This window comes from Toxotes jaculatrix, chromosome 3 (genome assembly GCF_017976425.1).
Source record: "Toxotes jaculatrix isolate fToxJac2 chromosome 3, fToxJac2.pri, whole genome shotgun sequence".
Lineage (NCBI taxonomy): Eukaryota > Metazoa > Chordata > Actinopteri > Toxotidae > Toxotes > Toxotes jaculatrix.
The window spans coordinates 14002811-14291168 of NC_054396.1; the positions used below are offsets into that span (position 1 = coordinate 14002811).

The 288358-nt window shown below is 40.2% G+C and overlaps 14 protein-coding genes and 1 pseudogene across 27 annotated transcripts; 6 read left to right on the forward strand and 9 right to left on the reverse strand.

Moving 5' to 3' along the window:
- The first annotated feature begins 19868 nt into the window (after nucleotides 1–19868).
- LOC121179626 (class E basic helix-loop-helix protein 40-like) lies at nucleotides 19869–23818 on the forward strand. The gene is made up of 5 exons (XM_041034563.1): nucleotides 19869–20290; nucleotides 20451–20514; nucleotides 20772–20879; nucleotides 21353–21476; nucleotides 21720–23818. The coding sequence occupies exons 1-5, from the start codon at nucleotides 20220–20222 to the stop codon at nucleotides 22631–22633; spliced, it is 1281 nt and encodes a 426-aa protein (XP_040890497.1). The 5' UTR covers nucleotides 19869–20219; the 3' UTR covers nucleotides 22634–23818.
- A 2792-nt stretch (nucleotides 23819–26610) lies between these two features.
- ttll3 (tubulin tyrosine ligase-like family, member 3) lies at nucleotides 26611–31198 on the reverse strand. The gene is made up of 12 exons (XM_041034356.1): nucleotides 31183–31198; nucleotides 30986–31080; nucleotides 30723–30891; nucleotides 30213–30268; nucleotides 29913–30041; nucleotides 29680–29794; nucleotides 29335–29451; nucleotides 29066–29246; nucleotides 28492–28640; nucleotides 28071–28314; nucleotides 27507–27942; nucleotides 26611–27399 (listed from the first exon to the last, which is right to left on the reverse strand). The coding sequence occupies exons 1-12, from the start codon at nucleotides 31196–31198 to the stop codon at nucleotides 26611–26613; spliced, it is 2496 nt and encodes an 831-aa protein (XP_040890290.1).
- Nucleotides 31199–34393: 3195 nt separating this feature from the next.
- LOC121178881 lies at nucleotides 34394–56050 on the forward strand (annotated as a pseudogene).
- Nucleotides 56051–70122: 14072 nt separating this feature from the next.
- si:dkey-195m11.8 (fidgetin) lies at nucleotides 70123–84625 on the forward strand. The gene is made up of 3 exons (XM_041032994.1): nucleotides 70123–70277; nucleotides 71058–71279; nucleotides 80549–84625. The coding sequence occupies exons 2-3, from the start codon at nucleotides 71255–71257 to the stop codon at nucleotides 81706–81708; spliced, it is 1185 nt and encodes a 394-aa protein (XP_040888928.1). The 5' UTR covers nucleotides 70123–70277; nucleotides 71058–71254; the 3' UTR covers nucleotides 81709–84625.
- Nucleotides 84626–93468: 8843 nt separating this feature from the next.
- On the reverse strand, nucleotides 93469–133135 carry scn8ab (sodium channel, voltage gated, type VIII, alpha subunit b). Of its 8 annotated transcripts, none has more exons than XM_041033377.1 (27): nucleotides 132845–133135; nucleotides 122793–122911; nucleotides 122489–122578; nucleotides 122270–122398; nucleotides 121063–121154; nucleotides 117400–117621; nucleotides 117125–117188; nucleotides 116895–117036; nucleotides 115613–115823; nucleotides 115263–115501; nucleotides 111938–112279; nucleotides 110497–110629; nucleotides 110007–110245; nucleotides 108496–108669; nucleotides 107736–108092; nucleotides 107451–107624; nucleotides 106987–107283; nucleotides 104911–105028; nucleotides 104586–104740; nucleotides 103625–103798; nucleotides 99134–99256; nucleotides 96748–97032; nucleotides 96608–96661; nucleotides 96380–96517; nucleotides 95981–96085; nucleotides 95584–95854; nucleotides 93469–95101 (listed from the first exon to the last, which is right to left on the reverse strand). In XM_041033377.1, exons 1-27 carry the CDS (start codon nucleotides 133124–133126, stop codon nucleotides 93936–93938), a joined length of 5895 nt encoding a protein of 1964 aa, XP_040889311.1. In that variant the 5' UTR covers nucleotides 133127–133135; the 3' UTR covers nucleotides 93469–93935. The 8 variants fall into 8 exon arrangements, with proteins under 8 accessions (XP_040889311.1, XP_040889310.1, XP_040889303.1 ...); XM_041033376.1 differs by having other exon boundaries at nucleotides 110497–110634; nucleotides 111907–112279; XM_041033369.1 differs by lacking the exon at nucleotides 121063–121154 and adding an exon at nucleotides 120690–120781 and having other exon boundaries at nucleotides 115263–115532; nucleotides 115617–115823; nucleotides 132845–133126.
- Nucleotides 133136–140751: 7616 nt separating this feature from the next.
- LOC121178656 (methyltransferase-like protein 7A) lies at nucleotides 140752–142446 on the forward strand. The gene is made up of 2 exons (XM_041032916.1): nucleotides 140752–141311; nucleotides 141698–142446. The coding sequence occupies exons 1-2, from the start codon at nucleotides 140817–140819 to the stop codon at nucleotides 141929–141931; spliced, it is 729 nt and encodes a 242-aa protein (XP_040888850.1). The 5' UTR covers nucleotides 140752–140816; the 3' UTR covers nucleotides 141932–142446.
- Nucleotides 142447–142719: 273 nt separating this feature from the next.
- LOC121179595 (methyltransferase-like protein 7A) lies at nucleotides 142720–145287 on the forward strand. The gene is made up of 2 exons (XM_041034518.1): nucleotides 142720–143217; nucleotides 144594–145287. Exons 1-2 carry the CDS (start codon nucleotides 142720–142722, stop codon nucleotides 144828–144830), a joined length of 735 nt encoding a protein of 244 aa, XP_040890452.1. The 3' UTR covers nucleotides 144831–145287.
- Nucleotides 145288–145422: 135 nt separating this feature from the next.
- atf1 (activating transcription factor 1) lies at nucleotides 145423–150240 on the reverse strand. Of its 2 annotated transcripts, XM_041034515.1 has the most exons (8): nucleotides 150081–150240; nucleotides 149141–149244; nucleotides 148178–148300; nucleotides 147927–148024; nucleotides 147709–147839; nucleotides 147153–147335; nucleotides 146579–146732; nucleotides 145423–146108 (listed from the first exon to the last, which is right to left on the reverse strand). In XM_041034515.1, the coding sequence occupies exons 2-8, from the start codon at nucleotides 149237–149239 to the stop codon at nucleotides 145964–145966; spliced, it is 933 nt and encodes a 310-aa protein (XP_040890449.1). In that variant the 5' UTR covers nucleotides 149240–149244; nucleotides 150081–150240; the 3' UTR covers nucleotides 145423–145963. The 2 variants fall into 2 exon arrangements, with proteins under 2 accessions (XP_040890449.1, XP_040890450.1); XM_041034516.1 differs by lacking the exon at nucleotides 149141–149244.
- A 2582-nt stretch (nucleotides 150241–152822) lies between these two features.
- On the reverse strand, nucleotides 152823–188334 carry dip2bb (disco-interacting protein 2 homolog Bb). Its single transcript, XM_041033879.1, has 38 exons — nucleotides 188093–188334; nucleotides 173763–173834; nucleotides 172780–172932; nucleotides 169180–169305; nucleotides 168697–169062; nucleotides 168360–168506; nucleotides 167639–167758; nucleotides 166671–166868; nucleotides 166308–166399; nucleotides 165918–166028; nucleotides 165678–165801; nucleotides 165314–165423; nucleotides 164842–164944; nucleotides 164670–164734; nucleotides 164175–164268; nucleotides 163971–164090; nucleotides 163771–163885; nucleotides 163310–163449; nucleotides 162134–162270; nucleotides 161918–161998; nucleotides 161650–161777; nucleotides 161250–161364; nucleotides 160787–160988; nucleotides 160108–160220; nucleotides 159208–159288; nucleotides 158923–159046; nucleotides 158683–158804; nucleotides 158155–158266; nucleotides 156964–157073; nucleotides 156690–156820; nucleotides 156408–156576; nucleotides 156155–156325; nucleotides 156001–156062; nucleotides 155506–155563; nucleotides 155355–155429; nucleotides 155065–155239; nucleotides 154750–154873; nucleotides 152823–154406 (listed from the first exon to the last, which is right to left on the reverse strand). Exons 1-38 carry the CDS (start codon nucleotides 188175–188177, stop codon nucleotides 154154–154156), a joined length of 4884 nt encoding a protein of 1627 aa, XP_040889813.1. The 5' UTR covers nucleotides 188178–188334; the 3' UTR covers nucleotides 152823–154153.
- A 1399-nt stretch (nucleotides 188335–189733) lies between these two features.
- On the reverse strand, nucleotides 189734–196384 carry atf7b (activating transcription factor 7b). Of its 3 annotated transcripts, none has more exons than XM_041034747.1 (12): nucleotides 196288–196384; nucleotides 195078–195139; nucleotides 194612–194708; nucleotides 194330–194457; nucleotides 194064–194189; nucleotides 193701–193852; nucleotides 193406–193502; nucleotides 193152–193271; nucleotides 192842–192991; nucleotides 192099–192287; nucleotides 191862–191967; nucleotides 189734–191713 (listed from the first exon to the last, which is right to left on the reverse strand). In XM_041034747.1, exons 2-12 carry the CDS (start codon nucleotides 195123–195125, stop codon nucleotides 191478–191480), a joined length of 1449 nt encoding a protein of 482 aa, XP_040890681.1. In that variant the 5' UTR covers nucleotides 195126–195139; nucleotides 196288–196384; the 3' UTR covers nucleotides 189734–191477. The 3 variants fall into 3 exon arrangements, with proteins under 3 accessions (XP_040890681.1, XP_040890680.1, XP_040890682.1); XM_041034746.1 differs by having other exon boundaries at nucleotides 194052–194189; XM_041034748.1 differs by having other exon boundaries at nucleotides 191575–191740; nucleotides 194052–194189.
- Nucleotides 196385–196947: 563 nt separating this feature from the next.
- On the reverse strand, nucleotides 196948–207824 carry larp4ab (La ribonucleoprotein 4Ab). 3 transcript variants are annotated; one of them, XM_041034085.1, is made up of 16 exons: nucleotides 207769–207824; nucleotides 207587–207666; nucleotides 206014–206152; nucleotides 205433–205673; nucleotides 204935–205071; nucleotides 204436–204539; nucleotides 204146–204256; nucleotides 203624–203677; nucleotides 202565–202777; nucleotides 202181–202284; nucleotides 201370–201612; nucleotides 201035–201086; nucleotides 200668–200832; nucleotides 200432–200565; nucleotides 200163–200340; nucleotides 196948–199811 (listed from the first exon to the last, which is right to left on the reverse strand). In XM_041034085.1, exons 2-16 carry the CDS (start codon nucleotides 207587–207589, stop codon nucleotides 199434–199436), a joined length of 2256 nt encoding a protein of 751 aa, XP_040890019.1. In that variant the 5' UTR covers nucleotides 207590–207666; nucleotides 207769–207824; the 3' UTR covers nucleotides 196948–199433. The 3 variants fall into 3 exon arrangements, with proteins under 3 accessions (XP_040890019.1, XP_040890018.1, XP_040890017.1); XM_041034084.1 differs by lacking the exon at nucleotides 207769–207824 and having other exon boundaries at nucleotides 207587–207723; XM_041034083.1 differs by lacking the exons at nucleotides 207587–207666; nucleotides 207769–207824 and having other exon boundaries at nucleotides 206014–206158.
- A 2113-nt stretch (nucleotides 207825–209937) lies between these two features.
- pfdn5 (prefoldin 5) lies at nucleotides 209938–212296 on the reverse strand. Its single transcript, XM_041034131.1, has 6 exons — nucleotides 212204–212296; nucleotides 211739–211841; nucleotides 211347–211378; nucleotides 211149–211223; nucleotides 210919–211024; nucleotides 209938–210283 (listed from the first exon to the last, which is right to left on the reverse strand). Exons 1-6 carry the CDS (start codon nucleotides 212267–212269, stop codon nucleotides 210198–210200), a joined length of 468 nt encoding a protein of 155 aa, XP_040890065.1. The 5' UTR covers nucleotides 212270–212296; the 3' UTR covers nucleotides 209938–210197.
- A 460-nt stretch (nucleotides 212297–212756) lies between these two features.
- Nucleotides 212757–225791, reverse strand: espl1 (extra spindle pole bodies like 1, separase). Of its 2 annotated transcripts, none has more exons than XM_041035083.1 (32): nucleotides 225656–225791; nucleotides 225402–225490; nucleotides 224833–225135; nucleotides 223954–224706; nucleotides 223698–223799; nucleotides 223454–223565; nucleotides 223172–223299; nucleotides 222821–223014; nucleotides 222418–222660; nucleotides 221885–222029; nucleotides 221465–221624; nucleotides 221139–221278; nucleotides 220735–220869; nucleotides 220456–220572; nucleotides 220171–220342; nucleotides 219915–220043; nucleotides 219629–219785; nucleotides 218971–219080; nucleotides 217579–218714; nucleotides 217068–217473; nucleotides 216650–216781; nucleotides 216292–216505; nucleotides 215875–216080; nucleotides 215599–215726; nucleotides 215274–215396; nucleotides 214929–215078; nucleotides 214608–214775; nucleotides 214363–214467; nucleotides 214151–214266; nucleotides 213976–214059; nucleotides 213607–213771; nucleotides 212757–213240 (listed from the first exon to the last, which is right to left on the reverse strand). In XM_041035083.1, the coding sequence occupies exons 2-32, from the start codon at nucleotides 225480–225482 to the stop codon at nucleotides 213039–213041; spliced, it is 6516 nt and encodes a 2171-aa protein (XP_040891017.1). In that variant the 5' UTR covers nucleotides 225483–225490; nucleotides 225656–225791; the 3' UTR covers nucleotides 212757–213038. The 2 variants fall into 2 exon arrangements, with proteins under 2 accessions (XP_040891017.1, XP_040891016.1); XM_041035082.1 differs by having other exon boundaries at nucleotides 217579–218723.
- Nucleotides 225792–226856: 1065 nt separating this feature from the next.
- Nucleotides 226857–234906, reverse strand: pfkmb (phosphofructokinase, muscle b). Its single transcript, XM_041033837.1, has 22 exons — nucleotides 234688–234906; nucleotides 232951–233024; nucleotides 232004–232081; nucleotides 231519–231708; nucleotides 231184–231349; nucleotides 231055–231099; nucleotides 230738–230846; nucleotides 230544–230639; nucleotides 230360–230452; nucleotides 230094–230219; nucleotides 229872–229936; nucleotides 229718–229781; nucleotides 229466–229612; nucleotides 229259–229329; nucleotides 229007–229094; nucleotides 228730–228882; nucleotides 228462–228626; nucleotides 228290–228351; nucleotides 228078–228189; nucleotides 227872–227971; nucleotides 227647–227752; nucleotides 226857–227123 (listed from the first exon to the last, which is right to left on the reverse strand). The coding sequence occupies exons 1-22, from the start codon at nucleotides 234770–234772 to the stop codon at nucleotides 226982–226984; spliced, it is 2337 nt and encodes a 778-aa protein (XP_040889771.1). The 5' UTR covers nucleotides 234773–234906; the 3' UTR covers nucleotides 226857–226981.
- Nucleotides 234907–269682: 34776 nt separating this feature from the next.
- On the forward strand, nucleotides 269683–287402 carry LOC121179389 (complement C1q-like protein 4). Its single transcript, XM_041034211.1, has 2 exons — nucleotides 269683–270252; nucleotides 287223–287402. The coding sequence occupies exons 1-2, from the start codon at nucleotides 269713–269715 to the stop codon at nucleotides 287400–287402; spliced, it is 720 nt and encodes a 239-aa protein (XP_040890145.1). The 5' UTR covers nucleotides 269683–269712.
- The last annotated feature ends 956 nt before the right edge of the window (nucleotides 287403–288358 follow it).

Below are 288358 nucleotides of genomic sequence, written 5' to 3' on the forward strand. Positions count from 1 at the left end.
AGTATAGTAAGGCGTCAAAATCGGCCAAAAAAAGTCAAAAATTTTTTTGACCTCAAAATGTCATAAAAAACGTCATAGTATAGTAAGGCGTCAAAATCGGCCAAAAAAAATCAAAAATGTTTTTGACCTCAAAATGTCATAAAAAACGTCATAGTATAGTAAGGCGTCAAAATCGGCCAAAAAAAGTCAAAAAACTTTTTGACCTCAAAATGTCATAAAAAACGTCATAGTATAGTAAGGCGTTTTTTTCGGCCAAAAAAAGTCAAAAAATTTTTTGACCTCAAAATGTCATAAAAAAAGTCATAGTATAGTAAGGTGTCAAAATCGGACAAAAAAAGTCAAAAAATTTTTTGACCTCAAAATGTCATTAAAAAAGTCATAGTATAGTAAGGCGTTTTTTTCGGCCAAAAAAAGTCAAAAAAATTTTTTTTGACCTCAAAATGTCATAAAAAACGTCATAGTATAGCAAGGCGTCAAAATCGGCCAAAAAAAGTCAAAAATTTTTTGGACCTCAAAATGTCATAAAAAAAGTCATAGTATAGTAAGGCGTTTTTTTTGGCAAAAAAAAGTCAAAAATTTTTTTGACCTCAAAATGTCATAAAAAAAGTCATAGTATAGTAAGACGTTTTTTTCGGCCAAAAAAAGTCAAAAATTTTTTTGACCTCAAAATGTCATAAAAAACGTCATAGTATAGTAAGGCGTCAAAATCGGACAAAAAAAGTCAAAAATGTTTTTGACCTCAAAATGTCATAAAAAACGTCATAGTATAGTAAGGCGTTTTTTTCGGCCAAAAAAAGTCAAAAAATTTTTTGACCTCAAAATGTCTTAAAAAAAGTCATATTATAGTAAGGCGTTTTTTTCTGCCAAAAAAAGTCAAAAATTTTTTGGACCTCAAAATGTCATAAAAAAAGTCATATTATAGTAAGGCGTTTTTTTCTGCCAAAAAAAGTCAAAAAATTTTTTTACCTCAAAATGTCATAAAAAAACGTCATAGTATAGTAAGGCGTCAAAATCGGCCAAAAAAAGTCAAAAATTTTTTTGACCTCAAAATGTCATAAAAAACGTCATAGTATAGTAAGGCGTCAAAATCGGACAAAAAAAGTCAAAAAAATTTTTTTACCTCAAAATGTCATAAAAAAAGTCATAGTATAGTAAGGCGTTTTTTTCGGCCAAAAAAAGTCAAAAACTTTTTTGACCTCAAAATGTCATAAAAAACGTCATAGTATAGTAAGGCGTTTTTTTCGGCCAAAAAAAGTCAAAAAAATTTTTGACCTCAAAATGTCATAAAAAAAGTCATAGTATAGTAAGGCGTTTTTTTCGGCCAAAAAAAGTCAAAAAATTTTTTGACCTCAAAATGTCATAAAAAACGTCATAGTATAGTAAGGCGTCAAAATTGGCCAAAAAAAGTCCAAAAAATTTTTGACCTCAAAATGTCATAAAAAACGTCATAGTATAGTAAGGCGTTTTTTTCGGCCAAAAAAAGTCAAAAAATTTTTTGACCTCAAAATGTCATAAAAAAAGTCATAGTATAGTAAGGTGTCAAAATCGGACAAAAAAAGTCAAAAAATTTTTTGACCTCAAAATGTCATTAAAAAAGTCATAGTATAGTAAGGCGTTTTTTTCGGCCAAAAAAAGTCAAAAAAATTTTTTTTGACCTCAAAATGTCATAAAAAACGTCATAGTATAGCAAGGCGTCAAAATCGGCCAAAAAAAGTCAAAAATTTTTTGGACCTCAAAATGTCATAAAAAAAGTCATAGTATAGTAAGGCGTTTTTTTTGGCAAAAAAAAGTCAAAAATTTTTTTGACCTCAAAATGTCATAAAAAAAGTCATAGTATAGTAAGACGTTTTTTTCGGCCAAAAAAAGTCAAAAATTTTTTTGACCTCAAAATGTCATAAAAAACGTCATAGTATAGTAAGGCGTCAAAATCGGACAAAAAAAGTCAAAAATGTTTTTGACCTCAAAATGTCATAAAAAACGTCATAGTATAGTAAGGCGTTTTTTTCGGCCAAAAAAAGTCAAAAAATTTTTTGACCTCAAAATGTCTTAAAAAAAGTCATATTATAGTAAGGCGTTTTTTTCTGCCAAAAAAAGTCAAAAATTTTTTGGACCTCAAAATGTCATAAAAAAAGTCATATTATAGTAAGGCGTTTTTTTCTGCCAAAAAAAGTCAAAAAATTTTTTTACCTCAAAATGTCATAAAAAAACGTCATAGTATAGTAAGGCGTCAAAATCGGCCAAAAAAAGTCAAAAATTTTTTTGACCTCAAAATGTCATAAAAAACGTCATAGTATAGTAAGGCGTCAAAATCGGACAAAAAAAGTCAAAAAAATTTTTTTACCTCAAAATGTCATAAAAAAAGTCATAGTATAGTAAGGCGTTTTTTTCGGCCAAAAAAAGTCAAAAACTTTTTTGACCTCAAAATGTCATAAAAAACGTCATAGTATAGTAAGGCGTTTTTTTCGGCCAAAAAAAGTCAAAAAAATTTTTGACCTCAAAATGTCATAAAAAAAGTCATAGTATAGTAAGGCGTTTTTTTCGGCCAAAAAAAGTCAAAAAATTTTTTGACCTCAAAATGTCATAAAAAACGTCATAGTATAGTAAGGCGTCAAAATTGGCCAAAAAAAGTCCAAAAAATTTTTGACCTCAAAATGTCATAAAAAACGTCATAGTATAGTAAGGCGTTTTTTTCGGCCAAAAAAAGTCAAAAAATTTTTTGACCTCAAAATGTCTTAAAAAAAGTCATATTATAGTAAGGCGTTTTTTTCTGCCAAAAAAAGTCAAAAATTTTTTGACCTCAAAGTGTCATAAAAAAAGTCATAGTATAGTAAGGCGTTTTTTTCGGCCAAAAAAAGTCAAAAATTTTTTTGACCTCAAAATGTCATAAAAAACGTCATAGTATAGTAAGGCGTCAAAATTGGCCAAAAAAAGTCAAAAATGTTTTTGACCTCAAAATGTCATAAAAAACGTCATAGTAATATAGTAAGGCGTCAAAATCGGACAAAAAACGTCAAAAAACTTTTTGACCTCAAAATGTCATAAAAAACGTCATAGTATAGTAAGGCGTCAAAATCGGCCAAAAAAAGTCAAAAATTTTTTTGACCTCAAAATGTCATAAAAAACGTCATAGTATAGTAAGGCGTCAAAATTGGCCAAAAAAAGTCAAAAATGTTTTTGACCTCAAAATGTCATAAAAAACGTCATAGTATAGTAAGGCCTCAAAATCGGCCAAAAAAAATCAAAAATGTTTTTGACCTCAAAATGTCATAAAAAACGTCATAGTATAGTAAGGCGTCAAAATCGGCCAAAAAAAGTCAAAAAACTTTTTGACCTCAAAATGTCATAAAAAACGTCATAGTATAGTAAGGCGTCAAAATCGGACAAAAAAAGTCAAAAAATTTTTTGACCTCAAAATGTCATAAAAAACGTCATAGTATAGTAAGGCGTCAAAATCGGACAAAAAAAGTCAAAAAATTTTTTGACCTCAAAATGTCATAAAAAAAGTCATAGTATAGTAAGGCGTTTTTTTCGGCCAAAAAAAGTCAAAAAAATTTTTGACCTCAAAATGTCATAAAAAACGTCATAGTATAGCAAGGCGTCAAAATCGGCCAAAAAAAGTCAAAAAATTTTTGGACCTCAAAATGTCATAAAAAAAGTCATAGTATAGTAAGGCGTTTTTTTTGGCAAAAAAAAGTCAAAAATTTTTTTGACCTCAAAATGTCATAAAAAAAGTCATAGTATAGTAAGACGTTTTTTTCGGCCAAAAAAAGTCAAAAAATTTTTTGACCTCAAAATGTCATAAAAAACGTCATAGTATAGTAAGGCGTCAAAATCGGACAAAAAAAGTCAAAAATGTTTTTGACCTCAAAATGTCATAAAAAACGTCATAGTATAGTAAGGCGTTTTTTTCGGCCAAAAAAAGTCAAAAAATTTTTTGACCTCAAAATGTCTTAAAAAAAGTCATATTATAGTAAGGCGTTTTTTTCTGCCAAAAAAAGTCAAAAATTTTTTGGACCTCAAAATGTCATAAAAAAAGTCATATTATAGTAAGGCGTTTTTTTCTGCCAAAAAAAGTCAAAAAATTTTTTTACCTCAAAATGTCATAAAAAAACGTCATAGTATAGTAAGGCGTCAAAATCGGCCAAAAAAAGTCAAAAATTTTTTTGACCTCAAAATGTCATAAAAAACGTCATAGTATAGTAAGGCGTCAAAATCGGACAAAAAAAGTAAAAAAATTTTTTTTACCTCAAAATGTCATAAAAAAAGTCATAGTATAGTAAGGCGTTTTTTTCGGCCAAAAAAAGTCAAAAACTTTTTTGACCTCAAAATGTCATAAAAAACGTCATAGTATAGTAAGGCGTTTTTTTCGGCCAAAAAAAGTCAAAAAAATTTTTGACCTCAAAATGTCATAAAAAAAGTCATAGTATAGTAAGGCGTTTTTTTCGGCCAAAAAAAGTCAAAAAATTTTTTGACCTCAAAATGTCATAAAAAACGTCATAGTATAGTAAGGCGTCAAAATTGGCCAAAAAAAGTCCAAAAAATTTTTGACCTCAAAATGTCATAAAAAACGTCATAGTATAGTAAGGCGTTTTTTTCTGCCAAAAAAAGTCAAAAATTTTTTGACCTCAAAGTGTCATAAAAAAAGTCATAGTATAGTAAGGCGTTTTTTTCGGCCAAAAAAAGTCAAAAATTTTTTTGACCTCAAAATGTCATAAAAAACGTCATAGTATAGTAAGGCGTCAAAATTGGCCAAAAAAAGTCAAAAATGTTTTTGACCTCAAAATGTCATAAAAAACGTCATAGTAATATAGTAAGGCGTCAAAATCGGACAAAAAAAGTCAAAAAACTTTTTGACCTCAAAATGTCATAAAAAACGTCATAGTATAGTAAGGCGTTTTTTTCGGCCAAAAAAAGTCAAAAAATTTTTTGACCTCAAACTGTCATAAAAAACGTCATAGTATAGTAAGGCGTCAAAATCGGACAAAAAAAGTCAAAAATTTTTTTGACCTCAAAATGTCATAAAAAAAGTCATAGTATAGTAAGGTGTTTTTTTCGGCCAAAAAAAGTCAAAAAAATTTTTGACCTCAAAATGTCATAAAAAATGTCATAGTATAGTAAGGCGTCAAAATCGGCCAAAAAAAGTCAAAAATTTTTTGGACCTCAAAATGTCATAAAAAACGTCATAGTATAGTAAGGCGTCAAAATCGGCCAAAAAAAGTCAAAAATTTTTTGGACCTTAAAATGTCATAAAAAACGTCATAGTATAGTAAGGCGTCAAAATCGGCCAAAAAAAGTCAAAAAAATTTTTGACCTCAAAATGTCATAAAAAACGTCATAGTATAGTAAGGCGTCAAAATCGGCCAAAAAAAGTCAAAAAAATTTTTGACCTCAAAATGTCATAAAAAACGTCATAGTATAGTAAGGCGTCAAAATCGGACAAAAAAAGTCAAAAATTTTTTGGACCTCAAAATGTCATAAAAAAAGTCATAGTATAGTAAGGCGTTTTTTTCGGCCAAAAAAAGTCAAAAACTTTTTTGACCTCAAAATGTCATAAAAAACGTCATAGTATAGTAAGGCGTCAAAATCGGCCAAAAAAAGTCAAAAAAAATTTTTTACCTCAAAATGTCATAAAAAAAGTCATAGTATAGTAAGGCGTTTTTTTCGGCCAAAAAAAGTCAAAAAAATTTTTGACCTCAAAATGTCATAAAAAACGTCATAGTATAGCAAGGCGTCAAAATCGGCCAAAAAAAGTCAAAAATTTTTTGGACCTCAAAATGTCATAAAAAAAGTCATAGTATAGTAAGGCGTTTTTTTCGGCCAAAAAAAGTCAAAAAATTTTTTGACCTCAAAATGTCATAAAAAAAGTCATCGTATAGTAAGGCGTCAAAATCGGCCAAAAAAAGTCAAAAATTTTTTTTACCTCAAAATGTCATAAAAAAACGTCATAGTATAGTAAGGCGTCAAAATCGGCCAAAAAAAGTCAAAAAATTTTTTGACCTCAAAATGTCATAAAAAACGTCATAGTATAGTAAGGCGTCAAAATCGGACAAAAAAAGTCAAAAAAATTTTTTGGACCTCAAAATGTCATAAAAAAAGTCATAGTATAGTAAGGCGTTTTTTTCGGCCAAAAAAAGTCAAAAACTTTTTTGACCTCAAAATGTCATAAAAAACGTCATAGTATAGTAAGGCGTTTTTTTCGGCCAAAAAAAGTCAAAAAAATTTTTGACCTCAAAATGTCATAAAAAAAGTCATAGTATAGTAAGGCGTTTTTTTCGGCCAAAAAAAGTCAAAAAATTTTTTGACCTCAAAATGTCATAAAAAACGTCATAGTATAGTAAGGCGTCAAAATTGGCCAAAAAAAGTCCAAAAAATTTTTGACCTCAAAATGTCATAAAAAACGTCATAGTATAGTAAGGCGTTTTTTTCGGCCAAAAAAAGTCAAAAAATTTTTTGACCTCAAAATGTCTTAAAAAAAGTCATATTATAGTAAGGCGTTTTTTTCTGCCAAAAAAAGTCAAAAATTTTTTGACCTCAAAGTGTCATAAAAAAAGTCATAGTATAGTAAGGCGTTTTTTTCGGCCAAAAAAAGTCAAAAATTTTTTTGACCTCAAAATGTCATAAAAAACGTCATAGTATAGTAAGGCGTCAAAATTGGCCAAAAAAAGTCAAAAATGTTTTTGACCTCAAAATGTCATAAAAAACGTCATAGTATAGTAAGGCCTCAAAATCGGCCAAAAAAAATCAAAAATGTTTTTGACCTCAAAATGTCATAAAAAACGTCATAGTATAGTAAGGCGTCAAAATCGGCCAAAAAAAGTCAAAAAACTTTTTGACCTCAAAATGTCATAAAAAACGTCATAGTATAGTAAGGCGTCAAAATCGGCCAAAAAAAGTCAAAAAACTTTTTGACCTCAAAATGTCATAAAAAACGTCATAGTATAGTAAGGCGTCAAAATCGGACAAAAAAAGTCAAAAAATTTTTTGACCTCAAAATGTCATAAAAAAAGTCATAGTATAGTAAGGCGTTTTTTTCGGCCAAAAAAAGTCAAAAAAATTTTTGACCTCAAAATGTCATAAAAAACGTCATAGTATAGCAAGGCGTCAAAATCGGCCAAAAAAAGTCAAAAATTTTTTGGACCTCAAAATGTCATAAAAAAAGTCATAGTATAGTAAGGCGTTTTTTTTGGCAAAAAAAAGTCAAAAATTTTTTTGACCTCAAAATGTCATAAAAAAAGTCATAGTATAGTAAGACGTTTTTTTCGGCCAAAAAAAGTCAAAAAATTTTTTGACCTCAAAATGTCATAAAAAACGTCATAGTATAGTAAGGCGTCAAAATCGGACAAAAAAAGTCAAAAATGTTTTTGACCTCAAAATGTCATAAAAAACGTCATAGTATAGTAAGGCGTTTTTTTCGGCCAAAAAAAGTCAAAAAATTTTTTGACCTCAAAATGTCTTAAAAAAAGTCATATTATAGTAAGGCGTTTTTTTCTGCCAAAAAAAGTCAAAAATTTTTTGGACCTCAAAATGTCATAAAAAAAGTCATATTATAGTAAGGCGTTTTTTTCTGCCAAAAAAAGTCAAAAAATTTTTTTACCTCAAAATGTCATAAAAAAACGTCATAGTATAGTAAGGCGTTTTTTTTCTGCCAAAAAAAGTCAAAAATTTTTTTGACCTCAAAATGTCATAAAAAACGTCATAGTATAGTAAGGCGTCAAAATCGGACAAAAAAAGTCAAAAATTTTTTTTTACCTCAAAATGTCATAAAAAAAGTCATAGTATAGTAAGGCGTTTTTTTCGGCCAAAAAAAGTCAAAAACTTTTTTGACCTCAAAATGTCATAAAAAACGTCATAGTATAGTAAGGCGTTTTTTTCGGCCAAAAAAAGTCAAAAAAATTTTTGACCTCAAAATGTCATAAAAAAAGTCATAGTATAGTAAGGCGTTTTTTTCGGCCAAAAAAAGTCAAAAAATTTTTTGACCTCAAAATGTCATAAAAAACGTCATAGTATAGTAAGGCGTCAAAATTGGCCAAAAAAAGTCCAAAAAATTTTTGACCTCAAAATGTCATAAAAAACGTCATAGTATAGTAAGGCGTTTTTTTCTGCCAAAAAAAGTCAAAAATTTTTTGACCTCAAAGTGTCATAAAAAAAGTCATAGTATAGTAAGGCGTTTTTTTCGGCCAAAAAAAGTCAAAAATTTTTTTGACCTCAAAATGTCATAAAAAACGTCATAGTATAGTAAGGCGTCAAAATTGGCCAAAAAAAGTCAAAAATGTTTTTGACCTCAAAATGTCATAAAAAACGTCATAGTAATATAGTAAGGCGTCAAAATCGGACAAAAAAAGTCAAAAAACTTTTTGACCTCAAAATGTCATAAAAAACGTCATAGTATAGTAAGGCGTTTTTTTCGGCCAAAAAAAGTCAAAAAATTTTTTGACCTCAAACTGTCATAAAAAACGTCATAGTATAGTAAGGCGTCAAAATCGGACAAAAAAAGTCAAAAATTTTTTTGACCTCAAAATGTCATAAAAAAAGTCATAGTATAGTAAGGTGTTTTTTTCGGCCAAAAAAAGTCAAAAAAATTTTTGACCTCAAAATGTCATAAAAAATGTCATAGTATAGTAAGGCGTTTTTTTCGGCCAAAAAAAGTCAAAAAATTTTTTGACCTCAAAATGTCATAAAAAACGTCATAGTATAGCAAGGCGTCAAAATCGGCCAAAAAAAGTCAAAAATTTTTTGGACCTCAAAATGTCATAAAAAACGTCATAGTATAGTAAGGCGTCAAAATAGGCCAAAAAAAGTCAAAATTTTTTTTGACCTCAAAATGTCATAAAAAACGTCATAGTATAGTAAGGCGTCAAAATTGGCCAAAAAAAGTCAAAAATGTTTTTGACCTCAAAAAGTCATAAAAAACGTCATAGTATAGTAAGGCGTCAAAATAGGACAAAAAAAGTCAAAAAATTTTTTGACCTCAAAATGTCATAAAAAAAGTAATAGTATAGTAAGGCGTCAAAATAGGCCAAAAAAAGTCAAAATTTTTTTGACCTCAAAATGTCATAAAAAACGTCATAGTATAGTAAGGCGTCAAAATCGGACAAAAAAAGCCAAAAATTTTTTTGACCTCAAAATGTCATAAAAAACGTAATAGTATAGTAAGGCGTTTTTTTCGGCCAAAAAAAGTCAAAAACTTTTTTGACCTCAAAATGTCATAAAAAAAAGTCATAGTATAGTAAGGCGTTTTTTTCGGCCAAAAAAAGTCAAAAATTTTTTTGACCTCAAAATGTCATAAAAAACGTCATAGTATAGTAAGGCGTCAAAATCGGACAAAAAAAATCAAAACTTTTTTGGACCTCAAAAAGTCATAAAAAACGCCATAGTATAGTAAGGCGTCAAAATCGGACAAAAAAAGTCAAATTTTTTTTGGACCTCAAAATGTCATAAAAAACGTCATAGTATTGTAAGGCGTCAAAATCGGACAAAAAAAGTCAAAAACATTTTTGACCTCAAAATGTCATAAAAAACATCATAGTATAGTAAGGCGTCAAAATCGGACAAAAAAAGTCAATTTTTTTTTTGACCTCAAAATGTCATAAAAAACGTCATAGTATAGTAAAGCGTCAAAATCGGACAAAAATAGTCAAAATTTTTTTTGACCTCAAAATGTCATAAAAAACGTCATAGTATAGTAAGGCGTCAAAATCGGACAAAAAAAGTCTAAAAAATTTTTGACCTCAAAATGTCATAAAAAACATCATAGTATAGTAAGGCGTCAAAATCTGACAAAAAAAGTCAAACATTTTTTTGACATCCAAAAGTCATAAAAAACGTCATAGTATAGTAAGGCGTTTTTTTCGGACAAAAAAAGTCAAATTTTTTTTTTACCTCAAAATGTCATAAAAAACGTCGTAGTATAGTAAGGCGTCAAAATCGGACAAAAAAAGTCAAAATTTTTTTTGACATCCAAAATGTCATAAAAAACGTCATAGTATAGTAAGGCGTCAAAATCGGACAAAAAAAGTCAAAATTTTTTTTGACCTCAAAATGTCATAAAAAACGTCATAGTATAGTAAGGCGTCAAAATCGGACAAAAAAAGTCAAAATTTTTTTTGACCTCAAAATGTCATAAAAAACGTCATAGTATAGTAAGGCGTCAAAATCGGACAAAAAATGTCTAAAAAATTTTTGACCTCAAAATGTCATAAAAAACATCATAGTATAGTAAGGCGTCAAAATCGGACAAAAATAGTCAAATTTTTTTTGGACCTCAAAATGTCATAAAAAACGTCATAGTATAGTAAGGCGTCAAAATCTGACAAAAAAAGTCAAAATTTTTTTTGACATCCGAAAGTCATAAAAAACGTCATAGTATAGTAAGGGGTCAAAATCGGACAAAAAAAGTCAAAATTTTTTTTGGACCTCAAAATGTCATAAAAAACGTCATAGTATAGTAAGGCGTCAAAATCGGACGTCAAAATCGGACAATCAAAATCGGACAAAAAAAGTCAACATTTTTTTGACATCCAAAATGTCATAAAAAACGTCAAAATCGGACAAAAAAAGTCAAATTTTTTTTGGACCTCAAAATGTCATAAAAAACGTCATAGTATTGTAAGGCATCAAAATCGGCCAAAAAAAGTCAAAAAATTTTTTGACCTCAAAATGTCATAAAAAACGTCATAGTATAGTAAGGTGTTTTTTTCGGCCAAAAAAAGTCAAAAAATTTTTTGACCTCAAAATGTCATAAAAAACGTCATAGTATTGTAAGGCGTCAAAATCGGCCAAAAAAGTCAAAATTTTTTTGGACCTCAAAATGTCATAAAAAAAGTCATAGTATAGTAAGGCGTTTTTTTTGGCAAAAAAAAGTCAAAAATTTTTTTGACCTCAAAATGTCATAAAAAAAGTCATAGTATAGTAAGACGTTTTTTTCGGCCAAAAAAAGTCAAAAAATTTTTTGACCTCAAACTGTCATAAAAAAAGTCTTAGTATAGTAAGGCCTTTTTTTCGGCCAAAAAAAGTCAAAAAATTTTTTTGACCTCAAAATGTCATAAAAACCGTCATAGTATAGTAAGGCATCAAAATCGGACAAAAAAAGTCAAAAAAAATTTTTGACCTCAAAATGTCATAAAAAACGTCATAGTATAGTAAGGCGTCAAAATCGGCCAAAAAAAGTCAAAATTTTTTTGGACCTCAAAATGTCATAAAAAATGTCATAGTATAGTAAGGCATCAAAATCGGCCAAAAAAAGTCAAGTTTTTTTTTTACCTCAAAATGTCATAAAAAACATCATTGTATAGTAAGGCGTTAAAATCTGACAAAAAACGTCAAAACATTTTTTGACCTCAAAATGTCATAAAAAACAACATAGTATAGTAAGGCGTTTTTTTTGGCCAAAAAAAGTCAAAATTTTTTTTGACCTCAAAATGTCATAAAAAACGTCATAGTATAGTAAGGCGTCAAAATCGGCCAAAAAAAGTCAAACTTTTTTTGACCTCAAAATGTCATGAAAAACGTCATAGTATAGTAAGGCCTTTTTTTCGGCCAAAAAAAGTCAAAATTTTTTTGGACCTCAAAATGTCATAAAAACCGTCATAGTATAGTAAGTCGTCAAAATCGGACAAAAAAAATCAAAACTTTTTTGGACCTCAAAAAGTCATAAAAAACGTCATAGTATAGTAAGGCGTCAAAATCAGACAAAAAAAGTCAAATTTTTTTTGGACCTCAAAATGTCATAAAAAACGTCATAGTATTGTAAGGCGTCAAAATCGGACAAAAAAAGTCAAAAACATTTTTGACCTCAAAATGTCATAAAAAACATCATAGTATAGTAAGGCGTCAAAATCGGACAAAAAAAGTCAATTTTTTTTTTTGACCTCAAAATGTCATTAAAAACGTCATAGTATAGTAAAGCGTCAAAATCGGACAAAAATAGTCAAAATTTTTTTTGACCTCAAAATGTCATAAAAAACGTCATAGTATAGTAAGGCGTCAAAATCGGACAAAAAAAGTCTAAAAAATTTTTGACCTCAAAATGTCATAAAAAACATCATAGTATAGTAAGGCGTCAAAATCTGACAAAAAAAGTCAAACATTTTTTTGACATCCAAAAGTCATAAAAAACGTCATAGTATAGTAAGGCGTTTTTTTCGGACAAAAAAAGTCAAATTTTTTTTTTACCTCAAAATGTCATAAAAAACGTCGTAGTATAGTAAGGCGTCAAAATCGGACAAAAAAAGTCAAAATTTTTTTTGACATCCAAAATGTCATAAAAAACGTCATAGTATAGTAAGGCGTCAAAATCGGACAAAAAAAGTCAAATTTTTTTTTGACCTCAAAATGTCATAAAAAACGTCATAGTATAGTAAGGCGTCAAAATCGGACAAAAAATGTCAAAAAAATTTTTGACCTCAAAATGTCATAAAAAACGTCATAGTATAGTAAGGCGTCAAAATCGGACAAAAATAGTCAAATTTTTTTTGGACCTCAAAATGTCATAAAAAACGTCATAGTATAGTAAGGCATCAAAATCGGACGTCAAAATCGGACAATCAAAATCGGACAAAAAAAGTCAACATTTTTTTGACATCCAAAATGTCATAAAAAACGTCAAAATCGGACAAAAAAAGTCAAATTTTTTTTGGACCTCAAAATGTCATAAAAAACGTCATAGTATTGTAAGGCATCAAAGTCGGCCAAAAAAAGTCAAAAAATTTTTTGACCTCAAAATGTCATAAAAAACGTCATAGTATAGGAAGGTGTTTTTTTCGGCCAAAAAAAGTCAAAAAATTTTTTGACCTCAAAATGTCATAAAAAACGTCATAGTATTGTAAGGCGTCAAAATCGGCCAAAAAAGTCAAAATTTTTTTGGACCTCAAAATGTCATAAAAAAAGTCATAGTATAGTAAGGCGTTTTTTTTGGCAAAAAAAAGTCAAAAATTTTTTTGACCTCAAAATGTCATAAAAAAAGTCATAGTATAGTAAGACGTTTTTTTCGGCCAAAAAAAGTCAAAAATTTTTTTGACCTCAAACTGTCATAAAAAAAGTCTTAGTATAGTAAGGCGTTTTTTTCGGCCAAAAAAAGTCAAAAAATTTTTTTGACCTCAAAATGTCATAAAAACCGTCATAGTATAGTAAGGCATCAAAATCGGACAAAAAAAGTCAAAATTTTTTTGACCTCAAAATGTCATAAAAAACGTCATAGTATAGTAAGGCGTCAAAATCGGCCAAAAAAAGTCAAAATTTTTTTTGACCTCAAAATGTCATAAAAAATGTCATAGTATAGTAAGGCGTCAAAATCGGACAAAAAAAGTCAAGTTTTTTTTTTACCTCAAAATGTCATAAAAAACATCATAGTATAGTAAGGCGTTAAAATCTGACAAAAAACGTCAAAACATTTTTTGACCTCAAAATGTCATAAAAAACAACATAGTATAGTAAGGCGTTTTTTTTGGCCAAAAAAAGTCAAAATTTTTTTTGACCTCAAAATGTCATAAAAAACGTCATAGTATAGTAAGGCATCAAAATCGGCCAAAAAAAGTCAAAATTTTTTTGACCTCAAAATGTCATGAAAAACGTCATAGTATAGTAAGGCCTTTTTTTCGGCCAAAAAAAGTCAAAATTTTTTTGGACCTCAAAATGTCATAAAAACCGTCATAGTATAGTAAGTCGTCAAAATCGGACAAAAAAAATCAAAACTTTTTTGGACCTCAAAAAGTCATAAAAAACGTCATAGTATAGTAAGGCGTCAAAATCGGACAAAAAAAGTCAAATTTTTTTTGGACCTCAAAATGTCATAAAAAACGTCATAGTATTGTAAGGCGTCAAAATCGGACAAAAAAAGTCAAAAACATTTTTGACCTCAAAATGTCATAAAAAACATCATAGTATAGTAAGGCGTCAAAATCGGACAAAAAAAGTCAATTTTTTTTTTGACCTCAAAATGTCATTAAAAACGTCATAGTATAGTAAAGCGTCAAAATCGGACAAAAATAGTCAAAATTTTTTTTGACCTCAAAATGTCATAAAAAACATCATAGTATAGTAAGGCGTCAAAATCGGACAAAAAAAGTCTAAAAAATTTTTGACCTCAAAATGTCATAAAAAACATCATAGTATAGTAAGGCGTCAAAATCTGACAAAAAAGTCAAACATTTTTTTGACATCCAAAAGTCATAAAAAACGTCATAGTATAGTAAGGCGTTTTTTTCGGACAAAAAAAGTCAAATTTTTTTTTGACCTCAAAATGTCATAAAAAACGTCGTAGTATAGTAAGGCGTCAAAATCGGACAAAAATAGTCAAATTTTTTTTGGACCTCAAAATGTCATAAAAAACGTCATAGTATAGTAAGGCGTCAAAATCTGACAAAAAAAGTCAAAATTTTTTTTGACATCCAAAAGTCATAAAAAACGTCATAGTATAGTAAGGGGTCAAAATCGGACAAAAAAAGTCAAATTTTTTTTGGACCTCAAAATGTCATAAAAAACGTCATAGTATAGTAAGGCGTCAAAATCGGACGTCAAAATCGGACAATCAAAATCGGACAAAAAAAGTCAACATTTTTTTGACATCCAAAATGTCATAAAAAACGTCAAAATCGGACAAAAAAAGTCAAATTTTTTTTGGACCTCAAAATGTCATAAAAAACGTCATAGTATTGTAAGGCGTCAAAATCGGACAAAAATAGTCAAATTTTTTTTGGACCTCAAAATGTCATAAAAAACGTCATAGTATAGTAAGGCGTCAAAATCTGACAAAAAAAGTCAAAATTTTTTTTGACATCCAAAAGTCATAAAAAACGTCATAGTATAGTAAGGGGTCAAAATCGGACAAAAAAAGTCAAATTTTTTTTGGACCTCAAAATGTCATAAAAAACGTCATAGTATAGTAAGGCGTCAAAATCGGACGTCAAAATCGGACAATCAAAATCGGACAAAAAAAGTCAACATTTTTTTGACATCCAAAATGTCATAAAAAACGTCAAAATCGGACAAAAAAAGTCAAATTTTTTTTGGACCTCAAATTGTCATAAAAAACGTCATAGTATTGTAAGGCGTCAAAATCGGACCAAAAAAGTCAAAAACATTTTTGACCTCAAAATGTCATAAAAAACATCATAGTATAGTAAGGCGTCAAAATCGGACAAAAAAAGTCAATTTTTTTTTTGACCTCAAAATGTCATAAAAAACGTCATAGTATAGTAAGGCGTCAAAATTGGACAAAAATAGTCAAAAATTTTTTTGACCTCAAAATGTCATAAAAAACATCATAGTATAGTAAGGCGTCAAAATCGGACAAAAAAAGTCTAAAAAATTTTTGACCTCAAAATGTCATAAAAAACGTCATAGTATAGTAAGTGGTCAAAATCGGACAAAAAAAGTCAAATTTTTTTGGACCTCAAAATGTCATAAAAAACGTCATAGTATAGTAAGGCGTCAAAATCGGACGTCAAAATCGGACAATCAAAATCGGACAAAAAAAGTCAACATTTTTTTGACATCCAAAATGTCATAAAAAACGTCAAAATCGGACAAAAAAAGTTAAATTTTTTTTGGACCTCAAAATGTCATAAAAAACGTCATAGTATAGTAAGGCGTCAAAATCTGACAAAAAAAGTCAAAACATTTTTTGACCTCAAAATGTCATAAAAAACGTCAAAATCGGACAAAAAAAGTTAAATTTTTTTTGGACCTCAAAATGTCATAAAAAACGTCATAGTATAGTAAGGCGTCAAAATCGGCCAAAAAAAGTCAAATTTTTTTTGGACCTCAAAATGTCATAAAAAACGTCATAGTATAGTAAGGCGTCAAAATCGGACAAAAAAAGTCAACATTTTTTTTGACATCCAAAATGTCATAAAAAACGTCATAGTATTGTAAGGCGTCAAAATCTGACAAAAAAAGTCAAAACATTTTTTGACCTCAAAATGTCATAAAAAACATCATAGTATAGTAAGGCGTCAAAATCGGACAAAAAAAGTCAAAATTTTTTTTGACATCCAAAAGTCATAGAAAACATCATAGTATAGTAAGGCGTTTTTTTCGGACAAAAAAAGTCAAATTTTTTTTTACCTCAAAATGTCATAAAAAACGTCATAGTATAGTAAGGCGTCAAAATCGGACAAAAAAAGTCAACATTTTTTTTGACATCCAAAATGTCATAAAAAACGTCATAGTATAGTAAGGCGTCAAAATCGGACAAAAAGAGTCAAATTTTTTTTGGACCTCAAAATGTCATAAAAAACGTCATAGTACAGTAAGGCGTCAAAATCGGACCAAAGAAGTCAAAAACATTTTTGACCTCAAAATGTCATAAAAAACGTCATAGTATAGTAAGGCGTCAAAATCGGACAAAAAAAGTCACGTTTTTTTTTTACCTCAAAATGTCCTAAAAAACGTCATAGTATAGTAAGGCGTCAAAATCGGACAAAAAAGTCACATTTTTTTTTGACCACAAAATGTCATAAAAAACGTCATAGTATAGTAAGGCGTCAAAATCGGACAAAAAAGTCACTTTTTTTTTGACATCCAAAAGTCATAAAAAACGTCATAGTATAGTAAGGCGTCAAAATCGGACAAAAAAAGTCAAAAATTTTTTTGACCTCAAAATGTCATAAAAAACGTCATAGTATAGTAAGGCGTCAAAATCGGGAAAAAAAGGTCAAAATTTTTTTTGACATCCTAAAGTCATAAAAAATGTCATAGTAAAGTAAGGCGTCAAAATCGGACAAAAAAAGTCAAATTTTTTTTGCACCTCAAAATGTCATAAAAAACATCATAGTATAGTAAGGCGTCAAAATCGGACAAAGAAAGTCCATTTTTTTTTTGACCGCAAAATGTCATAAAAAACGTTATAGTATAGTAAGGCGTCAAAATCAGACAAAAAAAGTGAAAAAATTTTTTTACCTCAAAATGTCATAAAAAACATCATAGTATAGTAAGGCGTCAAAATCGGACGAAAAAAGTCAAAAAAAATTTTTGACATCCAAAAGTGATAAAAAACGTCATAGTATAGAAAGGCGTCAAAATCGGACAAAACAAAATTAAAATTTTTTTGGACCTCAAAATGTCATAAAAAACGTCACAGTATAGTAAGGCGTCAAAATCGGACAAAAAAAGTCAAAAAATTTTTTGACATCCAAAAGTCATAAAAAACGTCATAGTATAGTAAGGCGTCAAAATCGGACAAAAAAAGTCAAAATTTTTTTTTACCTCAAAATGTCATAAAAAACGTCATAGTATAGTAAGGCGTCAAAATCGGACAAAAAAAGTCAAATTTTTTTTGCACCTCAAAATGTCATAAAAAATGTCATAGTATAGTAAGGCGTCAAAATCGGACAAAAAAAGTCCATTTTTTTTTGACCGCAGAATGTCATAAAAAACGTCATAGTATAGTAAGGCGTCAAAATCGGACAAAAAAATTTAAAATTTTTTTGGACCTCAAAATGTCATAAAAAACGTCATAGTATAGTAAGGCGTCAAAATCGGACAAAAAAAGTCAAAAATTTTTTTGACATCCAAAAGTCATAAAAAACGTCATAGTATAGTAAGGCATCAAAATCGGACAAAAAAAGTCAAATTTTTTTTTACCTCAAAATGCCATAAAAAACGTCATAGTATAGTAAGGCGTCAAAATCGGACAAAAAAAAGTCACATTTTTTTTGGACCTCAAAATGTCATAAAAAACGTCATAGTATAGTAAGGCGTCAAAATCTGACAAAAAAAAAGTCAAATTTTTTTTTGACATCCTAAAGTCATAAAAAACGTCATAGTATAGTAAGGCGTCAAAATCGGACAAAAAAAGTCAAATTTTTTTGGGCCTCAAAATGTCACAAAAAACGCCATACGGCCATAAGGCGTCAAAAAATGCCAAAAAAAGTAATATTTTTTAAAGACCTCAAAATGCCATTAAATGAGTCATACGGCCGTAAGGCGTCAAAATATGCCGAAAAAGTCATATTTTAGTAAGACCTCAAAATGTCATGAAAAGTGTCATACGGCCATAAGGTGTCAAAATATGCCCAAAAAAGGGTTAGGGCTATTATTATTATTATAATTATTATTTCAAGTCCTGTGGCATTATAGTTTGACTTTCAGGTACGCGCGCTCGCTGTGTTTCGTGTAGCTGCATCTAGCTGCCGCTTAGCTTGTTAGCCTAGCTGATTAGCCACCCAATGGGTGACGTCACAGGTGCTACGTCACAGGTGCTACGTCCGTGTTTTATACAGTCTATGAACGATTGATTGGCTCAGCCACTCAGTCAGTCATCAAACTGTCAAAAGAAAACAAGAAATACCAGCAGGGTAAATTAAGAAAGAAGCCACAGACACACACACACACACTTAATTGCTTTTATTTGAGCAAAACCACAAGCAAGGAACACACAAAGCATCTTCTTTTCCATGTTTTCATACTACCAAATAAAGCAGAAATTGAACAGAATTTTGCCTTTTTGCCTCTGTTCTCCGCACACACACAGTAGTAATTTTTAAATAAACAGTGCTTGAGTATGTATAGTATGTGTGAGCATATGTAGCTTACTTTAGTACACTCTACTGACTGTATATCATGTATATCATTAGATTGTTTTTATATTGCAAATTACGTGCTCATGTTAAAATCACAGTTCCACTTACGTCCGTTGTGCGATCGGGTAAAAGGCCTCTCCAAACCAAGCTCCCGGGCTGAATTTCAACCCCAGCCCGCCCCTGTCCTTGATTATAGGTCATTAAGCTGTAATAGATCTGTGATGGTCTTATTGAGTTTGGAAAGGTCCTTGTGTATTGAATTTGTTAGGTGCTCATCATTTAATCATTTGATCCAGGTCTTTGTGCTCTTAAATTCGCTTTAACATTAGAGATATTTTGCAGTAGACTGTCAGGAATCATGTAACGTATATTTCAGCAAACCTGTCTTCGCACACCATTTCATTAAGAAATGTATTTCATGAAAATCTGCGTTAAAAAAAGGCTGCCATGTTGTGATCTCTGCTCATAGCCTGCAGCAGACAGGTGCAGCTGCCGTGTGCTGGATGAGCTGGATGTGCCCTGTGCGCTCAGCAGGCTCCCGGGGCCATGAGGAGATCAACGTGACAGCCGGCACCGCCTCACGACAACAAGCACGGACTCCACACACTCATCCACGCACAGGTGCACGTGGTTGTCCCGCCGTGACGGCACTGTTTATACTGCAGTCCACTTGCATTCTGCAGACATGTAGATGAAATAGTGTGTAATAGACTGCTCGTTCATAACAACAACAACAACAACAACAACAACAACATAATAATAATAATAAAAACATTATAAGCTCTGTGCTCAGTGGACAACGTTATTCAGTGGTTTTATATTAATAGTTTAATATTCAACGTGCAATTAAACGTGCTTTATTCTGTGAGACAAAATGCATGGGTAATAGAATAATGTTATAATGTATGCTGTTACTGTTAAAACCTCCCCACCTCCACATATCACTCATAAAGCACTCAGCTGAAGGTTACTTCCTTGCACTTCATGAAATTCTGTCATATTTCTGTGCTGTATAATAATCCCGCACAGTATCATTTATGCCTATGGCTTAAATTGTTTCTAAATTGTGTTATTTCACTTTCTTTTTTATTAGCAGAAGGTGCCACATCCACTGGCCTCCCGTGCCCCAGCCCTGTTTAAATGCTGCCAGCACGTTCCCAGTGCCGTGGCTCGCGCAGCCTTGTTTCCATACACTTCAGCATGGTGGTACACGGGATCCGACACGCGCCTCCCTCCGCTCTGACGTCCGCCGCCGTCCGCCCACTGAGGCTCCTTATCGGTAGAAAGTGGGCCGTCCCTCCGCCGAGGATACAGCGCCGTTTAACACGTGAACCTCATGTGACGGAGGTAGGTCAGGCTGAGCGGAGAGTCAGAGGGTTTATTTAACTCGTCGCTCTGTCCTCCCCCACTTTCCCAACGCGCCACCAAGAGGGTTGCCTATCTTCTGCTGCGGGACCACGGCGTGGAAATCGGAAAGGACTAACTTGAAACCATTTTCACACCCAAAAATAACCTTTACATGATTTAGACTAGTGTTAAACAATGACAAATTACTGAGCATTTTGAACTTTTTTTTATAATTTTTGAAGCATTTTGTTGCATTTCACAAAACTGCTGCTTTACAATTTGTTTTATGCGTATTTATTTGTGACGGCACTGGAAAAGTACCTCGGCTTTAACTGCGTAACTGGAGTAAAAACAATGGAGAGAATTCCAAGCGCGCAACCACCTCCTCTGTCCAAACACCAGGCTGATCTGTCAGACGTGCAGGGGTAAGTTATACTTATATGTATAGGTTGAAAAAAAATATCTTTACTATATTCTGTAGCCTTTGTCTCAGTTCACTGGTCTATATTATTTATTCAGTCTCATACACTTCACCCAAACCGTCACCTCATATCTCATTGTTCTTGTTGCTTTATGTTCCTTTAGGATGGATTACCCGATGTATGTTTATAAACCCAGGCGGGGCATGAAGAGAGGAGAGGAGAGCAAGGTCCGTTATTATTTTTGTTTATTACCATGTTAAGTTATAGAGCTTATGTATAGAGCTTTTACCAAAGGCTGTGAACTACAAGGGAAGAATTAGGCTGGTAGTAGTCCTGTAGTCCCATAAATGGCTGACCTAATTTCTGCTATGACATAACTCCTGGAGACCTCCCTATCTGTGACTGCCGCCGATCATAAAGAACTGTCTGTGTGCTCTGCTCTCGGATCAGATCAAGTTACCTAACAATGCTGTTTATCTTGCAGGAAACCTACAAGCTGCCTCACAGACTTATTGAGAAGAAAAGGCGTGACCGGATAAACGAGTGCATCGCGCAGCTGAAAGATTTATTACCAGAGCACCTGAAACTCACGGTAAGTTCACGCTGTAGCTGGGAGGGATAAATCTGGGATTCGCTGTGTTGAGAGGCATGCACCATCGAGTGGCTGTTCAGTGGTATTACATCCTCTGTGCTGAGTGCGTCAGCAGTCTGTGAATGACAGCTCTTACTAAGGGATGTGTCATCTGTCATGTCTGTCATGTAAAGTGGGGATTTTGAAAAGATTAGTTCAATCCAGTCCAAATTAAATGTAGTTATATATATATATATATATATATATATATATATATATAAATAATTAATACACCAGAGTGGATATTATTTATGAAACGGATATTATATTATATCAAAATAATCATGTCCCAGTCATTACATTGCCTGATGGTTGCTGCTGTTGTGTTACTGACCACAATAATATTAGAAATCATGCATACGTGGATAGTAAAGCTTAGTTCTTATGTCTTATGTAAGAGGTGAGGATGTGCTGACTGTGTGCGTCTCCTACAGACTCTGGGCCATCTGGAGAAGGCTGTGGTTTTAGAGCTTACGCTCAAGCATGTGAAAGCCCTCACCTCTCTTCTGGAGCAACAGCAGCAGAAGATCCTCGCTCTACAGAATGGCATGCAAATTGGTGAGTTGCAGATCACTTATGCACGCATACACTCACATTCATGTAGAACAAGGTGTTTTTGTAAGACAGAATGCAAATTATCAAGATGAATAAACAATGACAGAAATATGTAGAGCTGCATGCAAATGAATATCTCCAAAAATAGCTAAAAATGTTGGAAAAGAGACTAAAATTCAGCAAAATTCTATGTATATGTAAAATTAGAGAATCTCTGACTGTATGTATATCTTGCTGTGTTTACAGAACAGGCTCCTGTCAGCCAGGAGAAGTCAGAGGAAATGTTCTGCTCTGGCTTCCACATGTGTGCCAAGGAGATTCTTCAATATCTAGCCAATCATGAGGCTGATGGAGACTTCACGCCGTCCCATGTGATCAACCACCTTCACAAGTTGGCTGCAGAGGTGCTGCAAAGTCCAATCCGACCCCGCACCCCTCTCAGCCCCCGACACGAGGAAATCCCTACCTACCACCAGCGGCAGCCTCACAAGGAGATGCACACCAGCTTACCCCCTAAACCCAGCGAGGGCTATGGAAGGAACTGTGTGCCTGTCATCCAGCGGGCGTACGCTCCTCCGAGCGGTGAGCAGAGTGGCAGTGACACAGATACAGACAGCGGCTATGGGGGGGAACTGGAGAAGAATGAATCTGGGGCACCACAGGGACGTCCAGATTATTACGGCCAGGAGAGTCAGCTGAAACGAGCGCTTGGAGAGCGGCAGAGCTCCAGCATCAAGCAGGAGGATGATGAGCCACGCCACAAACGACCCCGGGTGGAGTCGTCTGAAGATGAGTTGCTCTCAGGTGGGGAGTCGTCAACGTCCTCTAGCGGCTACGGTAGTTACATGAGCGTATCCCCCAACCATCCACCTCCTCCACATCCCCTCTGCATGCCTTTCTACCTCATTCCGCCCTCCGCTGCAGCCTACCTGCCAATGCTGGAGAAATGCTGGTACCCCGGGGCTGTGCCCATGCTCTACCCTGGCATGGGAGGCTCCGCACCTGCCATGTCCAATGAAAGACCGCCTCCACCTCAGCTAGTGTTGTCTCCTAGGGGAGGCTCTCCAGCCCCAGCCATATCTCAGACCCCCATGGACTCCCCTGCCCTGCTTCAGGCACTAAAGCAGGTACCACCCCTCAACCTGGAAACCAAAGACTGAGAGATCAAAAGAGAACAGATGAAGAGATGATCCTGTTCTAGTACCCAGGAGCAGAGACAGTAGTAGGAGGGAGAAGAAAACTGAGCAGGTCCATAATCCATCCTCATTCCTCTCCTCTGTTCTTCAGCCTGGAGGACAGAAAGCAAATGAGAGGGCTTGTAGAAATTATCAAGGAGAGATGTAGGGGTAGGAGGGGTGGCGGCATCTGTCCACACTCGGTGGATGCAAAGCTCTGGTTGAATGTCTAATGCTCAGTGATATTACTCAGTGCAAATGTATCATATAAACTGGACCTGCCCTGCATATACACAAACACACACACACACTTGGTTGAATGTAAAGAAAGAAATGTTTTAGATGCTGCTGTTAACGTATAAACGCCGATGACACTGATGCATCTCACTTGTAGCTGTTGAGATAAAGACATGCCATCTTTGTACTCTAGAGAGAAATCATTGCACCAAATGTTAGTGGTAATATTTCACCCAAAGTTTGTCACCTGTGTCCTGTAGGTCACCGTTATCATCACTGAAAATGCCCTTTGAATCAGACACTATGATAACTGGCATCATAAAATACAAGGGTTTCCCTAAGTGTGTACAGACAAGAATAATACACCCAATGCATGGATGAAGGAATGGGCCACCACATGACCACACTGAATGAGAAGTCTTGTTTTTCGTTAACAAACAGACAGTTGAGATGGAGTTTCATTGTAATTATTGTTCATAGACTTCTTGTACATTTCTATTTTTGATACCTGTTCTTGCACTCTGTCCATTTGGAGAATCAGAGGGAGGGCAGAGTGTGGACAATTGTACGTTGTGTACTCAGAAACTGTGTACATACTGTAGCACTATGCTGGACCTGGTCTGCATACTCGACATCTGTTTCTGCTCAAGTCAAACCTGGTGTTTGTTCTTGCTGTTGCCTTTTACTTGTGAAAAGCCGATTAATCTCAGATGTTCATTCTCTGTACTGCGTATGAATACTGGAGTCAAAGGAGCGAGGAGGAGAGAAGTGAATGTAAAAGTTTTATCAGAGGACTAGTTTTCTATAGAAAGAGGTACTTGAGATTTTATATTTTGGGACCTACATGAAAGATGTTTGATGTACATATTTTGTCTATAAATGTTGATATACATTATATAAGTGTATTAATAAAGTATTTTTTTCCCGTGGAAATTTTCTTTGACTGTATGTGTATGAAAGAGAAGGAGAGTGTGCATGAAAACATCTAGTAATGAAATTCAATCTGTCCGGATTTAGTTCTTTCACAGCACCAAAACATTCATGTCACAGGGAACACTTATGTAATGGCAGCGCTGTAGCCCGTCTCTCCTGCTGGTTAACCGTCTGTGCTCACTAAAACAAGTAAACACACATGAATGTTAACAGTTTCAGTTAATCCCCTGAGGCAATAATCAGGATCCATCTGCATGACGGGGAGACATTCCCCATGTGTCTTACTGGTTGTTTGATTCAATATAAAAGGCAATTATCCCAGAACTGTGATATGTCTCTATATTTACACACCCGGCACTACACTCTGCACACTGCAGAAGTCCGTCAAAAACATAGAAGCATAAATCACAACAATTACAACATATCACTATAACCTGTGTTGTGCAATCACATTTTTCAACAATGTTATAGCACTCACAATCATAAATTTATCTCATGCTGCAGACATCAACACACCACCCCAACATCATAAACTCTTCAGCCACATATTATAATTGTTTCCACTGTCATTTCTGAGCCGTGGGAGTGTTGTTGTATTCCATATTTGGTTTGTTAGTACAAACCACAGTGTGAGGCCATGCCCTGCATCCTAAATGTCATTGATTTCTTCTTAACAGTCTCTTGATGCAGGGGATTGCGTGTTTTATTGCTGTTAGAGACACCACTTGCAAGCTGATTTTTGAGGTGTAGCTTACCCATTTTCTCAGCTGGGTTAATGTTTTTTTTTTTATAGTTAAACAGTACCTTTAAGATTTCTCAGTAGTTGGGTCATGGAGGCCAAGTAGTTGAGATGCATACCATATAACCACAACATCTCGTTTGACCTTTGTTGCACGTCATACCCATCACTCCCTCCCTCATTGTTTCCTGTCTGTGTCTATTTCTGTCAATCTGTCCAATTAAGGGCAAAACTTCAGTAGTTTATTATTTTGGCCATGCGCTTCAGGCAGACACCCAGACTAATTCAGTCATTTAAAACTTTTTAAATAATAAATTATTTGGTCAACTATTTGGCGTCCACATGTAAGGTCTGTTGATCAAGCAAGGGCCTACTTTTTTTTTACTCATCTTTTTACTTAAGTATACAAGATATTTTTACATTTTTACTTTATTTTTATAAAAAGACAGAAATGTCTGATTAAAAAGTCATTGCATAACGTGTACCAGCTTCTAGACAAGGGCAGCCAATTCTGTCCTGCCTTTTTATTCCTTCTCCCAGCAAGGCTTTGACGTAAACGTACCATTAGATCATTAAACCTTTATTGCCACCTGCTGGGGACTTACAATACCTACATCCTATCAGTAATATCTATTTGTCAACAAAAGATGAAACCAGTGAATATAATTTTCTGCCGTCACCTTTGAGAATCTACCACAATGGAGACTCTGTTTTTGTCAGTTTTAATGAAAATTAGCACAACATTGAAACAGAAATCATTCAAATATACCACTTAAAAACTTCTAGATTTGAAAATGATCACACTTGGGAATGTAATCTCAATAAAGGTATAATCACTTAAAAATTTGAGACATAGGTGCCGAAGTGTTTAACCTTTGTTGTTCATTAGGCTGCAGTCCATTAAATAATAGATTAATAACAATGTTGTTGCTGACAAAACCAACAACACTTCCTACTGTTTGCTTTTCATCACCACAACACGGACGGCTGTGTACAACACGGACGGCTGTGTCCTGCTCAAGTTCTCTGACGACTCTGCTATCGTCGGCCTGATCAGCGATGACGATGATGCAGAGTACAGAGGAGTGACGCAGGACTTCGTGGACTGGTGTCGGCCAAACCACCTCCTCATCAACGCAGGGAAAACCAAGGAGATGGTGGTGGATTTCCGCAGACACCGGTCTGCCCCCTCACCGGTGAACATCCAGGGAATGGACATTGTGAGAGTGGACTCTTACAAGTACCTGGGTGTTCACCTAAACCACAAACTGGACTGGACTGACAACACAGATGCACTGTACAGGAAGGGACAGAGCAGGCTCTACCTCCTGAGGAGACTGCGGTCTTTTGGTGTGCAGGGGACACTCCTAAAGACCTTTTATGACTCTGTGGTGGCTTCAGCCATCTTGTACGGTGTAGTCTGCTGGAGCAGCAGCATAACTGAGAAGGAGAGGAAGAAGCTGGACAAAGTCATCAGGAAGTCCAGCTCTGTCCTGGGCTGTCCTCTGGACTCAGTGCGTGAGGTTGGAGACAGAAGGGTCCTAGCAAAACTGTCATCTATGCTGGACCACGAGTCCCACCCCCTGCAGAACGTCCTGTCAGCTCTGCAGAGCAGCTTCAGTGACAGACTGCTCCACCCTCGGTGTGTGAAGGAGAGATTTAGAAGATCTTTCCTTCCTGCTGCTGTCAGACTCTATAACGAACATTGTTAACACACATACTGATTACCATACATCAATGTGCAATAACCCAGTTATTAGTGTGCAATATTTGTGTACTATAGTCACTCAACTCAACAATCTCCATCTCATATTTATTTATTTATGTAGGTATATTTTTTAATTTTTTTTACAGCAGCTATTTTCTTGTCTCATAGTTATTCTACCTTATTTAAATCTTGTTCTGGCCATATTGGCCTCTTACTTATATCTCACTTTCACTTATTGTACTGTATCCCTGCTGTTGCTAAATGCAATTTCCCCACTGAGGGACTAATAAAGGATTCTCTTATCTTATCTTATCTTATCTTATCTTATCTTAACACACAACACCTTTAGTGTTTATGTTCCCCAGTGCAGTCTCCTTTACATTTGGCTATGCTTTGCCTATGAGAATGAAGGAACAAGTAATGCTTGTGGAGGCTCGGATGAGAGGACAAATTTGGATTACGACAGGCAACAGTTCCAGCCACAATGTTTGGTTGCAAGCTAAAGATCTCTAGGGCAGGGAGGGGACCCTGGAGTGAAGGACAGACACGGGTAGAAGTCCTTTGCTGGGGTACAAAAGCTGTCTGGGGAAGAAAGGATCTGGAGATGCGTGATCCATGGCCTGGACTGGGCTGAGTTTTACAATGTGGCATGCTGTGAGGGGGGCTGAGGGATAAAGAAAGACTCCGTGGGACTAGAGTTGCCCCGTTGGCACCAAAACTCAAACCCAAACGTCGTGCTTTCCTCTGAGGTTCAATGCGTACCACCAAAGGCTGTTCAGACACCAAACTTCGACAGGACCTGCGAACACAGGAGGTATTCTGGGTATTCTCAATGTCTGTTCTCCTTTCACACACCCTCTTTGGAGATACTGATATCAGCTGCCTCTTTTTCTCTCCAATAGCTCGGTTCTCTTTGCCTGAATGGCGAAAAACAGCAACTGCTTGGGGCTTCTGACCTGATGGTTTATGTGTTGTTTCCACCTCCTCTGAAGATATCTGGTCTGAGGGGAACTGGATAGTGAGAGGAGCATTAGAAATAACAGTCTGCCTATGAAGGAGAGGTCTGGATCGCCTTATGGGGGCTCCTTCCACCAGCAGGTTCATGCCCACATACTGAGGAACTTCAACTGCAGCCTGGGAGGGTGATAAAACAAATAAATGCTTTTGATGCAGCATCTATTATTCAATGGAATTCCCCTTGAAATAAATATCTATTGCCTGAAGATATACAGTATTCCCACCTGTTTGTAGATTAGCTGGAAGCCTCCTGTGTAAGCACTACAATCAGTCCGCCAGTCCAGCACAACCCTCAGTGTGTCCAGCTGCACAGCGGGACAGAGGCGGGCAGTCACAGCAGTGGAACAGGCCATAGTGGGACTGGCATTGATCTCTAGGAGCCAAGGCCTCAGATCTCTGCCCAACATAAAGTCTGCTCCATAGAGTTCAAAGCTTGCCTTGCGGGGCTCTACCAGGTCTTGGGCTGTCTGCAGGGCACAGACCACCGCTTGCTGCATCCCTGGGACCACCACCGACTCCCACTCTGCACCACAGCCCTGCTGCTGCAGAAAAGCCCGAAACTGAGAGCAGGACCACATATTGTCCTGAGGCACACCTGGATGGCGGTCGCGAGATGGCTGGAAATGCTTCTGGATGGAGTTGTTGCACAGGTGGACCGAGCTGAGGAAAATAATGAAATGAGGTAAGGCCATGAAGATAACTGTAAAGTGTGATTTGAATAAAACAGGTCTATTTAGCCAGAATATAAGTACATAGTTTTATCTTCTTTGTTTGACCCTCTGTCTGACCTGTCCAGAGTCTTTATTGAGTAGGGCTGAGTGGAGAAGCGCAGGTAGCACTCTTTATAAAACCACACAGTCAGAGGGTTCCAGTCGGTGACCAGGAACCACTGACGGAGGTCAAACTTGGTGCCGTGGACCAACAGAGGACGTTCCAGGTATTTCTGAACCACCCACTTACTTTCCTTGCTCATGGCTCTGTCTGTGTCCACGAGTGCCAAAATCTGATCCAGGCGGTTTATACAGATAATGCCTGCATGTTGGTTGTTGGTGTGACATGGAACAGAAAAAAAAGACACCGGAACTGAATAGAAAAGATAGTAGCATCTACACAGGTCACTGGCCACATTAGTTCCATAATATTCAGAATAAAACAGCAGGACAGTGTATAACCAGGTAACTGTTGTGTTGCTGAGAAAAAAAGCCTCACCTCGCCCTCTTGATTTGGCACCAGGTTTGATGATCCAGATGTTATTTAGTCCATCTGTGTCCAGCTGAGGGCAAACCTCCTGCAGTTTGGTTAACATGGCTTGGCAGCGCTCCACGAACACACTGCTCCCCCTGATCAATGCACCTTCACTATATGAAAACATTTTATAAGAATTGCAGATCGACTTTATAAATGTACATATCAATAAAATCGTATGATTATACTTTACTCCAGACAGTAAGTCATCTTTCTATTTGCTGACTTTTTAAATCTAAAATAGGCAGTAGTGTTCTTTGACCCTGTATCAATTCCCAACCTGAGTCCTAACATCAACTCTAGTGTTAAGTGGATCTCTTTAAAATCATATACATACTGTATGTACCTTGTGTGTAATAATTCTGACACTCTTCTGAACCTCTAGTAATGGAAACTAAGTTGATTTTTTTCTCCAGTTTTTAACGACCTCTCTTAATCTGATAAGCTGAATTGGACTGTCAGTGCTGCAGATAAATTAAGTTTGACCTAACTAGGATCGTTCTGGCAAACCCAAGAAGCTCCTGGAAAACATACTCACTGCACAACCATGTAGCAGTCTTGCAGAAACTCTGCCCACTGCTGTTCCTCCACTGCAGGGGCTTTTTCCACACTTACATCAATGTCACTATGCTCTAAAACACTGAGAAATTCTTGACACACTCGTAAAGCTGTGTCAATAATTTCTGGACCAACAAATCCACGCTCCACTTTATCCAACTCTGTGGAAAGAGAGATGAATTTGTTGCATTATCCTTGTCCTGCACTTCTTGTCATGACATTTTCACACATTTTATTTATTTATTTTACTTTCAGAAACGCTGCTTTTGGCTTTTTGCTCCCCGGCCTCTGCTCCCTCACTCTTCCATCTATTTGTCTCAACCACATGCTGCAGCAGGCTGGTGCAAGCTGTCCTTCTGAAGTCCTCTTGGTTTTCACAGTGAACAGAAGGAGAGACAGAAAGGACATACAGGTGTGGTTAAGATGTTAATATAACACAGTGACAAATCACCTTAAAACTTCCATTTACACTTGCTGTTTCATTCATCTTTTATCCAAATTGATTTTTCCATGTTCCATTCACACCTAGAGACATTACTGAAACTATGATAGAAAGGCTTTTTGCCTACGTGTTAATGGAGCCATACAACAGACCTATGAATGCATGCTTTTCATCCTCCGCCCCAAGCCTGTAGCATCTTGGGAAGAAGGTGTCAGGATTTGCTGTATCAAACCACTGAAGGTTTCGCAGGTTCACGCAGAGCCCCACCTGGAAGAAACTGAATTATTTACATAGGAGGAGACAGGGAGGAGTAGTTGACCTATGGCCAAAGAAGAGTAACTTGCATTTTTGCTAGTTAATCATTACAAACTCTTAGAGATGGGACCTTGGTGGTAAAGGTTCCAGCGTTTGCATAGTGATTGGTCATTTGGTCACTCCGTAAGGAGCGACAGTCGATGTAATCCCGTCGTGTTGTCCAGTAGAAATATGTTGTTTCGTTTCGAACCAGGCGAGACTAGAGTAAGTTAAGGCAAAGTTACGTTAGCGAGCCAACTGAGCCTGAAAGTACAGCATCATGGAAAAAAGACACTTGGAAGTAAGTGATGTACTGCACACATTCAATTGCTTTCAGGCTGTGCAAGATGTCAGTGTCAAGTTGTGTGGTTTCATTCAAATGTTTTCTTACCATGAGGTCATACATGTCATCAAGGTTATCCTCTTTCTCACCTTCATCCACTCTCTCTGAAAACAGATAAGTAAAGAGGGATGAGTTGTGTGCGTGTGTGTGTGTGTACAGGGTTGTGTATAAAGGGCAGGGGTCCATGTTATAGGCCTGTAATGTGGTACACAATGTATCATTTATCAGGTGAAGGGGTATCTGTCTAACTAGTTCTCCGATTACATATACGTTAATTCAGGCACGTTTAGATTTGATAGCTACACAAGAATCTTGCTGATCTTTCTTTGAGACAAATTTGAAATCATTGGATGGACAAACAAACAAAATATGGATGATTAAAACAGTCTTTTAATTGTGACATAATTTTATTTTTGAAAATGAGAAGCCTTATATTTTGCTAGTGTTCAAAACCTTGAATCTCACACACACACACACACACACACACACGCTTGTCCCAGTATTTCAGTCACTAATGTATGGTCTAACAACTTTGTCTTTTTAAGCTCCTCGTCTCACCGGTAGCATCAGCACCGACATCACCATCATCACCATCCTCTTCCTCATCGCCATGGCAGTGGGGTGCTCTCTGGACTGGCTGGGGCATACGACGTTCCACCCACCCCCGGGCCCATAAGGCAGAACGGATCACAGGGTAAGGCCCTTGCACTGAAAACACTTTCCTCAACTGAAAATGAAAAAGGGGAATTTAAAAGACTCATAGATTTACCCCAAAGAGGGGTTACAGTGAAATCTGGTTTGTACCAGATCACCATAATCACCTTGACTGCTTTCTCCACCAACACTTTAGCTGTTTTCAACCTGTCTGGCTTGATCGCTGGCAGGCTGGGCAAACTGCGGCGCAACCTCCCCTCCACTGGAGCGACTGTGGATTGTAAGACTGAGAAAAAAATAAATAAATAAAAGTGTGTCCGAAGAATATTTATATAAATGTATGCAGATCTCCATTTGCTCTTACCTGGCATTTGCTGCATTTTACTTTTTAAAGTTCTCCTCTCAGATGATCAGTGTGATGTATTCAGTTCTCTGGCAGCAGAAAGATGTTATGAAGAGCAATAATTTTCATATCATCATACTATAGGATATAAAATTGTACAGATTTATTCATACTGATCAGAGTATAGTAGTGGCAGATAGATAGAAAGCCATAACTATAAATAGGCTGGCACGTGGCACTTACTTTGTCTCTGTACTGAAGAAGGATGTAAATCGGGTCAAGCAGACATCTAAATCTGGACGGAGCTGACTGAGGCTGTCATAGCTTCTCACTAACATACCCATGCGCAAAAGGCGTGAGTGCATAGCCTGTACACTGAGCAAAAATAAACAGCACGTAGACACTTAGATAGATTACCCAAGGTGCAACGACCGTGACTTGACCAACACACTGTTCAGCGATTCTTCATGCACAAAAACTATTTCTAAAATGCACGTCCAACACAAACAGCTGAGATTTTACATATTAAATATTGAATATTAATATACAAACCTAATGTTGTCACTTCCCCTATGGCCCGACCACTCTGCCCATAGACTCCCTCAGTCCTGCTTCCTTCATGCTCCCGCAGACAGTTCCCATAACAACCATGCATGCTCCCACATAATGTTTATAGTTGCCATAACAACCGTACCCAGGAGAAACAGGACGCCATGCAGGTCGAAGTAAAAAATCTACCACCTTTAGCCATGCGTTGAAGAAAGTGGATCACTTATCTGACGCTATCAGTTGCAGTGTAGCTTACACGTGTAGGTGACATGCACAAGAACAATTAAACCAGCCGCGACACAACGTTACACGGTTTGTGTGGACATATCTTATTGCAATCTGAGCTCGGTGCTCGGTGAACTGTGGGGACCAAGAGGCTGGGGAGGGTCAACCTGCTGAAGTAAATCCAATCAGATGTTTGACTGCGTGGCGGGTGGACAGTCTCATATCTGTTTTATTCCACATAGTTCAGGATGAAGCTGATGTTGTGGAGAGCATTAGATGTGATTTGTTGCTCAGTTTTTTTTTTCTTGTTTGTTTGTTTTTTTTGTTTTGTTTTGTTTTGTATTTGTTTGTTTTTGTTTTGTTTTGTTTTGTTTTACTACCATATAAATAGGCGACCGTCTGCAGTGGTTAAAGAGAAACTGCCAGCCCTGAATCTTCAGTAATAAGCCTGCACTCATTGTCACACTGTCAGACATGTGCACAGGAGCTGCATGCCATGTGTATGGATTATAACGAACATGTATCCTACTTTACGCGATTCTTTAACATACCACAAGGTGGCATCCAAGGTTTTTTTTTTTGTAGTCTATGTTGTGGCTTGTTACAAGATCAGTCAGCTTTATTATGTCGCGGTTCTCGTTTCCCCTTTTACTGCTCGCTTTTGCATTCATGTTTCACTGCTGGAGACTATATTAGAACTTCATGTCTTGTTTTAGAATTAATATGAAGAAACTCAGAGGGATCTAATAAGCGCCGCGTCCCTGTTTTTTTCAAACCCAGCGACACACTCAGACAGAAACATGTCCATCCGAAAGCAATCTACTTTGTGCAGTCTAATGCAGTGAGGAATGCACAGACTTATAGCTATGAGAAACTAAACAATAGCATAGCTTAACACGGGAAGGGGCAACTCCTCACGGTCGAGACTCAGCAGTTTACAAACATACATTTACAAATGTTACATTAGTGACCATGATGAAGACCCCACAGAGATTAAATACCTGGGACTCCCAACCAGTCTGTCAGAACTGAGGAACCCTCCTGGGTGAGAGGTAAAAGATTTTTTTTAGATCTACAACCAAGTCCATTTGTCCTAGTTTGGAAAATAAGTGGGTTAAATTATAGCCTATTTATTTTTTTTAGCGTACTTTATATACACATTATTCCACTAAATTTCAAGAATACATTTGTGGTAATTATTTCTCTGGTGCATGTATTTAACACCACTGTGGTGCCCTTGGGCAAGGCCCTTAACCTCAACCGCCCCAGTGGAGCTGCTCACTGGCCAGCAGGTGAGACTGTGGCTGCGTGAATGTGTTTAACTGTTCAGCTTTCCTGTAAAAGTGAAGTTGCCTCTCAGTGAAACTACCCAGAATAAATGAAGGTTAAAATATTATTGCCATAGTGACTAGTTAATTTACAGATTTTTATTTTTGTATTACTAAACATAGCATCATTTTATAAAATATAATACAATATGATAGATGGAAATGCACAACTCTACATAGAGTAGTTAAACATTTCTCTATAGTGTTAGTTACATGTTAATGCATCAATAACAGTAATAATGCAATTATATACTAAAACATAATAATATAAACCTAGAAGGGGGACATTTTGCACAATTAGTACTTTCCCATTTGACACTGTAAACATGTTTTTCTGCTTATACTTCTGTATAAGCAGAAAAGTAAAGTTTTTATGCAGGAGGACTATTAATTGCAACTTATTTTTGAATTGTGGTATTGCTACAGTTGCTATACTCATGTATAGGATCTTAGTACTTTTTCCACTCGTCGCCATTTTAAAGAAAATAAATAAGCAAGTAAAGTAACCACGAGTAAATGTACAGTTTTTTTCTGGATTGTGACATTTGTCAGCATATAGTCGATCGTTTTATTGATTTTAAATAGCTGGGTGCAGAGTGTAACTGTGTTGTGTGCCAGCAAATGTAAAAGAGGGAAAGAACTGAACCATTCGCTGTGCACAATGGACACAGTCCAGCAGCTGAAACGCTCATTAAACCAGACATTATATAGAGTGAAGTACCTCTATAAGCGTATGGTCTTGGCTTTATTGTGTTGGATAGCAGCAGTGCGTCGCAGCCTGTTGTGTACCTCTGCGCTCTGATTGGCTGAGGCTGCAGTGATGCTCTCTGCATCCTGCTCCCACAGCCAGGACGGGAGGGATGGGAGCTGGAAGCGCGTCTGGGAAATCATCATAACACGGGGGGCAAAATTATCCTATTACCGTTTTCCTAATCTGGAAGAGATGTTTACCCTCAACATGTCTGCAGAAACAGCAGTAGCTGCTGTCTCCAACTCGTGACTGCTCTCTTCAAAAATTTTTAAAAATATAATCGTCCTCTAGATAGCGCAGAGAGGCTGATCAGACCCTGTGGAAAGTCTCACCTTTACACTCCGTGAAGACTGAACAGGTTAACCCAAAGGCCACGAGCATGCCCGTCAACGACCCCGAGAGCATACTGAGCTACCAGGTAAAGTGTCCTTTTAAATGTCTAATTCATGGCACGTTGCTTTGACACGGTGGAACAGCACAGCCCAGGCTGGGCACAAGCTCCACCAACTGTTCGAAATTCTCTGCTCAAACAGAAACTCACAATTTGCTGCTGGGATGATGGACTGTGTCACCTTTTAGGAACTATTTAATGACAGAAACGATCACCTGTTTCTTTGATACTGCTGCATTTCTCCATGCAGATCATTTCTTGCTGCAGTGTTTTAAACAGAATAGTTTTTTTTTTTCTGTACATTTTGTGTCTCAGAGGACTCAATAGATGTTATCTCAAGATGCTAAGTTGTGCTATGTCTCCTGCCCTGCAGGATGCTGCTGTATGCGTAGGATGTTGTTGATATTGTTATTGTTATTGTGAGGTGCAAACACGTGCAGTAATTCCGGAGAGCGTATCACATTGCAATGAACTGAGGGGGGGTCTCAGTTATTTTGAACTGTTCCTCAAGCACACATCATAAATCACTGTGAGAGTGCCGCAGATTAGAGATTTAGGTACCGACACATTTTAAACACCGCGCGTATTAACATGTCAACTGCACCCTCACCAAGTCGCATGTGTGCGGGGAATAACAAGAATGGGACGGTGTGGTGGATTTTCAGCGGACTCTCGCTAAGACGGGGTGTTATTTTCTCATTTACCCTCAAATGACCTTGACGCCATCCTCTCACTGTGCAACCATACGGTGCTGAGTGTCCATACGTGTTCTTTATGAGCCAATCCTGGGGTGGGGGGGGCAGCCTGTGGTGAAGCGAGGTTTGAAGGGGGAAACGGCTCGGTCCTTAATGTCCTGTTGATGGGTGGTCCATTGTAAGACACTCAGTGAACTGAGGAGACAGAGGGAAACGAGGAATCAGTAAGGACAAATAGACAATTGAACACACTAGCTGGATGTTTATTCAAGCTGGCATGCACTAATATTACTTTGATCATAACTACCGTGGCGTGCTGTATCATAGCTTGAAGGACTTAATGTATCCTACCCTAACACAGTCACGTTATCATGCTGAGTTATAATAACATCCTGTCTGAGGGCAGGAGACAGATGGAGAAGAACCAGAGGTGAGCTGGGAAGTCTCTGATATGATTAACAGCTCTCAGACAGGGAGGGAAAATTGCCAAGGAGCCCCACTCTTCAAACATTAGGGTTATACCAACTTAGACAACCTGGAAGTTTGTCTCTCCTCCACATCTGTAGCAGTCTGGTCAGTCAGTGTGCACCAGTATCTTTGCTGTTCTCTTCACCTGAAATCTGGCGAAATGTTTGCCGAAGAAGTTCCAGGAATTGGGAGAGGTTTTCACATCCTTTGAGGGAGTAAAAACAACAATATGAAGATGGAAAAAAAATCAATTAGCCTGCCAGTAAATGCTTTGCATTCAGCATTTTACTTGATTAAGAGTTTGGCAAATTTTAGCAATGTAACGTATCAAAAGAAGAAGTACTCATGCAGAAGAGCACCTATCCACAGTGCTAAATTATTTATGGTTTATGGCTATTATTTATTATGATCCTAAGCTTAACGGTACTATTTATTTATTTATATTTATGTCAGAAAATACTGTAAAATTACAAATTCCTAAAGGTGATGTCTTAACACAAATACATTCAGTTTGAGTGGCATTAAACACAGAAAATCAGGAAATCCTCACAACTGAGACACTGGAAACCAGAGTATGTTTGGCATCGTTTCCAGAAGAAATGAGCTAAATTGATCGCCTAGATATTTGATTCGATTACTCTTCTGCTGGTTGTTTCAGCAGATTAATCTATAGCAATGCACGCATTTTGGGGGGGTTATTATGTTTTTTTATTTACGTTTTTACATGCTAAGATACTATAAATGTTGTGTTAAAAGTACAATATTTCCATTTTAAACGTAATTAGCTTCTAATATTAGAGTAATAAAACTTGACAAAAGACTTATTCATGCAGTACCAATACCCCAAGTTGAAGTTCAGTTGTCAGGTAGATATTGTAATTAGTTTTCACCTCTGGGTGCCTCTGAGTTAAGAAGCTGAGCTGCTTAGTGGACAGAAAATCAGGGTTTACATGAGCATTTCCAAGGTGAGGCTGTGTGAACATGGAGCATAGGTGAAAGAAAACTCATTAGCAATGCTTTACAACTAAATTAAAAGATGAGATGATGAGAACAGTGTTGTGTCAGAGAGAAGCAAATCTAATACGAAGCAAAAACCAAGAGAAATAATGTTTATGGTTAAATACATCTAATGCTGAATTGCTCCTCCTTAACTGCCAAGGCAACAGTCAATATAATGCTTTGTATTGATAATTTGACCACAGAGAAGCACTGTATCGATGGAGGACCTACTTCTTCAATTACACCACAGATTCTCTTCATATTTATAACCATACTGAGGTGCTTGGAAATCAATAAGCCCTGGTAGAACAAACAGCAAAACTAAGCACACAGACACAGTCACATATCACACAACAGTGCAATGACATACAATACTGTTCTGTACCTGAGCCTAAAGCAGTGAGAAGCGCTACATATATGTAGTTGGCACAAACGTACCAATGTGAGGGTCATTACATGTTTTCAAGAATGTGATCAGAAAGTTTGGAAAATAATATATTGTTGTACATCTGAGAGTCTACAGCTTTTGATAGTGTTAATATTAGATCTGATACAGTAAGACTGTGTCTCTAGTTCCAGTTTAGTGATCATTTTTGGCACTACACATCATAAAATTGTCTCAGCTTTAAGTCCTCTGAACACCACACTGTTACAGTTCCCTTTTATGGTAGATATTTGGCATCCCTCCCAAGCTTTCATTTTAATCAGTTTTGTGGCTCACAGTCCATTTTGTGAGCACAAGCGACAGCCACCTATCTGAGGAGTGAATGTGTATTTTTAAAGAATAACACTCCAGTTTTGCACAAATCTCCATCTGATTTAATAATTCAGAGTTCTCTGTGAAAAGTGTCTCAAAACTCTCAATTTAAAGTTTTAAAAGTTACAAAACTGTTACAGGAAAGCAGCATGCCCAAAGCCACCACTTAATGGGATTCATTAGTTTGAAAGCACACACAGTTTTAAACTCCCTAAGAGTCAGCAGAATGAGTGTGTTGATTTCATATGGTGAAAAGTGCAACATCATCCTTCCAGGATTAACCCATAACTTGTTTAACATTTACTGAACATTTACTGGGAGTTGGCTCCAAACTAATTGACATGTCAAAGAAGTCCTCAGCGTGTTTGCACTTTGTTGAAACGGATGACCAAAAAGTTGAATGTAAACCTTTACGTTTAATGTTTGAAACTCTGAGAGTGACAACATCAGAAGTGGTATATTTGAGTATGTCATGCTGCAAATACTTACTGTTTATGTGAGTAAATTGCAATTCATCTAGGCTAATAAAGGCTACCAGGTAGAGTGCATTCACTACACGGTGGTTGATTTAGTTAATCTAGAGATAATGTCCAGATTTTTTCCCCCTCAACTAAATACACACATTTAAGAGTTAACCCCCTTAAGTGTCTGTCACAATATTCTTAAGCTGTATATTGTCTCAATTTTCTGCAGTTTTAATGATATTATATGTTACCATCTTTACCCACAAAACCAGCTAAGGCTACAGTAATCTTTCTAGAAGGAAAACAATCAGACAGCGAGGACTGTGGAGAGGCAGAACTGTGTGTGTGTGGTATTGAAAAAGGTGCGTATGACTCATGCTACCCGTGGGCCGAAGCAGTCAAAACAGCCGCCCCTCTCATCCTATCTCTTTCCTGATTCACTTTTTCACCATGACCTCTTCTTTTCAACCATTCATGTCAACCTCTCGTCTGAATGAAGCACTGTCACATGTGTCTCTACGTAAGATTAGTGACAACGCAGTGCTATGAAGGGGTGGCGTTAGCCTGCGGCTGTGGCACTGAGCACCAAGCGTGGCTCTCAGACACAAAGACCAGCCTGGAAGTGACAGGCCTAGTTGTCTGAGTCAGGATCTGTGTCCCTGCTGTCAATTCAGAGTGCTTTTGGGAGGGGAGGAGAGAGGGGTCAGCTTGGACGGAGGAGGGGACGTGGTGGTGATGTGGGCAGATAAAAATAGGAGACTGCAAAGAAACACTATTAAGAGGAGTAGTGGAAGTTGTCTCAAGAGAAATACTCAACAAGTGTTTTGTTAGAGTGAAAGAGGTCATTGTAACAAGTCAGCAGTGACAAACATATAGAGACTCGAAAGCCCACGCCGTGCTGCTGAATCATGGATGCACTTTTATGAATCTACCATTGACTGTTCTGCAGTGCTGTTCTTCTCACTGGTGATGTAGTTTTTATATTCATACAGAGTGAAAAGCTTCCTTGACTAACTTGCTCTTATAACAACAGAATGTGCCCACTCAAGTATAATTTCTGACAGACTAGTCAGTGTCTGCGAGGTGTCTTGCCAGATATCCCTCTGGATTTCAGGCCTCCTCACAGTAACCACCAGGCCTCAGTTCTCGGAGGCTGGCCCCGCTCACAGTCCTGATGGTGTGAGAGGGCATTTGGCTCAGCACATTGATTGCCCCACTCAGTCAGGAGACTGGGATGCAAATCATTGCTGCTCTATTTGTTCAGGATGACGATCAGTTCAATGTTTTTCGCTGTAATGCACTTTGATAATACCTTCTGATTTTGCCTGAAGTTGCTGCCAAGAAAAACATGTTTTATCTCCAGGAAATTTTGAAGTGCAAGTGCTTACTGACAGCAGTGTTGATGGGTTTCCTGGGCTCCAGAGTCATGAACTCAGCACCTGAAGGAAGGGAAAAATGCAGGAAAGAAAAATTAAGTACAAAGCAAAAAAAAAAAAAAAAAAAAAAAAAAAAGTTTTTAGGTCATAAAACAACAGCCTGATGTATGATTATTTCTTTTTGTTAATTTTCTGCATCAAAGGGAGGTTTATCAGCATCATAAGTAGGACACTGTGTGCGACTGTACTATTCAGTTCTGCTCTGGGAATCTAACATCTTTCTGGGACAATCTGCCCTGCCAGCGAATGCATCTTGTATTTGTTTAGTTATCAAATGTAGGCGAGTGATAGCATCTTTCTATTTTTGGCTTTAACATGCTGAGACGCTAGACTAAGGTGTCTAAAGTCTTCATCATGTGAATCTGTGAGAAGGGCCAAAAAATACACAAAGGCACTGAGTAGAGGGATTAGTTTATGTAAGATGACTTTATTGTCAATAACTAAATAAAATGAGAGAGAGAGGGATTATACACAAAACATTCATTAACATCATACTGGAAGAATCTGGAGGGCCAAACTGAATCTGAATCTATTTGTTATGCGCTACTAAAGCAAAACTCAAGCAAAATGTCAAAGTGTTTGTAAGAATTCAGTGCTCCTATAAATCTTAATTTTTCTCTTTTCAAATTCAAATGCCAGTACCCTTGAGCCCTTTGATTTGGCACTGTCGTGTGCTTCTTTCATTTCCAGCCACAGGGCAGCTTCAGTGTGGGTTTCCCCATGGGTGGTTACCACTGAGAAGCCAGTAAAGGACAGAAACTCAAGGACAGGCAGCCATTTTGGGGCTTGCTGTGGACTTCCATGCTGCTGCTGTGGCGGTAATCTTTGTAGAAAATTATTTTTGAGTCATAAACCCTCCCGAGCCCTGTGACTAATTCAAAGCTAGAAAACGAGAGTGAAGAACAGGGGGACAGTTGCCAGGAGATAGAGGCAGGCAGCAAAAACACAAATTATCTGCCCTGTCGGTGGAAAATCACGCACATGTGCATGCTTTGAGGGTCACAGATGTGCTCACCCACAGGGAGAGCAAACAAAACTTTGAGTGCCATGTGAGCTTTTTAACTAGCACTTAATGTGACATGAGAAGTGAGTTGTAAATGACAGGGAACCATTAACCTGTTGAAATAACACATACCTACATGAAGCTGCCATTAAGAAGGCGCTCTTAGTGAACTGTGACCAGGATGACTACGGGCTGTGAGTCATATTGTATTATGAAAAGCAGGGACTCAGGAGGTGGAACACCATAATCATGGCTCTGACATACAGTATTGTAATCTGATCTCACCCATAAAAGATGGCCTAAAAGAAGATTTCGGCCACTCTGTAGTTATAGCTATTGAATGAGCGTGTGTGTGTATGTGTGTGTGTGTGTGCGTGTGCACCAAATGGATGCAAACTAATTGATGATCTGATGGTCTGGCGTCCTCTCTGGGACAAAGAGCTTTTAGAGTCTCTCTCTCTCTCTCTCTCTCTCTGTCTCTGTCTCATCCATTCTCTCTCGTTGTGTGTCTATATGTTCTGTAAAGCTTCAGTTCTAATGGAGCCGACTGCCTCCAGTTTGAACCCACACACTGCGCGGAAGCCCTAATTCACCAGGCACAGCTGCACTGACTGATAACACTGTGTATGTGAGTTTACCGTTTATCGATTAACTGGGAGCCCTCTATACTCGTGGGGTCTTACAGACCAAAATGCTGGACTCCACAAGTTTAAATGACTGTTTGAGGGGTCGGGTTAGAATTAGGTTTAGGTTACAAGTTAGGGTTTGGCATTTAGATGTGATGGTTAAGGTTCGAGTAAGGAGCAAAGGAGTTCATTATGTCAATGATGGGTCCCCACAAATGTACAAAAACAAGCATTTGTGTGTGTGTGTGTGTGTGTGAGAGAGAGAGAGAGAGAGAGAGAGAGAGAGAGAGAGAGAGAGAGAGAGACAGAGAGACAGAGAATTAGGGTTACATGGGATTGTAGGGGGAGATTTGGCCAGTGGATGTGAGTATGGACAATATTCCTTAACAATGGATACGTACTTATATTATGTACTTATGTACAATTGCCACATTTTTTTCAGCAGCTTTTACACAATGTTGTTAATTAAATCTAGTGAGCACCTCCATTTGACTAAATACTCTTTTAGTGCCTTGCTTAGGGGCACTTTGACAAGGATAGGAGGCTGTTACATGTAAATACACATAGTCACAAAACTTTTTTTCTGTCACCACACCTCCATCCCCTGTGTAAACATAATTATAAAACCATGAGTCACATCCAGTGTTTGGCCCTAGCATGACTTCCTAATTAAGTGGCCTTATTCTTTAAAAGAACAGAATTGTCTTGGGATAAAGAACTGCTCAGTCATGGAAACAGAAAGAAATCCCACAGCACTGATATGGTGGAGAGAGTGTGAAAGGAGGCAAGAAGGCAGTGCCAGGCCACCCACCCCTGTGAATTAAGTGGATGTCTTGGGATCCCAAATCTGTTTTCAACTATTGTGTGCATCATAAATGACTGTCTGGGCCAATATCAGAAGGGCTGGCATGAAATGTAACAGAAAGCTTTTCAGAGTTGGGTTTGAATTTTTGCTCGTTATAAGGTAAGAAATGTATCTGGCTGTACTGCATCTTAATTAGTTTTCTTGTCACAGTCTTGTGCTAATATGCTTAGCTGTTCAGTTTTTAGCAACGATGAGAGACTAAAGGAAACGAGAGTGAAGATAAAAAATAGCTTAGGGTCTTTAGTGTGCATGTAAATACAGTCTGAAATAGAGATAACACACACACATACAGAGCACTATCACATTTATCACATTTTATAACTGCAGGCGGAAACCAGCATGTTTCAAGAGTGGGATTTTTTTATGTCAATAAACTGTGTGTGGTGTTTTATCAGCCAAACCCCGAGAGAACTAAGAAAAATCACTGCTCGCTCTTGCTCCATACACACATCTTACAGTAATACACACAGTCATAGTGCAAATGTAAGCTTATGTCCTGAATAGCTTTAATAAAAGGACCAATCATTTTCATTAACAGGATGGATGGTTTCAGGTTTCTCTTAAGCTCCACCATAACGTTTTTCACCAGAATAAATGAGGATTCTGCTCCCACATGCTGCTCTGACAGACATTTCATTTCCACTCCACTAAATACAAACTTCAAGCTATTTCCAATAGCACTTAAGGAAGACAAATTCCAATTATTTGTGCCTCTGTGACCATCATGTAGCAGCCCAAGCCACAGTGAGCACTGCATTCAGTACTCGCTGGATATTGGAATGTCCAATTATACACTGATGCCCATAAAGTTGGAATAAAAATATTTCACCTCTTCTCACGAAATGATTGTGACAATGTGATTTATTCTTGATTGATAAAGTGTATATCTTCTCAAAACTTTATTGATCAGTCTCTTCCAAACACATTACTGATGTGTAGAAATAGGAATAAAAAGAGGAACGTGTCTGACAAACAAAATTATTCCAACGTTGTGGGCAACAGTGTAGTAAAAGACAGAGATTGTAGTGTTTGCCTCTCTATTTTCACCCTTTAAAGAAGACACGCTGAACAGACTGTCGTCATTCCAATGTACATGAAGCACTCAAAAACATATACACACATACTTCACATGCACAACTGTCGAGCTTAAGGCTAACTCATCAGATTATTTAATGGTAGTGTTAAAAGGTCTGCATTGTCACTGCAGGATATGTACACCAGGCACTATAAACGGTTTAGCTAAGTTACTCATTAACTAGCCAAATAATTAAATTACCACAGCTCTGCTCTGTGTTCCATTTTTGAGCAAAACCTCTCTAATATATTCCACTTCTGCGTCTGTCCATCAGAAATTAGTCATCACAGATATTTAATTTCCGGATTGATTTTTTTTTTTCCAAGAAGTTCAACCCTTGTGCAAACTTGTTAGTCATTTTTAAAGAGTGGGTGTCAGATTTACCAAGAATTTAATTTACCAGCCAATTCTGCATCCACCGCACTCGCTCATAGAAACACATCCAGTACATACAGCTCATGTGTTCATATAGAGTGGGTGGAAGCATCTATTATGTGAAGAGCTGCATTTATATACCAGTGTGTGCAGTTAGTCAAAGACCCTTGTATCTTGTTGGCAGACACCTCTTAACCATTTTCATTATTTATATATATATATTTTTGCTATTGATTTTATTTGTAGGAGCCCTAGCTGACTTTTATATACTGTGCTCACATATATAGCATCCAGCATCCACATGTATCTATGATCCTGCATGTGTCAAAGGTTAAATTTCTGCCTGAAATCAAGTGATGAGTTGAACAGATTTATTCTTTGCTGCAGTGGTACACAATGACTGTTTTTAACAGCCTGCCAGAGGCTCTTCGAAATTAGAAATTAAAGATTTACTATTGAATGCACTTGTGCTGAAGCATGAAGTGAGATACTGCAAACACAATGCAGCAGCACGGTAACTCCAGTACCACCATAGTGGTTCCTGCAGTCCTCTGCCCTCATGATCATAGGACTGATACACAACCGTGGATAACACACACCACCGCACACGAGTTCCCACCACTGTTTCTGAGAAAGACTCATCACGGGGATAGTAACACACAGTAACATCCTGCAGCAGTGTGCCAACAGCATCTCCACTGATGGATGTGGCACTCTGCTAATTTGATTTGATTTGATTTCCCCTGGATAGTAGAGCCTGGCACATTCTCCAACTCACTCCTACTCTGTTTACTTACCTCTGGTGTGTGTGTGTGTGTGTGAGTTTGTATGAATGTGTGAGTGTGCATGCCTGCCTGTCCTTTGCCGTGTGTCCGTGCCAGACAGTCTGAGAATAGACTGTCTGGAATTTGAAACTCATTGTTGAAAAGCTTGTGCTAATTTGGCCAATAAGTGGCTCTGTTACAGTGCCAGTGGTTTGTCTTTAAACTTCTGGACACGATGACCTTTCAGGTTTTCTTTCGCAGACTGATCTTGGAGGGCTCAAGGCTTTACGCAGTTGAACATTTCCTCAAGAAAAATATGCCTGCGGTGGACAGAGGGCACTGTAAAGAAACTTGCTCTCTGCACTGAAAATCACTGGCAAGAACAGTAACATTACCCTTACACATGTATTTTGTGTCTGTGTGTGTCCATTAGAGGCCAGATGAGGAGGTGGTGGTAGACCAGGGAGGTACGAGCTCAGTACTGAACATCCACTATGAGAAGGAGGAACTAGAAGGTGAGTACCCTGCACAGCTGGAAAAAGTAGTCAAACCCTTCAGTTAAAACTCCCAAGTGTCGAGTATGAATGTGATTATTTCAGATGCTTTTGATGGCATACGATTTTGTTTCATTCTCACATTTAGTCACTGTCACACAGAGAAAACTGAAGGGTGCAACCAGAGGGATAAATTTGTTTCTTCAAAGCATAGTTGAACACTGAAGCTGCTGCTTGGCTCTCTAAAGGCTCAGACTTTCAGCTACACTGCACATCTGTCCACGCCTGAGTCAGTGATGTCACTGCAGGTGTTCTGCCATTTACAGCGGAAGGAAATGTTCTGCGGGTGTATCAGTGATTACAGAGTGGCCAGAGGAGCAACTATCCATCAAACTATCGTGCAGCTAAAACTGATTTACTGCTGATTTACCCTTTAACTAAATGATCTGTATGGATTTGGCTCATTTACTTAAAGGATCAGCAAGCAGAGATATCTCTGTTTCTGCATTTCTATTGCAGAGCTCCATTATTTGCTGATTATCAGCTTCCAGAAACACATTGTTGTTTTCCAAACAGTGGCTTGGCAACAACAAATGCATAACGAATAGAACTAGATGTAACTACTCAAGAAAAATATCTGTTCTTTAAAAGTAGTACACTGCATCTAACTATCTTACACAACAGGTGACCTGTCCTCACTGAGCCTTCAGCAGATCTCCTACGACCACATATATCCTGAATATTTTATGAGACCAAACAGTGTGGTGGATCTAAGTTTTCTGCATGATTAAGTCATATCCAATTTGTGCGTTTGTGTGTCTGTATGAGTGTGTAGATATTTTACAGTGGGAGTTGTTTTGAGGTGTTGGGGATGTTGTCTCCTTCTCCAGTGGAGATGAATAGAACTGAGCATTAATAATGAATCCTCCATCTAATCAGTGGAGGTTCAGGGGAGGGGGGTGTGGGGGTTATCTGTCATCACAGTAGTGGAACAGGTGTGTGTGTATGCGTCACTTGGCCCATGTTATCACTTTCGTGCGGGGATAATAACACATTCAGTGACTCTCGGCTGCAGCTCAGCAGCTTTGGATCCTCGTTGCACCCCAAAAGATATTAGTTATGCACACACACACACACACACACACACACACACACACACACACACAATCAAACTACCTAAATGTCACTGAAAAAAACTCTCATTCCAGTTTACTCATAATTTGTCAAACCAACTATTTAAATTTTTTGATTGTTCGCTCTTTAATTGTAGAAGTCTCTGCTTTGATATTCAAATAACAGCTCCATTGTTGTCAGTGTCACATACATTCAGCCTCTTGTTATCACAGTATGTTGCATCCAACATTGAATGCACTGATGATAATTACAGATGGCAGCGGCTGAGACTAATGTGGGATAGGAAGCAGAGTGCTGTTCCCCAATTTTCCCTGTGGAGCTTTAGACCAACACCTAACCGTCAGTTTAATGGCTTTCACTTTCAGTCACTTTAACCATCTGAGCCTAGAGACCACAGTGCACCCTGTTCAGCTCTGCTTCACCCCATTAACAGTTCCCACCCCAATTCTATTCTCTTTTATTCTTCTGTTCTGTTAGTTTTTTCATCTAGAATACAGGAAGGTGCCAGATTTAGCCTCAGCTTATTATGATTTTAAATCATCTCATCAGGAAGGCTGAAATGAAACTAACTTGTGTATTTATTTATTGAGAGTGGACAAAACTACACAAACACTAAATTCTAATAACAAGAAAGTCATGTATGCTGGCTGTAAACCAATTTTCAATGAGTTCTAAAAAAAAAAAGTAGCAGTCACATGTTATAAAAACTTCCAAACAACCAGACAGAACCAGGATTTGTTCCTTAGAGTTACCAAAAAACTGACTAAATGCCTGTGTTCAAAACAACCTCTGGTAAAGTTTCAGTCTATAAAAAAGAAAAACAAACCCTTGTGAATCTCTCAAGGCCAAAGAAAACAATGTATTCAAATATGACAGGCATGACATGCTGGCTGGGACCTTCATCAGATAACTGGGCAAAGAAATAAAGGACAAAACAGGCTTACAAATGGCTGCAGAAAACTAAAATAGAAAACTGTCCACAGAGGTTTACGAAGGCCTGAGGCTCATCTGAAGACAACAGACGGGTTTATTCTTTATTAGATTAGTATCCATACAGTGTATAATTTGTATATAATAGTACTATAATGTACTATTTATTATATCCTCACCTGTACCCCCATATGATGCAGTTATTTGACTCTTCAGAACCTTAATGGCCATTGATATGATCATGATCTGGTTTTATGTTTTTCCAAATGGATTTTATTTATCAAATAGTTCATTAGTTGCGCTGAAACGACTCAAGTGCAAACCAGTAGTGAAACACTGACACTGTAAAGAGACTTCTGAGTCACAAAGTAGACAATAATGATTGTATTACAGGAAAATGTTACAATAAAGCAAAACAGACAATAAGGAAGTGTATAAAAGCTTTACTTACTAATAAAGGACTTCTCTTGCCTTTGTCTCCAGGCCACAGGACTCTGTTTGTGGGGGTTCGGATGCCCAGGCAGAGCCATCGTCACCACAAGGCCCATGGCTCCCGCCACCGCAAGAGAGAGAGAAGAGCAGGAAGTATCGCAACACAACAAAGTGAGGAAACTGAGACCACCACCTCCAGTCATGGTAACACACACACACACACAAATATGCCTGCACAAAACCCCTTATTAGGCTACCCCTTTAATTACAGTGCCATTTACTTTTAAAATCTAGTATTTTTTTCAGTGTAGAACATGCATGTGTACTTGCACATCCAACGCCCACAGAGGAGGTAGTGGTTGTTAAACAAAGCCTATCAATACTGTGGGCGCTTCAAACTCGCACACACGCATACAGCACTCCAGGCTAAAATTGACAAGGCCACTAATTAACTACCAAAGAGCAGAAACTACTCAGCGTATTGCATGTGTGTATGTGCATGTGGTAAAAAATATTTGTGTATGTTTGCAAGCATGTGTGTGTTTACTGTGTCTTGCCTGTATGTCTTACCTGCATCAAGAAGTCATTTAAAAGGGTTAGTCTTTTGGGAAGCACAGCTCAACTCTCTTCCCTCCCTCACATCTTCTCACTTCATCAGATACACCGTCCCAGAGGGTCCAGTTCATTCTGGGCACAGAGGAGGATGCTGAACATGTGGCCCACGAGCTGTTCACTGAGCTGGATGAGATCTGTGTGAAGGATGGCAAGGATGCTGAATGGAAGGAAACAGCCAGGTCAGGATCTCCTCTGGGAGCTGCTGGCAACAATTCTTGGCAATAAAGTTTCTCACCGCTCGACAGCTCTGCAGCTGCACAGCTATGAAAAGGGACGTGTAAAAGTGGTAGTTACATTTAAAGCTTAGTGGATCATTTTTGTGGTTGGTTTGCTCAGGGCTCCAAAGAGAGACATTTTTAAAAAATGCTGCTGTGATCTCATTCATGCCAATCAAATGCCAAATCTCAGTTTCACAGGCTGATGTCAGACCTCTCCCTCATATTGTGTGGTTGACATTTACGTCAAAGGATCTTTCCTGGGAAGAAATGGTCTAAACCACAATGTAAAAGAGGTGAAGCTGATTTGTTTGTGTGGAAGGTTTTTAAGGTTTAGTGGTCTCCAACTCTCATCTGCACTGAGCTGATCTGGGCCTTAATCAAATTTCTGGGAGGTAACATTTAAAGAGCAGCTGTGAAGTGATCACATGATTAATGTCACATAGGACCAGCCAGTCAGAGACAAAGATTTATGCCACATCAGCCCCATAAATCCTTTAGAAACTCTGGCCGAAATAGAGACAACAAGAAAACCAAACATGAGCAGGAAATAGATTCTGCTACTGACAGACAACGCACGTCAGAGAAAACATGTAATTAGGAGAATTGCAAACAAAATGTCTGAGATCTTATTAAATGTTCAAATGAAATGCAAGTAAACTACCTTATTCTACGTTAAACATAATTCTTTAAATAATTTATTATTCATCATGGGCAAAGATACATTCAGATCATTCAGAGGACACTGATCTCTTGCTTGTTTTTACCTTTGCAGGTGGCTGAAGTTTGAGGAAGACGTGGAGGACGGCGGGGAGAGGTGGAGCAAGCCTTACGTTGCTACTCTCTCCCTCCACAGCCTGTTTGAGCTCCGCAGTTGCATCATCAATGGCAGCGTGTTGCTTGACATGCATGCCGACTGCATCGAAGAGATTGCCGGTGAGAACTTTTCCAGCTTACGTATAAAACGTCTCAGTACATAAAGCATCTCAGTGCTATGTTAAAGAGCGAGGGCCGGTTTTACAATCATTTTAGTACTCTACAGAAAGCGGTGGAAAAAGTCACAAGCTGTGTCTGAGCCATCCATTCTCCCTGTGGAAGAAGCTGCTTCTTCAAAAGGATATATGACTGCACAATTAATTTTCTTGTCTTCCTCTTTTTTGCTCTCTAAAACCACTTTTTGCCTCTGTCCTTGAGTAAATATTAAATTCACTGATATAAAACAGGCTTTATATCTCAGACAAAATGCCCGTTGGATATATATTACAAATCCGTTCATCCTCCGCAGAGAGGAGACACAAATACCAAACAGACCCGAGGGGAGCACTATCATTGTGCTGGATGCAGAAACACACACACAAAGTCAAGTTGTCAGTCACAGAAAAGCCCTCATTGACTTTCAGATAATTTATTGTTATGCTGTCATCATACAACAAGCATTTAATTGTCCAATGCCATGCAGCACTACAGCACACAAGTGTTAGGCTCTGCTTGAGTGATGAAGGTGAACAAGCCTTATATTTGTGTATCTTCACTTCCACACTCGGTTGGCTGTGCTGTACTAGAATAACGCAGCTGACCTAAGAGATTTGCTGAACTTCTGTTGAACCCAATTTGCATAAAATCTACTATTAGACAAAGCTGCTACCACAATCCAGACTCGTTTGTATAGAAGCCTGCAATTAACTACGCACCTGTATTTGCATTCGCGCACATGACTGGATGAGTGCTGCCCATGCACGTCCACAAGAGTGAAAATGACAACAGTCTTGGACAAAACAGATAGATACTGTACAGCAGGAATGATTCAGACACACGCACACACACAAAGAGTAGCATAGTAAGCAAATAAAAAGTATCATTTGCATATGTATAGAGTTCATATACATACAGTGCAAACAGGGATAAAACCAGAAGGGTCAAGGTTCTCCATCACTCTGTCTTTCTCATGGTCAGAGTGTGACAGGTTTACAATGTGAACAGCCTCGTTGTCTCCAATCATTCCTCTTCTCCGACTCTCCACCGCACCTTCTCTTCTCCATGTGACTCCTGCCAGCAGCACCTGGACTCCAAATGGTAACCAACATGGTTAGAAAAAAGAGAGGAAGAAAAGTTGTTTATTTATTTACATGTTTATTATATAACTATATGACAAAAATCTACATTTCACGGACGGTGTGGTTGAAGGTTGTTCTCCCTGTTCTACACATCAATTTGGTTTCCCAATAATTCAAACCCCACGCCCTTATCACAGCAAAGTAGGATTCAAAGGCTTTTTATTGTCAATTCACCATATGTCAGACATACAGGAGAATCGAAATATTGTTTCTCTCTCTCAGCAATGTGCATTTTACAATATAAATAAACAGTCTAAACAAAACCAGTTAAATAAACTTTCACTACAATATAAATATATGGAAAACATATGGAAAACAAAAAAATATATCTATATTTATATATGAAAATTGCAGATTGCTGAATAGTGCAAATGGTTATGTGCAAGTTGGCCAAAAGTAGGGGTGGTTAATCGGTCCAGTTTCCTGATTCGATTTGATTACGATTATTTAAGTCTCGATTCGATTACCAGTCGATTATTGAGTTTTCATTTGACAACAATCACCCAAAATACACCATAAACGTATTGCACCATTAAAAAATTAGTCAGCTGCTGAATTACTCAACTTTTTTTTATTGAGAAACATCTCAAAGCGCCTTCAGTATTGTATAGTATAGCTGTAACTTCCAATTTAGTATTTATTTATTAACTCGTTTTAGATGTAGTCTTTCACTAGGGCTAATTTTGTCGTCACCTTGTGGAGAGTACGTTGATTCGGTGAAATGAGGCTTCAGGCGGTTGTCTTTAGCCCACGCAGCCTCCTCTGAATGGAAGCGCGACATGTGAGCCCTCATCCATCCGTTTTCTATACCGCTTGATCCGTCAGGGTCTCAGGGAGCTGGAGCCTGTCCCAGCTGACTACGGCCGAGAGGTGGGGTACACCCTGGACTGGTCGCCAGTCAATCGCAGGGCCGACACGCAAAAACAGACCACCACACACGCACACACTCACCTAGGGACAGTGTACAGTAGCCAGTTAACCTAAGGTGCATGTTTTGGGGATTATGGGAGGGAAACCCACGCAGACACTGGGAAAACATGCAAACTCCGCGCAGAAGAGCTCAGACCGGGGTTTGAACCTGGAGCCCTCACGTTGCTAGTGTTGCCACAGTACTTTAGCTTAATGCGGCAAAGTTTGCAGACAACGTACGTCCTGTCGACGTGTTTAAAACAACTGTCATGAAAACCAAAATGCATCCACACACTTTTAGCCCAGATGGAGCTGGATGGATTGGTTGGTTGTCGGTTAATGTTTTTCCTTCGTCCATTTCACGCGCCTCTCCTCTCGCTAGCTTCGTAAACTCGCTCGCTGGCTCCGTAACAGGTTGTTTTCTCATGACTGTTAGTCAACAGCTCCGCCTTGCGGTTAAATCCTGTATGACAGCCAGTAGCTGGAGAGTCACTGCAGTGTACCACAAAACAAAAAAACAAAAAGTCGTCATAATCGTCCCTAATATATTCGCGATTAATCAATAACTGATTTTCTTCACCACCCCTATAGCAAAGGTTTTAAAAAGTCTGACATTTGGCTAATAATACTGAAATTCTGTTAAAATGTAACCTGCTTGATTAAAAACACCATTAACTGTTCATTCACAACAACAGAGTGTGTGAACACAGCAATAAAGAGAGAGAGGCTGCGTGCAACCAGTTCTTTGAGAATGATGAGATAGTACTGAATGTATCTTATTATGAGTAATTGATGGTCGTCTGTCAGATGATAGACTGGAGGAAGCAGAGCTGCTGTTGCAGTCTGAAATTAAAAATAACCTGATCTGTCTCTAGCCAGTGAAGTATAAGTGGAAGCTACATTAGATGTATATTATGAGTTGATTCAATTACAGGCCTGTTTGTGCCACTGGCCCTGTTAACATGGCTGATTATACTTGCACTGAGCTCAACACATTAGTGCTGGCCTTGAGGTGTGCTCAGAATGAATGCAGGCACCGCATTGTGTTTATGTGTGTGTGTGTGTGTTTGCCTGATTGACTGTTGAGGAGCAAAGGAAGGAAGGAAGAAGGAAGGAAGGAAGGATCCCATGCTGACTCAGCAAGTCAGTACAAAAAAAGGAAGGACCGGGTGAAGGAGGAGAGAGCAGATTATTCTCTGCAGTCCCACATGACCATATATGTTGGACACATATTGACCCAGCCCTTCCTACACACACCCTCTGTTCTGCACTGAGCTTTTGCATATCGACAGATGTGTGAGCAGATTATTGCATATTCACTTTAAAAGCAGCAATTAATGGAAATCAAGTATTTTATAGATACATGAAGGTAGGATTCCTAATCAACCATGTGTGTTAAGAATAGAGTTCATTGATTATAAATGAATTAAATCTCTGGTCAGAGTCAATTGCATGAATTTGTTTAAATAAAACCTGTTATGCTGCCACTAATATGAAATAGTCCAATGATACTCTGATGTCAGGATTTATGGGTTTGTTTGTGTGTTGCAGACATGGTGCTGGACCACCAAGAGGCGTCCCATGAGCTGGATGACAGCGTGAGAATAAAGGTACGTGAGGCTCTGCTGAAGAGACACCACCACCAGAACGAGAAGAAGAAAAACCTCATTCCTATCGTACGCTCCATCACAGAGGGAACCCGCAAACAGTCAGAGCCCCATCTGACAGGTGGGTTTCATACTGTATATACCACAAGCAAGCACAAATGGGACAGAATACCATTTTTTTTACTTTGCTCTTGGCAGGCCAATAAATATATGTACTGACTCTGATTCTCTCTCTGTCTTTCTTTCTTTCTCTCAAACATGTATACATATGCCCATGCACACCCACACACAGCTACATCTCCTCAGCCTCCTCCAGCTACAGAACCTGCTAAGAATGGTGCTGGACAGGTAAACAAGCACGTTGTGTTTTTTTTTCTCACAGATGTGTGCATTTCCTCAGTGCACACTGTTCATGTGAATGGATGGATGCTGTGAAGACCACAACAGAATGAGTGTAGATAAAGAGTGTAGATAAAACACATCGGACAAAAGGAGTGTTAGATGTCTTTCGGTTGTACTGTGCCACCAGCTCTATGCATGTAGCTCTATCACTCTGTAATCAATTCATGGTGTGCTTTCAGCAAAATCAACTAGGTCGCACAGTGCCCCCTATGAAAAAATAGGGGAACTACATTTGTTTAACTTAGATCCTAAAGCAGCAGCAGCCCATCACTGAGAGACTGTAAAGCACGGCCACACAGGACACAGATAAAAGCTTCCATATAGCCATTATCTTCCACCTGGGTTTATGAGTGTATGTATGTACAGCTTAATATCCAACTGCTATCTATCTTTAATATCCAAATGCTATCTGGTTTCTCTGGCATTAGGCTGCACCTGTAATGGGAGAGCTTTATGTATGGTTAGATTGCCAAAATTCCTAGAGTAAGAATGCAGTAATCAATGTCTTTTGTAATCATAATCAATACTAACTTCTGCCTCGTCTCCACAGGTGGATCTGCACTTCATGAAGAAGATCCCAGAGGGTGCAGAGGCCTCCAATGTGTTGGTGGGAGAGCTGGACTTCCTTGAGAGGCCCATTGTGGCCTTCGTCCGCCTCTCCCCCGCCGTGCTGCTCACCGGCCTCACTGAGGTGCCCATACCTACCAGGTAGACAGCCACAACACTATAAACAGTGGTTTAGTTATAAAATCCAATTATGTAAATTCAATAATTCAGGAACAATTGACATACTTGAAATTGTCTGCTGACAAATATCAGGTTCCTCTTCATTCTCCTGGGCCCGGATGGAAAGGCTCAGCAATACCATGAAATTGGACGGTCCATGGCAACCATCATGACAGATGAGGTAAGAGCTGTGCCAATTAAAATCTAGCTTCAGAAAATTTATATAAATTAAAATTCAACATCTGTCTTGCAAAGATGAGGAGTCAAGTTTCCTCTGTCCATTCACTTCTCTCTGTTCCAGATCTTCCATGATGTAGCATACAAGGCAAAGGACAGAAGTGACCTGCTGGCAGGAATAGATGAATTCCTGGACCAGGTGACTGTCCTGCCACCAGGAGAGTGGGACCCCTCCATCCGCATCGAACCTCCTAAGAATGTTCCCTCTCAGGTACACAACTACGATGATATAGAGATTTGCTTTTCAGGTTTGACTTTTAGCTACAATGTTGGTTTGGTGCAGTAAACCCTACAGTGGCTGTACAGGCAAAGTGTAAAGCTGTTGTTTGATTTTTGTCTGTGCCTGGACTGTCACTGTGTGTCTGCAGGAGAAAAGAAAGCTTCCTGGAGTCCCTAACGGCACAGCCTGCCAGGTAGAGGAGGAACTACATGCTGAACACCATGGGCCAGAGCTGCAGAGAACTGGAAGGTAATCTGCCATTTGGAGGTTTATTACACAGGCATGTTGCTTCAGTAATGTGTGCTATAATCCATGGTAAATATGGAAGCCAAATTCAGATGTCAAAACACAAGATGTTATACTCCACAACTGATTAATGTAAAGATATGCTAAAACAGCCTATGGAAACGTGGAGGAGGCACCAGTTATGTTTCCTGAGGGATGTGTCACAGTCTGAGGCTGAGTTTAATACTCACCATGCCAGTTGCTGGGGCCACAAATTCTAAATTTGGATTTGTCAAGAGCTGAGTTGGGGAAAGCAAGTGGCAACCATCACAGCCTGAAGGCAATCATGCACCAAAACATTTTTCACTTCATTTTCTTTAAGAGTATGTTACAGTAACACCCCCTGAAAATCTTGTTTATGCTAACCCTCAGTGGTTTAACTACTCACCCTGTTGCTGTGATGTAGTGTGTACTCCAGGACCCTGCGACATCACTGGTGGGTGTTATAGGTCCAACAAAGCTCACTTCTGAAAAACAGGTTTGAAACATTCAGCCAAACACAACAGTGAAACGGTGCCACAATGAAGCAATGGAAATGATCTTAGACTTCCTCAGCATGACTTTCATGCTAGCCAGTTTCAAATGTAATAAACTGACATGACCCTATCTTGTCACTGTGTGTGTTATGGTCAGGTTGTTTGGTGGTCTGATACTGGACATCAAAAGGAAAGCTCCTTTTTATCTGAGTGACTTTAAGGACGGTCTGAGCCTCCAGTGTGTGGCCTCTTTCCTCTTCCTCTACTGTGCCTGCATGTCTCCTGTCATCACCTTTGGAGGGCTGCTAGGGGAGGCGACAGAGGGACGCATTGTAAGAGCACAATCACATACTGTACTCACATACTGCAGTGTGATAAGAACATTATGAATTCAGAATAGCACATTACTGAATATTGTATAGCAAACAAAACCTACTCTCTGTATTGCCACTATTTCTCCTAGAGTGCCATAGAGTCCTTACTTGGTGCATCTATGACGGGAGTGGCCTATTCTCTGTTTGCTGGTCAGCCTCTAACCATTCTGGGCAGCACTGGTCCTGTGCTGGTTTTTGAGAAAATCCTCTTCAAGTTCTGCAAGTATGTTCAGTATTAAAACAACTTGTCCATTTTTCTCATCACTGCCATGGGATATGTTTTGCTAAACAGTCATGTCTTTCTTCTCTTCTCTTCTTTCGTTTTAGGGACTATGACCTGTCCTATCTGTCACTGAGGACTTGCATTGGCCTGTGGACGGCCTTCCTGTGTTTGTTGTTGGTTGCCACAGATGCTAGCTCACTGGTGTGCTACATCACTCGCTTCACAGAGGAAGCCTTTGCTGCCCTCATCTGCCTCATCTTCATCTATGAGGCATTGGAGAAGCTATTCCACCTTGGAGAAATCTACCCCTTCAACACACACAGCGATTTGGACAAACTCACATTGGCGTAGTGAGTAAAACAGTGTTCACAGTACTGGTTTCCTCCTGCTTTCACCTGCATGTTCATTGTTTCATTGTTCATTGTTTCACTGTTTTTTTTTTTCAACCTCTCTGCCCATGCCCTCCTCTAATGGCCTTCAGATCACATCCTTGTATACAGTGCCCTTTATGTGTGGCCTAATTTAAGAGATAAAAGCAAGTGAACTCATCATTTTTTAGTCAGCCAGTGTACACTGATTTTTCCCTGCGTGTGTGTCTCTTTCTCTGTAGCTGTAGGTGTGCAGAACCTGATAATCCCAGTGACAAAACCTTAGGTCTATGGAGTGAGAAAAACATCACAGCGTCTGATGTACCCTGGGCCAACCTTACTGTCAAGGTAACATAACTATGTGGAAACGCACACACACACACACACTCCCACAATCCTCATGATGCCTAATGTCAGTGTAACCTTCGCATGATAGCACACACTGCATGTGCTCCAGAGTGTTTACTTTTGTTAACATTCAACTAACCCCCTCACCTTCCCTTGAGCAGCTAACCTCTTTGCAAACACTAACAAGGACATTCAATCAATTAACCTTTCACTGCTGTGTATATAACTGAATGCACCAAAGACTTGTCTTGTTTCTCCTGTATTATGTGTTATTTTTTCTTTCTGCTTTGTAGACTCTTTCTTTCTGTTCATTTAGATAAAACAGTCTTTTGATCTATTTCGCCTTGAGTCATCTGAGTCACTTTTGTTCCAATATAACATCTGTGGATCTCTACAGGAGTGTTTCAGTCTGCACGGCCAATTTGTTGGGACCACGTGTGGCCACCATGGCCCCTACACCCCAGATGTTCTCTTCTGGTCTACCATCTTGTTCTTCTCCACCTTCTTTATGTCTGCCTTTCTCAAACAATTCAAGACTAGTCGTTACTTCCCCACCAAGGTAATCAGACACTGACTGCTTACTAAGGTAGTGCTTAGCACTGGCAATCCTGACATGTCATATTATTAACCAATGATTTCTGAGTGTTGCTATTTCTCATGCCCAGGTGCGGTCCATGATCAGTGACTTTGCAGTGTTTCTCACCATCGTCGTTATGGTTCTGCTTGACTATGCCATTGGAGTACCCTCCCAGAAGCTGAAGGTTCCCAGTAAATTCCAGGTAAATAGAAAACACAAATAATAATGTAACCTTGATATAGAACTCCAAAGGTCTTTGGTTGAATCATGGCCTGACTCCTCTATAATGTGTTCCTCCAGCCCACCAGAGATGATCGAGGTTGGCTGATCAATCCAATAGGACGCAACCCATGGTGGACAGTCCTGGCAGCCTCTATTCCCGCTCTCCTCTGCACCATTCTTATCTTCATGGACCAGCAGATAACTGCCGTCATCATCAACCGCAAGGAACACAAACTATTGGCAAGGAACATTCAGATCATACAGCTTTTATTTGTCCGTTGCATAGCTTCTCTGTCAACCTGTATCTGTCCTTCTCTGGGTTTTGCAGAAAGGCTGTGGGTACCATCTGGACCTGCTGATGGTGGGGGTGATGCTGGCGGTTTGCTCCATCATGGGCTTGCCCTGGTTTGTAGCAGCCACTGTCCTGTCCATCTCTCACGTCAACAGTCTGAAGCTGGAGTCAGAGAGCTCGGCTCCAGGAGAGCAACCCCGTTTCCTTGGCATCAGAGAGCAGAGACTCACTGGCCTTGTCATCTTCCTGCTCATGGGCTGCTCTGTGTTCATGACCGGAGCCCTGCAGGTAGGTCAGACAAACTATGCATGCTGCCCCCCTCTGGCTGGGACCTTTAATCAGTGGAGTAAAAGCATGAAATGACATGAAAGCTCACTGATCTGTGTTGGTTTCTTTTTTCAGTTCATTCCTATGCCAGTGTTGTATGGTGTTTTCCTTTACATGGGAGCTTCTTCATTAAAAGGCATCCAGGTAACATGCAATCTGACATACACAGACATATACATATAAATCTGACAAAGGAACAACATCCTGTAAGATGTCAATGGGAGTATTTTTTCTACAATCAAATCTTATGCAATCAGTATAATTTGTGTTACATTATAATCACATTGGCATGTGAACAGATATGTTTTCAGCTTTGATTATATTTATGCTTATTTCTTCAGTTGGAAGCAAATCAAATTCAAAATGTTCAAAATGTTCTCTTGCCCTCTCCATCCCAGCCTCTTACTAATTTGGCTGTCCCTGTTATGCCCTTTCTTGATCTCATTAATTCTGTTGCAATTCAGTGAGGTCTGACAGTTAATTGTCCAAACTATCTCACTAAATTTGTCATTCATAATCACTTCCTTTCTCTTGCCATATTCACCATTTGTCTCGCTGCTCCACTCTCATTAATTCATTTCTCTTCTTACCCCCCACCCCCAACTTCCTAACCACCTGCATTCAACTTTATCACTGCTCAGTTCTTTGACCGTCTGAAGCTGTTCGGCATGCCAGCAAAGCACCAGCCGGACTTCATCTACTTGCGCCACGTCCCCTTGAGGAAGGTACACCTGTTCACTCTCACCCAGCTCACTTGTCTGGTGCTGCTCTGGGTCATCAAGACTTCACCTGCTGCTATCATCTTCCCCATGATGGTGAGTTGATCACTGCCAACATCCCGTCTTTATTCACCATTTTCTCAATGTCTTCCCTTTAAGTTACAGCTTTTTTTTCCCTCTCGTGCCTGCAGGTGCTCGCTCTGGTTTTCGTCCGCAAACTGTTGGACTTGTGCTTCTCTAAGCGAGAACTAAGTTATCTGGATGATTTAATGCCTGAATGGAAGAAAAAAAATCTTGATGATGCCTCCAAAAAGATACAAGAGGTACTGTAAATATTTTAATGCCCAGATGAAAACAGACAAATGTGTAAATATTGGCTGCATATGTTTATTGTGTGTGTGTCTTTTAGGAATCACAGGTTATGCTCAGTGCAAAGCAGGAAGATACAACAACTATTCAGATTCCCATGGAGAGCAGCAAGCCTGCTCAGACCCTTAAAGCACATGACCCCAGGTGAGTACAGATACACCTACACACAATGGAAACCGACAAGGTGGACACCAGATAATCACAGTAGTAAGACTAGAGAAATGTTCTTGTCTATCTGTATGCGTGTTTGCCTTGTTTAGTGTGTGGCGGTCTGTTTTCAAGTACACCCTGTGAGTACTAACATCCTGAGAGCGCTCCCAAAACCCCAACACACCCTCCTCTCTCCCCTTTCTGCTCTTTAATCGTACCTTCCTTCTCCTCTCCCTGCTCCTCAGGTGTGACCCCTCTGACATTAATATATCTGATGAAATGTCTAAAACCACCGTGTGGAAATCCCTCAACACCAATCAAAAGGACTCTCGTCCTGTGGCTGCTAAGAAGGCAAGGCCACACCCTCTCTCGCTCTCTCTCCTCGTCCTTCCACTGTGAAAATACTCCTACTATATACTCCTCGTTTCTGTTGTGCTTTCCAGTTGTTGCTCCAATACTTCATGATTGACTTGTACTTGCAAATTACAGCAAACTGTGCTCTGTGTTGTCTTAACTCTGGGTTTGTATATTTTACTCTGCAGGTTTGAAGGGATCGCGTTCATAGATGAGTAAAGGATGACCACAGTCCTGGCAGACTCGACATTGTCATTTGACTGTAGTGCTGGACCACAGGACACTGCGATTTAGCACGACTGACACAACTGTCAGCAACTTCAGTGCTTCGAGAAGCAAGTCTTGATGATTTCTACCAGCTACCTGCAACACATAGTCCACAAACACTCAAAGACAAGGGTGCATTACACTTGCGTACAGATAGACATATGCATACACTTTCTTTTATCTTTGTGAGGACTAGACTAGACTAATATATACTGTATTCCAAATCTTTTTCCCTAAACCAAAGCCCCAAAATTAAATTCAATGCTAACTTCGATTATAACTCTGACTGCATGTCCAGAAACTAACCCTAACTTCAGCCTCCTTTTCCATCATTATCATCTATTCTTGGGGCTTTATTTTCATTTTAACCTCATCATCAGCAGTAAGCCCCAACATCAGTCTTAACCAGCCGACCGGTGCCCTTCCCTGATCTCAATCGTCATCATCTTCTACTTCTGCTGAACCAGACAGGGAAGAAAGAAGCTATTAGTGACAAGCACTGGGCAGTGGGCACTGCCTTTGTCTTTCCATCTTAGTTGTGAGGTTGAAGGATGATATAAAGGATGAAACCTCAAGCCATTGTCTTCTATAACAGCATTCACCTGTGAGAATTCGATTCTATCAAACAGCTCACTTTTAATTAATTTGTGGAAAGCAGCGAGGCAGACTCTGATAGTGTAATCTAAAGACAAATCCTGAAGCTGCTCCACCGACAGTAAATAATGAAACAACAGCAGGGACACTGTGATAGCTGCTTGCAGCCATGGTGATTTCACTGAAATATATGGACATTTACTGATTCACAGCCGGAAGCCAGACATGCTTATATAACTCATTTGGATGTAACATCACAAAACGTCTTACATCCCAGCCAATCTGTAAGTCAGTCAGTCAGCATTTCAGTATCATTGGTCTATCTCCAAAAATGTCAGCCAAAAAGTCTGGATAGTTTGTTTTTAGCTCATATAGAATAAGCTATATGAGCTGATGTGTGTCTATAAATATCAACTTTACTCCCCTACGTCAGTGAAACACCCCATTGTAAATTCTCCTGTCGGTTGGATTTTTCTTTTACTACTAGAGCTAGCCATAGCCATAACTGTAAACTGATCTTCAGCACTGAAATAAATTAAGAACATGCCAAGTACACCCAGCTAAAACAGATTCAGTCTAACACAACAGTCATGCAATAAGTCCTACCTTCATGAATTTTCTAATGTTCAGTTTTTGTTGAAACTGTTTCAGAAAAGAGTTGAGTCGGTGGTAATTTATGGTGGCTGTGGTTTGCAAAGCTGTTCAGCTGCACTGAGACGTCTTTTTAATATTTTCTATTCCCCGTACGATGGGAATAAACTGAAGACTGCATTAGTTTTATCTAGGTATACCTAATGAATTTACAGTAGAGTGTAACGTGAGAACCAACATGAATGTCCCTATTTTGGAGTTTTTCTCCTTTGGTCCTCACAAAGGTAGAAGAGCGTGCATACACATACACACACACCCTCACAAACAACAACAACAACAACTACGACAACAACAACCTCTCTACTCCCATTGTTTGACCTTTTCATCAGAAATAACACCCAGGTTTCACCTCTCAACTGTAAATTTAGTTGGGCTTCAAAATGGAGTGTAAATGCTCCTTTAAAAACAAACCAGGTTCTTTTTATTATTCTAAGTAGGTTGGCTAGTCATCATTCCTTAAATCTACTAGTCTCTTTTTTATTTAATGTGCCATGAATGTGTTCATTTTTTAAAATAGTGATATGGTCAATTATTTGGCAGGTTTTTTAAAAAAAAAAACATTGCAGGTTCAGTAATACATAGACAAATCCTCTTTTGGGGCATAAAACTTTGTGTCAGTTTTGTGTGATGATGTAAACTGAAAACTGTAAATGTTAGAAGACCCACTTCAGTTGAAGCAGTGGCATCAATAATGTGTTTTTTGAGGTGTAGTCTTTTCCCTTTATGGATGTTGATTGTGTAGGATGGAGGTGGTTCAACCAAATGTGTGTCATGTGTTAGTACAGTGTCTTATTTCTTTACCTCAGACAAGGTCATGAATGCTAAAGCAAAGGCACTTTGGAAAACGTTAGTTCAGGCGAAACCAGAGCAGATAACTGGTGTGTGTGTGTGTGTGTGTGTGTGTGTGTGTGTGTGTGTGTGTGTGTGTGTGTGTGTGTGTGTGTGTGTGTGTGTGTAAGAGAGAGATAGTGTATGTGTGCCTTTGAGACCAGGAAATTAATAGTTATTTTGCTTGTTTTGGGGGGGCTATAGGAGTTTCTTTTAAGCAATAATTTCCCCCAAATTCAACCCAAATTGACCTTACCACAACTTTTTATTAATCAGGGCCCTTTTGTACCAGTGCAACCTACTGGCAAGGAATATCTCTGGGTGGAATAATGGCTGTTCAGGAAAATGAAACATTTGAAGTCTAAAATCACTTTCATTACGTGTGCCAAAAAGAAAATTTCAGCAATTACACACTACTGAAAGAACATATTTTGACACTGATTCTTATTCTTTATGCTGATTTCTGAGACATCGGTTTGAACAAACAAGGTTCTGCTGTGATGTGCTCCCCCTCATTCTGCATCATCAGAGTCACATCCTCAATTAATTTAGGATAGGGCCGTCCTTTTTGAGATGCACACACTAGTGTCGCCTCAAAGAGCTCACCTCAGAGAGCTAAGGAAGTAAAGAGATTATGGTGTAAATGAATGATCTTCAATAATTACTAACAACTTTATTTGTAGTTGCACTTTCTGTAGATAAAGACTTTGTGATATATTTTATTTTCAAGAGATCTATTAAGCAATTAAATGATTTTACAATAATTTATTAGTTATTTATTTTTAGATATAAAATCCCAACATGTTTTATTTTCTTTCTGTATATACTGTAATAAGCAAAGTGAGCAAAGAGAAAGGCTGAAGATTGCAGCACATAAATCATTCTTTGATGAATGAACTCAGTAAAATACTACCACAGGTTGTTATTACATGGAGAGCAAAAAGCTGTCACATCCTTTTTCCTTGATGGGGGACGGTGAAAAGCTTGAAACTGCTCATAAAACAATTATGGATTGATGTTTAATTGGAAAATATAAAGGAGAAATGTTTGTTACACAGCGATTTCTACGTAAGGTTTGTAAACACAAGCCACCAAAAGCTACTGGTCATACCAGACCAAGTGAGGTTGTAGTTTCAAAACACCTTAGTGCTGAATAATGGGGCATTTTCACTTTAAAACACCATCCAAAAGTCTCGCCACTTTAGAATCAAGTCCTTGAAATCAAACTTTCAAGTAAGTTTTCAGTGAATGAATAAATCAGTATAATAAAAACTGATCTACTTAAAATGTTCGATCTATTAATTGATAGAGTAATTTACTTGTGTTTAAATTCTACAATCTCTTTGCTTTACTGTGCAATTGAATATCAATTAGTGAATTGTTTTATATATATAACCATTTTCAAGCGCCCCCCCCCCCCCCCCCCCCCCATAGTCCCCATCATTTGTATTGAAGTGACTTTAAAGCAAAGTGCGCGAGTACAGTAATCAGTCATTGTAACGTCACATACAGTAATACCTCCTCCAAGACAAGAATGAAAGTTTCATACAGTGTGTTTGCTGTCATGTACTCCTACTCTGACTCTCTGTCAGATTTTTGAATGTGAATAGTCTTCATGTGTCTGAGGACCCACAACTAAACTGATGAATGACATGACTACATATTATACATTGTGTAAATACATACTGAAAGACACAAGAGTGTGTGAAAAGAGTAGCCTAAATAATGCTGTGTAAATTGAGAAAAAAAATAGAAAAATGCTTCTATAATGGACTAGACCAAATTGTAAAAACACTTTAAAACATCCAGTGTCAATGATCATAGATGTGCTGTAACAAAAGTAATAATTGATTTAGTAAATGTTGAAGTAATTTTAATGAGCATCATGTGTCTTAAAGCTGAGTTTCAACTCATTAATGTATATGTGAATGTGTGATGAACATAAAGTAAAATGCCTTCAGTATACATGTGACCAAGAGAGGTCCTAAATTTCGACGTACGTGAGTATAAATATGTGCTGTACATGTGTGCCTGTCATGGAATACATTACCATTTCCTGTCTTGCTGTCATTTTGACCTTTGACCACCTTACATCTAACCAAAAACAGACCTTTAAATGTCAGTAATGAGGTAGAAAAAACTTTGAATCATTACTGTGGCCCATTTTTGACAATTATGCCATTACTTTGTCACATAAAAATACAATAAGAGACCAATGTTCCCTATCTTCTTAATTTTTATGTGTAGATGAAAGTGAAAAACTGTGCACTGTGTGAAGCTATGTCCTTCTAATGAATACGAGACGAGACGTGTGTCTGTTTCAAGGACAAGGTCAGAGTGACAAAGGAGGAAAGGGACGAAAGAGAGAGAGATGTTAGAAAGCATAAAGCTTTCAGGCAGAGGAGCATCTGTACTGCAGGAACCTTAATCCCATAGTCTTGGAGCCATAGCAAGAGCGATGCCTTGTCTCTTCAACCACTGAATGATTAGTCTTGAGCGAAATAATTCTACATGTTTTATATGTATGTGTAATTTAATTTTTGATTATTGAAAAATGGAAAATAAATAATTACAGATTAAATGAACTGTTGTTACAGTTATTGCATCATGTGGTTTAATTAAAAAAAAAAAGATTGCATAGTATTAAGAGTACCTCTTAGCACTGAAATCTGTGTTTACATGTCTGAGCTTTATGTATGTTGATGTTTGTACTGCATTGTTCCACAAGGAGGCAGCAGAGTCACAATCATTTCAATCCTGTTCTGCCCATGAGGACTTTTCCCTCCTAATTTTTATTTAAATTCCAGACAGTTTCATCACTTTAAGGAAGCTGAACACTTACCCCCACCTGGGAAGTACCCACATGAGATGTCTAAATATAATTTCCTTCCTCACTCTTTTACTGTCCTCCCAACCTCTTGAATCTGCTTCCATTTTCATTAGCCTGTCCCCTCCCTCCCTGTGCCGCACCCCTCCCCCGTTTTTTATCCTGAGGTGAGACCACAGTGTGCACATCTGGAGGTGATCCCGACTGCAAAGTTGTTGCCTGTGGGAAGGGGTATGAGGTTAAAGATGCACCACACTCTCTGTATGTATACATCTATGTGTGCATGTGTGCCTTGAGGGCGTCATGTGATCCTCACTCCCAAATGTTCCTGATTACAAACAGCTGGCGGGCTATGGAGTCAACCAATCAGGCAAGCAGCTGGCTGTGACATCAGGTGGAAGGAGGCAGGAGGACAAGACATTTTAAATGGTTTTTAACACATATATTGAATCGGAGATCAGCAGAATCAGACAGATCCGTTAAGCTGTGTTGGATTCTCCACATAGCATTGAAGGTCTCATTATACATATGTTATATTTACACAATGTCATTTCAGCTTGTCTATTTGTGCGCTGCATTGATTGTTATCATGTGGGTCCACTATGGCTCATGGCCAGCACAGGGCCAATCAGCTGAGGAGGAACCCTGGCCCTAATGTCCCTGTTCCAAGACTTAAGCATTCAAAGAAATCCTTTGTGCTCACGTGAAAGTCCTGTTTTTGTTTTTGTTTTTTTGTTTTTTGTTTTTTTTGTTTGTTTGTTTGTTTTTGAAAGAGAACTGAAGAACCAACTACAGCTGAAATGCACTTTTTTTTCTAAATGATCAGTGGGCATTGAGGACATTAATGATGTGTTCAATTGTTCATTCATTCATTGTCATTCTTTAACCATGTGAGCTGATTCCAGGATCACAGGATCACATGACATGAGTTCGCCTGGGCAATAGGAGATTTTCATAACAGGAAAGGCAAAGTTGTAACTAATTATATTAATGATGTGCTCTGTTTCATGTGAGGTTGCCACTAAGCCATGAGAGAGAGCCTCATGCAAAACACCTGGAAGTGACACACCTGAATGGAATGCAGCCTTTGTTTAATGCTATTAGTTACAGCAGTGGTTGACAATGAAAATAGCTGTATCAAAGGAAGACCTCACCATTTTAGTGAAATATGCTTATGCCCTTTGGTGCTGAGAGTTAGGTGAGAAGATCAATCTCTCTCTCATGTGCAGTAAACATAAAGCCACCACTAGTAGCTTATTAGTTTAGCTTATCACAAAGACTGAAAATGGAGAAACAGCTAGCCTTGCTCTGTCCAAAAGTGGGGGAAAAAATCAGCTTTCCAACACATCTCAGTCTCACAGATTGATTCATTATATCTTGTCTTTTTAAAAATCTGATCAAAGACCAATGAGTGAAAAGTACAATTTAATGATTCACAGAGAATTGTGTGCTCAACTAATTTTTGGCTATGTCGAGCAACTTCTCAGAGTCTCTGCTGATTGCCTGGCAACTCATACTGGCCAAGAAATAGTTTGACACATAAGACGCTATCTGTTTCCCCCACTTTTAAGTCTTTGTACTAAGGTAAGCTAACCGGCTGCGAACTGTAACTACCACAAGAGTGGTATCAGTTTCTAAAATGTTAAATGTTAAAAACTGTATAAACCTTGCTTCTGCTTGCAGTTTCAGCATTAACTCAATTTTAATATTAGTTGAAGCAGCTGACTAAATCATGCTATTTTTTAACAAAAATCTATTTTAACAATCATAGGTGTAAATAATAACATTTCAAATTGGCTTAATTCCATTTAGCTGTTTCAGTTTCAGGGTCCTGGTTCTGTGCCTGCTGGCCCACTGTCACACTGTCATGGCTTACCGAGACACTTAAACAGAACAGAGCCATTGTTAATGTTATTAGTAACACTTGTGCTTTTCCTTCTATAACAGATCAAAATGTCTGCTGCAAAAAGAGCCTGTAATTTGAAGGTAAGATTTTATAATTTATCTCTAAGATTCTTATTATTATTTTAGATGTGTTATTACTCTGATTACCTTAACCCTAAAAGCATAAAATATGAGATCGCATCTCTCCTACAAGCTCAAAGACAAAGTTGTTGGTCATGTGTAAGATCCAGCCAAAACAATTCTGTTTGTCTTTTTTGTTGTTTTGTTTTCTTTCCTCTGTTTCTCTTTGACTCACTGAGCTGTTGTCCTCTTTCCTCACTGAACAGAGACGGCTCCCGGCTCGTCCCTCCCCTCCATCAATCTCTGTCATAAATCTGTCAAGCAGAGAGAAAGGGAACTGCTGAATACAGATTTGTCAGCAATTAATCTAACCTCTATTACCAGACTTGGATATTGTGTCCTCAATACCAGAGAACAATAAGCCACTCTAACATGGATCACTTTGCTGCATGTGTGTATGTGGTGTGCAATGATGTGTGCGTGTTTGTTAGGGGGAGAGCGCATGTGTGTGTGCATGCATGCAGTAAGCTTCCTTGAGGTGCTGTTTCAACTGTTTTAGTACATTACATATAAAACACATTTTTTTTGCTTTTCCTGGTCAGAAGGACTGTGCTTCGTGTTATTTGTTTTACTTTTATATTATTGCACTTTTTGTACTTTCAGCTTCTCATGGACATGCACAGTCTCTGCTTTGGTGCTGTAATTGCAAATCATTGTGACGACAGTTCCTTTTAACCTTGAGAGACATACAGTATTCTGAATGTAGTGCTAATTGGCATTCTGCACTTGATGAGATGAAAGGACACACGAGGAGTTAGTGTGTGCACACGCACACATGTGCAAGCGTGTGTGTGTGCCAGTGTGCTTTTCTGCTCCTTTGTATTGATTGTCTTAAGGAAGTGGATTACGGTCAGTATCATGTTTCCAAGACAAGACAATCATAAAAATGAAAAATAAACAGAATTATCAACATTAGAAATATTAATAGTATAGTGTGTGTATCTTCCTTCGTGTAAGTACCACAGCATGAGCTTGTCTCCAGTTTCTGTGTGATACATAGTACATGAATGCATTTTTATCTACACATGGAAAAAAATCTCTCAGCTTTCTGACTTCCCTACCCTGTCTATGGCATTCACCCACAATCCTACTGGTCCCTACTGAATAGTTAAATCTTTAAAAAATGGCTTACAAATATATGGGAACTATAGCTGTAAGCAAGTGTTTCTCAGTCAGGAAACAATAGAGAGTTTGCTGGGGACTACTTTTCGTGGATTATTACACATTAAGTGTCCTAGTCAGGATGGTGTTTATGGGAATAACTCAGAATAAACTACAGTAGCCATGGTCATTGCAATGAAAGGACACGTTACCCAGTGCAACTGTCTGGCTCATTTTTGCGTGTTTTAATGGTTTTTGGACAATGGTGTTCTGTGACCCAAACTGGGAGAAGAAGCTTTGGATACACAGGCAGTGCTTACTAGTTGGATCAGTTCATTGTTTCTTTGTCATAGGATTCCTTAACAGTAAGAAAAATACAGGACATCACCAGCCCTATCCTTCAAATACAAACACAGTAGTTCGCTGACACTGACATCGCCTGTGTGAGACAATACCCACAATACACTTGTTTCCTGTGCTTTTTCCAAAGATTTCCTGTTCCTGTTTTGGCCCACCTCTCTCTCTCTCTGTGTCTCTCTGTCTCATAATTCATCCCTCACATCATTTGTGAACATATTTGGTGAGTGAAATTTGTATTTCAGGTATTTCTCTCCATAGATGCAACAGCAGTCTGGTTTTTAAAGATTTGGACTTATTTTCATCATTAACCCCATTCCCTGCTCTGACACACACACACACACACACACACACACACACACACACACACACACACACACACACACACACACACACACACACACACACACACACACACGCACACACAAACACACACACACACACACACGCACACACACACACACTGGGATTATTATTTACTGGGACAGTTCAGTGGAGCAGCAGGCCAGTGCTCAGCTGCTTGAGACAGAATTAGAGCGACAAACAGCTGAGCTTCTCTGGGGTGCTATCATGTGACCTATCCCACCCACAGGGCCAAAGGGACCTAGGGTTAGAGTTACCATGTCCAATTTCCAGCATAGCCGTTACATGTGTGTATGTGTGTGTGGAAATCTGCCTTCCTGTGTGTATTTGTGCTATATCTCTTCCAGTAGTTGAGTTGCAAAGGAAATTTCTCCCCTCCTGTCTCTGCCAGTAAATCTGTTCTCCAACCTGCTTATAGCCGCACCTTTGTGTTTGACTGTCATTAGCACAGCCTCTGCCCTTTGTCCCTCTGCTTGTCCCAGTGACCTGCTTAGGGCCACACGGCTACATGCAGAGGTGTTTTTGACATAACGAGAGACCACATCTGGGGGCTTCGACTCGGCAGTGAGAATGTATCAAGCAGCCTACTTTTTCTGGGATGAAAAGAACAGCCCCCGCAGCACGTTTGGGATTGTTTAGATGTATTGTTTCCTAGCCTGCAAAATAACAGCCTAGCTTTTTTTTTCAGTGTCTGTCAGCAAAGCAGGTAAGGGAGAAAGAGCTGAGCGCTGCACTAGCCATTACTCCTCTGAGTCACCTGATGAAAACTCTTGTACCAAGCCTTCACCTCCACCACTATTATTGGCAACAATCTAACTCATAGTACTCTCAGATAATAGTCCACTGGTAGTTCACAAGATCTTTATCCCCTCTCTAATGTTGTACAGTTAGTGTAAGACAGTGGGAGGTGATCATTTTGTTTGTTAAAACTCTGCTTTCTAATCATAGGGGTGTGATTATGGTCTAATAAGATTTAATTACAGGGGAAAGTTACAGTTTGTCCCATGAACAACCCCTTTCTGAAACATGGCTCGCACATGTCAAACATGTGCCTGTGTGTGAGTGTGTGTGTGTGTGTGTGTGTGTGTGTGTGTGTGTGTGTGTGTGTGTATGTGATTGAGACAGATCCTGGTGTTAAGAGCAGCCAAAGCGAAAGGAGGGTATCCTGCAGGGCCTTGACTGTTTACAGCAGGGTAACATGAGGAGTGGACCAGCTTGTCCCGCCTACACCATAACTCTAAATGCAGAACCACAGCTGTGTTTCCATGTATGAGGGACTGGGTTTAGACAAAAAATAGGTACTAGAGGAAAGAGGTTAAATAAGCCCCACATATTGAAATGAAATAAAAGCAGCATGAGCTTATATTTTAATGGTACTGATAAATTACAGGTGAAGAAATTAATCCACTTCTGCATCAAAGGTTTGAGGCCAATGTGGAGGTCATTTGCTGCTGCCCATGCATGTGTGCAGGCTGGTGCATGTGTGTGTGTGTGTGTGTGTGTGTGTAGGGTGGGGGGTGGGGTGGGGTACCAGAGGAATTAGGTAATACTGACATGGTTGTTTCAAGCCCACCCTCCCAAAAATACTAAGATCAATGTACCAGATCAATAGAAGTCATTGACAATAACTGAACTTCTCATGTGATCAGCGAAGGAGAAAATTCGCTATTTTTCACAAGCGTGTGTGACACATGCTCATTCACCAGACTGAAGGTTTACAACCAAAAACATGCATACACGCACATGCAAATAAGATCTTACACAAATGTGCACAAGAGCATGCATGCAGAAATTCATGCACACACACACTCAGCAGGGGGAAACAGGCTCTTCTCTGACACTGCATGATAGGTCACTTTTTCCCTCTCTCTCCCTTCCTGCTGAAATAGTTTTAACAAAAGAGAGGGAGAAGGAGGGGGAGGGGTGGCGTGGTTGGGGGAGGGGATGTATGTGCTGCTCTGTTGTCACTAGGCGAGGGAGAGCGAGAGGGGGAGGGAGAAGGGAGCTGGAGGGCGAGCGAGGGAGTGTAGGAGAGAAGGATAGGGTCCCAGAAGAGAGTACAAGCCTCACACACACACACACACACACTCATAACACACACAAGCTCGCCCAGTCACACACATATTTACATCGGCTCCCTCTGTTTTACTCTCTGGAATAGTGGATTACTTCATTAATTGAGCCACTCATCAAGTAGATCCAGGCATGATCAGGTCAGTAACCATTAACTCACTTGTTGAAAAAAATTGTTTTTGTCTCCTTTCAACAGTAATGACAATTATTCTGCTGCTTCTTGCACATTCCTGTTCTTTTCAGCGCTCCTTGTCCTCTGTTTCTTGTGTGCCATCCATGTATGTTCCTTCTGCTTACCCCATTGTACATGCTACGGTTCCTTCTCTTTACACACGTGCATGCCATACTCATTAGTTTGTCCTCTAAATGTCAACCCAGGGGGCTATTACAAACACTCTCTTATTCTAAGCTCATTCTTCACATTTTTCCTCATGTGTTCTGTGTTAGACAGGAAAGCTTCCTTTATCTGTGAAGAGTACAAAGTTCTCTTTGCTGCTGTGGTTTGTAGTGTTTGTGCTGAAACACGGGTGGCTTCAAAGAATTAGGAACTTCACTCCGCTGGCCGTGCGGTTGTGTGGTCAGAGGGTAAAAGCCCCCTCTCTGTCAGGGCATTTAGCATTCCAACTCTCTTGATTATTCACTCACACACATGCATGTGTATATGCACAAACATAAACACAAGGAGTGCATGAGAAACTCATTATAAATCAATCAGTCAATTTCAGTTGCTTTCTGCAAGTATTTGCCAAAAGTCATAGTCACAATTGTCTTTTTGATATATATATTGAATTTAACCTTTAACCTGCAAGAAAGTGAGAGCATTTTTCAATCATTTGTACATTACAAAATTACAAAATATACAACCTAGTCATGGTCATGGTAACTGTTGGCTCTGACACTGGCATGTGGGCGTTCTGCAGGTGGCAGTGTGTTGGAGCGGTGTCGAAGTGTGAGATGAACTATGGAGGGGCGCAGGAGACCAGTCACTAGCCAAACCAGCAGCCGCACAACCACTAGCAGCAGTAGCTCAGGAAGGCCCTGGAGCATGCAGCTGGGCCCTCACTAGCACCAAGTGGACCCGGTCCTCTCCTCTTCACCTTGGGGCCAGGACTGCAGAATGCTCAGTCCTGTCACCCCTTACAGTAAGTCTGCACTGATTTCATTTTCACACGCTGCCTGCGCTCGGGTGATTACGTTTATATATGGTCATGTCCAATGGCCCGTTTGGCATGCTGTATGTGTAATATCATGACCCAGCTTGGTTTGTGTCTGTTTTCCTGTACACCTTCTTCTTTTGGCTCCTCTTTTGTCCAGGACTCATCTCCTGTGGTTGTGTAGAGGGAAATGAGCGGCTTGGGGGTTGGGGGTGGTGGTGGGGTCTCTGAGAAGTCATGTTGAGAAGGCAGATATGCTAATGGCTTTAACAGCTGAGTCTCCAGGCTTTGCATTGAGGAATTTCACAGAAAGTGTTCAGTGTCTGTTTTTCCAGCCCCTCCATGTGAAAATTTTATTGTAACAGTTTGTTTAAACAGACAACATCTAAAGAGCCACTGTCTGTCCTCTCAGATCCACATGGCCATGTTGAAGCAGTACGGTACGGTGGAACAGCCTGTGTAGCTAAGCTGTATTCAAGAGATTTCAGAGAATGGAAGATCCACTAAATGTTGATTATAACAATGAATGCACCACCATACACTGAGATTCTGGGGGTACTTTCTCTGAGGCAAAAATAACATATGTTTCAATATAAAATCTGTATATACTTTCTAAAAAACATAGACTAGATGAACTGTCTGCTTCAGGTTTCTCCTAAAGTGTGAATCTCACAACTTGGCAATATTTTGTGTGTCATAGTATTACATATCATGGTTGACAGATCTTTTTGCAACTGCAATATGTAAAAGAAGATCAAATCACATCAATCTTACCGACACATCACAGAATAGTCTCAGTTTGTATATATGCTAATCATGAAAGGTTGCTATCCAGGCTGATGAATATGTTTATATTGATTGACTCAGCTATTGATTAGCTTTAACAGGATTACGACACTAACCTGATTGGAATAATGCAAAAGGGATTTACTTCTACATGTATTTTGTATTCCAAAGGGCAACACTAAGGTACAAAGCCAAACAAAGGTCTAAAAAAATTTCTTGAAGTTTCAAGGAACAATGAAGGAGTTTTCTTAGCAGATAGAAGTTTTAGTAGCGTGCGTGTGTCACATTCCTTCCTCAAAAAGACTCACAGCGTCATGTTAGATTTCTTCCCACAGAAGCCTGGACAGCACAGAATCCTACACTGGCATTTGTGTGTGTGTGTGTGTGTGTTTTTATAGCCTCAACTTCTTTCTTTAATCCGATCTCATACACTGACAGATTGTTTGTCATGCACAAACAAAAACAAATAAAGATGTAATCACAGTCACTCACACCTCATTATGGACTCTGTCCATAATGATGATAGTGTGTGAGAGAGGGATGAGCAGTTGCAGCCATTTCTTAGTAGCCAGTTACCAGGGTGAAGCCATTCTGTGAATAAAAGCCAGATCCTTAGCAGCATGGTGTCAACAGCCTCTCATTAGTCCTGTATAGAGGAACACATAAACATTGCCCTCCGCCTTCATACACACACACACACGCACACACACACACACACACACACACTAGTCGTTCATAGCAATTATGAAAGCTTGTTAAGCAAGTTGTAGCACACCTTAATTCCTCATTAGGTGCTATAGTGAAGACCTGCGTTGCTGGTGGTAAAATGACAGAGGAAGAGCAAAGTGAAGGGCAGATGGAGAGGACATGAGGAGGGACTGGTCAGCTGCAGCCTGATATATGAGTGGACACAATAAGCAAAGAGGGGCCAGGCCAGCCTCTGCCACATGTGTTTGTGTGTGAGCTAAAGGAGTGGGGGAGGGGGAAACTGACCACACAGGGTCGGACACACAATCCTGTCTTTACTACAGCACAGAGAGAAGGAGGGTAGCTCAAAAGAAGAAGACTCTGGGGTAAAATCAGAGTGAAGGAAAAGCAAAACATAAGAAATGAGAGGAAAAGTAGGAGCAAAATTATTTAAAGTAAACTCGTTTCTCAGTAGGGCTTTGAAATAAATCTATGTGACTGGATGTGTGTGTTTGAGTGGAAAAACCATGTTCAGACTCTAAAGGTTATGTGATTTGGAGTTGGAGATGACTTGGTGGTTAGGGATATGTAAAAGTTTATTCAGATTATGTTACAGTAGCTGATTGGCTGACAGCAGTGTAGCCCGGTGGACTGTGCAGGCCTGGGGAAAAGGGGGAAGGGGAAAGAGGAGGGACAGGGAGGGTTTTCTCCTCAGAACCTCCTTCATGCTCAGCGTTTTAGACTATGGTCACTGCTTACATAACAATCTAACCCTCATTTGCTCTGTAAGCAAGCAGGATAGCTGGGTGATACGTGTGTGCAGTCCATTGTCCATTGCAACAGGAATCTTGACACACTCCATGTATATTCATATCCAATTTCTTCTCTGTTGTGTTCTGTATTGATCTTCCAAAAGGTGCTGTGAATTAACTCTAACGAATACAAATCACCTAGTAATGTGCAAACAGCTGATTGGGTCATTTATCAGCACTGTAAGTAAGCATGTTTTCTCTCTCTCTCTCTCCTTGTTCCCTACCTTCCTTTAGCCTGGGAGTGGACAGTGTGTGTGTTGAGCGTATGGAGAGGATATGTGCTTTGTAAATAGATCTCAGGTTAGATTCCTGGCATTCCAGCAACCTGACTCATCCGATAGATGACCAAGAGTCCCTCTGCCTGTTGGCCAGCTGAAGCTAAACACTGCACCAAAACCACAAAACATGTTTAGGAGTGCTAGAGCCTGCGTGTGAGTGCATCTTGGTGAGTGTGTGTCTGTCCATCCTCAGGAAATGTAAGTCTTTGTTTATTGTGAGTGGAGTAAAAGCACCAACAGAGGACCTTTCAAAAGGGTGATTTTTGTTTCCACTCCTCATCCAGCCAGCCACCTCTGATGCTTCGCAACCCCCAAATCCCATTCCAGGCAGCCCTTCCCCCACATGTACTTTCATCTAATTAACCCCTAATTACTCATACTGACCATGCAATGGACCACGAGTCAAACTGGCCTCCACTGATGCGCACAAAACATCCATGACTTGCATAATCCTGTTTTCTTGAAAGAAAAATAAAAGCATGTGGTTAGGCAATACAAAGTACCAGAGTTTTCTGAATATATACCATTGATGATAACACTCCTTAAGAAGGAAAAGGTTAGCGCATTGAAACCAGTTTTAGTGGAGGCTGTTGATGGCACGATAGAGAGCTGGGAGGGTCACACTTAGTCCATCTCTTTATTGGATCGATCAGGCTGCTGTTTACAAGCACCCTAATCTCTGCTTTACACACTGATGCACACACAACGTATACTGCATATTTTGCTTTGTGGTGAGTCCTGAGGCCATGTAGCATCCATGTTTAGGTCTTGATGTGGACAGAGGAGGAAAAGGAGGAGTGTTTATCACAGTTCTGCAATTTTACCTCATCTCCTCCTCTGCTTGGATTTCAGGAGAGTTATTTGCTTGTATTGGGATAATTTATGACACTCAGACACAACACACAAGGCTGATTTATACCTTTGTGAGTATCATTGTAGTTACACTATAAGTAACTCTGGTGTTTGTTCTGGTTCCCAGAGGGAAATGTAGCTAACATGCACCTCTTTATATAGATAATATATATGTAACTGTAGTGGCCCTGCAGGCAACATGGACACCTTAAGGATTATGATAGTTGTGATTGGGATGTTCACATTTCCTTCCTTTCTTCTTGCCTCAACACATCTCACAGCTCAATAATGCCACACAAATTGGTCCTTTTACATCTAGGAGAGCCATTTGTAGTGCTAACATTTTCTTCACCACAGCCATTACTGGTCTGTGTGGAGAACTGAATGTGAGAGTAAATGAACGTGACCGCAACGGCTTGGCCACAACTGTAAATGTTACAATACCACAGGTTCTTGAGGCGCACAGTTACTACAGTGACACCTCGACAGTGGCTGCTTAGATGATCAATCAGAGCTGCTGCTGCTGTGGACAACATCATAACTAATCTCAGAACGGCAAACATACTTATTTCTAGCTAGCTATAGACAGTCACCCGTCAAAGATCCCAAGATTATCCACAGTGTGCAATGTCCAGAAAAAGGCCGCTCCCCCTCTGATTGACAAACCCCAGCCTTTGTCAGTGGGATATGGCCACAAAAATGACAGAAATGATTGAAGCAATGGCAGGCAGTCAACCTAGCGTCTAGAAACAGAAGCCTTCCATGGCCTCTAGTGGGCCATGATTGCAAACAGGTAATATCAGATCCTTTATGGGACAGGATGTTTTTCTGAGATGTAAGAAGAAAAAGTGCTTCCACTTCAGTATCATTCCAACTGATGTCTATTTTTAGCTTTAACTGGTCAAACACTGCTTGCCTTGCTTGTCCTGACGACACGTCACTGCTCTTCTATTCTTCTGTTTTCTAAATACACTGCTTTTATCCGAATCACAATCATCATCTGAGTGTAAAAGGGTAATCTGCAAATGGTGTAAACATATTGTAATTAGTTTGCCATTGTTTGGAACATAGTGAGCAGAGAAGTGAATGGTACTAATAATTTTTTAAAAATTCTTTTCCCCCAATATATCACAACTGAAATCATTCATAACTAACAGGGCTTAAGGTTAACCACAACCCACGTTTCCTGGTCAATGAAAATATTGCAACACACACCAACCATCAATTGGGTGTCCAAATACAGAATAAATAATAAGCTGAGGAAAAGCATGGTAGATGTTTCAGTCAGGTACTTGTGTGTGACTGGAAAATGTGAGCGTATGTTGCATTATATTACAGTGGCATTTCACTAAAGAGGCTCTTAAAATACATTTCGCAAGATCAATAAACATTATAAGTGAGACAATTTTAACAGTTCTGTACGCAATGGATGGTTAGAGCCTAAACAGAATGGTAGGTAACATACAACAGGCACATGCAGGAACAGTACAGCACACATATTTTGTGTACAACTGCTGATATAAGCTGACTGATCTAACAGATCTGACCTCCTTTCATGTTCCTGTTTCCATGGTTTTCTCTGAGAGCTTTCCATTCATCTGTGTCCAGTAGCCAAAGTGCTGGAGGACAAACCCAGAGGCAACACTGGTGCTGGTCGACAGTATGATAATCACAATGATTAAGGAAAGCTGTCGGCTTAGTGCTCATCTTTGTCTCTTGGTAAGCCAAGCATGGCCAAGAATGGAGGTGTGTTTCCAAGCCCCAAGCCAACATGAGATGCTAGATTAGGGTTAGGGGCTCCCTCACTCATCCTTCCTAATACCCAAACCCTGCTCCCTAATATCCTCACTTTAACACAGATGTCTGGGACAGTAAGAGGTTTTAATCAGTCCCAGAAATTCACATTTCCTGGAAAACATGACGATCTTATCATATACTAAACGTTATAAAAAATGTCTTGCTAAGAAGTAGTCTTTGTAAAATCAGAACCAAAACTATGTTACATTGTAGAGAGCTTGAAAACATGACAGAACGTCTGCTATAAGAAATATAATGTGAACTGAATGTGGTCAGTTCTTTAAAAAAGCAATGATTTTAAGAACCAAACCATTATTTTTGCTTTGATGCATCAGTCATTTTATTATTTAGTATCATATTTATAGTATCATATATATAGTTTTTTTCTTTCAGAAAGAAAGAAATAGGTGGAAGTTTGATGCTAGGATTTGATGCCAGCCTTAATGTGCATGTTACCATTGCCTGTAAACGGTCTTATTCTGTAGCCATACATTTGTAATGTCTATTTATGTTACAGAAACATAATTTTTTTGTTGTGCAACCAAATTAGGTTTGAATTTTTGTCAAATTGTTCCATAATTTTGGAATAAAGCCTTCATCTAAATTACACGCTTAGTGGAAGGATAAGGACTAAGAAGCACCAGGGATGCTTCTTTAATTCTTGTTCATGACTGTCAGATTGTCACCCAGCGCTGACACTCCCATAAGACTTATGTGCTCTAATCCTTCATTAGTCTGGTTTCCTCAGTCTGGTCCTTAACCCATCCAGACCCTCCAGTTCACTCTTCCACTGCCTGATCTCAGAGTGATCCTGTTCAGTTTTCACATTCCTCTGCTGAATTTGGATGAGGATTCCAGACGCAATAGATTACTGCACTTAAAATATGTCTTGGATAGATTACAGACCATCTGGTGAAGACGGGGTGCGAGGAGTAGATTAGAGGCAAAGCGGCAAACGATTGGCTCATGCCTGCAATCAACATGACCAGTGAGTATTAGTCTGATGACCGTAAATGTGCCTCTGTGTGGCTGTATCCATGTACAATGCTCAGATTTTAATGGCTGTGTAAATACTACCACAAGGCTACAGCATTTTTTAACAAAGTTTTTGATTCTTCACATACTGATGGACTTTGTTCATGTTAATATTCAGTGTTTTTCGGTTTTGTAACCAGTCAGATAGCAGCTGGAAAGTCTCATTTAACACTCTAATTAAGACAAAGTATGTTTGTATGTTTGATAAAATTAATGAAATGCATTTAGTACTGAGCTAAAAGCTTTTTAGGTCTGCAGAATGATCTCAATAGGATCAGCAGAAAAAAAACAACCATTTCAAATTACAGATATTAAAAGATCAACAACTGATTTCAAACAAGCTTTACTACTTAAGTTAAGGATGTCCAAGGCAGAGTTATATTCCACAACACAGTTTTTGCCAATGGCTCATCTACTACTCCATCAAGAAAAAAAAATGCTACGATGCACTGTAATTTAAGAAAATAAACCCTTTTTTCAGATTTTTTAATGGACAAACTTACTTTAAAACTTATAATCTAATTTAGTTTTTGGATTTAGAATGATACTGTCAAACGCACTAATATAGCAGAGAAGATGATCTCCATTCATAAACAGTGGTGCCCAGTTTGTAGCCAGAATACCTGAAGCTGAACGTCGCATTTTTTAAAACATAAAACATGTACTCCTATCTAGCCTACAACTGGAAATGTAATGAGCAGGTTTAAATAATTTATCTATGATTTTTCCAGTTAAATTCAACAAGAAATAGAATTTCAAGTCAGTTTTACCCAAATAGCTTCAAATCACATGTTTATGGGGCTTTTATATTGACATGAATGACCGAGCCATTTGACTGAATAATGAGAAATGTTAATAACAGTTGCTTCACAGCAGACACTGTGGCTTAGGGCCCCCTAACCCTTTTGGCCCCCCAGGTCTATGCCTAGTAGACCTATTTCATAATCCAGCCATGGTCTGTAGACTTACAGTGAAGTACAATCAATCAACACCCTCTTGTTGGGGTTAAGTACAATATAATTTTGATTTTAAACTTAGTGTATAGGAATATGGTATATGAGGTAAGGTATAAGGTATAAGAGTAAGGTGGGGATATAAGCCCTTTCTCTGGTCTGTGCCAGCAATGTTTTTGTAGACAGGATGGGTACCATGATGGGTCAGAATTCCCTAGAGCATAGGGATTTCTCAGACCCAGGGTGGAGCCTGTGCCGGTCGAGAGCGCTGCGATCCCTGGATTGGATGAGTGGGATTATTGGGCTGAAGGATCATTTAATTTAGGGATCAACATGTGGACCATTTAGAGGCCCATCTGGTGGTCCGAGTGGACATGTGGCACAACCTGATATAATCCACATGTACTCAGTTTCAGACCAGACCTGTGTGTGTGTGTATGTGTGTGTTTGTGTGATAATGAATAAACCAAAACACCTACTACTGCTGCTATTAGTTTCTGCTTTTCCTGGCCAAATAAGTAAAACATCTTGATTAAGGGATTAGGGTCTTGAACAGAGCTGCATCATTGGTCGATCCACAGAAAGTAACTGGTAACTATTATGATAATCAAGTACATTTTCTAGCACAAATATCAACCACTCTCTGGTTGGGACTCATTGTAAATTCAGTATGAGCTGAGGTTTTGAACTGTTGGTTGGATAAAACAAGATATTTGCAGAAGTCACCTTGGTCTCCAGGAAGAGTTTGTAGGCATTTTACTGACATGATTAATAATAATAAATAAAAATAATAAACAATTACTGGCAGATTAATTGACAATAAAAATAATAGTTCTAGCCTTTGTTTTGAATCATAGCTTATCTCATGAAGCAATCACAACATTTAGCTCTTGATTGCAAGATATGTGTATATTTTCTAAATGAGGTGGAAAAGATTCCTACAACAGGAAGATTATTTCCAAAAAGAGGGAAAGAATGAATATGCTTTAGTAATTCAAATAATCATGATATACTTTTAATTTTACACAGTTGTAAAAAAGCTGTAAAGAGTCTCATCCATGAAGTCACAAAAACTAGTTTCACAGTTGAATTGTCTGTGGTAACGGAAGGCTCATTTATCCACCAAATACATCGAGAGAACATTTCACGGTGCCATTGCATCAGTCGCACATCCTACAATATACTGCCATAGGAATTATTTGTCAGCTACTATTGGTGAAATCAAGACCATGGCTTCCTCCTCTGTCCAGTACTGTTGTAGGGAAGCCCCTCTGGCCCAGGCCTGGGGTCAAGACAGTTTAATAATACTCTGCAATGCCTGGAATGTCAGCCTAATGCCAGTTCAAAAAGACAAGCCCACAACCACTAAACCAGTGGATTACTCTGTTTGTGTAAAAGTGCATGGATAATCACACATGGCACATTAAAATCTTACTTTTTCCTGACTGCTCAATCAGTACACTTCTAATAGTATTCATAGATGTGTTGGTCCGGTCTCTGTGTAGTATAACGAAAAAACTACTCTGACCCCCCCCCTACACAGTGACCCCACCCTCTATTCCCCCTGTCCTGCAGACCCCTGAGGTTTGGCCGAATTAGATCACACGCTCGGTGGGGGTGGCTTTGTGGACTAAAAGACTCACAGAGAGACAACAATGGCCCCAATGTGAGAGAAGCAAAGGCAGAGGGCAGAGCGCAGGCTGATAGAGGCTTATCGCCGTGGAGACCAGGCTGGGGGCTATGTTGGCAGCTTCACATAAAGATTAGAACAGTTGTCCCCTGCTTGGATGAGACTCAGTAGAAGAACACTGGCTAAGCGCTGACATGATTCTGGAAAGGAGTCAGCTTGCCAAGGTGATTATGAGGACAGATATTCATGAAGATGGGCTTTTAGCTTGCTTGTGAGTTTTGGAAGAAAGAGGGATCAAAATACCTCAAATGGGGCGTACAGCCTTTATCTGGTCAAGACAAAGTGCTCCAAATATGTAATTTAAAACATCTGATACATCATGTCAAGGTTGTGTGCACTAATTCTGCTTTGGACTTGTTTCTTGTAGGTCTGTTGAAGATGCACTGGTCTCCGGAGCACGCCGCCCCTTTATCTCAGTGGCCTGAGCAACACCTAGATGTCACCTCTACTACTTCGCCACCATCTGCCCACAAACACGACCCCTACGCTACAGCTACTCGCCGCAGCTATGCCCCCGCAGGTTACCCATGGGCCAGTGACGACATATCCGCCCTTACTGCTTCTTCTCTGCTTAAACGCTACGCTGAGAAGTACTCCGGTCTAGAGCTGTCCTATGAACGCCCTGCTACAGGAGCCTACTCAGACCCGGGAACTTTCCTGAAAACTGAATCTGAGCCCTGGGCTCTGGGTCAGGGCATGGAGTGTTATCCTGGACTAGAGGCATTAACTGGCGCCAAGGTGGGTTCTGCCTCTGTGGGCATCCCAGCCACAGGAAGTGTAACAGTAGTGAGCAGTAACTTGGCCTCTGAGCCAAGTTACAGTGGTGCTGGCTCCTGCAGTGCCCCGTCATCTCAGGAATACCCTCCTGCCTACAACAGCACCTACCTGTCATCAGGATACTGCCCTCAGCCCAGTGCAGCACTTCCCTCTGCCACTCTACACTCTTTGCAGGCCACACCCACTCTTGTGCCCAGCTACAGTGCCAGCACTCCTGTCTACAACTACCCTCCAGGGTGCTACCCCCAAACCAGCCTGTCCTCTGGATACAGCCACCCCAGTGCCTCCTATCTGCCCTCTGGGATTAGTGCCCCAACTCCTCTGGCCCCAAGGCCCACCATGGTGGGGGGGAGTTACAGCTACACATCTCACAGCCTTGGAGGGAGCTCCGAGGCAGGGGGGCCACTGAAACGCAAGGCCTTTGAGATGGCAGAGGAAGGACAGGAGGACGCAGAGGTGGAGGGATCGCGCTACAGAAAGTACAACAATGGAAACAGTCATAGCAAAGGCCACGGCAACGGGCACAGCAATGGCTATGATATGAGTGGCTCGGCTTCAGATCCACAGGCCTACAAACCCGGAAAGCCCCTGATGTCGCCCCCATATGCCAGGTCAGGGGACTACAGCCCACCATCAGGCCTAGCAGGAGAGAGTGTATCAGGGGAGCACAACTTTCCTCAGCCGCAGAGAATGTCTATGAAGATACCTGCGTCGCACACACGATCTGAGGACCCAGCTGGAGGCCGCTGACAGGCCCCGTTGGCATTTGAGAGGATTCCCTCACTCTTTGAAACCAACCAGGGTTCTTAATGCAGACAGATTCGGGGGAATAACATTGGATTTGTCAATGAAAATTTTATTTTCACTTGCAAACACAAGAGGGCACAAGACTGGCATTTCTTGTGCATATTTAACATTTTCATTATTCATGTTTTTCCAAAGATTCACAGGGGCCTTTTGCCCTGAAAGGTTGAGTTAAGTCTTAGGGGTGAGGTTGAGGCATTCTCGGCATAGATAACATGAAGACAGTCTAAATGTATGAGTGTCTGTATCTCTCAGGATCCTATTTATTTCCTTTCTGCTACTGTGGCAACAGCACTGCAACGTTGCTGATTTAGAAGTGGGTGTAATTATTTGTGGCCATTATGTATGTAAAAGGCCTTTGACTGCAATATGTTCTACCACATCACAAAAATCAGAACTGACCAAAAAGTTAGGAGAGCAATAACTGAAATGGTGAGATTACCATACTACTTCAGCACAATCACTGCTACTTTACACAGCTCACTCCGAGGCTTGGTGCCGTCACTTGGCCTTGAGAAATGAATGTTTCCCTGCTTTTCACTTTCTCTTCTACGTATTCTTGACTTTTTTTTCCAGCTTCCTTAATCGTTTTTTTTTTCTCATTCTTTATCTAATCTCTGTGCTGGAGCCTTGCCTCCTGCTCTCAGCCTTTTTTCATTGCTGAACAACTTTGTTCAACAACAACTGTCTTTGTCTAGTTCCTACATACCAAGCTGCTTATCAAATGATTACATGATAGTAGACATGAAGCCGCCCTTTAAACTGTCTTGATATAAAGAAAGAGTGGGGAAATAATGTCAGATTTTATGTTCATTTTAAAATGTGTTTAGCATTCAAACAATGACAGTATACAGAGTATATGCAGATCATCTTCAAAGCGTGTTGTTTACATGCAGATTTCTGCTAATCCTAAAATGAACAGGTGTATTTTCTAAAGAATCTGTGAGTAATAATACCTGGTCCAGTTTATACCTTGTCTTCAAAATATTACAAGAAAGAATGAATATACAAACCTACAAACGCATCTACAAAACAAGCGAATAACAAACAACCAAGCCTACATCTGCATACTGCTAAAATTCACTCAGAGCAAACTGTTAAAAGTTGCATGAGCTTGTTCAGATGCACACCCCAGACCGAGATGCATGCAGGCTGAAGCTTCTGAGTCAGTGCCTCTAACAATTTTTGTTCAACATTACATTCTTTATGAAGATCTACCTGCTTCTCTTCTAGGATTTACTTTTTTTATATGCATTCTCTTTACCTTTGCCTCTCAAAAGGATGATTTATAGTTGTGTTATTGAATACTCAGGAAGAATATTGTTACCTCAGAATGATGAAAAATAAGAATGTATGTTATTACCTTAGGGTGTTTGTGAGGAGCTTTATGGAGCAAGATGAAAATGGAGCCATGGCTTTGTCAAAGAGCAAAAGATACTCTGAACACTTCAGGGAAACAATGAACTTACAAGGCCTTTGATACTAACAGTAGAAAATACCTACACACACACACACACACACACACACACACACACACACACACACACACACACACACACACAATTTCTTAGCTCTGGGGAAATTAAACTTGAGGTTTTTGTACCAAGGCCTGAAATGTTGAATGTAATTCAGATATTTTTTTTAAAAGGACAATACATGCCATAATGTACATCAATGATGTTTTTAGATATATGAAACATATTTTCTTCATGTATAGATGTAATTCTCTTATAGGTTTTGGTGGAGAAATGAATGACATGTTAAGTGTTAGTGTAGTTAGCAGTGGGGGAAATGGTTTTGTGGACAAAAAGTCAAAACAAAGCACTCCTGATAGACAACGTTTGACATATCAACACGTACACATACTGCAGTAAATGCTCTATAATAGGTCTGTTAAATGTCTTAATAAAGTGTCCAATTCCCATTTCCCATGTCAGTATTTTAAAACCACGTGTTACCTGTCAATCAGCTTGAATTTAGCTTTAACATGAACTGACACCATGAAGAAGGGAGAAGTTAATTGTGACAAACAGAAATAAAGGATGTGCACTGTCAGAAAATATGTACAGTCACAACTCTTTTTTTGTACCAAGTTGTAGCTTTGCTGCTCCACTATTTCATCCCTTCATAAATTGTGCCATACAATTATTTTGTACAAAATTACACCCTTTGGGAGCTGTAAAAAAAACGAACTTCTGCCTAAAAGCATGCCCAGAGAGTGAATCCCCTTTCATAGTAAGATTTTAGGCTGATATGCATCTTCAGATTTAGTCTGAAATTCAGTGTGATTGAAAAAGTATTTTAATGCCTCTTTTGGAAATATAAGCACATTCATAAAATTATACTTACTCAGAATGTGGTTGAGTGTGAAACAAATTTTGCTTCAAATTATGCTGAAGAAAAAAAATGCAGATTAATAAAAAGGTGTTAAGCATATAATGATATATTCCTACCCCCAGATTTTAAAAGTATTTAAGCGCTTAGCTACAACAATTAAATGCTCTTCAATACCACACAAAGAATGTGCTCTACATTAACCTTGAACACGGCAACAGACAACAGTATTTGCTGTTTCTTGGTGTTACTCTGATTCCTTGAAGTAAGTCGAGTTGAATTTGTCCAGCAGATCAGAAATGGGATTTCAGTGTTATCTTTGTAATTCAGTTGTAACTTTGTTGTATCTTGTACATTCTCTGTAACCAGTTCTACCTCATTTTGAAGACATTGTACATGGAAATATTTATTTCATGTCATTTCAAATGCCAGTTTAAGGAGCAATGTTTCTAATTCTTGACCTGTTATAGTCTACCTCACTAAAGACTGTTGTGTCATGGAAATGAAGATATCAAACCAAAAAAAAAAACAGAAATTTGTCTTTTTGTCTGTGAAATTCAAAAATGTTTGAGGTTTGAGCGCTGTATGACGAGACCCTGACGCTGGAATTTTTTACTTACAAATATTCTGACCAGGTCCAATTTCATATTGTTCTAGGGGAAGTGACAATAATTAAATAAATGTCCACCCCAAGAAAACACAGCTCTTCCCTTTACTTCACCTAATATTGCAACAGCAACAAAAAAATGTTTTCCACACCCCAAAATTTCCCGTAAAGAGAGATATTATTTTTGTGTCTGTGTGAACTTGGTTCCATTGTTTGCATTAGTGATCATGCATATGATTTGATTTGTGATGGAGAGCTGCAGATCTTGGCACTGCTTTATGTTATTGAGTCATTTGGTCATGACACTTTCCTAATCACTTCTTAGGAAGTCTCCTGGAAAGATCCCTGTATTCTGGCACTAATGATATTCAGATGGTGCACTTTAAATCATCAAAATTAATTAAAATGAATTACCCTCTATTAGTCTTTTAAATAAAGAGTACAGCTTCCTATAACCAATTAATGATTAGAAATTTCTACTTGGGTTTAAATGAGTTTAAAGGTATTTCAAGGAAATTCCTCTGGACATCAAAAACTGCCTTGAGATTCAGCAAAGTAAATTAAATCACTGTAATATTAGGTAGTTCTCTCCAGTAAATGTTCTAGAAATTATAAAGAAATGAACTTCTAACATTAAGTGTTACACAAATCTCAATTTATCATGTGAATAATATTTGTTAAAATTTTTACTTGTAAAAAAATTGGTAAGAAACCACAGGGTTATTTGTATTAAAAAAAAACCCTTAGGAAGCTCAAGAGAGCATTGAATAAAAGGATCACAAGAATGGAGAAGAGCCTGACCCTCTTCCACTGGACACCCCCTATCCACAGCTTTATTGTCTGGAGGGCGGAGGGCATGCACTGGCGTGTGACAGATGTCTGAAACCTTTGTGTTTTCAGTCACAGTAGCTCTAAACCTGCAGCAACATCTGAACACTTCACAGTAAAACATGGTTTTGACATTACTGCTTTACATTAAACTTATTTAACTTATAAAGCAGTACTGTCATAAACTCCAAGAACTTAATTTGCATTTTAAACACACTTCAAACCACATTCCTGGCATTAAACATGAGACCAGCCATCCTGATTAAAAACCTGCCTTTTCCTGAGCCCCTACTCTCATCTACTGACCTCACGTCAGCAGCCTCTCAGGCCCAAGTTTAGGTCCTAGCATAAAGCTCAGTTAATTCAACCCATGTCGGCTGTTTTAAGGCTGTGATTAAACTCAACTTGGACATTTAATTACCTTTAAATGTCTTTTTTTATGTCTGAAATGCACATGGTCCCTTTGCCAAAATGCCATGTCTCTGCCCCCACAAAAACCTTAAGAACTCCTCTCCAACTCACACAAACAGCAGCAGCTGCAGCAGAGTCAGATACCAAATAAAATAGTGACACCTACAGGGTTACTTTAGGAAGTACATTGTTATATGAAATAACTGTGAGAATGTTAATGGTGAAAAACTAATAAAAAGTCACAGTTATTTACAAAATATAACAAAAATAAGTTATATGAAAACATGAGCATAAAACTTGAACCTTTTGATGGAACATCATTTCTTTAAATGCCAGCCCTGATGGTTAAAACGCATTAACAAAATTCTGTTTTGAATTTTTACATTTATTGCATGATTGGAGTATTACTGATGCACTATACGGCATTATATTGTTGTATTTGGATGCTGGGTATAATGTGATCTACTTTAAATATGATGGGTAGTTTAATGTAAAACAATATGTTTTATTTTTGTATGTAAAATCTGTAGTCTCTATAGCTATTAATATATTAGACCATAATGTACTTGGGGTACATAAGTAAAGTATCTCAAAAATAAAGCATAAATACTGGAGAACATCTACCTTCCTTCCACCTCTGGAGAAAGTAATATTGTCTCAATCAATATCAGGAAAATGGTGAGCTCAAGTTCCTGTATATTTGCTGGCAATGCTTTTTAGACGTACATTTACTGCAGCACATTTTGTGGTTGGTTTTAGTTACACACATAAATATTACTTCCTCTTAAAAATAAATAAATAAATCTATGAATTCCCTCCTGACTTGACTAACATTACAGTTAAATAAAACCTACCTGTATGTGAGCAATACTTCCTCTTGTTACTCTGAGCACATCAGAATTTACTCATTTATAGGCAAAAATGAGTGGCCGTCATCAGAATGACCGCAGGGAGGTAGCTCTGGACGGTCACTGAAGGTAACACCAAACACGGATTGGGGACTTCATGGGGGGACCTGTGGCAACACCCAAATGTTTTGGTCAGAAATTACCAGTGATGTACTAAATAAATCATTGGATAGTCACCAATTTTGTTGATGTCATTTCAAACCATGAGTTCAGTGTTGGGATCTGTTACAGTGGATACCTGAGGACTGGGAGAAATCAGGGGCCTGAGAAAGCAACCAGCTGAAGAGTTGTCGTCATGAAATGATGAAATTCGACTTTGCCATTTAAAGTTAGTTAAGCAAATTAATACTAAATACTAAATTAGTATTAATTAAATCTCACCGAACTTGCAGTATAATGGTATGACTAGTTGGACCTTAAAAAAAGGAAAAGGGGGATTTTGAGCCCTTGAATTTGTCAGGCTAACCAACAAAGGTTAAAGGCCCATGTTTACATTTATTTATTTTTCTGGTTCATTTTTAAATGAAGTAATTCAGATGATAAACTAAGTGCATTTTATATATAATATTTGAGAGCTACTACACCATACCACCACCACACCAATGAGTAGTCCACATGATCTTATGTCCCTTTAATCTGTGAAAGCCACACACCTGTCTTGGGTTATATCCTCCAGGTCCACTAGAGGGTGTTAGATAGCTGTAAGAACTCATTTGAGGCACTTCACTGAAGTCTGTTGGAGAGGTTACAGGGATAAACATACAAGTTAATGGCTTTGATATCTGCTGACACTTTCAGAGGCAAAGGATGAACAAAAACCCCATCCCGACAGGGCAGAGAGGGCTATGCACATGGAAAGCACAGAAGGCAAAACCAGGGACAAAAAAAAGGCACTAAAAGCATGAATATGTCACATCTTTCATTCCATTTCAGCAACATTTAAGTCATTTAAATACTTTCTTCTTCAGCTAGGTCATAAAAGAAAATGGGGGAAAGGGGTTGCCTTCTAAAAACCCAAGACAGACATGTCAGGCCCTTGTCCTCATGCAGTTCCTTTGTGCACAGTGATTGAACTAAATGAAACAGAGACTACGTAGATTTATTTGCTCTATGCCCCCTCTGCTTTTCTACATGTCTTCTGCATGATGGAACAGACTTGACACAGAAATAGAAAAATCATGTGTGAACAAAGAAAACCACTACCTCACCCAGATACTTGATCACAGCACTACAGCAGATTACATATTATTGATTGAAAGACATACAATCTCCCTCTGTATCCCTTACACACACACACACACTTCCTTCCCTCACTCTCCTTCACACAAATGTGCTCCCGCCTCAAACAGCCCAACAGATCACACAAATGTCCTACTTAATCCACGTCCTACCTCTGCATCTAAGTCCTGCAATTCAGATGGATGCAAGGAGGGCAAAAACCTAAAGGGGGAAAAACAAGACAAGGCATGTGTATATGGCAGCACGCAGACATTCTGATGGTGTTTATAGAGGAAAGCAAAACATGTAGAAGTACAGTATGGAAATAAACACATTTCTACACACAGTCTTTAAAATAATGTAATATTAATACTTAAATGTGGACTTAACATGAACTTCCGGCCCAAAATGTGTATAATGTTTGCAGCTGTTAATTTCTTATATCTATATATACATTTAGTAATATCCTGTCAAATGTTGTTGAGTAGCTCAGTGTAAGTTAAAGCCTCAAACTGTACACAATAAGTGATTCACTTTAAACGCATGCAGCACTGCAGGTAGGAGGTAAAGGATAAATCCATAGCAACAGACCAGTCTTTTTACTGTGTGTGCCTCTGTTCATTGTTCTCATTTACTTTTCATCTTCTTGCTGTAGCCTGTTCTCTCTCTCTGCTCGCTTGCTGTGCGTAAGGAGGTGCTATACAGTGCACTGTACAGTCTGAGCCTATTGGGAGCATGCTGCTGACTCAGCCCAGGCCACTGCATTCATCTATCTGCACTGCAGTGCTGTCTCTGCTTACCCCCACCACCACCACCACCACCCTTTCCCTCTTTCAGTGCGCCACCTTACGCACACACACAGAGGAAGGGGGAAAGAAAGACATGCACGTACAGACACACACACCTGCTTTTAAAGTCATCTCAGTGATGTTGCACCATGACACACCCAACCACATTAACTCAATAATCATATTCAAGAACCAATAAACCAATGTAATATGAACATAAAGAATAAAAACTGTGCGATTTTGATATTCCTGAGGTCTTCTGTGTTGTGAAAAAAGACTGTATTTCCGTCTTGCTGCTCTGTCTCTGTCCCTCCCTGTCCTGTGTGGCTTTCCAACATTTCCTCTGCAATGTTTGCAACTTGTACAAGCAATTGTAGTGATTATTAGCTTAAAACAAGAACTAAATCACCAGCATCAAACCGTACTATACCACTTAAAATTGTTAACATTTCAAATTTTACAGTAAATGAGGCAGTTAAACAGCAACCAAAACCATCCACTGTCACACATGGTGGAGCACATTCTCGGCAGTCATTCATGTTATACCCAAAAACGACACCAGCCAGAGGTGTAACTGGAAGGCTGCTTTATTGTTTGGAAATAGATTCGTGCTCAAATGAAGACATTCTTTCACTGATTCTCATTTATTGTCCCATGTGGTTGTGCAACACACGTCCTCTCTCTGACTGTATTAGTGGCAAGAGATAATGACAGTCAAAAGGTTGTTGTTGTTTTTTTTCAGTTAGCCTATTTTCAGCAAAGAAATTTATCTCAGTCATGCTACAAAAGAATGGCCTCATATACCGATTGGTAAACCAACGTTTGTAAATGAACCGAAGTGTAAAACAGAAGGCAAGCTGTTCTCTTACTAGCCCAAGAGCCAGTAAACAGAACACACAGAGAGAGCACTTGTACTACATGACTCTACAAGATGTTAGTCCAGACAGTCTAATCTAGGTGGTGAGTTTTCAGTTTACAAGTTAATTTTGAACTCAATACATCGTTTCTATCGTGCTCCGTTTTGATTCACTCCCATGGGTTTTGAGATCCTCGTTGCTGATTTTATTGACAGACTAAATAGGAAGCTAAAAAGGCACGTGCCGTTAAGAGATATTGCACCATGAACAAACACACAGACAGTTAAGACAACTAACCCTTAAATCATTAGATATATCATATTGAAAGTGACAGCAAAATTAAAGATCAACTCCAAACTGCAGCAGTGTGTGTTAAGTGGAAACATGGAGCAGGGTTAGAGCTGAAACGAGCAAACATTTGTCACACAAAGTGAGCTGTGGCTCCTACTGGGGCAAACTGGTTAACCAGCAGTTGCCTGCAAAATGCTATGACTGTGTGTGGGTATGTGTGTGTGTGTGTGTATGTGTGTCAGTCTGCATCTGTATATCTTTGTGTGTACAATATAGGAAACTAGGGGCAAGACATCATGTACAAAAGGGTATGCTGGTAGTGCAATCCTCTCACCAAAAAGCAGGCTCCACAATTCTCAGAAGCAGCCAGTACAACACCATGCATTGTACGCTGGTACCCGGTATGCAGAAATCCTGGGCAGGCCAGAGTTTTGGTTATTCTCTGAACATACCACACAAAGAAAGAAGCGTGATCAGTTACACTCTGTGGTTCTGGTTTCACCTCAATGCAAGGAGTGGACAGGAGAGTTGAGTTACAGACATTGTTCTAATGTGTATATATATGTATATATATATATATACTATATATATATATGAAAGAATATATATATAATATATATGTAATATAGCTCTGTATATGTACGTATTGATTTATACAGTTTTAAATACAATTTCTGCTTTTTAACATAGATTCTTTTAGCTCCCCTCTTTTTTTTGTGAAAAGTGACTCAAAAAAATCTACTCCATCTAACAAATGTGTCACAGCCTAACAAGTGTGACAGGGGGTGTCAGCTGGAAGCCATTCTATTTATGGTTATTAATATTTAGTGTTAGATTAATAGCTGTAGTTTTTTAAGTAATCCTGTATTTACAAAAAACTACACATGCCGTTAAAATAAAATAATATATTACATTATTTATAGTTTCTTAAAAAGTCCATTCTTAGCTTTTGCAGTTTGTGCCGTATAGAACATAGCCTGAACTGTATTTTATTTTGTTTTCTTTTTTTTTTCCCAAATGGATGTATGTGTGTCTATTTTTTTAGGCTTTTTTCTGTAAATACGTATCTGTAGATCCGTGGTGATCTTGGAGAAAATGGACGGCAGTAGCTTTTATGCATTATCATTCAGAGTTTTATTTGGTTCAAGTTAACACCCACACTGATTTTGGAGATCTCATGCAGCAACTGGACCGTAGAACTCGAGAACGGATGAGGGAAGTTATTCATCAACAGGAAGTGACATCACTGCACAACAGGAAGTGCAAAAGCTCTGGTGTGGTGCTTAGGCTCACAGTACCATAAGAATGCATCCAGTGCTCTGTTGGTTATTTGGTATTTGTTATGCAGTAGAGCAATATGAAGAAAAATGGCAAATGAGAGGCTCAGAGCACTTGTTGTTGTTAATAAATACTGAAATGTGGGGCCTATCCACTGAGCATGCCACTTCTGCTTCAGAAAGAATTAAGTGTGCTGCTCAGACCAACATATCCCAATTCACTCTCATGACATCTCCTCACAGTGTTTCCTGTATCTGTGATTGCTATTGGGGTGAACATCATCATCATTATTATAATTATTATTATTATTCTTTTGTTTACTGACATTAATTTTCGACCAGACTACCATAATAACTTAACCACAAATGTAATCCGCTATCAATATAAACGCCGCCGTTACAAGCGAGCGAAATCTTGCTGTTTCACTGAGATGCTTCTAGCCCTATAATTCTAAGCATCATAAGCAGGAAGCGCTAAACTGGCCCCTGACCGGGCGGCTGCCGAAACGAGGCAGCCAGCCGAGATCATTGTCCATCAACATGGCATAAAACACAAAAGAGTAAAACATGATTTCATAAATACCCCCATCACATTCACTTGCATTTTGTTGCAGAGCTCATAATAGTACATCTATAATATCTCCTGAGAAAAAGGGATGAATTTTTCAAGCATTGCATACATTTCTAGGGTCTCTCTGTCTAATAATGACAGCGAAGTAACAGAATGGGCAGGGCATACTTCACCCAATCCCACTCCATGGACAAAGGGCAACAAGGGATAACAAGGCAGATCTCTTTGGCTTCTCCACACACAATGTTCTCATCACCCATTCATAATTTTCTGTTTCTTGTTAAAATAGGATACAGCTAACACCCGACAAGTATGTTCCAGCACAAGACCATTTCCCTCGACATCATCTCAGATGTGGCTTATAAAACTGTGTAAAATAAGACTCATCGCCCACCAAAACTTGAAAATTACATCAGGAAAAAACAAACAAACAAACAAAACAAACAAACAAACAAACAAACAAACAAACAAACAAACAAACCAAACACACACACACGTAAATACACAGCATCAAATGACGTAAACTGAACAATAATCAAAACCCTTCTCAGCCCTTTCAGAAAGGTCTAACCACCCATCGAGAAACATCAGAAATAGAAAGGAGATTGCCATAACCTGTGAAATCCCCAAAAACCACTTATAACTGACAGTAGGACTCCCAAAATGCCCGCTCACACAAAACCAAAGGCAGATGGTATGGAACATTACATAGGTGCATACAAATTATAAATATAAGCTTTTTTAGTTTCAAAGTGTTGCGCCCCTGAAAACATTTCAGTCCAAATTAACAAACCTTTCAATCCCATGATACACGCAGACATCCATTTCTACAGCTTACACACTCAAAATCTCCAGAGCAGCAAATAATATTGTTCGGATTTCACCCACTGATCCTCTACGGTGGTATGAATTTACCAACATATTCCATTCTTCTGTCTTTAGAGGCAACAGTTTAAACATAGTCATTTGAAATGTGTTGAGTAATGAGATAAAAATTCGGATCCATTTTAGATTATCAACCCCCATATCACTTATCTTTGTTAAACAAATTACTCTGAACTTTCAAATTTTGACAATGTCTCGATCTTACAGTCGAGCCACTGGTGTGGTCTGAGTATTAGTGTCTTGTGGACTATGATAATTCATGCAAGATTTCTGATCAAAACATGCCATCATGCAAGTCATTTCTATGCATTGAACAAGCACAATTATTTATGTATTTGTTTGGAAATCTTTCTGAGTAAATGTAAGCCCTTGGCCCGAGTTGACCCCATAATAAACAGACCCTTAACCAATTGGTGTGAAAGCCCATGTAAAAAAAAGCATTTTTGATGTGGGTATAACAAAGATAAAATGAGTAGAAGAGTTAAGTGACATGGGCAAAATATTGTTCTTTTTTTTTTATCTGTTTGCATTTTTGCTGCTCAAATTAACAACTTCTAGCTTTAATAAAACAAAAAAGTACTTCCAACGCTCTCTGTCATTTGTGTCTTTCACTCACCAGTCATCCTTCTGCTTGCTCTTACAGAGTGAGTGTGTCATTTTTCTCCTCTTTACGTTTCAGTACCAAATGACACAGAGCCACTCATTGGCTGCTTTAAGAGGACAATCCTTCAGCATCAAGCAGCATCCATGTTTTTCCTCCATGACACTGTCTTCCATAGGAATCCATTACTTGCATCCAGGTGTCGGATTCCTTTAGTGTTTTTTTCATTCTACCTCTTGGTGTAGAGTTACTCATCTTATCTGTAGACCAGTGGTAAGTGGGCAACAGACGTTTCCGTGTCTGTTTTTCATTCCCTTTAGTTAAGATCATTAGTCTGGATACAACAAAGTCACACAGTATGCTGATTATGTTTGGTTGGACTGAAGTTCAAGAGTCTTCAAGCAGTAACAGACCAAGCGGCTTCCCTCGGCATCAATATAAGAATGAAGTCTGTAAACAAAATTACTGAATATTATTTTTTTCTGACTTGCAAATGAAATAATCTGTACATCTGTGTGGGTGAGTTTCCTCTCGCTTTGCTTGAAGTTACATTATTATAATTTTTATTGTTATTACTGTGATTATTAATCCAACGCTCTAACATTTAGATTCCCTGATGTCTTTTTGGTTTCTTCCCTTCTCTTTCCTCCCTCCCTTGCCCTCATTGTTGTCATCCTGCTTCTCCTTGTCAGGTTTGGTTACACTGTCATAGGAGGGCAGGGAGGCAGTTGAGGGAGTGCCCTCCTTTTTTTCTTGTTCCTGATTGTTCCCGCTGTTCTCCACTTTGTTATTGGCTGGTTTGCGCTTACAGACAAAGCCCCGCCTAGCCAGGTAGGAGCGGTAGGCCCTTTGAATGATTCTGGCTGACACATCCTCCTGCTTGCGCCTCAGAGTGGTGGTGATTGGCTCGTAAGAGACCTTGGAGGGATTGGCTGCCACAAAACGTTCCTCCATTTGTTGCCTCAACATGTCCAGCTCGCCGCTGTCACCCAGCACACGCTTAGTGAAGGCAAACAGGATGTCCAGGCAGTGGATGCGGTCACCACTCACCATAGGCATGTCCATGGCGATCAGTTCAATGGTGTTGGGCTTGGGGACTCGGAGTGGGTGTTCTAGTGCATCAGCAAAGTCAGAAAGCTTGGCATAGGTGATGAATTGGGAGGCATCAGGATCAAACTTCTCCCAAATCTCATAAAAGGTCTCAAAGTCATCCTCGCTGAGTGGGTCGGCACTCTCCTCTGTGGCCACACTGAAGTTCTCCAGGATGATGGCAATGTACATGTTGACCACAATTAGGAAAGAAATGATGATGTACATAACAAAGAAGAAAATGCCCACAGAAGGGTTGCCACAGTCTCCTGTAGCGGGGGTGCCAGGATTCTCCAAAAAGGGGTCACAGTCTGGAGGGTAGTTGAGAATGGGCAGCAGCAGGCCGTCCCAGCCAGCTGACGTGGTGATCATAAACAGGATGATCATGCTGTTGCCGAAGGTCTCAAAGTTGTACATATCATCAATTCCAGCCCCGTATTTTACATAGCCAAAGTTGGACATGCCAAAGATGGAGAAAATGAACATAACCAGGAAAAGCAGCAGGCCAATGTTGAACAAGGCAGGAAGGGACATCATGAGGGCAAACAGCAGAGTTCTGATTCCTTTGGCGCCCTTAATGAGACGCAGGATTCTGCCAATACGAGCTAGACGAATCACCCTGAAGAGTGTTGGTGACACAAAGTACTTCTCAATCAGGTCGGCCAGAAACATTCCTGAAATTAAGAGAGAGAACAAAGAGATACAACATATGCTTGGTTAAGCTATAGGACGTATTATGCTTTACTTAATACACGTTATAGTGTTATGCCCACAAGTAAGAAACTGCAAATTGTGGAAGAAATCAGGAAAAATCAAAGAACATAGTCTCCATTTCCATAGAGAATTGTTTTTTTCCTGTGGAAAGTAATTCTAATAAAAACTGTTCATAGTCTATATTCTGTAGACTGTTCAGAGTGATAGGAGAAAGTATTGAGTTTAAAAACAGCACATTGCTGTGCTGTTCAAAAATGAGAAAAGCTTTTAATTATACAGGGGTAGCAGTGGAAATTTAGAGACACATATGTCAAAACCCAAATAAATTGCTTGGCTTTATACCACTCATTTATGTGGGCAGGATTTGAGCTATTGACCAGTCAAGCTGCTTCACACTTCTTTTCCCAAGCATAAAAAAAAAAAAATCATTTTGAATACTTGCCCACAATTGAAAGGATGACCACAACGACATCAAAGACATTCCAGCCGTTAGTGAAGTAATAGTGACGCAGTGCAAAAAGCTTCAGTAAAAACTCGCCAGTGAAGATCACAATAAAGATGAAGTTGACCCAGTAAAGCACATTCTCTGTCTCCTCTGTCTGATCATCTGTCTCCACCATCATGGTGACCATGTTTAGGCAGATCAGGATCATGATGGAGATGTCAAACACTTGCTGCGTCACAAAGTCAAACACCATGCCTTGGATGTTGTTCTGAGGAGAAAAAGATAAATGGAGTGAGAGATATTTAGAGTTGGTTTTTTTCTTGGGGGTGGGGGTTAGAAATGAACAATTATAAAGCTGCTTGGCAGTGATTTTGAAGAGTGCAAAACAATTTACCTGAGGCCTGGGTATCGGTTTTTGTGGTTTCTTTGACCCTAGTTTCTTCATGGCATTATAGTATTTCTTCTGCTCTTCTGTCATGAAGATATCCTGACCCCCAAAGTAAAGGGACAAAAACAACTTGGTTAAAATCTGCAAGGATTAAGACCTCTAAAATTCCTGAACACTTCCCCTTGTTTCAAGTCTCTGTACTACCGGTATGCTAAGCTAAGCTAATAGGCTGCTGGCTATAGCTCCATATTTAACAGACAGACATAAGAGTGGTATTGATCCCATCATCTAACTAACATCTAGAAAGCGAATAATCGAATTTTCCAAAATGTCAAATCTATTCTTTTCACTCATCGGCAAGGCAGAGTGTTCTGAGATCGTGAAAGAGAGGAAAATAAATCTTATCTTTTTCTTTTGCTGGTTGAAGTTATCAATGATGACACCGATGAAGAGGTTTAGGGTGAAGAACGAGCCAAAGATGATGAAGATGACAAAGTAGATGTACATGTATAAGTTGTCCTCGTAGCGTGGCTGGTCCTCCACCTGTGAAGTGTTAAAAGTGAAAATATATACGAAACTCTACTGCACATTGATCTAAAAGTCAGACTTATGAAGTGAAAAGAGAAACCTCACCTTTCTAGAATCTATTGCAGCGTACATAATGTCCATCCATCCTTTGAACGTTGCCTGTTAAGTGGGCAGATGCAGTGTGTGAGAAAACTGGTTAAACACCTGACAACTTAGAAACAAAAGTGACAGCAAAAGGTTCTTACCACTTGCAGGAGTGCCAGGTATCCAGCACCCACATTGTCAAAATTGATCTTGACGTTTTTCCATCTGACTTCAGAGTGGTTTGCATTAATGAGTGCGAAACACTCTGTTCTGTTGTTGACGTCATCAGTTTCAAAGTTCTCCTCAGCCGTCTCATTGTAACAGTAGTAATACTTTCCAGCAAACAGGTTGACACCCATGATGCTGAAGATGAGCCAGAAAATGAGACACACCAGCAGCACATTCATGATGGAAGGAATTGCACCCACCAAGGCATTCACCACAACCTGAGGAGAACAGCCAGGAAACAAAGCCAGTGTAACTTAGCAATCACACCCCAGCTGCATGGAGATGTTCACACAGAAGAACATCAAGACATACATATACGGAAATGCACGTTCTTTTCCTCCATTAGAAGCTCTAGCCGTGTTATCAGATTTCTTGGTGCAAAATGAATGCCCATAACAATAAAATGCTAGGGGGTGTCACAATACTGTGAGCTCACAGTTCAGTATCATGTGCGTCATGCACATGATACTCTCATGATTTTTTTAAAATATCAAAGTCAGAGTGGACGCAAATTGTAACTGTCCAGCTGTGATTCCAATTCTTTTTTATTCTTACCAGTAAATCACTCTTGTGTTTTGCAGCAAAATATGGATGACAGAACTGACTGAACCTGGTTGAAGTAACTTTTGCAGTTTTGATGTAGGACAATGATCGGACAGATTCAATGATATTAAAATCTGGCATTCGGTTATTAAATTTCAAATGATTACCAACAATTTTAAGCTTCAAATCCATATTATTATTTTTTGTATTGTACTGAGCCATAGTATATTGTCACACCCACATAAATTGCAATTACTCTTTACCTGGATATCCAGATATTGCACCGTAGGATTGTATGGACGTATTATCATATAAACTATATCTTCCACTATGTCAAGAACTAACTGTGGCAACAAGTGAATTTTAAATTAATGTAAATAAAACACTGAGTAACCCCAAACAATGACTGTGTGTAACTGGATTACACCATACAGGGTTACAAATATGAATGAGAGCATGACTGTGACTATACAACTATACTGCACCAAAGCAGTGTGGGCATGTTAAAGGAGATAAAGCTATGAGCTTCAGGAGGATACTGTATGAATGTGCATTTACAAAACACAGAGGTGCCATGATAACAGAAAGCCAAATAAACCTAAATTATACAGGCAAACCTCAAATGTCAAAGCTCTCTAGGTTTTCCTTTCATTCTTGTGTTCTGCCCAGTATTATAATATAAAGACAATGCATCCACATGATCAATTTATATAACTACTGCAAAACAGTGAACATGATAATCATGGTGATGAAATTCACTGAGGGGTGGTGAGCAAGGATGGCGGGGGAGGGTGGGTATGCAACCAGAAGTTTGTTGATCTTCCAGTGTGACAATGCCAAAGCCAAACTGTGATAAGATCAGATAACAGGACACTTGAGGCAGAGCGACAGTTAGAAGATGCCGAGCCTAGTAACTGGTTTAAAAAAAACAAAAAAAAAAGAGATTTTTTTTCTGCCCAGCAACAACCAGAGGCTGATCAAACCCATCACACGTTAAAGTAATGATCAGTAGAACCCCATTTTCATTTTAGAAAGAAAATACAGCTTTCTCCAGCAAAACTCAGAGCAGAGCCCATCAGGGGTCACATGGTATCAGAGGTATTGACGTGGAAACTGTACACCCAGTTAAGGACAGATTAATCAATTGTGTGCACACTGTAAAACGGTAAAATAAATGAGCATGCACCGTTTCATTGACCATGTGCATGTAATCAATTTATCTGCCTATCATATGATAACCTGGTGGCTCTGTAACTCAGAAGCACTTTCACAGGTACTGGTCCGCTTGCTCAGACTGCATAACTAACCCTGTCCTCTGGTTAAGTTTGAACAGGTTTTGTGTGATGGTTCATACCAACCTCTTGTTGTTCTCTCAGCTGATATACTGAATACTTCAGAGCTGAGTTACTATCACAATGTGTTGCATCATTCAGGTCAAAAATCCCTATTATGGTCTAGTCTTTCATAAGGATAGGGACAGATTTTTATGTTGTTTTGTTGTTATTTTTTATGCAAATTGTCTTAACATAGCACTAAAATTTTAATATATATGAAATGAAATATGATAAATCAAATCAGATGTATTAATCACCATCTGAGATGATCTGCATCCATGCAAAAAGCTTCTCTTTGATAAAAAGGGGTTACCTTTAAAATTTCCCCTTGGAGATTTTTTTTTTTTTTTTTTAATTTCTATAATGCCATCTCTAGCATGCGTTGACGTTTTTATTTAATCAGCATGCAGAAGGACCAGCTGCCTGGTATCTTAGGTCTTACCCTCATCCCTTCAAAACGTGACAGGGCCCTGAGGGGTCTCAAGGCCCTCAGTGTCCTGAGTGATTTAATCGGGCCTAGATCGGAGAAGCCCAACGCATTAGCTATAAGGCTGACTATAGACACCTACACAGATAGGGACAGAAGGAGAGGGAAAGACAGAGGCAAAGGAAGAGAGGACCCACATAGTTAGAGGGAATATAGAGAGAAAGATGGACCCTATATATACTGTAAAGATGGCTGAGTGGTTATATACAGATATATATAAGTACATATATAGTTTCTATATGTGTAAGTATATGTATCTGTATATGTAACATGAGGTTAAACAGGGGTTGTTACAATATGCAAAGGTCAATAAAGTGTACATGACCCAAGTTTTCTTTTTTCTTTTTTTTAATGTGTTTGTTTGCTCATGTTTGTGTTTGGTTTAGTTTGGCAAGCCAGTCTAGCGTGATAACCAGCTTAACAGCACAGTGAGCACACCTGGAAAGAAACTTGTGGTTGACACAGTGAAAGGGAGAGAAGATAAAGAGTCAAACAAAGGGAAAAAATTAGAGGAGAGATGTATTCACAAACACTAAATCAATGTGACACAATAATATACACACAGTACACAGTACAAAACAGTACAGTTTCCACACCAGAGAGCGTCTTACTTAAAGAGGGGAGAGAAAACGCAGAAGGTTGAGGACAACTTTCAGGGTTAGAAGAGAGAGGATAACCTGTGAAAGTAGGAGTCCCGACACAGCACACAAACCTTACCCTGGACCCTTAACCACCGACCCCTCAGTCCCTCTTGATAGCTGCACAATGTCTCTCTTAACTTAAAGAGAGACACAGTTATAGGCACCTGCTGTGAGAGAGAGGACAGGTCAATATTAGGGTAGAGGTTTGCATGGAAAGTCAGGATAAATTATCTTCACAACACATCGGCCACTTAAGAATACACTGAGATTTAGCTGAGGTTTTCTACTGGAGAATCAGCAAGGGCTTTGACAAGCACTGGATACCACCACATAACCTGGAGAACTAGACTCATCTGTCCTCTATCATATGTTTTATCAATTTGCATTGAGGTTGTACTTTGGAGCTCATATTTTCAATGTAGCCTCTTTAACCTGTTTGGTTTTAATAACACATAAAATCTAATACCCTAAACTTCAATTTTAAAATAATACAGTTATGGTAAAACTTTGATCATTTAACATTTTAGTGATATTGCACACAGGTGTGCTCAGGTTTCTTCTGTATTGCACAGTGGATGGAAAAATAAACAGAGGCACCATATATATCATGCATTTCAATTCCAGAAAGACTATATAGTCTAAAATAGGAAGGAAGGAATTATCCTAGAGTTGGGTCAAAGACTCTTTTGTGCAGCCTCAACAACTACACATTATAACACTCACAAAGGTAGGATCGTAAGATTACCTCATTGAGTTGCATTATATTTATCTTAATGTTCTGCCCAATCAGTATCAACCCAAACAAACAAGTCCAGCTACCCTCGATTCAACTTTTCTTGAACGATCCTATGTTTTTTTTTCTACAGTCCAACCACAGGACAAACTTTGCATTTTTAGCCTCACTACTGGTGACTCTCTAAAAAGTGCAAAATCATGGACCATCATGGACAACATGTGAAGCTTGATGCTTTCAGCCGTACATGAAAATGGAGTCCACTGTTCTTAACAAAATTAGCTGATTCAGTAAGCGCAAAGAGGCATGGCGTGGCATGAGACAGATTCACAGTTCAGACAGTCACGGGCAGTAGAGGTCATGGACAAAAAGGGGATTATGGGTCTGTCTCAGTACCCATACTAGAAGTCTGAGGCGCGTTCAAGCATTGCCAGGTAGTCAGCAAATGTATCCCACGTTTGAAAAATGAAAGCCTACGGAAAAGCCTGGCTCTTGGTGGTACTGTGACTATAAGACTGTTTTAGGATCGACAATAATCAACAGACACGAAGGAGTAATATTAAGTTGATCCTACATATTTGTTCATTAGGTGAAAATCAAATCAAATTAACAAAGCTTGATTTAGCCATGTATTTGTGTGAGCCGCAGGATGTCTCCATTAATCAAGCACGTGCCAGTGAGCTTGGATAAGCTTCCACACGCCTGCGATCTTAATGAGCATTTGGACGATGTGGCAGTTAACAGAAATTCAAGACACAAGAAGGCACTTGACTACTTTCAAATACCACAAGTGTGAGTACTGGGACAAACCCAAAGACAAGTTATAAAAAAAGAACAACTACAGGAACACATCATACATTAGTGCATCCTTATCATGTGACATCATCTGACATTGTCACATGGTAAGAATGTTAATATTGAATTGTGGACAGATTGGCACATCACAATTAAGGACAGTGGAAATTTAAGGGTGGTTAAGGGATAATGGATGACTTCCCAACCAATACATGACATAGCACAACATAAATCACATCATCAGATGTATGCGAAGAATATGGAAGAGGGTTAGGACAACAGGTAAAAGTTTGCAGATTAATTTGAAATGAAAAGACACGACAAAATGAGGACATTAAGTTCCTGGAAAAACTGTCACTTTTTGGTCAAGTGGAAAGTGGTCAATATTTCATGGTGACCTCATCTTGCACTAGTAAGTGTGAACATAAAACCCTGCCCTGTGCCTATAAAATAGAACTGCCTTTCTTGTCTTGACGAATATCCCCTCGGCTTAGGTCAACAGTGATCTTATGCTGTTTTATGTCCCACTTCCTGTTTCAACAGGAAATATATCACATTCAGGGCACAGCCAAACAGAACACAGTCATGCTGCCGCATGCCGCTAACACCTCCCACAATCAGCTGCTTGCGCAAAGATCAATCGTGACGTCAATTCAAATGCAGTTCAGTGCTTGTTACTGTGGTTGTCACAGTTTGCACAAATGACTCAAATCAGTCAAGAAGCTACGTCTGAGTTTTATGTCTGCAGCAAGACAATGAGCTGTATTTAATGAATCTGATTGGTTACCTTAATTTCCCCCTAACCCTTCCAAGTCACATGTAATTTATTAGAACTTAGTTTGCCATATTGCCTGCCTATCCCTCTATTATCCCACTGTGCTTCTCACATGTAATTACAAACACAAATGTGAGACAGCAGCTTTGCCCAGCTTGTCATGTTCAGTCTGGCTGTATTTCAAGTAAAGATCCCATTTCACTGGGACCTTAAAGCATGTAATGTATATTTTACGTTTTCCCAAATAGAGACACTGGCAGAAATTCAAGTGAGAAACTCATCACGCACAAATGGCAGAAAAGGACAAAACATATGTGCATAATAGTAATAGACAGGTGGGAAAACAGTGAATGACTCAGCAGCCCAGAGCTAGACCAGGGTTTATAGATATTTACTGTGTCAAGGTTGCTGTTGTGCTGCTGTCTGGGGGCCCAACATTTCAAGTGGCACCCTGGTAATGGTAGGCTATCATCCTGACACAGAGCGCTGGGAGGAAAACACAGCCCCTTATCAGTAATATCACATTATATGTCTACATGTCTACATTTCTGTGAACGCTAGTGTTTCTACACCATACTGGCTCCAAATCAACGCTAAGTCCTCCCATTAATAGAGTTTAAAGTTGCAGTATTTTGTAGACTGCAAATGTGGCCCACAAAGCACTGCAGCAAAGCCTGGATAGCACATAGGAAATAAATCAAATGTATCTCTCAAGCTTTGACCCATTAATATTTTGTTACATAAGAAATATTAACATTATAGCCTCACATTTACTCAAAAAGTACTGAAAACAGTACAGACGACCAGGTTTAGGTTAAGGAATGGACAATGTTTTTGAGACACTGGGTCAACTTCTGCAGTATGAAAAATATATCCACATTTCCTCAGTAGACCATTTGCTCTGCAGACTCATGCTAACAATAAGCATTATTCAAAGTGTAAAGACCATTCTTGTGAAAAATGGTTATTTTCAGAGTTTTGTGTTTATCCTGTAACCTGGATACTTGTAAAGAATATTGTTGTTGCTTGGAGAAAATTCAGCGTGACAAGCTGAAACCTGAGTGTCAGATGGAGAACTGTGTGAGTCAGTGGATGACTTTTTGCTCGCTAAACTGAATAAAGTGGGAATTTATCAATCGTCTGTGACATGATCTCGTGACATAGAACACATCTAGTAGTATTTGTATGTATTTTCTATATTGTCAGCCTTTAACTTCCTTGTGAATGTGAATATTGACAAAACACACTGAAAAAAGCGGAATAGATTTTTCTTCACAGCAAAAGGATCAGCTGTATTTCTTTTTGAAATTGTTAATTAAATTTTCTCATTTCAGTGATCCAGAATGTTAGAAATAAAGTAATCACTTATAAATTATGATTCACAAAAATAATGATGCACAATCCAAAGCTGACCAAATATGTAATCTCTCAAATCCATGCTTTCTCCTGATGAAATGACATTTTTCAAGGTATAAAACAAAATAGTATGCAAATGTACTTACATCCACAATGAAGAAGTCCAACCAACACCAGGCATTAGTGAAGTACTTGACAAAGCCGTAGGCCACCCATTTCAGCAGCATCTCCAGAATGAAGATGTAGGTGAAAACCCGATCAGCGTACTCCAGAATGATGCGGACCGTCTTCCTCTGCTCAATGTACACATCCTCAAAGGCCTAAAGAGCAGCAGAGAAGAATCACACAGACAATGGTTTCACCACTGATTCTTTACACGTGTTGATTTTGCAAATTAATAAACTGTGAGCTAAGCCACATCTTCCAGTATTTTTGTTTAATGTCCAATTTTTTCAAAGCCAATGAAAATGGCATAAAATCTTTATCATCCAATGTTATTATCTATAAAAGTTTTTTTGGATATAGATGAAGAATGGCATGTTTTTGGACTGTTTTTATTGTTATACTTTGTTTTTTTCAGAGAATGGGTTGTTTACTTAGTAAAGGAAAACTGGCTGATAAAGGCAATTTTTCACCAAGTCAAACTAGGCTGATTATTCCCTCAGCTCTCCTCTTCCCCATTGCCTGTATCCGCTCTTCAGCACATAAGTGTTTTGATTTGGCCACAGGCCTTCCCCCTCCAGAAAGCTGCAAACCTAAGCTGGATTCTGTCAGTTGAAAGCCTGGTGCATTACAGCACTTTGCTGTCCATTAGCAACAATAACATCAGGAGTAGCTGCAGAAGAAAAGCAGGAGATGATCTTGCTTGCTCACATCCTTACAAGGAAATGAAACTCACTTTCTCTAAATGAATGCCATGCTTTTGTTTTAATTATTCTCGTAATTTTTCTTCTCAGTTGTTGTTCACATGTTGTCTTTTACATTTATTATAATGGTGTACATCGCTGTGTAACTTTGTTTTGATATATGTTTCACAATAACAATTACAAGTACTGGTAGTGGCATTAGTATATCACCCACACTGTGTGTGTGCATGTGTGCTCTTACCAGGGCTCCGCTGCTGAGCAGGATCATGAAGATGATGAGGGTTTCAAACCAGTTGTGTTCTACGATCAGGTAGCAGGTCTTCCTCAGGAACCACCAATGTTTGCCCCAGCCATGAGTGATGGGAACATCACAGCACTTGTATTTGGCCACACATTCTGTATGACAAATAAAAACACAACCGTTGATAAACCCAGATGAATACTGCCATGGACAGGGTACGATATGCATCACAGTGCTGTTAATATAGTAAGTACAATATTAATCATAATTCTGGTCTGTTCATCATTATTGTCTACCACAAAGTCAGATAATATATACCACCTACCATCTGTCCAGCAGGGTTCTGGGTCAAGGTACTCCTCCACCACCTCCACCACTGCCACCTCCTCCACATCAGGCTTGATGTCTATTGTGCTGCCCTCAGACGAACTGGTGTCATCCAGCTAGGACAAACAAGGGGAGCAAAGAGATCAGCTCAACCTCTGAATTTTTCTCTGAATATTATACGCTCAGCAATGACATGCTGAAAGCATATGGATGAGGCACAGAGCCAGTGCAGCCATTACATTAATGCCCTTTTGGGTATATATGCATGACATGATTTATTGCTAGAGGTATACATGTTGTAGCCATGTAGCGCAGCTAATTCTTCTTCCGCTACTGCCGATTCTGCAGAGCTATAAATAGATTCAAAAGGAAGTACTTAAACTTGGCCAGTGGTTGATTGCACTGGTAAGGATGATGACTGTTACACATGCATTAACATAGATTCTCCAGTAATGAAAGAATTAAACAAATGCTTTATGCTTGTACATGCACATTCAAACAAGCCAGTTAAGTCAAATTAGTCACAAAAGGAAAATCTGCTGTGATAAAAAAATATGATTACTTCATAAAATGTATACCCAGTATATATACATTAGACTAAGAACTGCTCTAAGCATGAATTTCAGAGTTGTGAGGTATAGTACAGAGGGGTATGAAACCTCTCTTTGTAAGACATTAAAATCATAGCCTGGTTAAGTTCACCTGTACCAATAAATCATGTCATATCTTAACAATAGGTCAAGGTGAGGCAGGGCAAACTAGTGAAACAGCAGCATAACAGTAGCCTTATTGTAATAAAGAATACACACACTCGCGCACACGCAGACACTCAGCCAATTCAATTCACTAGAGAATGATACTGCACTTTATAATCTTAAGCCGTCAGCAAAGGGCTGCATTCGCTCTCTCTTCCTCTCCCTCTCTTTTCCCGTTCTCTCGACCAAAGAGCCAGATGGATCCCGGCTTTTCTGATTGGCTGTTAGCGGCTCTGTCCGTGTCTGCTCCCTGCAGTGTACCCCGTGGCTGGATGTGGTGCAGGCAAAATTGTTGTGTGGTTGGTTGAGGGAGCCCAGTGGAATATGAACCTGGTGCAGGTACAGTAGTGAAACTGCTGCATTATCTCCTTACTTCCTACTACAAACCAGGTCAAGGTGACCCACGCGTCCGACTCTTCTACGAGCCTGTGGGTCTGGCTAACCCTTCTCCCACATTCATACTATACAGTAGACGGTATGTTTCTCTCTCTGTTTTCTCATCAGGACTGCCTTCGTCTCTGTCTGTCTGCAGGGTCAGCGTTAGGGCTCAGTGCTACAGAAGTCATGTCTAAATGGATGTTCTGAAATGTCAGGTACACTAAATGACTTCAGTGTGGCAGCTCAGATCAGCTCTGCTTAATGGATCAAAGGATGCCGCACAAACGCACACATTATCACACAAGCCTCCACACACACACCTCATATCTGTCTCACTAAGTGCAATACTTAGGCCATCATAGGGCAACATGTTCCTATAGGTGCAATACACGGACTACCTCTGCACTACCACTACCTCCTACTTGCACATGAGTATTTATGCACGTGCTAACTTCGGCTTCCTTATCTTATCTTATTTTTACTTTATTTAATTGTTAATTGTTTAAATTTCACAGTGTTTATATATTTCTGCTCTAATGTTTATTTTATTTCTCTAATGTTATATTTATTTTTCTTCTCTAATGTTTATACTATTGCCCTTATGTTTATATTTCATTCTTGTTCACGTCTTGCTCTGAATGGCTTAAACTGGGACCTGAGTACTAATTTCGTACCATAACATGTAAATGTCCTGGTATGACAATAAAGTTCCTTGATCCTTGATTACATGATTAAGTTACCTTTTTGGTAAGCATGACTGTATCGTGGCATTAGTTTTGTCCATGTTAACGTGTGGATTTTATGCTGATTTAGAACCGACATTTGTAAACTTGGAATTAAGTTTAAAACATTTAAAACACAAGAACTATCACAGCTATCTCTAAATTGTCCCAGATCTCCACACTCCTCTCTCCACACTCTCACCAGTTGTTCCTACTCACGTCTTTGCTGTTCTCCACGTCGGATTCACTGCTGAAGTCTTCCGTGTTAAGGTTTTCAAAGTCCGACTCGCCAACAGCGATAGGAACGCAGACAGTGAGGTTGGGGTTGTGGATGAAGGACATGTAGTCCTCATCAATCATATACTTTCCCACACTGCTCCCAATGCCGCTGGTCGTGCCATTGCCATTTTTAGCATAGTCCAGTTCACGGTTTATATCCACTGTGTGGTTTGCAATGCAGTTGAGCTTCTTCTCGTACATTTCATCCAGGGGCTTCTGTTCATCTTCTATGGGCTGCTTGTCAGAGTGACAAAAAAAAAAACAACAAACAAAAACAAAAAAAAGGCTCTTAGAAAACAAGAGTGGCATCACACACTTATGTGACCAAAACGCACATTCATTTGACAAGTTGTAGATCAAGTTAACAACCAACGAATTCCTATATATGTTTAATTATATTTTACCTTTTTGAGCACTGTGGCCACAAAGACCCGCATGTTAGCCTTGAACCAGGCAATCCCTCTCTTAATGCGGGCAACCGCAAGCTGAAGGTTGTTGGGCTCCCCATCATCATCTGTGGCAGCCAGGTTGTCTGCACTGAATGAGCTCAGCAGCAAGGCCAGGAACAGATTCAGCACCTCAGGAAAAAAAAAACACACCACAAAAGTTGGAACACCCATGCACTGACAGTAAATGGATGGTTAACTACTGGGAAAATATCGCAGAAGCGATAGATTGTCTTTTCTTACCACCAGGTTTCCGATGACCATGACCATCATGAAGACAGTAAGACACATAGTCTGTCCCGCCACTTCCATACAGTCCCACATGGTCTCAATCCACTCCCCACACAACACTCTGAACACAATCAGGAAGGAGTGGAAGAAGTCGTTCATGTGCCAGCGAGGTAGCTCGCAGTCCTGCGCGATCTTACACACACAGTCCTTGTAGCTTTTGCCAAACAGCTGCATGCCCACCACGGCAAAGATGAAAACGATGATGGCCAGCACCAGGGTCAGATTACCCAGAGCTCCCACTGAATTACCGATGATCTTGATCAGCATGTTGAGGGTGGGCCACGATTTGGCCAGTTTGAACACTCTTAACTACAACATAAACATGAATATTCAGTTATTTATATGAGGACAGTGATTTAAAGGGTGTGGATATACGCTCAATTACATGTCTTAATTTAAATGCCAACATGTGACAGATGTTTGATCCAGCACAGACACAAAGTATAGACATGGAGTTTTATGTTTTATCAAAAACAACACAGTTTTTTTGATGGTCTACTAATTATAGAATGTCTTTGCAGCTTTAACCACAGAAATGTGATGATAATAAAGAGAACTCAGCATTGTGCAAAAAAATGAAAGCATGGCAGTAAAAAGAGGAAGACTCTATAACCAGTTTTGACACTCTCATTAATAATATGGCCTGTACATAATGGCCAGAACAGGTAAACAGATGTTGACATCCCTATCTCTATTCTTTTTTTCCACTTACCAATCGGAAAGACCTGAGCACTGACAGACCTTCCACATCAGCCAGTCCCAGCTCAACCAAACTCAGAGTCACGATGAAGCCATCAAAGCAGTTCCAGCCTTCCTGAAAGTAGTAGTAGGGATCCATGGCAATCAGCTTGGCAAACATCTCCCCGGCAAAGATGCCTGTGAAAACCTGTAACACACAGGACATCATATATAATAGAATATCAAATATAAAATTTCTTTCAACTGGATGAACAATTACTCCACAATTGTGGGACTGAATTTGCAATTTTCCCCACAAAGTTAAAGGTAATTAAACATCACATGAAACTGTGTGATGTATTCTATGGTGAAAAAGGTTAATGACGGAAGATGTACACAGTGAATCTAAAGTATAAAACAATGTGATTTCAGTGGGATTTATTTCATATTTATTTCTTTAATATTTTGCATTTTATAATCTGACAAAATGTTTTAAATCTTTTGAAGTACTCTATAAAAAAGTTCCAATAATAATGACAAAATGGAAAACATTAAAAAAAATTATAAATCCTTTCCTTATTCCAGACGTCTTAGGGGAAAATTGAGGGTTAAAAAAAAGTGGTTTGCTTGCAGCACATTTCGTTTGATGTAGTGCTGATTAAAAATGAATTGGGATTTGCTTCGAGTGAGAGCTTTCTGACAGGGCAAGGTCATAGAGCAATGGCACTGTGTTGCAGCAGAGATTTCATGGAGCTTTAGTACTCTGAGCCTTTACCATATCGTCCACCCAAAAGCTAATCATGTGCCCAATTAGTGCGGCAGAGAACCCCCAATGATTCATACTGCACCATCCATCACGCCACACCGATTCCTCTGACTTCAGTTCCTGTTTCACTCCTGATAGCCTGCCAATCCCTGTGACCTCATTTCCTGTCTTAGTACTGACACTGTGCCAATATTGCTGCCCTCAGACAGCTGTGCTACAGTGATATGTGACAGCGAGGGCAGAGCACAATGTCTGCTGTACATCTGGTTAATATGTACTCTGCCAAACCAGTCCTGGACAGATCAGTGACAAGCCTTATTGTAATGGCTGCTATGTTTCATGTGTGTGTGTGAGAGAGAGAGAGAGAGAGAGAGAGAGAGAGAGAGAGAGAGAGAGAGAGAGAGAAAGGGAGAGAGATAGAGAGAGTTGGATGGAGTTCAGTAGAGTTGAGGTAAGCGGGATGCAACGGAAGCAGGTGAGTGACCGGAGTGGGAGTGATGAGAGTTTGGGGAGCAGGCCGGCTGGCTGCATTAAAATGGAACTAAATCTTTAATGAGACCCCATCAGAGTCTTATATACACTATGCATGTGTGTATTCTTAAGTGCACATACCAAATGATGCATTGATGTATTGGTTTGAGGTTATGTAGGTGGAGCAAATTGAAGCTGCAATGCTTCTGTAACTCTTGAAAGAGATAATGAGGTTCAAGGCATAAAAAGTTACAAAGACAAATGGCTGTGGTACTTGAAAGGACAACAGAAGAACTTCTGTTTCTCACCAGGTTGCCAACAGACAGAACCCCCTCAAAATGCTCAGTCATTGGGTAGTGCTCCATGGCCATGAAGAGGGTGTTGAGGACAATACAGATTGTGATGGCCAGGTCTACAAATGGGTCCATGACAATCAAGTAGACTATGTGCTTGATCTTCAGCCAGATGGGACAGCACTCCCAGATGAGGAATATGTTCGCAAACTTGTACCAACAGGGGGGACACTTCCTCTGAGACTCCTCCAACTCTGCAGTGAGAGATAAAGACAAAATAAAAAGAAAAAAAGGTTGAGAAAAAATAAACGAGTGTGTCTTTAAAGTCAGTTTTATGAGTTTCATAGCGAGTAACAGACACCATCTGTATCTGGACGGCCTGTCTGTGTTCAGATACAGATAGTGTCTGTATCTGAGGTATAACTGCTAACAGCACGTTAGACAATAGAAAATAATGTAGATCATATTTTTGTGCAAGGTATGAGGAACTGTGTACTGTCTGTACCCTCTATCAGTGTATTGGTGACTACGCTCATCTGACTGTTGGCACGGTCCTTTCCTTTGAAGGAGGAGTTGAGTTGATCCACAGATACCATAAGAGAGCCCGAGTGCTTCTTCTTAATCTCCACGTCTGTAGTCTGTGCTCAGAGAAAGACATGATGTCAGTCAGGGATAGTACCTGCATGAATGCATACTCAACAAATTCATGCTCCAAAGCTTTCTAAGTGATAAATGATGCCCTAGGTCTACTCAGAAGACATAAAACCTAATGTGATAAATGCAGTTCTTCACATCAGATCATCAAATTTGTTGTACACTGTGCAATTCCCCTAAATTACCTGATTTGTTCCATTAAACCATTTTCTGCAACTTATCATACAATACATTTCAAATTCATACTGCAAATTCTCAAACACTTGCCTTAATTTACCAAAACTGAGGAGACACACCGGTCTTCACCAGAAGATATTATTTGAGATTGGCCTTTATTTCAGATTTCAATATTTTCCTTATATGTATAGAATACATGTAAGAGTCCATTATCCGAATTCCAGCTTTCATTTGAGAATTTACAGTACACTTTCCAAATCCTCCATTGTGTACTGTGCACAACAGGGCTACAACCCCTAAGTAAGCAACATTAAATTGCATGCAGTGGCATGCATGTCAAGTACAAAGGGGACTTCAAGACATCACTTGCTACAACACCATGCTACATTTTAAGAGGTAAAAAGGTTAAAGCAGCTGGATCGGTTGAGAATAAAAAAGGGTCTACCATGCTAGCTGTAATGAGGAGAAATACTGTTAAAGAAATAAGATTCAGATTTGTTGTTGCACCATCCAGTGGCTCAGCAGCAGAGGATAAATTAGGGCATGACGGAAAGAGAGGGAGGCAGAAAGAGCGAAAGTGAAAGAATGAGACAGAAAGAAACTGACGAGTAGATAAAACCAAAGACAGAAAACTACTATTGTGGAAAGTTGTAAGTAAGTAGTTATTTTTTTTTCCGTAAAATGCTTTGATAGTCTTGTTTTATTATGAATGGTAATAACTGTACGGAACTAAGAGGGTTATATATTACGTTATTGTTAGATATTAATCAATGAAATGATTATTGTGATGCTGGTGAGGCAGTGAGTTTGTGGATACTGCTTCAGCTGGTTAGTGCCCTCGAGAGCTGTTATAAAAGGAGCAGCAAAGAAAGGGGGTTAGATTCAGGGTCGAAGTGTAAGTGGCAGTGTAAGATGAAATAATAAGACACAATATAGATATTTGGGGGAGGAAAAGGGGGCTACTCAATTGAGGGAAAAGAGGAACAAGAGCCAAGGGGAAGAGGTTGTGAAGGAGAAGCTGCAGAGACCGGGGCCACCACCATCATGCCTAAACTGTATTGGTGTCCCATGGACGTCCTTACACTGTCATCAGTGGCTGCCTTATCTATTTTCACCTCAGGCAGAAGCCGTCTGCCAGGCCCAGGGCCGATGAGAGACACCACGCCATTGCAGTCCACTGTGCTGTTCCTCTTCCCTCCAGAGTGGGGTGCCAGCGGGTGGATGCGTGATGAGCCTTGGCTGTAGCCACTGTAGCTGTTGCGGCGGTAAGGGATAAACAGGGAGCCCCGACGGTCTTCGCTCTCCTCTACAGTACTGTGCTCATCGTCGGCAAACTCGTTCTCTGAGCCCATGTCCTTGGAACGGCCTTTGAAGCTGAAGATGCTGCTGCGGCTGTTGTGGCGCGACATGAAGGGCGAGCCTGGGATGCTGAGTAGGGACTGTAGAGGGAGAGACAGGTGCAGCGAGGGAGAGTTGAGGAGTTATTAAGGACAGCAGGGGTTAGTTGATGTGTAAATAAAAGAGGGCAACAAGGTGAAAAGGGCAAGTGGGGGCACAGAATAAACAGCAATAAACCAGAGGACAGAGAGGAAAAGAAACGAGCAATCTCAAGCAAACGGGAAAATTTGTCACATAAAAGCAGACATGTCAACATAGGCTTCATTATTTTCTGTCAGAGTAACGTGTAATGTTTTGACTACCACACAACATGAGAACTACATCATTGTAATATATTGTAAGATGACAATGAAACTGACAATATAGAATTCAAGTTCTGAGGATTTCATACATTTGTCTTTTCCACCAGAATAAATGCAAGAACATAAAACAGTCCAACCAAAAACAGGAGTCTGACAATGTATGTTTCCAGGATGTTTTGATCTGGAGCATAGCTATTTGTTTTGTTCTATTATCTAAGCACCACTACAGCTTAGTTTTATATAAAAGCTTGTCTTAAATGCCTAACATTCATTGCAATAAAAGCTGTTTTTTATCATATAAATTGTCTTCACAGTTTAACAAAAAATTATGATGATGATGATGATATTGGGGCTGGCCACATACAAAACTAATTAACCTCATTTAGTTCCCTTGTGTACCATTCTCCCCTAGTCTGAAACCACCAAACAAATAATCTTGCTGCAGCAGACAGTTCTTTGGATGAAGTCTCTGAGAGTAAACATGCAAAGATGTAGGGGCTGGTCAGTGGGAACAGGCAAGACAGTTGAACAAAAAGGTGTCAAAAGGTGGAGCCCGATCTCTGGCCAGAGTGTATAACATACGAGGGGCAGGAAGCTGAGCACGATCGACCTTACCTCGGTCAAATGGAGGTGGCTTTATGTTGCTGAAATACCTGAAACACCAGATGATTCCATTAACATCATGGATGATGTGTGCACCCAACTACCTCTTGGAAGAAGAATGAAAGAATCTCACGGAAACATACCCCTAGGGGTCAAGGAAGAATGGGCACCCCTGTCAGACAAACAAGAGATGTCCACATGGCAAGATTTGCAAGAATGAATGAGGCTTGAAGATCCACCAAACAAAAATAAAGATTCTGGCAGGAGCAGGAGGAGTGTAACACATTTACTGTGAGAACTGCTGCTGAAAGCTTTGGAGCAGAGGAATGCAGAGGAACCAAGCAGCCTTTCTCCAAGAACTACAAGGAGGTGAGGATCCATAACACCACACAGGAGCTCAAGACCCAACATGTGCAGCATAAGCAGGCAGGAGAAGAGAAGTACAGAACATCCACTTAGTTGTGTGCACGGTGTGGGAAGAGATCACTATTCAGTGACCAGGGTGACAACAGTGACCCCACTGTAAAAGCTGCATTCATTGGGGCCACTTCGGCACACCAGGTAAAGCACGCTGGGCAGTTCAATCTCCAGCTCCTCCTGTCCAAATGTCAAAGTAGGCAAGACAACTGCTCCAAATGGTCAGGTGACCTTGGATGGCAGGTCACCGCTGTCAGTGTGTGAGGGTGTGAACTGGACAGTGTGAGAATGCCAAGATGCCTGAGGCATCTCTTGGTGATAGGTGGTGACACAATCTACCAGGGAAGCCAAGGAGAACAAGGGTTACCTATCAGAGCTGTGGCTCCATATCCAGAAGAACGAAAGACCTCACTGCTGACTACATCTTCAGAATGAGAGTCTCTTTTGGGTTTGGTACATCAACTGGTACAAGCTCAAGTTCCCAATTAGAACTGGGTGTACCATCTTTGCCACCTTGTTTTCTCTAGTGATAAACATGCTTGCAGAGTCAGAGCTTTGGTGAAGGACCAGACAAATCCTAGTTGGCAAGGACCAGAGAACCACTGCAACACCAGGGGTCAAACAAACCCAATAGTGACAAAGGTGGCATTGAAGTAAAGACTGGGAGAAAGTGGCGAGCAAGAGGTGGCCCAGCAAGCAGAGTCAGAGTTTCATCACAGTAGACTGGTAAGAGTAGGTACCCAAGTCAGAGCTGGACTTGGATTTTTCCCAACTTGCAATGTCAACAACACTAGATGAAAGCAACTAGAAGTTAAGAAAGAGGTGAGGGTAGCAATGGAGGAAGAGAGAACCTGCAGAGTGGTGTCAATGACACAACAGTAGGGCCTTGTCAAGAGGGAAGTATTCTGGAGAGAAAAGTGATCTGGGCTAAGCCGTGAAAGGCCAAGTCCCATCGGATCAAATTCCTTGTCCAGACAGTGCTTCCCAGTCCATCAAAGCTCCACACTTAGGACAAAGCAGAGTCACCAGCATGTCCACTGTGCATGGAAAGTGAAATCCTAGAACACATCTTGAGCTACTGGTCTAACGGCGTAGCAGAGGGACAACACCACAGGGTCCATGACCAAGTCTTGAACGTCACTGCCCAAGCCATCAATGTAGGAATAGACTGGAGCATAAAGGCTTGCCCTTTGAAGCATATCATCATCTTCAGGGAAATTACAATATCTGCTGGGAAAAATTGCATGAGAATCCTGGACTTTGCTAAGCACTGGCAACTGATGGTAGATTAAGATCCCCCAGCACATTGTGACCACCACTCTGAGAACACATTATTTTCTGGTCTGCAGCCACCAAACAAATCATATTGCTGGAGCAGGCAGTCCCTTCGGAAGGTCGTTTAGATGAAGCCTTTGAGAGGAAATTTACAAATTACAAGGGACTGGTCAGCAAGTGCAAGAGGTGCTGGAGAGCAAAGGATCTGCCTGTTGAGGTTGGGTTAGGGTTAGCCAAGGGGAGGATGTAGCTGATTTGCCTTTTGAGAACATGCTAATCTACCTCAGCTCGGTTATTTGGACATGGTCTATGATGCCGAAAGACAGAAAACACCTCATGAACCCAGAAATATCACTATGAAAGTGTCCAGCAGCATGAATAGATGTAATGAATCTGTCTGCATTTACTGTATTGTTTTTCTTTCTACCTTTACCTGGTTCATGATGGATGTCTTCCTCCCGAGCCGGGTTCCAGGGAAACGAATGGTGCTTTTCTTGCTGCCATCGTCTGACTCTGACTTAACAACCTTTTCGCTGTCTCCCTTCTCTTTCTCTTGCTCTTTCTGACGCCATTTCTTCTTGCGATTGCGACGCTCCTTGGCGCTCTTGGAGCTCAGTTTGGAGACCTCAGAGGAGCTGCGGGACAAGTGCCCCCCTCCTTCATCTTCTAAAGCAGCCTCAGACACTGTACCTGCAGATGTCGCCATGGCAGCAGCCTGAGAAAAACAAGCACATGATAACCATGAATGATTTTAAAAAATGGGTAAATGTGTATGCATTTGAGATAAAATGAGACCAACCTGTGTCTCCTCCTGCTGTTTCTTCAGCTGCTCCAGCATGGCCTTGAATTCAGCCTCTTTCTGCTCCGCCTCCTCAATAGTGGCCTGGTTCTGCTCCTCATAAGCCATGGCCACCACAGCCAAGATGAGATTCACCAGGTAGAAGGAGCCCACGAAGATGACAAGCACAAAGAAGATCATGTAGGTCTTCCCTGCAGCTCGCAGCGTCTGACAGAAAACATACACACAAAGCAATGAGAATGAATCAGAGATTTAGAGTGACTTAGCATGAAAGATTATGCTTCTAAATAGACATATTGTCCACACTGATGGATGTATAAATGGAATGAAGTATAATGGAATGCATCTTAGTAAAATAGTTGTTTTATGCTGACAAACTACTTTCTTATTCCATCAGAGAGACTGTATGTATATGTGTGTTGTGTCAGCATAGCTGGTGCTTCTATATCCGGTTCATGGCTCTCTTCAGGAAAACCTCCAGGCAGGAAAGAAGACTTGGAGTGTAGGAATTCCCAGTTTTAACACACTTACACAAACACACGCACACACTAAAACAGTGTATGGCCTATTTGCCAAATGAGGTGAATCTATTATGGCTGTAATGCTGCAGGTCTGTAGGAGGAGGAAAGAAATGCTAGTGCAGTGTCATGTTAGTGCAGTTTAACATTACAGATGCCTGTGCACATGTTATCAATGCATTTGTGTTCCTAAGAGCAACAGAAAGTGAGAGGACTAAAGAAGGCCAAAATATATTTGGCAAGAATATGACTGTTCTGAAGGTCATTTGACAAAATAAATTGCTTCAATACAACGGTCACACACGGCACACGGTCACATCTTTCAAAATTCAGAAATTCTTTTCCCCCTACATGAAAGATGAACAATAGTCAAGTGGCTAATCATACACGTCTAGCTACAATATTTCTGATCAGCTGTCCTTGCTTCACTTTTATTCAGAGGGCAAATGAACTAAGAGGGAGAGCTGCTGGTAGGCACTTTTGCTGATTCATTCAGGTATTAGAATGACGATGTACACATTTTTTATGATGAAGTGAGGACAAAATCATTAGTACTGCTTAGGGAGTGTTTTACTTCCCTGGGTAGTTGCAGAGGACTGGAGAAGCTTTAATAGTTCTCTAAAAGAGGTGTAAGAAGGGTCAAAGACTCCATCCTTGGGCCACACTGTGACAAAATATACAGCCCTACTTTTTGCTTTTGCTTCCTCTGGACAATTATGTGTCAATGTGAAACTAAAGAGAAGAGACAGAACTGCTTTACCAGCATGTAGAGATTTTCCCAGAAGTCTTGGGTCATGAGGCGAAAGAGGGTGAGGAAAGCCCATCCAAAGCTGTCAAAGCTGGTGTAACCATAGTTGGGGTTCCTTCCGGCCTTCATACATGTAAAACCCTCTGGACATCGTCTGAAAAGAACACACAGCAGTGTAAAAACTGTAACTTCATAAATGTAAACATGCATGCACAAGATGTGTGAGAGAGGCACTGACTTACCCTGAGTCAGAACTATTTCCACACAGTAGAGCATCAAGCTGACCAGGGAGGAAGTAGAAATTAGCTGCGGAAAAAAAAAAAAACAGATAACAGCCACTTACATTAGCCACTGGGCACCTTCATTATTCAGTGTTTCTATTCATTTTTTATATCAGCAAGATGGAACAAAACATTTCTCAAAAACAAAACAATACAAAGAATTCTCAAAATGTATCATCTCCCATTTATGTGGCAATGTGCAATTAGTATAAACAAGTGTCAAGGTAATCACTCACTGTCATTCATGATGTATTTGCCCCAGTCAAAGCCCCTGCTGCCGTTTGCCAGGTACTGATCAGTCATGTTGATTGGCCAGATTACACACTTATTCCGCAGGTTCCCCATGAAGAGCTGCAGTCCAATCAGAGCAAAGACGCTGAGACAGAAGACGGTCAGGATCATCACATCCGACAGCTTCTTCACAGACTGGATCAGAGCACCCACAATGGTCTTCAGGCCTGTCAATTAATATACAATAAACACACACGAGCACACACGCGCGCACAAATGTGTGTGAATGCACATACATGAAAACAGGCAAACTCCCATGCACACACACACCAGCATACCCATTCAAATGTGCACACACACAAACACACACACACACATAGATAGACACAAATAAAAAGACTTGCAACTTCTGGCACTGCAAGAGTACACAAGCTGAGTTTGGTTTTACAGCTGCAATTCAGAGCTGACTCAAGTCAAGCAGGGAAAAAAGTTTACTTAGGTAATATACATCTAATCCTGTATTTAACCCTGTGCTGTGTTACAGAAATCTAAACTTGGCAGATAACTATTTCACAAGCACCTACACCTGGCGATGCCAAACCTCAACACCAGAAATTGACTTGTCTTGTTTCTTCTGGTTTTCTTAGAGTATACAACCAGTTGTTCCTGTCATTCCTGCCTGGATGGAAATCTGTAGCTGTCTCTTTTTAATTAATTAATTCATCAGATAGTTGCTAGCAAGGTTGTTGGTATTTATCACTTGATGTATGATTAAGGCACATAAAGAAATTGTAATTTTAACATCTCAGCAGCAAAGTGTGTTGACATTAATAAATTTATTGTTCAGCCGTTAACGTTGGCTCCTTTTTTTCCAGCTTTGCCTGATGATTTTTTTTTTCACTCGGGTAAAGATATCTGAGGAGTTTAAATCATGTATAAATGCAATAAGTTTATCATATTATCATAAAAATGTAATAAGTTAATTGCTACAGCATTGTTTGATTGCTATATAAAACACTGCTGCAGAGTAGCAACATAACATAGCTTACAGCAGAGAGAAGAAAGCTGAGAATATAGTTTGGGTGTGAAAGATATTTAGTGGAGAAATTGGAATTCTCTGATATCCAAACATAAATAATGTAAGCACAGTGCAATAATGGCACAGGTATTCCCATAAGGTAATAAAAAAAATGTGGCGTGTGTGTGTTGGCTTGGGGGCTTAATATCTCCAGTCACTGACTGCAGGCACAACTTTGCAGCTGAGAGGCAGAAGAACATGTTGTCCTGCATCTCCACATCTCTCGGGAAGAGAAACCCTGTCTCCATTCCCGTTCGAATTTTCTTGCTGTTGACTTCCTTTGTTTCTTTTCATGCTCATTTATATAGGCTTTAGTTGCCCATGTCTGGGTAAAACATTGTGAATAGATTTGGTGCTAAAACTCACAACAAAATGTTATCCAGACTCAGCTCAGTGCAAATTCAGGCTTGTTATGATCTGAGCAGATCCTCAAATTTAAACCTTTGGTGGGATTGATGAATATAGTGCAGCTCTCTATCCATATGATGTTTTTTTTTTCTAGAAACGCTGAATAAACTCAAAGACATGACTACTTAGAATGTGATGATAAGACAGTGCATTCACGTTAAACCACAGCTATAGAGGTCACATTCAGGTTTTTTTTTTTTATAAAACATATAATATAACAACAAACACAGCAGCTATACGGGATGTTTCCATCAGAAAGACACAATTTCATTTGCAGATTTTACACTACTAGACCATTGTATAGAAATGTTCTTATTTCCGCTGAGAAAGAACAGACAGCCCTACAGCTGGATTTTGGATCCATCTGGAAAACAGAAATGTATCATGGGATTATGATTTGCCTTTACTTTTTGTGTTCATCCATGGGAACATCCCTGATTAACTGCAGTTATCAATTATTCTGCATCCAACAAATCAACTGAACACGGCAGCGCCACAAACAGCAAACAGCCAGAACAAGGCTCAGTCCAGGAAGCAGGAAGTGAAGAGGAGAAAGAGAGGACAGGTGAGGAAGAGTAGGTGGTCGAGAGGGGGGGCGGGGCAATGAGAGGTGGCATGCAGGTCATTTAAACGCCAAGGCTGAAGGAATTGTCTCTGTGTCAGCATCACTTGTCTGTAAACTGTGATGGTGACCTTGCTTTAACTGAAGAACCGTTCCCATCCCAGGAACCCATTTCTCCAAGTCTTTCGGTGCTGGGTGAGCCCTCAGGCTGGTTTAGCCCACAGCACAGCTGAGTGCTACATGCTGGAGGGTGAGTTTAGTACTGTACTGAATTTGTTGTGTGTGAAAGTGCAGCATGTGTGGATGTGTGTATATGTGCTAACATAGACTGATTTCATAGTGTCTGCATAGTTGTTTTACAACCATTTCAAGTGGCTCTAATGTATAAGCAAATATATAAACTTATGTTACTGTATGTTCCCCAGGAAAAAAAAAATCTTATTAAATTTTTAAAATATGTGCAGAATTGTGTTTATCTATGATATTCAACTAGTATTTATGTTTCTCTTACACTCCCAGGATGGACAAAGATCTTCAAAAAAAAAAAAAACAAAGAACAAAGAAATGAAAAAAATCTGAATCAAACAAATCTTAAAAGAACTGAAAGATTTTTCAAAACAAAATCCAAAAGAAAAGCCCCTTAAAGCCAAACTTGTAAAAGCATGTCTCAAAGCTTCATGCAGCGTCAATGTGTTGTCAAATTAGGCTTGGCAGTCTTAGAAAATGAAAAAGTCCTAAGAAATAAGAAGGCAGTGTCATAGACTCTGAGAATCTGGATCAGTGTATGAAATAAAACTGAACACAAACCAGATGTGCGCAGAGGTGACAGATTTAAACTTCATCATCATGTTTTTCCCTGATTTAACCACTCATGATAACATCCTGAAAGTCAACTAATAATATATAATATATATAATACCTTAACTCTTGCCCTGCATTATTATTATTATTATTGTTGTTGTTTTGGAAATTTATCTATATTTCACTTTGTTTAGAAATACACAGAGATAGTTGTTGTGTGTCCATATGGGACATGTGAGCCCACAAGACTGTCAGTAGACTGCTAAGCCTATCAAAAATGTATTGCTACCATTTTTGATTGTCATAAAAATAAAAGTTTAAAAAAAATGTAGAAATTCTAAAACATCCTCTTTTTAAAAAGAAATAGAAAAAAATCAAAGTACTAAAAATAAATACAGCTAATAGATAAGGTATGCTCAGCCTTAGTGTTTAAATGGGAGTCTCACCTGGAATGACAGAAATAGTTTTCAATGCTCGGAGAACCCTGAACGTTCTCAGCGCCGAGACATTCCCAAGGTCCACAAACTCTGTTATATATCTGTAACAAGGTAGGATGACACACAGAACAGAACCCCATGACACACAACACACACAATAACAACACACACACGCACGCACGCATGTACGCGCAAGAGCACAACACCAGCACCACCATCGAAGACCAGAAGGGGACACCACGGTGAGAGAAAGAACGCCTGTCCGACCAGTGGGAAGAGAACGAAGGAGGTAGAGGAGAGGAGAGGGACTGAAACAGAACCACACCTAACATCAACCCCGTGACTCGCCCTCCCGCAAACACAAACACCTGGACTGTCTTACCTGGGATAACTGAAATTGTTTTCAAAGCCCTCAGAACCCTGAACGTACGAAGTGCTGACACATTGCCTAGGTTTACAAACTCTGTTATATACCTGCAAGGTGGATCAGATACAGTTACTCAGCAGCCATCCCAAAACAGAGGAAAGAAACAACAGATAATTACATAATAATATTTTAATGAGAATTATCAAGGTGATATGATGGACTGATGTGAACTGAAGGTGCTGTGGGCAATGTTTTGTTTAAAATCTTTTTGCTACATTTAGTCTGCAAACAGCAGGAGGGGAATAAATCCATGTCCACAGAGATGATGACATGAAAGAAAAACAAAAGCCTGACATGTTCGGTGACTGTCAATACAAACCTACATATATAACTTTATCAGTAACTACTAGGTGGAGCTCACAAAATAGCCAAAGGTAAAAAGTATGAATTTTATAAAGATTGCCAAATAGTTGCCCTCGACTGTTGTGAGAGGCATGGGCAGAGAGCTGCCCCTTCAGTGTATATGTGCTGCTTCAAATGGCATGTACTGTATGTATTGACTAAATTTTGTTTTTCAGGCTGCTGGTGATGTTGTTCTTTCAGATTCTTTCTGATTTCTCCAAAGTTGCCCACAGCAGCTTTTAGATGGTGGAGTACAGTCTTTGTTTCAATGGTAAAAACCGCCCCAGCAGACTGCAAAAACAGCCGTTTGATAGTGAAAGATGAAATGGACAACAAGTTGTCTGATGGATGTGTGTCATGATACCCACGACATGATGGAATTATGGAAGTTAATCATTAAACTCTGACTATTAAAATGCCTAATGTCAGAAGTTCAGTTAACGTTTTGATATGTAACCTTTCTGTGCCAAAATCAAAACGACTCAGGCTGTGTCCGAAATCCTTCTGCCGCTGTTTTTGGGTTTCTGAATTTTACATATACATGTGTTATTAATCTGGTTATAGTTATACCTGTGTTTAAATACCCAGTGTGCCTGAGGTAAGGAAGTTCTGGCGCTATTTGGGATTTACCTGTTATTATTTTGTAACTAGTTCGACTTATAAATAAGTCTAAATTAAATGATAAATGCCATGATATTTTTATTTGTCCCCTGGAAATCTTTCCGGTTTCTTGCTTTGATTGAAGTGTGTTTTACATTTGATCATAGCTGTTCTGTGTAGTTTTTAAACATTTACGTATGGGATGCATTTAAATACTTACGCCATAGAGATGACCATGAAATCCAGCCAGTTCCATGGATCTCTGAGAAAGGTGAACCCATCTATACAGAATCCTCGGGCGACAATTTTTGTGAGTGACTCAAACGTATAGATACCTGTGAAGGTGTACCTTGGAAAAAAAAAGGAGAGAAGAGTGAAACAGTGACAGACACAAAAAAAAGGACATGAATGCTGAGGAGAAGTATGGATGTGTACTTACTCTACTTGTTTGGACCACTCTGGGGGGTCACTAAATGTCATGAATATACAGTTGGTCAAAATCGTACACATGATGATCATGCTGAATAGCGTGAGGAGACGAGTCAAGGAAAGTTTGAACAGTGCCACAAACATTAAAATATAATTTCAGTACAGCAACAACTGAAATAAAATCTTCCTTACTATTAGTTTCACTTTTCTTTTACTGACCATTTGTGATATAGGCAGAAGAAAAAAAAACATGTTTAAAATACTGCAGTATTATTCTCTGTAAAGCATAGAAAATGAATCATTTGAAAGGATATGAATGTATCAAAATCTTAATAGCTATTCGCCTAAGTAGATTAAAAGGGCTTAAGATGTACAAGGAAGGCGTGGCACTGAAGCGGAAGATTGTTTTCCCTTTGTTTAGGACTATAAATGTCTGTGGAGAGAGGAAGGGGGAGGGGGGAGATAAAGAGAGGGAGTGAGAGATAGCAAAACAGTTAGATAAATTGCATAATTAATTATCTGGCACATACTGTTCAGTAAATGGTCTGCAAACCTTGTGTTATCTTATTTAAACAAAAAGAAGAGATGGCTTTAGCTTGACTGTTGATTAGCTGATGTGAGTCCTGAGCTCTCCTCTGAGTCATGGGGAACTACTGCATTGGTTTTCCACAAGAACCACAAGGCTAAATCTCACTGTACAGGTGATGCTGAAATCCATGTGACTTGAGTCCTCAGGGTGCTGTCACTTTACCCATTTTGCAGTCTTTACCTTGCTAGCCATGAGACAACAGCAAGCAAAGTGCTTCATATTGTAATGGCCTAACACTATACAAAGCACACAGGGTGAAAACAGTATAGTAAAAAAGGTAAAGGTATACAAAAGGGCACATGGTCAGAGTCCGCAAGGACACGAGACTCTGTTTTACTCCACTGACATCACTCCTTCCGTGGACGGTCACCCGAGAACAGAAGAGTGGACTTAACACCTCTGCCCCGGTTGCATCAGACAGAGGCTCAGTCCTGGCGAGCTTTTCACCACAACGGCAGCTTTGTGAGCAGCAGACAGGCGCATGGGAAGCTCTCCCCCCTCCATGGCCAAATGACTCTCTTCTCCCTAAGTTTAAAGCTCTTACTGGAAGAGAACCGCAAATGCTGTCATCGATCAGGGGCAGATCTGCTGACTCTATGCTCTCAACAACCACTCCCCACCCATAAACAGCACTGGGCCAAGTGGGGCTGAGCACTGGGGTGAGGCAGCAGTGTGTGTTTGTTTGTGTAGTTTGTGGATGTTTGTGCCCAATTTTGGACAGAAACAATGTGGGGTCAGAGAAGCATGAGCATTATTTACAAATTAATGGGCTACTGGGATTTTTTACATTTACAACTATTGTTGCCACCAGTGTTTCCAGTATCTTTTTAAACCTATAGGCATTACAACTCAGAGCTGGTTCACAGATAATTTATAAATGTGTGGATAAGAATCTGTGAGTGAGTTATGAATGTGTACACGGCAGGGTGTTTTTCTGCCTTCACCGCATCCTCTTGTGTATTTATGACACAACTGACTGTCGATAGCTAGTGTTTACAGAAAACATATCATGTCCTGTACGTGACGAATACTGAAGAACAGTGTCAAAATCAGTTTGTAACTTTGAATTTAAGATCCAATCTTGCCTTCAGATCCTTTGCATTAAGTTTTAAGATTTAAAAGAGTTCTTGAAGATGGCTGAAATAAATGCAGCTGCCAGTTTCTGTGAACTGAAAAAAAAAATGTATATAGTGCTTGTCCAGTTTACATTCAGGTAATAATAATAATAATAATAATAATAATAATGATGATAATAATCATTGTATTCATAATAAAGAAAACTGGTCTTTAGTATGCATACAAGACCAGGAGCTAGAGGAATACACACACCACGAGTTTGTGGTTCACACCACGGGAAACACTAGAAAGAATCACAGAGGCGACCAGAAGTGTCCAGAGACGAGTGGTGTCCTGAAATCTAATTAAGGTAAAAATAGCGTCCACAATGTGAGGAAAGACAGACTGTATTCTCTCCATCAGAGGACTCCTCTCTCTCCCTCTCTTCCCCTCTCCTGTTCCTTGCTGCATATAGAGCATCTACTTAAAATATCCTCTCCCTCTTTTTCCCGTCGCATGGTGAAAAAGAATTAGCTATGGTTAATCAGCATCATAAAAACAGCACAACACAGGATCTGCAGTCATGTTTGGATCTTTCTCTCAGAGGTCAACTTAGGTGTTTTGCTGATAAAGCACATGAAGTATGCGAATGGAAGGAGAGACTGTAAAATGAGAAATATGTCGTTATCAGTTTAGAGAGGCTCGTATGTTCCATATATTAATCAATGTGAAGCATATTGCTATGGATAAATCCAATGAATTTTTAGAGGTTTTTGAAAACTTCAGAAATGCACGCACTATGTTATAGAGAGCACGTCTGCTTTGTCCTTATTGAGTCTGAGTTTCAATGTAGGTCATCCTCTACAGCATTTGGGAAATTCACAACTTTTCATACAGATTCACATTTCAACTACAAAGAGGCTCCAGTTAGTCAATGAACTGTGTCGATTTGGAGACAGAAAATCTGTTGACGCAAACTTGGCAACCTGGCACAGTTGCAACAAGGGATGCAAATGTCAGGCAATTTCCTTAATTGATTGTCTGCCACGCCGATCGATAATCGATCAATGATTTAAGCTTATAAAATACTAAATGCAGGATTTTTTCTGAATAAAAGCTTAATTGTCACAGCACACATTAAAGTACAAAGTAGATAAACACAAGTGAATTTGTGTTTGAATCATAAATTAAATTAAATGACTAAACAGAATCATCCTGTGTAACATAAAGGTTTTATTAGAGGATAAAGCAGGTAACGGTAAACGTGCAGGACATGGGGCAAAGACTAAACCACTCTTGTGTCAATTAAAAAAAAAAAAAAAAAAACCTTGCAGCCTACTAATGCCTACAGAAAGCAGTAAAATAAAACGGGCTGCTCCTAACTCCTGACAACAGACTGAACTCTCCCTTATTTCAGTTTGAGAATATGAGCAAAGCTGTGTGGTCAGAGATGAATCATATGAGCAGTCTGTTAACTGGAAGTCGTTTTTGTTAAAGTCTGTTTTTGAGGGCATACCACTGCACAGAAGAACGGCTGAAAAGGAAGAGGCTACAGTGAGCTGAATAACCAAAGAGCTGCAGGCAATCTTGCTTATTGCAATTTGGATGAAGTCAAAACTCCATCAATGTAAGCAGCACCTTTGCTGTTGTATTAAAAAAACACTCACTCTGTGCAAGAATCATGGGCTCTGATTATGGTCAGTCCCAGCACACATGGCGCACCTATCCCAACTGAACACTGACACCGAGCATCCAACCAACACTCTTAATAGTGATTCATTGATTTATTAATCACTTATTTTCCCAGTTTAATTAGTTTGCCAGACTCAACTCTGTAAAGTAGGTTGACAAACAGTGAATTTGAGAGACTGGATTCATTGTCTTTGAATTGAAAGTTTTGCTTTTCACAGCACATTTCAGTGGGATCGACATATCAACCATGTAGTGCACTATTAAGTCTGGGAAGCTCACAATGAGGTGGATAGACATACAGTCCCAAAGAGTGGCTATGACAGCGGGTAGGCGATGACAAAATATTCTATGTGTAACACAATGTATGTTAAAGTCCTACACGCAAAGTGCACTAAGGTACATATGTCACTATAACACTGATCTACCTACCTATTAACAAAGCTATACAACCATACTTACGTATACACTCAGGCTTAAATACACAACCCAGCAGAGTGAGCTTCACTGTAAGGGAGTCTTATTTACTGCAAAGCAGGAGAAATGTTCCACATTCTCCACAGAGCCTTAAAGAAAAAGGCACATATTCTAAAATCTGGAGGCAGAATGCAGCTGCAAGGACAGAGCGTGTGTGTGTGTGTGTGTGTGTGTGTGTGTGTGTGTGTGTGTGTGTGTGTGTGTGTGTGTGTGTGTGTGTGTGTGTGTGTGTGTGTGTGTGTGTGAGGAGGAGGAATAGTGGAGCAGGCATATGGAGAGGGGCTTGCAGGGGTATGGGACAGCAGCAAAGAAAGCTGAAGAGAGAGAGAGAAAGAGAGAGAGAAATGAGGGGGCGGAGGGGGAGTGATGCAGAACAGAAAGCCAGAGAGCTGCAGAGGGGAGAGAGCCAAACCTGAGATGGATGGGTAGACGGGGGGAGGAGGAGGACTGTGTAGGCTTGCAGCAGAGAGAGAAACTGAGAATGAGATGATGAGTGAGATCTAAGCGGGGAAACAATAGAGACTAAATCACAGGGAAGGGGTGTTATACTTCTCTTAATCATCCCAGGACACAGCCTGACACAGACCGGCCTATTACTTGATTTTGAGTTGATTAATTGATTAGTCAACATGTAAACTTCAACAAATTTGATAACTGATTCATCTATTAAGATATTTATCGAGACAAAAAGGCCAAACATTTGCAGTTTCTAGCTCCTTGTATGTAGATTTTCTTCTTCTCCACATTTTATATCATTCTACCTTTATATCATTATACCTCAGGGTTCTGAACTGTTGGTTGAACTCAACCAGACTAAACAATTAATCAGTTAATTGTAAAGATGATTAAAACAGTTCTTAACTTGGAGATTTAAGTGGCCTTCATGAATAGTCACATACTTCAAATAAAAATTTAAGCATTTGATTTTTAAAAAAATCTCTATTCAAAGGTCTCTTTGCAGAACTGGACAGTTCATGACGCACATACAGCTTTAGCTGGTTTTTAGTCCATTCTGTAATGACCACCTAAGTGCACTGTGATTCAATTTACAGAGAAGCAAAAATATTGTAAGTCGACTTCCACGCAGGTCACTGTGAAACTTTGATGCGTGGTGACAAAACAACACAAAACTCAGTGGGGGCTTTAATGTAATATCTATTAAGAATTATAGCGTGAAACATAACTCATGTACTTCTGTTTAAGCTCACTGTAGTGAGAACTTTGCCACCTAAATTACTGCAAACTAAATTTCCTGCAAATTATACAATAGTATCTGGAAAAAAAATGCGTCATCCCTTTTTTTTTTTTTTTTTTTTTACCTGTATGTTGTGCTGCAAAACCCCATTTACCCACCCTTACCCCACCCTCCTTCTGTATACCAACCTGGCTCGCAGTGAAAGCACACTCAACCTCCCCCCACCCCATCCCTTCCTCGCTCAGCCCAGTACCGGAGGATGCTGTGTCATCAGAGACTGAGGACTCAGACAGAGCACTAAAGCCTGGCCCTCGCTCTAATTTACTACACCCTGAAAAAAAGAATGCTGGAGAGGAGGCAGCGGAAGGGAGAGGGAAAAGCAGAGTAATGGACAGAGACACACACAGAGACAGAGATGGTGGGATAGGGACATAATGTAATGGTGTCTACATTGCTACATGCTGAGATTCAGATTCCACTGCTGCTTTAGCCGTAAGTTCCCCTTGCGCACTCACTAGTAGCTGCTGCCCTGCAGAATGCCTGAAAAGAAACGACTGGTTGACTGCACACTCCTGTTACGGGATGGTCACCAAAATGCCACAGTCAGAAAGAGAATGTAGCTTTTGCATCAACAAAAGCTGAACGTTGTCCATACTCTACACCAGCCTATTCAAGCTGAATCATCTTCTGAAGCTATATTTCCATGTTTGTCGAAGGCCACACACAAACTCAGACATGTGTATGGGCACAGCGCCAGCTAAAACACTAGTATGCCCTCCATCCATCCTGTCGTGCTCTTCCTGTATGACTACAGCAGCTTTAACATTGCCTAATCACATCAGACATTTGAAAAGCCCAGGCAGTCCTCTCCCCATCACAGGGGAAAACAAGAACTGCAACGCTGCATTTCTCTTCCTCACCACTGCCCCCTCTTCCTCTCTTTGATGCATGAGTGCTGTGATCAGGTTCCCTGCAGCTGACGTTAACACACACACACACACACACTCATTGACATACAGTGCAATGGTGAGCGATAGGATGACTGTCGGTCGAGTAGAGGAGACGAGCAGCCTGGAAAGGTGAGGACACAAACAGCAGAGGAGGAATGGACGCTAACCACGAATATACTTAGAGGTACCTCCTCAGGTGGGACAAAGGACAAAGATATTAGTGAATTAGGAAAATGATTGATATGAATGATAGCGAGATGGACAGGGAAGACGAGGTCTTAGCCTGTGACTCTTATTGAATTCATGGTGTACAACACATGGGTGTATTTGATGAAGTCAGCAGATCTTGACTAAGCAAAAGGAAGAGAAGTCAGAACCTGCACAAGCAGAAACATACAAGGTAAGCAGTAGCCTAACAGTTAGATAAGCTATCTAGCTGGCAGTCCCTTTCTGTCATTTTGAAATTCCCTTAAAAAGTACTGTTCAGCAAGGCACTACAGCCAAAACTACACCAGTGGCATCACAAAATAAAGGACTGTTTCTATGATTCTGCAGATTTGGTGTATGTGTATGCTGCAACAATCTTTCCAGCTCATGGATTTTATTTCTTAAAGATTAACATCATTTTAATAATAATTTGGTAAACTGTCAGATGCCAGTGAAGCACGTTTTTATATTGCTAATGGATCTAACCCTCAAACTCATTATATGTGAGTGTATCTGCAGCAATTATCAATTATAAAACAATTGTTCCATTGGCTTTTGTACTAGCTAATGGACTGTTCGCAAATCTATAACAGTGTGACCACTGGCGTACAGTTATGACTAATAATCATTCAGAAATAATATTGATTTTGTATAGGATGATAGGATGACTGTCGGTCGAGTAGAGGAGACGAGCAGCCTGGAAAGGTGAGGACACAAACAGCAGAGGAGGAATGGACGCTAACCACGAATATACTTAGAGGTACCTCCTCAGGTGGGACAAAGGACAAAGATATTAGTGAATTAGGAAAATGATTGATATGAATGATAGCGAGATGGACAGGGAAGACGAGGTCTTAGCCTGTGACTCTTATTGAATTCATGGTGTACAACACATGGGTGTATTTGATGAAGTCAGCAGATCTTGACTAAGCAAAAGGAAGAGAAGTCAGAACCTGCACAAGCAGAAACATACAAGGTAAGCAGTAGCCTAACAGTTAGATAAGCTATCTAGCTGGCAGTCCCTTTCTGTCATTTTGAAATTCCCTTAAAAAGTACTGTTCAGCAAGGCACTACAGCCAAAACTACACCAGTGGCATCACAAAATAAAGGACTGTTTCTATGATTCTGCAGATTTGGTGTATGTGTATGCTGCAACAATCTTTCCAGCTCATGGATTTTATTTCTTAAAGATTAACATCATTTTAATAATAATTTGGTAAACTGTCAGATGCCAGTGAAGCACGTTTTTATATTGCTAATGGATCTAACCCTCAAACTCATTATATGTGAGTGTATCTGCAGCAATTATCAATTATAAAACAATTGTTCCAATGGCTTTTGTACTAGCTAATGGACTGTTCGCAAATCTATAACAGTGTGACCACTGGCGTACAGTTATGACTAATAATCATTCAGAAATAATATTGATTTTGTAGATCAACTATCTCGCTTTGGAGTGCAACCGTGACATAATGATATTGTTGGTGTTATATTTCACAACTCTTGATAATCATAAGTTGAAAAAATATATGAATTGGGAATTAATCTGCCATCCATATTTTCAAGGTTCTAGACAGCTAGGGAATTCAAATGTGTGTATGTATATGACTGACTTTATTATTAAATTAATATTCCAAACAAATAACGTGTGTTTGTTTCATCATCTGAAGGCTATTTAATACAATTTTCTAAATGTGAATGAACCAGTACAACTGTTTTGGCAAACCGCAGACGAGTACCATTTTTGTTTAAAGGCTTTAAACATCTTTTAAATCATAATTCAACAGAGCATCGTAACTTCTTAGAGTAATTTTAGGTCCATGGAGATAATGTGCGCATAAAATTATTCATCGCAGTTTAAGAAAAGGAATAGCATCATTTACAGGACAATCATCAGTACAGTAAATGAGGAGAAGAGGCGCATTCAGAAAGTCTGAAGGCTGAACGTTTGTACAGTTTTCATGTCTTGTTTATGTTTTATTGCATTTTTACATAAACTATGAGAAACAGGGCTTTGAAGCTTTGAGCCAAAAGCAGAAGACTGTACCGTAGCATACTGTACTTAAGTGCTGGAAAACTTTGTGACTTTACCATTGTTTGCTGTGTTTACTCAGTCAGTGAGTCTAAGTTTCCAGTCTATTATGCTCTAATCCTGTTTTTCTTATACAAAATCTTTTGGCTTTTGCACAACATGTTTAAAAACCTCCAGAGTGATTAAGTATGAAATGTCTTGTAGGCACAGTCATTCTATGGTAATACTTTGGAAATGGAGTTTTGTTTGCACTATGTAAGCCCCTCAACAACTTTTTCAGTGATAAACCTACTCCACCAAATTGCCTTTAGAGACAGAGCCCCAGTTTTTTCCTTTTACTTCAAAACCTTAAGAGACCCTGACAGCACTGGTCCACAACACTATAACTCTTCATATATCACAATCAGGAGGCAATTCGAGTATCAGCTACACACCAACTATCCAAACACATTATTTCAAAGTCAATGAGCTTTGTTAGGTATTGCTTTCACAATGTGGCCTCTTTGTGAAAATAGTGCATGTACACATACCGTCACAGAGACATTTGCACAGCTATGACTGAGACAACACAAAGGCCTCCTGCTGCAGGTAAACGAGGCATGCGAGTGGAGGCCATGTTGAACAACTCTGCAGTCACCACAGTGAGATTCCACACAGGAAAGTAAAAAGAGTTAAAGAGGCATGCTCTGGCCAATAAGCAAAGTGGGAAAGGATAATAAGACAAGAATGCAACCCTTCCTGTGGCCACCACTGAACTAGGACTGTGGATCAATAGATCACAAAAGGCACATACACTTGATAGTTTCATCCGCCCTACAACGGAGTGCTCTCCGGCCGAGACGGCCAGTCCTGCTGACTGGGCTTCTTGCCGCTGTGCAGGCCACAGATTCTCTTGCATTATCACTGCCACCACACAGGAGACTGGCTACTCCACACCTCTAAACGGCTGAAGGTACTACAGCATGCTCCTGGCCCTTTCTCTCCACTTCCTGTCCTCTCCTGCCATCTTCTGCCATCACTTCTCATTCCTCCTTTGGTAGTGCAGAGCTACAGTAACAGTAGAGCCAAGCTAGAGTTTAAGTGGTGTAGCAGCGATGCCTAAAATGCCTTTAAGTCTTGTCTCTAATTAATAAACACACAGATCTTGTGTCATCTGCAACTATATCATGTAATTTAAGAAGCCGATTTTCCTTGGATGCAAAAATGTTTTGAGACTATGTGGCACATCTGAGGTGACACACAACATTATGATCTTAAATAACAGTAAAATTGAAGTTACACAATACTAAAATATGGTCTAAGCCTATCAAAAATAGTGGAGAGAAGAATACTTTCTGATTCCCACGTTGTTAGATATAAGCCATGCACACATACAGTGAAATTACAGCTAAATTATTACTCTACTGCACAGATGAAAATGCTGTCAACTCCAAATTTGTTGGACAGAGAACTTGCAATCTGAAAGTGTGTTTTGTCACAAAAACAATTCAATTAACAAAAGCACCGATGGCATATAAACATAAAGGTAGATTTGTCATCCCCTCCAGCAGTTTCATCATTTTTACCACGCATTAACGCAGGTGATTAATCAAAACTGCAGAAACCTATATGAGGCTAACCCCTGTTCAAGAACTGCGTTCCACAGCAACCCTGCAGTGTTGACGGAGCAGAGCAGCCAGCCTCAGTTGTGCTTTGATTTTACAGGTGTACTAAAAAAAAAAAATAAGAAAAACCTCACAGGCCTCGGATCTCCCTGTGCACCCAAATAATACAGTGACTGTTTCAGCGGCTAAAAAATACTGAAAAGCTCTTAAATGCTTCAAGGTCATCTTTGCAATTATGCTACCCCTATTTCTGTAGTGAATGCAGTAATTTCCATTTTGAATGAATTGATATGAGACCTGAATCTGTTATGAGGGTGAATTACATGTCATATTTATACTATATGTATTGTGTGGTTAGTTTACAGTGCAGGCAGTTTCACATGAGAAAGAGGCAAAGACTTCGAAGGTTCAGCACAACAGCTGAATCGTACATCTGTAAAGATTTAAAGGAATGTCTAACTATTTATAAACCTCTCACTGACATTTAGCAAATGCTTCTTCATTTGAGTGTGTATCTGATAAGTCGAAGAAAACTGAGTGGTGCATTTGGCCTGTGGGACAACTCACTTTCTTATTCAAATAGAATGGGTCCAAATCCTCCAGCGGTGTGGCCGCCATTCCATCAGGAATATCGCCGTAGATGAACGGCAGGCTCTTCCCAGCCTCCAGGTCACTGTTGGGCTTGGGCTCATTGTCATCAGATGTGTCACGGTGACTACTGTCCGATCGGGGCTTGGGTGGCTTCTTGTTCTTTTCTTCTTTGATGCGCTGCTCGATGTTAGCAAGCGACTCTGGGGTGAATTTCTTGAAGCTGTCAGGTCCTGGGGGTGCAAGAAGGGGTGCGGCCATGTTTTCATCCTGCAGCTATTTCCTCTTTATTTGTTTTCCATCCCAGACATCCAGCTCTGAAAGGAAGAGAGGAACACAGAGTGAGACAGTGAGGAGGAGTGAAACTAAGGTACGCAGCAAAGAGAAAGCAATTTATAAGACAAAATGAAAAAAGAGGTACAAAAAAATGATTCTTTAAATAATGTCATCTAGTTTCTTCATTGTTGTTGTTTTATCCAGAGTCACGCTGACTGGACAACAAAGGGTTAAATGGTTAACATATTTATATTTCAGACCACTTTGTTTGCATCTCTTTTCAGCTTCGGCGTTGCTCAAAGCCTCGCAGATGGAATTTACTAGTTCTGCCAGAGAAAGCAAACAAAGCAAAATAAAGCTGAAAAAGTGCAAACACTTGGAACATGGGCCAGTAGGCACTATTTCTGCTCTCTCCATCAACCTTAATGACCAGAGTACTGATTCTGTATCCACAAAAGCTAAACTTCGGTACCAAGCACACAGACAGCATTGAATTCCTTTGCTGCTGTCACCTCTGTGACCCCCAACAGCAAAGAGAAAGTGTCAGGTTTTCTCTTCTTGCATTCATGCCTGTAAATGACAGGCTCTGTAACCCAACAGCCACTCATCTGTCACAGTCCTCTTCACAAATATCTTAGTTGACATTTTTAAATATTTCTTTTGTGTTTATGTTTTAACCACAGGAAAGAGCAGCATTTAGAATCATGAATTTTCATTTAAGATCCATTTTGTTGATATTAACAATGAATAAAATGACACTTTATAATGTGAATGTGTTAGTAGAGCCGCTGATCTCAGTGACAATGCACATGCATCCATGGAGCTGCAAAAGTCTGACGCGGCTTTCAGCTCACTGTTTTGGTTTGGAGGTCTCAGTAGCTGAGAATTCAAACAACTCCCATTCACAGCAGGTGTAAAACCAGAGGCAAGTGGTTCCCAGTGCGCAGGCTAACACTAGCATATTTTATGCTATGCTGCAAAATGACAAGGAGCCAGTCAATCTTAAACCAGTCTGAAGAGACCCAGATATTAATGCTTGATGTGAAAGTAAACTTAGAGAGGAGTCTAATGCTACACATTCACTATCATTAAATCGATATTGTATATCAAGGGTCACTGCCGTAAATTTGTTTTGGAGTTTACTTCTGCCATCTACTTATCACATCCCTTATCGCATAAATTATCATATAAATGAAAGATTAAGCAGATATATTAATGTGACTGAGATCTGTAGTAAAACGGGGTGGGTGGGGCTTACTGCAGGAAACCAGAACAAATGTTGACAGATCTCAAAGAACAATATGCTGAGCTGACATTTAAATACACTGACTGTGATTATAAACATTTGTTGTTTTGATGTTTTCTCTGACAACCCAGTCCATCTGTTCCTTACAGTGCTTTTGCATGACAAAAGTTAAAAAAAATATATAATAAAATATACAAATGTCATTTTAAATGTATTAAATATCAATTTAGAAATAACTAAACATAAACTAAACTACTGAAGTGTGCCACAAGATAGTTCCACAAATAATTGGAAATGATTTAACTGCTGTGGCTCTGACTCATTGTTTAAACAGTAAGGTTGTGATAACATCATCAACTGCATCTCCTACAACAGATGAATTTCACTCCCCAGCTGGCTGATGGCCACACTGTTTGATACACCCTCTTTGACAGTCCCCTCACAGCTCAGGCCATCAAAAAATTAGTCACTTTGAGCAACACTGAAGGAAACAATGGCAAGGGTACAGACCTGGAAATGAGTGAGAGAGAAGTCAGAAGAAATCCACAGGCAGAGAGAGATCCAACAACCCAGTATCTTCGCGAAAAAGCACAGCCAAACAGAAGAGGGATGAATTCCGACTCAAGTAACCCAACCTCGGCACAACCTCCAAGTCTCCTTCCACCAATGCCACACCAATTGATCTACCGTCAAGGTGATTCAAACCAGGATGCAACACCATGGCCAGCAGCGCATGTACAGTTTACACATAATGCTTGGGACAATCCGAAAAGAAAGAAAGAAAGAAAGAAAGAGGGATAGAAACAGGCAGCAAAACTGAAAGTCGACCGGCTGAAATTTTGCAGATATTCCTTTATGCTTTCTTTGTCCCACTAACTTCCTAGGTCACGTGACAAACGCTGCATCAAACGTAACTATCTGACTTACACACTTGGATTGAAAAGACCGCTGAGATCACTCATACAATTAGGGTACACCGAATCCTATTAACGCGTGTAATCAGCACCCACAGCGCGCAAGCCAAAAACCCCGCTCTCGGTTCAGTTAAATCCGAGCCAAGTGAGTCCAATATAAGATATTGGAAATGGATGGATGATACGGAAAAACTAACAACTCCGGTAGCCTCAACTGCCTTGCAGCGAAAAAAAAAAGGTAGTCGCTGTCCGGTTGAGCAGCGTTTAGAAAACTGCTCTGACGCTGCGTCCTCTGTGCGCAGGAGAGACATCCAAAAAATACAAAAAATTTAAAAAACAAGTCCGTCCCGTCACCTGGAAAAATCCTTCATTTCTGCTCTGTGCGCTCTGATGATGACCTGACATCTGATGGAGCAAACCGGACACCGCGGAGACACGGGGCGAGCAAGCGAGGGGGGTGGGGGTGTGTGTGTGGGGGGGGGGGGGGGGGTCACATGGGCCGGCAAAGAACTTCCACATCCTTCATTTCCTGCAGTGATATTTTAATGCTGCCCGTCACTAAATATAAGATGTCAGCTCGGACCAAATCCACAAACCACTGGGAATGAGGTGAACGCGCCTACAGGCCCGAGTCCAGCGTTACTGAGAGAATAATAACTTGGCTGCCAGTTTTTAAAGGAGGCCTCACGTAACCTCTCATTTCCTATAGGAGTGGATGGCACTTTCTCCATCATCTGAGCTGAGTCAGTTTCAGGTAAAGTTATGACGACCTGACTGGAAATTATTATAAGTTATGATCATTTTGCCCCCAGAGAGGACAGACGAAGAGTAAGGTTTTCAGACAAAAAAAAAAAAAAAAATAGAGGCTGGGACATAAAGCCACTGTAGAGAAGAACACCTACTCCTTTTTCTGAGGGAGAACTTTCGTCCTGTGTGGGATGAAGACCACAAGCTCCTCTTTACATTACAGCCTATGTTGCATCATGCAAATGCCCTTCGTTGGCTGAGAGTTACTGGTAGCCTTGGTAAAGTGCACTGTTTTAGGCCTAGGCGCGCCGTTGTCCTATAGGGCCAAAGCCTAAAATACTGCAGTGTGGTTTATTGCCGCTATAGGCTCTAACTAACTAACTCATAGTAGGTCAGCTGAATACACGAGCCACGTCCTGACAACTCATCCCTTCCCGCAACTCCAAGCCACCTATAGCACAACATGGTTTCACACCACCAAAAACAAGTAAAATTATTACAGCAAAAATTAAATAATAATAATAATAATAAAGACAGAGAGGGGGAGAGAAACTATAAGGCTATACCACACCCGCATAGATAAGGTCTAGTCGGCCAGAGAGCCAGAGACTGCATAGGATGCAGGTTTACCATGAAGGGAAATGTTTTTAATGAGGGGGGACACTGCGTGAAAAGAGCAGAAAGGGGTGCCGCGGCCCCTTTGAGGACTGCCAAAGTAAAGACGCACCTACCTCCTCACGCAATACAGTCTCCAAAGAGATTGCAAGAGGGGGGAGGCGGCACAGAGGTGGGATGTGGGGATGTATGTGTGTGTGTGTGGGGCGGGGGGTAAAACTATGATAGTTATAAAATAATGGTGGCGAGAAAAGTGCTACGTAAAATGGTTTTGCAGGCGCCGCATTGTCCGTGTTACTTGGAGCATACGTGGTAGTTACAGTCGCCACTCACAGAAGTTTGACATGATCTCACTTCTGTAGCTCATATGCGTATGTTTCTACATTCTGACACACTGAGATGTCATTCCATCCAGAGGCAGGCCAACACCCCAAAATAACCCGCTGTCTCCCCCTCTCCTACCACGTCGCATCGCCGGTCCATGTTTTTCCCTGAGAAAATCACATCTTCCCTACTTCTCACTGATGCCTCTCATACATATTTGTGCCCATGTACTGGCAAAGAGCCCTCCACACAGACGCTAGGAAAAGATGCTGAGGAGAGAGAGGGACCGCTCTGCGGCACTGGGATGCAGTCAGTCGACAAAGTAGCACTGCGATCCATCCCGCGACAGAAAATATCAGGCAAAGCAGAAAACAGATCGTCTACTTACTTTTTCTCGCATTAACAGAAATCCAGGCAGCTGTCACTGAACTGCAGATGTAGAAAAGCGTCGGGAGTAACTGCGGCTGTCGCCATATTGTTGCTGCTATCTTCCTTCCCAGTGCGTGCGGCTACCCTGCATAATTGATGACTCTCAGCAAATTGTTAGGGAGTGTCGGTAAATGCCTTTAGTTTCAATAACGGACAAGAGACCGCAGCATCGTAAGCAGAAAAAAAAAAACCCACTGCTCACTGTTCATGTAATAACATTAATTGATATTCTGGTTGGAAAACATATTTGTTTTTTTTTTATCAGGAATTGTTATGAAAATACTCGAAGTGCTTAATTCCATATTATTTTTTTTAGAATTAGACCTGGAAGTTACAAAACACATTTAGGACAACTCTGAGGTTATAGGGTGTCTATGTAACCTTTAAAAGACTACCTAAATTCAAATGGCTTTGTTTTAACACAGATTTTTTTTTCTGTTTAAATATAGACCTTTTCCACAGCTAACATTTTGGCTTGTCACAGCTGGAAAAGCACAGGTGCTGTTCTATTCAAGTGTCCCCAGAAAGCCATGACAATACCAGGGAACCCGAAACCAAAGCAGCTACTTGAAATATTCACACCTGCCAAAATGTCTTCCATGGAAAAAAAGTGTATTTTACTGTAAGTGAGAACCATGTTGCATAGACGTTTTAAAGTCTTCTGCTTGGTATAACTCTATCAGAAACCTTGCCACTAGAACCACACAGTATAAAGTCCTGCTGACAACAGACTAAATCCTATCAAGTTCCACACACTGGTATTTCCTTCAAGCATAAGATGTCTAATGTAAACACAACATGATACATATGGAGGTTGTAACCCCAGTCTCCTGTCTCTTTGCCCCAACCTACTTGAATCAGTGGCTTACAATCACATATTACTATACATATGATACAGGTAAAATGCATGGGTATATTTGCCCCATTTAACCCACAAAAGTGGTTATTCAGTGATTCACACTGGTGCTATATGGAGCCAATGCTATTCTATAAACTACTTGAATTTCTTATTAGTTTCTGATTCTAACTTAAGAACTATTAATGGTCCACAGTGACACTAACAGAGCCCCTGAGTCTGTTTTGGTTGTAATAATTCTCAGTTCAAAGCCAATGGAAAATCTAGTTTCACAGGTCAGTGCTGAGAAAGTATAAGCAATATCTGACACTGGAACAAGTTAAAATTCCTGTCCTAAAAAGACAAATAATGAGGAAGTGTATATGGGTCTTTCAGGAGACTGGGTCTGCAAATTTTCACACTGTTTTTTTTATTGCACCATAAATGTTCCATAATGTCTATAGCAGGAGAAGGCTGTTTGATTGTTTATGCTGATTTGAGAGTACCAAAATGAGCACACCACTGCTTACATTCAGTTGCTGAAATAAATCACTTTTCAGTATTATGACCCTTAGTGTACAGCCATCCCAGTTCAAAATATAGGATTGGAAGATTTTATAAAGAAAGTGTTTTGAATATGACCCAACAATGTCTCTATCTAGTGGAGATTTGAAGAACTGCACTTTAATGTCTACAGGAAGTCAAATGCTTGGTATGCATTTTTATTCATTAAGATACTTTTCAGTTCAGCATTTCAGTGCATTTCAATATAGTGAGTATGGGAAAACATAGCCAGACTCATAGTCAAACTATAGTTGTAGACCATACAGGAGGAGTTGGGGAGAGGGGCTCACGGATGTTTAGACGAAAGTATTCTGTAAAAATATGTTTTACCTTTACAAGACAAAAGGGTTCCATAACGTGGACTAACTTAAATTTGAAAAAAGCATCTGAAATAAACTTTCCCACCCTTAGTCAAGAGCAATGCACAGCCACTATGCAGAACTCCATAGAACTGCCATAGAAATAATGCAGAACTGGTCCCAAACAGAGCCATTTTAAGGTATAACTACCTCTGCTTAATGGAAAGCTTCAACATCCACAATTTCATGACAATTGAGAAAACATTATTTGCTGATGAGGACTGCATGATACTGTTGAAAGCTTCAGAACAAGAGAGCAAGTGGACCCTGAGCTGAGATTGAATTCATTAAATGACAATTAGATTTAAATGTCAACTTTAAACTTTAATTTAAAAGGTGTGCTCAGTCTGGTCTCAAGCAAGTTAACAAAAACATATTCACAGCTGGACTGTATGTAGATTCACTGACCTAAAACTGGAAGGACGATCTATACAAAGAGCTACACGATCTATACTGTTTACCAAATAACAACATGAATGCACTTAGTACGTTTCAAACTGACTGAATGACTAAATGTAACCTCTGATGGTTTGTCTGTAATGTCTGATTTTTTTTTTTTTTTTTTTCTGTTTTCAGCATAACAAAACTCACCAATTGGCACATGAGTCTCTGGCAGTTTAACAAACTTAGTGACTAACATTAGCTAGTCAAGAGTCTTGTATGGACTTTGACTCTCAATATTTACTGAGAAGTTGATGGAGACCAAAAGGCTAAGGCTAAAAAGAGAAATGATATTGAAAAGAGCTCTTGTTATTTTCTGCTAGCTAGCCTGTTAGCTGCAATAACTTTACAGGTCAGGTTGTAGATTTGTTAGCTTGTTAAGAAGTTCTGCCCCAAAGTGGCGATACTAATACTTATAATAATACTGCAACTTTAGTGTTTAAATTGAGAACTTGAACATTCTACTTTTTAATTTAAAATTCAATGCACTGGATTAAATTTGTTTAACGCTGGATTAAGTTATTTTAACACAATAAACTTAAGATAGCTTAAAGCGATAGTAATCAATATTTATGATTTATCAAATGACAGTGTAAAACCATGTGACAGTGTAAAAGGGGGTCTATCAAAGTGATGAATACACAGACAATAATCACCTGAATCCGCAGCTCTGCTTGGCGTCAAAGAACTTTAAAGTGTGTTTAGCCGTCAGGCCGCAAATGTCCTGTTTTTAACTCATCGCTTCTATAGCATCGTTTTCAGCCGCAGAAAGCAGATGTTTTCAGGGAAAGGGCTGTAAAAAGCCATTGTATCAAGGCAACAGACTGTCCGTAAAGTTTGGGCAACTAAAGTAATGATGTTAGGGAATTAACCTTAACACTGAGCTAGCTAACCCTATGGCAATACCCCACTTCCTGTTATGTTAGCCTTGAAAGGTGATGCCGTGTCATCTGTTTCCCAAAAACGCCTGTGGTCCGCTTCAGTTCAGTTAAAATATTTTTCAATGGTGACACTATTTCAACACTACTGGCATATATACAAAACAAAGTAGCAACAAAAAGTACTAACCTATTTGACAACCAGTACGTTTATAGCTATCACCTTTTATTTTGAAAATCTGCACCGGACTTGCAGTGTTCGCTCCTCTCTCGTTGAGGCTCACTGTTCCTGCCGGACAGCACGAAGGTCAGGTTCCGCAAAAATGACAGTGCTAATGAAATTTTGTGTTTTGGTTGTCAATGTGTTATGCTTGCCCCTTCATCTGATGCATGCGGTCGGTCTGTATAAGATATACAAACGTATCTTTCCATGTTGTCTTTACCGGATTTCTGTATCGTACAACAAGAAAATGCACGGCAACAAGAAGGAGCTGTTTCGCAGTCTCCCAGAGTTCATCAAGCCTGGCGGACAGCTCACAATTTTGGAGATTGGCTGCGGCACCGGCACAAATTTTCAGTTTTATCCGCCCGGTAGCAAGGTGATCTGCACTGATCCGAACCCTCATTTTCAGAAATATCTGAATAAAAGTATGGTCGAGAATGACCACCTTGTGTATGAGAGATTTGTGGTGGCATCGGGGGAGGACATGGGGTCAGTTGAGGACGAATCGGTAGACGTGGTTGTCTGCACCCTGGTGCTCTGCTCTGTCAACAACATACCGCAAACTCTGCGAGAAGCCCACCGTATACTGCGGACAGTGAGTAGTCTGACTACTGACAAGATCATATGACATTTATTCCAGATAAAAAGGCTGATTGGCAACCACAGCCTACATATTAATGACAGTAGCTATAGCTCTAATCATAGCTTTACAGCAGTGCCACTCCTGGGTTATTCATTCACCATTTGGAAATTAATTAATAAATAATTAACTTAACCAACAAAAAGCAAAGAAGTTTTATTTGCTGATTATATAAGGAATACTTACCAAAAATGTTACAGACATCCTAATGTAAACTTAAAAAAACAAACAACAGTAAATAGATATATCAATAGCAGATATTTTAAACTCTCATCAGATTTTCATTCAGCATACACGCAACTTCAAATTCACAGTATACACTTAACCTTTTTGCTTTGCAGGGTGGAGCATTCTTTTTCATAGAGCATGTTGCTGCAGACGCCTCAACCTGGGCATACTTCTTCCAACACATTATTCAGCCTGGATGGTACTACTTCGGTGATGGTTGCGAGGTCACCCGGGAAACATGGAAAGATCTGGAGGCGGCTGGATTCTCTGAACTCAATCTGAGGCACATCGAAGCTCCATTCTTCTTTGCAATCAAACCGCACATCGTAGGCTATGCTATAAAATAGATTTTGGCTGATTAGTGTCGTAGAATGTCTCCTGCACAACCAGTTTATGAAGATGCCAAGCACTAAATGCCTCTCCTATGCCACATGATTGATCGCCAGTGATAAAGATAACACAAGTTCCTTTGATACTAATTTTATTTTTGTACTGAAAAAAAAAAAGATTTTCAGTGTTTATGTTTTGTAAAGACAGATGATTTTAACACATTGAATAAGCACCTTACATAGATAGCACACAATACAATTTTTGTATGCAGTTCAAGTAAAACATATATCTTGATATTTGTTTTATCTTCTGTCCTCCAATCATCTCCAAGTTGCTTGCTGGTAAATCAGTCTGATACTGCCTTAGGGAATTGCTCTCTGTCAGTGTTTATCTGTGTGCTACTAATGGATTTACTTACAAACTGCCTTCAGTGATGTGACAATTGTTGCCAGTGAAATATAGATAGGTTTTGTGATTAAGGTGATTGTGTTGTGTCAAAATGTTAGTGATTAAAGAGTTTAATCCGCTTGCATTATCTGCTCCTTCTCGTTACTATTATTATTATTGTTATTGTTATTATGACGAAACAAGCAGTGAGATGATAGAGTCAAAAATTAGGGAGACTTTGAGACTTGTTCTCACATTTCCCCCACATGCAGACTACAGCCTATTTGCGCCACCGTGTGGTGAAAGCGCAACACATACATTGTTGCTCAGGTATTACAGAGTAATCTGTTGATCTGCTAAAGTCGCCTGTCTCAAAATGCCCTCATACATTCCTTGTTTAAGATTACCTAAGAGGAAAATGAAATCCTTTTTAATGAAATTCTGCAGACTGTTTTGCTTAGCACTGACTTTACCCTTACATCTACTGGAGATCACAGGCCTGTACGGTATGTACAAACGTTTGTTTCCCTTGCTGGCCTACAACATTACGTTTTCGTACAACGATAAAATGCACACAACGAAGAGAGACCTTTTCCGAAACGTGGGGAAATTTGCAAACACAGACGGTACACTTCGCCTGCTGGAGATCGGCTGCGGCAGCGGGGCGAACTTCAAGTTCTACCCATACGGCTGCACGGTGATCTGCACTGACCCCAACCCGCACTTCATGAAGTATCTGCGGATGAGCATGGACGCGAACCAGCATTTGACTTATGACAAGTTTCTAGTTATGTCTGGAGAGGACATGAAGGAAGTAGAGGACGGGTCTGTGGACGTTGTTGTCTGCACCTTAGTTCTCTGCTCTGTCAGCGACGTGCAGCGCGTGCTGCAGGAGGTCCGACGGATTCTCAAAACGGTGAGTTCCAATATGCTGCCTTCAAGTGCTGTTGGAAATATTTTTGATTTGTGGCTTAACGTGAAGGACGTGGTAGGCCACACGAGCATGGCTGGATAAACCATTTACTTTTTATTTTTCTTTCATAAAGTCAACTAACACTGTCTGCAGCATGTATGTACTTTATTGCCTTCAAGTGTCCATTAGGTACAGGGCACAATACAGACCACAACTGAAGGTGTATCTTTTTTTTTTACCTAGAGACCCAGAAAACAAGCATTACTCCTGCAGAAAAACACCAAGTGTGTAAAATTTACTTTGTGGAAATTTGGTTAAACATATCTAGTCGTATGTGAGCACAGTATAAACCAAAATGATGAATGAGTTAAAACTAGATTTTGCCAGAGGGCCCTTCAGCAAGTCAGGGCCACAAGATAAGGTGATAATGCACGACCTTTGTTGATGTTGCACTTTAGCAGTGCAAATTCCTAACAAATTTGCAGTTAAACAATTTCCCAAAACCAGCTTGCGTGGAGTGAACCTGGGGCATTTGGCACCTTGGATTCTGTATAAACTAAAATGAACCCTTTGTCCAACTGATAATCTAGCCTTGCATAAAAGGTAGATTGTGAATTTTAGGCTATTAGGATCACCTGTTCTATATAAATAATTGCCATTATATATTAACATAATTGCTCTCTTTCTCAGTTGTCAGACATGGAACCACTTTGGCAAAGAATTTAAAAGTGGAATAAGAGTGTTACTGTCCCATCAGAGCAATAATTAAGTGTTTCTGTGGGTATTTGATTGGGTTGTTGTTTTTAACTCCTGATTTGAAGCCAAAAACCACTTTCTTTGCCTGTCTGAAAAGCAGGGGTGTGAGCCCTCCTCCTCCTCCTCGCTGAAACAAGGCACTGGACCCGTCCCACTACAACTGTCACACTGCAGATATTGACCTTCTTTAGGAGGCAGAAGGATACAGCTCTTTTGTTTTTACTGACTCTCTGATGGTGATATTTCACATAAAGTGCATATATTTTGCAATAACTTCTAATGAATCTGTGAAGGATGATAAGATGTGCAAGCTTACATCCTAGAATATGATAGATTAAATTATGCAATTTGACCGCTAACTTTGAAGATAACTGATCTTGTTTTTCCTTGCAAGATCGGTCTTACTGCTACCTAAGATATTTGGCAGGTATTTTTGTTTATTCCAGGATCACCACACATAGTACTTATCCTATTACTCTGTCACTTTTTATGCTTGACAGGTTTAACCAATAACACAGAGGAAGTCAAACTCAGCCAATGTAAATAGTGACAGAGTTACAGAACCAGATTTGATTGAACATGCAGTAATCTGTTTTTGTTGGCTCTCTCTCTCTCTCTTACAGGGTGGAGCCTTCTACTTTTTGGAACATGTTGTCTCTGATCCGTCCTCCTGGACATATTTCTTTCAGCATGTGCTTGAACCTCTGTGGTACTATCTGGGGGATGGATGCACGATTACCAGAGCAACGTGGAAAGATCTGGAGGCCGCTGGGTTCTCTGAACTTCACCTAAAACAAATTGAGGCTCCAGAGGTTACTTTAATGATAAGACCGCATATCATGGGATATTCCATTAAATGACTGCAGGGGAGAATGGACAGATGTTATTTTGGCCCATGATATAGTTTTCACACTAAGACCAGTCATTGGTCACTATGAGAATATTTTACTTCCTGTTAAACCATACCTTATATTCTTAGGCATTTACAGTTTGTCACTATAGCCCTCATGCAACACGTTCATTGGTCCACCACTAACATTTATTTAAAAATAGTGAGTCCAAATTCAGTCTGCACCTTTCAAATTATCAAATGCATTCAATCTGTGAACATATTAAAAGTCAATTCCCAATTCCACAATATAGTTGAGAATGAAAGAAAAATTATATATAGGGACCAAGGAAAACACTGTGTGAGATGACATCGTACACACACCCTTGTAGATCTAGCAGATCTGGTTTCATTTACGATAAACAAAAACACATTAGCAACATTGCCTATTTTGAGAGAAAATATATTTATTTTCTAACAGAATCAGCAACATTTCATACACGGTTTGTTCTTCTTCCCCACCCCTCCCAAGATGTACATAATAAATATTACCTGGACACTGTGCTTTTTCCCTGATTGTCTAAGTAACTGTCAAGAAACAACCAAACAAACCACACTCAATGTCATCTTTTCTGTTACCCTTTATATTCCATTGCACAAAAATAAGGAATGACAATTGTACTGGAGAAATGAGGGGAACTGCTGGTTCACAAAAAATAAACAGGAATTTTTTCTGTGTAGTAATTATACAGTCATAATTCTGCAGCTGCTGATAGAAGGGGAAAAAAAATCCCAACAGCAACATTTTTAAAAACACAAAGAGAAAAGGAAGGGACACATTTAGAAACTGAGACTCAAAAGTTAAAGCTCACAATTTCAAATCTCCCAGTATTAAAAATGTACACAACTATAAATGTTATAGCATTAGCAAATTTTTAAAAAACAGCAGGTGGAAAAAATGGCCAATTTCTTTATTTGTTGAGTAAATCTCATTGCGAACACAAGTCACTTTTATATCAAAGAGTAAAAAAAAAAAAAAAAAACAAGAAAAACTGGAGGATCTCAGCCTGAAATGAAGTGTTCCCAGAAACCCCAACATGTCCAAATGGCTGAGCTGTGCCGCTGCCACACAACGTCTCAATCCTTGACCTGTATTCAAACAGGTTATCCTGTTTTAACACAATAAAGGTCCTTTAATGTTTTGAGCTCTTCAATCAAGGTCTTGTTTTGGTTCTCAAGAACAGCTACACGGTTTTCCAGGCATTTGACGTATTCCTTTTTCTTCCGTCGACATTCACGGGCTGCCTCTCTGAAAGAGAAAACACATGCAGTTCGTTCAACAGAGAGATTTTGCAATGAATTCATTTAGGAATAAGTAACTAATAATTTACATTACATTATGTACCAACTTTTTCATAATCAGGTGCAGTTTGTTTCTGGTGTAACAGTCCTCTTGTGGACTGTTCAACTCTACAGAAGAGTCAGCAAGTGGCCATTTTTTTTAAATTATAACAAGCTAAATAATGACCTATCAACAAAACAATGGCAACACCACGGGTTGAGTTAAAACTATTCAACAACAAAAATTGGAGTCAGGAGATGAAAATGATAACATTATTTGCTATTGATCAAGTGGGACTCTGAACATACATCACTCCTTACTACAGTGTTGAGAAGAACATTAATTATAATCACAACAGAACCCTCCTTTTCCTGCATGTATCTGGCAATTTATCATTATTTTATATATTTTCCAAAACCCAGAAACTGCACACTTACCTGTTTTTTGCAAGCCTGATTTCTCTCTTAACTGTCGGATCATCAGTCTTGGCCTGAGGTAGTCCCACAGGAGAGGTCATAACTACAGTCTGAGACAGGGAGCCGGATGCGGGTGCTGTGCGGATCTGGTACGTTTGTACCTCTCCCCCTGTACCTGGGAGAACAGTCAAGGCATGACAGGGGCCATGAGAGTTCTGCTAAATGGCAGTCCTAATACAGAGACGACAGGTTTTTAAACCTGTGTGTAAATATCCTGTTCATCAGTTTTGATGGTTGAAAAGCAAACAGCAGAATTAGCACAACGCTAAACAGTACACAATAAGAGGTTTTCTGCCTGACTTATCCACTTGCACAAATTTTGTTGGTCATCACATGAACCAGAACACCCCATCTCATTACAAATAAATTAACAGAATATATTTTTTGACACAGTGCGACTGTCTGAAAGCTGAATACACTGTGGCATCTGCTCTTCAGGCAAACTGGACTCCCCTTACAAACGGACTACGTGCACAGATAAAATTCACTTAGAAATTCAGATACATTTTGTTAGACCATGCCATGTTTTGCTTACCTTGTACAACAACCTGGTTGCTAGGCACCAGTATCTGCTGACCATCAGGTGTCTGGGCATACTGAAGGATGGTGGTGCCTTGCTGGGCTCCACCAGAGTTGGCCATGGTGACAGCCTGAAGTCCCTGAATGCCTTCGGACCCTGGAGTTGCCAGCTGGATTGTGCCATTAGGGGCTATGGTAACTAGAAAAACCACACAGATGGCAAGAGAAATGAGGAAAGCAAGTAAAAATCCCATTCCCACAGACTAGGCTATCATTCTGGGTACTGCGGAGTACTCTTTTTTTTAATAGATTAAAAGATCACACAGGCTTTCTGAAAATTTGGCCCATTAGTCACTTTCGCTAATAGCTGGCAAGAATTCCCGTCTCTGGTATACAGCTCTATTTGGTGAGCATACAGTAAGTAATCATCCATAATAATCAGAATTATAGCAGATTTCCCTTAATTTCCCTTAATTAAAAAAGTGTTTTTTAATTAATTCTGTGGCTTACAGATCCATAACAAAAACAAACTCTTTTTTTTATGTAAAAATGTAGAAGGGAAAGGTTCATACTGTACTGGCCGGTGCTGGTCTGGTATATTGGGGTGGGTAATGTAACACCTGTCACTCCTGTGGATGCTGGGCTGTTGTCCTTTCCCTCAATGTGTGTCACTTCCTCAGACGATAGCTCATTTAGGATTTTTCTACAAGGTGAGAAGGGGCTTCCATGAATTACTTTTCATTAAAAAAATACGGTTTCTGTTTTTTATTTCTGTATTTTATTTATTTACCTGTACGAGGGTCGCCTCGCCAGTATTTCTCTGGTCTTTTGGGCTGTTGCTCCACTGTCTGATGAGTCCTGTGAATCTTCACTATCTGAACCCTGGGCCTTGAAAGAGGGAGGTGGATTAACAAGTGTATATGAGTAATTGTATAAGATAGCATATTAACTGTTTATTTAAAGCAATTAAGAAGACAAATCAAACGGAAGCTATCTCTTAGAATCAGTGAATCCAGAGCCAAGAAAACCTGCTTGTCTTACCTGTGCAGACTGCACCTGAGGGGACTGAATGACTGATGACTGTGCAGACTGGATCACTCCTTGAACTTGAAACTGACCCCCTGGCAGCTGTAGAACAGCCACTGAAGAACCACCCAGGGACATCTACAAAAATCCAAACACATTTTTAAAACCACAAAACACAGGCATTTGTCATGGTAATTGCATTCAGTTTACATGTAAAAAAAAAAAAGAAAAAAAATTAAAAACTCAGCTGTAACGGGCCTTTCAAGAGATAATGCCCTAGGTACACCGGATGAGATGCAAAGACAAGTTATTGCTGAGTTTTTCAAATCTTATATTTTCAATATTTTTATCACCCCAAAACATAATCCAAACTTTGCAGTGGGTTGTTGGATCATATCTTAAACATGGATATCTCATTAAAGTGACCCTTAAAAATCTAGCTCAAGGAAACCACTAATGAAATCATTTTATCTAAGTGTACACATTTAGAGTCTTGTCAGAATATGATGACATATGTGCTCATTTATCCCTTGTTTAGAGTAGACAACAACCATGTGTTTACAGTTTTACAGTGTATGGTTTGAGTCCATAAAAGCTGAGTCAGATGCCACAAACTAAGCAGATTGTTTTCTAATGTCAAGATTTAAACTGGAACAGGTTCAATTCAAATATTTTTTTTCTCTAACTTTGATGATAATGACCCACAAAATAAGAGCTTTATGGAAGGTAATGATCAACATGGCTGTCTTCTTGGGTCCATCTTAATTTTAAGTCTTATGTCAACAAAAGTTAAAGCAAACTTACAACAGAACCTTAAAATAACCTGTATGAATAAGGCAACTGTAAGAGCTTACGTTGTGCTTTCTGCATGGCATTGATGAACAAAGTGGGCTAGTGACAAAGCAATGCTACTGTGGCATTACATGGCAGCGATTCAGATACTTTCTAATGGCATTTTGGAAGGGGTCAATTAGTTACCTGCTGGGCTATCTGTGAGAACTGAGAGGACGTGATGGTAGTGGGAATGGTGGCAGTCTGTGACTCAGTGCCATTGCTGCCTTGCTGCACTTCTTCCATAGTAACTGGGAACAGATAAATCAATATTACCGTTTTACAATGGCTCTAATCTAACACAACAACAGTGTGCAGCGCGACTGTCAGTAATTATGCTGTAACTAAACTCCGCTGTGGCCTGCGCGCTTGCTCTACAATGCATGTTCAAATAACTATTTGTGTGCAATCGATCGGAGCGATATCAAATCGCATCTTCTTATTTTAGACAGCCAAATCGTTTCTTCTAATTCCAAACATGTGAGTTTAAGCCATGTAAAACTCGACTTCCTTTTTGGTTCAATCGTGTTAGCCAATGCAACTAACGTTAACAGGGAGTTACGGAACATAGCTAGGCCCGACAGTCAATACTGTTAACTCTTTTCCCTCATGATTTAGCGTTAGGTGCTAATTTTTCACAAAGCGGGCGAATCCATCCACGGAAAACGCTAACAGCAGAAATGTAAAGTTAACATTTGAGTCATTACTGCAAGAAAGTGCAAACTCGCCAACATTGTCGTTGCTAGTTAATGGTAGCTAACAATCCCTAAAACGGATGTTAACCAGTTTAAACAGTTTTTTTTTAAAAAAACAACAGTTTAAGAGCTATGAGCGGGGAAAGTTTCGATACTCCGGTTCAGAGGATGGATGAGCTTTTGACTCCATGAGCAAATATGTGTAACTCTGTCACTGGCACGCAAGTTACCGCGTCAATAGACGTCAGCGATACGGGGAGCCATTAAGCTAACTACACCTTCCCTTTTCGTAAAACGGCGAGGAGTTGACGGAGCAACAGCCGCCATTACCGCCACAGCGTAGCAGACGGCCAGACGAGCACAAAATTACCGCTCAGCCAGCCAAAATTTACCTTTTCAAAAGCCGCGTAACTGCTCCTGTTCACAGCGTGGACTTCGTGCAGTTCGTGTGTATACTTTGACACAAGGAATACCCCGAAAAGTTACTTAGCAGCAAGTGCTAACAGCTAAAAATACAAAGATGTCAGCTTAAAAAAAAATAGCTGACCACTTTTTTTTTTCGCAAAGGAAATGGGCGGCGCTGTTTGCAAAGACGCATTACGTAACACACTCTCCAGGTTTTCTGATTGGTGAAAAGAGTTTGAGCAACTGGTGGATACAGAGACACAGAGTGAAAGTTGCATTTGTAACTTTTCCACAACCAAAACTACTTTGAGGTTCCATCAGAACCTAGGTTCCATTTTATAATACTTTGCACTTCTATTTAAAAACCATTCCGATGAGAAATGTTTGTTGTTGTTGTACTTTTCACTCCACTACTTTTATTTGACAGTCGCTACTTGACAATCAAGATTTTACACTCAAATCATATGGTTATCCTGTAAGATATGATGCATTAGTATAGATTAGCACTGAAAATTAGCTTTGTATCGACCTGCTGCAACATTTACAAGTGCTGCTTTTGCAATAATGCATAGGTTATAATAATAAACGATTTAATATGACACTCCCACGGGGGCCACTCTGCATAAGGAGTATTTTTTGTTGATAATACTTCTGAACTTCTGATGAATGAATTCTTGTCAATGTTCATTAATTTCTGTGTAGTATGGAAATTTAAGATTTGAAACATTTGAAGAGGCTGGGCTTCTTTCTGTAACATGGGCAATACAGAACTCAGTGACTGATCTTTTGGAGAAACCTTGATGCACAATTACTGCAGTATTTTGATTTTTTGGATTTACCTGAATTAGTTCTTCTGTATTGTTTCACTAAATTTTGGTCTTTTGACAAGAAACCTTTTGATGTTACTTTGAATTGGCCTATTTTGCAACAAACAACAGTTTTTCCTGTACATTATGACAAACCCACAAACATACCTCCATTGTAACAATGCAGTTTGTATAATAATACAAAGAGGCTATGACAGTAAGGTCAGTGTACACTTTTAAGTCATGAATATCCACACAGCTTAAATGATTAGATGTTTCTGTTTATTCTGTATTACTTTTACATAAAGTATAAAACAAAGTACAACAAACCAAAATAGAAAATAAGTGAGAAAAACGGGAACGGGTGTACCACTTTGATTTCTTAACTATATGAGTTAAAACACCTCCCTAGCATTAAAGATTCATCAGTGGATCACACCCTAATGAAGCAGTTTATAATTCACCAAATAATTAATATACAACATAGCAAGAGTGCATACACAAAATATTGATAGAACAACTCAAGAGAGATGAATACAGTCTTAAGTACACTACTGGTTAAATTTCAGTATCAGTCCTCTGTTCTTCGTTATTACAAAATGTATAAGCATGTATATTTCACCAGACTGTGCAAGCTCTGAAATTAAATTGCACTGTCTTTGGGATTGCATAGTGTGTTAAGAACTCTGACGGAGAAAAAGAGTGGAAACCAGAGGAAGCCCTTGTAGACTTCCCAGCGAAGCAGGTAGATGGTAGATGGACACTGGTTGTCTGTAACCCCTCTTTTTGCTCATTAGGTTTGCAAGATCCGCAGTGATTACAATGAAAATTTGTTTTGACAAACGTTTACATTTTATGGGAAGTATTCACAGATTTGCACCAAGGGACCACCTGGTCCATCCCTGTGTTATGAGTTTTGTTCCCTGAATATACAGTTTCATATATCTCCCCCACTTGTGCCTCGAGATGAGATGTGCTTCAAGCTGATTTCCTCTTGTGCTTAGCTGAGTCATGCAAACATTCTGCTGCAAACGTAGGATGCAATGTTAAAGCTAAGATGAAGTGCTGTTAGTCGTTTTTTCTAGGTAAACTTAAAACTGGGCAAAATCAAATGTAAAGCATAATATTTATGAAATTATTAATACATTTAATCTAACATGAAATGGGGATAGTTCAATCAAGCAATCAATCAAAAAATCCACACAGTAGTAACCTACTGTAAGTACCACCATTGCAAAGTGCAGTAATTCTATGGTTCATATTCCTGTTTACCTTGAATAATAAAAACATCTTTCTAATATTGTGTTTGGCATGTTTGAATGTTATAATGGGACAATTGTAAAAGTCCAAAAAAAAAAAAAAAACAAAAAAAAAAACTATTTACATGTTGACATTAAGGGTTCATCACTGAAATACAGTATCATCCAGTACAAAGACCCTATAAATTATGGCAAGGGGCACAAGGAAAGCACAAAATTGCATGAAACCAAATACATTTTGCAAATACATCTGGATGCAAACTTTTTTTTTCTTTTTTACCAGTTTCTTTTTCATACACTTACTTTACTTGCCAATCGAAGATGGTTCAGATGCGGCTCAGCTTTGCAACTGCATTCACAAGTGCTTATAAATCCAGTGACTGAACACAGATAATCCAGATACATGATGACTTGCCTCTACTGACTACAGATTTACAGTACCAACAACAATCCTGTTGGAATTCAAAGTAATTCTTTACAAAGTTGCACAAACACAAAACACAGTTTGAATGAACTTTGAGTGCAGAGAGGAAAAGGAAAGGGCCAAACTCTCAAACACTTGCTCTATTATGCAGTACAAAACTGAGAGGGGTGTGAATCTTTAGCAATATAAAGTACAGTGGCAATGGATATCAGACAAACAGTTGTGGGCCTATTTTTTAAAATATTTTTTACAAAATAACCTGGTAGCTTTAAAACAGTCATGATATTGGTTTTAGCTTTCTCCTCAGATCATTTTTTTTTCTTAGTGGCCAACAGGAAAGGTTCCTGGCATTAACAGTGACAGCCCTCCTTGTAAACTCTCAAAGCCCCTCAAGCAAGATTCTTCAAAATAATATATGCTCCTGAACTATTAGTTATAATGCCTCATTGTTATAATAAAATAGACAAATTTTTGAGAAAGTGCAATGTTATATCTGTCCTGACTAACAATGCTTTAAAGTTATTAATCTTTACCCTCAGTTATACAACTAATAATCCACTTCAAAAGCACTGTCAAATCTTATTTACAATCTGCTTTCTGCTACTATAATCATCTCCCAGTTTAACTATCCAGAAACCATCAACTGAGAGAGATGAGTCAAGCATTTATACATTTATACAATTAAAAATATTTATACAGTAACATACAGTATCTAAAATACAAGGAGGCCTTTAAAGATACAGTACAGAATATGGCCTCTCTCCTCTTTTACTTTGATCCCTTTGGATATCTGTCAGGATTTACACCACTAGTTAAAATCAAAGGAGAATAAACAGCCATTAGTAACAGATTCATTAAAAATTAAGATAGGAATGTATGGCTGAAGTTTTATAAGGCAGGAAATATATAAGGGCAGGTAAATCTATTTGGCTTCATTATCATGGGACAAAATAACCTGTCTAAATAATGTGCACAGACTGAGACTAGCTACTGTTTTCAAGGTTTGCTTTCATGTGCCCTCTTTTATTCGTCCATGTTAGTGAGAAATGACCTGGGCTCAGCACGTGCATTTGTGTGTGTTAGTTTGAAAGCGGCATGTAAAAATATTTCAAGTTGTTGATTTAAGTTTAGTAGCTCTTGGAATCTGTGTAGACACAAAAGGGAAAGTGTTTTCAGAGGTTTGTGTTAAGTATAGAATAAGAAGATGGATTTTCACAAAGACATTAATATAGTATTTAGATTAGAAGTGGTCCTGTTGTATGTGTCATTTGCCCCCACCTCGCACCCCCCAGAAAAGTGCAACAGGGACTTTTTTTTTCTTTGCCATTTGCAACACATGTTGCTTCAATCCCACTGGCAAAATTCTATCTATAAAACACAGTGAACAACTCCAAACATGGCAGATCCAATCACAGACATGCAGTGGCCAAGATATGCTGGTGTCACACAGGGCTGGGTGGCAGTTTATGTGGTTCATGCTTTTCCTTCTCATCACCAGCCAAGCCAGTAGTCAAATGTTTGGATGATGGTGCAGAAGCATCCAGACTGTGGATGACGGCTAAACAAGCCCATCACATGTTGTATGCAACATAGATGGGATCCAGCTGGTCAGCGAGGAAAGAGTCACGGAGGTGCATGCGTTGCTTTTCTCCCCTGGAGTTGATGGGTATAACTCCGGGGTCCACAATAACCACCACACCCACAATGAGATGGTGCTCCTCCAGGACCACGTTGGTAATCAGAGGCACCAGGTCCAGTGCATCCTGCTCTGAGCCACACAGCTCTGACACCACCACCAGCAGGTTGGTCCACGTAAACACAGCACTGCAAGAGACAAGACCAGGGTGGCTGAATGTGGGATTCAAACCTGAAAGCAGTTTTTAAGGAACTGTTCCAACACACAGTTCTTCTTATTCACTTTCTTGCCAAGAGTTAGATGAGACTGATACTGCTACACCCGGTAAATATGAAGCTACATCTTAGCACAAACACTGAAAACAGGGGGGGGGGGCAACTCAGTGGGCTCTGTCAAAAGGTAAAAAGGTCCATCTGCCCTGCAGCGCCTCTAAATCGGATGGATTTCACCAGTCAGTATTTAGTTTCCTAAAAATATAGTAACAAAGGCTGCATGTGTCAAATAGATAATGTATATCAAGAGCATTCTCACCTCTCAGCAATACTGCGGTGAGCCCGGGACACTGAGGTTTCAATGTCAATGGGGTGGTAACGCAGCCCTCGTAGCTCCAAGGTCTCATCCAGTGAGCCCACCACAAAGAGAGCATCATGCCGATCTAAACGCAGAGATGCAGGCAAAATCACCCAGAAAAGTTTGTAGAAAAAAGAAAAAGTAGAGAAAATCGTGTAAGAAGCCAGGAATGTGCTTCATTTTGATAGGTTTCATTCATTAAAAGGTCCTGTATAAGGTTGTGTTTATATCTATAATCTATCAGATAATAAATCAGCTCCCTCAGGGTCTATTTACCCCCACTGGCATCCAAGAGCTCGGTCCTCTTCACGAAACCCAAGTATCCAGTTCTTGCCCATAAGGTCTGCGGGTCTCCGAAGCTGAGTTTGGTGTTGAAGTGGTCGGCTTGAAGACTCTCCTCTCCGTAGATGGTATAGTAGCCGCTGGCACTGTGAGGGCTGTTCACCCAGATCTAAGAGAGAAAAGCACACAGACTGGGCCACTGCTGGGTTTGAAGGGAAGATCATTTTCAGTCTTGCCACAATGTCATTACAAAAGGGGAGTGTCTGTTCACAACTTCATCCTACCTCTCCTAGATGGGAATCACCAAGTGGGCCTCTGGTTTCTGGATTTACGATTATCACTCGCACGCCTGGCAGTATCTGAAAATAAAAAGAAAAGAAATGTAAATGCACTGAGTTGCTAACATGCCTTGAACTAAACACTAGATCATCTCACCTTGCCAGACTCCATTAGAGGAAGACTTTGAGGCGCTCCTCTCTCCACCAGCCTCACTCTGAAATCCAGACAGACACATACAGTTATATCATAACTCATGGATGTTCAAGGTTCCAAATATTTTTTATATCCATATCCCCTGCTCAAGGTCGCTGGGTTTATCAGGTTTGTATGGGAGGGTTTTTTGAGGACCTAAGATCTAAGGAGTTTGATCTCATATAACATTTACTGCTTCATAATGTAAAGCCTTTTGAATTATTGTGATATACACACAGGTTGCCTGCAGATTATGAGATTGTTTCAAGGTGTTTTAAGGCTGCCTGGGAGGAAAAATCAACGCAAAATTATTTATGAAAAGTGTTAAAAACACACACACAATACCCCTGCAAAATGTGGTTGGGCTGTAGCAGTTTTACAAAGTAGACTTCAAATACGACAGTCCAAAACTTGTCCAGTGTTTACGTTTCTCAAATGAAATAATCCTCATGCTCTCACCTGTCATGGCGGAGGGACTTCATGTCCACATACACTGTACAGGGATCAGGACCAGTAGTGCCCTGTGACACAAGAACAGATACATGCAGGTCAGACTCAAGCCATAGTTCACAGTGTGGGTCTATGTAATGCCAGGTTATGTTGGCTGGTGTACCTGCAGGCAGATGGCCAGGTTCACCCTGGAGCCAAAAGCAGTACTGACTGCTCTCGATGAGAGACCCACGTCCTTAAACAGCTTGGAGAAGGAGTGTGTGAGGGCCAAGCGAGGGCGTTCCTCTGCTATCACCACACAGCTCCGTACACATGACAGGTTCACACCGCGAGCCTGAAACACACACATACACGCACAGTGATCATCAAACCCATAGTTGCCATGATTAATGGGTCTCTATAGGTGCAGTCCTTACCTTGAGTAACTCAGTCTGAGTGCCCAGTCCTTTAGTGCAGAGCTCCATGACAGAGTAGGAGCAGAAGGTGTCTCTGATGCGGTACTGACTGAGCGTGCTCAGCCACAGAGACAAGCAGCTCTCCAACTCGAAGGGAGGAATCAGGATGGACTGGTGACCTGAGTAAACACTGAGAGACAAGAAATGTAGGAGAAACAGTGAATGATCAGAAGAGATACACATCAGAGAAAAAAAAACTTTGGTGCATAATGTGTATGTTTTGTGGGTGACGCTTTGCTGTACCTTGCGAGGCACCACAGGACAAAGCCCAGACCACAGTAAGGATCCAGGCAGATGGCAATTTGGCGAGAGGAGTACAGTTCACACTGCAGTTTTATGGAGCGACAAAGTGCACTGACTGCTGCATGAGAGATCTGTTACAAACAAGAAGGCACATTCACACATTAGGGGAAAACTTCAATTTAAGAACTCAGCAGCTGTACAATGGCAGGTGGATACTGGATTGTGATCCAGTGGGAACACAACAATATTTGAAAGTGAATCTCATGTGTTTCACCTTGACCCCAGTGAGCATGCCAGTGGTGGACACACTGAAGTCCAGATAAGCTATCATCTCTGCTGTGGGCGGCTTGTAGATCTGTGGAGGCCGACGGCGAGGAAGGTCATCTGAATGTTACATAGAGAATAAAGTAAGCATCAAATTATTTGGCACAATAATGAAACAACAAAAATTTAATCATTACCAGGTGTATCTGGTACTGTCAGTTATTGTTTTCATCAATATTGGGAATAGATAGCAGATGTTATTTACTGCTTGTGCAATGTATTCAAATCCAACTTTTTTTGGGGGGTTGAATTTCACATATAAATAAAGAATATAAAGAATAAAACACAGAAACACAGCAAAGATGCAGGCCGCAACTAACCAAAAGTACACTAAGCACAGCACAAATCTACCCACTGAGCAATTTTGATGATAACTGAAAAGCATTTGAAAGAAAGCATTGCAGAGAAATGTCCCACTTCCTGTTTGGCTTAACGCTGCAAACTCTTGCACAGAAAATGGTCTGCAATAGCTGACGTGAGCGTTTCTGACAAAACTGTGCACTTACTGTACACACTGCTAACTTCACACTCACTATGACTACTACTACTCACTACTGATGAGCCTGTCTCAAACTTTTATTAATGAGCAAGTTATTCTTCGTCTTGCTTAATTCAGAGTTCAGTCTTTTTGTATTACAAATAGAAAGAAAGACACACAATTAGAGATATTTCCACCATTTCTTTATTTTCTAACTATAATGAAACCTGATGTGGATTTAGGGTTCAGATATGTGTTAAAGTTGAACTTTGGACTGATGGCAGCACCATTTTTTGTTTTTCTAATTCACTTGCAACACCTTGGATAAACCGTGATAAGCGAAGTCCAACAACTTTTTGCAGTATTTACATATGGTGAAGTTTTTTCCAGTGCATGATAAGAGGCCTTTTTCACTGAAGACATGCTGACATGTCACATTAGGAAAAGCACAGGTGTAAATAATAAAATTAATGATGGCTGAATTCCAAACTGCTTCAGTTTCAGGGATTTGGCATTGTGCAGGTTCACTGTCGCGCTGTCATGTCTTACTGGGACACTTGAATAGAACAGAGCCATTGTTAAGGTTATTAGTAACGCCTGTCTTTTTTCCTACTATGATAAGTCAAAACATCCGCTGTGTTTCTGTATAATTTAGCATCTTACCTGTGTCGATGATTATTGGCCATGTTTTAATGTTCACAGAGGCAGCAGCCTCCTTGGAGCGCAGAATCCTCATGAGGTTTTGAGTGGTAAGGATACACGCTGCTTTACTGACCTGGTAACAAAACATAAGCATGATTCATTTGAGAAGGAGAAGCTGCTACAAACTGCCAAGAATTAAATGAGTGACAAAAACAGCTGTTAGCAGATAAAAAATGGGCACATGTGCACAACATGATTTATCTTCCTACAGCCTGACTGATACTTTTTGAGGCCAGTACAGATATTGATTTTTGAGTTTAAAAAACACAATTACATTGAACAAGTTGAAATTAATTCTTAATAATTCTTAAAGATTTTAAAGCTCTAAAACATTTCAGGGAAACTGTATGACCTTATTTTCATTTAAAGTGATTAGTCTGATTCTGCAGTTTCTGCAGTTTTTTTTTATTTGTTGGGACTTAGGAGATCACAAACCCAGGAGCATGCAATTACACACACACACGCGCAAAAGAGCATTCATAGGCTTACATCAATAATCATGCGGACAGTGGGCAGCGTGGCTGCCAGGTTCTGAGGGTGTGGAGGTCTGACGTTTACAGGAACACATCCAGCGTAGAGACAGCCATAGAAGGCGGCTATCAAATCAATGCCTGAGAGACAGATGGAGGAAAAAGGTGGAGTAAAATAAGAGAGAAAACCATCCACGATTCACGATAATTAGTCTCTATGGGAGTGATACTTAGACTGGAAGCCAGAGGCAGAACCTACCAGGGGGATAGAGCAGCACTACGTTCTCTCCGGTGTTGATGCTGCCTTTCTCAGTGAGCGCTGCAGCTATCTTCTCGGCTCGCTTATGAAGCTGGACGCAGGACGCTGTGCTCACCGCTACACCCTGGAGGACAGCAAGAAATGATGAGAGGGAGAGATAGAGGGTCAGAAACACAAGGTGTAATTTGTGCAGCAGCATCTTTACCTTAGTTCTGTGCCTTAAAGTAAAAGTAACTTAAATATCTGCACTGTACTTCTCAGTGTAAGAGGAGATCAGAAAGGTACCTTGGCATTCAGAAGAACATAAAGGACATGGTCTGGGTCTGTCTGTGCCCTCCACTGCAGAGCCTCTGTCAAATACTGATGCTGTAATAAGAAGACAATAAGTAATTAGATGGGTACACTGTACGTCCGAGGACGTGCCGAAGTAAACCGTACACATTATTTCAAACACAACCACGAAGGGATTATACAGGGAGGGGTTTTGTGCTGATGGAAGAACTTAATTCAATACACCTAAATAAAATAAAATAAAGTGGTGCTCAGAGACTGCATTCCTCAGTGCACAGCTGTCTGGCATAAATTTCCTCTTGTCAAGGTGCAAACAATTTATACCACATACTCTGAGCCAATCCAGCTTTTAAAATAATGAACAATAACTTAGGAGGTGAAAGGTACGTCTGCAGTAAAACAAGGGGACAGCTACAGAAGGTGCATATCTTGTAACACAAATTAAAAAGAATGTAAAAACAAAAACATGCAAATTCTTGCTTCTGGCACACAAAATAAAACCACAATACACTATATAGCATGATGAGAATAAACAAGGGTGTGGGGAAGATGCCAGAAGGGGCCATAATTCTTACCATCACAGTGGGCCACATACAGAGCTACATCCAAAAGGAAACGAGAGCAGAAAGAGAGAAGAGTCCAGATTTTTTTTTTTTACATCTATAGAACTGAGTTCTCGCTGAGTTGGGGCCATTGTTACACTGGCTGTGTACAGTCTTCAAACTTTTCTATTTACCATCATAACACACTTTGAGCTTTGATACTGATTGTGTGCAGATGTTTCCTGCTGCTTCTGAATGACACGCATGTGGCTCTTTTGAAAATGGGAATGTTATTAAAAAGTTATCAGATTCAGAGTTAGTGCTTGGTTGAATTTGGGGATGGTCATACTACCTTCCGGACGAGGTCCTGGTCTTCGATCATGCCAAGGTCCCTGCCTGCAGCCTGGGCAATCCTCTTCCCTGCCACCAGGTTGCCCACCATGACAGATGCTGGACCCACACCAACTAGAAAAGAGTGTGAGAGAGACAGAGAGAGAGAATGACAGAAAAAGATAGGTTTAGAATTGTAATCCTGTCAGAATTAACCATGGGTATAACATTTACCCTACAGGAAAGTAATACTAAAACTAATCCAGAGCAAATACAAAGGATGTAAAAAAACAAAACAGAGTAAAGTATTCAGGTGAAGAGTGTATGTCACACTGGTTTTGATAATGTAAATTGTGTGACATTTACCAAACAAGCAATGGCGAACATGGCAGGAATGTTACTTTGCCAAATTTAGAAACTGTTATGTGTGCGTTATGTAACACCAGAGACCATGCTCTTATTTTACAAAACACTTTATACCCTGACTGACTCTCACACGCAGGACACAGTCAGCAGTTTCTCTCATCTTTGGGGATGCAGTTAGTAATTTAGGCATCAGTTCAAGGGGAATTCTTATCCAGTCAGAAAATCTCAGCATCATAATTTAAATCTCCAGTTATGGAATCTCCTTATGTAGACATATACCATCATAACTGAGCTTAATAGGCATTTTTACAAACAATGTTTTATCGCAAACACACCTGGCTGCTTCTGGCGTGGCTTGGGCAGGTTGGTGACACACGTATGGGGGCACATGAGGATGTTGCAGGGGTGCAGGCTGCCGTCTAAGAAGAACTGCTTGGTGTCAGAGATGTGAATGCCGCCCAGGGGTGTTTTAGGTAAGGTGTTGGCCGGGACCAGAGCCAGGCAGTAGAGGCCCACCTGGTGGATGCTGTCGATAGCCTACAGAGGAAACCAAACATTAAGACGATAACTCAAGACCTCTTGATCTCAGAATAGTGAGACTGTCTCTGTATCACAGACACACTGAAAGGAGCTCTTCAGTTCAACATTGTGGTGTAGAAACATTCAGAGTAGATGAATTACTGAGCTTAGCTATCACTTGACTTGAGTATTTGCATATTTTTATACAAGAGAATCATTTTACAGTGCTTGAAATTCAAGAATTGGAGCATTTGAAAGAGGATGACGAGGGAGATTCACCTGAAGCACTCGACTCATCCACTGGAAGCTGTCCTCCTCGCTGGCATCTGGCCTCTGCTCTGCCACAATCACTACCCTCTCATCGTAGAACACAGTGACTGAAAACACAGCGATCCTGACATGCACAAACACAGAAGTGTACATAAATATAATGAGGATTATTCAGATGGTGTGGAAGTCAGACGAAACACGTTTAAACGCAGCCTGAAATTCCCCATTCCACTCGCTAAGATAAAAAAAGAAATGCAGCTCTGCCGATACCAACATTGTAACTTACTATTGTACATCAACAACACATCCTTCTTTGAGCCTGCTGTGCTTCCTTTGTACCACCAGATGTCAGTAGAGGAGCTTATCAGGTTTCAACACATACTCTGTATGAAGTAGAATTTCTCCTCACCTCCCACGGTATACAGTCTTGACCGGCTCCACAGCAAGAGCGGTGGCCACCAGGTCGTCAGCGTTGTGTCTCCGCCCGCTCACCATCAGCAGACCCTCGATCTTCCCCACCACAAAGATTAGACTGCCCTGTAAGGAGTGAGGGACACACAGCCGGGTCATTACACTGTAAATGTACAGATCCATTCAAAGGCAGAGAGAGAAGGATGGTTTCCAGCAAGGCTTGAGTTACCACAGATGTTGTACTCTAATGAAACAGTCCCACTTACTGGGCCAACAAACCCCAGGAGTCCCGACCGCACAAATGGAATCTCTCCAATGGGAACTCCATTAGCGTTAACCGGTATCACCTGAACACAGCGACACACAGCGAACACAGCGACAGATTGGATGGCAAAATAACACAGAAAGAAATGAATCAACTTTCTTATTTTCTGAGATTGTATCAGTGCAGATAGGTCTGTGCTGTGACAATGCTTTCGTACCTCAAAGGTGTTTTTTGTGACTCCAGGCAGGCCGTAGTACATGGTGCCTCCAGCTCGAGAGTTGATTATTATCTCTCCAATCTCATCTGTTTTACACAGCTGAGGAGGCCCGTCAGGTTTAACAATGCACATCAGAGCTGGAGAAACACAGACACAACATTGTGAACTTCTCAACTTCAGCCCAGTTTTCAATGCACATCATCTTCCCTGTCACAGTAATTGGATTTACTAGTGGTTATCGAGAGGCCAAAATTCTTAAGGTGCATAATTGAATACTGATATGCTTCCTCTGGATGATGAGGTTGTCAGGTTAAAAAATATTGAGAAAGGAAATAGATGCGTGAGCTGTGTGATTTTTGAGAAGTGGAAAGAGAGTCTCATTTTCTTCTGTAATGTAGATAATATAATGATTAATATTAATATTTAAAGGAGTGATTTGACAATACTGTGAAATATTCTGGGGTACAGGCAATCAGCAATTGGACTGGTTATTTAATTCTTATATAGAAACAAAGGCAAGACAGACTATTTGACTGATCTTAATTATCCAGCCTGGCTATAATCACACAGATATGTTTTATCAGTGATCAGTTTATTTAGTTGTAGACGTGAATGCTGGAAAACCTTAACAATGTATGCTCTGAATATTTGATCAAGTTTATATTTATTTGTGGTGTGTTCTAAGCCCAGCTAGTTGTACAAATGACACAGTAATATATTCACACAGTAATAAAAAAAACATCACCATCATCATCACTATTATAGAAACTCTGCACATTTTAGGTCAATTTTGAACAATTTACAAAATATAACATAATTTTCTTGCTGTGTAAACTGACTGGTTTACGTCCATGTCAGTATGAAATGAAAATCGACTTCCAGAGATTTTAATTTTGGAAGATTTAGCATTTTCCGATCATCTGGTATTAATGCAATTCAGAGCATTTTCTTGTTGGTACCTTCAGTTGCTTGAGGAAAGCTTCAACATCCAAGATTTGGCTCTTTACTGTGTATGAACCAACAAATTTCAAATGAATCTTATGGACCTCAAATTTCTGACAACATACCGTAGCTCATGAATCCTCTTATGGCAGCTGACATGATTTCCCCACAAGCACCTGTCATTTGTTTTTCATGCTTTCCTTTTGACTCATATATCTTTCCTTCCATCCTTACCTCCAGGCATGACATGCCCCACATCTTGCACAGTCAGGGCGGAGTTCTTGTCCTCTGTGTTGACCCTGATGACACCGTGGCTCAGGCCGCCCATGGAAAGAATGGCACGGGCGGGGAGGGGTGCCCCCGGTACTCCAGGTCTACACGGAAGAGAGAGAGCTCGATTAAACGTTTCCATCCATCCCATCTCTACTAACACACAGCTATAAAACAGCCCATGTCTTCATTGTCCTGATGGACCAGTAAAAACGAAAATCAGCCTTGTATGAAGCATGTGTCATACTTTTTTAATTGTCAGTTAATGTCTTTTCATAACCTTGGATTGAAATGGAGAATGGGAGGGTGGGAAGACAGTGGGGGGCAGAAGGGAGGGGTTTCAATCATTCTCTTGTGTTTGAGTTTTTCATCCTATATAAAGCTTAAAAAATAATTCAAAAAGAAAATATGGGTCAGTGGCATACCTGCGAATAGCTACTGTCATGGCCTCAGGGGAGGTGGCACAGGGGCAGATAACCTCAGGCTTCAGCCCGTGGGACTGGAACACATTCAGGAAGGCATCACAGGAAGACACCGACCCTGGAGAAGAAAGAGATAGGGCATTGAACATCTCACACTATATCTCAGAAGTTTTCAAAACTATAAGGTCACATGAAGTACTCACAGGGGTTAGCACCGTCAGCAACAATGAGCATACGTAATGAAGCCAGGCTGGTGTCTCTCTGGTCCCGATGAGCCATCATGGCCCAGTGTAGATCGCGGCACTTCACCAAAGCTATACGAGCTGCATGAGAGTAAAAGTGACATGATATTTTACATTAAATTCTTTACCTGCCACTACTCAAGCTGGGAAGTTAGTATAATTTACCTTTGTGGATGTGGACCCTCTGTACCCAGGAGAGAGGACATGCCTTCATTACTGCATAGGGAACACTGATAGTATGTATCCTGTTCATCACAGCCTGGAAACAAACAAAACCTAATTAAGCAGCTAATACAGTATTATATTTATCTCTCCCATTGTGACAAAACCTCACATTATGACATTCTACCAAATTACATTCTCAAATTAGTGAAATTAAAGAAAAAACTGAAAGACCCTGACAGTTTATGAGATTTTAAGTGTGGTGTTTCACCAGGCAATTATAGTTGTGTTTATTGTACCATTACAAATGCTAAATGCTATATACTGCTGAATCATTTCAAGCAAATAAAGAGCACAGCAAATAAAAGCACAACGAATCTAACAAAGTCATCAAGCAAAATTCACAATTAAAAGAAAAGAAGGGATGAATTTCTAGACTGAGCTTCCATGTCTGGCGTCCAGTCAAATGCACCCATATATATGTCCACACAAGCTCACCGTGAGAACACCATGCCATAGGCCCATGTCCTTTTTGAAGTCCAGGACATTCACTAAAGTTTCCCCTTAAAGTGAAGAAAGACAGAAGTGACTTCAGACTCATAAAAACGGAGCTGATGAAGAAACCTTCAGACGATGACAGCTAATGACGACACTGCAGGACTTTACTCACCCTCACAGTAGTTGCAGGCCTGGGTCAGAGCTTGGCAGTGGGTCAACATGGCTACTTTAGACACAGCCACACCCACCACTGTGCCTTCTTTACTCGCCTTGTACTACATGGGAAGGAAACACAAGAGGAGCATGTAAACACCTGTGCAAACCGCAACACACTTGTCTTTTCATATCACATCAGGAAGTGGGAAGGATCAGGCTTTAATGCTGCCATATTAAATTTTGCTTCTATAGTGATCCCACTTTGTGCTTGGCAACAGTCAGTTCTAGCTTAGTTTAGTTTTATTAGTAAAACAAATATATGCAGCAATTAAAATTCTATTAACTAAAAAGATAAAACAAATTTACTAACTTACTTAAATTTAACTAAAGACAACCAGAGGGATGACAATAAGTGTTTAATTAAACTTAATATGTTCTACAATATTCTACAATGTAGTCTCTTTAAAAACAAAACCAAACTCTGTTACCTCTATATATGCAGGGTCAGTGTTTGCAGTGGGGATGTGTGGCTGCCAGTCTTTGGAGGGCTTGGTCAGGTATTTCGAGTCTGTGACCACCCACTTTAGTCGAGGCCAGCCTATCAGAGAAAGGCATTGGTCAAAGTCAAGTACTTCAGGATATGTAAGAGAAGGGATTTGCTAATTAAAACACACAAGACATAACTATTTCTAAATAAGTTGACTTGTAACTTTAACTGTAAACCTGTATACTTAACATCCATACCTGCAGTATTTCACAAAAGACATTTTTTTACTAGATATTACATATCAGTATTGAATGCATTGTGGGAATTTCAGAGGCGCTTCCATATTTTGGAAAAAAGTTGCTGACCTTTGAATTGCAGTATTTCTCCTGTGGGTGTCTTGGGTAGACCCTTCAAACAGATCTCACTGGTCAGTGCCAGACCAACACCACAGCTACCCAGCAGAAACCCCACCTGGCTGATACCTGCATCCTAAAAACCCCACATACACGAAAAAACCCCCCACAAAATTATACATTCACAAGTGAAGGGAATTAAATTATTTATGTACACAGAAAATGTACATGCTCCTCTGAAGGTGTTCTCACCTTGCGAGACAGTGGTACTTCAATAGGTACAGGAATAACTTCAGCCAGGAGACAGCCGTAGAAGGCCACCCAGAACATCCCAGGGTCACTGTTGGGGTACACCAGCGCCACCTACCAAGATGTTGAACTTGAGATTTAGCTATCTAATAGGTATTTCATGTTTAGGTATTTTGTAAAAATTGGACTAACTGAAATTTTGACCTGATGGTGGCACTACAGGAAAAGTTAGAGGATCATATTCCGGGCACCATGAATGTGTGTACAAAATTTAATTGCATTCAATGTAGCTGAGACAGAAATAATGTAATGTTTTTTTTTTTTTTGTTTGTGTGTGTGTGTGTGTGTGTGTGTGTGTGTATATCTCTCTTCTGTCCATGTGTGTTGTCTCACCCTGTCTCCTGGTTTGAGGATTTGCTCGTTCTTGGTGCCCAGCTTGTTCAGGAGGGTGTACGCCAGCTTCACACTGCGACTCCACAGCTTCCCTAACAGACAGAAGGTGGACGGGGGAGGTAAGATCTAATCTAAACACTGCCAAAAAATAACAAAATCTCATGACACAAAGTACAAACAGCTTCCTGATATTGAGATTAAGAGAAATAACTCTCAACGCAGCAATATTAGTGGGATTTTTTCAGTGTACGACTCCTAGCAGTTGTCTGATACAGTTAATGCACAAGCTGCACTTTGATTTGACATTGTAAGCATCCTTCCACGGCTTCTGCATATTAAATAGTATACAGTCATGTGTCTCACCATAAGTCAGTGTATAGAGCGGTCTGCCCGTGATGTCAAGAGCAGTGAGGGCAGGACTCTTCCCCTGAGTGGCCCCCCAACGAGCCAATGCTGCCTGCAAGGCTGGGGGCCAGTTACTGACCACTCCCAAAGGCTCTCCTTTCACTGGGATGATCTGACGTCCCTCCGGCTTGGGTGTGTTTGGGTCTGGCTGGGGAACTATGAGAGAGACAACAGAACACTTTTTAGTATGTTACAGATGAATGAGGTCCATGATGAATGACACCTGGATAGAATGTAGTACATATATCATTGTTGGACTTAAATGTACAGGGGTTTCACTGTCTAAGCCTTTGAACTTACTTTCCTTGTCCTGTTTCTTACTTAAAAATATATATTTTAAATCAAACAAATTGCTCTATGATACTTTAGAAAAATAAAGTTTTCCTGAGCCCTCCTGTGAGAAAGTATTGCTCAAACACAGAGAATTTTATTTGAAACTTTTAGATCATAAGGTGCCAAATATGTAACCAAATGTTGGTACTACTTTCAAATAAGGCTCTTTGTGTAATTAACTGCTTCATAAATGGTCAAAAAGTCACTTACAATGTAGGTCTATTATGAGCTATTAATAAGTTTAATAATAAATTAATATGAAATAAGTTTTGCCAGTTTGTGAAAAATCCCTTTGTTTTAATACATAGCCTTTATTAAGGACTTACCAACATTTATAACTTGAGACTTGGTGTCAAAAGTATTTATTAATGACTTACTGACCCATTGTTACCATACACAGAGGATAAATGCTGACCAAAGGAATTTTTCATGAATTCAAAAGTTGTGTCTCTTAACGGTTTACAACTGATCTTCATGTATGTTTTAAAATAGAGAGAAATGCATGTATATATTACACCATAAGTAGAATTGTTGAATTATTTGACTAGAATATTGGGAGTGCAGAGGTCAAAGTGGTTCATGAAGCAGCATACCTTCTACAATCTCCTCTGAGTCGTCGGTGAAGAACTCGCTGAGCGGGGGCCTCTTAGGCCTCTTCAGGGTGTTCAGAAGCTGCTGGATCTTAGTGGAGACTCTACTGCTCACAGGAACCCCTACACACAGGGTGAAGGTGGAGAGGGGAAGTGGCAATAAAAACACAGTCACACACACAACATGGTTTCATGCACAAAACACTACCTGCCGAAACTCCTTGACCATCGCACAATCTGCTGCTCTTCATCCCATAACACAAGAGGTTGTGATCATTTGTTAAATCACTTGTTGTGAATTGACTGTAATAACTTTTAGGAATGAAAAGCAGCATAAGCAGGTGGCACCAACACGAGGAGAACACGGTGAGAAGTGGGGTAAAGGTTTTTCTTTTCTGGTTTGGGACACATGTGAGGATTCATTTTGTGTGCAGACGTTGTGTTTGTTGCATTTAATTCAATAATCATACATTACAAACAGGAGGGAGAGTAAAGGGTAGAACAGCAAACACGGAAGGCTACGGACATTATACATTAAAGAGTTTCCTTACTCTGGATATTACCTCTTCCTATCAGCCAGTCAAATAAACATGTGACAGGGTTGGAAAAAGATCAAGAAGAAAAGACAGCAGTAAAGTCTGATTAATGATACGTCATGGTTGGAAGTCAGACACAGGCTCCAGCAAAGTCAAACCAACAAATAGTTGTTTGGTGTAGCCGTTACCGTCCGCAGTCTCCATCATGCTTGAGCGGCTCTGCCCACGGCTCATACCCCGTACCACGGCGTTGGAGGGCAGGTCCACCCGCGGGCCCCTGGCTGGACGGGCCACAGCTGCAACATCTGGAGGGGGGGCACTGTTCTCTGAGGGAGCTGCAGGGGAAGCAATGGACAACAGTGTGAACACAGACATCCTAAAGTTTCAGTTTACCTTTAAATACAGTACTTTCACTATCAAAATTAAGTCAAAATGAATAGAAAGAAAGGCAAATTCTGTAATAAAAGGTTTCTGTTTTTTGCGATGGAAACTGCTGAACTAATACAATCAACAGCAGTGTCTCACCAATGCGACTGTGAGCCAGCATGTCTGTCACAGCTGCAGTGTGGGGCTGCCCATGTGGCTGGTGCTGTGGCTGGTGCTGAGGCTGGTACTGAGGTTGGTAGTGAGGCTGATACAGAGGTTGGTACTGCGGTTTGTACTGGGGCTGAGGCTGATGCTGAGGCTGAGGCTGAGCTTGGCTCTGAGGCTGCGGTTTGGCCTCTCCATGGGACAGGGTGGAGGAGGCCGAGGAGGAGGTGGAGGAGCCCTGGACAGAGCGATTGATCCAAGAGTCCGGGCTTTGCAGGTTGGGATTGACCGCAGGCGGGGGAGCGACCACTGAGGACTGCCTGCGCACAGATGTCTCATCTTCAGAGCCTGACGAGGAGTCTACATAAGAGAGAATAAAGTATGAATTTACAGCCCTGTCTGCCTCTGGCTATAGCTCAAATCTGTCTGAAAAAGCATCTGGACAGGAAAGGAGGGTTGTCCTTCTTCCTGTCCTACCTGGTGGTGTGCGGGTTTCAATAGGAGACTGGACATAAGTGGAGCGCCGCTTGGTTGGCATGGGCAGTGCCATCTTCTCTTCCTTATGTTTAGCCAGGGCAGCTTGTACTGCCTCAGTATGGATATCTGCATAGACAGAGAACAGCACACTCTGAGTTAGGGGTAGCTCGGTCCTGGTGGCTTTGGATCAGATTAGAAACAAGAACAATGAAAAAAAAGATTTTAATATTCACTCAGCAAGACACATTCTGCCCACAACACACAGTCATAGTCTTCTTTTTCCCCTAATGAGAGATTTTTGCACCCTAAGTGGTTTTGATGCCAGGTAATAAAGCAGTTATACTTAATGCAGTGATGTGCAGAACTATAGTAGTTGTACAGTTATCTTTATTTATCCTCTGGATAAGTGGAAAAAGTAATTGTCAGATTAAAAATCAAAGTAATTAAGTAATAGTGATTCTGATACTTGAAAGACAGATCTAGAGAGAACAGAAAAAAAAACAAACATCAGCTGAGCAAAATTATTTTTGCTTGAAACAATATTCAAAGTAAACTGTAAAATATTCAAAGTCTGAGAAGGAATAAAAATCCCTCTGGTTGATCTGCTCACAGCTCATAAACACATTCAACCTGTGACCATGTGTTGAAGGTAAAACGCTGCTTCATCTGAAAGTAAATGAGCTGAAAAGATTGGTAACAACTGCTTCATTTGCAGTGTTTTTCTGATAGTTTTTGACAGCAGCATTTTAGTTTTGTCTCAGTAATCTTTTGTTTAAGAAGACACAGCATATTAAAATGTAAAGGGCCATTATAAGTGACGAAGTCAGAAGAAAATCCTGAGAGGATGACTGTGTTTTCCCACTGAAACAGGAAACCACAACGGGAGCATAGAGCAAAGCTGTGTATTAGCCCACACACTTGCCTACACACATGCACACGCAAATCCGCACAGTAATAAATGCAGAGACACTTTCACATGATGACACCCACAGGCACATTAAAGAAATGACCACGTGAACAGCCACACATTCATACTGCGTGACCAAACATGTGCAACAATAGCCCACTCACTGACAAATCACATCTATTAGCTGGGGGGGGGTTTCATTATTTCCATTCAAACATCAACACATTTTAATAAATCACCTAGCACAGCTCATTACACAGCAGCAGTGGGGACCATAATTACATAACTGACACTCTGCTGAACAGATTGCTCCAGCCTAAATCATCCTCCCTCATAATGTGCCGTTGTCCACCCTCACACGGGAGCGTCAGGAGAGGCTGACTCCTTACACATGTCTGGGAGGACGAGGGCTGTCACCGTGGCAATAAGCAGGGTGGGGTGTGTTTCACATCATCTCCAATTAACAGTGAGATTTACAGGCAGCTAAAGGCTTTAATGTAGTATTACCTTTCTTATGTATCTCTCTGGTTTCCTATTGTGAATCTGAATCAGTGGAATCTTTTACAGAGCATGTATAGAAACAGAGGCATCATAAAAAAACAGTCAACACTGTATTTCAGCAAACACACTGCTGACAGGTTGTTTAAGGAGCAATAACTGGAGATGAGAAGCAGTTAAACTAAGGTTCTGCACTTTCTCTGCAGCCCATAAAACAGATTACACTTACATTCTTCTGTTTCTTATTGCTGCAGTGTTTTGTTGTTTCTTCTTCTTATTTGATTATGTTGTGTCTCTTTTAAAACTCAGTCTATCAGTCAATCACTTTGGTGAACTGAAGACTGAAGAAGAATCTGAATCTGTTACAGAGATTCTCAGGCTGAACAGTAATAATGTTGGTGATTGCTTACTTTCAGACAGCACAATAATCATGTGAAATTCACAAACTCATTCATCCACTCCTTCAGTTTACGTCCAAATAAATGCAAAACTAATGACATTCCCATCAGCCTCGGCTGTGCTTCCTTTTTTTAGCACTAATTAGCTAATGTTAGCATGCTAACACGCTAAGCCAATTAACATGGTAAACATTATACCTGCTAAACATAAGCGTATTAGCACTGTAAGCATGTTAGGATTCTGACATTAGCATTTAGCTAATGTAATGTAATGTTTTAAAGTTTTTGTTGAAACTCTTTTTAGAAACTTTATGATCATTTTGGAGGATGGAGTTTGTAGGGCTGTTAAATTTCATGACATTAACAGATGTTTCCAGTATTTTGTCCACCCCATTTATATCAAAGAATGTAGGCCAAAACACAAAGATGTAAAAAAAAAAAAAAATAGAGCACAATGAAATTGTTTACTGTTGACAGAAGTGGAAATTACAGGTGTGCAACACTACATAGGGGGTGGCTCTGGCTCAGGAGGTTATCAATTTAACACAAAAATGATTATGATTATTCCTGCATGTATGAAATCTCTATTTACTTCTCATCACAGAGTAAACTACTTATTGTAATACATAGGGAGTAGTGAATGAATGAACAAGGGAGGGATTTCAGACACTTGACTGAAGATGAAACCTTCCAGTTCCAGTCCCTTTGACAATAGCTGCTGTGTGCAGTTTTACTGTACTTGAACTGTACTACACAGTGAACAGAGTAAAATGGATGGCACACTCATTATCTGGCCAAACGGCTCATCATCTCCCTTGTCCTTGTTCTATGCTCCTCTCCTCTAGGCCATTTCTTTCAATCCACCAGTCCTGCAAAACTTTACTTTTACACTGCACTGTGAAAGTCCAACTACTTTCCCTCAGTAAATTTCAGCCCCTCATTCCTCATATATTTCTTGATATATTGTGCCAATTTCAATTTTGCCTCTACATTCCCACCTCTAATCCTCTCTGTGTTGAATCCTCCAATCAGATCAGTTGCTGGTCAGATTTTTAATACAACTGAAACATATCCTTAGACAACCCTCCATCAAGCTCCAGCTTAACAGGCTGACTCTAGTCAGCCTGGCATTTAGCATGCTGGAGTGCGAAGGTGTTTCACATGAGAGGAAAGAATTGTTGAAAAGGCAAGCAGAAAGAGAGAATTAAGAAACGAAGCAGCAGGGTGTGGGCCGATCTGGAGGGAGGATGCTTTTATAGTCTGCACCTCAGCTAACAGACACACTAATCTCCTCACATGCTCTGTGCTGCTCTTTCACCTCAACTCCACCGCTCTGTTTTCCTTTAACCTCTCCAGCGTCAGGTTTTCCCCACCACATCAGTGTTCCTCTTGTTCTCCACACAGCCTCTTCACACATAGCCAGGCAGTGACATCACTCTGCTTTCACAGAGTGAGGGTCCTCACTGAGGGGGCTCCCCAGCTGCAGTTTTGCACTGCCGTCTGTCTTTCTCAGCCTTTCATAAGCGCGCGCACGCACACACACACACACACACACACACACACACACACACACACACACACACACACACACACAATCTTCTTTAATTGGTCCCTTTGAAACAGCCCAGTGTATCTGAGCTTAAAAACAGCCTGGCTCAACAAGTGAAGCTGATGTAGGGTAATTTGAGGACTGCAAGCTTATCAGAGGAAACTATATGTCAGTGAGTGGTGCCATCTGAGTAGTGTCGCACTGGAGATGGGGGTTTGTACTTTTTTATGTATGAGTTGCTTGTTGACCTGATCTGTAGCGGTCATCCCTGGTTCCTCCACCACGATGCGTTCTGCGGGAACGGCGTTCTCGGTACCGGGACGAGCTGGCAGGGGGAGCAGCATGGCTGGAGGAAGAACTGGGAGCGGGAGGCTGCACATCATTCTGAGGGGGGGGCTCCACTGTTAAAGAAATGCAATTAATAAATAAATAAACACACAGGAACCTTAATATCTTGCTTCTCCAGTGGTGTAATCTCAGTGGCTGCCTTAATGGCAACTCCAAAGATCATCAGCTGCCATTCCTTTCAACAGTAAAAATATCCGGTGGACCTCAAGAAGCCAAAGAGCTTCACTTAACTTTTGTCTTTTGGAAACAAAACATGCTGTGAGGTAATATCTGAGAGTAATGTGAACCACTGCCCCTTTAAAAACCAAAGTGCTACACTAGTGGATGAAATTTCTCATGTGGACTTTGGCCACACTGTCTCTACTGAATGTTAGTTGTTTGATGAGCACCAGGGACCATTGTGAAACTAGCAGCCTCAGTGTTTAAGTGGATTCCACCTGAACCCAGTGAACCAAAAATCTGGTTCTATGGGAAGAGAAAGAGAAAAAATAAGCCAGTAATTTGTGTTCAACCATCAGTGGGATGTTGGGAGATCAACTGAGAGACTGTACCACTAGGAGGCAGCAGTGAGCACTGTCATGTATGAATGTACACAAACTAGTGTCATTTACAGAAACAGCCATTTACAGAGCCATTTCCCACAACTATTCTACAATCCAGTTAGGTTAACATTTAGTGATTTTTTTTGGTCTGTAAAATGCATTTAAAGTGTGAAAGCCAGGTCAAAATAACCCCTTGTTATAGAAAGACGCTGGTGGAGCAGGAGCAGGCAACTGAGCTACAGCAATAAGACACTGAAAATCAATTAAAGTCAGAATCATACCAGAAAAAAACACAGTTATGCCTGCCAAGGGAAAAAAAAAGAGAGATGATGAGTTTTTACCTGGAGTGTGGATGATGTAGGGAGCCAGGAGTTTGGTCCTTTTCTTCTCATAGCCCTTCTGTGTAATGTCACCTGTAAAACAAAACCGAAATAGGTAAAGCTGTTCATGTAACGACAAAAAATCCTAACTCAGATTTGATAGGATTAGAATAAACTTCACAGTGAGCAGTGAGTGTACTTCAGTGAGCAACATTTTGGTGGCGGTCTGTCCCCATTCAACATTACATAACAAGCATTCAAATTTATTTCTCCTTAATGAAAAACATATCAACGCCATTTCAATAGTGAGATCATTTCTTAAAGTGGTAAGGACCAAGTGACAAGAGTCATTCAAGTATTCTCTCCATATATGAACTGTACACTTCTGAACTGATTCGCTTTCTCTGATGTGTCAATCACCAACTGTTCAAACACAGGAATTATGACAGAAGAAGGAGAGAGCAACAGAGAGGAGAAAGACTGGTAAACAAAAAAAAAACTAGTAAATGAGAAGATGGAAACACAGATGGATGCAGGCAGTGTTGCAATAATCTCCAGAGATAACTGAAGGCGTCGAAGATGTGGCTCGGTGCCAGCCTCAGCTACGACACGAAGGGAAAAACAAAACAGGACTAAATATGGAAACTTATGGAAGCGTGGGATGATTCAGAGACACAGAGAGAAAACAGAGAGGCACAAAAGTTGAGGACGAGAAAGGTGGGAGACATGCAGAGACAAAATGTGAATGACGGGAGAACAGAGGAGGAAGAGACAAAGATGAGGGGAGGGAGAGATGACAGAGGTGAGTGACGGTGCATCCGGAGAACAGAAGAGGAGGAATCCCGATTCACAAGTAAGAGGCGAGCAAAGCATTCCCAAACAGCAAACTTCAACACCCCCTTCCCATTCCCCCCCTGCCGACGGTCCATCTGCACCTTCCTCCGCCCCACCAGACCCAACACAGGCTGACTGAGATCTCTGCTGGCCCTGAAGCGATGCAGTGACTCCACTGTGGGCAAAGCTGTCAGATTTTCAGACACATACTAAAAATCCATCTGGAGAGCTTGCACTCACTTTTCTAGTATCTGTGTTGAACAGTGATGATTCATTCAATGTGTCTGCCAGTAGCTGTTCCGGCCACTCTCAAACCTCATCTTCATGATGAAGACTGTCTCTTGCGACGAGTGAAAAACCTCAATAATTCTTATCTGTGAGAATGGCGGAGGCCTGTTTATTAAGTAAAAACAGACACTGAGATAAGCCTGGCTTTGTGTGCGTAATAACCCAGGGTTGTTTCCACTGCATGATATTGGCCGGTCTGACAGGTGATCCTATTTTGTCGCTGTATCATTTCCCAGAGCTCTGAGCTTTAATCCCTGATTAAAAATTAGGCTGCTGAGATGCACAGCGATGAAAGGTTGAAGCTTTCTGCTACTGATGTCGTCTCTTCCCAGTTACACCACAGAGGACAACGGAGATTAGATAGAGGATTTCCTGCCACACCGACAGAGGTGTGCACCCGCCAGGCACACAACTACATGGAGTACAGACCTAGAGCTGGGCGATATACTTGAATTCAGTCATAGTACTAAAGGATAATTCTGCTTTATTTAAACTTTGGTCTTATTTTCATAGCTTTAGACATTCTAAAACCAACAAACCAACAGACAAACAGATGTGATGTTACCAGGTAGATGATGATTTTAACATTACATATTACAATATTTTGCAGGGGCTATGATTCAGTGTGGGCAGCTCACCACTGTTCCTCTGGCTCCAACCTCTGTTTGGAGTTTTCTTTTGGTTTTGTCCCTTTGTTGTTTACCTCTTTTGTAATAATCCCTCATTGCACAGTGTGTGTGTGTGTGTGCATGTGTGCATGTATGGTAGGTTGAAGAAGTTGGTCTGTAAACTGTGGTGGATGCTTAAAATGGACAGTTTAGGTAATAATTTAACCATTCACCTCTGATTTCTCCTCCAAATGAGTCTGTTTGTGACAAACCTGTGTTGCTGACTGCCCACTAATTTATTAACTAATACGAAGGATGGTCAACTACAAAAACGATCAAAAAACAACCTTTATCCTTTATTATGAAAATAATAAACAATATGTCAGTATTTGGCAAATATATACCATAAAAAAACACAAAACGGTTTTTGTTAATTATTATCATAATTTGCTTGGAATCATTACTTTGGCCAACAGAAATTTGTAAACCAATAAGACACTGTGATCATATCACCCCCCTCACATTTAATCACTGAGTGATCAGCTTAACTTTAATTATCAGCATCAACATATTAAGTTGCTATCACAGTACAGCAGACAACGAAGCAAAGTTTCAGCAAATCAGACATCTGATGACACACCACAGACAAGCTGACAAAAATGAGAGTGCTCATGTTTGGAGGGTATCGCCTGAGAACCCACTCCAACACAATATCTACTCAGGGACTGAGGCTCTTTTTTTTTCCTGAGGAAAAATGGAAGAAAAAGCAAACACTTCCATAAGTAATGCATGAACGGTACAGTTGGCCTCGCTCAGTCACATGATTTATTTTTAGCTCATGTGAACAGGCAGTTTCTCTGCAGAGAGAGAGAGAGAGAGAGAGAGAGAGAGAGAGAGAGAGAGAGAGAGAGAGAGAGAGAGAGAGGGAGGGATAGAGTCAGAGATGGGGGAGGGGTTGGCGTGGCATTAAATGATTTGAAATTCATCTGTTTTTTTATGCTTTATCATCAGGTCCTGGCTCCAGCAGTGGGAGCTAAAGAGTTAAACTTGTTTGACAGGTACATGTTATCAGTGAACTACAGGTGAATAGACATCAGACAGGAAATTAAAATGTGGCTAAACTGGCAAACAGGCATATGAGAAAAATGACTGACGCCCTTATAATATGTTGTTTCTGTGCCTTTTTTTGCTTGAATTCTGTGCTCTTTGAGCAGCCTGAGCTTTATCAAGTGTGTGAGAAGTCCTTTTCTCTGATTTATTTAAAATCTAAGACAAGAATCTGCTCATATTTGTTCACAGTTTACACGCTCATAAACAGTCAAAGAAATCTGCTTAGGAGGCAAAGCACAGCTCAGCTGAGGTGATGAGGGGAGGGCCCCACTTGTTAACCCACTTTCTCACAGTGACCCAGTCATGTCTGTCCTAATGGTAGAAGGTCACAATCAAATTGTTTCAGCGAGGAGCGTTACAGTCGGGCTTTGAATGAGGCTGCCACAGCTCTCCTCCTTCCTCTCGGTTTGACAGTAGCATTGGTGAGCTGCATTCACCTCGGAGCGTACGTTTTCTTTTTCCACCAGAAGGAGAAACATCAAAGCTGAGTATTCTCCCAGCCCTGTACACTCTCACACTTTTCTAGCCTCGGATATATTTGAATTGCAGCGAGACTGCTCCCTCCTTCTACCCCAAAGGCACTCCGTCTGAATAGCAATTAGCTACCGACCTCTATTCTCCTTCCCTGCTTTTCCCTCTCCCTCATCACATCTCACTCAGTTGCTTTCACATGAAAACAATTTAAACACACGTCAACACCTGCTTTACTGAAAATGATATGAACACATGTTAAAATATTACAGGGAGAAACCAGGACTTCCAGCTGTTATCTCAAAGAAAGCAGATAATTTCAACAAGGTTTGAAGATAAGACGCTGGAATGCAGCCCACCAGCAACAACACAACATTAAACTGCAAGTCAGATGCTATTTAAAATGTAGACTTTTGTCATGGGACTATTGCAACAGACTGAAATATTGTGGTTCAGAGTAAAGGATGACATATGGTCTCCCTGTGTTTGGGCTTGTACCCTCTCTACATTTGCTGATTTGACTTCAAGTGTGTTATTTTCAAGGGGGGAGGGGGGGTGACGTTGTTTATTTGCCAAACTAACCTTCCTGGGGCCCAAAGAGCCGGCACATTTTTATCTGTAGAACAAACATCCTACTGAAACCTCCCAGCGGCCTCCTCTTACCAGCAGGCCATGCATCTCACTCAGCCAAAAGATCACCCACTCACTGCGTCCACACACTGACAAACAACCACCACAGGACACACACATACTGGACATGTTACCACTGCCAGTTTAACTTGATGCATTGTTTAAAAAAAAAACAAAGGTACTGTAGATAGTATGCGGAACATATCTCTCTCTTTCCTTTTCAGACAGGTACATGTTTCCTGTCATGGAGGATGATTTTTTTTTATTAAACCATATGACAATTTTTACTTGTAACCTTGTTCATTGTTTGGCATGTGGTCCATGTGAAAACTGGTTTGACAGGATCATATCTGATCATGAATAATCACAGATACACGTGGAATAACAGCTGTCTCTCAGAGTGCATGCTGATATGGGACCACAAGCGTGTCAACAACAACACACAGGTAAATGTGTGGCTGACATTTAGAGTGATAGTGCCACTCAAATGTAGACCACAGTCAAAGTCATACATTTTTGTTTCCCTTCAGGTTGAGATAATCATTATTTGATACTGTCTGACATTGTATCTGGGATCAGATTGTTCCAGTTCTTCACTCAAGTAATAATGTTTTTGAAACATTCAAAGCCCAGACTCAGCATCAATACATCAAATGGAAATATTCAAGATGTCTTGAAAATCATTTTAAACTCAATTTCCTATTTCAGCCTGACGTGTTAGTTATCTTAGGACCAACCAGAAAGACAGTGAGTTTTATACTATTCAATCACACAGAATTAATATTATCAAAACACACGCAATTCTTTCACCATGTGTTACAGTTCATAAGGAGAGGTGGGGTGTGTGTAATTATATTAACTTAAGATAACTGGTATTACAGGCACCAGTGAGTGAAAGACGTGCTTTAGAGACCATAAAGCCCTAACACAAACTCTCTCTCTCTCACTCTCTCTCTCTCTCTCTCTCTCTCTCTCTCTCTCTGACATAGCAGGCAGGGTGTGGCCAACTCAGGTAACAGAGTGAATCATGTTTCACTCCACACATTCATTAAACCCAATTCAAACAGGGAGTGACGACACCACTCACACACACTCACAGGCCCTTGAGAAACCGTCTGAGTAATAACAGGGGTTACAAAGCAGAGGAGCAAAGAAGTGCAATAAATTAACCTGAAAAGTAGACAGGACTCAGCCTGGAGCTCCCTTCTACCTCCTATTGTTGACTTTTTCTCTTCTCTCTGACTGAAAGAAGAGGGTGCGTCTCACACACACCTTACACACGACACTTCACACACTTCAACACTTAGCAACAAAGCTATTCCAAGCACTAATTAACACTAACTAGAACATTTCTTCCTGTTGGATTCGCACAACAGTATGAGACATTGCGAGCCATTACAATCTAGAAAAAAAAACAGGTAAAATTTCTACTGCACAGATGCTGTCTGTGCAGTTCAAGACACTTGTATTGTTTGTCACTCTAAAGTGAGCCTATGCTGCAGTCAAGTCATGTCAACTTTATTTGTACATGGACAGCCCACTTTAACAATGTCTCAGTGTGCTTTACAGGCCCACAGCAACAGTTCTTGACCAAGCCCATCAAAAGGGATACATCTTAAAAAAAATTCCACATCACAAAAGAAAATTTAAAGAATGATCCCTCCTCCTCCAGACAAACAGGGGGACTGACTGTAATACGAGCTATAGCTGGGAAAAGGGCTGTTACAAAAAAATGAAGGGAAAGATTCAGCAGTGAGTACAAAGCAAACTAGAAAACCTGGATTATAATCTAACAGAACAACTATAGTACGAATTCATACAGCTAATACAGTAGGTCCAATAGTAATGCAGTGAGTCCACTATAGGGAGTCTAAGAGAATAAGTACTTCATATTACCGGTAATATCAGTTCTTGTTCCAGGTCCAAGGTGTCAGGTAGGGTGTGTTGGAGTTACTTAGTTAATTAAGCTGGTAAGTACAATGATACAATAACTGACAGAAACAATTGTCAAAATGATGAAAAGAGACACAGACTACTTATAATTCAAAATAATCAACATAATAAATGTTCCGTGAGCAAAAACTTCCAAACCCCCGCCCCACTAACTTTTTTTCCACAGCACATTTACCTCTTGATTTGGTAATAAGCAGCACTTGTAAGAGGTATTTATAATAATAAGGACTCAGTAGCTAAATTCAAGAGCTGGATGAAAGTGTGTGAACCTGCACCTCTGCCCCAACACAGATGCTGTAGCCTCACAGAGACAAAATGTATAGCAGGTCAACCGCATCAACTCACAAGTTGGAAATTTCTAATTTTATCCCCAGGAGGTTGTTCTCACACAGCTGACAAAAACATATGAATACCACTAGGTCAAGTTCCTTGAAGCCCAACTCCCACCTCACCATATGATGAACACCTGACAAATACTGGACCAGATTTTAGTTTATATATATATACACTACATCCATATAACTGCTCTTAGACTACTACTGGCACTACTAAAAGAAGTGCAGTTTATGCCTGGCTTTGATTATTTACATCCTTTCACTGTGCTTTATTATGGCTGGTTCAAACAGAGACCACCTGAGCTCCTATACCTGAAATAACACATGATTTATGGGATACCGAGGGCTACAGACACACTGGTTGTATCTTCCTAATTCAGGCAAGAAACAACAACCTTCCTGCCTCACTTGGAGCAGCCTTTGCATTAGCACAGGCCTCATTTGACAAGCTATGACTGGGTGCCAGAAACCTCATGTTTCCTCTGTAATGGTTTTAACAGCTTAGCAATTGTGTTACTGTATGTGTGGCTCTAACATATGGCCGTTCTAATCTGGAAAGGGTTTATGGAAAATTCACAAAGTAAAAAAGTGTGTGTGTGTGTGTGTGTGTGTGTGTGTGTGTGTAAGCGACTGGGGGGGGGGGGGGGGGGCAGGGCGTGGGGGCATCACATGGGCCGTGTCCATAGCAACCAGGCCCATGTGGTGCTGCATAAGGGAACATGAGATGTAAAACCATGGAGATAATACGGGGCCAGGACCATTCCATGACAGCTGCTGCTGACACAACTAAAAAAAAAATTTGGAAGCGTATAAGAAATGAAGAGTGAGACAAAAATACATTTACAAGAGCAAACCGTTGTGCATTTGTCCATTTTGGTCCTGAACCTCATCAGACAAGTTACAGAGAATTAATCAGCAACAAATTGCCAAAATCATTCATGAAGCCAAACTGCCAAACATTCACTGGGTTCAGTTCTCAAATGAGACAATTTAGTGCTTTTCTGTGTTTTGTATCATTAATTAAATATCTTTGGGCTTCGAGCTGCTGGTCACTGTTGCTTTTTACTCATTGATTCATGTACCAATAATTTTTTTTCAAGTAACTGATTTATGGTTCAATTAAAAAAAAAAAGAATAAAAGACCAGAAAATTGTGGAAAATGTCCCTCACAAGATCCCAGAGCCCCCAATAATTCTTCAAATATATGGTGTTGTCCAACCAGCAGTCCAAAACCCGCAGATATTTTGTTTTCAATAATATAATCAGAGAAAAGCAGAAGTTAGAGAGAAACTTGGATTAAATGGCAGTGGACTCGCTGGTGAACAGAGTCTGAAGCACGTGCTGCAGACAGACTGACTGCAGCTACTTCATTTGGCACTTTTTAATAATTCAGTGAACAGCACAGTGACCTGACCACTACTTACTCCTCTCTCTCCACCACTGTACGCCTCACTATCATTTCTTTGAGTTGTTACTTTTAGTCATAAGCTGCAGAGGTAAGAAAAAAAATAGCTCAGGGAACATTGATTCTAATTATCAAAGGATTTAGTGAAGCACAACTTTAAAGCCCGAAGAGGTTGAGAGCTTACCTGCAGTTCACTGAGGACCTGAAAGTGAGATGGTTCAGCTACCAGGCTGACAGCGTGTGTCTGTGTGGAGGTGTGCGCTCGAGTCGCATCTAAATTATTCAGTCTTTTTTGTACACAAAGCTTCAATGCGTTCTCAGTGTTCATGTGTGTGGGGGTCTGTGTGAATGGCAAAATTAGACACATAAGGTGTTATATAATACTTGTTATTCATTTCCAAAAACATAAAACATAAAATTAAAAAAAAAAAAAGAAATACATGAATTCTGCTGTGTGACACGGGTGGCAGAAGAGTTCCTCTTTTCGTGGCGTAAAACCAAGTCTGTGGCCTGGAGCACTGGCTGGCGATCAGAGGACAGCTCCTCTGTAACAGTTAACAAGCTTTTAAATAGATAGGCTAAATAGGCCTCCTTTCTGTCCCTGTCAGTGCTGTGTGTACACACATGCATGAATAAATGCACGTGTAAGCATAGTGATACATATCCACACACACATAGTCAGTGTTTTTTAACAAATACTTAAAAATTCTTAAGCGTTTTTAAGAAATTCATTCCATTTTTTAATATTATGTCTGGGGGGATGAATGCCACAGACCAGGTAGGGAAGTTGGAAAGAGACAGAATAATATATTTCTGGTTTGTTGAGAGTAAGAAAAATACAGAATAAAACCAGCCTTGCCCTTTAATATTGCATTTGAAGGGGAGGAAAACTATAGTGATACAGCAGTAGGGGGAAACAGGAAAACCGACAGACAGAGAGAAGGCAGTGGTGGTCTCTGGATGGGTGGGCGGGAGAGAGGGAGAGATCCCCAGCAGCAGTCCTCGCCCAGTGTGACTCACAGGCTAAATGAGCCAGGCGTGTTGCCCCCTGATGCTCTGTGACCTAGATTGAGAGACGCAGGCAGGACCATAATCTCTCATTTCTCTCTCTCTCTCTCTCTCTCTCTCAGGATGGAACAGGCTGCCGAGATGAAAATCTGCCTCTCGTCCGCAGCATCGCAGACAGGCAGCAGGATGCACGCCAGTCACTAGGAAATCCGCACATCCACTCAAAAGGCCGGACAGTAACAGCAAGGATTCAGACGGCGATCAAATTAAGAAAAACAGAAAATTCCTGCAGTGCAGTCTGTGTGGAACTGTCTGCTTTACTGGGCATGTGATGCATTTACAGCACATGTATACGCCGGCACAGATTATGAGTAGAGTTGGGTGGTTTAAAATATATCCATATTAACACCAATGTGATATTTGTGTTTCAACCAATACAAGCAGTAAAACTATTTTTTAGCCATGCTAGCAGCATAGCTCCAGGGATAGCAAAGCGACCTATTGGTTATACCACTGCTTTGTCTGGATCAAAATATCTCAACTATTGGACGGACCGCCATGAAACTGGGTACACAACACATTCATGTCCCCATCAGGATGAATTATAATAACTTCGGTGTTCCTGAGACTTTCCCTGTAGCACCAGCATTTGGTAAACATGTTGACCATGCTAGCTCGCATGCTAGCTAAGCTAAGATAGTGAGTATAGTAAACATTACGCCAGCTAAACACCAGCATGTTATCACAGTCATTGTGAGTGTGTTACTTAGCATTTAGCTAAGTACCACTATGCCCATGTACAGCCTCACAGAACCACAAGCTTCTTTATAGCTTCAATACTGAAGAAAGACATTATTCTACAGTAACGATATTTGTTTTAATTCACGCAAGAAAACAAACTTCTTTTATTGTTAAACAAGTAGAATGAAGTGAAAACTGAAGTCTAAACTGGTGGAAGTACTGTTCAAATCAGTAAATATCTGACTAAAAGAATAACTAAACAATAACTAAACAGTACAACAACTCTGAGCAAGCGTCTGACTTCTGGTTCTTGGCAGTTTTCAATACTCGGTGTAACAGACACACTTTCTGAGATCGATGCCATGCACTGCCTGTTCTCTTGAGTAAACACCATCTGTTCAAAGCAAATTGTTCAGGTCATTTTCACTCTCTGTCTCCGTCACTTTCACACACTCACAAACAAACAAACAAACAAACACAGGAGCTGCAGACACTACGATGCCCACACACTCCCAAGCTGAGCAGCTTAAGCAGTTGTGTTTCAGTGCTCTAAATTCCAGTCCGGCTCAATCACCAAGTCTTTGATCCCCTCAATGGCTTTCTTTGTGTCCTTACAGTCACAGGGGTTATAGGAGGTGGAGTTGCTCTCTTTTTCTCTCTCTCTCTCCCTCACACACACTTGCACACAAATACAAATACACACACACACGCACACACACACACAGATGCAAACACACTCTGCTGCCCACAACTATTTCTGTGGAAAAAAAGTGCTGATGCATATTTTTCTGTTTGTTGCTAGGGTAGTCTCATCTATGGGGACAACAATGGGACGATTGTTGCCATGTAAAAGATATCCATGAGAAAGTTTCTGACTCGTTGGGCGGACAGCTGCTGCTCGCCTTGTGCCATCAGCCTTGTACTGGTTGATTTCTGTTGAGACAGACGGCGAACGTGCTTCATCACAGCGTAAGATGCGGATACAGGAGCAGGGCATCTGGACAGTGTCGAGCCTTTTTATTAGTAAAAGAGTTGTCTGTGCTCTAAGGTTACAAGTAACAGAGCCATGGTCCTCTGAGGCTGAGTCCCCAGCAGAGGGACAGTCGCTCTGCGGGGGTCATCTTACCACTAACTCACACTTTAGCCTTAAAATACTAAAACCACCACATGCGGCTCTGACTGCACTCAAAAGATTTGATGTTCTCACAACTGCTGCTTTCACAGCATCTGAACCAGAGTAAAGCAGCAGTTTTTTAAGGTTTTTCCTGTATATCCCGACACACGACAAACACTGAATACTGTAACTAGTATAGGATGACACTCAAGTCATATGACTTTAACTCAATTCTTACTTGAGTAAATTTTATTATCTTATATGATGAATATGTGAGGAGAATTACTTGAGACTTGACCTGGATTTGACAACAGGTTTCTCAATTATTTCTAGCTTGCAAAAATATCCAGTGGTGTTGAAACCTTTAGTCATATGATTGACAAGTCAAGGAAATTCTGATAATCAACTCATTATTTAAGTAATTTATCATGTGAAACCCAAGAGTCCATATATAAGTTTTGATGCATTTGGCTGATTCTGTGTACATAATGTGAATAAGAACATTAGCTTATGCACAAAAGAGCTCACCCATGGCTCAGAGTTGGCAGAGTTGCCATTTAGACTGAGGTCACCTCTGTACTCCTTATATCAGTATAAGGAGTAAAGAGATGAACCTGCAAAGGAAGATAATAATAGTGAGTCTCCAACAAAAAGCAGAAAATCTGTCCAAGATATCAAAGGAAATTGGGTTTGCCAGAATCCACAGCTGGGTACAATCTAAAAAAGCAGATGCAGACAGAAAAACTAGAAAATGGCCAACGACCTGCTAGACCAAAGAGCACAAGTCTTGAGGATGACTGGAAAATCATTTGCACGGTGAGGAAAAACCCCTTTATAACTGCACCACAAGTCAAGAATGCTCTCCCGGATGTAGGCGGACATGTTTCCTTGTCAACGATCAAGAATCAAGAAAAGACTTCATGACCAAAACCGCAGAGGATTCACCACAAGATGCAAATCCCTGGTAAAGTCTGGCTGCAGTTTGCAAAAACATGCAAAAAGAAACTGGTAGAGTTCTGGAACAAAGTTCTGTGGACTCGTGAAACAAAAACCAACCTCTATGAAAATGATGGAAAGAAGAAAGTGTGGAGGAAAGAGGAACAGCTCATTACCCAAAGTCACCTCCTCATCTGTCAAACATGGTGCTGCTTCTGTTATGGCCTGGGCATGTACGGCTGCCAATGGAACTGGCACACTGGCATTTATTGATGATTTCACAGCCGACAGAAACAACAGGATGAATGCAGAGGTCTACAGCAGCATCATGTGCTCAGATTCAGACAAATGACAATCACAACATCTCATCACTCAGAAGGACAGCAATCCTAAACCAAAGCAACCACAGAGTTTTTCATGCTGAACAGCTGGAATATCCTCGACTGGTTGGGTCAAGCAACGATCTCAATCTGACTGACCTGAAAGTCCACGTCCTGAGGACCAGACTAAAGACACAGAGATCCCAGAACAAGCAAGAGCTGAAGGTGGCTGCAGTGAAGGCCTGGCAGAGCATTGTCAGAAAAGATACAAAGCATCTGCTGATGTCTGTGGGTTGAAGACTTCAGACAGTCACTGACTGCAAAGGATTTTACACAAAACAGTAAAAAAGATGATTTTATGCGGCCTCATGTGTATCTGTCCAATTACTTTCGAACCCTTGGGCACTATATGTTAAAAGGGTTAAATCTCCCACACTCAGGTCATTCTATATTGATGTAAACCTGCTCAAAACAAAGCTGACACTTGGCACTTAAATGTAGAATCTATTATTTTATTTCAAATGGAATTTGCTGAGGCACAGAGACCTGAATAACAAAGAAATGTATAAGTGTCCAAATATTTGTGGTCTGAACTGTATGTGATGGTTTGAAGATGTGACCATTGCTTCTTTAACTGCGTGATGGACATTTTTCAGTATTTCCTGTCATTCTAAGACTAGATCATTAATTAATTAATTAATTAATTAATCAATCAATTGCAGAAATAACTGACAAATTGATAATGGTAATGACTGTGAGCTATATCCCTGACATCCAGTGAATACCCTTTGGGTTCTACTAAATGCATTTAATCCAAATAAGGCTTGATTCTGGAACTTCAATTAAGCACAACTATGAGACTCAACCTACATCCTTTGAAAACAAGTTTGATGTAATTTTACAAAGAGAAATGTTGTATATTAATATAATAATAATGTGTAGCAATAATAAAATGGTTATGAAAGTGCATTTATTGTACCCAGGTCAGTATTGCGCACTTGATTACACAGTTTATTTCTCATCATCCACTCTCTCTCACCCATGTTAAGTGAGTTGAATATGCAGTGAATATCCCCTCCTCCATTATCCACCCTCATTATCACACGGTTAATTGCAGTCTATTATTAACCAGAACACATTCTCGACTCTACAGCAGCTCGGGTCAAAGTTGCCACAGCCACACTATGTGACACCATGCAAATTAGACAAACAAAGAACACAATGCAAAGGTAAATGTATCTTCAAACAATAAGTAGGCTGTTAAGGGCAGTGGTACTGCTACACAATGCTGAAGAGGCGGAGGGGAGGGATATGGGTTTTTTGATGAGGGTAAAAAGGGAGTTTTACTTTAAGGTGAACAGAAATTATTCAATTATATAAAACTTGATCACAAACAACATTTAATGTAGTGTATAATCTTAATTTGTTACATAAAATGTTTCTGTAGTTTAAGAAAACAAGGCCCAAGCTTGGTTGGTTTCTCAAGATACTAAAGTCACCTGGAACAAAAAACAGTCACTGAGATCTACACTCGACTGCGGAAGAGACCGCCAGTTACTCCGTCTGTTAAAATCTTCAACACACGTCTTCTGAGATTTGCTGCCTTGTCATGAATGGAAGAGCAAACATACCCTGATACTGATTCTGCTTCTATTACTAAAAGAATAAAATTGGCTGAGCATGTTCTCAGTGATGATGGTTAAAACTGTTTCCACTTAGGTCCTCTCATGTGATTTGAAGTTTCATCTGTCTCAGGACAGTTCCAGGTATCTGTGTGTGTCTGTGGTGCAAGAGGGACCGAGGCATCATTACTGGCCCATACAGCCCCCCCCCCACAACCCCCTGCTTTGCGCTACACGTGAAACATAACATTACTCATCCACCCCCGGGCACCTGAGAACTGCACAGCACCAATCAAGTTGCTGCACTGTGATTCACAGTGTGAGGAGGAGACTTGCATAACAGCCAGCACCATATTCTCTTTTCCCACAGTAATTCTTATAACACAAATAACCCTCCTATATCTGCTGCAGTTTCAGGGTTCAGGCTCTGAGAGCAGCACAGCTAAGTGTTGGAGGGTCCACCACATCATTTAGTGTCCACTGATGTCTGAGGCCGCACACACACACACACACACACACACACACACACAGAGAAAAGGCCTCCGGGATGACAAACTTGACCCATTTTCCCTCTTCAGGAGTGTGTATGCTCACAGGGATGGGAGATGATGAGCCATGTATGACATGTATGTGGCTCAAAACAAGAACACTTAGGGGAAAAGATACTAAAAGATGACAGATAAATAAAAACAGTTGCTCATAACGTGTGGCAACCTGTGCAAAAGCAACAAGAACTCTTGCTAAAGAAATGACAGCTTGAAAAGGAGGTCAGTGTGTGTTTGTTTGTTTTTTTTTTATCATTTGTTGTAGTCGTGCCCGGATCCACTGCAGCAGCACTGAGTCTCAGCCAGCTGACACAGGACGGCTGTGTGGGGCTGTTTTCATACAAACACTCTCAAGATCCACACTTCACACAGGTTTGCATTCACCACCGCGGCTCCAACTCTTAAAGCCGCTGTGTCGGGGCGGACCTTACCTTCGGAGAGCTCCAGATCCAACTCCGCCAGCTGGTCCCTGACCTCTTTAGGCAGAGCAGACAGATCAACGCCGCGGTCGGCCATGGCTGGAAGCACAGCAGGCTGCGGGATGTTGTTTGCGATATCTCGGATGACAGCAGGTACAGTCCAGCATGAAGCAAAGAGCTAAAAAAAATTAAAAATAAAAAAATAAAAAAAGGATCAAGAAGTACTAGTGGTGTTTACTCCATCTTCGCGTCTCCCCGACACCGCCATGACTGTGGGAGATGGGAACAACTCGCCAGGGGAGTCTGTCAGTCACATGACCGGGGCTGATGCTAATTGCTGTGGCAGGATGGTGGGATATAGTGGACTCCCAGCTCCCTCTGCTGTTTGTGTTTATACAGCTGGGAGGCAAAACGGCGTTCCTCCAGATCCAACTCACCTGCCTTCTTCTCCTCAGGTGGTTTTCTGCTGCTCGTGTGTTACCAGAGCTAAGCCACAATTTCTGCAGAGTTCACCAAGTGCTTTTAAGAGTGTCTTAATGTGAGACTTGACCAATGTGTCACAGAATAATGGTGAAACCGTAGGGACTTATTATTCACAACAATAATAATAATAATAAAGTGATATTATATAAAGTGATATAATAATAATAATATCACTTTTTTCAGTACTTCCCAGTAGTATATAACAATATAATTTCTAATACTGTAATAATTTACAAACAAAACAATAAAGCAACCTGAACGTTGACAATTTTCACAATAAATAAATAAATAAATAAGAGGTGGAAAGATTAATCGATTATGGCGTATTGATTTATGTAAGTTCATTTAAGTTTGTGCTAAAATCCACACTTGCAGATTATGAGACAGAGAGCTTCTGGTGGTGCTGACTCAATACCAACAAATATATAAATAAATAAAAATGTATTAGCCTCCTGACGCACAACCACATAAAAAAAAAAATGTATGACTAACACTGCCCACACAAGGAACAATATTTAAGGCTTTAGTAAATTAAAGACTTTTTAATGCCTTCTAATCTGTAGAGGATCAGGTACATTTGCCTCTGTTGACAGCCTATAGGCCTATAGACCTTCATTTTATATATCAGTGCACAATGATAGCAAACTTACCAATATTACTTTAGAGTTGGTTACAGTTTCTGGTCCATTATTTATTTTCAGCTGTTTTTGGTCTCCACCGGATCAATCTGGCTCTTTAGTAGCTGAATACTCCACTATGCTCACCAGCTAGTCTCTTAACTTTGCCTGTTTATTGTTTGGTGTTGAGCATGGAAATGTAACAGGGTTTTTTTTTTTTTTTTTGTGCCCCAAAAAGGATGCTATAAGTGTGGTGAGAGTGAATTAAAGCAGTGCAGCTGCAGTCCTGAAAACAAAAATACTGAGCTAATAGAGGTTATAAAGTTATGTAAATCTGAGGGGAACTGCAGTCAGCTGTTAATCCTCAGTGGGTTTGATATTGTGAACAAACCTGAATGTGCAGTCATTTGATCTATTGTTAATATAGAATGAAGCTGTGTTTTTATGGATTTCTGAAATAGATAAGATCACTGAGAGAAAAACAGATGCTTAGCTCTGTGAATGAAATGTAACGGTAACACAGGAGAGGCACAAACTGGGGTTAGGTGACCTGATGACCTTTTCTTTTATCATTAATTTATTTTATTATTTGCCAGAGACAACTTATTCATTAGTTGAGACTATACACAAGTAATTTTTCCCATCCTGAGGCCTGAGTATTTGACAAACACCCTCCATACAGATATCTTCAAGACATTTTTTTTCATGTGGTTCAACCTCTGTTAAACACATAAACATCAATGCTCTTAAACAAAAATGAGGGAACATATTATCACATGTTGAAAAAAAAAAAGCCTAACATGCCCACAGAGAAAAATAAACATTTTAAAATGATGACATGTTATATATATAAAAAACAACACACACACACAGTGACAAGGGGAAAAAACAATATGATAGTCTTGGAAGTACAATGCGGTATAAAACAATCTGCATTTCAAAACTTTGATTTCAAAAGAAGCACCTTGCACAAGTATGAAGTCTACTTCATGATATAAGACGGCTTTTCAAATGTTGGAAAGCAACCAGGTCTAAGACATCTGTAATTCTCTACAGATGTGCACTCATCACCAATCTCATTCATTCAAGAATACTCATCTTCACATTTTCTCTGCTTATCTCATAACTTCAGCTTTGCAACTGAAATAGACCAAACCCCTCAGCTAAATGCAAAAACATTCATATTCAATAGAAAAATATATTGCACTACTCTTTCCTCAACTGAAATGCCAGGGTAAATGATGTAAAATCTATTAGGTTGGATTATCATTTAAGGGCCCTCTAAAGCTAACCATTTCAAGAACTGAGGATGGAATTCTTACATAACAAGGAAAACTTCTGCATCAATAATTTGATGTAACAAAACGTAAGAAAAGCAGATCAATAACCAGTGATAGTACGATGAAGCACAAACAAACAGTGGTATTCTTCAGCCTTGAATAATCCATGCAGCCAACAGGGTTTGATACATACACGATGAATGTAATGGCACCCATTCCAAATGGGTTAAAGCTAATGCTACAGAAGTCAGGCAGACATTCACAGGGTAAACTGTGTACACACCTATAATTTGGTTTGTTATGACCTCAGCGGACTAAACCGTCGTGTATTTAAGGAGAATTAACCCAAAAGGGAAACACAGACAGAAAACCAACAGACAGGGTGAAAAAGTAAACCAAAAAAAAGAGCATTAGAGAAACACTTCCCAGGCTGCTTTTTTACTGCAATCAGCCAACCAGTCTATCACCATACTTTCACTGCATCAGCAAAACATTATATGAACGCCCAGTATCAGGCATAAAAATTTTTTCTTACATGAAAAATACAAGATATCTTACAGTAAAACTGTCAGCCTGGAAAGCAACCAACCTCATCACAGCCAGCGTGTGGGACAGAATTGGACTGGAGCTGCATTTTTAAGTGAAACAGAAATAAACAGATTATTTTCCCATAAAAATTTTTCATTCATACTTTTCATCTCAATCTAAAACCTTTTCCAACTGCTGCAACTGAACGAAAAAATTAGCCCAAACCCTGCAGAGTGAGTGTCCGACGTGTTATTCATATTTACATACGCAGAGAGACAAAGTTTCTCTGAACAGGGAGAGCCTGCTGGGGGGTGGAGGGCTGACGGAGGCACTGTGCCGTGTCTTTGTGTGATTATCATTGGCTGTGAGGGGAGGAGAGTATCTTAGTCTGGGGAGAGAGGGGAGGGCTGAACCCTCTTTACAAACGCTTTGCACCAGTCCGGCCTCCAAATGCCACTCGAGTTCATTCTGGCTACCTGCGGCAGCACATCATCTCGGAGCTGAATGTGACTGCGTTGCCATGACGACCCCTCCCGGCTGGCCCGATCCCATGCCGGCCAAGACCGACATAGCCACCGCCTCTGCGGCACGGACGCTCAGCCCGTTGATGGTGGCCCCTGGGCTGGAGGCCGAGGCGGGCGGTGACGGCCCGTGTTGGATGACTGCCGCCGGGGAGCCGATGGGTTCAGCAGAAGCATCCCTGGAGGTTTCCTCTCCTCCTGCAGCTAGAGACAGAGAAAGAAACATTCACCCTTAGAGAGGTGAGCGAGTAAAAAGAATACATTAGATGGATGAGATGACAGATGGATCCTGACAAAAGAAGTAACACAGTGATGGATGCTCATTGGCCAGTTTGTGACCTTAAATAGTTACCTAAGAAAGCTGCCTTCTTCTGCATAACAGTGACAGGGCAGTCTTTGTGGGCCAGAAGAAGCTGCTTCAGCTGTGCCACCTCATTCCTCAGCAGGGTTACTTCATTCTGATGGCAACACAAACCATACAGCTCACAAGTCATTCCTGACATGCCCCTTCTTGTCATATTATCAAGGAGACTGATCTGTAAGCATGTTTAAATATTTGGTACACACCCTGGGTACAATGAAGACTCACCGTCAGGGAGACATTCATGTTGGCGAGATCCTCTGCCTTCTTCTCCAAAGAGTTAACCCACAGCTTTCGTTTCTGCCTGCAGCGAGAGGCAGCTGCTCGGTTTCTCTCCAGAAAACGCTGCCTCCTTTCATCGGGGTCCATCTCTGAAGCTCGCCGCCGCCGACCGCCAGTTGGCTGAGCAGGGGACACCTGGGGATTGACGAAAATGCGAAGGGGATCACATACGGGTTATGTGCATGTCATGAGTTTGGGAATGGGGCTCATTGAGTTACAGAAACGTTTATCACAATGAAGTAGATTATCCTCAAAGGCACAGACATGCTGTAGCATGACAATTTCCCTCAGTGGATCAATAAAGTCTGTCTGTCACAGTAGTGCTACATGTCATTCTTATGTGAAATGGCCTACTTGCAGACAAAAATGTGATCGATATGTAGTGGCCCACAGGTGACATTCTGAACATATAATAATTGCATAAGACACTTATTAAATTTAATGTCATGCCAAGAGTCCAAATTAGAAACAACCCAAGTGAATCAAAATGCAACTTCCCCAGGATGACTTTACCTGGATAAATAATTATTTTCGAATTATTTGAGACAAATTTTTGGGTGTAGCAGTAATATAAGGGCCTATGTCATTGTACATCCATCTCAAAGGTTTCCTGTACACTGTGGACATTTAAGTGTCTGATCCTAGGTACGGTTTCTGTGTAAATTTACAGAATATAGCATGTGTTTTACCTGCGGTTGAGCAGGTGACGGTGCATCAGAGTTTTGAGTGGGCTGCTGGCTCTGTTCCTGCCGCTGTGGGACAGCAGGGATAGATCCTGCCCCCCCACCAGCTCCATCTTGTGATCCTGGGCCCTGATGAGTTAGAGCTGCCTTCAGTCGCTACAAAAACACACAGGAAATACTCCATGTAGGTCAATTATTGCTAAGCTCAAATGAAATGTGAGACAATTAAAGTATAAAAGCAATTTCACATGTGATATAGACTGTTTCTCAGAGCCTGTGTCCAACAAAATGATGCCAGTACGACTGAGCATCTCACCATCTTGGTCTCAGAGTGCAGACTATACCCAGAGGGGGAGGACGAACCACTGCTTGCTCCACCAATTGGAGGTCCTGGTATCCCAGGGATGTTAGGCACTGTGTTCACTGGCCTCGCAAGCTTCACATTCCAACAAATAGCCATTCAGAGAGAAAGAGAGAGAAACAGGAGAGATATGGTGAAGTATGTAAATAAGCTTCTAAATATGTGTTGCATTTTTGAGTTTTTTTTTAAATTAATTTGTAATTACTTACAGATATAACTGAGGTCATCTGCACAGGACTGGGCAGGAGAGGGACAGTCTGCCCATTAGGGAGGTGCCTCACCAATGGATAAGAACTTGTTGGGGAGCTGTGGACAAAATCAGATACTTGTAAACTGCTGCTCCTTCATTCTGTGTCCAATGACAAAATTCAGATTGTAAGCCAGGTAAACAGATATTTAACTACTTATTTAAATACTTAAATGTTTAACATGTCTTGCAAATACTGTCCCAGGCGAAAGAACATACAGACATGCAAATAACTACATGAACACACTGTAGTTTACCCTAGCTGTCTGTTGGAGGGTGGAGCTTGCGTGATGACAGATGTTGGAGATGGCAGAGTTGGGTGTAGTGGGTCATTACTCAGATGAAGTGGGAGAGAACCTGGACGCACAATGGTCGGAGTAGGGGCAGAGCTGGGCTTTGTGAGGATCTCCTGTTGACACATCAAATAATAACATTTACTTGAAGCTGACACTTCAGTGGCAATTTATTTTGTCTCCAGGAACAGAGCTATAATCATAAATGTTCAAAAATATATTTTTTACTGTACATACCATGATATACATTTTAAATGACATTCTGTAAAACAGCATGTTGGCCACATAAAAGCAGTTTGTGGCAATGCCTTGTACCTTGCCTCTCACCCTTGAGTCTCTGCTGTTGTCTGACATGCTGGAGGAGGAGTCTGGACTTTCAGGAGGGGAAGAATCAACTTGTAAAGGACCCTCATCCTCATCTTTTGCTTCTGATGGTGTTTGTAAAGGTGCAGCCTTAGAGCCAGAAAGCAAACAAAGGATGATCAATATAGACTTTCAGATCATCTAAAAATAATAAAACCATTTTTTGTTATAACCTAAGAAAACCAACAGTGTGCCATTCGTTGAACATATACATTCATCCTTAATCTCACCGGATGTTTTGTCCTCTGCTCATCTTCCTGTGCTTTGCAAAACTCCTGTTCAAAGGAACTGGCCAGCTCGTTGAAGAGCCCAACCTCCTCGCAGTTCTTCAGGAAACGTGTGGGTGTGGGTGTTTGGTCTGAAAAAAAAAAAGAAAGAAAAGAAAAAATTCATACATTCTGTTAGTTGAGAGGGTTAGCAGACTGAAATATCTCCAAACCAAAAGACAACAGAGTAGCATGTCAACAGAGGTCTTCATTCAACAAACACTTATGAAAATATTATGTCATTACCTGCAATGATAACAGAGTCTGTTCTGGCAGGACCAAATTTTAATGTCATTTCATGTTTGTGTTTGTGGACTGACAGGTGGTCTTCATTGGTGAATCTCTGCAAACAATAAAACAGCCGGTAAGAAAAAAAATTGTTGTGTATAAAGGATATAAAGTGTCGTCTGTGTGTCTACTGTGCTGCTGAATATATATGAGATGAATAACGGTGCCTGCTTTCTGCACAGAAGGTCCACAGTGAGGTCAGGCACTGTAATAGCAGTCTTATTTGTGCTTCATCACTGATGACTACTTTGTCATTTGTACACCACCTTAACTGTTAGCTGTGAGCTAAACTGTAGTGAGCCCATGCAATAAGAAAGAGGAAACAAGTTGTTACACATTTCAAGGCTGGTTAATCAAAGGAGTCAAAGAAAAAAAGAGTGTTATAGGAGACAGGCAGATAAATTAATATGTTGAGAAATCCTACCTGCCCACATCCAGGGGCAGTGCATACAAAAGGTCGATCATCCCCCATCTCAGACAAATGTTCTGCAAAAGAGAGAAAACTGTTATCTCCCTAATTCATTAATTCATGGAAACTACTAAATATCAAGTTACCAAGACTCAAAGTATTACCAGTAAAGGTTCAATGCTTCTAAATAAGAAAAGAAAAGATAAGAAAAGAAAATCCTGTATTAGTCCCTCAGTGGGGAAACTGCATATGCCTCAATAGTGTGACTACTTGAGTGATCTATACCGGTATCAGGCCATTAACAGCGTTTATCTATAGGCAAGAGGTTGAGCAGAAAATACTATCAAATCCCTCTATAGTATTTAGGTGTGCTAGCTTGTTGATTTCTCTTGCTAATCTATTAACCTGCAAGATCGGTCCACCTAACGTGTATGACATGCATCTGCTAAGAACTACAATCTGTTAGCGCGATTAATTGCATAAGCTCACCTGTCACCCAAAACACGAGCACACAAATCGTACTGACAACTCATCAGGCAGAATATAGGCCAACGATCTTCGGCCCATTTTAAGCATTTGCTTTGCACTGGGTCGCGAATAATCAGGGGCTACCGTTCAACGATGAAGCAGCAGAGCCAAAGCAAGCTACCAAGCAACCTGCCCTACAGTGTCATCAAGTCAGAGGCGTTAGCTGGCGATCACTGTCGAGGTCGTTCGGATGTGTGGCTAGCTAGATGGTTTAGGTAACGGACTAAAAGATGGGTTAAAGTGCCAAATCTTTGGGTAACTCTGACTTTATGTGATCCAGGCCGCAAGCTAGCATAACCTTATCGCTAATCACGTCAAAGCATTTTGTTTCCGAAACCTGACAGTCGTGCCATTACAACGAACGTGGAAGCTAACATCGTGCAAACTAATTACAGATAACGGACGGCCGGATACGCCTCACAAAGCCAATTTTTATGTGTCGCTGCCAGTCATAACAGAGCTAGCTAAGGTAATGCTAACTGCTAATCGAAGCTTCGTTAGCTTACCTTGTGAGCTCACGCTAACAGGTCCGCCAAGTTAGCAACTAAACGTTAGCACGCTAATGCTAAAGAAAGCTGAGCTCGTAAACTTAGCAACGGTTGCGTGAAAACATCACATGCTTCGTGGATACTGGCTGTATATATTTAGCGAAATATCAAATGTTATGTTAGATTATCCGAAAAGCGCCCTAACTCACCCGACGTTGAAACAGCCTCTTCACTCCCCCCTCCCTGCTCCGGACAGCGCCGCTATGCTGCTGCTGCCTGCCCGTTGTTGACACTCTGACACTTCCATTAGCCAAATACCGCGAGAACTGCAACTTGCCAGAGTATTACGTAACAGAAACGATATTTGAAGGGTGCGTAAACATGATGCCAAGTCGGTTGCCATTTGGTCCAGATATTTAATCATAGACTGTATAAAAAGTATTTAACGGAATTTTTATATAACCCCCCACTTTTACCAGTCTTACGCCATTTATACACAGATACTGTTTCGTTGTTAGTGTCACAGAAAACAGAAATATCGTGGACACTCAAACTAAAGATTAAAAGCCAAAAATGCCAACAACAGTTATATAATGTTTAAGGTTATTTTTGGATAGTTACTCGACAGATGCCATGTAAAAATCCGTCAACAAAATCCTTTCCAGTGGTTGGCAGGACACAGACACTGCCCATGTCTGTCACTATCAGTTATGCAAAATGGGGCAAATGCCAGAAAAAAGAAAAAAAATTCAACAGATCGCACATTAGAAGTGTTGAACATTTCACTGTACATGCACCGCATGTAAAACTGCAGTTGGGTCAGATGCAATAGTATGATGTTGTGTAGACAAACACATTAACAAAAGACAAGACTTTAAAAATAAATCTTTATTTTCATACATCGGGCTCAGTAATAAAATATTCACTTGATAAACCAGTGTGTACTTGGCTGAAACTTTGCAATGCCATGTTTGATTGTGAGAGCTATAAGCAGGATTCTGATACAAGACTGACACTGCATTGACAAGCTAACAAAATAAACTATCATACACACCTAACAATTGACAAGCATGCACATACACATTAAGCTCCACTCCAACCAGCTGCAGGAAATCTGAGATTTATATTGGACAGGATATAGTGTCTCCAAGTGTCTCCTGACCATGTTGACTTTGACAACCAACTAACCAGCCTTGATCAGTGTAACCGATGTGCTCAAAATTCTTGCACTCTATACTGAAATGAAACACTGTTAAGGCACTGGAGGTTTGGTTTGAGATAATAGTTCCATGTGGTCTGAAGCAGAAGCAGTCTCCCCCTCCCTCTCGCACCCAAGTTTACACTGTCAGATACAGACAAATACATGTATACAGGAGACAGCTGAACTACTGATTACAAAAACAAAACAAAACATAAAATTCTGTACACCACAGTAAATTCCCTAGAAGAGGAGGGCTCAATACACTAAGGCATTTCTTTTTTAATTTCCCTCAACCTGAAAATCTGTAATTCTTTCCTTCACTCATTGTTCATTTTCATTTGCAACACCACACACTATTCAGATGAAATGAAAACACACTGAAGCACAAGTTCATCATTTCTGTGCAACACCTTTCTTAATGTTGTAATTATCAAAAGTCTTGAGATCAACTAACAGTGCTTTCAATTCACACACACTGCTGATCGTTGAGCCATAAGCCCTGATCAGCATTCAGCTCAGTTGTCAATAACCCAAGTTTTTTTTTTTTCTCAGATCAGTCTACACAATTCACAAATATTACAGAAACACTGAATACCATGAAAAGTAAAATATTAAAATGGGATGAAAAATGAAACTTAAAAGAAAGCTTCTACAGCAGGAAAACCAGAACATCAACAATGTAGATCAAAAAAAAAAAAGACCTGTATATACACTCAAGCTAATACTCTAGACATTTACAAAACAAAACTCAAATGAGGTTTTACATTGACAGACTACATTCATCTGAAGCCTTGTGTCAAAATCTACAATGCAGGCAATGTCACCAAATTAACAGGAGACACTGGCCACAGCATCAACCATCAGCTATTTTAATCAAGAGGTGACAAATTTCTATTGAGGATAAAACAAAAGGTCCCACAGATCATTATGTTTTAGCAGTTCCCATGCAGATGTAAGTCACCAATGATTCTTCGATATCTATATCTATATATCTATATATATCTCAACTATACTTCTCTAAAAAAAACTTTACTGCAACTGCAAAATACAGAACTATCCATATCCTATGTTACCATGATTAGTGGGTGATTCTCTGAACTTTAGCTGTGGGTTAGCAGGTTAGCTGTGCACCATAAGTTATCAGAGTGAACTAGCTAACTGGCAGGCAGGCTAACCCATTAATGGTGCTCTGTGAAACGGACACCAGCATCATTGATGTCTCTTAAAACATGGAGACAGTCTTTCTGCTCTTGTTGACATCGAAAAACTCTAAGCAACTGATTTATAAGACATACTGATTTGCACAAGAGTTAAATCACTGATTCAATCAAGCGAAAAATACATAAGCAAATCTACTCCAATTATACTACATTGCTTATTTCAAATGTTAGTAGTGTTCTAATATCTGCTTCACAAAGACAACTACTGCCAAAACATTCAAGGATTATAATCATTGCATAACACAATGTTTTGAACCAATGTAACTTAGTATTTCATCAGCATCACTTGTACAGCAAGATTCCACAATCATGAGAATTTCTTCAAACACTGTTACTCATCAAAATTCAGACCTTATGTTTCTATTACTCTGCCAGGGATTCAACATCTCCCATTTCATAAATCATCATATATCCTTGATATGAATCCAAAAACAAATCTGATGAATAACATGCAAACAATAATCACTAAGAACGAAATCACATGTGCCTTATTGTCATTTTGGATGTTGACAAAGCTTGCTAAATGTTAGAATGTTAGAACACCATATATTTTAAAGATACGAGATCCCTCTTCCGCCCTCTCATTCTCTCAAACACACACACACACACATACACACACATACACACAAAGACAGGGTTTAGCCTGTTTGTGGTGATGTTACTTCAAACAAAGTATGTTTTATCACCTCCACAGTATGCGATTCTGTTGGCAGACTACAGGCCACTAAAAGGAATATCTACATATTATTCTATTCGAATTTTATTCTTTTATTTATTCTTTTCGAATAATTTCAGGTCTGCAACAATGTTACGATTTTCTTTGACAGAGTTTGTCAAGTGAAATATATTCATCTGTCTATTTACATATATTATATATTTACATATATATTTTTTTTATTTCTGTTTTAGTTCATGTTTAAAATGCTTTCTTGAGCTATTTTGGTGACCTTGGGGGAATGTTCTGTTCCTTGCCACTGCGTCTGGTGCCCCGCTGTGGAGAAAACTGTTTGCCAGTGCTCAGGCCTCTCTGATGTTCCCGAATCTTCTGCCCTGTACCTCCGACTCTGGCTTGGCCATTCGCCCCTCTGAAGGTGCGTAAAGGTTGACGAGGTGGCCGGCTGTCCCTATTTTTCTCTGGTTTGTCTGCTGTGCGCCTGGAGTTGGGCAAAGGCTCTTCAACCCTGTTGACCTTGAGCTCTTGCAGGGGTTGGGTAACTGAAGAGGCAGGAGGGGAGGGAGAGGGCGCCTGTGCTGGTGGCTTGTCCTTGGCTAGCTTCTGGCACACCTCTGCATAGCTGAGCTTTCTTGGCCCCTGGTTAAAGAATAATGGGTGAAAGATTTAAGACCAAATATAAACGTTCAAGAACAATGAAGAAATTCACCATGTGTAACAAACACAAAGGTTATGACCACTTGAATGCCACATGATCATCAATATTTAAATATTCTGTATTAAATAGTCCATAATTAACACAATGACCATAAACATCAATACCAGAGAAGTGGATTAAGTTGCAATGGTAGTTTAGCAGAGAAGTAGCTGAATAGGTTCTATAGGAGTTTTTATGTTAGAAGGTCTTACAATGACTTAATCAACAAGGAGCAATGAGCTGATGTTACAGGGAGCTAATGTGGTATTCCAGAGGAAGAAAGCAGGCCTTACCAGGTCTGATGTTGGAGATGGGGGAGATGGAGAAGGTGCTTCTGTTGAAACAGACTGGCTGCAGGTGGAGGGAGTGTGTTCTGAAGCTGCTGGAGAAACAGGAGGCGTGGATGAAGAGGCCGTTCCTTCTGGAACTGGATGTTCTGCTTTATCCTCTTCCTTTACCGATGGAGAACCACTGAATCGACATAAAAGTAAAAGATGTGTCATTTTTCACCTGTACGTCCTTTTTACCCACTGACATTTTATGAGTTCTTAGAAAACTGTACCTTGAGACCGGTAGTGTCATTGTTTGTGGTGTCACAGGAGTAGGTTTAGCAGCCGGGGCCACAGAATCTGGTATGCTCACAGGATCTTCTGACACGGTTGTGCGTCGGGTCTCATTAACTTCTTGGCTCACAGGCTGAAATAATAAAGTATTTCAAATATAATTTAAACAACTGCATCTTAAATGCTGCTTACAGAAGTCTCCAGAGTACAGTGTATTACAGAGGGAAAGATTTACCTTGTTGGTCACCTTTAGGCCACGTACAACATCAGAGAGGCGCATCTCTGGTGTGGTTTCTCCCTGAATACTGACCACGGATCCCGGTAAAGGAGGAAAATTGGAAGTTGCCAGGTCAAACTTGGGTTGAGGTGGTACCTTGGCCTCCATCAAAGGGACAGGATGCTGCAAATTTTTATTTCAGTAAATGCCAAACTTAAGATAAGAAACGATCCTGCACACAACTTGAAGCTTACCACAAAACATTAAATTGACCACTGACAACATTGCGATACCTTTGGTCTACAATGTGTAGAAACAATTGTTTTGTGGAAATTAGTACTTCATTTCAGAAAAAAAAAAATAATAAAAGAGGAAATATACTCACTGTTGTATGCTCATCTTCTCTTTTCCTCCTCATGCCTCTGTGGCTACCTCTCCTACAATGAAGAAATTTTTCTTACGTAAGTTACATTTACAAGTAAAAGGAAAAAAACAAAACAAAACACCACCAAAAGGAATTCTTGCATTGCTACTGAACTGACTGTGAAAGCCTAGACTGAAAGCCTAAACTTTGAGAGGTGAGGAAAATGTGAGAGAACAAAGAAAAAGAAACAGAAAATATCCATAGCACACACATGCTTCAATATGCATTAGCCGGTCACATTTTGATTGTAGATCTTAACTGACATAATGTTAATAAGCAAGATATTATTAACTCACCTGCCCCGTCCGCTCCCACTCAGATCACCATTGGATATGTTGGCATGTAGAGAAATGTCTTTAAGGCTGAAAGAAGGCCGAGAGACTGGCCCTGAAGTGGTGCCACTCAGTGTCCCTGATGTCTGGAGGGGCTGTGGACTCAAGGGACCAGACAGGCCATCCATCAGAGCCCCCGGAGTCAAAGAAGAAGAAGGAGAAGAAGGGGGCGTGTCAGCTGGCCTATGGTGACCCTTCACATGGTTTCTGTGCATACACAAAGGACACGCAATTCTTAAGCGATGCAAGCTCTACCATGAAATAAGTACATTTTAATATTTCAGGGTTTTGGCATTACAATCTATAACTCAAGCAAAAAGAGAGGGAGAACCCATTGTTGGTGAGTGTGAGGGTGGGTGAATTTTAAAGCATGTGACAATGCTAAGGCACAAGGGAGATGATTCAATTAGAATGTCATTTTTTATGCTTCTAAAGCATCAATGTCAGAGGAGGCTAATTTGTAGACATTTCCTACAACGTCGTGGACCAAATTCAAACAAATGCAGATATTCAAACAAATACAACTTACACATCTCAAAAGGCAACAATGAAATCAATTTACTAAGGCTTTTAACATCATTGGTTTTATGTGTGGTAAATATAATGCCTTGACCATTTGTGAATTCTTTTACATGACATAAATCACATAGCATCATACAGGTGACAAGTACATGTGTTTGTGCAATTAAAGTAGATACTGTGAGAGAGGAGACAAATGAATATCCTTGGATAATTAACATTTGCTACAAATGTGATAATTTTAACTTGCACTTACCGGTTCCTGCTCATGGGTCGATGGGTGTTGATGGAGCTTGAATTTGCTTTGTAGTTCCCATGAGTGTTGTAACCATTCATGAATCCACCATTAGGGAAAGGTGCCTAGAGATTACAACAGTGGTAGGAAATCCAATTATACAATGTCCTCCAGAAAAAAAGATCTCTCATGCTCTAAACAATACATCTTTATATGAAGTGAAGCTGAGAACATCACATTAACTGTCCAGGCATGAGCTAGAAGGCTTTGGCATTAGGTACTATTATGATGACCTTAATACAATTCGGTTTCAACATCAGTGTTAAACCTTTTTTTATTCTTCTTTTCTGAAGCCTCTGGACAATCAAATCTTATTTTGTAAGACATTATGACTGAAACTCTCACCAGTGGCGTTTCAAAGTAAGGCATGACTGAAGGGTTCCAGGAGGGAGACACCACAGGATAAACAGGGTACTGCTGCTGGGGGCTGTACATCTGCTGCATATAGACAGAGGAGCCATACTGGGCCTGTGGCTGGGAATGCTGACTGTACACACTCGAGTCCACGCTGCGGAAGCCATTCTTACCAAAGAATGTGTTAATGGCCTTAATGCGGGCCTGTAGGGGAGGAAAAAAAGAAAAAAAAAGGGGTTCAGGTGTGTGTTATGTTTAAAGATGTCAAACTTACACTGCACCTGTACATTGTAGGTACACAGTAGCTCTGTATAATGTCCATTAGTCCCCTCAGATCTCATAATCTCACGGTCATTAGGCCATAAAACACCGCTCTGACTAGGGGAAAGGGAGGGGGGATTTGGGGGGAGGGGGTTAGGGGAAAGTGAAGGAGGATGAGGGAGAGTGGAGGTAAAGAGTAGAAGCAGCAGCAGAGATACAGCAGATTTATAGAGAACTACAGATGAAAAGTTTGTCCCAGCCAGCCACAGTGCCTATGGGTCCTTCCAAGCGCGATACTGATCATCACTGGGGTTTAGACAGGACCATTAACAAGTCACAGCCTCATTTGTTTTATCAGGAGAAATAGCGCACACAAGGTCAAATCAAAGTCCAGATGAAAAAAAGATGTATTAGATACCTGAAATACAAAGGTAAATGTCATACTGTGATAAGAAGGGCAATCAAACTGTCTGGAGATATGGGTGTTTGACAGTTCTGACAAATAAAGAAGCAGAGAGCATTGGACTTCCTCCATGCTTATCAAGTCCCTGTACACACAAATCCCAAGGTCACTCCTGCGGCCATGGCTTAGTCAAACAGCCTAGCCTGGAGAGTAGTGACGTGACAGCTGACAACACAACCAGTCTTGTGTAACACATGGCTTCCTGACTAGTACTCCATACTAGTGTCTAAATTAGAACCAATAATAGGCAATGATCCAGTCTAGGATAAAAACATAGTATACTGAATAAAGTCAATTACATTATGTATTTCAATGACAGAACTTACCATGATTGGTTTTCCCTGGAACATTTTCACTTCCTCTCTTAGGTATCTGTAAGCCTGGGAACAAAAAAAAAAGAACCAAACATTCACAATATAAAAAAAATGTGATTTGTTCCTTTTTAAAATTAAAAAGTAAAAGCTTTCTACCTCTCACTCCCAAAGTACTGAGATAATTTTTGGTGCTTTATAACTATAAACCTGTTACTTGCCCATAACAAGACGAAGCTTTCTTAATAAACTGCACAGTTTCTTAATAGAATCTACTCTTAAAATACATTGTAGTAGGAACAGGCCATTGCAATCAAGAGCTATAAAATCAAAATCTTACGCCTTTAAAGAATAACAAAACCAGAACAGATGACAGCCACATAACAAGTAATTACATCTTACATTTTTTACGTTAAGAAATTATGCATGACATACTAATACAAAATATAAACTAAACAAGTAACTCTATTCTAACTTTAGAATTGCACAGAAAGTTGGTCAAAGATAAGCCACATGGTTATTAAGGAGGAGACATACCTGTAGCGCATCCATATCTGACTGAAATGTTATGTACCAATTGCTGTTGTGTGCAAACTCAGCACTTAACACTTTTGGACAGTTTGCACTCTTAAAAAGAGCCTCCACCTCCTGCAAAAGAGATACAAGATATTGTGTGAGTAACTGGCCACTTGTCAGCAGCTATGTCTGATCACATTCAAAGCAAACACAATCATGTGCCAGCACCTTGTTTGTAGGATTTACTGTGAATAAGTGACAAGGGTGGATGCTGAGGACCGTGCTAAATTTGCAGTACAAGTTGTCCTTACCTCAACTGGTGTAGTCTCTGGCACCTCTCTCAGAATAATGATACAGCGACTGTGGTTTGGCCGAACCTTCTCTCCAGTTTCGTCCACTTGCACCATGGGAGAGGCTGTAACAAAGACACAACCAAAATATTAGTGTTTTCAGCATATTGAAGGAACGTGAGAGCCCATCATACAACTACGCAGTGTGTGGTTGAAGAATATGTCCCTCTCTCTAGCATGCATCTGCAGAATTTTATCTTTTGTTTATGTCTGGATTTTTTTTTTTTAATGACTACAAAACACTGAGTGTGAGTGGAAATTCTACAGTTTTTTCAGTTTAACAGGTGACCACTCTAAAAAATAGCCTCACATATTATACTGTACATTTGGCTTTTGTTGTTTTACATAATCACAAAAAATGCCTTTAGTTTCTTATGCTGTTGATGAAGTTTGTCACATTTTACATTTTTGTGCCTTTTACATTTCTCACAAATTCGGGGGACAGCAGCAGCAACAGTACCTCGCAGTACATCCAGAATGAGGTCCATGTCAGTGGTGAGGGCTTTGATGTCCTCTATGCAAGCAATGGTCCAGATGGGAACAAACTGATCACTGTCCATCTGGGATATCAGATACAGGTCCTTCGAGAGGTTCTCTCTGCAAACATTAAAAACCCAAACATTGGTCTAAAAACTACCTGGACCGCCACAATAGAAACATTCTGAATACTTCCATCTCACAACATTAGAACTCTGATTGAAAACAAGATCTAATCAATCATACATGAACTGATTCATTTAGTGTATCGATTACAAATTCTGTGTCTCATGTTAATGTTCAAAATACAGGTGTTCACCCTGTGGGAAAAGTGATTCAGTTCAACTGTGAACTGAATCATGGTTTTCACAACTGAGTCAATAAAGAAATCACTCTCCAATCAAACTGCCAACTTGAAGAATTAAATGTACACACATACACATACAGTATGACTACATTGCTACTCTTATTCAGTACTCACCTAGAAAAGCAGAACTCAAGCTGTTTCTTCAAAGTCGCTCTCAGGCTCTCCTCAGACATCGGTTGCTCCTTAGAAACATCCCCATCTATGGCTGATTCATTTTGCGGGTCAAATACTAGATAGTCAGGGTGATGGATGCCATTCCCAGTACCCTCTGTGGGTCCAGGGGTACAGTCAGCAGTGCTGTCAGGATATTCAGTGTCATATCCTTTACCCCCTGCAGAAGGAACATCTGCATAACCTAAGACAGAGGAGGCAGGCAGTAACAAAATGGTTGTGAAATAACTGTCATGTTTAGACACCAACGCATTAAACTCTTAACAAGCTTTGTCATGCTTTGTAACCGAGGACACAAACATAAAATTTCCTAATATCCCACACCTATCTATAATTATCTTGGCAATGTTTAAGAAATACTTGCCATGCCTATACATATCACACATGGTCTAACCCCATACTTTAATGCTGTACCGATGCAGAAGAGACTGGTTTAAGTTATATTTCTTACGAATGAGGAAAAGAAGGAGATAAACTAAAGTTAGAAAAACATTCTCTTCACACAGAACTGAATATACTCATACCATTGGTCATCTCAGTGGGAGGAGGGTAGGCCTGCAGCCAAGGAGAATCCTCTGGCCCCTCTGAGATGTCATTCTGGTGGGCAGGGACCTCCTGCCACACTTTAGCATTGGGATTCAGACCCGCTCCCTTTGTGGTAACCTGCATGATTATAAGAATACACAGCACGTTTTAGAAAATTGTTTCAGGTTCACACTTGTTTTCATTTTTTAATACTGGAGCCAAGTAGACAGACTGGTGGTATTGTAGAGGGAGAAAAGATCAGCATGCAATTAGTAAGTAATGAATAAGGTATGAAAGCAATTTTTACATGTGGCAAGCCATTCAGGCATGCCTTTAAAATACGACCACTCGGTATTATACCTCAGAATAACAGCGTTAAGCCCCCACAAGGCTCAGAGTAGACTCCCTCACTCAAATATACCATGGCCAATCCAATGAATGAAACAAGTTAATACGAGAACCTGTAATCCAGCTTTGCGTCTTTGCAAGGCCTCGACACGCGCGCGCACACACACACACACACTATGACCTCAGCGGGTTTTCATTGGCTTCCTTATCACTAGTGCCCCGCCTCTCAAACGGTCACATGTAACCATACATGGCGCAGGTCCGCCTGTGAGCTTCAGCGTGACTTGAACAATACATTTAGACCTGTCATCCATTTCAAAACCTCAAGAGCGCTTCAGTCACTGATGTGATACCAGTAAATGGCTCAAAGTCTCGCAACCTCTGTCTGCTATCTAAAATTTGGTAATAATTTAGCGGCCCTGGGCATAAAGTGAAGCCAAGTATCGTTGGTTTGAGGATCAGGAAGAAAGAGCACATGGCGCCGACGTGCCCATGCAACTTAAAACATGGCACGATATTCAAAACGCCATCGTTTCTCTTAAAATGAACATAAATAAAGCGGATTCTAGATAGTGCGTTTGTGGTTACTTGATTATTAAATTATCCCCGCTCTGATCTAATTTCAAAGTTAACGTCTCCGCTGCGCAGTGTCACGACCTTTATCACAGAACCCTTTGATAGCTATTTAGCTACAGTTGTGTAACAGCTAACATTTAACACAAATCACTTGCAGTAGTTGCAACAAATACAGCGAAATTGAATTAAATTAAATTATACGTTTAGCGCAACTTGTTACGGAGCAAGATGTCACAATTTTTCCAATTTAATATGTTGTCAAACACGTGTTGGCAGGGTACATTAGGCTTGTTTAATGGTTGTTTAGCCGTCTGCCATATGGTAACAAGCGGCACCATAAATACTCGCCTTTAGCTAACTAGCTTAAGTTTACTAGCAAACCAGTGAGAACCGGCCTTACTTTACACTGCTATCCTTAGCTAATTTGTTTGACAGGTTGACAGTAACACATGATTAACTGCTCATGTAAATAAACAAAAGTTGAATTTCTAAGCGTGAATGCTATATAACAATGGCTGAATTGAAAAGTTGATTTTACATAGTCAAGGTGTTTAGTCGTGTTCAGACAGCACGAGTCAAACGGGAGGAAGGACGCAAACAGGTTGTCGCATGTTAGCTAGCGTGCCAGCGTCCAGGCCCAAAACTCACCATGCTGCTTTGATCCTCGCCTTCTTACGATGTCCTTCTTCGGCTCCGAGGGATTTAATCGCCCCGCTGGATTTATTCTCCTGCGAAGGTTTAAAAATTATTGGTCGTACTTATTTATAGTGTCCCGTAGTCGCTTTCTCCGCTTAACTACCGTCTCCCCGGCAACTGGTAACGTTACTCACACGGCCGAACGTGCTCCAGTCCAAACGGTGCCTCCGCACGGACCTCAACTTTGAAAGCTTTTAACTTAAGACTAACTGCTGTTTTTTTTTCTCTAGTAAAAATCGTTTCCCATTTACGAAATATGTTCCTCTGCTCAATTCCTCATCTTACAGGTCAGCTTCGAGGCACCGTTCATCCAGCATGTGACAGCTGCGTCCTCTGTCTGCCACCGTCCGTCCCAACAAGCTGCACTCCGCCTCCACCTCTGCCTCCCCGGCAACAGCAACGCTAACAACGCAGCGTAGCAACCGCAGGCTGACCTCTGTGTGGGGACAGTGCGGCTGGAGGAGGGGACACCATTGACTTGTGAGACATGCCTTGTAATAACGACGCAACACACCGACCCGTTCGGTCCATGCCATAACCGATCTATATTTACATCGGACTTACCAAACGAACTCACTACCACTGGCTGACTGTGGGGAGAGAAGTATTCAGAGACTTTACTAAAGTACTAATACCATATTGTATTAATGCCCCATTCCTGCTTTGAAAATGTTACTTAAGTAAAAGTATGCATTATTGTGCAATAATTATTATTGTTATTACTAATGCATCAATGTTTAAGTAACATTTTACGGGTTTAGTAGGTTAAAATGAACTTCATTTGATTTTGAACTTCATATAACTGTAGTCGGTGATTATTTTCATTGTGGATTCTCTTGTTTTCTCGATTAACTTGATTGGTTTGTAAAAATTCGTAAAATAATTAAAGTCACAGTTTCATTGGATCAGTAAACTGGATTCTGGGAGTGACACCTTCACAATGCTTGTTTTGTTCAATCAGTAGCTCAAATCTCAAAATGTAATGTAAAATTAAATAAAAGGAAAAGCAGCAAATCGTCACATATGAGAAGCTGGAACCATTAAAGGTTTGTTGTTGTTAATCAACTGATCAGTTTCTCAACTAATTTAAGCTCTACTTTTATATTCTGGTAATTTAATCTATAACAAATCACCATATTTTATAAACTCATATATTTTGTGTTCGGAAATCTTAATTTGTCATCAAATAAATGTAGAGAAGAAAAAGTGAAAAATTTACCTCTGGAGTATAAGAATAAAGTAACATGAAAAGAAAATGCTCAAGTAAGTAGTAAGTACAAGTCTCTCAAAAATGGACTTGAGTAAACATACTTGGTTACACTCCACCACTGCTGACTACACACTGTTTATTCAAAACTCCTAAGCTGAGTGGAAAGGGCATGACTCCATGAACAGTTTGGAAACTATGTAATTCTGCTCATTTCTAAGTACTCCTTTAGTTTTCTTTGTTCACTTCCTTTTAAAAAAGTTTGAATCTGAATGTGAAATTTGCTCACATGAAATCGATGTATATGAATATCTCTCTTTACAGTGTCACAACAAGGATGGTGCGGAAAATTATTGATTTTATCTACCACACTGACAAAATTAAGGGTTAGGAAAAACAGGATTTGGTTAACAGTGTCAAAAGAGCTTAAGCAGAGCCATTTAGGGCTGATAACAACAAACTGCAGTTTAAAACGTTTATATCAGCATGCTGGCTGTGTAGCCATGTCATTGTGAATCGTGAATCTTGCTCTCAGGTTTAATTCAAATTTAACTTTATGAAACCCATTTTAATTCATTTTAATAATAGTACAAAGAAACAGCTATATGACTGGTTAATGTAACTGTTCAGTGAAGTTGTAGTGAGCATATCTTGGTAAAACGTTGCCCTGTTTGATTATGACTTCATATTTGTACTGGAATTGATTTGCATGGGGTCTTGCACACACTGAACAAGTGGTGTTCTGCTCTGTTTCACAGTCCTGCCATCACTTCCTATTTTAAAGCTGCACACACCCACGTTCCACCCACAGGGGATTTCACTTGAGGCTGATTAGACATCCACACCAGAATCTGTGGATGTGTTCACACTTTATGGAGTCCGGTTACCTCATGTAATTCCCAGTACAGCCAAACAACCAGAATAAGGGAAAACACCTGTGTGTGTGCGCAGGGCCTTAAAAGTTGTGTCAAAGACTTTGTTTAGTTTACTTGTATTTATAAGTCTAATAAAAATGACAAACTAGTTCTTGGTAGTGGATACCACTGACAGAAACAAAGCAATGGAAAAAAAACCCAACATAAATATTCCTTAAATGCACAGTGACCTTTTTAATTATGCAAACCCAATTAAATTATTCTAAAATTGACCAAGTACATGTGATTGCTTTACCGTGACAATAACCTATTTTACTTTACTGGTGACCAGGTTTGTGCACTTCAGATAGAAACAAAAACATTTAATTTTTTATTCTTCAGTATTCAACATTACTTCACTGGGTTAATGAAGGGCATTTTCTTTTTCTTTTTGCACACAAACATAAAAATTCCCCCCAATAATGAAGAACAGGTGTTCTTATTAAGCCTTGGTGGTCCCAGCCATCTGTGATGTCTGTTGGCTCTGTTGTAGTTGCTGGATCTTCATGCTCATTACTTCAATTACAGCTGCAAGACAAAACACAATTTATTAAGTAAACAGGTGCATCACCTTTGTCCCGAACCAAAGGATGAGGTTGTGGTTGATGTCATGACGAATGAAATTACAATATTTTACACCGCCAGGTCTTCTTATTTTGATCTGTAGTTTTTTGTAAAATTGAAGCCGCCATGTTTTGTCAAATCAAAAGAGGTATATTAGTGAACTGCATTTTTTTGTAACATACTGTCCGTCTAGTATTAATGGCTTTAATGTGAATAGTATATATAACCTCCACAGGGTAAGTACATGAAGAAGGTGATAGGAAAGGGAATAGACTAATTTAGTCATATCATTGGTTAGTTGGTTCTTGTCAATACACCGCTGCAAAACAGTGGAACTTTAATTAAACAATAATATTTAATTTCAAATCTAGCGTACAGGTGTACACAGACAAAACCAGTGGTATACCGCCTGTGTGCAAACTGAAAACGTTAGCATTTCTTAGGACTTGCCTTGCCATATCCAGTGTATTAGTAAAAGATGTGGGAGTATTGGAGCATCAACATGTACATCTTTACATCTTTGTAATAGGAAATTGTGATGACATTTGGCACATAACAGTAAGGGAGAAATAATCTATGGAAAATATAGTTGGCCTTACCTTGTTTCATGGCATGTTTTTCCTGAAGGGCTGGCTGAATTTTTTCTATCTGCTTTGTGAGGAAGTCTATTTTGCGCTTGAAGAATGCCTTCGAGTCTTCCACGTTCTACAGAGACAAGGCAAACGCAGGGGTATAAATAAAATTCACGTAACACTTTTTCTATATTATGTGAATAAGTGGAAATGAATGATTAAACTATGGGCTTTCACATTGCAAATATTATTTTTACCTTCTCAACATAATATCCTGTCCCCACATCCACTAAAACATGCTCCACGTCATTTAATGTTCCAGGGACATACATCTGAGAAGAAGCCATGTCAAGGACAAGCATATATATCTCAAGAGACACATGACTTCATTTAAAGCACATCTCACAAAACTGCAAAATAGTAACTGCTGGCTGCCCCATTTTAATGAAGGATACAGAACTGGTGAGAGGCACGAGCAATTCTTTTCCTGCACAAGAAAGGAGAGAAAAGGTCAAAGTTGAACAAATAATCAATTTCAGCTGCAGATTCAAAGGCGTGGTGGATAATTTCTTAAACACCTTAAAAGAAAAAATGCATATTTTATTACTTTGTACAGCACACAGATGTATAGTGAATTATTTGAAAATAATTATTTTTACATTAGCTGATTTTACCAGATCGATTATGTATAGGCTCAACTTTTATTCCAGCGTACAGAAGAGGGCAACCTTGTTTATCACAGGGACTGAAGAGCCTACTGTTGAGTTACATTTGTTTTTATCAGTCATTCCAGTGACTCTGTTAAAGGCTTAATGAGGCATAAGATAGTAAAATGTATTTCACTCACCTTTATTGTTTTTGTTTAGAACATTCAAACTATCTTTTGCTTCGACATACTTGGTCTGGACAACTTTGAGCTGACCTATTGAAGATGTCAAGAACTCAATCTCCTGCAAAAGATTCAAATTCAGACAAGTTTATTCATCCTGAGCAGGGAAATTAATGTGCAGATTTTAACACATTTAACACGCATTTAACATGAGAATAATTTTAAATAATTTCCATTTACATCTCGCTTACTGGCAAGAGTGGTCCCATAACGTTATGCTAATATGTAAAGCGCAAAATGATGAGAGACATACAACATTAACGTTACACACCGGGTGGCATTTAACTAACGTTAGCACCGTTGGCCTCTGGAGGTGCTAGTTAGCTAAACCACCGCCCCGCTTTCATCCAGACTATCGTCATAATAAAGTCCATATCAAAGTACACATCCAGAACTGAAATCTACTAAAGCTTTCGATTTTACCTGGTCTAGTTGGTTTTTCAGTCCCTCTAACTGAGGTAGGGAGAGGTCTGCCAGATTCACCGCCATGTTGGAAGCGCGATGCCAGGTGACCCTTTGTGACTGTTTCCGGGTGAAGGACCGTCATTAATCTGAAACGTCGCCCCCTTGCGGACAAGACACGACGATACAACGGCTCTAAACCACTGCGATATTGTCACTTTAAATGTACATCAGTCATATAAATTACACATACAGTACCAAAATACAGCAAAATACAATACTGTGAGGGTGCTTTCAAAAAAATAATACGTATAGGTTTTATTTATCAGTTAATTTAATGCAGTAAACCTGCAATAAACAGAAAAAAACCTAAATCAATATTTGGCTTTTAATGAGAACAGTTTCACAAGATAGTGAGCTAGTATTGTAAAAACGAGATCTATATGTTGTGTAAGATCTAAATTGTTAATAATTCACACAGCAGTTAATACTGTTAACACTCTTGCTCAAGTTTTTCCCCACCACCGCATAAGTGTGAATAATTACTCAGCACAACAGACACCGAATGTATGTGACAACACATTTATTAAAAAATGTTCAATTAACACATTAAAAGTGCATTAACACACTTTATAAAAATTATCAAGATATTTAAGATCATTCACACTAGTTACATTGGTTAAAAAAAAAAAAAAGGAAGCATTTGTTTAAATTAAGAAAATGCAGTACATTAATCTTGCTAAAACTTGAAAAACCTCAACTGAACTTCAAGTGAAAGTCATGTGCTGACACAATGTTTAAATACTGCATAGATTGTTTAAATCCTGCTTTTAAGAGTTTTAGCTTCTGAGACCAGCTATTGCAAGTGGACAGGTAAGCCATAGACCACAGGTGCAGCTCCTATGAGGTATTTCAGGTGTGTGGCCTGACGTGAAGGGCCCATGTAATCCAGGAGAGGAGCTCCAGACCCAGCAGATAACCAGGACTCCAATAAGGCTTTAGTGAAACGATCGATATCCCGATCTGTGACATCCCACAGGTTCCCCAAAACAAAGGGGCTAAGGAGGGAAAAAATAAATCAGAATCTGCACACACACACACACTAGAGTTCAATGAAATGATGAGTGTTCCATATAATGAGCTATTCACATTCCTTGTACTGTTATAATGGGTGGTCAAAAATATTGATCTGTGTGGTATTTCCCAAAGCTGGGAACACATTATCATGAGATTGTGGCACTTTATATATCTATTGTATAATGTTCAGTGGTGCTGCTGTTAAATTGATAATTAGTGTGTAAATATGGATCTGCCACAAGATATAAAACAATTTCAACCCTGTTTTATTTAAAGTTTAGAAACGTGTATTAATAGCCAAGTATTAACTGCTCCGCATTCAATGCACATAAAGACAGATATCTCACCAGCCTGCTATGAGGTAACTGAGGATGATGCCTTGTCCTTCCTGATCCCCTCGCACTGCCAGAGCAGCACTACTGCAGCCAAAGAGCAGAGAGGCTGCCCTCATCTCCTGCTTCAGGACCGCCTGACTGTCCAGGAACCGAGCGCCTGCACCGTGACCCACATAACTGAAGGACCCCGGGGAAAGAGTCACATGGACAAAGATATTAAGTCAAACAGGTTATCAAATCAAACAAAACTTTTAAATAAATAAATTAATATAATTTTAAAACACCAAAACAGTTATTGATCTCTTAACTATGGATTTCTTTCTTCAACATTAGCATTGTTCCCTCTCCCTTTCAGGATGTTTAAGATCATCACAAACTCACATGTATAGATCCTTGGTTGCCACAGCTTCTTCCAGCTGACCCGAGTCAGGAGGAACACCACAAACACCTTCCCAGTCCAGTTTACTTTAAGTAGAATGGTAATACAGTAAATGAGTAAGAAACAGAGCAGTGAGACTGACAATTCTTCTCATTTAACTCTGAGTATTGGTCTTACCTGCTAAACCATTCCTTGAATCGGTCCTGAGAGTTTCCTAAATTGGCGTCAGGGTCCAGCACATAAAATACCTTCCCTGTATCCACACCTTGCTTCATGATGGAGTGAGAGTCAGTCTAGGAGGGAAAGATGTAAGTAATGAGACCTCTATCCACCACTGAACTTAGCCCTCAGTAAAAAAGTTCCATACGGCACCACTGGGAACCTCTTACCTCTTTCTGAATGCCGAGTCCAATCAGTGAGTGCAGAGAAGGCATCCGACTGACAGAGCGGGACTTTAAGATGGAGATGCTCTCCCAAGGCAGTTTCTGAAGGTACTGTAAAGGAAACAGGACAGATAGTGATACTTCTACACATTAGCATTATTCCACCTCAGAAGAGAAATACTGTAACAGTGAATTGGAGGCCCCTCTATGTACAGGAGATTTCAGTATTTGATAGCGATGACGAAACTAACCTTGTCCAGAATGAGAACCACATGACCGCGGGGTTCGTCTCTCTCTGAAAGCCGGGACACCGCTGAATGGAGAAGCTGGTCACACTCCATGTCCCATTGTGGAGAAAATCCAAGAGCAAATCTCTGGAGGTCTTCTTGGGAGAGTACAGGGACTGCAGAGAGCACAGCCTGCAATAAAAGTTAGAAGTTAAATGGTTGTTGTTTTGCTGTTCCTGCTCCAACTGCTTTTGAGATCATGACAGAATGGAAGGTCGGATGCTGATGCTCCAGGATCCAGGGAGCGAAAACAAAAAACAAACAAAAAAAAAAACAAACACACACCTTCAACATGTCCTCACTGCCTGTCACTCCTCTGGCAGACAAGGCCTTGCAAAGGTGCTGGGCTTGACTGCAGAGCTCTGGATCTGATGAAAGGGGTAGAAGAAAGCTCTTCCAGCATCCAAGTAACGCCTCCATCTCTTTCAACAGTCGCTGGAAGAAAGAAGTGAAGGTGTTCAGGCTAAATAATCGTCAACTTTTATGTGAAATTTCTTACTCCAAATATAACTAACTAAAAAGCCTTACTTCAGGTTTCCTGCTCATGTTCTCTTGCTCTACATGTCTGAGCGGAAGTGTATAACTTTAATTGAAAGTAAATGAATAGCAGAGCCCTGTCTTCCCTCTTACCTCAACCCGAGAGTCAAGCGCCCTGCGCCCCTCCCACCATTTGGCTTTCTCAGACACACAGCTCACAACCTTTTGTTCCACCTGAATACTGTCCATTTCCTGCACCAGCCAACTAACGGGGTGCTGCACAACACAAAGAGACAAAGACAGTCAGAGTCATTTTCTGTGATGGTAAAGATGAAACTTGTACCTCAGAGAAGTGGCAAGAGTTGAACTTAAACTCGGCTTAAAATTTCTTCCAAATTACAGCGTTTGCTAAGATAATACTAGCCTGGAAGAGAAAATAAATCCATTCACTTTAAAATCATATAATGATCATCGTCACCTGCTGCTTAGATGTGGGGATGTGAACAGTGACAGGGGCAGATCCTTTCTCAAGGCGTGACATTATGATGCTGTCGCCCATCTCCCCAGGTTTTACTCCGAGGACAGACATCACACACACTGTTACCCCTGTACAACAGAGAGAAAGATTCACTTTTAAAATTCCCATTCTGCTTCTGCATCTAGGAATCTGATTCAAGTTACGGACAAGATAAAAAGTGAACACCAAAATGTAGCCATTTTTCTACTGAGATCAAAACAGTACTCATTACTTTACCTGAGGGAAGGTGTTGAAGTTGTTGGGTGAACTCTTGGCAGTGGGTGTGAGGGAAAGATAAGGAGTCAGCTGTAGGGAAGGAAAAGATGTTCTCCAACTGAGCCAACCTCTGTTCAGTAGAAGTCTTGGACTCAGTTGGATTGAGCTCATTTAGGCTCAGAGCATCCATCTTTTCTGCCAACTCGCTGGACGACTTTCTCAGTTTTCTATTAGAATGAAACAAAGCAATGGAAATTTTCAGCAACTGAAAAAAAACCACAATTTGTGAACATGTAAATAAAGAAAATGTTGGACCTGAGCTTCTTTTATTGAGTTTTTGAGATATCTTGTCTTAGGCTTAAATGTGGGCAAGTGCAAAAATTATGTAATATGTAAGGGGCCACAAATTGTCCCCATACATATTACACACATGCTTACTTCAGACAACTGGCTAAATGCCTGATTGTGCGATGACGACTTGTGATGCCCAAGGACTGGGAATGTAGCATTGCTGTAGTTATGGGGTCCTGCTGTCCCAGTGCCAAGGCCAGAAGAGCACAGAGCGTCGGGTAAATGGTGGGAGAAGGGAAGTGCTGAAGGGCCAGCCATGCTGAGCGGAGCAACACCTGAACATCCTCCAGAGAAAGATTCTCTGGGGGGGAAAGGAGAGACAAGGAGCTGCTGATTAAACCTGTAGGCAGGTAAGGATGGATTTATAGATTCAAATTAGGAATTACACTTCCATGGAATTACATATTGTACCATGAAGATAAAGTATCATTGCAGAGCAACTCACCTGGCCTGGTGTCTGAATGAGGGAGGTGGGTTTGTGGACCGTTTATCAGATGACCTCTGCTCCTCAGCTCAGACAGGTCATCTCTTTCCAAGTCGCAACACATGTCCCTGCGCAAGACTTCAAAATCTATGTCTACAGAGAGTTAAGGAAGAGGTGAGAGCTCTACCACACCTTTTTTTATTTTTATTTTCGCCTTTTACAAAGACTTTCAAATTTTAAATTTCTGTTTGCTTATTGTTTATATTCTGAAAAATTACTAAGTGGTTTTGAGTTCCAAACCAATAAGAGAGAGCTGGGAAGAAATTTGAGGTTATAGTGTGATTAATGGTAAAACTTTAATTATTTAACTTAGAATATTCATATGGTAAATGTTAATTTTAAGCCAGCCCAACATAATTATGAGAAAGTTATTATTTACTTGAAGCGGGATTGTCTTCAGTCTCAGTGTCTGATGTCCTGAGCTGCTCAATGCTTATGTCCAGAACTTCGTTAGTTTCCTCCTCAATGGTCCTCATTTTGTCTGGCTCCTCCACCGGTTCTGTTTCTTTCTTGGACAGGTCCTTTCTGGTTCTTCCTCTTCTTGTTGAGGGAGGCTGACAGACCAAGGTCTCGTCATCCTCAGAAGATGTGGCCCGAGTCACTGCGGTGCTTCTCTTACCCTTAGTCTGCTTCTTGGGTAGGACCTTCTCCACAGGCGGGTCCGGGGCTGTTTTAGCACTGTGAGCAGCTCTTCTAGTAGATGTTCGCTTTCTAGGGATGTCTGTTTTTTCTTTGGTTTCTGCTTGGGTATTAACCTCTGAGTCACTTTCATCGCTAAACTCCACCTGTATTAAAACCGTAAAAGATAGTGGTTGTTTTTTTTTTAGAATAACACAAAAAGCTGTTTATTTTTTGTAACAATAAACCATCCACTTTGATTAGATGCCTACCTTGAAACGTGATTTCTTTGTGCGTCTGGGGGCCGCGGGCACAAGGCGGGCTTTGTCTTGAACTGGTGACAACTCTTCATACACATGAAATTGTAGCTTAGGGGCAGTCCTCTGTGCTTTCTGCACTGAAGCAGGAGCTTTCATCTTCTGAACAGGAGTGCAAACTACAGTAGGTACCACAGTGTTAAAGTCAAAAGAGCCAAGCTCCTTAACTGAGGGCTTTGACTTTACCATGACTGGCGTCATGGGAACCAGTCCCTTTCCTCTGGTTGAGGAGCTTGTCACTTGAATCTTGGGCTTGACTGCCTTGATTTTCTTTGCCTCCTTTGTTTTGTCAGGTATATCAGGGTTTTTAACAATGTCTTTAGACATCTTGAGTGAGGATGAGAGAGGAGCTGGTTTCTGTTCTGATTTCAGCTCTTTGTCTTCTTTTGGTGCATTCCAACTCCAAGCATTTGAGAAGAGCTCCTCTGGGTTACAACCATTTTTGGAAGCCAAGGTGATCAATGATACTATGGCTTTAGCAGCCATTAGGCCTGCTTTCACAGGTCTTAGCACAGGAGAGGGCGTGGAATCTACAAATGCTAAACCAGCTTCCAGTACTTTCCATATGCCACAGACTTTGCTAAGCCTCGGCTGCAGACCAGACATGGCCATGCGAAGGTACACACGGCCCACCACGTCCTGCATCAGGGAGGGTTTCGAGCAGCCTTTGGTTGGGTCACAGGGAGGGAAGAGTTTAGCCAATTTTGCCCCAAGTTTGGCGGTGACACTCTTACAGCGGGCTAATGTTGCCCACTGAAGTTTCAAACTGACTTTAGCTTCACTGGGATCCAGCCGGAGAACCAGATCAGCCTGCGTAGCAGCCCAGCGAGCAGTGGCACGGCCCAGACAGGGCTCAGAGCAGCAGGGGCACTGGCAGTCGGATTCATGCGCCAGGGAGGAGAGCCAGCGGCGAGGCTGCGCTTTGAGAGGTGGGGAGCTGGCCAGATCCCTAACTACAGGTTCTTTAGCAATCCACCTAGTGCTCAGGATGCCCTTAAAATCATCCTCCAGAGTTGGTAGGGGAGACTGAGATTTCTGTGCCGGGCGACCTTTCCTTGGCTTGATTTTCACCTCTGCCTTCTGCACATGATCTGAGAAATCTGAGGAAAAGAGTCCATTATGCAACTCAAGAAAAAAGGCAACAGTAAATAAATATTTAATATTTCAAATTGGGGCTGAGTGATACGAATGATCTGATGTAATGCCACTCCATTACTTTAGACAAAATGACTAACATATAAAACAGAGGCTTCAATTTTTTTTTTAAAGTACAAGTGACTTGGAATCATTAACACAGACAGCAAAAGTTTGAAAAAGAATAACAACGTGATATGGTTTTTAACTGACCTGTGCAGAGCTCCAGAAGGTTTCGGACTTTGTCCAAATCAATTTCACTTTCTTCTCTTTCCCCCTGCATCAGCTCCAACTCAGCTTTCATTACCAGAAGCTCAGCGCATCTAAAACAATGACAAGAAGAAATGAAAAAGTAAACAAAAGAGCAAACTCCATCAAAAAAGCTTACACAATATGTTGTCATGTATTAGGCTGTGTACTGGGTTGGTACAAGTACATTCTAAGTAAAGTATTACTGACCAATACAACAAATTTGGTTATATGAAATTAAGAGCCTTGCAAGATACCAGTAATATAAAGCAGTCTAAAAGAAACTTTATTAAAAGTTTCCTTAACTTTAGATTTACTCCAGGGCTGTTGGATTGGCATGCAATAAACTGTACAGGCACCTAACGAACTGTAACTCAACATGTAACTGTTCATCAATTAGTACAATAAGAGCACACTGTATACATATTGTATACATATACTGTGCGTCTACTGATCGAGGATGACACCAGTGAAATCTACAAGAACTATGAGTATGTTTAAATACTGTATACACTACAGAAAAACACTGTTTAGTATGAGTTGATGGCATCAGTGCATAAATTATCTTTAGACCCTGCTTCACTGTTTACATTTTAACCCACTACCGTGCACATGTACATACTGGCTGAGTGCTTGCAGCTTGATGGCCAGTTTAAGGGCTTCTAGGCATTGGAGCCGGGCATCATTAATGGCCCCACAGCTGCTCCTGACCGCCACCATCTTCATGGAGCAATTTAACAGCTCTGAGAGCAGCTGCCATTTCAGCACCAAGTTGTCTCCTACTCATGGACCAAAAGAGAGAGAGAGAGAGAGAAAGAGAGAGAGAAACTGATATGGCTGACAGCATTAAACAAAAAGTGAAGTATTATGAGCTTTTCCATGAATGTCCATGTGTGAGACAAATGTACCTTGATCAATGAAGCGCACATCTGAGGTGCCGCTATTAGTCCCGTACAGGCCTTTCCCCACTAAAGTGACCAGCAGACTGCAGAGAAGCTTCAGACTTTCATACAGAGCAGCATCTGGGCTATTGATACCTGAGACACACAAACATAGGTCCATACTTGGTTATAGCTGCAATCCTCACCACTACATCTTTACAGTGCAGAATAAAAAACACAAAGACATCTGGTTATATAAAGCTCAGCAAATACTTCTGCTAACCATGCTTTGTGATTTGGCTGCGCTCGGCTCGTGGCAGTGCATCCGTGTCCAAACTCAGGTAGGAGCTGCAGGTCTGCAGTGCCCGAGCACGCAGCAGGTACCAGCTTTTTGACTGTCTCTGCTCATTCACTTCTTTAAGCACTGCACACAGATAAGGCACTCCACGATCCACCTGAAATTTGGCCAAAGTGAAGAGGGGCAACTGATAAAAATCAACTGTTCCCACAAAAAAAAAAGGAGAAATGCAGTAATACGAGAAATACTGCTGGCAGATATGTCACCTACCTGTCCTGTGCTGTAGCAGCACTGAGCTTTCAACAGAATGACCAGCATATAGAGCGAAGAAGGCCCCTCACCACTGGTCTCTGAGGAGAGATTTTTTTCTGCTTGCTCTAACTGGGCCTAAAAAACAGTAAGTTACATAAGTTACATTAGGGAATAATTTCTTATATGATTAAAAAAAACAAACAGAGGCACAATAAATATCTCCCAGCCTTATTATTGATCTGAAATGATGTTCTCTTCTTCTGTTTGCCAAGAATGATCATTACAAAAATGGTTTACCAAAGCCAGTTCAGGGGCGCCCATATCCAGAAGGAGGCTGGCTGACTGACAGAGGGAGCTGACACAACCATGGGCATCAGCAAGGTGACGTGAAAGCCCAGTAGCAAGTTGGTAAGCTTCCAAAGCCTTTATAGGCTACATAAGAGAATAGGGAGGTTTGATTAATCAACAGATACTGTAAGTACCAATGATGTGAACACAAGTTATAACAACCTGACCCCAAGATACACTGTAAAATACCTCTTACACTACTACGTCTTTCTTACAGTACAACTATAAATCACAGTATTGCTTCCCTAAAGGTGACAAGTCAATCCAATAAAATTCTCTTCATAAACTGGGAGAAAATTAAAAAGCATATCCCTGACTTATATAATTCTTCATGAATAGCACGAGGTTATTACCTTTCCCATGAGCCTAAAGAGAGCTGCAGTCAAAGCAATGGAGCTACAGGTCTGTTTGGGGCTCCTGACAGAAGGCACAACTTGACTCTGCAGAAGGGCAGACCATTCATCCAAAGCTCTTTCCAGAGGTTTGCACAATTCTGCAAGGGAAAAAAAAAGTGTATTAAATCACACACAGAGACAGCAAGTGATAAATAATTTAATATTTTAGATTAGACCCACAGTAGTACATGGTACAGATGTATTCTGGGGCAGAACAACAGTTACAATACGTATATCATGATAGTGGTGTATAGTTAAAGACAATGGAAGAAAGAGTTTCCTACTGTTCTCTGCAGCCAGGTTGAAATGCAGGCCTTCATAGACCAGAATGCTGTCCTGTGTCTTCTGCTTGTCTTCATAATCAAAATCATTGGTTCCTATGGGATTGGCCACACACCGTGTCTGTTCACGCAACTCTCGCAGTTTTTTGTCCTTCTCAATGGCCTGGCCAAAGACACGCAGTGTGATTGGTTAATGTATTAACCTCTTTGATAACTGTTTTAAAGGAGATTACCAATGATACAGTCCAAATCAATTTTACAACAGAACAGTTTTTTCCCCGAATCCTAATTCAGACTTCAATTCTAATCATTAAGCTACTTAAAAGTCAACATGGCAAATCATAAACGGAGGCAATTTAACACACTATTAGAGTAACAAAACAAACTCAGTGATTCGTGAATGCATGTATATGCACTTCTCACCTCGTGAAGATTCTTCTCCAGAGTGCAGATATAGAGCCAAAGTAAAGCGTGGGCCTTGTCATCCTTCAGTCTATGAGCATTCTCTGCAGTCTCCGGTTCCTCTTCCAGTAGCCGTAAAGCTTCATGCGTGAAATCAACTGCAGAGCTGTGTAGTTACAGAGGAAGATAATGAACACACAGCAGGGCTCCAGACTAACTTCCAACTAACTTCCAAGGCATTCCATATTTTCAGAGCATAAAACCATGTTGCAACCAAAACACTGATCGTGTGCCAGGTCTGACCAACTGCCCTCGCCATCACGATTGCTACGTATACGCCATTCACACAGTATTATGTCCTTTACTCAGACTGTTGTTGCAAGTTACTTCAATACATCACAAGAGTCACATCTGCAGCATGAGTTTAGCATGTGTTCAACCCTGATCACAAAGCCAGACTGACATTCAAGATTGACTGCTGGCAAACTGAGTGTATTTGTGTCAATAAAAGAACACATTTCATTGTAAATGATAACGTGAATAAAATCTCCTACCAGTCAGTCTGTTCACTGAAATCTTGGAAACACACAACTTGGGCCATTTCGCAGAGGTAGACAGCACGTCGGTGGGTGTGGGAGCTCTCCTCGTGGCAGATGTCCAACAGATCGCAGAGTGTGTTGTATCGCTCCTGGGCAGTGTCCCCCGCCACCTCCTTATAGGCATGCAGCTCTTCCTCCAAGAGGCAGAGCATCACTCCCTCATCAGGGACGTCAGGACCAAAACCATCACGCAATGTCCTGTTTCAGGTTAAGCAAATTTAATTTAAAATTTTCCATAAATGAATAAAACACCAACTCAAAAACCTCAGTGATACACAGAACAGGTATTACATTTCTGGACAGGAATTATTTTGAGACTTTACCACTGTCAAGTCACTTTATTAGTACGTGTCTGTACCTTAGTCGGATGTCCTCGTCAGAGTTACGTGCTGCATCAGTCTTTGTTTTCACCCACAGAGACACTGGCTCAGCCATATGAGTAGGCATTTTGTTCCCCAGCGCTTTCAGCCATAGAATCACCCAGTCCAGTGCTCGTTCCAGTTGTCCAGCCCGGCGAGATGTCTGCACGGCCAGCATGAAGGGTCGGCTCAACTAGGTGACAATAACATCAAAAGTCTTTATGAATTAGAAGTGAAACCATGATCACAGTACAGATGACTGTAAACATGAATATAGACATGTAAAACAAATTCCCACATGACCCTAAGCCCGTTCTATACAAAGACACGATATGTTGTGAAATGCTTACCCTATCAACAGAGAGTGAGGAGGGGCAATTCTTGCATAGATCCCTGCAGAGGATCTCAACTAGCGTGAAGGCCTGGTCATAGAGACGTCGGTTGTACAATCCACAAGCTAAGTTGCTCACAGCAATCACTGCAAGACACACAGTGAACACAAAATGAAAAAAATGTCATAAGAATATAATAACATAAGTGTATTGTAGTGTCTATATATTAGGTGTTCCTGGCAATTGTTAGGGAGCATTTCAGAGCGACCTGACAACAGCAATAAAGTAGAATATAATCACCTGCTTTGACAAGAAGGCTTTCACTAGACAGCTTGCGCAGTTCAGTCATCATCTGTCCAGCTGTGGCTTGGCAGTACAGCAGCACTCTGTCCAGTGTATCGCTGTTCTCCAGCTAAGAACGACAAACCACAATCAGAACCAAATTCTAAATTCGAGAACATTTAGAACTGTGTGTGCTCATCCATGTCCCCTTCAGATTTAGCATTACTATCATTATGAATTGGACGTTACACGTTATCCTCACCTGCGATGCCAGCATGCTGTCATAGGCAAATACAAAGCCTTGGTAAATACTGAAACAAAGGGCCTGTTGTAGTCTGCTGCTCTCAGCCTGGCATGTCAAATTCTGTAAACAAAAACAAGCGACAAGTTAGGAATCTCTACAAGCTCTCAAAAATATAAATGCATCCTCTGAATAGCTTTTTGATGGCATTGACAAAAACACAAACTGCATTCTGAAAAATTGTAGTTTGACAGATGATTTCCCTTCTCACACACACCTTCTTTAGCATTTTTGATATCAGCTCTTGGTGCTCCTCAAGGAAAGAAAACCAGGCCAGGAGTACAGGGCCACTTAATCCCTTGTTGTGGCCACTCTCCACAGCCCACACCACTAGTCCACATCCTTCAAGAACTGCATGAGCCTCTTGGTCTCCCAGGTCCGCTGAGCGAGACCTCAAGGCTCTAGCACACTCTGTCAAAGCCTGGCTACTCTCCCCGCCAGCCTTCATTGTTGAATGAACTTTTACTGCCCACTTTCCAAGCAACAGAGCTGTACACTGACAGTCAGTACAGTCCCTAAACATGTTCTCAGTTTCATTCAGAAAGGTGGAGGCCAGATCGTAGTGGCCAGCCTTACAAAGCACCTTAACTATAATTAGCAGAATTTCAGAAAGCACATATACACTTGATTTCTCAATATACTGCTTGGACCCATCCCCCTCGCAGCCTTGAGCACCAGTCTGGCATCTTCTGAAAAGCAAGTGCACTTCTTGGAGAAGAAAGGAAGCGTCCTCCTTGGTCACTGCTCCAGAGCTACTCTCAAATTCAGCGATGGCATCCTCTGTGTATATGGGAGCTTTGGATAAGGAGGGAGTTGCACTTTCTGTGTCCAACAACAAGAGGAAACTCAGAGCTTGCATCTGGCAGTGGAGTTTGTCCCGGGGATTCAGGATTTTCTTGTCTTTGGCAGCAGACAGGCCGCTCCATAGCACTGAGAAGCAGCTCCGCAAAAGAACAGAGTAGTCCTCAGCCTACAGACAATACAAATCCTGTTAATGCTGACAGTAATGAAGCAATCACGCATTGTGTTTGTGGGATATATTGCACACTGGGCTCAATTCATATTTATGAATGTCTCTGTTAAAAGTGACACATACCTGTTGTGCTGGGGTAAGCCTGCTGTAAAGCAACCCAGCTACATAGCTGCATAGACTGTGAGCTTTGAGGGAGCTTAGCTTCTTGACAATATGGAAAATGATCTTTTCCATGTACAGTGGACTGCTCTGGGGAACGAGGGCTGCAGAAACATCATAGCCATGAAGGGAAAGCTCCACTAGCTTTACCAACTGACTGACATGGTCAAAGTCGGGGGATCCAACTCCAAGTTGATGGTTACAGGCTCTGATGACCCTGTCACACAGAGTGCGACCCTGAAGGCCGGGTCGACTCTTCACATAGTTCTGCAAAATGTAAACCAAAGTCGTTTAGATTCTCTTTTCCACATGAGAAAATCAATTTAGTTAGCTGTAAGGTGTTTTGCACTGTATACACAAACCATAACTAATATCCAACACAGCGAATGGAACTGGAACTAGTTAATCCGGAGTAAAAAGCCAGTGCTTTACTCGTGTTCTCTTAAACAAATAAAATAATATTAGTCTGTAATGTTACTGGGAATGCGAGTGGTTCATCTTATTTAAATGTGTGATTAAGACTAGAGGCCAACCTCTAATTCCTGAAGTAAATGCTCCGTCTCCTCCACAGAAGCAGTTCGCTTGATGTACTCGTCCACTTTCAAACATTTCATGTCGACAACTGTAGAGGACACATTAGTTAGGGCTTAGTTGATTTAGTTTTAAGCTTAGATAAAACCAGTTAGCTTAGCTGTTAGCTAACGTTAGCGACAAAGTCCACCACAATATGACTCTGCTCAACTAACGTTAACATTTGCTAACGTAAACAGCGTTAACTGCGACTTACCTGAAGCGGGAGATCGTTGTAGAAAAACCTTTATTTACAATAGATAAAAAGTAGACTTGCTGTCCATATTATCCTACTTTAGGACACCGATACATCTGCTGGTTAACTTAAGTGAAGTTTAAAGATTCAAATCCCCAACAATCATGAAAACTGCACCACTCGCGCACTGTTTTTGAAAGGTGTTCGCTGACCAATCAGACAGCAGATCCGCTTTTCCCCGGAAATGCTTTGACTTATGGGTAACGCAGTTTTTGTCACATAGATGAATATCGAAATCTACAAGGTAACTAGTAACTGATCATTCGCAAATAAATGTGTGTGGAGTTAAAAGCACTATATTTCTCTCTGAAATTCTAATACAAGTCAGATATACTCGGGACTATACTGAAGTACGGTACTTTGTTGCTTTTCACCACTGAACCATTGATATTAAATAGTGACCCTGTCCATCCAGGTGAAGCAGACATTAAATGTTTTTTTGTGTTTTTGAGATGGACTGTAAAATGGCTTGTACAGAATAATTTGAGTGGTATGAATTGTAGTACCAGGTCTGGATTTGTAACAGAGGGAAGTACTTGTAGTTTGAGTTTTGGAGTCATATAGTTTCCACTATGCCCCTCTTGGCGTACTTAATCAGAAATAATCATACCAAGATTCACCCACTGTTCTCAATTACCATTTACACACAAGCACTGTAAACCATAAGTCAGCTCTGAAAGCAGCTTGATGCTCTGATTGCATAATGAGGCAGCCATTTTTAACAGCTACGTCCAAATGTATTAACAAAATCAGCAATCAGCAAGCTTGGTTGGGTGAAGCCAGAGCCACACAGAAATGGTGTTAAAACAACAGTGTTAATGTCCAGGTGTGGCCAAGTCAAAGTAAAGACATCCTTTAAATCAATAATTCAGTCAGATAAGTCAGTTAAAATGTACTCTGAGTAAACGTTAATGTGTCACATTTTTAAAATGGGTAAGGGGAAATTTCATATGGTGATGAAAAAAATAATTTATGATAAAATATTAAATTAAAGAACAGCTTTAAATCACAAGTATTCCTTTAAATCTAATTATTCCATGCAAGGTAGCAGTTATAGGATAAGAAGTATTATAGAAGAAGTATAAAAAAGAAGGCAGTTCTTACATAGAAAATGCAAATATATGTGACTTTTGAGTGTTTATTGTGAGACTTGTTGTCTGTGTTGGTGATATCATTATTGTCTTTATTGACATTGCACTTTTCAGAGACAGAGTTTACAAAGTGCTTCAAAAAGAAGACAGTCAGGTCATGTCAAGTCCTGTTGGCAAGAATAATCACATGGAAAGGCTACTGTGGAACTAAGCCTTTCTTCTTGATGACGTGTTCCATCGCAGCCTTTTCAGAGGTGTCCAGGCTGATCTTGTACTTGGCCAGGATTTTCAGGATGGGCCGCAGCTTTAACCACCATTGTGTCTTTGGAATACGATGCCTGAAAAAGAAAATGTGTGAGTGCAAGAAGGAAGGTGAAAACAACAAGAGCAAAATTCTTTAGACCTATGTCAAATGGTTTATGTAAACTATTTTTAATTCATTAATCTTTGACCACCTTATTGACAGAAAGGCTCCAAATCAATTTCACAGGAAGGGGGCTACAGCGTTATGGATAATGTATTAACAGAGAGATGCATATGTGCACATGTAGCACAACCGGACCACCATGGGCATACCATTGAAATTTTCTACCTGTTAAATCTAAGTATAATAATAATAATTTTATTCATGTTTTCATAATTTTGTGTACAGTTGGCTGGTTTGGTATCAGCTGGTTTAGGATCGGTTGAATTAGTTTGTGAAAACAAAACAATGAACTGAAAGCTCCAGCTGCAAAGTGGGGTGCTGATGTTCGATGTGTTTGACTTTGATGTGACTACAGAATTTGATTAAATATAAAACAGTGCAGAGGAGAATAAGTGAAAAGCAAATAAACTTAAGGGATAGATATGAAGTCTCACTCAAAGTCAGTTTGTTCTTTAAGCTCTGCCAGAGGCTGGAAGACCAAAGATCTCTTCCTCATGCCCAGCACACAGGCTGAATCTGGAGAGTTGGCAAAGATGCGACCTGGAGGTTTGAGATTGAAAATAAAACTGTACATCACTTAAGGGAGCACAGGAGGTCATCACACCAGAGGTATATGACATTTTCTGTTTTTAGTCTAAGAGAGGAGGTCATGTCCTTACCATGTCTGTAGCATTCCTTCAGCTTGTCAGTCAACCAAAGGACAGATTTGACTCCCATCTTTGTGCCAAAATTCCTGTCAAAAGGACTGGGTGTTCCACCCTAAAAACAAAGATGTAGTTTTCTTACTTTTATGCTATTGAATTTGCCGCTGAATAATGAGTATGTAACACAACAAACAGAAGATCTGCACTTAGTGCACACACACCTGTTGCATATGTCCAAGTACATTCTTCCTGCAGTCAAACACACCCTTGCCTTCCTCTGAGTACAGGTTGAAGATAAAATCTGTTGTGTAGTTTGCATTGCATTTCTCATTTCTGAAAGACAAGTGGAATATTGGTTTAGATATGAAGCCAGAGTCAGAGTGAAAACTGTAAAGTTCTCTTCAGACAAGAAATTATGCAAATTCCCAAAAACCTCAGAATCAGTCCTCTCTTCACTGTGGTCTTCATCTTCTCCACCAGATGTTCCACATTCACCTACAAACAAATCAGCTATCAGACCACTGAGTTTAGAAATGTCCATCCATGGGACACTGATGTATGCCCTCCCTTAGCTTTCTTTATTTTTTGCATTCATAAGCTCAGACCTCTAGGTCATGAATGTTGAAATTTTCCTCGTAGATGTAAGCAGCATCAGCTCCAGATGCCAAGCCGGCCATGGTTGCCAGGTAGCCACAGTATCCTCCCATAGTCTCAACGATAAACACTCTCCTCTTGGTGCCAGCAGCAGATTGTTTGATCCTGTCACATGTCTGAGAAGGAGAAAGAGAAAAAGGGAAAAAGAAAGAGAGAAGAAGAAGCTTATCCGGGGTTACATTATCTAGAGTATGTTTTTGTGTAATAAAAGGATTTTACCATGGTTATGGTGTTGAGGGCGGTGTCAGCGCCAATACTGAAGTCAGAGCCAGGAACATTGTTGGAGACGGTGGCAGGAACAACGACAAGGGGAATGCACAGTTCCTCATACTTCTCCCTAGCCTGCACCATCTGCAGGCCTCCAACAAATGCCTGATGAAAACATGAGGGACAAAATTAGTAAACGTGACTTTCATGCTCATTCACATGTTGCATTTTAGTGTGTGTACTTGGGTACGATAGACACCAGCAAAACCTTCATATTCTAGCTGCTCACCTCAAAGCCTCCAATAATGACTAGACCATGAATGTTGAACTTAGTGATGCTCAGACTGATCTCCTCCAATAAGTCTTGTGGCAGGGATCTTTTTAAAAGGGAAAAATACGGAATAATATTAGATTACACCTGCTCCATGATAAGTTAAAACCAACATTGCCAGTGTTCAGAAAATACAAATCATTGTACATTTAAATATGCTGAAACACATAGTGGCATTACTGTACCAAGAGGCCTGTTGAAATGTCTTACCTCTTAGTTCCCAGCATGGAGCCCCCCTTTCCAGTCCAACCTGCCACTCCAGACCAACCAATGGGCTCAATCTGTGCATAGACAGAGTGTATGCTCCATCAGGCTCTTTCAGTTGTGTAGACTATGCATTGACGAGGTAAAAGCTGATCAACTGTCATGAAAGTAAAAGCTTCTTTGTTTGTTTATGTGTGTGTAACTAGAATTTACCATTCCATGAGCCAAGCCGTCAAAGCCGTCATGCACTGCCAACATCTGGTGGCCCTGGAGAAGTCCAATCCTGACAGCTGAACGGACTGCAGCATTCATCCCAGCACATGGAGCTCCCACATTCAGTATGGCAAGGTTTATATTACTCTGGCATGGGCAAATTTGCAGAGACGTTTGTTAGAACAAATGTATTTTTCCACAGACAGTTACTGACTGAGAGACAGTGTGCATGGTACAACTGTAGTTCCTGACCTTTGTATCTGGGGGGCGCACATGGGCCAGCATTTTGTAAGTGTTCCAGTTGTTCTCAAAGCTCCTGTTTTCAAAAAATTAGCAGAAATGTACAGATATTTGAAACTCAATACAACAGAATTTTGAATGGATAATCCAAAAGTGCATGCCTCACTTTCCCCTGAGCTTCACAGCATCGTCAAACCTCCCTTCAGCCATGGCTGTGGTGACATCTTTAGTCTGATGTGGAGGAAGATGAAAACACAATGAGGAAACTGAGGATTTAATCAGAAAAGTATGAAAAATACTGAACATATAGCTGGTCATTTCAATTTTTTTGTATAAACTGAAGAATTATGATTTGTTTTGCATACAGTGTAGAAAATATTTGACTCACCACTTGCACACACTCCATGAGAGGCAGCCTGACAGCCATGTTACCAGACAAGCTGACCACACATGCAGGAGTGTCTGGTGTGGCCTCCAGCAGAGCCATCACGGACTCTACACCCATCCTGCTCGCCTGAGTAATAACAAGGCACGAGAGAGCAGAAAGACATTTAGAGAAGATGATAAATCTGTGTTTATTCACATTCTTGAACAGTCATGGGACCAACTGGTGAATATTTAAAAAGTTAATTTATGAGGAAAGTGGGGTATTACCAGGATTCTGTCAAAGGCGGAGGGGGTTCCACCTCTCTGTACATGGCCCAAGATGGTGGTACGAGTGTCGAAGCCTAGTTTCTTTGATACCAGCTGGACAGACAGATAATTAATGAGCATTCTGCCTAACTTTATTTGAGCCTATCCTATGTGCTGGTATTCTTGGAGTAATGTCATTACTGACCTGTTTGATATGGTCACAGGTGATAGGTTTACCACTGCGGTCCATCGCTCCCTCTGCAACAATGATAATATTCAAACGGGAGCCACGACCTCTTTGCTGAGAGGGACAGAGAACAGCTCTAAGATCAAGAAGCAGACTTTCTTAAAGCCAAATTCAAATAAGTTGCTGAAAATGATGCAGGACAAGCCATGTACCTCTGTCAGTCTTCTGCACAGATGCTCCTCCCATCCATCATCTGGGGGCATCTCTGGGATGAACACCCAGTCAGCACCACAGGCCAGAGCTGTCACTAAAGCTAGGTAACTGTAGGTGAAGGGTCATTAGCTGGGGTTTAACTGTGTTTTGAAAATTAGACTAATGTATGTATGATGTATAAGCTGCATCATTCCATGACGTGCATAACATTAGCAGTTTTTTTTTCTTTTAGTAAAGGCTTGTCAGAGCAGTTTTTCCAACAAACCACCAAAACCAGTACATCATGCCACACAACATGCACACAGGCTGTACTTACCCACAGTGCCTGCCCATTACCTCCAGGATGAAAGTCCTCTGGTGACTGCAGAATGACACGTTAATTAATTAATAAAATAACATAACAGGTCTGTCCTTCATATAAATGTACAATACAGTACATGTATACCTCTGTGCTGTGGTGGTGATAGCATCCACTATTTCTATGATGCGATGCAAGGCAGAGTCTGTGCCAATGGTCATGTCAGTGCCACAGAAGTCATTGTCAATGGAGCCCACCATGCCAACGATATTGAGGTGAGAGGAACACTTGGCCTCATTGGATGTGATCTTACCTGAAATTAAAACGATGGCACTCTCACACACACCATTTCGCCAACATGCCTAAGGAATTGCAGTAAATAGTACCATAACATTTTTGTCAAACAGCAGATGTATAAAAAAGACATTTCACATGTAGGTTGTGTTGTTTAGAACAGTGTATTTTACGGCCATGACTCTCACCAGCTCGGACCAGGTCGGCCAGCAGCTCGCTCCACTCTGTTCTGAACTGGTTGGCACCTGTCAGACTGCCATCACCTCCAATCACACACAGGTTGGTGATGCCCAGTTTGACTAAGTTACAGGCAGCCTTGGTGCGTCCCTCCTTGGTGCGGAAATCCTGGCAGCGGGCACTACCAATCACAGTCCCACCCTGATGTCAGGCAACGAGGATTTAATTCCCGAACAAGAACCACCAGGAGGCAGATAAGGAGAAGAAGTAAGATCATATGAAACCTTAGTGCTCATGTCTAAGGTCCAGTAAGTCTTGCTATTTAATGAACCTTGGCATTTAAGTGACCATTTGACCTACAGAGCTGCACAGTAGAGGCTAAAGAGTTACTAGAGTTACACACATCATTCATCCCACTCACAAAAATGGTTGCACTGTGACTGCAGTTTCAGTAGATACAACAAACATGCAGATGCTTTTGCATCCTCATCCTCACCAGCTGCAGCATCATTGATACACTCTCCCAAGTAGCGAGACGGATATTGTCTCCTCCATCCACGAGACCCTGGTAACCCTGTTAACAAACACACAACACAATATCACCTCGCTGAAAAGGGCTCATGAAAAGCTTTACACCTAAGGCTGCATTGTCCTTCTTAGCAAATATTGTGGATTCCCTAGTAAATTGTCAACTGAGACTTAATGTGTCGAGTAATATAATACAGCCTGAGCAGTCAGGATTTAGATCATGCCATAGCACAACAACAGCTCCAAGGGTTCCAAGTCAAGTCCTCTTAGCTTGACAATATCATCTCCGCCACCCAACACTGTATTGTACATTTTTACTTTTGTTTTAAATTCTGGTAAAACCAAATGTATGCTGTTATCTAGGTCATCTAAGAGTATCCAGCTACTGCCCATTTCCAAACCCTTCATGGTTATGTAATTGGAACTGTTGAATGTTATAAATACTTAAGACTTTGGCTGGAAACTAGACTCACTGTTAAGACCTACGTGGGACACCTCTCAAGCAAACTGAAGGTAAAAACTTGGATTGTTATATAAAAAAACAGATCATGTTTCTTCTGTTAGTCAAAAGACCATTGTACAATCTACAACTTTGTCAGTGCTTTATTATGGTGATATTGTATATATGCATGCTTCTACATCCATCTTAAGCCCTCATCACAGGTGATGCTTCTCTCACTCACCCTCGCATCTTATACTAAAAGGTGGTATAGTCCTCTTTAAAAAACAGAGGCTACATTTCAACACAGTACTAACAATGCCAGATCAAGTGTTTCATTGATTATAATGGGATTTGCTAAACAATGGAATAGCACTAAAACAATTTGTCAGTCAAAAGTAAACGTATTAGATTAATTTAGATAGACAGATTAAAAGAGTAATAGAATGAAAAAAAAAGTCAAAAGCAGTATTTACCTCATGGACAAAAAACACTTTGGCTCCAGTGTAAAGTCCAACTCGAACGGTGGCCCTCACAGCTGCATTCATACCTGTAGGCACAGTGTGTGTGTGTGTGTGTGTGCACATTAGCCCTGATAATTATATGAGAACCTTGTGATAGCACTCACACACAGGTGGAAAGAATGACTGAATGGAATAATGAAAATAAAAAAAATAGTTATTATTGTTACTGTAATGTAGCAGTTTGTGCTCTTTATTTCTGTAGTGATTTCTGAGTATACTTTTTGTTGTTGTTGACACATTTACATTTTATATATGTATTTAAATATATAAATTATACAGTTTGTATACAATTTTGACTAGAGTATCCTGAGTTTCACATCTAAGTACATACAGTCACTCCAGCTACCAGCATGGTAGCTTAACCCTAACCCTTTTAATAGTCCTTCCATGCCTCCAATTAGCTTAATAACATGTTGGATGGATACAGCACAACTCATGATCATTGACTAATATTAGCATTTCTTTCTTTAGACTTTATCATAACTCTCTGCTGCAGCTGCTGAACACCAGATGGGTCCAACAACAACACGTTTAGGGAAATGACAGATGATTAAACAATGCAATGGTACCATTATATTTGAGTGTAATGTCATTGTTTAATGTCATAACAGTTAAGCTGTCAGAGGTAGTGGCAAGCGTGTATCGCAGGAAAGGCAACTGGGCCTCTGTCTGCTGTCTCAACACTCGGGGGGGTTGCTTAAAGGACAAGATGTGGATAGATTAACTTTAGGGGTGCCAAGAGCATCTCCACTTACAGTTTAAGGGAGGAGAGTAGAGAAAGGATGGCTCTCTGACCCACTACCTCACCACTTTACAAACACATGACACAAAGGTCACGTCTCTAAAATTAGCTCTCATAACAGATACAGTTAGAGAGAAGGAAGGAAAGGAGGCAGAAAGTTGGACTAAAGGATATCCAGATGACTGAAAAGGTAAGGCTGTAATGAGGAATAGAAGTGAGACAGAGGAAGGGTAAGGGTTTGGCAGTCTTACGGTTTGGCATTTACACACTTATGCTAAGCACAGATAGGTAGAAAAACAGGCAAATGGATAGCTCACTGTCTCACACGCTCACGCCACAGGGCTGTGAGGGGTCACTGACACACTGCCTAAAGGTCACAGCGGAGATATTACTCATCAAGTTAAAGGTCAAAGGAACGTCTGTCTCACTCTGTGGCCCTAGCAGCTTTGAATGAAGTAGGTCTTGCTGCCCTTCTCCATACATTATGCAATGACATAAACTATGAGATAGATAGCTAGATAACTGTTCTGGAGGAGAAATCGTTAAAGTACTATTATCAGTAGTAAAATATCAGGAGTAGTTAAAATAGATATGAAAGGGAGAGGCTGTCATGGGTGTGGCGAGAGGGGGCTGGGCTTTTTGTTTTCTTAAAAAGCAGTGTCATTTCTACTACTGTAGCTACATAAAGGTATATCAGTGCAGGCTGTATAATAAATAAAGTTTCGACCCATTAATAATCAAATAATACACATGCAGTTTGGACTCTTGATTTTTAGGTCTGTGACACATTTACCAACTCTTTGTCATTAAACCCTGCTGTGGGTTCACTAATTACTGACTTCACACTCACCAAATCCTCTCAACCACTTTCTGTGGCAAACAAACAGCAGACATGCACAGCCTAGGCACTCCACACTTACATACCACCCTGAAAGTTCATCACTTACCCTGGGCATCGCCTCCGGAGGTCAGCACGGCAATCGCCCGACCCTCTCCCATCTTGGTGGGGTCGATGGGAGCCTGTTGCGCCATGGTCCTGGAACTGAAGCTGGCTGAGGAAAAGAGTCCCTGAGTGTAAAAATCCCTACCACCCTGCTTTACTGTGTGGAGTACAAGGAGTCTCTCACCTCTAGCTCAGCCTGCCTGTTATGGAAAGTAATAGCAGTTGCAAGGGTGCACAGCTTAACTATCCTCTTGGCAGACACAGAGGCACACATACTTTGTGCAAACACATTTAGATACACACACGCGCGCGCACACAGACAGTGCCTATTAAAAGTATTCAAGTACTTTCATTCTCCACCCATTTTAATATTTTGCATATTTAATTCTTTTACAGAACTGAATCAGTGGATCAGCACAAAAATAAAAAAGTGAAATCTTACAAATTCAAATTCAGTTCAGACACAATACATTTGGTAACTGGCTGCATCAGCTTTGCACATCTGAACAATTTTCTCAATTTTTAGCAAAACTGCTGTCAATTTGTGAGGGAACTGTGAGTGAACAACATTTTTTTAACTTCCGCCACAAATTCTGGCTTGGATTGAAGTGTGGACCCTGACCGCTCCAGGACATTAATGCTGTTGTTTCTAAGCTGTTCCCTGCTTAGCTTAACCTTCACCCCATGTTTGGGGTCTTTGTCTTGCTGAAATATACATGGACCTCTCTTGCAGGCTGAGGCAGGTGTTCCTCTAGGATTTCTCTGTGTTCAGATGCATTAATAAAAAAAAAAGCCATGGCCCACTCTCAGCAATTTAAAGGTGCGCTACAATTTTCTCTTCTGTTTTTTAAATTCACCTTTCTGACTCAACTCTGACTCCTCAGTTGTTGGACTTTATAGATACACTTAATGCACACAGGTGACCTCAGTTCAAGGTGGTGTGTTTGTGAATGAGGTGGCAAGAATCTTAAAGAATCAAGGAACTTTATGTATAAAAGTTTTATGTATGAAAAAAATCATTGTTACATTAATCCATCCAATTATTATCATTATTATTATTTGCTATACGGCCCCACTTAATTTAGTTCCATTTGTCTTATTTTTAACAGTAAAGTATGTTTTTTAGTTGAAGAACATCATAAAGTCTGTAAACATTCATTGTTAATCAGTGTTGTAGTGATCATATCCTTATTTACTGTTTATTAGACAGCAGTTGCTGTCATGGCAACTGCAAGTACAAATCTGTACACAACTAATACACATGCTTTTTTGTCACCATTATTCGTTACATTATCATAAGGATGGTCTCTGAAACTGAGCTGTAGGTCTTAATTTACTGCTGCCAAATCAGGAACACTCTACGTATTCAAACTGAGAGTGATAATCCTTTAACTGCTGTCTGGCTTACCAGCATCCCCTGCTGGAGCAGAGCTCGAAAACATCTTGCTTTCATGTTCAGCTGTTGAGAGGTCATCACCACCTGGGGAGGAAGAATGGTACCACATTATCTGTATATGACTTTACTGTACAGCTTTACTGTATAAAACTGTATAACACTTTCCAGTGTACAAGGCAGCGTCTCACTCACATGATAGATCCTCTCTACAAAAGACAAGTTGCTCGAGCATTATTCCTCAGTATTTTCTCTCCAGTCCATTTTGTCAGTGAAAGCAATTGTGATTGCCATGTAACATCGTCTATCTGTACATGGCAGGTTAGTTTACTCCCACTGGCCTTATCTTGTTTTTTGCTGAGAGCTGTAGCTGATAGGCTGGTGACTGAAGAGTGCTCACTTAGGAAAAAAAGAATATACGTACTGTACATTTTGCGCAAGATCCTCCATTTAGAAAAACAGTCTGCTTTGAATTCACCAAATCATGTACGGATCAATACAGATTGATATCAGATTCATCACAAGTTGCTGAAACCAGCTGCACACTCACAAGACCACTGAGTACTATGAATTGATGGCTCCCACTCATAATAACATATTAATTTTTTTATTTTTTTAATTCACATACTGTTTCTCAGTATAGTTACTATTGTATTTTAATTATAATTTTTGTAGCACATTATATCTTTTGAGTCCACGATTCATGTCTGGAATTATGAATCAAATGAGTCATTAGATACAACACAGTAGGATATCTAGAAGTGGGTAAAGGCACTTTTAGACAGCTACTATGTTTGTGTGTGTGTGTGTGTGTGTGTGTGTGCGTGTGTGTGTGTGTGTGTGTGTGTGTGTGTGTGTGTGTGCTTGGAGGGGTTTTGTAATTATTCAACTCTTTGTTCAATTACTGCCACAAAACTGATTTAATTTGCAGGCATGCTTGTATTTTGTCTGCATATTCAATTACAATACTAGAACCACAAAAGAGGGATATATATATATATATATATATATATATATATGAAACATCTAAAGCTAAATATTAATACTGCAGCCAGTGTGATGTGAAATTAAAATGAAAGTAGCAATCAGGATTAAGAATATGAATAATTGATATTGACAGCTGTTGAAATTGATTAAAGATGAAAAGAAAGACAACAGCCAGAGCAGGAGGCTCCCCTCATAGCTCATCAGAGCTATCTTTAAATAGATTCAGGATGTCTGAAAGCAGACACAGAACTGCTATCTGTTGCTATCTGCTACACAGAAAACCCCTCCCCTTCTTCACCGCCATTACTGTGAAACTGCACAGTCATCCCTTTAACTGAACACGTCAAAACATGCCATGCTTGTGTATTTATTACCTGGTAAAACATATATGACAATTTACAAAATATCACATGTCAAAAGACTGCAAAAGCAATGCTCAGGCAAATGAAATGTGCGGACCAGTCCTCTATTAACATTTAAATGTATTTTTTTTAAAAATGCACTGACTGAAACAGTGACAAATACAACAGGCCTTTCACAAACACACAAAGACACAAATATACACACCATACCTTGAGCCTTCTTTCTGAGCCAGAACAACAGACAAGCCAGAAGTGTGACAGAGAGAAACCACAGGACTGAGAGGACGGCCGGGTACCACATCCCCATGCTCTTCTTCTGGATCTGATCTGTATTAATAGCTTTGATATCACTACTTCATTGTGGAGTGATGACCTTCATTGCTCATGCATGGCGTGTAGTCAGATACAACCTGCTAGCATCTGAAACAATCAGAGGCCGTGGTGCTGGGTAGTTTTCCAAGCATCATGTTTTTGTGTATCTTATTACTGTTAATTTAATTGATAAAGACTTAAAGTTCATGTTGACTTGTCTCTGTCTTATATTACAGGGATTTATAACAGGACGTTAAACAGTAAAACCTACCTATGCCTAACCAAGCACAGATCACAAAATGGGTAACACTGTAGAATAACGATCCTTTATAAGACATTTATAAACTATTAGTAGATATTAGTAGATAGTTAACTAATATCTAATGATTAAGATCGTTATTCGAAAGTGTTACCACAAAATTTAATTCAAAAGTGGGTAAATTCTATTATTTTATGTCCCCAGGTTCAGTTTATGGGACAGTACAGCTGTCCTGTGAAGTGGGGACAATGTTGTAGCCAGACTGAGATTACAATGCAATTTCCCCATTGTGGGACTAATAAAGGTATATCTTATCTTAATAGTAAAACTCATACAGTCTGACCATGTGAAAGCACACACACAATGCGCACTTACACACACTTATATTATATATATCCTTTTGTGAGGACCCTCAATGACATAATATACGCTCTAGCTGCAACACAACATGTCCCAAACCACAAAAGTGGGGCAGCCGTGGTGCAGCAAGTAAAAAGTGTGGCTTTGAACTTTGGACTGGCCTGAGATCGGAGGGTAGCCAGCACAAGGAATAGGGGTGGTGGTGAAGGAGGTGTGTCCCCCCTCCCTCTGCAACCACGACTGTGGTGCCCTCCACCCCACCGATACCCAGGCGCCTTAGTTGGCAGCCCCTTGCCCCAGCGTCTCTGGTGCACATGCATGCATTTTATGTTTTGTTCACTTACTTGGTATGGGTAAAATGCAGACAATAAACTTAAACTTAAAATCCCCTCACCTTGACCTAAACCTAACTCTTGAACCAACCTTCAAACTGCACTTTAAAAAAGTGGTATGGAAAGAGGTATAGGATACAGTAGCTCAAAGCTATACAAACTAGCACATCATGATAGTTAAAGAGGTCTTGAATAAGATGACTTCCTATTGATACAATTCATTATCTCATGTCGCCTGTGAAGGTCACAACTCCACTGCCCCTCTTTTAACACCAGCAAAATGATCTCTAAAGCAGTTACATCACTGTCAACAAAAGGCAGCTTGTCATGAACACATCTCACAGGTGGTGTTTGCGCTCTAGCTGTTTGTGCAGATTCTTTCCAACCCTGTGCACCCCTGGTGGATTGAGTGACGAGTAGCTCTCTCCTGAGGCAAACCCCGATCAATAGCACCATTTCCAGGTAATCCCCCCTCCTGTCTTCCCGGACAGTGTTAACACACGCACAGCCTGTAATAAACCATATGGATCAATACGACACCAGTTCAACACAAAACACTTCCACCTCAGCTAATGCAGTGAAATGTGGACTGGATATTGTTGCAATCTGACCAATCCCCTTCTGCAATGATGTGAAATATACAGTGAGTAATTAGATCACACAGTGTAATGCAGGATGGGATTGTTTGATAATCACACACAGTACAGTAACACAGTTCTCACTAATTGCTAAATGGTGTTTATATGAGCATGTATAATTCCAATTTGCATAAAGAAACTGCTCTGACATTTAGAAATATGAGGCCGTTTATTTAACAACAGATTGCAAAACCTTTTTCTAATGCACACTACACTTTTTGTTTTTCATGTTCTTTCTTTTCAACACTGTCTCTTGTCTTGTATTTCTCTTTTAACCTATGAAACAATCTGTTACAACTATTATTTATCACTGAAGTCAATGTGCTCACCAGGTGCTGCTGAAATCCCCATTTTTCTATTAGGTATTCTTACACCTTAGCAGAACCCCACACTGTAGCTGTAGCAGATAGTCAAGACTGTTCATCTTGGTCACTATAAAAAACAAACAGGGAGTGACACAGCGTGATCGTACTTGGACGTCTTGTTGCCCAAATTCAGCCTGGGTCCCCTGTGCTTTAGCTGGTATGATTTCATTGAATTGTCAGCAAATTTTTTCAGCAAAAATTAAAAAAAAAAACAACAAAAAAACAAAAAACAAAAAAAAACAAAAAACTGGTTGCAGCTTCTTAAAAATAATATTTCCTAGACTGTTTGTTCTTTTGCAATAGTACACTGAATACTTTGGGTCTGATAGTTTGTTGGACAAAACAGGTAGTTTAAATATTTCAGCTTGAACTGCAGGAAACAAAGTTTTGGCTGGAAACCTACCTGTGCCACAAAAGATGACATGATGACTGATGACATGAGGTTAAACCGGGAGGTCAAAAAGCAATCCGAATCAAAAACAAGTAGTTCTCTCTCTCTGTTCTTTAAAAACAGATTGAAACCCTGACTAAACTCCCTTCAGCTCACAGTCAGGCCAACAGGTGGCAGCAACATCTGATCTTTCCCATCCCCGTGTTTATCAGTGCTGGAGAAGCACATGCAAAGCATCGGCCTAATAAATCATGCACTGAAAGTGTCAGTGCAAATTTTGTTAGATTTTATTGCAGTTTAATCAGCTCAATGAATGTTTTAATAGGCTGATATTTCAGAGAGCGAATGGCAATGCAGTGATAAATTGTGTGGGGTGAGCTGGCCCCCCTCCCTTAGTCCCCCCTCCCTTGTCTCTCGCCTTTTCGCTGCAGAGAATCACTAATGTAGACCTGCACAGCCATTTGTCCACTTATTGGTGCAGGGGTATTGGTCTTGTGTTATGTACTTATGATTATTCATATTCATTTTAGAACAAATAGGCTAATCTGTAATTGGCCAGGAAGGCATTAAGTGTGTGTCTCTGGCTGATTTGCAAACTGCAGGTCTGGCTTTTCCTCTGTATTAATGCTCAAACTTTCCCCTTTTTCTGCATTTTCTTATTCTTTTACTTTCCTCCTTCTAAGACCTTTTATGAATTCATCAGATTGGACCAGCGGGCTCCACCTTACTCTCAGGCCTCCTACACCATTTAACATGTCTTTACCCCTCCTCCTCTCTCTGAGGATAGCTCTGTTTCTCCATTTGTCATCCCCTATCCCTGTTTCCCATTATGTACATATCTTAATCGGCCCATTTTCCTCCTCTCCTCGATTTCATCCATACCTTGTTTTTTTTTCCTAGTTCTTCCTTTGACCTTCAGTTCCCTGGCTTCATTACTCTCTCCCACTTCTCTATTTCTTTCCTGTTTTCCTGACCATTGGGTGATAATGGAATGCAAGATCAACATGGCTGTGACATTTTGGGCACCAGTCCTCCCCCCTCAGGCTCTGTCTCGTATATACTGTTGTCCTCTGCCAACATGGATGTATGATGTGTGGTTTGACTCTTCTAATCAGGACATGGATGAGAGAATGGAGGAGGCCGGGGGCTGTAATTAAAGACTGAAGGGTCTCGATGAATAAGTAGAGAGGGAGGGGAGGTAAAACGGTGGCTATCTGCCACTGGAACAATAAATCAACCTGCCCCTTTAGCCGCCCTCTACACAATATCACAATACAGCATTCAGACCCCCCCTTTTGCAAAGGCAATTCCGTCATGTCTTGTTAGCTCATTCGTCTTCATCAGCACCAGGGGGAGGCTCAGACCCTCTCCTCACACCCCCCCTCCCCAATGCCAGGCACCATTGATCAAAGCAGAACCAGCCTGTGCATCAGCATGGGCATGGGTGTCATATCATTCTCAGACACTTAACACAAACAAAAACACACACACACACACACACACACATCCTCAACACTCACATGTTTAAGTGAACAGAAACAGGGACACAATCATTGTTTTGTCTATAATGAGGAGCAACAGAGATTTGGGGACATGGACATTGTCACAAATATGTTACGTACGTCTTTTACCATCACCAAACTGTTGCCACAGAGTTGGAAGAACACAAGCACTGGAGAAGAGAGCAGAGGTACCTGGATGTCGTCCAGAGGGGGAAGGACGGCTGACCTTTGACCAGGGCTTCAGTGTTGTGATGGCAGAGCTGACCAATCAGGTTGTAGAAACGACAAGGAAGACAAGACTGACAGCGGGTCTTCTGTTTGGAGTCTGGATGGAGACACTGGAAAGATTCCTGAGGAGGAGGAGGGGAGGAGGAGAGGAGAGGGGGAGATGTGTTTTTGTTTGACCCAATACTGTTCTCTCTCTCTCTCTGTGTGTATGTGTGTGTGTGTGTGTGTGTGTATGTGTGTGTTACCTCCAAGTTAAGAGTCTCTGTTGGCTTTATTTTCCTCTTCAGCTCCTCAATCAGCTCAAACACAAACTTCTCTACCTGCTGACTGCCTGTGCACACACACACACACACACACACACACGCACGCACGCACACACACACACACACACACACACACACACACACACACGCACGCACACATACACACACAGTTTTTTCACCTCGTTCCTTGTCTCTACACTGTGACCATCAAAAAAAGGCCAAAAAACAATATTTAAAAAAACTGTTCATAGAGGGACATATGGTCTCTGGTCTGTCCTCTGCCTCCACACTAACACTCATCTTCTGGACTTCAGTCAATCTGAGAGACCACTAACACTGATTGTTGGCTCAGAAACGCAAGACTCATAGAACAGGAAGTAACACACACACACACACACACACACACAGCTGAAGTGGCAACAATAGTTAAGTTAATCTTAGGTTGGCCATGCAGATCCGGGTCGCACAGTAATGTTATTAATGAACGCATGGTTAACACACACAGCGTGCTAATGGCATTCAGGGCCAATTAAGGGATGACTAATTAATGAGACATTTCCTATAAGACTTATTGATGTGTTAATTTGCAGTCATATAAATCACAGTCTTAATTTTACTGCCTTCAGATAAGAATTTCATTACATACTGTATAATGATGACTTGTTAAGCCTGCTGATGTGTTGATTTACCAGAAATGTTATTAACGTTATTAAATGATGACACCACCGAAAACATTTAAACAACAGTAGCTTTCCAGCAAGGAGGGAAATATCATTTTTCCCACCCTCATTATTCAAAATGATCCAGGGACTCAAACTGGGGAACTTTCCCATTACATGTGTGCTTCTTTCTACTCGATGGCTGCCTTACAGCTACAGATTTGACATGAGGACTATGTGCACACTATAGCTTAAGGGTGACAGCTATGTGTCAGTAATTTGTGCATCAAGTATACAAGCACATGATACGTGCTGTATCTTAGATTGTCCTTATTTCACAGTCCTCTGCTATGTGGTCTATGGACAGAGGCATCACTACAATGGGTACATTCAGATTTAGTATAATTTACTATGCAAAGAGATACCACTCAAAAAACAGGAAAACATTCAGACAAACACGCCATCAGCAAAGAGAAATAACACCGCCAAGACACGACTAATAAAAACAATTGCAGGAGTCATAAAAACATCAGGTGATAAAGTTTTCTAAATCTCCAAGGGCTATGAAGGACTCTAGTTTGAGGTTTCAGTTCATTCCATTTAAAGGGTGTGTGGTACCTGTAACCAGTTCTGCCAAGGTTCATGGAGATATAATAGATGTATAGGTTGAGTAGTCACTGTATCAGCCACTGTAGTTATAAGATTTAAATGTGAGAAGAGATGTGAGGTACTTTGGAAGCTTTAGCAGTAGATATAGATTATAGATGATTCTCGTGAGATGATTATCTCTTCTTGTCTGTGAGGAAGTCCATCCAACCCTGTGATAAAGAGAACAGTGATGAGTCTGAAATCTATCATCAGTGATAAAATGTAAAGTACTATGATAAACAGGATTAAGCAGCTGAAGTAATGATGGGACGGCACGACAGCACAGTATGTCACCATAATAAACTACAGATGTTAAAGCTAACTGCACAGTAGTTATAGAGTGTACAGAGTCATGTGGGTACTATTTAAAGTTCTAATGGTCTGATGTTAAGGAGTGATAATTGGAAAGCATCACAGACAGGCTGAAGACGAGCGGGAGCCTGAACTTGGGTGGAGCTCAGTGCACATGTCATCGTGTCATCTGCAAATAAATTTGTGCTGAAACACTAATTAGGAAAAATGATGTTATTTATATACACTCTTATGTGAGCAATGTATTTATGATAAATATAACACTCATTTCACATAAAACGTATTTTCTGTTCACTCTGTATTATGAGCACAGACATTTACTTGTAGTGGAGTCGCACAAGTCAGAGATGTCAATGCTTCTTCTGTTACCCTTAGATTAAAGGTAACGTTTACATTGGCGTTATTTATGCAGATGCCCACATATTGTTATAATGTTGTTTTTTTCCTGCCTTACATGACAGAGGCACACAGTTCAGCCACTATTCTGTCCACACAGTTGCAAAATATGGCTTGAGTTCCAACCTGGCTGCCATAAATAGAGGGGTTTGATCTGAATGCTATGTCATTAGTGGTTTGGTGGCAATGGAGAATAATAATGCAGATAAACAATGGATGTGTCTGCCCCCACACAACAAAGAGAGGCAAGCTGAGGCATCCTCGCTGTTCTGCTCTTTTGCCATCGGCTATAAAGCATTCAAACATCTGGACATGTTTGCTTTACTAACATAACACAGGAGGCATGTTTTACAGAATAGAGCTACTGAGCTGAATCTCACCTGACTGACTTTAATGACTGTTTAATCATTGGAACTTTAATCAAATAAACCTAATTCAGTTGAGTAGATAAAAGCTACACGTTTAAGTGATAAAAAATAATACATTTTTTAATAAGTCCTTCAGCCTGAACGACCATATAGACAGTATGGTCGTTCAGGCTGAACGACCATATAGACAGTATGTCCGTACCCATAGAACCCATAGGAGCATCTCCTGAAATAGCTTGCCTGCAGTGGTAGGTGTATTGGACCTCTGTCGTCATGGTTACAAAACCAAGCAAAAAATTGCATTTAAGCTTTTGTAAAAGTCACAGTTTAGTTAAAGGTTTAGGCACAAAATTACTTGGTTAGATTTAGTAAAAGATCATGGTTTGGGTTAAAAATCCTTCTTTAAGGTTGGAGAACCTTTGTTGTCATGGCTACAAAAATAAACACGCATTTAAGCTTGTTGAACAGACATGGCTAATAGAAAAAACAATGATTATTGGTTTCTAATGGGAAACAAACAGCGGTCTCCTGTGTCAAACTTCAGTGCTCTACAATGGCCTTTGTTGCTGTTTATATTGCGTCATCTGACTTCTTCCTTTGTTCCCGTCTTAATATCTGGTTTATTTTAACAAAACTTCCGCTGTGCTAAACTCCTACAAGCTCCAATACTGAACCTGAGAATCACTCCTCTGATCGACACACAAATGTTAGTTGGGTCATTAAAAAATGCTAAGCATATTGTTGCACCACACACACACACACACACGCACACACACACAAACATAGTAGCTGTCTATCAGTGCTTCCCCCTGTCACACTGCAGTCCAGACATTTGATTGACAGCTGTCAATCCAGCTGATGAGAGTTGACTGAGGGGGTCAGTCATTGTACCAGGGGGCCGTCTGTGTCGTCAGAGAGGGACAGGGTGAGAGGGAAACAGAAATAGACAAGGTCTGCTGTGGTCCACTGGGCACTCCTCTGCCCCACCCCAAGGGGACATGCTGGTCAGAGGGAGAGTGAGATAGAAAATCACAGAGTGAGACAGAGAGAGAGTGAATAAGAAACCTTCAGGGTTATTACATGTAAAGTTGTTCGACAAGAGACCACCTCGTTTGATTTGGTGACAGCAGACGGCTGCAGCTATGGAGATGCATGAATGCAGAAACAATACATACATTTGTCTCATGAGCATGAAAATTCAGACTTAGATGTGTCTAAAATATCTGTCCATCAGTATGATGGATAGAAGACGGCAATAGGAGAAGAAGATGATAGGAAGAGACAAATAAATTAAGTAATGTGTTAGGAGGAGAATGCACCTCACGTCCCTGCTCTCAGTGGCTGGATACAAACGAGCAAAAGAAAGGGAGAGAAATGAAAGGAGACAGCAGACAAGAGAAGAGCTAAATGGCTGGAGGGAGGCATACAAGTGTGCTTTTTTAAATAAGACTGTATATTTTGGTCACTGTCTCTGCGGAGGTGAGAGGAAGAGAGACAAGAGAGGAGAAAGGGTTTATGAAGCACTGGGAGAAAGTGTCAAAAACAGACAGCTACATAGACAAAAGCAGGATGCTGAAAGTATTTTTTACCTTTTAAAGGTAAGGGGGAAAAAAGCAGACAGACAGTCAGAAAAAAGGCCGCTGGTGTTGACAGAGGCTATTAACAGTCAGGCGGTACACTAGAAGGCTAAAAGGAGAAATGGATGGTTCAGGCTGAATGAATGAAGACGGAGAGCGACAAAGAGTAGCTGGAGTGCGAAGAGTGTCGAGGAAATGTAATGGAGGCGAGGCTGTCATTGGTCTTTGGTCCTTTGGTCCATGCCAACCTAAACCTTCCAACACGGCTTCTGGTCACGAACACGCATGCATGAATACACACACACACACAGATTCATTCCTCTTGCAGACTGTCTGATCCTCTCTCCTCAGGGAGGTGTTAGTCTGGAGGAATCTAAGGGGCTTCGTTTGGACACCAAAGTGAGGGGAGTAATAATTCTCTTTCTCTCTGTCTCCACCCCAACACTGAACACAGACACAGCACACATACACACACACACACACACACACACACACACACACACACACACTGTCACACTCACCAAGCCGCCCACAAGCAGAGGTGACTGTGCCATTCAATACAACACAGGTGAGGGTGTAACAGTGAGTGCTGTTCCCACGGTGGTCAGCTCTCATGCCAGATCCAGCCCAAATCCATACCGTGGCCCAGAGTTGACAAACAACACTGCCATGAGTAGGAAAGCTGCAAAAAAAGACACAATTAGAAATCAGTTACAAATAATTCAAAAACATTATGCCGAAAATAAGAAGTCTACAGTCATGCTAGAAGCACACTGTGAGGCTGTACTTAGACACAATGGTGCTTTGAGGTGAATGCTAACATCAGCATGCTAATAATGACAAAGATTAAGTCAAGGACTTGTGAGCTAGTTTTTGTCCAGGGTTTTGAAAAGATAGTGTAAGGTGTGTGTAGCCAATCAACAATTCCATTTCATATAAGAACTGACTGCACATTGACAAAAAAAAGATGCTAAAGAATAATTTTTTTCTATGTGCAAAAAGTGGCAAGAAGTGAGGGTTTAGAAGGTTAAGGGATGATCATCAGCATAGGTTACAGAGTATGTAGTTCTAGACGCATAAATAGGTTATCTGACAAACTGCTCTGGCCAATCAGAACAAGGAAGGTAAAAGGCAAAAGGTGAACTCATCACCTAGTGGTCACACAGCCTACAAGGAAACCTCAAAATAATTTTGGAAGCTGTAACAACCCCCCCACGTTTTGATATACTTGTTGTTAGAGATTGGTTTCCTAATAAACACAATTCAGGGCTCAAAGGTGTTGCTGAACCATACCATCCACTTGAGACATTGACATAGGCTGGTAAAAGTTAAGAAATATTTGCACCATATTGTTCTGTGAAAAAGGACATTTTTCAAGTAAGTCAATAAAAAGGATGAATCGGAGCACAGGTGAACTGGACACAAATACAAAAGCTACAATGTTGAGTTGGGGGGAAAAAAGAGAAGTGTGTGTGTGGCCAGATCAATATCAAACAGTGCTGTGATACCATATTCAGCCTGGGGGCCTATCAGAGAGAATGTCAACATTCTCTGGTGAGATGACCCCACCAATCATCTCCACTGCACACACACACACACACACACACACACACACACACACACACACACAGTCCCTGTGTCACCTTTTTCCCAATTCATTATTAACAAGCTCGCAGGGCCTCATTAGCAGCAGGCCACACAATGCTGCTTCCACAAACAAAACACAACGCTCCACAACAGTAATTGCCTTCTTCCTCTAAGTCTCCGCCTCCAAGCCTCCCTTCTTCAGCTGACACCTGCTGTGGAGAAGTTTAACAGGAAACAAATCGACACACATGCTGACTAGAGCTGTCTCTTTAGGACCACTCAGTATGTCCCTCTTTACAATTTAGTCCTGTCTTTTCTTTTTTTTTTTTTTTAACTTAGCCTGACTTTAGAACGAAAGCAACCCAATCAATGATCATCTTGAATAGTTGTTTTTCAATATACTTTAGAGGATAGGGGGAGGTAAACACACACACTCTATCCTCTCAATCTTAATCTCATTCCCTGGAATTTGCCACATCCTTCACCACTTGTTCTCATAAGGATATTTGTGTGCTTATACACCACCACTTCCATCTCCCTGGATTTGCTTCTCTTCCTATTGCTGTATGGTTTAATTTTTCCTGGTGTTGAATGTCTTCGTCTGCACCACCCTTAACAAAACATACTTTAAGGAGATAAAATAAGGCACAAAATGAGAAGAGACGATAGACAGACTGCAGGAGGAACAACAAAAATAGGTAAAATAGACAGAAGGGATGCTCCACTGCTTGGCTGACACACATGGGGTCTCTGCAGACTGAGAGGATGCTAGGAGAGGAAGAGAAGGAGAGAAAGAGAGTTGTGTGGTGTGGTGCGCAGCATCCACCCCCCCCCCCCCCCCCCCCCCCCTCACTTCAAGCCTCCACCTCCCCCAGCCCCCGCACAGTGGAACTATATGCTTGGCTTCTCCTGGTTTCTTTAGCATTCCTCCCCATCCTCTCCCAAAGCCTGGGAGAGGACCAAGCCAGACAGCAGGGCTTGTCATAGTCACAGGCCTGGGTCCAAGCAGAGTGTGTGTCTCTTTGTGTAAAATGTGCATATGAACCTGTACTGTATGTGAATGTGTTTGAACATATGTATATATACTCCACTTGCTAATTTGTTTATGCATGTCTGCATGTCAGAAAATCTCTGGGGAGATTCATAATTTATTGTACAGCAAGTCCAGGAGGCTAATTTCTGTGTTTACATTCGACTGAACTCAGAGACAAGGGTCTGAAATGATTTTTGCAAAAAATGATTTTTGCTAAATTCTTTGTTTTCAAATCTCTATAACAAGGTGATGAGTACAAAGTTTGTATGACCGAAAGTCATAAAGTGGCCACCTTTATGAGAATTAGCATAATATTTGACTGTACACAACCGCCTCTCACATAGAATAGGCTACAACAGTAAAATTAATATATACAGATATATAAATGCAAGTATGCATAAGTGTGAGTGTGAATATGTTCATCTTGTGTGTGTACATATATCTGCATGCCTCAGTGTGCGTGTGTGTCATCATGTACACAGTATGTGTGTGTGTGGCCTGTCAGTGTGAATGAACAGGAGATCTTAGCTGGCGGACAGTAATGGCAGAAAGACCCCCACGACTTGTGGGAGCTTAAAAACTCACACCAGGGACTTCGGCTGGACGCGCACATCCTCTGCCAGCTATCCTCTCTCCAATATCTATAAATTATTCACCAAGCCTCGATTGACGGGACAGAGATCCTAATGAGAAAAATGTTGCAGGGAGACACTCAGCTGTGTCAGTGTGTGCACGTGAGCGTGGGTGAAGTGTAAATAGGCACAATGTCATTGCATATGTAGAGGGTGTGTGCTTGCATGTAATTGTCTGTGTGTGCTGGGTGTGTACAGGGAAACTAATTAGCAACAGTGCCACTGGACAAGAGGAATGATTAAGTCTGTATTTGTAATTAAGTCATGGCGGAATAGATGAAATTCACTCAGCTCTTAAACACTCAGAGTCTTTAGCAGTGTAGCTCACACTGATGTATGAGAGCAGGCAAACACACCTTTTTGTTGCTCTTACATAAGTTAAATTATAGAAAATTGTAACTAATGTTTTCATGCACTTAGTTAGAAGGAGATGAGAAGATTGATATCAGCCTCATGTCTGTGCGTTAAACTGGACAGAGGTCACAGAGAGGTTGTGAGGTTCGGTGTATGCACAGACCTGTTTCACAATCTGTGCTTATCTAATGCTTCTGTCAAACTCGACCTGCGCTAAAGCCGGAGACACTGCAGTGTCACCCACAGACAGCTCAGGTTGCTCAGGTTGAAGTTGTGAGGGGGGTCATGCAGGAATCTCATACATACATACTAACATGGATGATGAAGTTTTCACACCTAATCAGGTGCAACTAGAGAGAGAGAGAGAGAGAGAGAGAGAGAGAGAGAGAGAGAGAGAGAGAGAGAGAGAGAGAGAGAGAGAGAGAGGAAAATGTCAATCAAGCACGTTTTATTCACACCCCCTCCGTCCTAAAAAAAAAAAAGGTCTAAACAGGTAAATAAGTGAAAACACAGCACAGGTGGACCATGGGTGTGCAGGGACTTTAAATTACAGATAAGGAAAAGCATGATACACTGTATAAACATGCCAGCTTTAGTGTTGTCATTAAACATACTTTTTTTTTTTTTTTTTAATTTGTAAAGAGCCAGACTACCTTCCTCCACAATTTATACTAAACTGGACTAAACACATCCACAGTCCATAAAGGATATGGAATAGGTTTGGATTTCTTCTATTGTATGCAATTTTTACAAGCCACGTGTACATTGAGAGAGAGGCTCTTACTGTCTGTACTGGATGTGAAGTCTGTATAAAAAAAAAAAAAGGAATGATTACAATGACCAATAAATTTGTTGGCATGCACATGGAGATGTGAGTATTGTGTTTTATAGGAGGACTTGTGTGTCATCTCACTCAGAGAAAGATAGTAAATAAGCGTGTGTTCTGGCTGCTCGCAGTTTTGCAGTGGGACACAGAAAAGCAAACAGACAGAAGAGCAGATGACACAAATACATTGAAGTTTCTATCTCCCCTACCTGTCGACTTTCTCCTTCTCCTCCCAATAACCCCCGCACACCTCTCGCTGTCTCTCTAGCTGTTACCTTGGAGTCTGGCCGTCATGCTCCTGTGGCTCCACTCTAAAGGTTACGCTGTGTACCCACCGTCACTGCCTGTCACTCCCCCTCCACCACCACCAGACACACACACACACACTCACACCACACATGCTCCATCAGTCCCAGGCCCTGTCAACGATATACTGTCTGTAGAATCACCAACCTACCTTTGCCTTTGCAAAGAGGATGTTGTGGTGAATAGAGTTAGAGAGCCTGGACAGGTTACAGGTTAACAGCTCTGGCGAGACAGTAGATGTAGTGTTTGTTAGCGTATTAAGATTGTAACACTGTGTGCAGAGGCAGAGGGAATGTGCATACCGAAATATGACTGCAGTTGCGTGTGTATGTCCATCTGCAGTGTGCTGGCCTTGGCACATGAAATTAAAATGCTGCTTGCCTGACAGAAATCAACAGGATCCTCAGAGGCCTCTTCTCTTTCCTGCCTCCCTCTTTCGACATTGCTCACTTCTTTTTTTCTCAAAGATGAATCCTCAGCGAAATGAGCTGAAGGGAGTGTGTAGTGGGGAAAGGTGGTAAGATGAGAGGCAGAACATCATATTACAACAGTCACCACATTCTCTTATGAGCTGTTACATAATGATAAGACAGTCTAAAGTTTTATTTGAATGTAGTTCATTGCTCTGATTGCAGAGCACATTTGGAGCCACTCTTGGTCTTGCCCCATTGGCTTGTGTCGCGGGCATTCTTCCACAGGTCGCACTTAGTTCCTCTGATCCTCACTCTTTAATTCACTGCCAGATGTTGTATACTTTAATGCCACATTCAGGCGTAGTCAAAACAACAATGCTATTATTCCAAGATGGTTATTTCCACTGCTAGTGACAACATTTAAATAGCCTAAATTAGCTCCTTTTGCAGACCCAGATACAAGCAAACAGCATGTAGCTACTTTTAAATTAGATGAACCAACTTTGTCAGAGTTTATATTGGATTTTACCATTTTGCCCCCAGTTTGTTGACACATTTGTAGTTATTTTTGACAAGTGGGAGAAATCTGAATTACAACCAGGAGGATTAAAGTCAGTCAGTGTGATCCTGACCCTGAAGACCCTGAGCCGTTCCCTTTTCCTGGGGGCTGTTTCCTCAATAGATCTGGGCATAGGGCCCCTAGATGGAAATATGGGTCCTGGACATGTCGATCCCCCAAGCTGCAAAGCACCATAGAACCTCAGCTGCCCAGAGACCCCGAGTCTCTGCTACCCAGCTCCATGATCAATGCCCCGCCAGACCCTGAGTTATCTGTCCCTCTGGACGTCCTGTCTGTTCCTGCACTGGGGGTCCCAGCCGATGTCTCTTCTGTTCCCGAGCCTGTTCCTGAGTCAGACAACATCAAGTCTTCTCCTGGCTGATCCTTGCCAACACCCTACCTCATTTCCAGTGTCCCACTTCCAAATCTCCAGCTGCCCACCTTCTACAATGATCATCAGCGGCCTCCTGCTCTGCCTCTGGAGGGATTCTGTCTTCGACACCACCCACCAGCAAGGTCCTGCCTTCGTCCCTGCTTTCAGTGATACTCATCGACCCTGTTTCTTCTGTCTGTCCGGCCTCACTAGTCTAGCCTGCCTCTGCCACCTTTGTCCTGCTCCCCACACCGTCTACCTGAGGTCATCTGCTCCGCCACTACCTAGCCTTTGGGCTGTTGTTCTGAGATCGCCAGCTCCTTTCTTCAGCTCCCTGCCCACTTTTGTGGATTTTGGATTCTTGCCACTGCTTTTTTGGATCTGTTCCCCTGTTTTGGACTGCCTTCACTGTTTTTCCAACACTGCCCGCCTCACCTTCTCATAAGCCTTTTACTTTCTTTAATAAATACTGAACCTTATCAGCAATTGTTGTGTCTGTAGTTGGATACAGTCCCTTGTGTTTCTGCTTGAACCAGTTGTAACATTTAGTGTGTGTTTGATGGACAAACCTTTCTCATTTTTACAAAATGTGGGAGCATTTTATCTCCAGACAGATGATGTGATCCAGACTCTGAGGGAGGGACCATTTATTGACAACTAGTAACACAATATTCACTGCAAGTGCTGGTTTAACATCACTTTTACCATATATTTGACCAACATTGTATTAACTACACCTGCCCTTTGTAAACCCCCTTAATAGTGTCAGGGAGGAGGCTCAGAAAAGAACTCAAATGCACGACTCCAGGACACAGGGATAAAAGGCAAAGGCTGGTCTTTAATACAAACAGTGTCGGTACACGGGAAGGCAGTCCAAAAATCAGGCAGAGGTATCCAAATCAAGAGGCAAAAGGCAAAAACCGTAAGGAGAACAAACTAGGTCAAAAACACACAAGGAGTAACACAAGGAACAAATGCTGGAACGCTTGACACTACGGACTAGTACGATCTGGCACAGACAAAGAAGCAGGCAAGACTTAAATACACTAGGGGGCGGGAAGAACAATTAAACACAGGTGAAACCCATAAAGGCAGGTAATCAGAATAGGAGGGAAAACACCAGAGGGCAGGAAGTGAAACTAGAACTAAACAGGCAGGAAAAGATTTCAAAATAAGACATGAACCAAACATGAAAGGCAACACAAGGAAAAAGTCATCAGACCAGACTTAAGGACTAGACGTGACAAATAGCTTATAAAAGAGGAATATCTTTGTGTTAATATGGAGCCTGCCACCTTGATTTCGCTCAGTCTATCTTTGTCTTGCCTTTACTGATTCATTGCTGGTAGAAAAATTTGAACTGAACAAATTTAGGTTTTTTAACCAGCTGGTGATGACATTTTGAACCAGGTGTAATGAAACTAATCTGACCTCAGTCCGTACACACACCCAGCTTCTTTTATAAGATGCCTCAACTTCCTGAATAACTGTAAAACCAAAATCACACATACAGTATCACAGATGCTCCCTCTGATATCTCTGTGAAGTTCTTTGCTATTCAAACAATAAACATTGTTTATTCATTTATCCTTCTCTCCTCTCTTTTCCTCTTATCCCTCTACCCCCTTCTGTCTCTCCTTCATTCCTCCTCTCTGTGGGCCATCCGTGGAGCGTTCAAGCGCTCTGACGACATGCACCGCTGAGTTCTCAACATCTTGTCTCGTCACGGCAATTACACACACGCTCACACATACACACACATACACACATTTAACATTTAACATACTCAGAACACTGGAAACATGTTGCAAAGTGTCATACCGAACAATACAGTATACTCCTGGAAGTTGTATCACTTAAATACAAAAAATTATTATTTTTTCCGGTGAAAAACTTCTTGCATCTCAGTGGGATCGACCTTTCCTATCCAAGAAAAGACAAACAATCACACACTGCCTCACGCACCAGCAAGACGGATAGCTGAATTCAGGAGTGACAGACTAAGGGAGTGAGCAGGTGGTCTGAGAGGTCAGGGCAGGGACCAGTCACTGACCCCCTCCATACTAAGGCAAAAGGATAAGGGTTAATTAACAGCAGACTTTAATCGCCTCTGATGAATGATTCATAGCTGCCTGGTCTATAACCAGTATTTAAAACACATGGACGGAGCCAGAGCAGGCATGAATTATTCAGGTCCTATGGTACCCAGCGCTGCATTTCACTCACACTGAGCAAAGACAAAGCTGAATTTCAGCCTGTGAGAGTCTAGCTAGCCTGTTGATAAAGAGTAAACATCTAATGTGTTGCAATGCTGCAATGGATAGCAAAATCTAACAAATGCAGGGGGTGGGGGTGGGGGTGGGGGGGGGGGGGGGGTCAAAGAGATAATGATAAGGCAATTTCCTGAAATGAAGAAAACGTGATTATGTGATGTCATGATCTGGCAAAAAGAGAGGAAGACAAAGAGAGATGCAAGAGACAAGGAGAAGTATTGGAAGACTTGCTGCTGAAAAAGACAGATGAACAGAAAAAAAGAGAGAGAGAGTAAGTTTGGTCAGCTAAGATTTACTGTCTTGGCTGTGAATACAGCAAATAATAAGTCACCGGCTAAGCAGCTTCGATATATCCTTAAAATCCATGGTTGTCTTGTCTAAGCTTTTTCAACACATCATTCAACCCTCTGTTCACTCCTTAGATAAACTGAGCTTCAGGCTACAGAAAGATAAAGGTCTTCAGTGAAAATGTAGGCTTTATATAAAGGCATGGTAATGTACAACACTGACAAAGTAGGACAGGGGTTGGATGATTAAGACAAACATGGTACAGTGATGCACTTTGCTATACAGGAATAAAAAGCTGGGTTACCTGGCTTGCCTGCACAGTGGCAACAGCAAGCCTGTCTGTAGTTATAGTACAGGTTTCAGATCAAATACACAAGAGGAAATGATTCGTTCAGCTGCTAACTGCTAACTGTGCTTCTGGGCCATTTCTTTCAACTGCTGAACCACATCACTGTATCTAAGGCTCATGTTGTACCTTAACTCTCTGAAAGTTGAGGTTCCAGCATCATTTTTCAAAGCTTTACCCTGTACTTCCAACCACTGATGATGTCTTCAGTATCCAGTCCTGAGTCATGTCCCATCTATATGGCTGTGTCAAGAGAAACTGGTGCCCTTCCAGGACATTTCCCATGGCTACCCACCTCTAAGCAAGCTGTCTAGGACCCTTCACACTCTCAGATTGCAGGCCGTCTCTGTCACTGCAGGCTTTGACAACAATTTTCGCATGAACCGTTTCCGTGTCTGCATGTCTGCCAGTATCTGCATGACGTAAATTTAGTAAACCGCCCAAGTCCACAAGGTCCTACATGGACCCAAAATTTGAGTCTGCAAGGACCGTACACACTGCAAGTGCACAGGCGCCATACAAGTAAACTGGACACTCATTTCGTGCACAATATGTACGTGCTGTTTATTTCTCAGAAATTAATGAATAACTACCAGATAAATATCTGCCCTTCAGAGACAGTTATCATGTTAATTTTTCAGCTTACTGGGGGTTGAAGAATGTGAATGGAGTCAGACAAAAATGAAAATATCTGAAGTAGACTCTGAAAAGAAGAGGAAACAGACAGGAACACCTGGCAAGCAGAAGCAAAAATAGCAATGTAGACAAAATGGAAGAAAGCTAATGCTGCCTTAGTGTTACATGTATTTATGGTAGGATTAATGACTAATAGGGGGCAGGTGCACAAGCAGGTTACTAATCAGGTGTTAGGCAGGAGCAGAAAAGGGGAAAGTGATTAGTAGAGAAGTCAGGCATGACAGAGGCAAATTCTGCAACACACTGAAAAATGTGAAAACACAGTCAGACACTGAGACAGAAGACAGAGCTGAAACAGGATTCACCTTTTTTTTTTAGTACTTTGAACATCAGATTTAGATTAAGAGAGGCTGGTTTCCTGTCTAGACACGACATGTTAATGGTGACACAGATAGACTCAGTGGGTACCAAGCAATGAAACACTTGCATCATTTGTCCAGCAATTAGGGCATCAATCAGCCCATTAAACTGGTCTCAGCAAAGCATTATCTACAATAAAATTAGACAGGCAGTAAAAAATGTCTCATGAATGGTTGCCGTTGTCCACTGATCAGTAGAAAATATCAATAACCAGTCAGGAACTCATAAGAGCCATTCATCACAAACATTCTGACCTGAAGAAGCACAATTAAGCTTGGAGTACTGAAAAAAAAAAGAAAGAAAATCGGAAAAGCTAAAGCTGCAGCTGCAGCTATGATCATTTTCTGTCCAACTGTGGCCCAAGTTTATTCTCCATCTGACGGAGAGAGACAGAGAGTTTTGGTTTACCAACCCACCCAAGCACAGGCTAAATGAAACGTCGTTATCTACAAGATAAAAACAAATGAGGCCGCTGCACTCGTGGTTTGTGGAGAGAGCAAGACCAAGACACTGAGAGCTGGAGGTAAAGCTTGAAAAGAGAGAGACAATGAGTGAGAGGAGGAAAATTGTGTGTGTGTGTGTTTACAGAGAGTCATGTCCAGTCTAATGAGAATCACAAACTCTGAGAAAATGTGTATCCATTTTAATTATTAACACTCAGCTAATGGCAACATCCTGCTATCAAAGCTATTTGGGAAAAAGTAGCACATAGCAGAGGTGGGACCAAGTCATTGTTTTGCAAGTCCCAAGTAAGTCTCAAGTCTTGGCCCTCAAGTCCCGAGTCAAGTCCCAAGTCAAGACAGGCAAGTCCCGAGTCAAGTCCAAAGTCAAGATTGACAAGTCTCAAGTCAAGTCCAAAGTCCTACACTTTGAGTTTCAAGTCCTTTCGAGTCCTTTTAACCACACAGCAATAATATATTATGTAAGAGGTAAGCATATTAAACAGATGTCAGAACATCCCTTATAGCCACACATGAACTGTATTGAAACTACTCTTAATTACTCATATTATTAATATCAATCTTAACATTGTGTGATAATATATTTTGTATCTTAGTGTGTTACGTTGCAGCACGTAGACCAGCAACTCACGTGTGCAAGCTAACTTGTTTTTTCGTCAATGGACTGCTGGAGAGTAAGAACAACGAGCAGTATAACTTTGTTTTCCTGTCGGAAAAATCCGTCTGACAGCAAGCTAAAACGGTACACATATTCTTAATATAGCGCACATTTAAAGTGACCTTGATTTTATTAGGTTTGCCTCTTTGTAGGTGGCTAAAATATGCGTTGCTGCTAACCGCCGTCTACTGTGTGATACCTTGACTAATGTTATGTATAAGTACCTCAACCATAGCCCTGTTAAAAAAATACTTAACAAAGGTATGAATAAGGGAGTGAACTCGCAGTAGACGCAACAAATTACCGTGTTTGCAATGATTTAGCTACACAGCAAAGAAAAAGCTACTTAGCCAATAAATGTAAGCTTTCATTCAGAACTTACCTTTCTTTGTGCAACTTTAGATGTCGAACGAAGTTCGAAGTTGTTGCGTCTCCATCTGTAATCTTCGAGCCACATGTTTTGCATACTGCAATTCGTTTTTTATTGACCACCTCGTAGTTTTTATACCTGAACGAAACTATCTTTGGTATCATTTTTTCCAGCTAGCGCGCTGTTTGACAGTCCGTCTTCATTGGTTGTCCTGCAATTTGATTGGATGGATGCTGTCGGATCAAAACAACGTTGATCTAATTTGATTGGATGTTGTGCCGACAGCACACACACAGACGCACACATACAAAGAAAGATACAGAGCGTTCCTTAAATAACATCCTTTTTAATCTTTGGGTTTTTGAGGAAAGTAGCAAGTCTTGTCGAGTCAAAAGGCTCAAGTCCAAGTGAAGTCACAAGTCATTGATGTTAAAGTCCAAGTCGAGTTGCAAGTCTCTTTACATTTTGTCAAGTCGAGTCTAAAGTCATCAAATTCATGACTCGAGTCTGACTCGAGTCCAAGTCATGTGACTCGAGTCCACACCTCTGGCACATAGTATTTCACTTGCTGATTTATTATATTTTGTTTTCCTTTTTTATGTTTATATGTTTCATACTTTAGTCCGCCTGCCTTTGTTACCACTGCCATGCCTGTCCAGCTTTATATTCTGCTGTTAACAGTAGTAACCTGGCACTTTTCTTTGAAATGTGTCGTAATTTTTAAAACAATGGATCTTCAGTTTTACACTGAAGTAATCAAAAGCCAGCTTCTCATTTTTAGCCAATGACCATCAATTTTGTTATCTGAAAAAATGCTAACAGTCTATGTCAGAGGGCTGAAATGTTTTTTAATGTTTGCAGCTGACTCGTTTTAAAACAAACATCTTCTAACACGTTCCAAAAAATGGTCTTGATGGCTACATAAACATACCTTGCCAAATGACTTGTTATAGCTAACAGGTACCAGGCAAAAAAGTCTGCATCTTCACAACCTGATGGTCAACATGGAAGACATGGGAATAAAGACACAGCATTGCTCTTCTGTTGCTGAATAGAGTGATAGTCCTTGTACTAAAACACAGTATTAAAGAAAGTAAAAAAATTAAAATTAAAAAATTAATATTAAAAAATATATATTTACTGTTATTTTGTTTTAACATAAACCTGTTTGAATGCTTACAATAGAAAAACATAGTTGGACAAGCAAAACAGATGGTTAAATTTACGCTTTACTGTTTGTATTTTGAAAACACACAAGAGAAAAGGCTTTGAGGATGAGGGCTAACTAATGAGACAAACATAACTGTCTTGGATAATGAATTTTGCTTGAGTTACTGGAGTGTAAACTTCCCCAAATCAAATAAGAAACAGGAAGGAGCCAATATTGTTACTATAAAATCTGATATAATGGCATCTTGACATCAGTGGGTGTTTTAGTTTTAGTTATCTATCTATCTATCCGTGATTAAAGATAACTCCACAGGACCACGTTAAATTATATCTTCATTGTCACTGAGCACAGAAAGTGTAAAGTTTCTATAGGTTTGTTTTGGTTACTAGTGTAACAACTTTGTTTCTGAGAAATCATGTTTTGCCCCTAAATCTGGCATGACAGATGTTAAAGTTGAAAACAAAACTCGTAGTGGGAGTCGTAGTTAATGTCCACCTCAAAGTTTTTATGCTTGTGGGCCTATACCTTTGACTTTTAAATAGAAAACCAAATATCAATACCAAAATACATTTAACACTAGGGATGCACCGAAATGAAAATTCTTGGCCAAAACCGAAAACCGAAAATGAGGAAACCAAGGCCGAAAACCGAAAAACAGAAAGAAATTATTTTGCCAATTATTAGTACCATTGCATTTATGGCTATGACTGTGTACTAACCTCACGAAAATTGCAAGGCATTGGGATTACATTAATTAATATGAATGTTTCAAAGAATAAATCAATTTAAACAAGATTGTAGAATTAAATATGTTCAAGTGCATATAAGTCAAGTGCATTTTAAAATTTTCGCTGTAGGACTACAACATAATAGTGTATCAAAACAAAGCTTGCTGTAGTCCATATGTTAATCGTAGGCCTTTAACAACAACAAATGCACCAAGATTTGCAGAGCTTTAAGTTAAGTTTTAAACTTCCTTGCCTTTTCAAAAACCAGACGGAGTGGGCGTGCTCGGAGGGATTTTCTTTTTCTGCGCTGCATTCCTCTCATATTCCGCACAGCGATCCATCTGTTTGGATTTAAGGTGATTAAACGCGACGTGGAGAAAATCTTTGCAGATGCGCCCCCTCTTGAAATTTCGACATTACATGCTTTGCAAATCGCTATCCGTGTGTCTTTCTCAGATTTACTAAAATACGTCCACACCGCGGACATGTTGGCCTTTCCAGGTGAGCTCGTACTGGCCGCGGTTTTCGCTTGCGTCATCACAACATCCGGTTTCGGCCGTGTTGTTTCGGTGATAAAAGTCTTTCGGCCGAAAACCGAAAATGCGCTTTTGGGCCATTTTCGACCGAAAATTTTCGGTGGCCGAATATTCGCTGCATCCCTTTTTAACACCTTTGAAATAAAGGAAAAATTCACGCTGAAATACAAAGGTTGATTCACAGATTGAAAAATACAGCACCATGAAGGAACGGTGTGCATGAACTGTATTCCTTATAAAAATAGAAATCTTGACTTAGTAGTTTATGGACAAGTAATTAACTCTTTGATTAGTCTTATTCTTACAAATCCGTCCTCCTTCCTGCTTGTTTTGTGCACCTGAAATTGTAGCTCCTAAACCGGAACATGTATAACTTCTGTTCATCCAGCTGACACACAGCCTGCAGGTGTATTTGCATTATAGGTGCTTAAAATGTAGAGGCCAGTTAAAGCTGAATAAGCCAATGTGTGCAACATGGTTTAGGGAGTTTCTGTGCCATATGTTGCAGCATACATGAATCTGTTCTAATGAGGCAAGTCAAATTAGGTTTACATGAAAATCTACTGTAGATGTAATCACACAAAGCCTCAGAAGGAAAACTGTGCATGTGGGTGTGTATGTGTGAGTGTGTGCATTACAGAACATTGTCCAGTATATCAGACAGCGCCTGTCATGTTGATGTCGCAGCAGCAGGGTATAGGAGGTGTTCTTGTCTCTGAGTGATGCGATGGCATGAACAGCATGGTTTAAGAGCTAAAAGAAGGTCATCGATGTCTCGCTTCACTATCTCTCCCTCCCTTTCTCTCCTCTCTCTGTTGCCCCTGTCATCCCTACTGGATGATCCCTCGCTCTCTCTTCCACCCCAGCTGTCTTTCTGTCCTTCGTCACGGGTTGCTGTGTCCATTTCTTTTTCTTGTTTTTTTTTCCTCTGCATCCTGCTCCATGCTGAACTCCAATCCTCCAAACTGATTTTATTTGTTCTAGATTCGCGGTCCGCAGAAAAAAAGTATTTGTAAACTGTGAAAGTAAGAACTGTGAGAACACCACTGCTAAATTATTCACAGTTTTTTTTGTGGGAATGAGAAGGTGTGGAGTAGGTGTCCAGGCAATTTTCTAGGTTTAAATGAACTGTTGACTGTTTCCACAACCTCTATCTTGGGTGACAGAAGGCTGTATCTCCTGACAGGATCTCACAAATGAATATCAGATTAAATTCCACCATATCAACTCTGGACATCTTATTACAAATATCTACATCTATGTACAGTAGCTGGGGGCAATGCAGTGGGAGGCTGGGTGTGCAGCTGACTTACCTGAAATGATCTGGGAAGTCAATTTAATGTACACCAATGTGACCCTTGTAAATATTTGTCCATAAAAGTTAACAGCCATGTTGGCAGCTCTGTGAGGCTGTAGTCAACAACCCCATACCCAAGAAATTCCACTTAGATGCAACTAATTTGCAACAGCAAATATGTTTTGTAGGAAACATAATTGTGACCAGATTATGTTTTCTGTTAACGTAATGAGGATATGTTGTTTATTTACATTTATTTGGCAAGTCCATGTATTAACTGATTCTGAACATATTGGTAAAATGTTCACAGATCATTGTTTTCTGTCATTGTTTTCTGATTGATTTGTTTTCTGTCAAAATATCCAATTTTGCAGGACAATATCCACTTGTACTTTTAGGGCATTATTAATCTTTTTGTGGTATGTTTATAGTTAAGACCTGACCTGACCTAAATGCTAATGCTAGTATGGAAACATGCTCACGGTGACAATGCTGGACCTTTAATAGGTATAATGCTTACCATGTTCAGCATCTTAATTTAGTATGTTTCCATGCCAACATAAACTAGTAGACACTAAACATAAAGTACAGCTAAGGCTGTTGCAATATTTCTCTAAAACCCGCAAATTTATCCTCATGATCATTTTACTGGAGGAAAAATCAGAGAATCATCAAAGTCAGTAGGATGTATTATCTGGAAACCTAGAATGTCTGTTCAAGATTTTGTGCCTGGTCAGAGGATTTCTTACCAGGACAATAAAACTCCAATGTTCTTCCTATAAAGCAGAGGACTTACCCAATATGTTGTCAGCAGAAGGAAAAAAATCTACTTTTATTTATATAAAAATGTCACAGGATAACTGTTAATACATTATATTAATGTATGTGTGTGTGTGTGTGTGCATGTCTCGCTCAGCTCGATGCGGTCTTTCCCACGTTGGAGAGATTCAGAACACAGACTTCCTGGAGGGAGCAGCAGGTTGTTGGGACAGACAAGAGCTTTAATGAATGTTCAGTGTGGGGTGGAGGATTTCTGACACAGTTGCCCCGTAGGGATTCAGTTGCCACAAGTAATGAACTGTACATGCTACTCTCATTCTCCCTCTTCTTCTGTCCACAAAGAATTTCATTCAACATCCCAAATTGTCATTGTAACGGTACTGCGACTCCTAGTTTTCACGCATTGTGTTAGTGATGCTTTTAAATCCAACTTTTGACAACTTATACAGGCATGGACATAACTGATGTCTCTGAAGAAGAGGAGGAAAAGGGAAGTGGAGGTTTTTAAATAAGCTGTTGGGTATTTTTACAAATTTTGACAAACAGCCATATGTCTATGGCAAAATATCTAATTACAAAGTACCAATACGGATATGAATTGGAGTGATAAATCATTATATTCCGATGTGAGAGGGCTTACTTAACCTTGGAGTGCTGGCAGAATTAAAATGTGGATTTCAGGGGGAAAACCCACTCAGTATGCTTGACCATACTGTGGAAGGAGAGCAAGACACGAGTGCAAGAGAGAGGAAAAAAGGAGTGCAAGAGCTGAAGATGGAGATGCAAGTAAAAACGGCAGGAAAGGGAACAGGTGCAGAGAACAGAACAACGCACAGAAAGACAGCGAATTGAGAGACAAGTGTTGTGTTTGGAATCTGTGGAGAAGTAAGTTAGGAGGAGATAAACGGATGAGATGGAGTCAGGAACTGGGAGGTAAGGGACAGGTAGAGGAGGGATAGTGTGGTTTGAAGGGGAGGAGGAGGGGGGAGAGGTGGAGGGGGTCTGTGTGGAGAGCACAAGACAGATGACAAATTGTGATTAATAGATGGGGTCCGGGGCAGCAGTGTGGAGCGCAACTCATTAATAGAGAGAATTAGAGAGGCTGTGCAACTCAATCTGCACACTGTCACTCGCAATCAAGGACCATAATCAGATCTGCACACAGACAGAGGTGTACAAGAGGACGGGGGTTCATGCACATACACACATTTTTTTTTCTCTGCACTTACAAGGAATGTTCACAGCTGCATTCAGTCCCTACGCCTAAACTATCCTGAACACGTAACTCTGACCAAAACCTAATCATAACTCTGCTCTTAACCTTAAATTGATGCCCTAACATTATACTGGATCTTTAAATGGATCTTTAAGAGGACGTGCAGATTCCCATAATGTTTTCCTTTTGCATAGATGTCCATAAGAGAACATTGAAAACCAAGTAGCACCTTAACACCGCTGAATGATGAAGACAGTGTGTCAAGGAGGAGGCTCAGAAAAGAACTCAAATGCACGACTCCAGAACACAGGGATAAAAGGCAAAGGCTAGTCTTTAATACAAATAGTGTCGGTACACGGGAAGGCAGTCCAAAAATCAGGCAGAGGTATCCAAATCAAGAGGCAAAAGGCAAAAACCATAAGGAGAACAAACAAGGTTGAAAACACACAAGGAGTAACACAAGGATCAAATGCTGGAACGCTTGACACTACAGACAAAGAAAACAACAAAACAAAACAAAAGATGTGGATCACAGTGTATATATATGATCCACATCTTTTGTTTTCTCATTTTGTTCCTGTATTTTATTTCCTGGGATGCAAATGGGAGCTGCGCAGAGGTGGTAGCCCATAACTGAAAAAGGCTCGCTTGTTTTCCACTGCGGTGCACCTTGAGGGGCAACAGTGTCAGTCAAACACAGTAGCTAGGGGGAATGATTATAGCTGAATAATTTCCAAATGCTCAACATGTGTTCCTTCTGAAGCATACAAGTAAGTGAGTGACATATATATATATTATCTTGCTGGCTTGGTGAATTTTATCTGGCGGGTGGAACATACAGGTCCCAAACAAACACATTTGCTGGTGAAGTGAATGGCAGCTGAGACTGTCTACCGAGGCCTACGGTAGCATAGCCTGTACTCTGACCCCTGCAAAGTTGTTTCAAAGTAAAAACACTAATGTGCCTCGTAGTTATTTATTAAGTACCTCAAACCTAAAAAGAAACCATGCTGTTGTTTGCCTGTATCCTTGCTCTGTATTATTAGAAAATGTATGTGGTAGATAAAAATACTTACGGTAGGAGTTTTCTCTAAGTTCCCCCCAAACGCAACATTGACACTCAGAAGTCATACTGTGCACTCAGTACTATTCCTGTGTACTATGTCATACTAAAATAGGTACTTGTTAATTAGAAAAGACCTACAATATGAATAGTTTTTAAGTTCCCAGATTGTAACCCTTTTAGTCCAACAACAACAACAACATAACTGACAAAGGTTCATTTCAATGTAGAACGGCCACTGTTCTTGGGCTCTTGCTCTCCCCTTCTTGCTCGCTCTCTGACCTGTGAGACTGCGGGTCAGGTTAAGCCCTTTCCACCGCCACTTACTTGACTTGTATTTGTGTCTCACTGCATCGATAGCACCTCCACCTTGAATGAGCTGGTTAATACCATGGTAACCTCTCTGATCACATGCTGGCTCTCTGCTCATGCCCTGATTGGTTTTACTGATTGTTCTAAACAGAGCGAGTGACTGTCCTGCTGCTAAATCACCTCTGCCCAGCCTTATCTATCTTGTCATGTGGCTGGAAAACCACAGTGTGTCAGCAGGAATGAGTCATTCTAACACATATAACCTGTTTTTTTAACCATAAACAGGCCAGTGGAGACCTGAGTTCAAACTGCTGTATTAGGAAGCTCAGGCATGACACAGAATTCCCACCAGGTCCAGAAGTGCTGTTATATAACCTGAGACTTTCCCCTCAGAAGCATGATGTTCATTTAATGGTAAGTCATGATTTTTGGGATTTATATTTAATTGTTTGGTTTTTTAGCTTTTTTTACCTGAAGAGCAAACAAAATTATATATTATCATGTTTATAATAATGACAGACTGTGATAAGTAAACACGATTTGGTGATCACAGTTATATATTAATCTGTTATCGTGCCACCAAAGTTCCATACGTACTTCACGACAACTACAGACCCATTTCCATCAAAACTCTTGTACTTTCTCTTGTATCATTCTTTTTCTTGACATGCTTTTCTTGATCCTGTTAATGCTATTTTAAGTTTTTTTGTTGTTTTTTTTTAGTTCTTCCATAGAGACATCGGGGTCTCGGGACAGGGAATATCATCAGTCGTACAGATTGCAAAGCCCTCTGAGGCAAATTTGAAACTGGGCTGTATAAATAGAATTGACTTGACTTCAGGGCCACTGTGGTGATTTTAATGACAAATAATTATCCAGACGTTTTTATGCACCACATTTTACTCACCTAGAAAAGCTGCCTTTATAACAAGCAGCTATCATGTGCGTTTGAGTTTTTCTCTGGACTTGCTCGTGATGGGTTTGGGTCAGCGGACCTTTGTGTTAACAAACAGCCATGTCTCACCTGAGACTTAACCCTGCCACCTTCAGGGCTTCAGTCCTTCCAGCCTGATGTTGCTGTAAAGCTTTCATATTAATCATAACTCCACAGCTCAGACACCTGAAGGTCAGAAAAGAGAAAGACAGCTATCAGAGTCACAAGCAAGACAGGAGAAGTTAACATGGAGGTTAAAAAAAAAACAACGATGAAATTATATTTTGTCTGATAAAATTCTGTATTGTACATTCAAAAGAAAAGATCAAACATTTATTTTCTTCCAGTAAACCTGGGCTTTAATTAAACACAGGAGAGGATGATTTAGTACAGACAAGAACATGATATCATATATCATGAGGATACAGAGTCAGAGACAGATATTATCGCTTCACAGCTTATATATTCATCGGCTTAGTTAATATTTCATAGGGCTCTAAAAACCTCCTTCTCTCTAAATTGTCCTCCCTTCTTGGCAATAATAATTTAAATGCAGGGAGGCTCTGAGTGTGTCACCAGTGTGTCAGAGCCCACATGTAAATTATATGTGTATGGGAGCACATATGTATGCATATAGGCACTCACACACATGCCATAAAGACACATAAAGAAACACGGGCACAGAAGTGGATAGGAGCTGAGGGTATACTGTAAAAGCACATATTCACAAATACAGTGAATTCTTTAGCCTCTATAGTTTTGATTTGCCAATTTTGTAAAATGTAGAGACCACACAGTTTCCCACTTTCTGACAAGCTGTAGTTATTTTCTATCTCCAAATGCAAATGTGACTAGAGGCTTGGCATCTGCCTGAGGGCTCAGTCGGCTGACAGTATGCATCCTGGGGAGTGATCTATTGATCCATATTCAATATCTGCTACACTCTCCTGCTCAGTAAAGTTGGGAGATGAATAAATAAGGAGCAGAACTGACAGTACATACAAGTACACTTGTACCTTAGAGGACTGGCACTGCTGCCTAAATGGTTCTGTTCACCTGGTTCTTGTGTAAATGTCCCTCAGAACAACAGTTTTTGATGAGATGTGAGCAACATTAGCAATGATAGCCCGGCTGCATTTCAGGAAGGATGTGTTTTACAGACTTCAGTGTCAGGTAGGATTCTGAAACAGAACTGAAAAAAAAAGAAAAAGACATGAATAGAATCCTTGCACATCCTTTATTTAAGTTAACCCATGCCTGCAAACACACACACCCAAAATAACAACATAAAAACAATGTCCAATTTAAGATTTTATAAATTCACAAGTTCTAGTCTATAAATATAAAGTCAAGGAGAAAGAAAGGAAAAGAAAGAGACCAGGAGTAGGAGGAGGAGGAAGAGGAGGGGGGTTGTCAGCAGCGATACATCTTTCATCTCTAACGAGGTCTGAAAGCTACAGAAACACAGACATTGACAACAAAACCCTGAGAACACTACTCTCCTCCTTTCACCTAATCCTTTTCACTTTGCTTTCCGGCATGACGTGTGCCAGTCTTACATCTGTAGCCCGCATTTTGTGCTCACACTTCAGTCTCTTCACACCTGTTGTTCTCCCAAACAGAGCTCCACAAGTAGCTATGCTTTACTCATACTTGAAAATCTTTATTTAGGCAAGCTACAGTTCTACAAATGCTCTGCTGTCTGCATCATTGACCTGATGAACAATTGCCGGCATTTTACAAGAAAATTTTAAAAATTCTCACAGAAAAAAAAGCAAAAACTTGAAATAACACTTATGTTATAGTTACTGGCATGATCAGTCACACTATATATATATATATATTTTTTTTTTTTTTTTTTTTTATTGTGTAGTTTAACTGTGTTGCAAATGCATCTTCAATATTTGAAAGGAAAACGACATCCTTTGATTAAACTATTAAACAGATGTCATTTGATTTGTGAAAAGGTCACATGCAGGATGGGATGGTGGATGTGAGTGTGTGTGTGTGTGTGTGTGTGTGTGTGTGTGTGTGTGTGTGTGTGTGTGTGTGTGCGTGTGTGTGTGTGTGTGTGTGTGTGTGTGTGTGTGTTACGGACGGAGGGCGGGGGGAGCAGTAGTAAGCAAACTGAGGAGAGAGAAGCAGGACGGAAAATACAACAAGTGAGTGAACTGTTGCACTGCAAATAAAGTCGCTCTGCACCGGGATTTCTGCACGTCGGAAGTCTGCAAAAGTAATTCTTTAGAATATGTAATTTCACTTGAAGGAGCGCGGCGAGACTTTGATTTGTATTATAGTTACTCTTCTTTAAAAAAAAAAAAAAAAAAAAGAAAAACATCCTCCGTGTCTGCTCGGCCTGCCTCGAGCATTTTAAACGGCGCTGTTACCGGCCACGATGCAGGAGTCCTGAACGAGATGCTACAAGTTCGCATATTAGTGTGATTGTGAGTTTGCACCGCAAACGCAACTTCACCCGATGCGACGGTGGAAGCGCTCAGTCAGTCCTTGGAGGATTTCGTTCCGGTCCTGGACCAGTTTTCCTGCGGCGTTTCCATCTGAACCGGCAGCATGAGAAGACGCTGAACACCGGCTGGAAAGAAAGAAAGAAAAAATCTTGGTGAGTTGATGTGTTTTTGCACGAATTTCTGAAAAGTTTGCTTTCATTATATGATTAATTCCTCTTCCTCTGGTTAAATCTGGGGTAGTGTTTAAAAATATAAGGGAGCCTTTGAATTAAAAGGGAATTAGTCGAGATATTTCTTTATAATTCCGAATTTTTATTTATGCTGTTACAAAAACTGGCTGAGTTTGTAGACCATAATGAACACAGGCCTGTAATAATATCAGCATGTAGCAATGAACTTAGTTCGTCTGATTGTTATATCGTTGAGGTTTCCCATTTTGTTACCTTGAACAATAACAAAGATGTTTAAATAGACCTAAGGCATTAAGACCAATTCATCTCTGTCACATTTTTCTGTATGTTCTTTAAATTGCTAAAAACAAATTTAAACATTAATTAATTACAAATTCAAGTGTTGTGTTTTCTTCTACATTTAAGGTTCAATTTTAATACAGGATATAGCAAAGGAATTTGGATTTGTTGGTCCATGACTGCTTATTTTATTTTATGTGTATGTGTTGTTTTCTTTTCCTTCTAGACTGCAAGAGATTCAGTGATTTGCTGTAAAATGTTTTCTGCTTCATCCACGCTGCCTTTAAAACAAGAGTTTCCACATTAAACGCAGTTTGGCCTGCCCTCTCTTCAGAATTTTTTATGACCTGTAACAAAACAGCTCTTTGAATGGTGGAGTAGACTGCAGAGGTAAATCTTATCCAGGCTCCTTTAAACAACAGATATATAGAGAGGTGTGAGCCCATCAACATAAAACACAAGCAGGGAGGAAGGAAGAAAAGAGCAGAGATTTAGCAGTTTCCACGTTCTTCTCCTCTCATTCCTGGACAGACAAGTAAAGCGCCCTTCCCCGCATGTGGTGGGTGAGATGAACTCCAGTGGGAATACTGTAGACCCCACCTGACAGCTCTCTGCCTGAGCAACTGAAAAGCTTTCCGCTGGAGCTTCCACAGCCACAGAGCTGGATTTAAAAAAAACAAAACAAAAAACTAATAAAAGCAGGTGCCTGAACTCCTAACAATTCAATGTTGATGCTCATTTTTAACAAAGACGTGTAAAATATTTGTTATTTTTGGCTTGCAAAGTAATGCATTATCTTTAGATAGGTTGAAAGCCTTCAGACACAAAGATCCAGAGGAAACTGAAGAGTAAAAGGATACAAAGCAAATGTACTGAACATCAAGATATGGAGAAATCTATTTGTCACTCTCCCCCAGACTGCTGATTTTTTCCTGCTCCCGTCTGAGACTTGTCTGTCCCATTCCTAGAATAGCCCCCATTTCTTTTCTCTGCCCTATACAATCACACATTTTTGCTCTCTACCTTCTTGATCCAGTAGTGACTTTCTACCTAGAGTTCAGCCTGGCCGGCACAACCATTCCAGCTAAGGGGGAGGAGGACTTCCTCACACTGGCCGCCTCCCGGCTCAGCCGCAAAAAACGTGTCATTGGGGCTGGAGTCGGCGTGGCCATGGTCCTGGTCCTGCTGGTGGCCATTCCCCTATTGGTCCACACCACCAAAGGGGGAGGGTCCGGAGGAGGGGGTACACATTACGAGATGCTTGGGAGCTGCAAAATGGTGTGTGACACTTTCACCCCCCCACAGGGAGAGCTGACAGCCGTCTCCCCTCAGCCCCCAGACTTCCCAAACCGCAGGGGAAAACAAGGGTTTAGAGGGAGCCCTGGACTTCCTGGTCCTCCGGGTCCTAAAGGGCCCCCTGGGGAGCCCGGCAAGCCTGGCCCACCTGGTCCACCAGGGCCTGGACCCGGTGGATATGGCTCCTCTCTTTACAGCCCCAAAATCGCCTTTTATGCTGGCCTCCGGAAACAGCACGAAGGGAGTGAAATACTGAAGTTTGATGACGTGGTGACCAACGTAGGGAATTACTACGAGCCGAGTACTGGGAAGTTCACCTGTCCTCTGCCAGGTATCTACTACTTCACCTACCATGTCCTGATGAGAGGTGGTGATGGGACGAGCATGTGGGCTGACCTGAAGAAGAATGGACAGGTGAGTGTGGGTTTAGGTGATTGTGACCGTTTGTCTTAAGTATCTCTCTGAGCCTGTGATCTGAGTGTTTGAGTGTCTGCGACTGTAAATATACTGGTGAAAATTTTTTTGTACAGTTTATGTACAGAGTTTGATCCAGTATCACTTTATGTCTCCAACAATGTACACAATAACAGCAGCAATTTTATCATTCAATCTAGTACAACATAGAGCATACGGGATAACAAGAAGTCATCCAAGTTAAAGGACAGAATACACAGATTATGATCAGGGGTATAGCACAAAACATTTTGGCCCTATACATAGATGTAATAATACATTGCCACACCTGTATGAATAACTACATCAACAAGAATAAGCCAGTGCATTTGTACTGATTGTCATGGTAATCAGTAATAAAGCCTTTTAAATGAATTTAAGTCTGTACAGTCTGAAACCTCAGCATGTTTCAGCCTCTTTTCTCAACATACTATAGTTACTAAGTGAAGTTTCACTGTGAGACGATTTTAAAGCATTATTTACGTCTTAAGGCCATCTTCCTCTGGGCCCTGCATTCAGAAAGGATTGCTCTTCTACTATATTTAAAAATTAAGCTCTCACTGGAATCATGTTTCATTTGCAGAATTAAGGTGAATTACTTTCCAACTAATGGTGGCCCAGTCTGCCACAACATAGAAGTAGCACAATAATACTTTCGAAACATAAAACACAATATACATAGGTATAAGGAAGATGTAGCCTGAGTCTTAAAACCAAACCTTGCTATCACTCTCAGACTGATTGACTGATCTTGATACGGATAGTCATAATATAAATAATATATTACAATATATTAAATAAGAACTCAGTCTGAGTTATTAAATCTCTTTGATGCTGCAGAAGGTTTATTTCCTTCAGTGAAACTCATCATTGTAACCTTATTATGTTTCAAAAATGATTACTTTAGAAACATTATGTATTTCAAACATCTTAAAATAATAATAGTTTAAATAATAGTGTGCAGTACTACACTATTAAATGTACAATTAAACAGACTACTTTATGATAGTGTTGCAAATTTCCTATATGTGTAAACTTCTGAAAATGGCATTGATGTTAATGATGAACCTGCACCTGACTCGCTGCTGTTTTTCAAAAATATGACAATTCTGCTTCATTCATTATCAAACTACCTGTAATATTAAACCACTCTGACACACTGATAGTTTTCTTTCTTTTCTCTTTTGATTACATTTAGTTTTTTTTAAATGACGTGACTGCATCCCAGTTCACCAGTTCTCTTCTACTGTATCAGAACATTTGTTTGGAGGTGAACTACTTCTGTCTACCCAAGTGCAGGAGTGGACTAAACCATTAGCATCATTCAAAGAAGGGGGGTGGGCAAATAGTCCATCAAACTATTTATTCAGTAATAGTAGCTAACAGTATTTGTTTACTTATCATACTAATAATGTCAAATTTCCAAATTACAGAAAAACAGTACTTTAATTCCAGACTTAGTGAGGGCCCTCCCCCATGTCGCAAAGGTACCTATCTGCAGACAAAATGGCCGACCTTCACAAGACGCACCTCCGCAGTTGACAGGAAATCTCATCATCTCGGTGGAAGCTGGCCTTTCACAGAGATGATAAGATATAAAAAATGGATGTAAAAAAATAAAAAATTATTGATTAGAAATATATTTTAAAAGTTACTTGACTCTTTTAAAGGCTTTATACAATATTTTAAATTAAGTTTGCAATTAGTTTTAGAAATGGGCCAATGTTTTATACAATGTTTAAATCAAACGTATTCATTAAAATTTCTTATAATCAGTGATCTAAAGCCGCCATGGTTAAGGTGTGGTTTGGTTTAAATCAAGTTTATTTATATAGTGTGTTTAAAAGAACTGGAATTTACCAAAGTGCTGTACTCATTTCAGTTAAAAACACAAAAATTGTATAGGGAGCAAAATTACATCAGTAGTAAAGGCACAAATAATAGAAAAGGCATGAAGAACCAAAATGAAGCAATGAAAAGATACAAGGCAAAATCAAAATACGTGCAATATTTTAACACTTGAGATTAAATTATAAATATAAGAAATATAAAATACTACTACTACTACTACTACTACTAATAATAATAATAATAATATAAAACATGGGACATTAACAAAGTTGTCATTACAATCCATTACTTACACATTATCCAAACAAGAACAGGTATATTTTCTCACTTTCCAGTTGTGTTACTTTAGATTTAATTCTACCCACCCTTCTTCCCAAGAGACATAGAGAGATCTTTATACTTAATACAGAAAATAACATGTTTTTAATACCACACCGAAAGTTTCTTCAGGGTGGTGTCACAGAATATGTAAAGGTGAACAACAGGAATATTAGCCATGCCAACAGTGACTCATTTTCTTCAGTCAGTCTCCATCTGTATAATTTCATACCTAACACAATTTGATAAATAGTTTGAATGTCGTCATTGAACCCCACTGTCCTGAGGAAAGAGATATAGCCAAATTCTTTTCCCACTGTGACTTAATTTTTTCAATGCCAGCAATGAAAGAGGGGGATAAAAGCCAATGTAGTTTTGAAACTGTGCCCCTTTCAGAGACGGCGTCCTTCAGGTTCTCATCAATATCATCATTCAAGCCAAATACAATATCCTTTGCAGCTTTTTTCTTCAGTACGGTTTTTAGCTGCATGTATTGCAAAACACTTGAATCTTTAAGACCAAAATCTAGTTTCAGCTGGTTCAAAGGTAAAAAGTTCTTAACAATTTGGCCCAACTGAACCATATTGTGCAGTTGCCACGTGTTATTGTAAAGCATTTTTCCCTCAGCAGTGAGTAAATGATTCTCGCATAACTGACAAGAGGGAAAACCAATGCATTAATTTTACATTGCTGGTGAACTGATTTAGCTAATTCACACGTGAAACAAATATTTCTGTTGTGTTTTGGATGACACCACAGAGAAGCTAAAGATTTATGCTTATTCTTTTCTGTCACAATATGCTGTTCCAGCCACATAAAGGCCACCTTGTCCAGCAGCCTCGATCGTGGAACAGTTAAAAACATTTGTTCTGAGGATCTCAGAGGTCAAGAGTTAGAGTAGGGGCAGAGAAGTTCCGATATGTGTGGGGGTGCCAACCCATGTATGGCTTTAAAAAAACAAATGATATTGGTCCTGTTTTCGACAGGTAGCCAGAGCATGGGTGCTAGAACCAGAGTAATGTTGTCTTTTTTTTCTGGTAGCAGTTAGGAGTCTTGCTACAGGCAAGACAAAGAGGCCTGGCCAATACCCAGGTACAGTGAGTTGCAATTATCCAGCCCTGAGGAGATTAATGCTGTGGCAACAGTGTTCGTATCACTGAGAGAGAGGGGACAGATGGATGGTTTAGGCACAAAAACAACTTGTATGGTCAGGGAAAGGGACATCCAGTAGAGGGCTCTGTCATTTGAACGTAAACAAATGTCAATTTTTTTCATTTGTTTTGGGTGTTTGCTGATGTGATTGATGCTGTTGTTTTTCTTGGGAGAATAGTCTCACTGAATTGAATGAACATCCTTAAAAAATATCTCTATCAAAACCTCTCTGACACAGGGTCAGCAAAAACTGATAATTAAAAGCACTGCAAAGGTAGCATTTCTTGTAGGGCTGTGGTGTTTCATTGCAAAGGTGTTGCTGTTACTGTGTAATAGTTTGACTACCCCTCAGTTTTTTTTGCCATGATGAAAAAGTAGACTCTTAACAAAAGAGCACTGAGAGTATAATGGTGACATTTTAGACAAAGAAACATCTGACGTTAGGGTTTCACACCTGAAAGAATCAAAATGCTGTTTACTTAGAGTAAAATTTAAGTAAAATGACTCATGCTGTATCTCAGCTCTTGGATGGAGGAGAACTATCAACCTTATGTTTTAATAATACAGTTTAACCAGAAAATGTGAGGCCAAAGAAGAAGAAACAAAAGAAGATTAAAGTAGAAACAGAGGAAAGAATAAGAAGTGCTTCAGATGGAAAACCAAAACTGTAATTAATTGTACAACTTGCAAACAGAGGGAGCGGGAGCAAGAGAGAGATTGACAGCCAAGCGATCAAGAGGATAACAATCCTCCACGTCTCGGTGGAACTAAGCCAAAATGCAACAGCTGGCTACTGTCCTCTGAGGAACTCTGACTTTAACACTAATAAATAAACAAGTACAAATGCCTGGAAAAAGCCTTGAACGCTTCCATCTGGAGATCCGTGACAAGCTTGAAGTACTAAGCCCTCACTCTGTTGAGGAATGTGTGCTGCAGAACAGAAGAGTGACATCCTGGGGATTACCAGAGAAGAAGGGGAAAAAAACCCCATGCTTTGCATTGTTACAAGCCAAGTCAAACTGAACCAAGTGTTTGATGGTACAACGGTGGTTTCTCTACACATAATTTACACGGTACATGAACTGACAGCAATATGCTGCAGAGCAGACCATCGCCCTACTGGGCTGCTGCTCATTGATATGCTTTGCTGAATCTCCATCTTAAAGGACTTTAAATACAGTATGTGGACAAGTAAGAATATGGCAGGGGGAGTATCCGAGCAGTTTGCATGGCAACATTTTCCACTAATTCAAGCCCATTTGCAGTTTGGTCCTCAGTATGTGTAATAGGCATAATATTTCTATTTAGTTATTTCTTTTTTTTGCCAGCATTTTGCTTTCATTTTACATTGTTGACCGAAAATGTAAATGTATGACGTAACGGAAGTCCCCAGCTTGAACTGAACCATGGATGCTGGGGTTATGTAGTATGAGTGTTAACCATAAGGATACTAGAGCACTGAATATTTTCTGTGGGGGTTTTCAGGTTCTATCCTATTATTGAACATCTAATTCCCTGCACTCCTTGCCACTTGCCCTCTGCTAATGCTACTGTTGCCTGTGGTTTACGCTGTATCTTGGCGAACTAGAAGGATTCACTAGTGCAACTGGCCTTTTTGGCTTCTCCACAAATTAGTGCAATGCCACAATATTACAATTTCACCAAAAGCAACATTTGGCTAATTGAGACTGCTTCTGGGACTCAAACCTGGGATCATTGCAGTGGTGGACTAGAGCTTTATCCCTGCAGCACCATACACTCCTGGCACACAGGAATAAGAGGCAAAAGCTGGTCTTTAATCAAAACAGGGTCGGTACACAGAAAGGCAGTCCAAAATCAGGCAGAGGTATCAAAATCGTCAGGCAAAGGCAAAAACCACAAGGAGAACAAACCAGGTCAAAACACAAGGAGTAACTCAAGGAACAAACACTGGAATGCTCGACTATACAGACAAAGACGATCTGGCAGAGAACAAAGAGGAGACCAAGACTTAAATACACTAGAAGGCGGGGAAACAATTGAACACAGGTGCAACACATTAGGGGCGGGACAGGAAATCCCTGAGGCGGGAAACAAAGGAGGACAGGAAGTGAATCTTCAAAAAAGACACAGGGGTTAGTAATTTCAAAGTAAAACAGGAAACTAACAAAACTGGTATCAAGGAACAAAGACAAACAGGACCTGACTCAGGAGCTGGATGTGACAAAAAATATATGAACGGATGTTAGTAAAATTTGGTGGAGAGTTTGCAAAGGGCCAAGGAAGAACCCATTAATTCCATTAAATCCATTATTTGTCTCTGAACATTTCTTAGCATTGCCAGATTTCAAGGGCATTTACACTATTTTTTATGATGTAGATATGATGCAGATTACAAATTAGAGCTGCAACTAATGACTAGTTTTATTATTGATTGATCTACCAGTTATTCTCTTGATGAACTGATTAACGTATTAGTGTGTGAAATATAAAAATATAGAGAAACACAAAATGCTCATCAGGGTCCATGTTGACATCTTCTAATTGCTTGTTTTACTTGGTCAACAGTCCAAAACCCAACAATAATATAATACAGAGAAAAGCAGCAAAGCCTCACAGTTGAGAAACAGAACATTTGGCATTTTGGCTTGAAAAATGACTGAGACTATTAATCTGTTATTAAAATAGTTAATAAATTTTAAAAAGGCACATCTCTACCAAGGCTGTGCAGTCCACCAAATTAATGATAAAATCTGTGCTTAGATTTGTACATTGAAAAATGTGCTATAGTTCATGAGGGAACAAGAAAAACATTAAAAACGCCCTGTCTTGATATGTTATTAAATGTCTATCTGCACCAAACATCTGTTATTTCTGTTATAGTGTTTTTGAGATACACTGCTGTGCTCCAAATACATACACCATTACATAGTAGATCTTTTATGTGGCTGATGAAGTCCATAAAAGTAGTTATTCCTCATTTCATTGATTTGACGGGATGTGCATAAAGTGCAGAGTAAAGAGGACAGACAGTTAAATGCCAGATATAATTGGGGGACTTGGTTTGTTGCGTGCCTTCACAGACATTGTCATTCCTGTCTTCTCCTGCTGTTAAATCTTTCATAGCCTTTAGATGAGATCTTCTCCCCCCACCTGTGCCCCTCTTTTATACACACACACACACACACACACACACACACACACACACACACACACACACAGACACAGACGCACACACACACTTTACACTTTTACCATCCACACTGGCTATTGACTCCTTCCCCATTAATTATCTTTTCCATCAACTAAATTATTTAACCCAATTCAGTGCTGATCTTGCCCTCACAGTTTCATTGTGCTCGCAGTTTTTTTTCTGTGAATAGACAAGTGCTCTGGGAACAGAGTGAACCGTCGAGGTCAATGAGAAAAACCTTGAGGACAATGTTGAAAAAGTTTGTCAATTGAGAGACTGTACAGACACTCAACAGCAAATTACTCCTTTGTTATTATCACTGTAACAACATTTCTGAGTAGCTGTTATGTTGTACGTAGCTTTATGAGATGACATTATCAAACTGTGAGAATTAGGAAATGAGTGAGGACATTTATTGCAGGAATAGTCTTATATTTTGGAGAAATGCCAAAAGTTAGAAAAAAAAAATTGTTCCCACTCTTATATCTGTATGGAAAATATCAAGCTCTAAACCAGCAGCCTGTTAGCTTACCTTAGCATAAAAACCGACAGCATGGTGAAACAGCCTGGCTCTGTCCAAAGGTAACAAAGTCTACCTGCCACTAATTAACACTGTTGAAAAGTGTAAATAATTACTCCTTACATTGTACTCACTGAAAATATGAATGACTTTGTTCCTGCCCAACACTGCAGATGAACGTGTTATATCTCATTTGTTTAATCAATACAAAAGTGAAAGTGTAAAGATGACAATTTGCCATTTTACGTTCGTTTGTGCACTAAACAATTATGCCTAGGTAAGCTAACAGGCTGCTGGCCCCAGCTACACATTTGCTGTAAGAGAGGCATCGAAAGTGAATGAGCATTTCTTTTTCTCTTTTCCACCAAAATGTTGATGTGGTCCTTTAAAGTCTGTCATGCCTGTCTACAGTGTGTTTTGCAGCCTGGGTAGACGTGTGCATACGTGTGTGTGTGTGTATGTGTGTACAAATATTGTCAGACTGATATGCATCGTGTTGATCAATATCTTGTCAAAGGGAGCTGAGAATAAGACACATCCTGGGGAGAGATCACTGCAGAGACAGGCAGGACACAGACAAGTGGGCTTACAGAGAGAGAGAGAGAGAGAGAGAGAGAGAGAGAGAGAGAGAGAGAGAGATGGATGGATATTCACAGGAGAATGGACAGAAGAGGATGAGAAAAAAGACAACATGTACCATCCTCGGTCCTCATTGAAGGGAGGAGAGGGGATAAAGCTATATAATCAGACATATGACTGACATATATGAAACAAATCTGACATCTCAGGCTCTCGTGTTGCCAGCTCATTGCCTCAGCTGCTGGCTAATGAAACATGTAGTGCAAGTTTACACCAAGTTTGCAGAGCTGAATCAGTCAATTCAAGGAATCCTCTTCGCTGCTAGTGTCCCATAACTCACCAAAAGATTGGTGTTGAGGTAGATGACCTTTTCAATGGATATATAATTCACCACCAATATGTACTTTGCCCTTTACAGTGATGAGCACGGAGTAGGAGTATGAATATTTATAGCTGGTCCAATATGGGTGAATCTGGGTTGGTTAGTTGGTCGGTCTGTAGTGCCCACACACACACACACACATTCAGACACACACACACACACGCTGTAGGTTTGATGACATCAGTGTCGTAGTAGCATTTCACCATCTCATCTCTATTGACTCTCAGTAACCTCATTAGGAGGCAGTGGCATTAGTTTGGATCTGACCTACTGCAGAATGAGACTGGTGGACAAAGCGGTGCCTTATTAAAGCCCAACAAAATGCTCTGACATGTGGCTCAGCCTTAACAGTGTAAAGGTGTAAAGGTTAGAGGGAAAGGTGAATTAAAAGTGGAGAATGAATCTTTGTATTAAAGGTGCATAAAAAGGTGCACAGGTTAGAAAAACAGAAGTGTAGGTTCTGACAAAGGTGCATAATGTTGGTTTTTATTACAGTGTATTGGTTAATATATTGTTAAAGGTGAGTGAGTAAGGTAATAAAGGCTGGCTTCCAAGCAACAAACAGCAAAGACAGTGCTGTGTAAACTAATCGTTTTCATTGTGATCACCATAAAAGCTCTAGAAATCATTGTTTTTTTTTAATGAAACTCTAACTGAAGGCAGAGGTTTATGTGTGAACATAAAATAATAAGTAATAAGATCTATGAGATAATTAGATAATTAAATATACCACTTAAAAGTTGTGTTGATGACAACTTGGACTGAATTAGAAGGGAAAAAAATGGCTCGCCTCCAGTAGGTAGGTGTGATGTGGCACTGTGAGAGGTGGAAGCTGCTAATTACAGTATGTCAGGCAAGGTGTCAATATGAGCCTCATGTGGCAAATAATTAGACAGTTTCAGATTTATTTTATTTTGACACTTTCAGAGCAGTTTCCCCCCCCCCCCCCCCCCCCCCCTCTGCAGCAGTTGTGTGTGTGTTGGTGGGATAATTCATATTCAAGACTAATTTCTTTTGTGTGTTGCATTGCTTTAGTGTCAGACACAATAACCAGACATTATAATGGGGAACATTTTGTGATAAAGGGTAAAAGTCCAACCTTTCAGACAGCATTTTATGTAAAGCAAACAGAAAGAATCCTCCTCTATACCCTGCAGCTTGCCCTTGTCTTTTCTCCTTGTCTTTTTATCCAAGAACACACACATTTATGTGTATGTTCATGCACACAGCCATTATTTGACTATGTGTGTCTGTTATAATGGCCTCAGCCATTATATTCTGCAGACTAAAGGGTTTTGGTTGGCTGTTACTCTTTTTTCTTTTTTGTCATGCCTTTGTTGTGCTTTTCCTTTTGCCTACCCATTATAACATTATTTCTCTTCATCAAGGAAGCAGGATTTTGTCTCTTATTTAAACAGCAGTGGTTCCCGGTGTTAGATAGTCGCTGAACGGACATGAATAATGCTAAAATGTGAATTGGATTATTAAAACTTTTAAAAGCAGGAATATCAGAATTGGATGGATATTAACTACTGACCTATGGTGCATTTTGTATGATAAATAATGAGTGTTGGGCAGTTTGTTACTTCGCTGTTTGTGCCGTCTCGTGTTGTGTATCCACAGCAGGGGCGTGTGTGCACACCTTTGTAAAACACACTCCAATTTTTTATGAGACAATCAACAATATGTCATGAAGGAATAGTATAATTTAACTTCAGCGTTGAAGCTTAGTTCTAGCTGATGCTCTGCAGGTAGACTGTCCACAGAACCCATTTATATCCAATTAAGGCATCTCCTCTACCCTCAAAGGTTTCAGTGTAGAGCCAATTAGAGACTTTCTAATCAACATCTTGACACCTTGGGTCTTGAGTGTCATGGCAAAATATTAGCATTTAGTATGCCAATTAGTGTGTGAGTCTGCAGTGCAGAAGGGTTACACTCTGACCTGCCGATAGAAATGGGATACCTCAGGCTGGTACCTCAGGATGGAGGTAGAGAGAACACAGCAGCTTTTACAGAAAGGGCCATTTCAATTGCCCTTCTTCTCTCTCGCAGTTCACCCTTAGAGGTCCCTCAGGTAAGTTTAAGAGACCCCGTCTCAATCGCCTCGCTCCACTCTGAGAGGTCTGTACATCACAGTGAATGAATCCTGTCAGTTTTATTACCAGAGGATCAAGGCATCGCTGCGAAACAAAACAAAACTGAAAAAACAACACACTGCGTGGACAGCCCACCTCCCCAACCTCATTTATACTCCTCCCCCCTCCTCTGAAACAGGCATGCTTGATCAGTTTGTTATCCAACAGGCTCCCTCCCCATTACTCAAAGCCCCTCTCAACTTTGGCTTCCTTCACTCGAATCCTGTGCTTAGACTGTTAAAGTGCATGCAGCTGCTCGCCCGTCTGTGCCCTTATCCAGATTTCTGCTTTCACACCCTCCTTTTCACTACCTATCCTTTTTTTTTCCTTACTCCATGCCCTCCTTCCATCACTTTTTTTCTGAGACAAAACTCAGGCATAAGCATTATGAAATTTCAGTTTGATGGTTGGATGGATATACATCAAAATGATTAAGAGCTTTGGCTAAATACATTTGAAATACAGTATGTCAGCCCTTAAACATGTCACACAAATCAGGCACACAACTGAGAATATAGACTTTAGTGAGCATTTAACACTGTCAGTGAATTATTTCTATACTGCCAACCCCCCTCCACCCCCAACACCTTTCTCTGTCTCGCTTTCTCTCGCCATTTTATGTTACCCCCCCTAATGAAAAGTGGAGGCAGTGTAATCTTCTCTATTGTCCCATGGGTCTCCCTTCTCCCGAACAGCAGCAGATCAAGTCAGAACAGCACTGGGCCAACAGACACAAATTCACTCCCTTGTCGCTATCAATCTCCGACACTGTTGACAATAATCCTGATTTGCCTTTCCCTCTTGTTTTCACTCCCAAAGCCCCAGCGCCTCCTACCCATCTTAAGAAAACAAGGTTTCCCTGTGATTGTTACTGACAGATGAACCTGCAGATTCCTCTGTGCTGCAATGTAACCAGCTCGACCTGGTCCAAGAAATAACAGTATTTATCAAAGAGGTAGAGGAAGTGTCCAGATCCTAAAATTAAGTATAAGTACCAAAAAGTTAAAAGCCCTCCATAAGTGAAAGCACGTATGTGTTATTAACACACATACAAAGAGCAAGTTACGTTCACTTGCCATTTTTCTGTTGCATGAACTTGAAAAATTAAGTAAATGCCTTGAAAGTAAAAATAATGACGCTTACTTACTTTTCCTATTCATTAAAATTAGACCCATGAATGTAGTTAAGGTATCACAGTAAATTATTCATTCTGCCAAAAAAAAATGGTCCCATTAATGATATATTTTTATGTTTGATTATAAGACAGTTAATTCTGATGCATCAGTGCATAAGAAGCATTTTATTGTGCTGACTGAGGCAGAATTAATTTTATTTCAACATACATTTTTTTTGTTTGTTTTGTTTTTCTTTTTGTAAAATCTTAATCTGGAACGGTACCTGTAATTACATCTGTCAGATAAATGTTGTGTAGTTTAAAGTGCAACATTTACAAACTTGTAAAATTATAATACTCAAGGACATGTAGTGAAAGATTACTAAAGCACAATACGTGAGCAAAAAAGACAAAATGACTTTTGTTCCACTTTGCAATTTAATAATAATAATAGTGATAATAATGCATGTTACATTATTAAATGATTAATTCAGTAAGTAGTCAATAATGCATCAGTGCATAAGAAGAATTTTACAGTTGTAGCTGGTTCATTTTTATCAAATGTATAAGGCTGTCAGATAGATGTAGTTTTACATCTTTACAAGTTTAATGTAGTTTAACTTCAAGATCTAGTCTCTGTAAATCATGTCCATGTCCTTTCATTTTTTCATTTGCTGCAGATAATTCATGATTTTACTTTATAATACTGGTGATGACCGTGGTAATATTTAAAATATCACACTCTTAAAAATATGTGAATTAAATGTAAATATAGCTTGTCCACAGGGTTTCTGTATACAAAGGAGGAGAATGCAACCATGAATTAATCATAAACATAACACATTAAACATCGGCATCTCCACACTGTCTGAGTCGAGGGTAAGTAAACCTGTGTGTGTGTGTCTCATAAGGAAGTCAACCATAAAAAGCCATAAATAACATTGTGTCCTTTTGGCTGGCAAATGTAATTAGCTGATATTCATGTTTAAAAGGCCATTTTAATGAGATGGTGCGAATATCACTCCTGCAACCCTTAAAAGTGCCCAATTCAGGTAGGCAGAGCCCAGCAGCATTATGAGCAATTATTAAATGAAAGTTTGCAATTCCGTTGTCCATTCACATACAGTAAGGTAAATCAGTTAATTAATTGTAATCCTATACTACACTCATACCAAGTTACAGCAGCCTGTCAGTTTCAAACTCAGCTGAAAATATTATCAGGGGAATCGTGCCGTTCAACCATGTAGACAGATGTTGGATGTACAAAATGTCAGAATCTCTTTACTGTTGTATTTTTCCTAAAACCTATTAGGTCTCCTCAGGGGAGCTGTTCAGTCCCTTCAGTGTAAAGCAGCCTAACAGTATAAAATAACAAAATGTCTTACATGCTGCGTGGTTTTTCTCAGGTGTTCACTTGAGATTCATAAAAAACAAAGAGGAAAGAGAACCACTTTCATTGCGATGTAGACAGAGCTGGAGTGTTTTTGTGTGTGTGTGTGTGTGTGTGTGTGTGTGTGTTTAGGATCTTATCCTGACCTCCCGCTAGTATTTCATGGGCCCATTTGACCACTGTAGCCTATCCTGTGCCCCCATTTATTGTGATTGTATGGAGTTATTGAGGAGTTGGACCTATTAGGTGGGGAGCTGCCATGGCTGTCCGACTACCAATTACGGTAGCCTGCAGCCATGTATAGCCTGCCCTGATGCATCTGGAGGTAGGGAGGGATGAGGGATGCTGTGAGGAGGGGAGGAGGAAGGAGGCAAAAGGGGGGGTTAGGGGGGTCGAGAGGGAGGGGGTCCTCAGGAGACCTGCCATAGCAGCACGCCGTTAATCAATCCGATTTAGACCGGACAGGGACACACTTAGTTGCTGCTGCCGCCAACACTGCCATGGTGGGGGAGAGAAAATGTGTGCGTGACCTGCATCTCATTGGAGTGTAAGGACACAAAAAGATGGATAGATGGGTGCAGAATGAAGAGCTAGAGATGGGGTGGCGAATGGGAGAGGGATGATGGAAGGGGCGTGAGGTGTGGAGGGAGAGACAACAATTAATGGAGTGATGTGAGTTGAATTAAAACAAAGGAAATGTATCGATTCATTTCCGTCTTAAGGAGGGGAATAAAAATGTTCACCTTTTCTGCACGGACGAAATGCTTTTTCAGAGAAGTATAGTGAGTCAAATTGATAATTGAAATGTTGGGGAGAAAAAAAAGCTCATTAATGGATGGAGGATGAGGAGAAATGGGTAGATTGGCCTTATTTGATTTGTCTTAGTGATCGCAAGGGAGTCAGGGAGGCTTGGTGACGGGTGGAGATGATGGACCATATCCTTAGTCAGACCCAGCCCCACCGCAGGAGACAAGGATGGAGTGAGGGTATCATATTTGCATTCATTAATATGTATGCACTTGTGTACTTTATTTTCTATTATTAAATGGATCGTCTGCTTGAATAGTCCGTTACTTACCCGGTGATAGTGCAATTTATTATAAGGAGATTTGCTTGCTGGCTGCGAAAACAACTTAGGACCTGAAAGTTAAAATGGGAGTGGATGAAGGAACAGAAACACCTAACAACTCAATGAATAAGGAATCCAATCAGCTGTTTTCCCACCTTGAAATGTGTTCAACTAAATCCTGGTATTCTGGACTGTTCATCTAGAAAAAGAAGTCCAATTACATGAGAAGGGAAGTAACATGACATTAAATGTGGTGCATGTGCAGGCTGCTGCAGGTGTTTGACTTCATTCTGGTGCTAATGAAACCTCCTCTTAACTGCAACATGTATGGGAGCGCTCAGTGATATGATGTTCGTTCTCTGGTATGTAAACATGTACAGTAATTGTCACATGTAATGACTTCCTTTTAAATGGACTGTCATACCATTACAGGCCCAACATTGTGTTTAATCAGAGTGCGTGTCTCCCAACATAAACCTGTCCGGATGCAGATAAAAAGGTGAAGAATGACTCATCAGACCATGTTGATTTTTTAAAATTGCACAAGGCTCCGGGTTCTGTAGCTCTCATACCAGATAATGCATTCTACTGCGTTGGCTGTGAATACCAGCAGTTGCTGGATGGAAGCTGTTAATGTCCGTTTTATGAAGCTCATGATGTCAAGGCCTTGTTGTAACTGTGTTGTAGGGGTGCTGGTTTCACTGTGTGGTAATTCTGAGGCTACAGCATTATGTTGTTTATCTTTTTCCATGTTTAGCATTCAATATGTTTTGGATTTTGTTTCTATTTTAAAAATGTGTCAGCTTTCAGATAATTCAGTTTTGTATTGAATTTCCTGCAGTTTCTTTGGGACTCTTACTTTTCTCATGGTTCTTTGAAAATTCAAATTTAAAAGCAATGTTTGTCAAATGTAACTCACCCCCATCAGTGAGGTTCTTCAAATTCGTAGCTTCTGTAATCAGTATCTTTACAATAACAATGGATCAAATGACTGTGTAAGATGAAAGGTGTCACTCATGTGAACCCACAAAGAATTATCCCCTGTCTCTGTAGTTTGCCTCAACACTGCAAAGCACTTTAGTGTCTTTCAGCTCATTGTTTTGGCTTTAACTTTACTGTTTTGGTTCACTCTTGCATCTCTCATCAGCTGTAGCAGGCAGCTGTTTTCAGAAAAACCAAACCAAACAGCAGACCAACACATTTACTGTCTAGCTGGTGAACATAGTGGAGCATTTAGCAGCTAACAAGACAGATATTTCCCTCTGATGTTAGTTAAGACTAAGATCAGAACTAAAAGGAGAGTGAATATTGGACATTTATCTGGTGGGCAGAAACATGACTCCAAATCAATGTGTCACAACTAGAGCAAGGACTAGGACCCAAAAGCATGACCCGCTGTAGTTTTTGTTCTGACAAAGTACCAACAGAAAATTACTCTTACGAGGAAAAAAGGCTAAATAACCAACTTGACAAAGTAACAAAACAATTCTGAATAAACAATAGCAAAGACTAAAGAAAGTATCAACGAAATACAAGACCTGACTTGACATGGATTTAAACATGGAATAAACACTAGTTCTCTGATGAAACGACATGAGACTAGAGATGAGAACAAACTGACCCAGAACAAAGGGAGACGCAGACAATATATACACTCGGTAATGGGGAACAGGTGACACCAATTAGGGCGGGGCAGACAATCACAAAGGCGGGAAACAAGACAAAGACAGGAAGTAAAACAAGACAAGATACACAAGGGCAATGGTTTCAAAATAAAACAGGAACTATAAACAGAAGTTAAGAAACTAGAGTCCGAGAAGTTCAGAAGTCCACAAAAAAGTTCCAAACAAAACAAGGGCTCAGAAAACAGCCCCCTTAGGGGCTAGTCATGACACAATGCATAATGTGTAATGGCAACTGTATGCCAATAATTTGTCATATGAACTTAAAGGGTGATAATATGCCAGCTTTGTGTTCACTGCTTTTGGATTATATACGATTATATACAAGTGTACCAGTCCATGTTACACTTGTATATACCATGATATACAAGTGTAAGATGGACTGGTTGTACTACTCTGCAAAGCTGCAAACCAGTGAAATAAAAAACACCTGTAACAACAAAAACTAATTACCAAAATTTGGCAAAAACTGTGAGTAAGTAATGATGTTGGTGAGCAGTAGTAGCAATTCAGCTGCAACAAATATATCAGCAGTCAATATGTGTATGTGTGTACGTTCATTGTATTTGTTGTAATTGCTCGGCAAATGAACTGATGTCCTCCCTGATACCACTCCTGTAATCCCTATCAGACGCTTCTGTGCAACAGGTGGATCAGGTGTGAGAGCAACAATCCTCTGGAAAAATTGATAGCGACTAGGAAAGGTTGTGCTCTCAGATGGAGGTTTGAGGCCAAAGATCACTGCACATCTCATCTATCTAGCCAGTGGACAGGAAAGCATCTGTACTGATGACATTACACCAAGATCACAAAACGAAATGGCACCGGTTACATCCAGATAAAGTGAACAGATTGGTTGTGGTGGGGTGGAGGGTGGGGATAAGATTAAAAAGATGAACCTAATTAAAATCATCAGCCTATACATGTAAAACATGTCAGATGGTCAGGTTTTTAATAGGGTTATTCTCATCAATCAATCTGGTCATATTTGGGATTCTACACTTAAAAAAATGTTTTGTTGAATTTACTCGATTTTAACATTGAAAGTGGATGCACGCAATACATTCATCTAAATCTAGACATATTTTTTAAGTTGACTGTACTAAATATTTTTGAGTAATTTCAAATAAATTATGTTTATTATTTTAATATTTATTTAAAATATTTTTATTCCTGAATTCAGAACAGAGAAGAAGCACAATTCACATTATCAATAAAGTAAAATATAAATATAAAATGAAATAGGCTGTGTTGTCCTGCCATTAGGAGGCTTTAATTACAAACAAACATCTTTTTTTCAGTTGAGTTGAGGTGAGTTAAATGGTTCGGTCCCATTTAATATACAGCACCACATATGGGATGCCCTTGTGGCTTAGGGGTTAAGTTGCCAGGTTAAGACCATAAGCCACAAAGCTCAGATGGTCTTCAACACAGGCCAAAAAAAATTCAGCAAAACACACTCACAACACCAATTATCTACTTTCCCTGTGGTATTTCCTTTCCCCACTTAACTGTTTGTTTCGATCTTTGCTTCCTATAAACGTATTTCTTGTCTTTATCTCAGGTGAGGGCCAGTGCAATTGCTCAAGACGCAGACCAGAACTATGACTATGCCTCCAACAGTGTCATACTGCACCTGGACGTGGGGGACGAAGTGTGTGTACAGCTGGATGGCGGCAAAGTTCACGGGGGAAACACCAACAAATACAGCACCTTCTCTGGCTTCCTCATCTACCCCGACTGACAGTATACTTGGGTTTATATACTCTCTCTCTCTCTGTAACCAAGCAAAAAGTTTCCTCTCCATTCTGCATCTAACACGCCATTCTTCCATAATGTAATTTGTCCTTTCAAAGCTGCTCAGTACACAAAACACAAAATAACACGATCAGTTAACAAATAGAGTTTGAAGGGAACTTGTGTAAAAATGATTATAGTATTGTATATACAACCAGTTAACGTTTACTTCTGACACACACACTTGTGTAATGTGTGCCATGTACAGTATGTGTAAGCATGGCTAAAACACCTGATTGACATCTATTTCACATGCACATGTTAGCTTGTACACGCACACGCAGGCGTGCACGCATGAACTGAACTTCTTCTATCACTAGTTACACTGAGAGAAGATGACCATTTCAGCCGCCGGTCTGAAATCCGCCGAAATGATCTCTGAGTGCAGGCTGTAAATCGAAGTGTGTGTATTTGGCTGCAGCCTCTCGCCTTCACTGTGAGATGGATTTTCAATATGGCCGTAGACTCCAAACGAGACAAGTCATGAATATATTGATCGCAGCTGATAATACAGCCAACACCATGATCATAATCCAGTGTGCTGTATGTCTGTGTTCGTGCCCGTGTGTGCAAGCATATGTGTGTGTTTTACTCTTCTGTTTGTGTTGAGGTGTAAAAAGCATCACGCTGCTGTTAGTTTGACTTGCACATTCTCTGACTCCTGTTAAGGGAGGGCGAGTGGGGGTGTCAAGTTGTTGGTAACAGTCCCTTAACACACACAGTACATCGATATTGAGGTTTAGCTATGAGATTTTCCCTGAGCCAGAGCTTATGACAGAGTCTCATCATGTCCTGCTAATGAGCTGAGGCTTCCTCTGCAGCCTCACCTGTTCTGTCACACTCAAACTCTACATCCATAGTGGGTAGTATGGTGAATAAGACTTTAAGAAATAGTTTGACATT

What these genes read in the sequence shown, in the direction of transcription:
- LOC121179626 (XM_041034563.1), top strand. Translation starts at nt 20,220, where the DNA reads ATGGAGAGAATTCCAAGCGCGCAACCACCTCCTCTGTCCAAACACCAG. An exon ending in GATCTGTCAGACGTGCAGGG is followed by an intron (nt 20,291 to 20,450) that starts GTAAGTTATACT and finishes ATGTTCCTTTAG; the next exon opens with GATGGATTACCCGATGTATG. An exon ending in AGAGAGGAGAGGAGAGCAAG is followed by an intron (nt 20,515 to 20,771) that starts GTCCGTTATTAT and finishes TTTATCTTGCAG; the next exon opens with GAAACCTACAAGCTGCCTCA.
- ttll3 (XM_041034356.1), bottom strand. An exon ending in TGGTGGAGAAAGCAGTCAAG is followed by an intron (nt 30,892 to 30,985) that starts GTGATTATGGTG and finishes TTTCATTTTCAG; the next exon opens with TTGAGGAAAGTGTTTTCAGT. An exon ending in TCCAGCTAATCTACAAACAG is followed by an intron (nt 27,400 to 27,506) that starts GTGGGAATACTG and finishes TCACCCTCCCAG; the next exon opens with GCTGCAGTTGAAGTTCCTCA.
- si:dkey-195m11.8 (XM_041032994.1), top strand. Translation starts at nt 71,255, where the DNA reads ATGCTCAGTCCTGTCACCCCTTACA. An exon ending in CAGTCCTGTCACCCCTTACA is followed by an intron (nt 71,280 to 80,548) that starts GTAAGTCTGCAC and finishes TGTTTCTTGTAG; the next exon opens with GTCTGTTGAAGATGCACTGG.
- scn8ab (XM_041033376.1), bottom strand. Translation starts at nt 133,126, where the DNA reads ATGGCCGCACCCCTTCTTGCACCCCCAGGACCTGACAGCTTCAAGAAA. An exon ending in TTCTGTCTGTTGGCAACCTG is followed by an intron (nt 108,670 to 110,006) that starts GTGAGAAACAGA and finishes TGTGTGTTACAG; the next exon opens with GTTTTCACAGGCATCTTTGC. An exon ending in TGGCCACAGTGCTCAAAAAG is followed by an intron (nt 107,284 to 107,450) that starts GTAAAATATAAT and finishes CACTCTGACAAG; the next exon opens with CAGCCCATAGAAGATGAACA.
- LOC121178656 (XM_041032916.1), top strand. Translation starts at nt 140,817, where the DNA reads ATGACAGTGCTAATGAAATTTTGTGTTTTGGTTGTCAATGTGTTATGC. An exon ending in CCCACCGTATACTGCGGACA is followed by an intron (nt 141,312 to 141,697) that starts GTGAGTAGTCTG and finishes TTTGCTTTGCAG; the next exon opens with GGTGGAGCATTCTTTTTCAT.
- LOC121179595 (XM_041034518.1), top strand. Translation starts at nt 142,720, where the DNA reads ATGAAATCCTTTTTAATGAAATTCTGCAGACTGTTTTGCTTAGCACTG. An exon ending in TCCGACGGATTCTCAAAACG is followed by an intron (nt 143,218 to 144,593) that starts GTGAGTTCCAAT and finishes TCTCTCTTACAG; the next exon opens with GGTGGAGCCTTCTACTTTTT.
- atf1 (XM_041034515.1), bottom strand. Translation starts at nt 149,239, where the DNA reads ATGGAAGAAGTGCAGCAAGGCAGCAATGGCACTGAGTCACAGACTGCC. An exon ending in CAACCAGGTTGTTGTACAAG is followed by an intron (nt 146,733 to 147,152) that starts GTAAGCAAAACA and finishes CTGTTCTCCCAG; the next exon opens with GTACAGGGGGAGAGGTACAA. An exon ending in ATCAGGCTTGCAAAAAACAG is followed by an intron (nt 146,109 to 146,578) that starts GTAAGTGTGCAG and finishes TTTCTCTTTCAG; the next exon opens with AGAGGCAGCCCGTGAATGTC.
- dip2bb (XM_041033879.1), bottom strand. Translation starts at nt 188,177, where the DNA reads ATGGCCGACCGCGGCGTTGATCTGTCTGCTCTGCCTAAAGAGGTCAGG. An exon ending in GGATCTGGAGCTCTCCGAAG is followed by an intron (nt 173,835 to 188,092) that starts GTAAGGTCCGCC and finishes TTTGTTTTACAG; the next exon opens with GTGACATTACACAGAAGGGC. An exon ending in CACCGCAGTATTGCTGAGAG is followed by an intron (nt 154,407 to 154,749) that starts GTGAGAATGCTC and finishes TGTCTCTTGCAG; the next exon opens with TGCTGTGTTTACGTGGACCA.
- atf7b (XM_041034746.1), bottom strand. Translation starts at nt 195,125, where the DNA reads ATGGGGGATGATCGACCTTTTGTATGCACTGCCCCTGGATGTGGGCAG. An exon ending in AGATGACCTCAGTTATATCT is followed by an intron (nt 193,272 to 193,405) that starts GTAAGTAATTAC and finishes TGGAATGTGAAG; the next exon opens with CTTGCGAGGCCAGTGAACAC. An exon ending in TGCACTCTGAGACCAAGATG is followed by an intron (nt 192,992 to 193,151) that starts GTGAGATGCTCA and finishes GTGTTTTTGTAG; the next exon opens with CGACTGAAGGCAGCTCTAAC.
- larp4ab (XM_041034083.1), bottom strand. Translation starts at nt 206,158, where the DNA reads ATGCAGGTTACCACAAAGGGAGCGGGTCTGAATCCCAATGCTAAAGTG. An exon ending in GAGAAGATGAGCATACAACA is followed by an intron (nt 200,833 to 201,034) that starts GTGAGTATATTT and finishes AAAAATTTGCAG; the next exon opens with CATCCTGTCCCTTTGATGGA. An exon ending in GCCTAAAGGTGACCAACAAG is followed by an intron (nt 200,566 to 200,667) that starts GTAAATCTTTCC and finishes TTATTATTTCAG; the next exon opens with CCTGTGAGCCAAGAAGTTAA.
- pfdn5 (XM_041034131.1), bottom strand. Translation starts at nt 212,269, where the DNA reads ATGGCGGTGAATCTGGCAGACCTCTCCCTACCTCAGTTAGAGGGACTG. An exon ending in TCTAAACAAAAACAATAAAG is followed by an intron (nt 211,379 to 211,738) that starts GTGAGTGAAATA and finishes TTTCTTGTGCAG; the next exon opens with GAAAAGAATTGCTCGTGCCT. An exon ending in AAAACATGCCATGAAACAAG is followed by an intron (nt 210,284 to 210,918) that starts GTAAGGCCAACT and finishes TTTGTCTTGCAG; the next exon opens with CTGTAATTGAAGTAATGAGC.
- espl1 (XM_041035082.1), bottom strand. Translation starts at nt 225,482, where the DNA reads ATGAAATGTTTGAAAGTGGACGAGTACATCAAGCGAACTGCTTCTGTG. An exon ending in CAAAGAAATCACGTTTCAAG is followed by an intron (nt 217,474 to 217,578) that starts GTAGGCATCTAA and finishes GTTTTAATACAG; the next exon opens with GTGGAGTTTAGCGATGAAAG. An exon ending in TTCAAGGAATGGTTTAGCAG is followed by an intron (nt 214,060 to 214,150) that starts GTAAGACCAATA and finishes TTCTACTTAAAG; the next exon opens with TAAACTGGACTGGGAAGGTG.
- pfkmb (XM_041033837.1), bottom strand. Translation starts at nt 234,772, where the DNA reads ATGGCGCAACAGGCTCCCATCGACCCCACCAAGATGGGAGAGGGTCGG. An exon ending in TCAACATTCATGACCTAGAG is followed by an intron (nt 228,352 to 228,461) that starts GTCTGAGCTTAT and finishes ATTTGTTTGTAG; the next exon opens with GTGAATGTGGAACATCTGGT. An exon ending in AAAGAACAAACTGACTTTGA is followed by an intron (nt 227,124 to 227,646) that starts GTGAGACTTCAT and finishes TTTCTTTTTCAG; the next exon opens with GCATCGTATTCCAAAGACAC.
- LOC121179389 (XM_041034211.1), top strand. Translation starts at nt 269,713, where the DNA reads ATGGTCCTGGTCCTGCTGGTGGCCATTCCCCTATTGGTCCACACCACC. An exon ending in ACCTGAAGAAGAATGGACAG is followed by an intron (nt 270,253 to 287,222) that starts GTGAGTGTGGGT and finishes TCTTTATCTCAG; the next exon opens with GTGAGGGCCAGTGCAATTGC.